The following is a 288,358-nucleotide window of genomic DNA, read 5'->3' on the forward strand; positions in this document are numbered from 1 at the left end:
TTAAATATAAATTATTACTGCATGTAGAGGCTCACAGTTGCGATGGGCTGAACACAGACACGCAGGAGACCAGGTAGAGAAAAAAGGGCTCTTTTATTTAAAGTCTCTAGGGTGAGATGAGGAGTGCTGTCTTCAACAGTGTGCTCTGAGGTAGTGGCTTTCAGTGATGAGGCAGGACCCAGAGAGCTTCAAGGGGCGCAGTAGGTTCAGAGAGCATCGTCCTCTGTGTCTTCACTGGGCTCTGGAAAGGAGAGGGAAGCATTCATAAATTAATACTGTCAAAGCATTTGGTTTAGCTTAGTGTGTGTGCTGCACTTCTTTCTTCTCTCCCTGCTTCTGCTCAATGGGGAATGGTTGCCTCTGCTCTGATTGGTCGTCCCACATGGGTGCTTCTGTTGCCCCGTCCTGCAGCCATGTGCCTTCCATCTTCCCACAGCACTGTGGGTGCTGAATTGGCGCTATACTTTCAGCACCTGGGTTGCACACATGTGAAGGGCTTATTTCAGCTGTGTGTGTATTACATTGACAGAGACAGACAAATGCAGAAGTGAATGCAGTACAGAATGTCTAGACTCTTTCACAATTTTTAATGAAGTTCTCAAGGACACGGTGAACAGAAGCTTGAATAACAGACTTCAACAAGACTGTTGAGCAGAACATTCATTCTTTCCACAGCTTGGGCATCTTCAGTTGCAATGTAATCTCAACATGTACTGCCATTAAAGTGCAGTATATTAAAAGAGAGCAATTCTTCTTCTCTCCACAGGAAAGTGGCATCGATTGATTGACCGTGCGGTATAAGGGAGTTGAAAATGTCATACAATCGTTGAAAAGATACAGAGGTCAGCGCTGTCGACCGAAAAAACAGCCTTTTTTTTTTTTTTATTAGTAGTGTCGCAAGACAGAAGTGTTCGCTATAAGAGGATAGAAGTGTACCAAAAGTGATCTAGGTCTTTCTTTTTCTTATACTTACTTTTTTTTATCACTAATCATTTTTCTATTACAGCTTTAATTACTAATGGTATTTTCTATGGAGGTGTTAGATAATGAAATGCAGTAAAAGAGGTAAGAAATAAAAGTATTTCAACACATATTAAGATTATTTATTTATTTATTATTTATTTATTAATGATATATAAGATTTGATTCTAAATATCATGTGTCATTGTCATTGTCTCCCGCTCATCCGGAGCCAGGTCGCGGGGGCAGCAGTCTAAGCAGGGATGCCCAAACTTCCCTCTCCCTAGACACTTCCTCCAACTCTTCCGGGGGGATTCCAAGGTGTTCTCAGGTCAGCCGAGAGACATAGTCCCTCCAACGTGTCCTCGGTCTTCCCCAGGGTCTCTTCCCGGTGGGGCATGCCCGGAACACCTCCCCAGGGAGACGTCCAGGAGACATCCGAGACAGATGCCTGAGCAACCTCAACTGGCCCTTTTCAATGTGGAGGAACAGCAGCTCTACTCCGAGCTCCTCCTGGGTGACAGTGCTCCTTACCCTATCTCTAAGGGAACGCACCGCCACCCTACAAAGGAAACTCATTTTGGCCACTTGCATCCAAGATCTCATCCTTTCGGTCATGACCCAAATCTCATGACCATAGGTGAGAGTAGGGACGTAGATTGACTGGTAAATCCAGAGCTTAGCCTTTCAGCTCAGCTCCTTGTTCACCACAACAGACCGGTACATAGATCACATTACTGCTGCCACTGCACCGATCCGTCTGTCAATCTCATGCTCCATCCTTCCCTCACTCTTAAACAAGACCCTGAGATACTTAAACTCTTCCCCTTGAGGGAGGAACACCCCTCCCACCTGGAGGAGACAAGCCACCTTTTTCCAGTTGAGAACCATGGCCACAGATTTGGAGCTGATCCTTATCCCAGCCGCTTTGACACTCGGCTGTAAACCACCCCAGTGCATGCTGTAGGTCCTGCAGAGATGAAATCCTGTGGTCCCCCAAATATCTATATATTAAAAGGCTAAAACAGTATGGCTGAAATAAATATTTAAAACATCTTGCAGTGCCCTACATTTTTAATATTCAGGTCTAAAATATTTAATACTGAAGAGAAACATTTTAGTAAATAGAATTTCTTAACATGCAGATTTTAATTGCAAATGAAATACAAATAATGCAAATAAATTTCTCACACACATTATTAAAAAAAACAACTAGTTTTTAGATGAGTGTGCTCCCCAAAAAAACATTTTTTTATTTAAAAAATTTCATTTTTTATTTTTGTTTGTTTATTTGCTTGTTATTCAATTTTGACAAAAGGTCTAGAAAGCTACTGGGGATTATACCCATTTAAATAATGATTTGTAGGTGATTTATTTCTTATTTTTTCCTAAACGTTTTTTTTTATAACAACATAATTCATACCCTGGTTGCCTGAAACTGTAAGACTACACGTATTAAAATGATACACTTAAATTACAAACTTGTTCATATTTACCACTTTTTCCTTTCATCATGTTTTATTTCATGTGAAATCGCACTCATTCTATCTTATTAACATGTAACAAAAATCAGTCAAAGGGAATATTCACTTTTATTTCTCCTGTAATGTACTGTACAAGAAATTTGACAGATTCATGCCCTAAAAGCTGACAGATACCCAAAGCCTTTTATCTGAGTTTGAGATAAAACAGAACAAAGGATCAACACAACTGTAAAAGCAGATTATAAAAGATAGATAGATAGATAGATAGATAGATAGATAGATAGATAGATAGATAGATAGATAGATAGATAGATAGATAGATAGATAGATAGATAGATAGATAGATACTTTATTCATCCCAATGGGAAATTTACAACTTCCAATAGTATCCACAAGCATAGGTAATGAGGTAAAATAATAAATAAATAAATAAATAAATAAATAAATAAATAAATAAATAAAGTAGAAATATAACAAAAAGAAATAAATACTAGAATTTAAGAGTACAAAATATAACAAAAATATAACAAATAAAACATAATAAAATAAAATATAACAAAAAATAATTTCTTATGGGTTGAAAGAGCTGTGAGATAAATGAATGAAGGTTAATTGATCCACCATCACACAACCAAATATGAGAAGACAGCTCCATGGAGACACACATTTACAAACTGTACTCTGCAGTGTAGGAAAGATCATGATCCGGTCACAGAGCAGAAAGTGAGCAGCTACTTAATGGGAAGCAAAGAAGACACCTGTGGAGATGTAACAATGTGAATACAAATGGAGTCATCTGAACCTACAGTGGACAGTTGAGTGGGAGAAAAAAGGCTAGGCAATGTGTTTTTACTTTATTTAAATGTCCTGTTTGGACATTTTTTCACACTGTGATGAGTGATATGAACAGTAACCGGGCCTGAACCTTTATGGTCCATAGGATGGAACAGATGTACAGGTGTTCCTATTAAAGTGGCCAGCGAGTATATTTCTAATTAAATCACAGGAAGGTTATAACAAATTATTGTTAATTATATTGTATATATGAAATGCCTCCATCTGTGAAAAAGGTCGATCCTTCTAAATGACACTGAGGTTTTGCTACACAAACCACTGACAGTCGGCATCTACTCATTTACCCTATTGACATGTTCATATATACTTAGAACGAGAACAGAAGCAAATCTGAACATATACAGACCAGCAAGGTTATTCACTCACTGCCTAGACAAGGTGACCTGCTTTTTAATTTGCCAAGGTTCAAAAATAATAACCAGAAGTTTGTTAGCCCAAATAACTCTGCTTATCTTAATCAACAAACAAGCTGTCTGTCAGGTCAAGAGATATTAGCTAGATCATTATCAGTTTGATTAAAGGTAGGACCATCCATCTGTGTTCTTCAGTTTATTAGAAAACAGACATCATTGTGGCTGTCGGACATCTCCTTTATTAAAAAAAAAAAAAATAGCCTAAAGTTGAGCATTGAAATTAGATTTGAAGGAGGTACTCTCTTTGTCTTCTCTGTCTTGCCTACTCAGAGATTTAGCTTAAACAGTGCCTCCCAGCCCATTTTTTTATGATGATAAATGTGGGTCATCATTCTGGGTTAGTGATGATGGAGCAAAAAAAGCCACATCTGTGTTTGAGAGCTTCAGAGAGATACAGTGAGTATGAGTTTTTCAGCGTTTGCCTGGTGAGGCTAATCCTTCATAATACTGAGCTCATGATTTCACTTATACTATATGCTTATCTCATACTTATCTCATGTGACAAGTCGTGAATTGTTAGGGTTAAGTTTGGGACAGCACTGGAATTTATAAGACGCTGAGTGGAATTAATTTAAATGAAAAAAAAGGAAAAGCTTTAATATTAATAATAAATTTAATAAGATGTGTGTTATATAACTTTCAGTATTGCAGCTGTGCTTTTTACATTCGTTGTTGTCACAGAGAGCAACACCGAAAAGGTAACTTCCGAAATCATTTTTTAGAGCTTCCAGATGGTTTTAACGCTTCAGACAAAAATTCCTAGCTTACACTGAACCTGACCCACATACTTCTGTGAAATGACAGCAGTGAAGTCACCTGAATCCTTGCTGCCAGAACAGAGCCAGACCTTAAGCTTGAAATTTTAATTCTGCACATGCAGTCAATATGTATGAATTTAAATGTGGCTGCTGTTTTATAGTTTTACAGAATAGACATTTTGGCCCTCAGTAATAGTGCCATTTCCAGTGACTGACCCTTAGATTGTAAGCCTGCACTAAATTATGTAAATACGCTGCTAATATATACAAAGAGGAATTGTCAGATCTCAGATAGATGTATGATCATGTAATATTAACTGAATATTTAGGTCATGCTGCCAAACCAGAATTAATGCTTGTTAAAGTCATTGTGTAACTGATCTCTGCAGTGCACCTAAAGCTAGATGCATGCTATGAGATTTTTTTTTTCTTTCCACCGATTTGTCCATGTTGAGTAAGACAAAAATGGCCCAGGTTTGAGCATACAGACTCATCGGGATGTGGAAGTGGGTGTGTTCTGTAGCCAGGTTTAAATGAGTTAGTAAGCCTGGTCTAACATTGGTTAAGGTCCAGAATTATCAGAGATCTCTCTCTCGACCAGGATTGATTTTTCTTGGAGTGTTAGATTATCAGTAATTTGCTCAAGTGATTTAGTCATCAGCAAGCGGTGGAGCTTGAATTAGCTACACTTAAAAAAAAGGTTATTCGCTTCCTCTACTGTTACAAATCAGAGGCAAGTGGGTGGAAGCAAGAGCTTAATATTTATAAAAACCTATAATCTGGAGTTTGCATAGGAGAGTTTTCTTGGACGCTTTCGTAGCCGAGCGTCCAAGATAAAATTGTCAAACCAGCAGTGCTCTCGGAATGTGAGGGATGGCATTAATCTCTCTCCTGTCAATCAAAGTGACACTAGCCACTAGCCACTTCCATGTGTGTGGAAGAGGGAAGTAGCATGTTCTTCTGAGTGTATTCCACCACACTGTGTTATTGCAGGAGCTTCACCTAGGTTTCATGTGACACGGAGGAAGCATGTGAGAGTCTACAGCCTCCCTGTCAGATGACATAGAAGACATGGCTGGTGAGTGAGAATTGGTCAAGACTACATTGGGAAGTAAAAATCAGGCTAAAACTCAAAGAAAAATTCAGAAACATGGTCAAAAACAGGCAAAAGTCAAAGATGAAGCAAAATGAGATATACAGGAAAACCAGAGCATTCAGAATTGCTTTTGGAAACGATGGCAAAATCCTTTTTTTTAAAAAAAAAAAAAAAAAGTCTTTTTTAAGAGTGTTAACATTTTGGCCAACAGAAATTAAAAAAAATGTTCAATTAAAAAATCAATTTGATGTTAGGTAAATTATGATTTTAGAAGCTGTAATGTGGATTCCTAGTTTGATCCACCCACATGGATATTTTTTTTGCTGACAGCAAACTGTCAGCTGTTCAAAATGGAAATTAGTGCAGTGAAGTTTCCAAAAGAATCCTAATTATATTCAGGTCTTTGCTACATGGTATTGAATATATTAGTAAGACCTGATCTGGAGTGTGTCTGGTCTGGCACACTGGGTTCCAGCGGCATGGTCGGAGGTTGGAGAGCGGTAAATTAAAGGTCTCAGGCAATCAGGTTGCCTCCACGCGTCGCCACCGGCCTCCTGATTCCATTACGTTCCTGTGATGGAGTGCACCTAGCAGGAGCTATACAGATTCATGAGCGTGATGAAACATTTTTCACTGGCCTCACTGTTGTCGCCTGCTGTCACCCTTGAGGTGAAGGTTCATGATGCTCTGACCCATCACTTTTTTGTGAGAGGTGCCTAGTTCCATCCAGATCAATAGGTGCAATCTTCATAATGCCATTCTTCCTGTTTCTGTCACAGTTTGTCCTCCACAGTCAACTAGCATATTGACTAGACCCATATAAAAAATCTTTCACCTCCAAGGCCACAATAAAATGCTGCAGCTGACGAATGAAGGACACGGATTTAATGTTCTTAATACACAAATGCAATTCGGTCAGGCAGGACCATTCCTAAGTGTTCTGCTTAACGCTGTAATCCTATTAGGGTTCTGTGTTTGTCATGGTCGTCTCTGCTACGCCCCGTCACTCTGTCTTTTCAGATTATTGAGCACCTATTCGTTGTTACTAGTTCGCTCTGCTTTTTTGGCCAAATGCAAGGTTTTGTAATGTTGCTCAGCTACTCAGCCATCTATTATCCAACTCCTCACAGTTCTTAGTTATGTAAGGAATCATCTTTCCTGGTGTTGGTAATAATCATCTTGCCTTCAAGGATAAACAATATGGAGAACATTATTCACATAATATTGATACATATTGTCATTTTGTGCAGCATGTCTCGTGGTATAATCCTAAATGTTGTAGCTTGAATCAAATCGTTTCCATTTGCTGGACCATGCAAATGTATTTAGTCATCAAAACTCCCACGCAAACACTCATCAGGACTGCCTGAGATTGGTCAGGGATGTGTTGAGATGTTCACACAAGCGTGTCAGAGAGGAACTGTGGAGTTGACTTGTCACTGAGCCCTGACAGGAAAAGGTGCTTCGAAAAGCCTGTAATGTAATTTTGTTTTGATTTCCAATTTCAGGGTTCTAGCTAATTCAAGTCATAATTATACAGGCAGAATAAATAGATTGAGAGACTGAACTGTGGAGAGGAGCTTTCTGGTTGATAAGCTTCCCTCCAAAAAAACTCAAATGGTTTGCACATAGATTCATCAATTAACTGAAAACGTGATCCAGGTTAATGCTATCCTACAAGAATCATGTAATCTACTAATTTTAGTCATTTTAGTACTTCACATGGGGGAAGCCTTGGCGTTTGATGTATTTGTTTCATCAAACATCATTTAAAACAACAGAAATAGTTGTTTAGATAGAAAAAAGAAAATACAATACAGAACAGAACATGTACTTATATATCTTCCCAAACGTTTTGGTACACCTCTCCAAATCATTGAATTCAGCTGTTCCAGTCACTTTTATGACCACAGGAGTATAAAATCAAGAAGCTAGGCAGCAAATTGTTTCTACAAACATTGGTGAAAGAATGGTTCCCTCTCAGGAACTCAGTGAATTCAAGTGTGGTACCATGATAGGCTGCCACCTGTGCAATAAGTCCATTCATGAAATTTCCTCACTACTATATATTCCACAGTCTGTTAGTGGTATTATAACAAAGTGGAAGCAGTTGGGAACAACAGCAACTCAGTCACGAAGTAGTAGCCGACGTAAAATCACAGAGCGGGGTCAGCACATGCACAGAAGTTGCCAATTTTCTACAGAGTCAATAGCTACAGACCTCCAACCTTCAGGTGGCTTTCAGATTAGCTCGAGTTTTTGTATAGTTTAATTAAGAAATAAATTACAACAGGTTGTACTAGTACAGCAAATTAAACAAAATAGTCTGAGCTGCGTTATAGTTTAAACCAACAGTTCTTAACACCATCTCCAGCCACCCACCCACCCCCAGGCAGGAAAATATTCACTTCAGGTCTTGGGCTGCTGACTCAGTGGGATGGTTGGGTTCGGCTAGAATATGCGAGTGGGTCCAGTTGTGGCTGAGTAGTGCTGAGGAAAATCTTGAAGACTTGAGTCTGCCTCTATTCTTGTACTTGCTCTTCACATGAAATGGCTCAGTGTCTAATCATCAGTCCAGTTATGATTGTTAATTAGTTAAATCATGTCACCCGTTGGCGGTGCCATTAGGCGAGAATTTTATAAACTCTTTTAAAATAAAGGTTTTCCCGTGAGGGTTGTCTTTGTTTGATGATCAGAAACAATTAGGCGTGACAAATATAAACAAGGAGGGGTAAAAACTTTTTTCATGGCACTGTAGGGGGTCTAGGTTTGTGTGATATAATCTGTACATATTTGTTAGGGTAAAGGATTCTTCGTCCCTCATTGCACACATTTATTTTGCTCTAATGAGCCTGGCTGTTAAGCTGTGGTGATTAATTTACCAGGTTCTCCAGGGTCCTGCATTTCATATGGATTTTTTGTGCCATTTTGTTATCTTATTAATAGTCTTCCTGATAAATTTGTATGACAGACACAGTAAACCAAACGTGGAGATTGTAGAAACCACATCTTTGCTGTCTTTCTGCAAACATACTGCAACTGGGTAAGCCTGGCAGCCAGAGGCTTTAAAAGAATGATATCTAACAGTGGATGAAATTCCTGGATGGTGCAATCACATCCACATCAGGGGGCTTTCATGAAAGTCCACTTGGTCACACAGGAAATAAAAAATCAATTATTAATTCCAGCTTGAAACTGTGAAAACTTTTCAAGGATTTGTGTTTGATTGCTTTGCACTTCTCTTTACTCTCTAATCCTTTGCCTGAAAAACTTTATGCAGCTGTTGTGTCACTCAGTCCTGAGTTAAGCCTGCTTTTTATCCCTTTGTCCTCATAGCCTCAGTATCTGTGATGTCTTGCGTAATTCATATTCTCAACAGAACACTTGTATATTATCTAGACTTGTGTGTCATAAATACATAAATACATCAAGCGTGGCTTGGTAGGGTTTCACAAATTCTTATTCTATTGGAAATTTGATTTGACACGAACACTGCCATGTAAAGTATGACATGCAGCAAAATACTATTTGATGCATTTCTGATTGTATTATAGAGAGTAGAATGAAAATTATATTCTACATATATATATATATATATATACTGTGTATATATATATATATATATAGGAAATATAAAACTATTAATAGAACAGTGTGTTAAAGTGCAGATATGTGCAATTAAAGCAATATATGCAATATGTTCTGTGAGAAATCTGTATGTGGTATTTAGTGTTGTGCAGAAAAGTCCAGAAAAACCAAAAGCTCTAGCTCTAATTGTATGTGTTGTCCTGGCCCACAGGAAGCAGCTCCTCCTCATTCTGTATGTAATGGCCTTCAGTAAGCAGAAGCGCTTCCCTCACAGAGAGAAAATTTCTGTTGTTTGGATGGCTGAAGTCCTTCACTATCTTTACTATCCTCACTCTCTATGTGTGAATGAATGTATGAATGCATGTGCATAGTGCTCTGAGATGTTTTCCCAGAACAAGCTACAGATCCAGGAAAAAGCACTAACGGAAGGTCATACTCAGTTTTACAGACAGCCTTTTATGAATAACATCATGTACAAGGCTCTAACCGATCAAAGGAGCATTTGTTTTGTATGTGAAAACTAATTCTGCCTTTCATCTGTGTATAATGAAAAGCATTCAGAGAGGATTATTTGCCTGCCTGCATGCTTCTTTTTAATGCCCAGGACCATATAGTGAAATTCCACTGCTTTTTAACTAGAATTTAATCAAAGGCTCAGTGAGAACAATTAAAAGACCACAATACTTTCTAGGAAACTCCTTTCTTTATGATTCTACTTTATTTCAAACCAGCATTGCTTTCATTCAGGCCAAAATAAGATCAGACCTCCTTCAACTTAATTCGTTACGGCAAAAACAACTCAGTAAAATTAACACTGCAGAACGCAAGCAGGGAGTGAAGTCCTGCATCTTCTCCTGAAAAGTACTAAGCTTACTGACTCACTGATTTCAGTATATTCACATTTTGTATTCTATATTTTCTATTATATATTTGACAAAAATACAGATTACAATTCAATATGATTCGATTTCATATTTGATTTATTATCCTACGATTGATACTGTATCAAGACCAGCTTTGCTCAGAATCTAGGATAAGCCTACCTTTTATTTACAAGTGATGATGATGATGATGATGATGATGATGATGATGATGATGATTGGAGAGAACGACAATAATAATTTGTTTAAAATAAATAAATTAATAAAATAATTATAATCAATAATAACTGATTTGTGATTAGTGCCCTACTTCAGCTCCAACATTGTCATTTAAATTAATGCAGCGATCGCAATTATCCAATTTTTTTGTTCCTTTTTTAGTTATCTTTAGTAGCTTACAGCTTAACAGGATGAACCTGGTCAGCCAAGTCAAATCTCCTTCATGTCAGGCCGACGTTCTGCATCTTGCATTAAGGCTTCGTTTCAGCTGCTGAAGGTTTTAAAACATACTCTAGGCCTGGCGATCTCATTTTCTTTTAATGCTGTCCAGTTGATACTCTTCACAGAAGTGCACTCTTTCATTCATGTGTTTTACAAAAATAATCCTTTCTAACATGGAGACTCAAAATCACGCTCCTTTGTAAATTGCATTTTAGCTAGAAAAGGAAATGAAGATTATTGATGGAGTAAAGCATTGTTTGAAATTTGCATTCAAATCACACGCATTCTTACACCTTTTATATGATTGTGATCATGTCTAGCATTTCAGTCGTACCGTGAAATTGAAGACTTCTTTATTCCCTGTGGGATATTATGTGTGAAGTGATGGAGGAGTCCACTCAGCCACCTGTGGCCCTTAGAAATGTAAAAAAAAAACAAAAAAAAAACACCTCCTTTATTCCTTCCAGTGTCCTGCTTTCTATTCTTTACACTGAGAAATGCCACTAGTACATTCTTCAATTCTTTAATATCCTGTTTGAAAGTGATGAAATAGTATCAGGCGCATTTTATAATAATTTCACACTGTCCTGAATCATGAATCATGTCCAAAGCAGACCAAATTAAGCCATAATTTCTCCTCCCCTGGAATGCAATAACAGAGCCATCAAAAGTGCATTCTTGCAGTTTCTGTTTTGTGTAATTCCCCAAGGCTGTGAGGTAGCGGTAACTAACTATTCCTTGAAGACTAATAAATGGGACTCATAATAATGAGGTGCTGTGATAGCATGGTCCACAGTACATGGTAATGGGTTTCTCACCTCCCTGTGAGAGAAGATGAAAACAAGGGCACAAAATTTCTCCATTATTGTCGAAGTTAACGAGTAGATCTGCCATTATGGTAGCTGGTTAATCAGAGCTAGCACAAGCCATTTTTCCAGATGAGCTCAGTCTGCAATTTCTATTTCCTGATAGCTGATATTTCATGCACCAAATATCCCCCGTGAGGAAATGCCCCAAATATTAACTTTGCCCTGGTGTGAGGTAAACTGAAATTCATTTGACAAACATACAGACATTACAGGGGCGTAGGCCATCAGCAGAAAATGGTTATCATTAATGATAATTGACTGTTCGGCAGTCCAGTCGAGATAAATAAGAGAGGCTGGAGAGAGAAACACTAAAGGGTCATCTTTGCACTCTGGGAAAAAACCTCATGACTCAGAATCCTGCGTTGTGAGTCTGTCTCAGCTCTACAGACAGTGTGTAATGTGTGAATGCTGTTGAGCACCATTGGAGCAGTCATGAGGCGTCTAATGGAGTCGTCGCTTCTATAAAAAAAAATCACAGCACCACCACACCAGACCACAAGGACAAGATTAGTAGTGTTTATTCTGTTCATCATTACCTTTAAGAGAAAGACACAAATACACTTCTTTCCTAAAAGAAAGACTGATAATATATTGGAAAATGAGGAAGTCATAATATTCTTTCATTCACCTTCAGTAACCTTCCTTGTCAGGGTAAGAGTGGATCTAGAGCCTATTCCAGGAACATTGTGCATGAGGTAGGAATACAGCCTGGATGAGAATCCAATCCATCACAAGGCACCATGTACACCAGGGACATAAATAAATATGGATACATTATTCAGATCGAAAAAGCTGATTTATTCAAACAAATAGAAACATGAGATAGAATAGAAGATACAATGTTTATTTTGTTTTTTATTTTGTTTTTTTTATTTTTTAGCTTGCTGTTGAGGTTCACGGGATCACACTGATATCTAGATGAGACTAAAAGCTGTGTATCGGGAGAGAGATCCTGTGGAATGTGACAGAAGTGTTTGCTTTCATGCAGGTGCGAGTGAGCACACAGATATGAAGCTCATAGGACTAACAAAGGATAAAAACTGTGCAATGGAGTCACATTTCTTTATGACAGACTAACAACACTGACATTTGGGTCTCTGGGTATTTCCAGGGTTTTCCAGTGTTTAGGCCACACCCATCTGAATCTAAATCTGAATGCAGGTATAGAAATAAATATTGAGAGCACCAAACAGATGAACGAGGATGCACTATGGAAAGAAGGCAAGCCGGCGGAGGCAGTGTCATGCTATGGGCAATGTTCTGCTGGGAAACCTTGGGTCCTGCCGTCCATGTGGATGTTACTTTGAAACATTCCACCTACCTAATCATTGTTGCAGACCATGTACACCCTTTAATGGAAACGGTATTCCCTGATGGCTGTGGCCTCTTTCAGCAGGATAATGTGCCGTGCCACAAAGCCAAAATGGTTCAGGAATGGTTTGATGAGCATAACAACGAGTTTGAGGTGTTGACTTGGCCTCCAAATTCTCCAGATCTCAGTCCAATCGAGCATCTGTGGGATGTACTGGACAAACAAGTCTGATCCATGGAGGCCCCACCTCGCAACTTACAGGACTTAAAGGATCTGCTGCCAACATCTTAGTGCCAGAATCTACAGTACACCTTCAGGGATCTAGTGGAGTCCATACAAACCTGTTAAAAATCTATCAGTAAAAATCTTTGCCTTGATTGTGTACTTGTATAGCAGCTTGACATCATGCTCACCTGGTACTTCATCATTCAAAGTGTGTATTGCAATATTATCAAAAGTGTATAGGATAATTATCAAGACATCGAATATGGAAATGAAAGATCCGAAAACCTCTGGTTTCTGTCATCGTCCCACGCCTCAGTGCTACTTCCCTTTCATGTGAACATGCAATAACATGAAATCAGCTTTGGGGTAAAAGAGAGAAAGATCAAGAAGCCAGCTCATTAGTACATTTGTATTCTATCCATAGACATTAGAGACTGCACAAGTAGGCACAGTTTTACTTAAGTAAATGATTTATTCAGTTAAGCACTGGTAAATGCCTGAATGAAAATGCTGCTTAACATGGCCAGACAAAACTTTGAGTTTTACTCAAACTCTTAGCAAGTCCTGGGGCAGTTTCTTTGACAGGTCAATTACAAGGAACATAGCTGATTTAAAAAATACCCCAACTCAGTGTAAAGTCAATTAAACTGAACCTGCTAATACTTCCATCACGTCAGCACTTGTACATGAGTGGAATACTCGAATCAGGCATCAAGGGACTGAAACATTAACTAGCTGGAACATTAAGCCTTTTGATTTGATAAATGTTATCAATAGGGTTTTATTCTTGTGAATTATTCAACTATTTCCCCTAACTATTTTAATTCTGTCCTCTAAGAGTAGGACAAATGCTAATCTAAACTCCATTCTTTTCAGTAATACAGAGCATGCCAGTCAAACCCAGCTCACCTTCCCCAGAGCATCGAGGGCGAGAGAAACATTAACCTCAAGGTCACAAGTTTGTACTGCCATATTCCCAGGCACTGGAGCTGACTTACTAAATCTGCAGGGGTATTCACAGTAATGGTCTGCATGGTAGCATGTTAAGAAGAAATTACTGGAATTCACTCCTAGATCTCCTCAGAAAAATATTTATTCAGGAGAAAAAACAAGGTCAGATGTTAAAGAAGTGATACAAACCCAGTGCAAATAACCGAATGAGCTGCAAAAAAACATTAAATGGTTTAAACATACATTGTGTACTTAGGTATGTGATCCAAACATCAGTGTAGTTACTCCTAAGGCAGGATGTTACAGGTACAAACAACAACCAATCCGAATTTTCAGATTTTTAGAAAAGTTACATCTCACATATGATAGGTACATAACAGAATACACTCACTGAACACTTTATTAGGAACAACTAACTGTAAACTACTCATTTTTGCAATAATCTAGTCAGCCAATCATGTAGCAGCAGCACAATGCATAAAATCATGAGGATATGCACCAGCAGCATCAGGTAATGTTCACATCGACCATCAGAATCGTGAAGAAAATGTGATCTCAGTGATTATGACCATGGTAAGACTGGAAAAAGATAACCTAAACCTGATTTCTGCTGAGGCACACAGATGGCAGGGTTAGAATCTGTCAACAGCAGCATAAATCCATGGCCACAATCTGCCTTGTATGAACTGTCCAGGTTGGTGGAGGTGGTGTAATGGTGTGGAGAATGTTTTCTTGACACTTTGAGACCATTAATAAGAATCAAACATCACTTGAATGCCATATCTTATATGAGTATTGTTGCTGAGCATGTACATCTCTTCATGGGAATAATTTACCATCATCTAATGGCTACTTCTAGCATAATAAAGCACCATGTCACAAAGCAAAAGTTGTCTCAAACTGGTTTCATGAACATGACATTGAGTTCTTCAATGGTCTTCTCAGTCACCAGATCTGAATCCTCTGACTCAGCAAGAACGTTTACCTGAAAAACCGTTCAGGAATTGCATGATGCATGTAATCCTGTCAGCATGGACCAGAATCTTAAAGGAATCTTTACATATTTCAGAATCATACCATACAAAATTGAGGTGGTTTTGACAACAAGGGAAGGCCCAGTGCAGTATTAATACAGTGTTCCTAATAAAGTGTTTGGTTAGTGTATATAACTGTCTTCAATGAAACTAAAGTAAAAAAATAAATAAATCATAATAACTCAACATTTTCTTGTTTCCCTACAATCATGTCCATGAGATTTAAACTTTATGAAGTCTTTAAGTTCCACCCACTTTGAACAATTATGCTATTTGTTCCTGAAAATCTATTATTTTCTATTATACACTCACCAATCACCGAAAGACACCATAATAACGTTGGGTAGGGTATATACACACCTACACACACACACACACACAAACACACACACACTCACACACACACACACACACACAAACACACACACACATGCTCACAGAACAGCATCAATTCTGAGCAACATGATTTCCACAAAGTATTGGATACATTCCCTAGAATGTCAACAAGGTTGCATCAGATACTGGAATTCCTGCAGATTCAGCTTTACAGTCATGCTGAGAATCTCCAGTTCTACCACATCCCTAAGGTGCGGTATTTATTCAGATCTTGGTAGCCACACTGAAGTACACTGAGCTCATAGTCATGTTCACGGGACCAGTTTTAGACCTTTAGGGCTTTAGTGCGTGGCATATTATCACTCTAAAAAGTAGCCAAGATAGGTAAGATAGGTGGTCATAAGGGAATTGTGTGGTCAGCAACAATACTCATACAGACTTTACATCACTAGTGATGTATAATACAACATCACACCTAAAATCTTGCTAACATCTTTGTTTTCAACATCTCTGCTATACGAAATTCTTTTTCTAGACATTGTCATCTCAGTATAATAAAGATTTTAATTCTAATGCCATCCAAAGACTAGACTTTTTATTAATTATGCAGATTCACACATATAGATAAAGCCTCATAGGCATAAATAAAAGGGTTCCGAAACAAAAAGTACTAGTAAGTGACAAAAATTATAAGCAATATGCTGGCAAATATCTTGATATCAATTGTTTAAAAAAAAAATGATCTAATTCACCTGCAGCATCTTGATTTAATAAGACCATACAAAGACCTTTAAACCTCACCTGCATTAAAACAAATTGTTCCTGGTTCCGAATTTCTCGGAAAGAACCCACCAGAGTGAAGTAGAAATGAAGGTAATATGCATACAAGATGTATGCATAATTAAAAAAGAAAAGAAAGAAAAGACAGTAATGGCTTTTCACATAGTTAAAACCTTTAAATTTCTCTTTTTCTTGAACTTGAAACAAAAAAAGCAAACTTCTTCCGATCCTTCCTGTGACATCAATGCCTAAATGTAATTTAGAGTCGAATTAGCTAATAGAAATTCAAAGATGCAAAATGGAGCGGGCTTGCATTCATTACAGACATTAACAGCTGTGCAGGGACCATCTAATGAAAGTGTCTGTGTGAGAGAGAGTGTGTGTGTATTTTCGTGTCTAATGAAGATGCCTCGGTGTGTGTATATATGTGTCTAATGAAAGTGTCTTACTCATGCATTTAATCCAGGTCCCTGTGTGCACTTTAAGTGTCTGCATGCCCTTGTGTTACATGTGCATGTGTGTGTGTGCAAGCAAATGGCTTTACTGCAATTAGTACCATGTAAGTATCCTTAAAGGTTTTTGTTTTTTTTACCCCTGGCTATGCAGAGGTGGACTCAGGGACCCAGGAGACACAAAGCTGACTTTGAGGAACCTTCACAAGGACGAAGGCTTTTGAAATTCCTGTACACACAACAGGGTCACTGATATTGACAAGGCTGACCCATATGTGAGAGCAAGAGATAAATTAGCCAGCAGAGGTGTCCAATACCACTGACACCACAGATGATTTACAGTTTGAGGACGTCTTGATTGATTCAGGGCCGTGACTGGTTCTAAAGTAGGCTGAGATCAACAAAGGCTTCTGATTTTACCCAGATCAAACTGACATTTTAGAGGGAAAAACATCTTCACATCTTCTTTTTTTTTCTTTTATTATAATTTTCATCCAGTATTTGTAATTTAAATGAATTCACTGTCTATAAATGACAGCAAGATTAAGATATGAAAATGTGACTATATGAAAGTATATCTAGTCATATTAAAATATGACTAGATAACTACTTTAATTGCCTTAATCTATTGGTAATTCATTCATAATCTACTTATTTTATGATTTCCTTCTTCTGTATTCTGGCCTGCAAATTATCTACTAGATTTATTTTACCACAGACAGAACAGACAGCAGTCTAAAAATATATATAGGCGCTTTGACAAGAACACACAGGTTGTGTCTCAGGCGACCGTCAACAATATGTCATTAGGGTTGTAGATCTTTTAATTGCAGACTTGTATGAAGGCTTACTTTACTTTATTTACAATATGAGCCAACTCGACTGTAAAGTCAGAGTGAGTTTAGAGATCATATCTCTTCTAATCATTTCTTTTTTGGATGAAATCTAAGACATTCCTGCCGCAATAAACTATAATAAGCTACGCTGTCATACTCTCGTGAAGAGGGTTGTCATGATGTGGAGGTGTAGCTGGGAGGAGATTTCTGGGTTTTGAACTTGTTTTGACCAGTAATTACACTTATACTTTTGCTCAAGACATCATTATAGGTTCAACGTAGGAAGAAAAAAGACACATAGATCTGCTCATAAAACGTCATTTTTCTCCTCTTACTGTCATGTTATTTTATCCATTTCAGTGGAACTGTAATAAAAGTTATTAATATGGTTGGTTGATGGCTAATGAGAGATCAGGCTTTAAATGATTATGTGGCATGTGCCACACTAATCGATATAAATTAACATCTCGTGTGGTGATTTTATTTAGTATATTTCCTCAGGGAAATATTTGGACTTCTATATTCCTTACATCCTGCTTTAACTCCAAACCTGAAATACTCAGAACATACTCGTTTTCCAGGTAGAAAGTTCTTGCTACATTGTAAGGGGGGAAAAAAAAGTGAAAAAGATAGAAGGACAGAGAACAAAGCTATTGCAATGAATTCACCTTTCACTCAAAAAGCTAGCAGCTTCCACCATCACTATTACGAGACGGTTGCTAGGTTACCAAACGTCAGTAACTGGAGAATCTTTCTGATGAAAGACTTTTTTTTTCACCCTGTTTTCTGCTAATTTTTATAATGACTAATTCCCAACCCAGCCAGGCTCTTGAATGAATGCCCTAACTGCTTTCTTCATCCTACATGAGGACACATACACTCATGATTGCTTAATGGAGAGAGTAAGATTTCGTAAGGGCCAATAATGCTCATGGACATGGATAACATGCTTTAAAAAGTGTCATCGTCGGGATTCAAACTCATCTCCCAGCAATGGGGTGAAGGTTTTATTGTATTCACTGAATAAGATTTGAATCCATTCTTAGATTAAAGCTGAGCCGATTTAAATCATTAGTTTAAATAAGTTTGACTTCATCCACAAATGTGTCCGCAGTGTGCCTTTTTAGTCTCCCAGCATCCATGTGACATCATACAGATGAGTCAGAAAGCACCGTTTTCTCTTCCTCTGACTGCATAATATGAAACAGCTAAAAAGCTGAAAGGCTGCTTTATCCTGGTCAGAATCACAGCGGATCACAGGGCAGGAGGTATGAAAAAAAAAAAACTGTGTATGGGACAACAGTGCATCACAGAGCACACACATTGACATCTAAGGGCAGGTTAGTGTTGCTAATTCATCAACCAGCATGTTTTTGGGAGGTGGTAGGACAACAGGGGACTCGGATGAAAACCCATACAGACACAGATAGTAACCTGAGCTACGTCATTTGTTATATAAAAGAGATCTGTTACCAAAAAATGATCTTCTTTTACAATAGAAAAGGATGCTCTTCTTTCAGTTTTAGTAAACACTTTAGGCAAACTCTCTGCAAAGAGTCACAGGGAATCCAGAAAAACTGAGTGCATGGGCAACTCTCACTCTCTCTCACACACACACACACACACAGACCTAGGGGCAATTTAGAATAGCCAGACCAACTACATGCCTTTTGGAGACAGGTGGAAAGAAACTGGAGCGAAACTCAGCAGTTGTCAAGCAGCAGCACTACCCACTACACCACTGTGCCAACTGGTGCATGTTTTCATCATGTGTTAACCAATAAAAATCATCTGCAGTGTAGAGAGAACTTTATGGTTATGTCTCCATGTCTATCTTGTTTTGTTTTGTTTTTTTAATAAAATAAATTATGAGTCTTCAGTTCTCAAACTGGGCGAAATCAAGCACAACTTAAATGTTCATGCTTTTGTGTGCTTAATTGCAAAATGGCGTGAAGTGAGTGCGCGTGAATTATCGCTGGAACAAACCTTAAAGGGTGTGTTTAGAAACACTCACTCTGTGGCGAGGTAGTGTGCGGTTTAGGACGCAGCCAATGGAAGAGTGAAATGGGAGGGAGCCAAAAGTGCAAGGATCTCTCTCTCTCTCTCTCTCTCTCTCCTGACAGCATCTCTTCAGGTCCGTGAATGGCAGGACGAGGGCACGCGTCTCACACAATAACCTTTAGGACGCCCTGCAGGAGGGAAAAGAAGACATCTGACTTTGTAATCATCCCCGAAGCGGTCGTCCAGCGGATTTAAGGGCAAATAATTTAAAATAATAATAATAATAATAATAATAAATTAAATTAATTTCTTTCCCCCCTCCCCGCGCGCGTTATGGAGCGGCGGCGGCGGGCGTCTCTGGCGCTCGCGCTCAACTTGGCGGCGCTGCTGCTGGCCGCGTGCGCGCTCAGCACGAGCTACTGGTGCGCGGGGAGCCGGAAAGTGCTGAAGCCGTTTTGCACCGGGCCGCAACCTCCAACACACAGACACGCGCACTGCATCCGGTACAACAGCTCCAGCTCTAACGACAGCCGCCAGGTGCAGTACGTGTGGGAGACCGGAGAGGACAAGTTTGTCCTGAGGAAGTTCCACAGCGGTATATGGCTGTCCTGCGAGCAGAATATCGACCTGAGCGGTAAGAATAGCTTTATGTCTTCGTCCCACATCTGAACATCAACATCTGTAAACATTTATGGCACTTCTTCAGTCATTTTATTGTATGTTTGTTTGTTTATGCCTAGGTTATGCTTTATCTTATAATAAAATATCTCATAGTAAATACCTTATCTTAATAATATCTTATAATAAATACCCAAAAATAAAAACAAGAAAAGGGTACTAAACTGTATTATATTTGTCATTGTTCTGGTCCCCTTAAATACGCACCCACCTTTATTATATATCAATGCATAGAAATATGCATATAGGGTTACAAAAAATTCTGTTTATGTATCTTATATCACTTTTAAAGGCACAATACCTCCACATTTCCAGGTGAAAGCTCCATAAATATACATAAGATAAAACTGTCACCCCAGTGACAAGGAAAGGTACTGTTAAGTACCCTTTTTTTATCTGAGAGTGTAATGTTTGTCATTGGAAGCACCTCTAATGCACGACTCTTCAGTCAGACTGAAATGATACCATATTTTAGTATTTATTTAGGTTCTTTGTCCTTTGCTCCACCTTTCAGTACCATGTTAATTAACCCGTGGGTTATGTCACAGTCTTTCCACAGAGGATTAGATTAGATGAGAAGGAGCATTATTGAGAAAGATTGAGAATTATATGAGAAAGAGCACTCTTGGCACTACAAGTACAAGCTTTGAGTGAGAAAGGAGCTAGAAAATGTTCGTATTTGTAGGATTTCATTATAAATATTGATAAAAATGCTGTGCATGTGTTTTGTGGTCATTGTTTCGGGGGGGGTGGGGGGCGGGGGGTTGTTCAGGGGCGTTCATGGTCACAAAGTCGCCCGACGAAAGCATGGACTAATTTGCATCTTCAGTAATTCCTTGTGTTATTTTGTATATATCAAGAAGTGTTACATGAAGTAGGAAGATTTTCTGTGGATACTTAATGTAGGAGGCAATTGAATAGACTATGAATAATAATAATAAACTATAATAAGTCTATACATGGATCCTCAAACATGGCATATTATTGAAACTGATTATTTAACGACTTATACAGTGGATATAAGTCTTCACTCACCTGTTAAAATAGCAGGTTTTCATAATGTGAAAAAATAAAACCAAGATCAAACATGTCAGAAGACTTTATACCTTCAGTGTGAAATGTACAGAAATTCAGTAAAAAAAATAAAACAGAAACTTTTTAGGGAGAAGGGAAAATAAGAAGTTGTGATAATCTTGATAAATAAGTGTGCACCCCCTTAAACCAATACATTGTTAAAACACCTTCTTGGGATTCTATCAGCGTGGTACATCTTAACTTGACAATATTTTCTTGCACTTTCTCGCAGAAACATTCTCAAAATAACCCCACAGATTTTTAGTTAGATTCAGATCTAAGCTCTGGCTAGCTCATTCAGAAACACTGATCTTGTATGTATGTTTTGGGTCATTTGAGAAACAGAGAAAGGGAAATAAATTATCAAATTAAGTTATTAAACTATTTTATCCCTATTTGATCCCCAATGAGCAAGCCTGTGGCGACGGTAGCAAGAAAAACTCCCTGTGATGATATGAGGAAGAAACCTTGAGAGGAACCAGGTTCAGATGGGAACCTCATCCTCATTTGGGTGACACTGGACAGTAAATAATGTAAATGTAACTAAATAATGTCCTATCTACAACAACAACCAATGGCCCAGTGATAGTAGTCAGTTTTAATAGTGGTCAGTTGTTGGGAAGAATGCTGAGCAGAGATTAGTTTTTGGGATCAATGGAGATCAATGATTGGCTTTTGAAATCACTAGAGATCAGTGATTGGTGGTTAGGAACAATACTGTTCAATGATTGGTTGTTGGGAAGAATGGTAATCAGTGATTGGCCGTTAGGAAGTCATTAGTGTTCAGTGACTGGTTGTTAGGTACATTAAAAATCAGTGATTGTTGAGAATCAGGTTGTTAGAAACTCACAGAAGTGGTGGCAAAAGCTGAGCTCAGTCAGGCTTTACACCCTGGTGGTGACTGAGTGTATCTGCTCTCTCAGCTCATATAACCAGCAGCTGTGATGTAAGCTGCAGAGCTTTACTGAGTATAGGACTGTCGCTAACATCTGCTCATTTTATTTGTCACTAGGCTCTTCTTTAAAATAAAGTCTTTAAGGTTTTCTGAAAAGAGAGACCACAATGTTTCTTGTTTAAACCACTAATCACAAAGGTAAAAAAAAAAAAATACAAATTGTGGATTTGTGGTTTTGGTACTGGAATATCATTGATGTGAAATGTATTGTACACTCCTCTGCTGCTCAAGACAAAAGAGTGAACGCATTCAGTCTCCAGGGTAATGACATGCAGGCACCAGTGATTTTATATTTACTAGCCATTAAAACTATACTGTTTCTGTTAACAGGTGAGAACTGCAGAAGTTTCATAAATATTCCCCCTCCACATGAGAGAGGTAAGTCCTTATTGTTTGGTTTCTGCAGCTCGTTATGAACATGCAACAAATTTTATAATATGACAAAGAACTGCTTTCATTTTTAGTTCATTCGCTGGTATCATCTCACATCTGTCATGACTTTTTATAGTACGTTTGACACTCTGCTCTCTGCTTGTCCTTTATTTGACCTTTGAGATGTAATACAATGTTTTTATCATATAAATGTATGAAGAAATATATAAAATATATCAAGACCACATTGCTCTGGGTTAGATCATTGATTTTCTGTATATAGTTCATCCAATCAAAATCAGTGCTTCATTCATACCAGCACAAAGACAGATCTATCTCTACCGTAACATGTGACAGAACTGAAAAATTCATTGGCTTATAATATAGTGGTGTTGTCATGGTAACCTAGTAAACATTAACCAATAAGAGAAATGATGAAAAAGAAGGAGAACATATTTTTAGCTAAAACTGTTTGCCTGTACTGGAAAAGCATCTGTATCTTGGAAACATCTGTATCTTGTAATTTGTCTCTTTTGGATGCTTAGTGACCGGTATGTTTTATTTTTTTTAATTCAGATGGAAAAAAAAAGAGTAGGACCCAAAATTGAAATGCTTCTAAGGCTAACAATTTTTCACACAAATAAAATATTGGAAGTATTGAAATCAATTGTTTTATTTATATTTTGTAGTAGTTCCTTTGGTAGAATAGCAAAGCAAGCGGACTGTATTAGCTACAAACATTCACAAGGAGCACCAACAATGTTTAATACTTCCTTCCAAGCCAAATATTAGTTTGTATTTGTAGCTAAAGATACACACTTTATCAGGTTTAAGAGGTTGTGCTGTACATGACAAGATAAGATGTGCTAGCTTAGTGGTCAAAGTGCTACTACTAGGGCTACTGATCGGAAGGTTGTAAGCCCAAATCCTGGGTCCAACAAGCTGCTGTTAATCCTCGATTGCTCAGTTGTATAAATTAGGTAAATGTAAGACACTCAGGATAAGGGCGTCGCCCAAATGCTGTAAATGTAAATATGATGGGGTCTGGTAAGGACTAAAGTTGTGACTTGGGATCTGAAGTAATGTCAGACCACACTTGGCAAAAATCAGGCAAAATTCCAATTTTGCATAGAATTAAGAAATATCCATGTACACTGGATCTCTGAAATCATGAAAGGGTGTTGAACTTCAATTCCCATCAGCCCTTACACATCATTTGTCTAAATCACATCCTTACCTGGGTCTTGTTTCACCATCGGCACCACTATATAAGTTCCTGTTTTTAACACGTTATTATCAAGCTTTGGTTGTTGTTGTGTTTATTGTAGTCTCCTGTTTTCGCTGGTTTGTTTTTTGTTTGTATTTTGTTTAATAAAGAATCTATGCATGCATTCTCTACAAATCCCTGACACACATATTTAGTCACCTGATGTTCTATCTCTCCGTCTCCTTCAGGGGTCTTGTGGCTTTGCATCGTTGCAGAATGTCTTTACATCCTGCTCCTGGCCACTGGTGGAATCCTCATGTCTATCGAGGTCTGCCAATTCGGGAACGTCATAGACGGACTCAAACTCAACGCCTTTGCCGCCATATTCACCGTCTTGTCAGGTAACCGCTTTGATCCGGTTGAACTGTATTCGCCTGTGCGATCGTAAGAGCAAGTTTGCTTTCTGCTCGTAAGGTTAATTTCGAAAAGCGGCAGACCCAGGCCTCATCGTGATTCAAACGAAAATGTCACGTTTTGCATATCTCTGTGATCACACAGCTGTCTGTGGGGACGGCTTGGCGTGTTAACAAGCGGGAGCGGGAGCAGCAGGGTGCTGTTCAGATGTTGTGTCAGAACTTTGGCCACGTCACTGACACTTTTCTCAGAGGACGGCGTTGTTTGTGGTCTGAGGAGAGTGACAGATTTAGATGTTTGTGCTACAGAAGGCTGGCCTCTGAACCGTGATCCTGCATTCAGATAGCACATAAAAGACCTGAGGCAAGATACTCTGTAAGCCTTACATTATGCAATTCTGTTTGCCAATCTTTGCTTCTTTATGCATTTGAAGCTTTTAAATTTAAAGCTTCATGATAATACATTTAGGCCATGTTGTACACACTCTTATCCAGAACAACTTACATTTATACAGCTGAGGGTTAAGGCCCAGCAATGGCAGCTTGGTTGCCTTGGGATTTGAAGCCACAATCATCTGATCAATAGTCCAAGGTCTTAACCATTGAACAAATTTATGCAACCTCAAGAACATAATGTACTTTATTTTTATGTAACTCACAGAAATATAAACATTACCATTTAAAATGTGCACATACCTGCTCAGAGAAAGTTTTTTTAAATGTTTTTCAAGACATTAACACTATGAAACAACACATATGGAACTGTGCTATAAACAAGCAAAGTGTTGACAAAAATTAAACCTATTTTTATTTGAATTCTTAACAAAAACTTAACACTATTCCTGAAGAAGCTTTGCATACATCTTCTGAACCAGCTTCATGGAGCCAAAATTTCCCAAATTGTGCAGGACCCCAAGTACTTCTCAAGTTCTGAATACGTTTTGTGTGACCGTTTGGTAGAGTCACTATATTTCATTAATAATTTTTTTTAACTTAACCCAATTGGGCAACGTATTGGGCAACCGTTTGGTAGAGGCCTATATTTAAATAATTATGGGGTCTGTTAAAAAAAACAGTTATATATTGTTGTTATTATTGACCGAATTAAATAAATAATGCAAAGTAAGAATTTTTCCATTGCTTTGGACATTAAAGGGTTAAGGAAACAATTTAATATTTAATTAAACATGTTTTAGGTTTAAAAGAACTTATTCAAATATGTTTGGTTTCAGAAATATATTATTCTTTCTAAGATCCCCGGGAAAACAAATATCATTTCACCCTCTTATGGATTATTTTCCATAAACAGCACATTTTATCATGTTTTATCCCTTATTCATAGACAGTTTCTTGACTGATGTTGATTTTTATGAAATACAGTCAACTCTTGGCATCCTGGCACCAGAATGACGTCTTTCTTTTATTTATTTCTTTTAATATGCACTATATTGCCAAAAGTATTCGCTCACCCATCCAAATAATCAGAATCAGGTGTTCCAATCACTTCCATGGCCACAGGAGTATAAAATCAAGCACCTAGGCATGCAGACTGTTTTTACAAACATTTGTGAAAGAATGTGTCGCTCTCAGGAGCTCCGTGAATTCCAGCGTGGAACTGTGATAGGATGCCACCTGTGCAACAAATCCAGTCGTGAAATTTCCTCGCTCCTAAATATTCCACAGTCAACTGTCAGCTGTATTATAAGAACGTGGAAGTGTTTGGGAAGGACAGCAACTCAGCCACGAAGTGGTAGGCCACGTAAACTGACGGAGCGGGGTCAGCGGATGCTGAGGCGCATAGTGCGAAGAGGTCGCCAACTTTCTGCAGAGTCAATCGCTACAGACCTCCAAACTTCATGTGGCCTTCAGATTAGCTCAAGAACAGTGCGCAGAGAGCTTCATGGAATGGGTTTCCATGGCCGAGCAGCTGCATCCAAGCCATACATCACCAAGTGCAATGCAAAGCGTCGGATGCAGTGGTGTAAAGCACGCCGCCACTGGACTCTAGAGCAGTGGAGACACGTTCTCTGGAGTGACGAATCGCGCTTCTCCATCTGGCAATCTGATGGACGAGTCTGGGTTTGGTGGTTGCCAGGAGAACGGTACTTGTCTGACTGCATTGTGCCAAGTGTAAAGTTTGGTGGAGGGGGGATTATGGTGTGGGGTTGTTTTTCAGGAGCTGGGCTTGGCCCCTTAGTTCCAGTGAAAGGAACTCTGAATGCTTCAGCATACCAAGACATTTTGGACAATTCCATGCTCCCAACTTTGTGGGAACAGTTTGGAGCTGGCCCCTTCCTCTTCCAACATGACTGTGCACCAGTGCACAAAGCAAGGTCCATAAAGACATGGATGACAGAGTCTGGTGTGGATGAACTTGACTGGCCTGCACAGAATCCTGACCTCAACCCGATAGAACACCTTTGGGATGAATTAGAGACTGAGAGCCAGGCCTTCTCGTCCAACATCAGTGTGTGACCTCACAAATGCACTTCTGGAAGAATGGTCAAAAATTCCCATAAATACACTCCTAAACCTTGTGGACAGCCTTCCCAGAAGAGTTGAAGCTGTTATAGCTGCAAAGGGTGGACCGACGTCATATTGAACCCTGTGGATTAGGAATGGGATGTCACTTAAGTTCATATGCGAGTCAAGGCAGGTGAGCGAATACTTTTGGCAATATAGTGTATATAAATATATACACATATATATATATACATATATATATATATATATATATATATATATATATATATATATATATATATATATATATATATATATAATTATATATATATATATATATATATAATTATATATACATACATATATATATATATATTTATATATACATACATATATATATATATACATAACACTCATACATACAAGCTAAATCCTTATGTATTCAGTTTGATTCAATTGCAGTATATTATCAGTTGCACACTATATTATTAGCTCAGGTAGATGTTTTAAAACAGAACTGCATTATCAGTTATTGCATTGCTGTATAACTTGTAACTGAATTTAGCATAAAGACGACTCCGGTTTATTATTCCCCTGCAGAATATGGTCTGTTTCGCTGACTTCTCTTACGGTAAATGCATTTTGTTACACTTTTTTTAATTTATCAGGCCTGATGTGATGAAATCCTCACAGGCGAGATTTCACACCCTGCTGGAAGGACAGATTTATTCATTAATCAATAAGACAATCTAAGCTGAAAGAGAGAAAGCAACTGATAGAGCTAGAGCGTGGGACAGAGGAAGGTTGATACCAGAGAAAATTTTGCTCTTTTAATACATAAGTATCGGTATCAGAGGTATGTTGGGCTAGATTGAGTTTATCTGACATGTGCACCAGATACCACACAGCAGCAGCTACACTATAACTAACACAGTGCTGTAATATAACATTTTACTATACATATTACATATTAGCAGCTACTCTTATCATATGCTACAGTCTATGTGTTTGAATGGATCACCCTTCTGTGAGATCCTCACCAGAACCATTTATAACATCACGCTACTGAATGTAAATGCTTTGTTCTCTCAAATCATTGAATTAATGTTGATGCAGTGGAATGGTCCAGTTAAGGAATATAATGTTTCAATTCAATTCAATTCAATTTATTTTTGTATAGCACTTTTAACAAAGAGCATTGTCTCAAAGAAGCTTTACATGAGAAACAACATAAGAAAACAACAAACATATAAACAGTTATCCCAAGTGAGCAAGCCTGAGGTGACTGAGGCGACTGTGGCAAGGAAAAACTCCCTTAGATGGTATGAGGAAGAAACCTTGAGAGGAACCAGACTCAAAAGAGAACCCATCCTCATTTGGGTGACAATTGTGTGATGCCGATACAGCATGTGTAGAGTGTTATGTGAATCAATAAGGAGGTTGTTGTCCACAGCGCTGCTTTGAATAATCCCCAATCCTCACAAAGCAGAACCCGGCTGGAGCTGGTCCATCTCCGGATGCCACTGGAGCCGGCACAGTCTCTGTATGCCTCGGGATGGGTAGAAGAATGGAAACAATGGAACAGCATTAGCGTAGCTGCTGTTCATAATATTAGCAGTACTAGATGATAATGTGCACTTAATCAGATGTACTGGAGCACAAGATTATGGGATGTGTTAGATGTATGCCAGGCTAAAGAGATAAATCTTTAGTCTACATTTAAACTGGGAGACTATGTCTGAGCCCCGAACACTGTCAGGAAGACTATTCCAAAGTTTAGGAGCTAAATACGAAAACACTCTACCCCCTTTTGTGGACTTTGATATTCTGGGAACTACTAGAAGTCCGGAATTTTGCGATCTTAAAGAGCGTGGTGGATTGTAACGTGTTAGAAGACTGGAGAGATAGGTGGGAGCTAAACCAATCAGAGCCTTGTACGTAAGTAGAGCTAGTTTATAGTCAATTCTAAACTTAACAGGTAGCCAGTGCAGGGATGATAATATTGGGGTTATATGATCAAATTTTCTTGATCTGGTAAGAACTCTGGCGGCTGCATTCTGGACGAACTGTAGCTTGTTTATTGAAGATGCAGGACAAACACCTAGTAATGCATTACAGTAGTCCAGTCTGGAGGTCATGAATGCATGAACTAGTTTTTCTGCATCAGACACAGATAAAATGTTCCTAAGCTTGGCAATATTTCTAAGATGGAAGAAGGCTGTTTTTGTGATATTGGATATATGATTTTCAAAGGATAAGTTGCTGTCTAATATTACACCCAGGTCTTTCACTGTTGAGCTAGTAGTAACAATTCATCCTTCTAGATGCAAGCTGAATTGTGAGAGCTTCTGTGTTCTGGTTTTTGGGCCATTAAGTAATATCTCTGTCTTATCAGAATTTAGTAATAATGTTTGGGTGTGCCAACACGGTGTAGAGCAATATATTACTCACCATCATAAAAGCAGTATATGGATGAAAATTTTCTGTCCATCACACTATCCATATGCGTTTTTTGAGCATCCCATTCCAGCTTTAGTCCTCGCTTTTCTCTTATAATAAGCGCCACTCTTCTGGGAAGACTTATGAATTGGATTTGCCAATTCATCCACAAGAGCATTAATGAGGTCAGGCATTGACTGAGGTTTGGGGTTCAGCTGGTGTTCCAGTTCATCTCAAAGGTGTAGAGAGGGGTTTGGGGTCAGGGCTCTTTGTAGTTCTTTGACTCCAAACTTGGTGAACTTGCAAAAGGGCATTGTCATGCTGGAGCAGGTTTGGGCCTCATAGTTCCAGTGAAGGGAAATTGATGATACAGCATCCTAAACAATTATGTGCTTCTAGACCGATTAGAAAATCTGACATATGGACGTGATGGTCAGGCGTTCACAAACATATGGCTTGTAGTAGCAAAATATTCAGTATTATCTATCAAGAATGAAAAAAAGAGGCCGGTGCATCAGTCATTTCTACTTCTCTAGCTCTATATTGTTGCAGTGATGCAGCTCCCAAATACTTACTCCACATAATCCTTTTAGATCACAGTGCTTCATCTAGATAGATTGCACTGCATCGTTTGCTTTTGACGTAAGTTATTTAAAGGATGAACACCAATTGACCTAATGTGTTTGACTTTGTGTGTCCTGTATTCCTTCCGCTGAGTAGCACTCACTGGAGTCCATCAGCGCAAACGACTGTGTCTCCTTAAACATTCACGCTCTGATTCCCTCAAGAAGTGCCGCAAAAGCAAACCAGAGATAAACAATTCTCTTCGTTAGAACAATTTTACTTCAGGTCCCTGTTGCCCTTTTAACTGGAAGAGCCTTTAATGATGACATGAAGATGGGGGATAAACATTGGAGTACTTGGATGCTTAGTTAAGTGGATATTTAGATTGTTTAAATATGTAGTTGCAGAAAAAAGAGAAGCGTTGCCTCATTACGAGGTAATGTCTGGAAGAGCCATGACATTCAGCCATCTTCGACTCTGGTTTCGTCTGTTTATGTGGTTTAACACTGTCCCCTAATGGCAGCCTGCAGTCATGTCAACATGGGAGACCATTGGGAAAAATGCCAAAGACAGATAGACATGTATGAATAAACAGACCGATATGTAGGTTATAGATAAACTAAGAGAAATTGACAGCCAGAGAAATTGCAATGAAATAATAATTAATACAAATAGATAATGTCAATTGATTGTGTCAGTATTTGCCATGGGTTAATGATGTCTATACAGATTATACCGATTTAGTGTAAATATCATGACAGGGTGAAAAATGAAAGAAAAATAAATTACAGTACATCATACATACTTTGTTTATTTTTATTTATTTTATTTTTTTGTATTATTGGGTGGTCTTCACCAACTTCTATAAACAAACAAATAACCTCATGTGACAATGCAGAACCCTGATGCTGTATATTCTAGAAGTGTTTTTAGCTCATGATCTTTGTCTAAGTCTGAACCTGACAGGCAGCCAGGTACTGGTCTGAAATATTCAGCAAAAATTCATGATATTATCACACTTCACATGAGCCACAAAACAGCTCTGAAGACTGTACCAAAGATCCACTTTCATGTTATACAGTGCATACAAGATTTTAATCCTTGTCACTAAACCTGCAAAGCGTTGATTTTGGTTTCAGTTCACCAAAACACATTACACTAAATGTTGCTGCAATGAAGTTTGGTAAAGATTGTGCAATGCATTCTAGGAATGATCTCCGTAATGATTTCTGTCAAGCAACTTATGATATGAAAGTTATGAAAGTGGAGTTTCAGAGCTGATTTTGCAAGAATCTAAACTGTGCAATTCTCAAACTGTGATACTTGTGCTTGTTTTTTTCTCTTCTTCTCATTCCTACTGACTGGGTGGAAAGAAAGTGCACTCATGGGCATATCCTGGCAAATTTGTTTCAGAAATGTTATTGCTCCTAATTGTGCTGAATGGTTACAACCGCTAATGTATTTTTTGTCTATTACATGATTTGTGCAGGTCAGCAACCAAGAGTTGGAAGTCATTTGTTTGTTTTCCCATATGGCCATAGAAAATTTATGATGAATGCATATGTAAAACCTTATATTTATATATATTTATACATGTTTTTGTGACAAAATTCTACTATACATAATAACGTTACTTTAATACTATTACATAATACTACTACAACTACTAACTCTTTGCTGGAGAGGACAATTATTTCATTAATGCATGTAATGTTTAATTTATACAGTCATTGTTGCTCATTTTTATGAATTTTTCTGAGGGCCAATATTCCTGAGGACATTGTATATTATATAGTTTGTTCCTGTTATAATAAGACATAGTCCATCTCTTGTGTAGGATTTTTTAATTAAAATTTCTTTCGTATTTTGGAACAATTCATATAAAATTTCTAAAGAAATGGACTACTTCTACTGGATTTTTTTTTTTTTTTTTTTTATGGGATCCATTTGGGTTCCAATTCAGAAAATACTTAGAATTATTCTAATTTCAAAGAAAATCTTTTAGGATTTTAAAACACTTAAAGCCCCCTTTGTAATTTCCAGTAACTTTCCAATAACATGTCATTAGTTCCAATAAAAGTAGAGTAGAGTTTCAGTAAGATTTCAAAAAGATCCTACCAATAGAAATAGAAAAGATTCTACTGGACAGACTGGAATTCTAAAAGAATATGTTGACAAGGGATATGGTGCATTATAAACTTACAAAATTTTTACTATCATTTTAAATCATTCATTCATTCATTCATTCATTCATTCATTTCCAAATAATGCATTTTGGGTGTTGTTCTGCAGGTCTTCTTGGCATGGTAGCACACATGATGTACACAACAGCTTTTCAGCTCACTGTAAGTCTGGGCCCTGAGGACTGGAAACCCCAAAGCTGGGATTACAGCTGGTCTTACATGTAAGTATCTTTTTTGTGTGTTTACTTTACTTTTTCACCTTTTATTTATTTCCTGACTGCAGAAAATTCTGATTATATGTGTGTTGTTTTCTGCAGGTTGGCCTGGGGATCTTTCACGGCATGCATGGCGTCCTCGGTGACCACCATCAACAGATACACAAAGACTATCCTGGAGTTCAAGCACAAGCGGAGGAACATGGAGAAAAACCTGAAGATCAAGCAGCAGCTCCTGGAGCTGGACTGCCCAGAGCAGATGTGGGACATGTATATCAGCTCTGTGCCCAGCACAGCCGAGGAGCTGCTGGAGCTGTCCAGTCCCAGCCGTAAGCTGTCCAACCACGACATGGGCGATCAGCAGGGAGAGGAGTACTGCTGAGGCTAGCGTTAAACCTTGTCTACTAAACTGTGTGGAAATTCCATGCTTTTGCAAATGTGTTACACTGGTGGTGAAATGTATTTGCAAATGGCATTGGAAATCACAGTATTAGCTTGCTGTCCCGCTGGCGGGATGACCTTCTCATCGTCTTTATAGAGTTGCTGCTTCAGTTCTTTGTGAAGATTCGGTTTGTTTCCTGTAAAACGTATTATACTGTAAGGTATTTGTGAACTTCAGAACTATTTGTTGCTCTATTCTATCAAGCTGCTGCAAAATCCGCTAGCCACCGCACTGTAAAATCGTAGATCGTTTGCTTTTATCTTTCAACTTTGCCATGTGACACCGCAGCCAATTGGAGCATCTTGTCAGAAGCGTGACTCTAGTAGTTGCAAGGCAGAGACTCCGACTGTCTAGTGGATGATACAATCTGTCTGCAACTTCCAGCAAGGTTCAGCACCTTAACATAGGGCACAATGTTCAGGGCAAAAAACATCTAGAGTTTCAACAGTAAAAACATTTCTTTACACGTTTTCACCCCTACAAAACCCAGTCAAGCCCAAATCTGAACCGTGCTCCTCTCCCACAGCCACTCCTCGGTGATATGTACAACATATCCCCCAGCTAAGGAATCTGTTGCCTTCTCGTGATTTTGTGTATTTGTGCTGTTTATAAATGAGGCCCCAGGACAGGACTTTGATTTTTTAAACTAAACCTCCCCCGGCGTATTATATGACCCGCTGCTGCTTGGCACTGCCACGTGCTCTTAATGAACTAAGTCTGGCCTCAGATTACAGTGAGGGCTTCGAGCCAGGGCAGACTGTTATCTGGCTTCTCTACAGAGTTTAATCAATGACTGTATATACTGACTGGATTTTATGTACTGTGTTGTATAGCTGGCTGAAGGTGATGCTGTGGTTGTTAGTTTTATATTCATGTATTGATGTTCTATACAGGTAAGTGACAAATTAAAGGAAAAAAAACAATACAAATTGATTTATTAAGGTCTTTTGTGACTATTAACTGCCCAATTGCTTCAGGGGACCGTGATACTGATTCTATAAGAAATTTCTGGAATAATACTGGAGGATTGAACACCATTGTTACACGGACAATTCCCTCAACTGGTGTTTGGAAGATCCCAGTCCAAAACTTCCCAAAATCTGTGTAATTGTGGGTGGCTATGAAGGCCAGAGCATACACTCAACTTCATACTCATCAAATCATTCAGTGAGCTGTTGTGTAGTGGGGAGGTGGAGTCATTCTAGGAGAGACCACTCCCACCAGCATAGAAATGTTAGGGGAATGGAAAAAGGGGTCGGTCAGAGGAACTTTGAATTAATTTGCCGCGACACTTCATTCTAGGAGGACAAGAAGAGACAAAACCATGAGAGCAAGATAATTACCTCCCACCTCCCAGAGAATAACATAGCCAGTATTTCCTTTAAATTGTCACCGGTCTAAGGAAGAACTATGAGAATCATCTTGTGGTTCCACAAACATTTGCTGTATAATTCTTTAATGTTGTGCTGTCTATAAGGTTATGATTTTGTCTGTTTTTTGTTTATGATTTTTCTAGTCCTGGTTTTCGCATGTGATGCTGATCAAGATTCTGTTAAACCACAGCATGCTCAGAACAGAATATCCATTTATGCTAGATTTTCTGGGTTTATAGATTTGTTCAGTAATCAGTGTTGTGGCTATTTTTCTACTGAGGATGGTAGATATTTATTTGTATTTAATATTACTAAATGTGTAAAAGTAACGCTTTAGACAGAGTCAGTCTATCAATATGTGACTCTGCAAAGCTTTTATATGAGTATATTATATACTGTAGATGCTCTCTAGGTGGGAGGGATGATTTTACACTCTCTCCTGTCAATCAGAGGGACACGAGCCAATCATGGGCGTCTGTGAGCTCATGCAGGATCATCAAAAAAGACGTGGCTGGCTGGTGTCTCACAGGAAGTATGTGTTAGCCATCACTTTCCCCTGCTGGTAGATCGTAGATGTGATAGGAGCTGGATAGAGAGAGAGAGAGAGAGATTTGGTAAGTGAACAACTTGGGGAGAAAATGGGACCATATAAAAATATATGTTTCAGAATTGTTTGGAATCTGAATGTCATTCACATGCACAAGTTCATCCTGAGAGAAAGTGTAGTGCAATATCTTGGTTGTGACAAGAGTTCAATTAAAGAAGGAAGTTCCACCGAATTTTTCCACCGTGCCATCACTGTTATCATGCTAACCTAATCACGTGCCGAGACTTGAAAATAAACTGAAATGATGCAATGAAGACTGAGTAATTACATTCCCAAAATGATTCAGATGGTGATAATTCTGTGCCACCAAAACATATATATTTTGTGACCTATGTGTGAATTATACAAGCAAAGTACAAAAAAACATATAGTCAATCTGAATAACTCTATCAGATTTTTTGTGCTTGTGTGATTACAGCAGAGATTATTTCTCCATATACATGTCCTTACTTGGCTTTATTTTCTCCTACTGTACTTGAACTTCCATTGGATTGGGAACACCTTTACACCTGCAAATTCAAGATCAGGCAATGTTTTTCCACGTCCAGTTTGGGTGAGGCTGTGTCCACTGTAGCCTCTGATTGCTGTCCTTGACTGACAGGAGTGGAACATGATGTGGTCCCATAATGTTATCCAAGTATCCCAGCATCAAGGTTTGGTATACTGTGCGATCTGAGATGCTTTTCTGCTCAGAACAGTTGTAAAGAGTGGTCATTTTATAGACAGTAGCCTTTCTTTCAGCTTTATCAAGCTCTCTCTTCTGATTTCACAGAATTGTTTTTTTATTTTGTTTTAACTTAAGGGTGAAAATCATTTTGAAAACACTCAAACCGACAACATTTTGTCTACATTCTGATCTTTGATGCTCTTGACCTGTATCTGCATGATATAGTGCATTGTGCTGCTGATTTGATCACTGCATCAGTGATCTGGTGTACAGGTGTTCCTAATAAGGTGGCCAGTGCATGTATGTTAGTTCTCATTTTGTAATACTGGAATATTATCAGTAGGTATACATTGCACACGTTTTCCTCAACAGTTAGGGGACCGTAAAAGGAGACCAAAAGCGACAAAATGCTTGAATGGCCACAAGGTGGCACTGCGTCAACGTTTTTGACATTAGCTGTTGCACTAATATAACCCAGTGTGTATTAGGGCTTCTTATTTACTTCTTATTTATATCCCGTTGTACAACTGTGCTACATGTGCCCTTCAAACAAAGGGACGTTTAAAATTTACTATGGACCAAAAGTGTTTTTGCAAAGAGGAAGAATAAAGAATAAGAATAAATGACGACAGAAGGATGTGTTGTCTTAGTGCGACCGTGTTAATGCGCTTACACTCACACACTATTCATAAAAAATTTATTTCCCCATGTGTTTGTGGTTCCGAAATTGCATAACAAATGAACACATCCATTTGAAAATAATTGAACAGGCTTTTCTTAAAATTAGTGCAAATTCATGCAAGCAACACACGGGTCGGCTTTGTGAGCGTGTAACCATATCATCAATCACAGGAAGTTGAAAACTAGCGCTGTTTATCCTGAACAAAGAGTGTATTATGCAAGGATAGATCAGCATGTCCCGGCCAGTTCTTTTGATATTCCCGTATTTCAAAGGGAGCGATGTTACTTATTGATTTATGCATAATGTATGAACGCATGTGTAATGTATGCATGTATAATGTATGATGCTTTCTATTAGCGCCATCTCTGAACACCATGTCAGGTTACTTACAATTGTCGTCTTAACAATGTAAACTTTTCATCTCAAAAACTGTGTGTTAAAAGTATGATTTCTTTTGTTCTCCATGATACTCCATACCACAAATCTGTGATGTAATAATAGTATAAAAATGGTGATTTGGCTCATTTGATCAAAAAAGCAAAAGCTCACATCAGCAAGCCAGTGGTTTTTACACAGCTCTAATTTGTCTGGAAAGAAGTAGCCTTTACACATGATGGTGCTCATCAGAGTGGGTCACATAAAACCTCATTTAGAATGTCACACACAGTCCTACAGTCCAACTTCTTGTTTATAGCTGGTGTTTGAACACTTTCCACTGTGGTTCATACTCAGCTTGTTTTGTTTTGCTCTCATCCAGAAGCCTGGCACATAAATGCCTTAAGAAAAACAGTTTTAAAAATCCAAATGCAAATTTGATTACTTAATCTTTTACCCTTGTATCATAGTGCATAACTCATACCTCACCCAGAGTTTCCTCTATCAATGGGAGCACTAACCGTATCAAAAATTTACTCAGAAAAGCAACTATACCCCTCCACAGTTTCCTGTGCTGCTTTGCATGAATGAGTCTGGATTGAGAAAAAAAATCACTTCCACCCAAAATCCATTCCAGTCATTTGGTAGAACCTCAGATTGTGCGGATGGTAGAAGTCCCTGAGGTTGCGAATGACCTCAGGTTCGACACGCACGTGTGTCCTGCCTTTGGTTTTGCCCAAGCAGTGCGGCTCAGCGCTGCCCTCGGCCTTCTTCAGACACGGGAAGCCCTTGGTCTTGTTGAAGTAGAAATGCTTGTCCGTGATAATGCGCTCCAGGCCCAGGAAGTCCTGCACACGGCCCAGCTCAAAAGCCGGGTCACTGACGAGCCTCTCACCGTGGACAAAGTGGATTTGAGAGAGTGGGAAATAAGCGAGCCAGCGCTCCAGATGCTGGGCGTATAAGCCAATGTACAGCGGGCTCCACAGAGAGTTCACCTGACCCGATGATCTGTTCTTAAAAGCCAGGCTTTCGAAGCTGGAGATGCCCGGTGTCTTGGAGGCGATCTGAGTGTAGTCGGAGATGGCGCGGGTCACGGGGTCACGCACCACCACGATCAACTTCACGTCTCTTGACATGGCACGGACACGAGCCGGTGTTTCGGCTGTAACAAAGTAACGTGGTGTTTTTTCCATCACAATCTGGCCTTCCAGAGCCTTGGGCATCATGCTCCTGAATAGAGAAAAGAAACAGAGGTTTACAGTTTAAGCCCATGTTCTCTAATGAACATGATTATACACTAAAGAAGTTACAGAGATTCCTGTTCCAGTCACATTCCCTTTATTTCTGTACTTTACTGTTAGAAAAAGAGTGATTGTCTGTTTTGAGGGTCTGTTTTGTTATGTCCAATTTTCAGCAATGAATTTCTTCAGCATGTCACACTTCACAGTGGTGGGTAATGGCTCATATAAAAGTAGTAACTCAGTGCTTTAAGACATTGCCATTTTTTGTCAAATTTCTGTTTTTACCTAGCCTAGTAGCGGCAATGTTTTCATAGAACATAGAAAAGTTCCAAAAAAGAAAAAAAATTGTTTAACACACAAAAGTGCATGGTGAACCAATTTCTACTTTCTGAGATGCCTCAAGTACATAAAGATCTAAAATGTGAAACTCTGTGTACACTTATCTAAACAGAGGTAAAAACACCTCACAATGAAAGCCAACATTGTTCTGACTCATTTTATATCAGACTTGTGGCAATAAAATCATGCATTTGTTTATACTGATTGAAAATGTCCCATAAGTCACCAGGAAAGGTATGTTAAAGGTTTTCTTAACCATTACTCTGACAGTAGGGAACCAAAAATCACCCATCAGGACCATCCCCAAGAATGGGAAAGGCTTTAAATGCCCATATTTCCATAAATTTACATTTATAGCATTTGGCAGACAAGCTTATCCAAAGCAACTTACTTTTTTAAATATCATTTTATACAACTGAGCAATTAAGTGTTGAGGGCCTTGCTCAGGGGCCCAGAGGTGGACACTTGGTGGACCTGGCATTTTAAATCGCAATCTTCCAATCAGTGGGCCAACACCTTGACCACTAATCTACCACAACCACCATATAAAATGTTATTATCATAGCTAATTTATTTAATTAAAAGTGTTAGCTACATATATTTTTAGATTGTAAAAAAAAAATTAGATTGAAAATCATCAAGACAACCTGCATTACTGGGTCACCAATTGCTACATAATGAACAGTTAGGAATGGCAGAGAAATTAGACGACTTATTTTTTACTTCTCTCACCCTCTATCCTGTTCTACTCCAGGCTCTGAGATCTGTTTTCCTTACGCCTGGAATTACTTTGCACAATGCAGTATTGATCAGATAAATCACATCACGCCTACAGCATATGTATTAGTTGGAGAGATCAGGGTGGCAGAACAAGAGGTAATGAGGTGACGAGGCTTTTTGTCCTGCAGCCGATCAGCCAGGGGTTCTCAGGCCGGCCGTGTCACTTATTGGCTGCAAACGAGAACGAAAACTCGGCTGCCCTCCGAGCTCGACTCTATAAGTGCAATGAGAAGTGCTGCAAGCGGCACAGATGTGCAGGACACATCAATCAGCTGAGGGTTACAGGCAGATAAGGCAGAAAAAAAGGAATGTGTGCTTGTGTCTTACTCTCTTCTCTCACTTTGGCCAGCAGATGGGACTCATTTGGCTTAAGTGCCTTGAAGGCCCTCTGGGCTTAATGATCCTCCTGCAGTCCACCTGCTTCAGATAGTGACTGCATCTAACTTACTTTTTTTATCTTAAATCTTATCATCACAGGTTTTTCAGGGGTTTATATCTGCACTGCATAGAAATGCGTGCAATAAAAAATAACAAAAGCCTCAACAATAAAATAATCATGTCTTATTTTTGCATGAAAGGGTAGTCAGTACTTTTTTGTGTGATTTAGTCAAATGCCTAATACCTAATACATGCAAAATCAGTACTTTTTGTCTGATTTAGTCAAATACCCGATACTTCAGACCAGAAAAAAGTAGAAGACAACGTATATGAACAGAAATACAATGCTCTCAGCGTTCCATTTCCCCGTAGCACGAGCTCTTATCAATACAGCGGCCTTGAGTCGATTCTTCAGCCAAACTGCAGTATCAGTGACTTCATCAGGGAAAGCACTTAGCCTAAACACTCGTAGGTTTACCTATGCTTATTATGGAGCCAGCAAGTCTATTAGAGCTGTCCATTAATTATTCACTTACTTCTATTGAAGTGACCTGTTCATACTCTTAGCACAAAGACGTCCCGCTCCTCCCCAACTACCACCAGCTCACTTTATATTGACAATTCCTGTAGATAACACAAGCCAGCGTACGTTAAAGTACACGTATGCATATACTATATGTAATGGAAAAGCAGACATGTCGGTAGCACTCAAGCGCATGGTGATCTAGTTATACTGAGATACGAAGCGAGCTGCCAATCAAAAGGTGCAGGCTATTAGCAGCTTCTCATACAAAAGTCACTGATGCGAAATAGATTCTGTGGTTTTTGCGGAGATCATGGAAAAGCTTGAAGTCTGACATGTGCCCGCGTGTACAAAGTGTTACAATCCCTGTATGGCGTAACAAGCCTTAGAAATAAATATGTTTGTATTGACGTGTTCAAGAAATTTAATTACTGTTGCCCATGTTGCCAACAGCAAGCTTGATCTCTGAGGATTAGTAATACATAGTTTGTTAAGCCTTGGCACAATGTTGACAGTTCTTCACATCACCCACAGCACGATGTACTTTCTCTAGAAGTGCTGAAGCTTCCCCATTGTTTACCGCATTACTGCTTTGTGCTGTGTGATATCCCATCAGCCCAGAGGAACCAGCAGATAGGTTGCTCCTAATTGAGGCTGCATTTCAGAGCGCTCTCTCCGAGGTATTCTGAATAAACCAAATGGTGCCGGGGGTATTGATCGGGATGGGGGTATATGGTAATGTGGGTCTCAGCTGGTCTGAGGGGGGCAGGTGGAGCGTGTAGATGGGCCATTCCACTGCCTCATCAGCTGCCTGCCGTGTACACACACACACACACACACACACACAAGCCAATTAGTCTGTCTTCTGTTCAGATGTCACATTTTCCTACATCTCTGACAAGAATTTCTGATTTCTGCTTACACAAGAACTGAATTATATGTTTGGTGTTACTTAATGTCAGGGAGGAGTTGTAATGTTCTGGCAACTTGGAAACGTGTATTTAGTAATAACTTCTGAAGTTAAGGTGTCATTTGTTATATTATTGTAATGCATTTGTAGAACTGTCTCAAGAAATGAAAAACAAAGAAGTATGACTAACTAGCAAATACACAGTGATGTAACTGATACGATATTGAAAACATATATTGTATCATGAAATAAATAAGTTCATGATACTACTCCTGTGAAATCCCAAAGTGAGTACATGAAGTGTAGACATGCAGCCAGACAGTGAAGTGTGTGTGTGTGTGTGTGTGTTTGGTCCCAGCCAGCCAATTCGTTGTGTGGTGGCCATTAATGTTCCAGTCAATTGTAACTCTGCCCTGTCCACTTCCTATAGACATCCATCATCATAGAGGGGTGCAGATTACACCCCTCCCAACCCCCATTCACCCCCCACACTCGCCATGAGGAACCTAATGAGAGCTGAATTATAAACCAAGTGTTAGCCCTTATGGCAATTTCATGAACTATGGCATATTCCTGTTTTCAATCACACCTGCTCCCCTCGTACAGACAGGACGGAGACACATCTTAGGAGATATAAGCCATCGTATTGAACATTTTGTTTAGAATAATATATCTTACATATCATACAGCAGCCAAACACATTCAAGCCACATTCACAGATAGTACAGCTTTGTTTTGATGTTGAACTTGGTTCTAAACTATTTTTCGGCTGTGAATAATTTAAATGTCAAAGTCAAATGATGCCATTTGAACTCGGCTACGGGTTTCCATTTCCCTACAAAACACATATCTATAAAACTTTCCATAACACAAATCAAATCCATTCCTTTTGCCATAGGACTGGCACCTAGCCATTTGGATGTAAATATGCAGAAAATAGTTGTAGTGGTAATATTGAGAGAAAATATCAATAATTCATGACAATCTCAAACAACTCGCCTTGCCTCCAGCACAGACTTATCAAATAGTCATGAAGGAAATACTAAACTAGATTGAGGTGCTAGTGTGAGATAAATCTCACTTCCTGTGTGGCACAATATCACATAACTTGTCCTCAGTTACAGATCTTGCAGAATTACCTGCCGATTATTATTCCACGTCTGTAAGAAATGTGTTTATATGCACCCCAGTACATGCTGGGTATACATCTAAATTTCCATGTTAATGTGTAATTCTATTCATTTCTATGAATTGCAAATGAATTCAGACAATGCAGTGACATCAGATAAGTGATGGTGCATGTGTATGGGAATGAGAAGACATTTTAATGACAAATAAATGTGCTCTCTTTTTCCTACGTGCCTCAGTCCTACAGGTTAAACTCCCCAGCGCCTCCGGTGTGGCAAAATCAATATTATCGACGAGACAGAAAGTGAAAATGTACACCTACGTGTGTTTTAAGGCTCTCTCAGGATCGTGATGCTGACTTGAGAGGGAGAATACACTCAAAGCAAATTCCACCTCTTTTCCACATGCACTTAAACGCCTACGTGGCAAAAAACTAAATTTCCCTGCAGGTTTCCGGGCTGGTGTACCAATATCATGCACTGTTAAGGATACGGTTTTGGCAAATCGCTTCCTTACAGGAAAGTGACAGTGTTGCCATGTTGAAACATGAGCTAGTAGCCTGTGTGTGGTGTTATGCCTCAGCAGGATGAAGCCTCTTGCTAATTGTAACTGAATCTGCGCTGACCAAAGCTCACTGGATTCATGCCCGCATCAAGCTCAAGGTCAAGCGTCAGGGCAATCGATTGGAAACAGGCCGAGAGCTCAGAACTTCATCTATCACCCCGTCTCATTTACGATCTTATCCGGGCTTTACTGTTGTTGTTTTTTTAATCTCTGCAACAGCCCTTTTCCCTCTTGGATCATGAACCTTCAGTTTTTAATCTACTCTTGGTTACATGATTAATGACTGCTACTCTCCATTGCAGGCTGACTTGGTCGCAAGCCCCCCTGACCTTACGAAGTGCCTGGCTCACATCATTATCGCCAGTGGAAAAAGTGACTTGGGTTAAAGATCAATTGAAAGGGCTCACTATAATGTCAAGTGGTGTGGCCATGCTGTGGGGTCCATCTGCTCCTGAAGAGATGACAATCTGCCCCATCTCTGCTCATAGATCTTCTGTGTATGACACAGAGGGTGTCTGTGTCCACATCAAATACCCCCCATGTACTTATAACCATAATAAATAATAGAGCAAAAGGTATCAAACAGTCAGTCAATTATAGATCAGGTTGGTTGATGTGATATCAGAATGTCTCATAAGTTGTATTTGGATAAAGAAAATAAAACAGTTATATTTTAATATTTTTTAATAGTTAAAATAACTGAAAAATGTGCATCCAGCATCACAGGATGTGTAAACTGGATATGTAAAGATTGTGAGAGATGTGTGCATCTGTTTAGTGTTTAATGGGGGATCAGTTACAATCAAGGTTGAATTATAATTGACAAAGCAATTAGTCAAACAGCCCAAAGGTAAATAATTGGGTTTTGTCAATTCTAAACAACCAGAGAGATTTATGGTGTTAAATAGGCTATAAAATACTTTGGCATGGATTATTGACTGAATATTCAATGGCCATTTACTTCATTTGAATGAATCTTTTCACTAAATTCAGACTGCTACACATGGAATAGCTTTTTCCTAATGAGATTTGAAAACTGTAACACATCGATCTGTTTATAAATCTGTTATAATCATGGAAAACCTGATATAAACCTGATCATTCCATAATCTCATGTTTCAGTAAACATGTATTCTGTGATTCATAGCTCTGTCTAATCTTAACATCTGCCCCAAAGATGATTAATGCTAAGAATTTATCCTGTGTTGAGGATTGAACCTGGAGAGATTACATTATTCCTTTCTCTCACAGATGCTACTGCAATGTTATTTCCTGTTTCACCTCAATCCTGCAACGTGGACCAGATGAGCTCAACTCTATAGATCCCTCTAGATATCTGGAGTTGAGAACAATTTCCTGCTCTTACACACCTCCGAATCCTGCTCATTTAACATGGTGAACTGAATCAGGTGTGGATGAGCAGGAAAATTACCGAACTCTGCTGGACTCATGATATACAGGATCAGAGTTTGGCTCACGTTTTCGAGTCTCTGGTTGTGTCTCTCTATTTAACCGAAGCAAGGTCAGAACTTGGCCCTGCATACAGGCCTGCTGTGCACAGGAGAACCCACAATGCTGAAGAAACACCAACAGTGTTTAATTAACACCTACAGTGCTGAATGAATGCTGACAGTATTATATTAATCCTCACAATGTTGAATTACAGTTATAGTGTTCACTGTAAGAAAACTCTACATACTGTCAGTCCTACTTCTACCTTATAGTAATATGTTTTAACAGAATCTCTTAAATATCAGAGTCGTACGAGACCAGTTATTGCATTTAACATAATAAATACAATAAATCTGGAAAATTAAGCCTAGCTACCCCATCTCCAAGATTTTACAGTCTCTACAGTCATCTGTTATTCATCCAGATGAATTAAATAATTAAATAATGCCGTTTTGTTATAGTACCTGAACTAAATGCCTTGTTGATAAGAGCCTATAGAGCAAGCAATAAGAGTAAACTATAGAGCACACTGTTATAAAGCAGCTCAGATAAGGCATAAAACTTATTCTGCACATAAACTTTGTCTTATACATGATGCAATAAGCATAAAGATGTTAAAAATACATGAAAACAGAGTATATGGAATGGTCAGACCTTGACCATAGCAAATGTTTTTTTAATAGGTCTTCAACAATGGTCTCAAGCAAGCTATGAAACATTAAATTACCTGAAAAGAGATATTTGGTCCAGCCCTGTGATGGTGCTAGAACATGTAATATCTAAAACTTTCTGTCCTTCACCAAGTGTGAAACCTTCTACTTACTTTATGTCTAAACCCTTCTACTCACCCCATGTCTAACCCTTCTACTCACCCCATGTCTAATCCTTCTACTCACCCCATGTGTAACCCTTCTACTCACCTCATGTCTAACCCTTCTACTCACCCCATGTCTAACCCTTCTACTCACCTCATGTCTAACCCTTCTACTCACCCCATGTCTAACCCTTCTACTCACCCCATGTCTAACCCTTCTACTCACCCCATGTCTAACCCTTCTACTCACCCCATGTCTAACCCTTCTACTCACCTCATGTCTAACCCTTCTACTCACCCCATGTCTAAACCCTTCTACTCACCCCATGTCTAACCCTTCTACTCACCCCATGTCTAACCCTTCTACTCACCCCATGTCTAACCCTTCTACTCACCCCATGTCTAACCCTTCTACTCACCCCATGTCTAACCCTTCTACTCACCCCATGTCTAACCCTTCTACTCACCCCATGTCTAACCCTTCTACTCACCCCATGTCTAACCCTTCTACTCACCTCATGTCTAACCCTTCTACTCACCCCATGTCTAACCCTTCTACTCACCCCATGTCTAAACCCTTCTACTCACCCCATGTCTAACCCTTCTACTCACCCCATGTCTAACCCTTCTACTCACCCCATGTCTAACCCTTCTACTCACCCCATGTCTAACCCTTCTACTCACCCCATGTCTAACCCTTCTACTCACCTCATTTCGAACCCTTCTACCCACCTCATTTCGAACCCTTCTACCTATCCCATGTCGAACCCTTCTACCCACCTCATTTCGAACCCTTCTACCTATCCCATGTCGAACCCTTCTACCCACCTCATTTCGAACCCTTCTACCTACCCCATGTCAAACCCTTCTATCCACCCCATGTCCAACCCTTCTACCCACCCCACATCTCACCCTTCTACCCACCCCATGTCCAACCCTTCTTCCCAACCCATGTCTAAACACTTCTGCCCACCTCATTTCGAACCCTTCTACTCACCCCACGTCTAACCCTTCTACCTACCCCATGTCGAATCCTTCTATCCACCCCACATCTAACCCTTCTACCTACCCTATGTCGAACCCTTCTACCCACCCCACATCTAACCTTTCTACCCATCCCATCTCAAATGCTTCTACCCACCCCATGTCTAACCCTTCTACCCACCCCATGTCTAAACCCTTCTACCCACCCCATGTCTAACCCTTCTACCCACCCCATGTCTAACCCTTCTACCCACCCCATGTCTAACCCTTCTACCCACCCCATGTCTAAACCCTTCTACCCACCCCATGTCTAAACCCTTCTACCCACCCCATGTCTAAACCCTTCTACCCACCCCATGTCTAACCCTTCTACCCACCCCATGTCTAAACCCTTCTACCCACCCCATGTCTAAACCCTTCTACCTACCCCATGTCTAACCCTTCTACCCATCCCATGTCGAACACTTCTACCCACCCCATGTCTAAACCGTTCTACCTACCCCATGTCGAAACCTTCTACCCACCCCACATCTGGCCCTTCTACCCACCCAATGTCGAACCCTTCTACCCACCCCACATCTAACCCTTCTACCCACCCCACATCTAACCCTTCTTCCCACCCCACATCTAGCACTTCTTTCCAGCCCATGTCGAACCCTTCTACCCAACCCATTTAGAACCCTTCTACCCACCCCATTTCTAAACCCTAGTACCCAGTCCATGGGAATTAGTGACTGGAATTAAATTAAATCAGATAAATCAACATTGCGTGAATGAATTCCATCATGTAAGGAGTTATTTAATTTCAATTTCAAAAATAACCTGGTGGCCCTGAAATTTTCTATCAGTCTCTCTCTCTCACCTGTACCAGGTGAGTCCGCGTGCGTAATGCCTATCGAAGAAGTGCGGCTCGGCTCCGAGCGCGCGGATGTCCGGGTGAAGTCTCAGGAACTCGAGCAGCGCGCGCGTGCCGCCTTTCTTCACGCCGATGATGAGCGCGTGCGGCAGCCTGCGCGCGCCCCTCCACTCCTTCTCCTTCATCGTGCCATCCACATCCGCGCCTTCTCCTGCGCTCCTCTTCCTCCTTCTCCCGTCTACACCGACACCAACAACACCAAGCGTCCCGTTTCTTTCACCGTAGCGTGCCGTTCCCAGCGGCGCATCGTCGCGACTTAAACTGAAACTTTCTGTCACTTCGGATTCGCAGCATCGCAGAAAGTACAGGAGGAAGGCGCACACCACACCGAACCACAGCATGCCTACAAGTTTGGGCGCGAGTCTCCCAGGGTCCGGCGGAGGTCCGCGAGAACTTGCCATCCCTCTGAAGGGAGACTGAAGGACGCCATTGTGTTCAAGAAGTTACCGGTTTAACTTTAAAGCGCCGTGAAAGTGAACGCCACCGAAAAGAGCGCAGTGTCTCCAGGTCCATGTCTGACCGCCGCCGCCTCAGCGCGCCAACGCTCGCGCGCAAAATAGAAAAGAGTTGGGGAAAAAAACCCAAAAAGAAAGAACAAAAGATGATAGAATAAATTACAATAAATAAAAATACAGCGCTTGTTCTGAGTGATCTGTCGTTCTGTCTTTCTCTCGGTGACTTTCCCCGGGGAATTTCTCTGCTTGTGCTGCACTCCTTTGACGCGAGCGCATCTTAACGCTCCCTTTGATTGGAGGGTCGCAGCTGAAGGCGTGTTTCATCTCCTCTGTAGCCCACTTACACATTCACAACCAGAGCAGAAAATGTGTGGAGCATGGTATGTGCAAGGGTGTGAATGCAATTAAAGGTATTTTTTTTAATAAATAAATAAAATCCACTAATAAGATACACCCACAGTACTGAATTAACAAAAATAGAAATGTCTAATAGTTCTGAATTAATACCTACAGTACTGAATTCAAATTATTTCATCTAAATACACCTATAGTACTGAATTAACAAAAATAGAAATGTCTAATAGTTCCTACAGTACTGAATTCAAACTATTTCATCTAAATACACATGTAGTACTGAATTAAAACCCACAGAGCAAAAGTTATACTAACATGGGTCAAATAACACCTACAGTACTGAATTAACAAAAATAGAACAATTACAGTACTGAATTCACACTATTTCATCTAAATGCACCTATAGTACTGAATTAAAACCCACAGAGCAAAAATAATGCTAATATGGGTCAATTAACCCCTACAGTACTGAATTAACCCATAGAGTTCTGTATAAACATAGATTATGCTGAAGTGCTGAATTAACGCAGAGATTTTTAAATTAACACCTGCACTACGCAATGAACACCTACAGTACTGAATTAAAACTAAAAGCACTGAATGAACACCAACAGTACTGAATGAACACTAAAAGTACTGAATGAACACCTACAGTACTGAATTAACACTAAAGGCACTGAATGAACACCAACAGTACTGAATGAACACTAAAAGTACTGAATGAACACCTACAGTACTGAATTAACACTAAAAGCACTGAATGAACACCAACAGTACTGAATTAACACTAAAAGTACTGAATGAACACCTACAATACTGAATGAACACTCACTGTTCTCACATAAACCATACAGTACTAAACTATAACATACATTAATAAAGCAACATCTACAGTACTGAATGAACACTCAAGTTCTGAATTACCATGTACAGTATTCAATCAACACGAACAACTCTTTACTAACACCTACAATACTGAATTAAGACATAAAATACTGACATAGCAGCTATAATCTTAAATTTAAGACATACAGTGGTGTATTAATACTGACCGTTCTAAATGAACATACACAATAGTGAATTAATATTATTACTTTCAAATTAACACCTAAAGTACTGAATTAACACTAATAGTTATAAATTAACACCTACACTACTGAATTAACACTAGCGGTTGGTTATAGGTGTATACAGTGCTGAAATAACATTAACAGCGATCAGTTAACACAGTAGTGTCGGAATAAAGACCAGCAGTGCTGAATAAAGCTACAGTGCTGAATTAACAAAGACATAGCACAATTGACAATTAACGTCAATTGGCTGAATCAAGACTTCTGATGATGAATAAGCAACAGTGCTGCATTACCATTATAGTGCTGAGCTAACACGAACAGTGCTGAATTAATCTTATACTACTGAACGTTATGCTACTGAAAAGTGCTGAACTCATATTCTAGTGTTCAACTAACACCAGCAGAGCTGCATTTACATTATAATTATAATTATAATTAGCACCAGTGGTAATGAATAAACTTTATTCTGCCGAATATCGACAGTTCCGAATCGACAAAACAAAACAAAACAAAACCGGTGTCGAGTTTATATATTATAGTGAATGAACAGCCACAGTGCTGAATTAACACCAGTAGAGATGCAGTCAAGTCACAGTGCTGTCGTATCAGTCACTGTGCTGAATTAACACTGACATTCATATTTGCCGCAGTTAATTAGCATTGCTGTACAGCTACATTGCAAAACTGAGAAACCCCATTACTGAATTAACACCTATACTACTAAATTAACACAAATTATGCTAAATTAACATATACAATGCTCTGTCAGTGATCATACATCAATGATGCAGTTTTGCAGTCACAAATTCATCTACATATAGACACATATAGTGTATACTGGGTCCCCAGACATGCACTGGACCTTCTGACCCAGATTTATTTTTTTTCTCCTGGACAATATTCAATTCTCAGGTTCTCCTTTGACCCTCTTTCTACTCACTGATCCCTTATAGAGTCCCAAAAATATATATCTTAAAATGTGAGGCGAATTAGTCACTATAATATCTGGTTAATTAAACACAGACACACAAAGTCCAGGATGTTCTACTGGTCGAACGTTTTATTCTGATATATAAGAAACAGGATTTGTTTGTTGTCCAGAATGATGGGAATGATGTAATTGGTGAAACCACTTCTTGCAGAATCAAAAACCCCTGAAGATCTCAGAGTGGAGTTCCTGCTCTATGTATCACTTATATGTTGTCACTCAATACAGTTATTCATTCATTCTTTCCAGGATCTGCTTACTGTAATTCTGGCAAACGCATTTTGTCATCATCATTCATCATCATGGCCTCCATTGCTTGCTGGTACCAAAAAAAAAAAAAGATAGCCTTCACAGAAATTAATGATAATATCTATAAACTAAATATCTAAAACCTCTATCTATCTCAGACATGTCCTACAGTGACATGCTGTTTATGATTCTATATAATCTCTACATAATATATATAATACACTGCATGGCCACTGGTGGTGAATACATCTGCTGTACATTGTGATTTATTTTTGTTTCCATTCTCAGGGACCAGCTGTGTCCACACCAGGGTCAAAAGGTCACATGTATCCACTTCTTAATAGTGATGATATGTGCTATATAAACCCAATATCACACATGGAGCATTTTATTGGTTTTCTAATATTATATATTACGTACTATTTGTGCATTTAGCGATGCCTTGATGAAATATGAAATCTATAAATAAAATTTTCACATGGCTATAATGGCTTTTTAGAATCACTTGGGCTTGGAGACAGAGGTGACAAAGTATATGATCATATTTTAAATGGAATGGTTTGGTGCTTGAAAACATATTAATTTGCGAGGAAGGCTGTTATGTATGATATGATTCGCAGAAGGACTGGGTGTAGGCACATTTACAGGAATATCGGTGGTTCTGTTGAGTCTGTGAATGAAGATTAGGAGGCTGACATGCTTGGAGGTGAATGATCACCAATTACCTGTAATAAGCACTGAACAGCAGCTGTTTCCGTTGCCTTTTTAAGAATTTCTAGTTACACCAGCTCATACTGCAGCTGACCTTTGCGTAAAATGAATTTTCCTGTTTATTTTATCAATGAAAGTAGTTTCCAAGGATCATGAAACAAGGTCAGCTGAGCAGTTGGGTGTCTTTTGTGTGCAGTACAAGAGCAGATTGTTGGATGATGAAGTATCCGTCTATAAAAGCGTGACCCTCAGGTCAGGGCCAGTGAGCGGCACAGGTGATTTATTTCCTACTAAGGCCAAAGCAATGTTTTTATGAAACCCTAATGAGCACTAAGGCTTTATTTGTGCTGCACCATATTGTGCTTCTGCCCTCCGTGTCTTAAGATAACAGTGGCCATCATCCTTACTGCTGAGGATTTCATTCTGTAGAAACTACAAATGATGCAAGGTAACATTCCTTTCCCCAAGTTGTGTTTCCAGCAGTGGTGTATGCACCAGTAGGCAACAAGATTACGGATGCAGACAGTTAATCTTGTGAAAGATGGGGCTGTCCAACAGTAGAATATAAGGAGCAGCGAGTGTTACATTTCAATTAGAACTTTTTCTGTACTCAGCCCACGCATTTTGCTTTAAGCAGTCTTCTTATTAAAGAAGAACTCTGCGCTTTGTGCCGCGCCTTGCATTATCTCAGCCATTTGAGATGGGATTAAAACAAAATGGAGCTGTAGAAATAAGATGACAATTTATGCAGACTATTAAAAAAGGGGTTTTTTTTGTGTTTGTTTGTTTTTGTTAAATACCCTTAGAATTCACCCAAGAAATAATCAGGAAGGATCATAAGGAGAAATAGCTCTAATTGGGCAACATGCAATAGATAAAACTCATTAGCAATAAGCAGACAAGCACACATCTTGCTCTCTAATGTATATTTAAGATAGCTGATACATTAGAGTGTCTTCTGTGTTTGCAGTGGTGTCTAATAGCTGTTTAAAATATCTTTTAGCTTGCCCTGATGAGTAGTAAACTGTATCTGTATGAAACAGACAGTGAAAGAAATTCGAGGCAAAGTAAGTAAGTAAAGAAAAAGTAAGAAAAAGTAAAGGTCTAAGTAAAGAAATTCCGAAGAAAAACAATTTTTTTAAAAAACATTTCTACATATACAACAGTGACTACAGAGATCAGTGAAGAGTAATAAATGAAATTAAATCAATATTTAGTGTAATTTAGTACATTTAATTATAGTTCTAATCTGAAAACTAATCTACTGCTTAACAAGTTATTTTCTTTAACATAATTCAAGCATTTTTGTATAACATTTATTATTTATTATTATTATTATTAATAATAATAATAATTTGCAAGTTTTAAGTAAATATTTAAAAACCTACCATTTCTTACTGACACAGTAATACAACAACATTTTATTTATGTAAAACAGTAAACAAATAAATACATTAATTGATTGATTAATTAATTAATTAACTCGATGTACCTTGACTCAGACCAGGATCTTCCTAAAGATGAATGAATGAAATATTAGAGTGCATCAGACCTTCTACAGTCCTGTAATTTTAAAGAATTAAATAAGAAACGTCGCAAGGCAGGATTTACTGCCTTTCTGAAACGTGTGTGGTCTGTGCGATAAATCATACTTACTTTTCTCATTTCTCCCATTATGCTATGGCAGAGTGCTTTGACACAGCTGTAACTTTTATAGGACAGGCTTCAAGGAAGAGGCCACGTTGTAAAATGACTGGCTGTGAAAAGACATGGTACATTATTTTCATTATTTTATTGTTATGGATTTCAGATGTTCGGTCAGAAGTTCGATTATTGTTAAGAGAAGCGTATTAATGTATACTTAGAGAAAAGTCATCTCCATGGCAAGCATACTTAGAGTCCATATTTGCTACTAGCATGTCAAACTAAGACCATAATAGTCATGAAACATACAATAGCTTAGATTTCCTATAGACGCCTTGCCAAGTACACTTGTAGAAAGGTACACTAGGTCCCAGATATTATACCTATAAAAGTAAATATTATAATAAATATAGTAAGTATGGTAAATAAGGTAACCCTATCCTATATAAGGAAAGTGGGCACAGTGGTAGGTTTCTCGCCTAACAGGCGGAAGGCCTGGGTTTGATTCCCAGCCAGTGCCCAAACCTCAGCCACTGGATTCAGTGCCAGTCCCAAGCCCGAATAAAAATGGGAGGGTTGCATCAGGAAGGGCATCTGGCATAAAGTCTGTGCCAAGCTGTTGTGCAGACCAGTTGGTCCACTGTGGTGACCCCTCACACATGTAGGGAGCAGCTGAGTGATCAACAACATCCTATACAAGAAAATATTATAGTAACTGTAAATAATTTAACTATAACCTATAAAAGTAACTACGATAGTAAAGCAAGTAACTTAAAAGGAACTATTTGTTACTTGTAATAAGGGAATTAAATTTGTTTGTAATAAAATAAATATTCAGGTCCACATTAAATTATTGCCTTTTATATATATATATATATAAGTAAGTTATTGATTATTAAGATTTTAAGATCTCATTGAGAGTTTGAAGTATGCATTCATTATGTAGACTGCTGAGTAAAGTACACTCACTATATATTGTGTATCAAGCTATTGTACTAATTGCATTTATAAAGAATTCTTGAGACTAAAAAAAATAAAAAGCAACATACTATATTCGGTCAATATTTATTAAATATTTTTCTCCCAAATTTAGGTTTTAGCAAAAATTTAACCTAATGTGTTGTAACTGAAAAGGCACTCCATATTAAAAATCCGGGAAATTGTGTGTAATTGTTGATATGGCGAAGGGCTCATAGTTTCTTGGAAATTTCACAAGGTTTTTGTTGTTGGTTGCGTGAGGGAACGTCCAGCTTTATAGTTCCTATAACTTCAAAGACAACACAAATAAAGTTTCATGGGCAATACACAACATCAAATATAACAATAAACCAAGAATATGTATGACTTGTCAATCTTTAATAAATTAAATGAATAATAATGTTGGCAAGCTGCATGGTATGCAAGGAATAAAACACTTCTGGACAAGCTGTTGGCATCACCATATCATCATATTAATTACTTCCCCATAACAGTATACCCTGTTATAATTTATTACTGTCTTATTTAATGCAGATGTATTTAAATAAGACGTGGAGATTCATAATGGTATCATACACAATTCATATCGCGAGCCATTTGTACATAGAGATTCTTTTCTCTCATAGCTGTTGCTCATGAGAACATGATATGAATCAATCCGTCTCACAGGACTGGCTCCTTGGATTTATTGTATTTCTGTAGCAGCACTGCATTTTGTTCAGCTCCTTGGGTCAGTGCAGCATTGCTTTTGTTTAGTTCTTCTTTGTGCTGTACTCCTGCTGCTAGTCTGACAGCCAGACGGTGGGCTAATTGTTTAGGGCGATGCTAATCAGCTGCACCACCAACATGACATGACATCTCCATTTTCCAGTCAGATGTAATTAAGTTATTTACACCCAGTTACAGCTCAAAAAAACAACAAATTAGAAGATGAGAATCTCACTTAACAACAGCCCGGTCTTACACCTTGTCTCAAAAGGCACCCAGGGATAAAGGGACTTGAGATCTGAGGCTTTACAGGCAGTTCCAGATACATGAGTCTCATAAATTAACATAATCCCTTTGTGCAAGTGTGTTGTCTTATCCCATCTCCCCACTCCAGAGAGGTTTAGCCACAAAAACAAGTTCATGTGATCGGATCAACGAGAGAGAGACAGAGATTACTACCTGCTGAAAGGCCGACCTGATTCCCATCCACCCAGAACGCGTCTTGTATCATTGTTTAATAAGACTGCTGTAAATTGTAGGGATTATGGATCACTTTAGCAGGGTTCTATGGGGTGAAACATGATAACATGTGGCTAATCCCAGACAAATCTGCCTACATTTGTTCCTGGGATTAGTGAGTTTTGAGATAAGGGCATGTAGGCTGTTGCATTCACCTTCCATGTGGCTCTTAATATCCTGCGCTAAACCGCTTCCCGTGTCCGCGTGTTTGTTTTTTTAAATGTCGTCTATAATGTGTTTTATAATCAGGAATAAAGAAAAGAATGCTTGCTTCGTATTTGCCATGACCTGACTATGAAGCACAAAGCAGGTTGCAAAAGTTGGACAGTTCAGATAAACAATGTGAATCTTTTATGGTTCTCTGCATGAATCTCCAAAAGTAAGTCTCAAGGACGGACTTGAGTTCATTCAGGAAGTTAAATAAATTATGAGGGACTTTTTACTAAAAGAAGTACATTATTCTTTAACACTAAATTATACCTTGGGTGAAATACATGTCTGATTGGTTGTGTGAATTATCTAAGGTGGGTAAAATATAGGGATTAATTCTACTTCCTTGGATTAAAACACATTTTGCCCTGTGAGCATACAGCTTACTGAGCTCATCCTGCACTCACGCTAGCTTTTAGTGAAAGAGAAAGAGGGGAATATTGGTTTGTGGTGAAATAATAAACCTACGTAACAGCAATGCATTACTGAGAGCAGAGGAAGCAGCACCAACATCAGACTTCAGATCAAATGCATTGTGTCTTTATTTCAATCAATTCAAAGGTACATTTGAACTGTGCATTTATGCCCCACTAGCCCTGACCACAAAATGGAGATGATGCCATTGCATTAGATGGCCAGGGATATTGGCAGACTTGCAATAGATCATCAAAATATCTTGATGCCCCATCAGGGACCAGAACCACCGGCTTTCTTATCACTAATGTATGAGTTGTCTCTAGTGAGACATGGCCCAGTAGAAAGCCTAATGCACTCTTGTTCGTGACATGTTGGACTGGCCGGCTATGTTGTAGATATTGTTCACTGTGAAAGAGAACATTCTTGAAAGAAATCAGAACTGGTTTAAAAACAGAAGATTGAGGCAATTTTGTTAACAAGGTTCGACACATCCAGACCTTTGGCTGAAATAGATCATTCATAACGGGTTGTTTAATTGGTGCTACTCCACTGTTGCCCTCTGACCAGATAGCTTTGGGCTGATGACCCTTTTCATTTAGATTAGTCTCAGGGGTGATGGAGTCATTGTTTTTAATGGATGTGATCAACACCCAGGTCACATGGCTGGAGGTAAACATGCCTCATTGTTTACTTTTACAACACTGATTGATGTAGAGCAAAAGCTTGGTGGATCCAGTCAATTTTTCTCTTTACACTAGACCTATGCTGATTAAATATTATTTAAGAGATCAACTTTCACACAATCTTGCTGCTTACAATATGGCAGACTTGCTGCTTTTCATCACTTTTTGTGTGTATTGTGTTTATCTCCTTGTACCTGTGCCTATTGTACATGCCTACTGTATATTGTCTACATCACAAACAATGTCTAGGCTTTAACTCAGTCCTGCTAGGACTCCCCCAAATCTCTCCCCCTCTCCATCCCCGCATCTCCACCCATTACTCCTGTCTGTATATAAGCACGTGTGTGCAGACCAGATGTAGATGGTATATTCCCTCTGAGACTAAAGCACCATCTGACTGAGCTGTGACATATGCTGTCTGACCCTAATGGACATCAGACGTCTCCCCATTAACCAAACGTTATTGATAAAAGCTCTGGCAGCTATCTGTGTTATGTTTTATATCACTTTGATAAATGACATTGTCTGATGGAATCAAAGTCAAATCTTGTGAAATCTGTGAGTGGCACTATCTATCTATCTATCTATCTATCTATCTATCTATCTATCTATCTATCTATCTATCTATCTATCTATCTATCTATTCTCCTGTGTGCACAAGCTTAGATATAGAGATCACTCAGTTTACCTACATCTAATGAGTACCTCTAACTCTCATTATGTATCTGTTACCATTTTACAACCTCAGAGGCTTGTTCGCAATTAGACTACTTGCCTAGTGAAGAGTGAGAGTGTATATATACAAAGGCCTTTAAGCAATGCAATGGCCAAGAAACGACCGAGGCTTTTTGTTCTCCTGCCCTGTTTCTGAATCATGTTTTTTCATGCTCCAGCCCATAACAAGTTTCGGATCAGTGATCTTGAAAAGAGCGTGAGGCCGTCTGTCGTGTTTCTATTGTCAGAGTGTTTCTATGTGACATGCCATCTTTGCATACAAGATTTATTTTTACCATTTGAATGCCATTTTGTTCTTTAAACTAAACACAAAGGTGCCTGGTGTTGAGTGCAATTGTTGTTTCTAATATTTAACATAATTATATATGCATGGTCTACAGAGTGTATTTCAGATTTATTATTTATTTTATGTACATCATTTTATATTTATGAGTGGCGCTCTTTGTCCTGCACTCTTTGCACTGCAGTACATTATGAAAATATAACAATTAGTAACTCAAGGTTAAGATTCTATATGGTAAACATGAGTTTCGGTTGTAAAAGTGGTGTTTAAGGTGTTGGAGTACTGATTGGAAGGTTTTGTGTTTGAATCCCAGGACCACCAAGCTGCCATTGATGCTCAAATGCTCAGCTGTATAAACAAGATAAAAGTAAGTTGCTCTGGATCAGGACATCTACTATAATGCCATACCACTGAGCATATGTTTTACAATAAAATATTACTTAAAAATATACAAAACGTCTACAGCCATCCATCGCCTTCCTATGCGTGGGTTACACAGCCCTGTGATGCAGCATGAGCAGCAGTTCAGAAAGATATTTTTGGGCAGTCTAAAGCATGCGTTAGCCTTCATCAGTACCTTTCCTTTTCTGATATTTTTTTTAAAATATACAAAATATACACCTTCTGCATTCCTGTGAATAATGTTTCGTTTGTTATCTCTGTCTTTTATCAAAATAACTAACTACAAGCATATAGCTAAGAGTCGATAGTGCATAAGAAAGGCTGCATAAAAAAAAGACAAGCAGCAATCCATATCCTGCGTAATCCTGACGAATAAAATACGAACAAGCATATAGCATAAAACGCACAGAAAATGATCACAGTGTTTGATTTTTTTTAAGATTACTTTGCACATTCTGTTAGATAACCCCTTTAGTCTGTGATAGCTTATAGGATATAAATATATTATATGCTGTCACACATGGAGATAGATGTACTTGTACTGTATATTGAACCGAACATTAAACTGACGACTGGTCTCTTAATAACTTAATACATTTCTTCAAATTTGCCTTCTCTCAGGATATTGAGCTCATAAATCCAAGCCAATGAGATTTTCTCTTTATAGTGACAGGACCGGCTGCTTCAGCGAGGCCTCAGAGAGACAGCAATACATTTTAAACATTTCACAAATTATGACGCAGGGAGGAAATTCATTTTAATCTGCAACACATTGGCTGTCTCAGTGACTCCACCTTGGTAAAATATGAGAGCTGTAATGTTGCTTGTGTGCTTTGTGTGGAGGTTCGTCGCCAGTAAGGTGGACCTGAACACCGTTGTTGAGGTCCTTACCTCTGGACCAAAGAAAGCTGATATCCTGGCTGCAGAATTACCAGAAATACAAAGACCTCTTCCCTTACAGAACATCAATCAAATACCTTGCAATAAAGCATGGATTTTAGAAAGAGTCTTGCTTTCTATTTTGTACTCAAGCTTAGACACACCCTCTCTATTGAAGCACATATAACTAGAATATGATAAATTATGTCAGAATAAATATCTTAGATGTCTCTGTTGGACTGAAATATAGCATCTTGCTGTTATATACACACTCCAAGACTGAAGATTAGATATCATTGCAGTATTTTCATACAAATGATGTGGAAGAAGAGATTGGTTTTCTAGCCTAGTCCTTAGAATGGAGTCAATAAGCCCACAGGTTTGAGTAGGTTTCAGCTATTTCACCAGCACAGATTATTCTGTAGATAAGAGGGTCATCATAGGGTCACCAACTCAATCACTCTTCATGAAGTCAATAGCAGCATCCAGCACACGTGGCATATCCCTGAGGGCTGGAAAACCGAATAATAAAACTAGTTTCTCTCCAACCTTGTAAATCATATTAAAAAATCCTGTGTTGCTCTAAGCATTAACTCAGATATTAAACTCTATACATATACTGTATGTTTATGGCATAAAGGTACATCCTGAAGGTCATAAAAAGATAACTGCTATTCATATATACAACACAACACCATAAAAGACATCTAACTCAAAACTACATACAGAAATACTCTTTTTCCAATGAGAAACATTTAAGTGAGGTCTTCCAGCAGCCTCATTTTGCCAGAATAAGCTTCGATGACTCCGAGTCCCAGGCTGTGCCCAAGCCCCTTCTGTTTCATTAGCTACTCCTCCCTTTTCACATTAAAGCCCCGATTTAATTTCAGCATGGGGAGAATGAGTCGCTAGCACACCAGCATTCCAGCAGCAGAATCTTTTTTTATGGCCTTGAATAGCGAGAGACCTAATGACCCCCTCTAATTACACAAAGTCAATATTGTTGAATTCTAATCCTATCCCGATCTGAACAGACTGAGAAATGGCTGCCGGGCTCCAGTGGTTCGGAGCCGCTGCCAAAATGCTGTGATCGCTTTGCCTGTGTGTGTATTTCTGTGCTTTGTTATGGGCTGGAAATTGCCTCATATAATTGCCATCATCACACTCCCAATAACATGATTCCTGTTATAAGTTCTCAGTACCACTTTCTTTTTTTCTCCTTGGAGAAATGAATAGTTACTGAAAACCTTGGCACAGGTTCAGGGAGCGGAGTTTTGAATGTCTGAGCATATTTGAGCCTTTCTGTGTTTTTACAGAAAATACCTGTATCTATATCTCTATATCTATACCCTTCCAGATCTGCATTACATTCATTTAAATTAGGCCACTGGGTGGTTTATATTTTGGGCAATAAATCCAACTAAAAAATAATAACTGCAAGAGCAGGATTAAAGAAAAAAGTCTTGTGCATATCTCTAATTAATATTTAATGAACTCGAATGATGTAGCTGAGGTTTCAGAGCCAGAATACCCCTACCTTGCTGACAGTGCTGGTATTTCTACTTCTGGGTCTTTCTTTTCCCCAGTGCTTTCCTGTGTTCTGAGTGTTTAGTGCTGGGATGCTCAAACTTTGGGTCTGTGTGGTGTCATCTGATTTACAAAACAGGGTCATGAGAGAAACTCCTTTTTTGAGAGACGTTTCCTCTAAATATTACCAAATATCATTCTAACTATAAAAATGGCTGCTACGATTAGGAGATAGTACTGGGAGTCATATTCAAATGAGACACATTGAAAGTAAAAGCCAAGGAATTCGAAGGTGAAGCTGTCCAAATCCATTTTCCTCCATCTAGTTCCTCAATAAAATTGATTGACTTTGACTCAGTGAAAACAGAAAAGAAAAGAAAATGGAAGATGTAAACATTCATCCATCCATCCATCCATCTATTTTCTGTTCCACTTATTCTACACAGGAACCTGGAGCCTATCAGGGCACAAGATGCAGACAGATTGGATGGGGTGCCAGACACACACACACACACACACACATTCACTACTGCACTACTGACAATTTAGAAATGCCAATCAGCCTACAACACATGCCCTTGGACTGGTGGAGGAAACCAGAGTACCCAGAGGAAACCCCTGGAGCACAGGGAGAACATGCCAGCTCAGCACACACACACGGTGGAGGCAGGAAATGAACACCCAAACTTGGAGAGCCACCCACTAAGCCATCTGATTTAGCAACATGACTATAAATGATGACTGTCACTGAAAATTATGGTCCCCTTTTATGAGATCTGTAGCTGTCATTTACAGTATATTATTAAAATACATACACACAATACTAAAATATATATGAGAAAAAATATTTCCTCAGTTATATATCTGAAAAGAAAAAAACATGTAGTATAGTCAAGACTTACAGTCATAGAAAATATGTATAAAATATATATAGGGTCCATTTGGGGTGCTTTGCTCAAAAAGTTTGGGAACACTTGGTTTAGTGGTAGAATTTGTATTTAATATTATGTTTTTATAAATAATAATTCATTCATTTTAAATTTTATTGTAAGCTCTGCTCTGGCACAGATCATGGGTGAGAAATGATCCTATCATAGTGGGAGTAATGGGAATGATCCAGCAGGTGAGTCATTGTCATCCTGTGACTGACTCTGGACATTTGTTATGGATATTTGGCCATCATTTATTTGTTGTGTGATGTGTAAAAGGTCTGAGTAAAATCTGAAATGGCTCTCTGCCAGAAATGCTCTGGCAATACATTACAAAAAAAAACCACACACACACACACACACACCAATCCAATACAGCTGTCCTCATTTGACCTGCCACAACCACAATCGGATCCTGTGCTGGATTAATGGAGTGAAAAATAAAAGCAAATCCCTTTTATTGTGCTATCAGCGGATTTACGGAAGGATCTCTTCCTGAAGTAATTTGTGCATAAAGATTAGTACATTAGTACAGATTTGTACAAGTATATACTTGGTAACACAGACTTTGCAGACATTTAGGCTGTAGAGAAAGTAACAAGCTACATTCAGGAAAGGATTTGAGGGTAAATCTAGTATGTATATAATTTGTATTAATCCTGTCATTAACCCAGTAAGATCAATTCATATCCCCTTCAAAAAATTGTAAGCAGTATAGTATTATGCATTTGGAAAGAGATAATAACAATTGCACAATTAAATATTGTACAATTTTGTTGATTCCTTTTCCTTTGACTTACATCAGTAAATGCTTGTCCCAGTACTTTACTATTTATAGAGTTTTGCTATCTATAGACTTTATACTGTAGGAAAGGAAGCCGAGGAATCAGAAATCTACATCATTTCTTTCTTTTTAGGTTATAAATATTATAAATATCATACCATTACATCAGCATCTTTGTCTGCATATTTAATATATCCCCTAACGAGCCATGAATCTGAGCAATGCAGTGCAGCAGGGAAGATAACTCACTAGTCTGATTGTCCAGGAGCAGACATTGAAAGCATGTATATGAGGAAGCATATCACCATTTGTGAGGCTCTGTGGGAGGACACCCGGTGGATCCTCTCTGTCCAAATGGAGTGATTAGGCCGCCTGTCATCTCTGTCATAATGCGAGCTCATTAAGGCAATTAATCACAGTAATTAGTGCACGATCATTAACGCAGGTCTAATGACACATGCAAGAGTAACAGCGACTTGAATTGCAGCAGCTGCTGTCATAATCGAAATGAATTCTTCAAGGGCTCTTTGTGTTACTCATGCTAGATACAAGGGAGAGAGAAAAACACTCATTACATTTTCTACATGGTGTGTGTGTGTATGTGTGTGTGTGTGTGTGTGTGTGCGCTACGGTGATAAATACACCGGGGTGTTTTTAAATGCTCACAATCACGATCACAAAGATGTGGTTTAAAAGTGGTGGTTGTTTATATGTGTGAATTTATCTATCATTAGGATAAAGTTATTAAGCTACAAAACGTTGCCCCAATAATCACATTATATCTCTCATTTCTAATTTATTATACGCAAGTCATTTCATAGGGTTACATTTTTCTTAAACAAATCTACGCCATGGTTACTGTATGTACTTAGGAAAAGAATCAATAAAAGAAGAAAACAGAGAAAAGAAGCGATTGTAGCATTGTCAGTGTTTAAATCTTCAGGGCGGCACATGCAGGCAGGTGTGTAATCTCCCACTGTGCTTGAGTTAGGAGCTGAAATTGGATGTTCACGTTCCCAGAGCAAAGGAACCATTAGGCTTCATGCAGCATCACTCCTGTAAATCACTGCGCTGTCAATAAGTGTAGCGCTTACATATTAAAAAAAAAACTGCTCACATTCTCATATGAGCGCCTGCCGGTGATAAAAATCTATCCCTCGGTGGTAGTTTCTGCATTAGTCATTCCTGCACCTCCAGCTCCATCACTCCACACACACACACACACACACACACAATCATCTACTCAGCGCTTTTTAAGAAGGCTATTTATCCCAGCCTGCATAGCCAATTCACGGTTCAAGAAAAGCACTTGTACTTGATTGAGGTTTGAAAATGTTTTTGTATTAAGGATTATATGAATGATATTATGTAAGGATCATTACATCATTTGTTGGGGGTCATACTGCATTAGAAGAAGAGTTTGGTTTCTCTACTATTACACATAAACATGGAACATTTATGACACATCAAAACATCCATCTGTCATGCTTTTGCAGATATTAATCTCTCTGGACAGGAATTTGCAAGACAATCTATACCTAACAATGGAGTTATTCATACACATTGTAAGACTTTTGTGGTGTTTGTTCCATTCTGGTAGACGGTGTTAATTCAACATTGCTGAGGTTTATTCAATGCAATCATTCATGCTTTTATATTTATTTTTATGTTCTCCCTGTGCCTGTGTGGGTTTACTCCGGGTCCTCCGGTTTCCTCCCACAGCCCAAAAACATGTACATTAGATTGATTGGTAATTCTAAATTGCCCATAGGAGTGAGTGTGAGTGTGTGTGGTTGTCTGTCTATATGTGTGGCCCTGTGATGGACTGGTGACCTGTCCAGGGTGTACCCCTGCCTTTCACCCAATGTGTGCTGGGATAGGCTCCAGTAGATCCCCATGACCCTAATCAGGAATAAAGCAGGGTATAGAAAATGGATGGATGGATGGATGGATGGATATTTATATTTATATTCCTCCTTTTATCTACATGGATGATGGATATAAGTAATATAAATGTATAAGACCTCATGTGCCGTTCTCATAGAAATAATGGAAATTGTCATTTCAGAATATTCAAAATATTCCCCAGCATGACTCTCAGCATATACCTACACTTTATCTAAATATCATCACTGAAATCATTGAATCCATTTAACATCTAATATTTAACAGGTTTGAAAACTCCGTGAGTCCTCCATTGCAGTTTGTTTACATTACATTTTAGCACCCAATTCTGTTACCTGGACACTTTTACCCTTGTGGAATAGTACCAGGGAGTTGCATCATCCCAAATTTCCTGACCATCGTAGGAAGAAGGAAAGAATTTCCTCTTATTTTAGTTTCTTTGTGTTTAATGATATTGACTGATGAGGTCCATTTCAATCTACGACTAATTTGTAATGCAAATAGTAGGCTGGTGGTAAATGAGTAATTAAACATTTAGGTCGATCATTAGAATGTCTTTATGCCGTTATCGTGGACGCTAGTTAATCACATTTTGCGTATTTGCTAATTCTCTACTACAAACCTTGTGAAATGAGACATTGTTGAGATGGTTAAACTCTATTTACTGAGTGTTTAATCAGGCGTGTTGTTCGCACACAAATGAACACATCTGCACTTTATTCACAATAGTCACAATGTTTCGCCCACAATCCATATTCATATACATATTTTTATATTTTCTATATATTTTTGCTGGCACAGGATAATTCTATTCCTATTTTTATAGTATCTATATTTATTCTAATTGATGATTTTTTTTCTAAGAAGTGATTAACAGCACAACAACCATGAAACCACTCGTATGGTATGCTCTTTAAGTTGAATAACTGAATATTACAACTGAGATGTTCATTTAATAGCGTCATTCAACAGTGGGAATTTTATACATTTTAGACATTGCGTAATGGATGTGGTTTCAGACTCAGATGTTAATGCATACATTGACATTATTAGTAAACTCCCATAATTCATGCAGCCTTTAGTTAGAGGGTATTGTGAAAGCAGGGTCAGATCTGCCAAGGCTGACTGACCTGATGGATGAAACCCCACGGCGACCAGCTGGACCTCACTGTCGAGCCGTGCATGCTTCACACTCTGGGATTTACATAACAATAGCACACATCATTCATTAGACTTCAGCAAGGCTGTGTGTGTGTGTGTGTGTGAGAGAGAGAGAGAGAGAGAGAGAGAGAGAGAGAACATCCCTCTGATTTCATCTCTGCACCTTTTATTATTTCAATATCAGTTCTATAAATCTTTGTGCTTGCGTAGCTGAAAACTTTACTTCTTCATTACTATATTGTTTTATTTTGCAAGAAAACTACTTGAAGGGACTACTTAAATACATCGAAGGGAGAAACAGAGAGAGAATTTAACAGCATTGCATCTCTTTATATGATTATGTCGATAGCAATTAGATCTCAGTAATTAAGGGAAATTTGTTTTGTTTTCCAATTAAGTTAATTACAGTTTTTCCTAATTGCTTACACTCAAGTCTCAGAAATGCACTCCAGTGTCACAAAATGATCACTGCTGCCAGGCCATCGGCTTAAAACGTCCCACATAGACTTTATCTAACTTTCTCAAAACAGTCTAATAGTCTGCCTCGAAACACTAATAAAAAAAGAAAAAAAGAAAGAAATAGGAATGTGACAGTCCCGGTCACACTGGGTGTGAGGTGGGAATATAGTATACCCTCACACAGAAGGCGAGCCAGCATAACCATTTCTACGGTGGCCAAGAAGTGCAAAACCTAATAACAAATCATAAAACACAAAAACAAATCCAAAAACACAATGACAATTCAGACAAACTGGAAAAGGTAGGTACAGTTTGTGAATTCTTACCGCTGATTGGACGAGACATCTGTCACTCAAGATATACAGGAAGTCCAGCAGGCTGCAGCAGTAGAAAGTTGATTAGGGTGAACATGAACGCAGCTCTGCTCTTATAGTGCTCTCTATATCCTTTAATCTGGAATAGTTTTGTCTTAGAAACATACCTGCATTCTTTAGGTATGTTTTTAGACTTTGCAAACTAATCTTTATGCGCTATCAGCATATCCATCACTGCATATGAATGCCTTTCCTCAAAGTACACTGACCAGACATAACATTATGACCACCTGGCTAATATTCTGTTGGTCCCTCTTTTGCTGCCAAAACCCCTGACCCGTCATGCACTGTGTATTCTGACACCTTTCTATCAGAACCAGCATTAACTTCTTCAGCAATCTGAGCAACAGTAGCTCGTCTGTTGGATCGGATCACGCGACAGCCTTCTCTCCCCACGTGCATCAATGAGCCTTGGTCGCCCATGACCCTGTCACCGGTTCACCACTGTTCCTTCCTTGGACCACTTTTGATAGATACTGACCACTGCAGACCGGGAACACCCCACAAGAGCTGCAGTTTTGGAGATGCTCTGATCCAGTCGTCTAGCCATCACAATCTGTCCCTTGTCAATCTCGCTCAGATCCTTACGCGTGTCCATTTTTCCTGCTTCTAACACATCAACTTTGAGGACAAAATGTTCACTTGCTGTCTAAGATATCCCACCCACTAACAGGTGCCATGATGAGGAGAACATCAGTGTTATTCACTTCACCTGTCACTGCTCATAATGTTATGCCTGATCGGTATAGAATGAATTGAATGAATTCCATTTTCTTATAAATATGAATCTATATGTTTATTTTCTTCAAAGATTTAAAGTTGCACTACTGAAAAAAAAATGGTTTAAAGTGAACACAGAACTCCACCGATGTACAAGAAATAAAGTTGGATACACAATTTCCTACTTCTTGTATATCTTGAGTGACAGATGTCTCGTGTGTTTTTGGATTTGTTATTTTGTTTTGCACTTCTCAGCCACCGTACATTCCTCATTAGAGAATGTTTGTGAACATGGAAGTAACCCATGTGCGAAACTCCAGAGAGTAACTCAAGCTCAAGATCAAACCCAAGATCCAGGACCTGTGTGGTGACAAAGCTACCCAACGTGCCACCATGCCATCACCGGAAAACAAATCAATAAACTTAGACTAAAAAAAGCTTGTCTTGGTCTTTCTTCTCCAAGCAACAGGGGGGAAAAACCCTCTCCTACCATGGCTAATCCAAAAGTAGGAAGTGTAACATGGATGCAGTTCTCTTTCAGTCTCTAGAGTAGACTAGTGTGCTCCTGAGAGTTATGGTAATTTACCTTACAGTCCAAAACAGTTGAGCTGAGGAACTGATATAATCCGAGACAGAAGATGACTTGGATTTGATTCGGTTGGTGAACATGATCTCCTGCCAAAGCTTATATTGTGTCACTACTGATAGACAAAAAATCTTTATTGTTTCATGGAGTTATGATCCTTCTCAGAAAGTAATGACAGACAGACAGACAGACAGACAGATAGACAGATAGACAGATAGATAGATAGATAGATAGATAGATAGATAGATAGATAGATAGATAGATAGATAGATAGACAGATAGACAGATAGATAGATAGATAGATAGATAGATAGATAGATAGATAGATAGATAGATAGATAGATAGATAGATAGATATTTTATTCATCCCAATGGGAAATTTACAATAAGTAATCAATAACAAGAACTTATTTCTTCTTTTGCTTCATCGTTACTGTAATGATCATCATTTCATACAAGTTGTCTTTTCTCTTCTCTGCCCCCCCCCACCTTTTTGCCCTGTGTTTTGTTACTGCTCCGTTTCTTTCTTACTTTCTTACACATCTTTGACCATTGAAAATAGAGACACCAATTTGCAGATTTTTATTTTTATTTGCTGAGTTATGTAGAAACCTGGCAGAGAACTATGCATTGTTTATTTATTTATTTTTTCATTTTTTCATTTTTTCATTTTTTTATTTATTTATTTATTTATTTATTTATTTATTTGTTTATTTATTTATTTATGCCAAGATGAACGACAAAGGAATCACAAATGGGTCAAAACTAGTTCTGCTAAAATGGTTGTTTTCTCTGGGTGTGCGTTTTAATATATAATACAATTAGAGTAAACATCTTGGCTTACTAGTTAGTGTTTCTGTCCCTTTTAATCATTTTGTATTCATCTAAGTGGAATTTGAATGAAATTGTCTCTGAAAACAATTCCTATTTTAATTCTTCACATCTCCGTGTCAGAATTAAAAAGCCACATCGAAAGCGTAGCCTTTTTCGGCCCAAACTTTCCCTTTACATGCATGACATGCAAAATTGATCAAGTCGGCTATGTCAAGTGGTTGTAAATGCGCTGAGTATAGCGCTCTAATCCTTGGACTTTTGTTCCCCCTAGGATTGTTAATGTTAAATCGTCAGAGAGTGGCAGTAATTCTAAGGCTGCAGAGCCTTCTGGGGGAAAAAGTTAATCTGCTTTGCTGTGTTGTAATGACAGGAACAAAAGACAGAAGACTCTGCTGAGCATTCCCATGGAAGAGGAAGAGTCTGTGCCTTTACTTGATTGAAAACACCACTCTGAATGCTGAGAGCTACACCTGAAATGAGTGATACCAAACTCTGATGGTACCAAACTGGCAGGGAGAAAATGATTGGATGTTGCCTTGGGTCCAGCAGATAAATCTGAGCACCAACCAAAAACTTAAAGGTCAAACAACATGAATGCTAAGAAAAAAGTTAAAGAATAAAAAGAAAGCTTAATGACATGCCTACACAGAAATGGTGAATACAACAAGGACCAACTGTACAAGTACAGCTGTCTCAGATATAGACACAGACCCTAATGTGCTATTACAGATCATGGACCTTCTTCATCAGAGACTGAAGAGTGTACAGCAGGAGCACAGCACAGCAGCACTGAATGCCTGACAGGCTGATGTTAAGGCAGCTTTTGCGAAATTAACATCAGATCCTCCACCCAATACAGTCGAACAAGTGCTTTTCATTTGTGAGTGATTGGGATATCCTACAATTTACTGATTGCATTAATGAGCTCTTCTGGGCATTTATGAGTGTAGTCAAGCTGTAACCTGATAAAAGCGCTACAACAAGTTACCAATGCTAAATCCATTAGTAGCACAAGGTGATGAAGCCTTAGATGTGATACAGCAGTGTGTATAGCTGGAAATGATAGAGCTGAAATGCTGGATTGCCAAACCTAAGATACAAACATATATGATATTTTCATGCTCTACCTATCCTCTGGGTACTCCGGTTTCCTCTCCCAGTCCAAAGACATGTGTTGTAGGCTGAATGGCATTTCTAAAGTGTGTGTAGTGTGTAAGTGTGTGTGCAATTGTGTCCTCGCCTTGTCCCAAGTCCCCTGGGCTCCTGTGATAAGCAGTACTGAAAATAAATGGATGGATGATACTCTGGGGTGTGCAAGGTTTATCTTCACACATCTTTCTTGCTCTTAAGGACATGATGCCTGCAGATGTAACAGGGTATGACTGAGACATTGGTGCTGCATTATATGTGATCAATCTGGTCAGCATGTAATCCTATTTATGGGACATTTGCTAAAATGTAAAAAAGAAAATGTGGTCAACCCTCACAACCAGACAGTTTTTTTCCTCAAGCCATCAGACTCATCAACACACACACACACACACTCAAACAATCAATATACACAATGTTTGCAGCACCACTCATATAATCAGTGTTTACATGCTGTTTATGCATACCACAATTCAATGCTGCCACCAACTGCTGCTATTATATAAGTGTATATATGTTAAGAAGAACCCTCTTATTGTTTACAATCCTCTTATTTTTTGCACAGATGCTCAACTACACAATTTATACTGATCAATACTATTTTGTGTATCCGTCCTGTAGTGTTTGAACTAGGTTGCACACAGTGCACTTTATGTGGCTAGGAGAACTTATTTTCAGTCCTTGGCTCTGTGCTGTTTTGAAGATCTGTGTTGTTTGAAGCTCTGTGTTGTTTTATGCAGCACCACGGTCCTGGAGAAACACTGTCTCATTTCTCTGTGTACTGCATCAGCTATACACTGATCAGGCATAACATTATGAGCAGTGACAGGTGAAGTGAATAACACTGATTATCTCCTCATCATGGCACCTGTTAGTGGGTGGGATATATTAGAGGCAGCAAGTGAACATTTTGTCCTCAAAGTTGATGTGTTAGAAGCAGGAAAAATGGACAAGCGTAAGGATTTGAGCGAGTTTGACAAGGGCCAGATTGTGATGGATAGACGACTGGATCAGAGCATCTCCAAAACTGCAGCTCTTGTGGGGTGTTCCCGGTCTGCAGTGGTCAGTATCTATCAAAAGTGTCCTTTAAGTCCTGTAAGTATCCTTTAAATCCTGTAGGTTGTTAAGTGGGGCCTTCATGGCCTCATCATAAGACTTGTGAAATGTTGAAATGACAATAAAAGCTTCTTGCCTCTTGACTTTAAGGTCAAACAAGCATCTACAAAAATTTCTGCCTTAATTGCTACAGTGAAGACAAAAATTCTCCATATCACCAGAATGTAATCTTTATTTAATCTTTCCGATAATAATGAATATAATCAACACTAGTTAGGTAGTTACACTTGCTAGGACTGGTGAGAGTGTGCTTTCATTTTGCACAATATGTATGCTAATATATGTGAAAGTGTACACTTTGTCTTTGCCTGAAGCTGATTTTTGTGGAAATATTTCTATAATCACACTTCAAGGGCATTGATAGTACCTTGAATCTGTCCATAAAGTTCTTGTTTCAAATCCCAAGTCACAGAGATTAGAGAGTTCTTTAACTCTTAACTGTTAAGCTTTATGCTTGGACTGGATTGTGTCTTATTAGGAGGGTAATTTGTGTTCAAGTTTATTAAACGTAAATGTAAATACAGTATGTAAAAAATAAAATAAAATAGGAAAGAACATTATTTATAATCACACTCCCTGATGTTTATAACAATTTATAATCACACTCTCTGGTGTTTATAACAATTTATAATCACACTCTCTGGTGTCACCCAAATGAGGATGAGGTTCCTTTTAAGGTTTCTTCCTCTTACCAGGAAAGGGAGTTTTTTTTCTTGCCACAGTTGCCTCAGGCTTGCTCATTAGGGATAAATACAAATAAATTTAAATATAAGTCTAATATTAATCTTGAACGCTTGTCTAATATTATTCTTGTTCTATTTTTGTACTATATTTCTTATGTTCTGTAAAGCTGCTTTAAGACAATGTTGATAGTTTAAAACACCATACAAATTAAATTGAATTGAATTAAAGAGATCAATACACCCGATAAAGACCTTCTTTCAGTTATAAGATACTCTTAAAATTCTGTTTTTATCCTATGTTGAGCTATATTCTTGATGCTCTTGCACTATATTCTTAATATGATGTTTTATGCTTTCTGTTTTATTGTCTATCAATATCTATTTCTTAATTTTCGTAATTTCTTAATTTTACAGGTTTATTTTTTTACTCTAACAGCTTGTGTAGAGTTCATATTTTTCTCTTTCTTATTGTTTGACTTCTTTATTTGTTTCGTAAAGCACTTTGGTCAATTTGTAGTTGTTAATAAGTGCTATATAAATAAAGTATTGGTTGATTAATTGATTGAAAGACCTAATAACTTTATAATTGTTTATTTTTTTTATTGCATGAAAGAAAGCATGTCACAATGATCGTATAATAACATACAGTAAAGCATAGTGTATTGTTTCTGAATTGGTTGTAACTGAGAAATGCTCAGTAGGTGGCAGTAAATTTCTTGTCCCTGTATTGCTGTAGAAAAATCCAATAGCGCCATCTGTAGGATTCTGCAATTGTGTGAAATGTGTTTTGCCTTTTAGGGCCTAAAGGTGAAGGAGCTTGTCTCTGCCAGTCAGAGGACTGTATACACGTCAGCACGCAGCTTAAGGCAAATATTAACTGAAGTGTGTGTGTGTGTGTGTGTTACTGGTGAAACTTTCCAAATACAATTAAGCTAGACGACAAGCATGAAAACATTAGATCTTACTTAGTGCTTAAAATATAAATGAATATGAGGCCAAACATTTTTCTCCCTACACCATGCCATAAACTGCTTTGATTAGTCACAAAATAATAATGGAATATCTAGCACATGCAAAAATATTTAGGGCAGATACTGCAGTGCATGTGATGTTTTACCAGCCAAAGAAAGCAAATAGGTCATAGTTCTAAATACTAAGCCTTTAAAACATCCTCCTCCAGATCACCAGCGTTCCTGTATTACATCAGAGGCCACACGTCAATGTGAGAATTATAGCTCACGTTCTAATGACACATTGTTAAAGGAACAAGAAGTCCCTCAGTCATTCACTAGCATGTGATGTATGGCTCTATTTCAGCTGCTGATTCATAGCCGCGTCCTTCACCCCCGCTGCCACTACAGAAAAGAAGAAGCTGGGCACGATCGAGCGAATGTAGAGAGCAGCCCAGGGGATGGGGTGAGCCAGGAGAACCTCTCTCCTCCTCCGGTTCACCACTCGCACAATCTCACATGCCAGGGCTTTAGGGCTCACACCATGAGTGGTTAGCTTGCTTAAAATGTCTAGAGAAGGAGAAGGATAATATTGAATTATTGGCCCACAAAGATGACATGCATTCATGTTTTTCCTCTTAGAAAACAAAACTTGTTTCTATGGCGATGCTGATGTGACAATGATTAGGCAGTGCAGTCATACCCTCACAAAAATTAAGGTATCTTCGTGATTGGAGTCGTACCATCGTTTATCTGGGAAGGTGCATATGATGAAGCTTTAATTATAGGTTACTTCAGTAGTCCAACTGTGTGCCTTTAATTATTTTTTAAAGTGAAAGATGTGTAGGTACATATGCTTAGAGTTTGCTTAGAGTTTAATATTAGCTAGCTATCTAGGCTTGTTTGATTACATGACTAGCAGATTGCTGAGGAAAACTGAAACTAGGATCTTTCCTATTATCACCGATTTGTTTAAATCTCAGCATCTGTACATGATTCATCTGTTCATTATAAAAGAATAAGGCAACATGAGCTCAGTTTTGGTCCAATCATGTCAAATACAAATTTGTACAAGAAAACATGCACCAGGAATCTTTTTGCTAGGCTAGTTAAGTACTGTAGCTAAACTGTACCTAACTATCTGTTTTCATGGTATATTTTGGTAGATTTAGCCATAGTGTACAGTAGTAAGCTAGCAAGTCACTGAGAGTAAAAAAAAATACTAAAATCTGACTGAAAACCTGAGCTTGAAGTCTGTCTTAAACCTGAGCTAGCTCACTAGCAGTTATCTAACGGTCTAGTGATGTGGGACTGAGGAAACAGGCATTTCCAATCTTCAAATTATGAATAATGAATCTGACATTTTATGATGTGAAACAATTGATTATTAGTTTCATGGATTAAAAAATCTACATAAATCCCATTGCTGTTCACTGTTGAATCCATGAACAGAGCTCTAACTGTTCAGCTCTGTGATCGGATTATAATCTGTTCCATTAGTATGTCTGAGTGAGTAAATAATGTCAGATTACAACACGTTAACGAACAGGAGAGTCTATTCTGGCATATTTTTCAGAGGTATGAAGAAAAACCGGCATATGCCTTTTCAGACATTGCATGAAAAGTAACCGGAATGGTCATGCTGCTTTGTTGCTTGCATGTTTTTGTGTAGTGGTGTGTAATTACTCACATGCCCACAGGGCGTTGGTGGGCTGAGACTGGGAGGGGGTGGCTTCCTGGGTTGTAGCGTTGATGAACGTGTGGTTGATTGTAGTGACAGAGATGCCGTACTCCTCCACCTCTGCTCTCAGACAGTCGAAGAAGGCCTGCACTGCATGCTTGGAGGCGGCGTCTCAAGCAAACAAAAAAGAAGGGACATGCTATGATAAAAGCAACTCATGCGTAGGTAGAGTATTATTTGGGAAAAGTTTGAGTAATAGTGTTAATTCCATGGTGTATTATTATGATTAAGTTAAGAGATATTAAAATCTTACAGGAGGTGCGAAATGGGATAGCGAGCCTCCCTTGGATGCTGTTGACGATTACGAAATGACCTGTTCTCCTGGCGATCATTAATGGCAGAATACCTAGTCACATGAAAATATTATTCTTTCTAACAGATTTGTGCATACAAAGGAGCAAGATGAATAAGTGGCATTAAGGTTCGTACCCTTCGCCAAAGTTATGGGCCCGAAGTAGTTGACATCCATGATGATTTTGTCCATCTCCAGTGAAACGTTCTGTACCGGGGCTTTGACCTTCATGCTGCCGTTACAGATCAGCACATCCACGTAGCCATAGCACTCACTGATCTCTGTAATCACATCCTCCATGCTGTCTATATCACTGAAATCCAGCAACACCAACTTGGGTGGAAAGGTCTTTAACAGGAAAGACAGATAACAGCAACCAGACAGATATAAACCAGAAACCATTATAATGGGTGGAACAAGTCATAATGAGCCCCATGTGAGACAAAAATAGACTGATGGGCTCAAAGTTCAAAGAAACTTTCGATCTTACAGTGCAGCAGTTAGCCTTAGAGGGGTTGGTTGGAAATGAATAAAGTTTGATAAATGATTATCTGAAAAACAACATTAATTGGTACAGTTAGATAAATATAAGGTTTAATTTTTAATCATATTTAAATGGTGTAAAGAAAGCAAAACACAGAACAAGAATCGCCATAGTAACACGCTGTCTAAATAAGAAATGAACAAACATGATTGCAAATGCGAACGTTTGCACTAGCAAATAAGCTTTCATATGAAAACAGTATTATTTCCTCACAAATAAATGACTTTCTCCCCTTAGAAGTGTTTAAAAGAAATTTCTCATTTAAAATGAATCTGTCATCTGTGAAAAAAATTATGTTTTTAAATTGCTCACAGTCCCCATATCCTCCATAGCCTCCATATCCTGTTTCCCTGGGGGTATAGAAATAATTAGTATACATAATTAAAACTTAATTTGCAGGAAGAGGCTCAGGGCATTTGTTCATTCCAGGTAAAGCTGTACCAAATGTTAATTTAAAAAAAAAGTTCACTTAACATCATTTTTTTTCCCTGGGTGAATAATATTTCTGGATAATATTTCTGTGCCAGTGTTCCTAGGTGACACTTCAGATGGAATAATTAGAGGATGAATGTGAATAGGTCTTCCCGAATCCAGATTTTCTTTTTAAAATTCCAGCAACTCTAGTCATGTTTGTTGAACCTGAGACAAGGGGAATGGCAATAATGTCTGTGAGGTGTCCTGGAATTTGTTAGATAGGAGACAGCAAGCTGTCAGGGAGGAGGATATCCTTCCATTGTTCATCAAAGCAAAGGAAAATGTTGACAGTGACACACGGTCAGAGTTTGCAGCCTTCCTGTGTTCCTGTCTTTTTATCTTATGTGTGAGTTCAGACATCAGAATCAGGTACGTGGGTAAATATATGAAGTCCCACTCAGAGGTTTTACTCACTTTACTGGGGTCTGAGCCACTGCCCAGTGAGTCCTGGAGAGACTCCAGCTTATCCCAGTTGGGTCCACACAATACCAACTGTGCACCACCTTCATGAAGCAGCCTGGCACACTCTGAAACACATGAGAGAGATGGAGAGAGAGAGAAAGAGAGAGAGAGAGAGAGAGAGAGAGAGAGAGAGAGAGAGAGAGAGAGTTATTATTATAAAGACAGACAGACAGACAGACAGACAGATAGATAGATAGATAGATAGATAGATAGATAGATAGATAGATAGATAGATAGATAGATAGATAGATAGATAGATAGATAGATAGATAGATAGATTGTCTGTGTGTTAGTGAGACAGTTTCATAAAAGTTTAAGAGATGCTGGACTCAGGAATTTCACCTATCCATCTATCCATTTTCTGGATCGCTTATCCTACACAGGGTCGCAGGGAACCTGGAGTCTATCCCAAGGTACTCGGGGCACAAGGCAGGTGACACCCTGGACAGGGTGCTAACCCATCACAGGGAACAATCACACACACATTCACATATTATGGGTAATTGAAAGATGCTAATCAGACTAAAATGCATGTCTTTGGACTGAGGATGAAAACCAGAGTACCCAGAGGAAACCCTGAAGCAAGGGGAGAACAGGCAAACTCCACACACAAGGCAGAGGCAGGCATCAAACTCCCAATCCCAGAGATTAATAGAGTACCTCTACTAAAATAAAATCATTAATTTTTCTTGAGGTTTTTTTTTTTTCCAAAGCAAAATATTCCACACTCAACACAGGCCACATTTATTTTTCATCACTGTTACAATGTAAACAACAGTGCATTTAATCCCAGGGGTCAATGAACAAACAGCATGTGCAAATCTTAAATAATTCAGTTCCAAAACCCAGTCAAAAAAGCAGTTTCCTGCTAAAAGTCTACAATTTAGATGCTAAATGCTTAGCAGCAATGTCTGAGACAGTGGAGACAGCATCTTTAGCAAACACCATTTTTAAATGCTTTAAAGGAAACAACCTGTGGAGACATCAGCATTTCACAGCTTAACATCCTATCTGTGGAAAACATATATACAGTAATATATTGCCAAAAGTTTTGGGACACACCTTCAAATGATTGCATTCAGGTGTTGTTTTTCAGGGGTTTGGTTTGGCCCCTTAGTTTCAGTGAAAGGAACTCTCAATGCTTCAGCATACCAAGACATTTTGGACAATTTCATGCTCCCAACTTTGTGGGAACAGTTTGGGGATGACCCCTTCCTGTTCCAACATGACTGCACACCAGTGCACAAACCAAGGTCCATAAAGACATGGATGAGAGAGTTTGGTGTGGAGGAACTTCACAGAGTCCTGACCTCAACCTGATAGAACACCTTTGGGATGAATTAGAGTGGAGACTGCGAGTCAGACCGTCTCGTCCAGCATCAGTGCCTGACCTCACAAATGTGCTTCTAGAGGAATGGTCAAAAATTCCCATAAACACACTCCTAAACCTTGTGGAAAGCCTTCCCAGAAGAGTTGAAGCTGTTATAGCTGCTAAGGCTGGGCCAATTCCATATTAAATTCATGTGCATGTAAAGGCAGACCTCTGAGTTTTGGCCTGGCTCACAGTCTCTGCTCTAATTCATCCCAAAGGTGTTCTATTGGGTTGAAGTTATCCAAAATGTTTAGGTACGCTGAAGCATTAAGAGTTCCTTTCACTGGAACTAAGGGGCCAAGCCCAAAACCTGAAAATCAACACCTGAATTCAATGAATTGGTGGGGTGTCCCAAAACTTTTGGCAATATAGTGTACATGTAAGCCATAAGCTACCTGAGTGAGCTAGAATAGCTAGCCAGAGATTCTAATGTTTAACAGAATAAAAGCTCTGTATTAAACTAATTGACTGTTATATTAAATATAACTCTAGCCTGTAGGTTGCGCCCTGGATAATCTGTATGAGGCATATTTATTATTTAAGGAGCTATAAACATGGATCAATTGACATGAGCTTACCAATTAATGAAACCTAAACAGCATTTGCAGAGCTAGCTAAGCAGCTACTTTTCTTTATATCCTGGTGATAATCATGGTGATTATCCCTTTCAGTGGCGCTCACTTTTTTAATTAACTATTTAAAATCCATTCCTCAGATTATAGATCATTTTCTGATGACATGGATAAAAAGTCATTTACAATAAGTCATTACTCAATAAGTTTTCAACAGATCAGTGAGCCTTGGCCGCCCATGACCCTGTCACCGGTTCACCACTGTTCCTTCCTTGGACCACTTTTGATAGATACTGACCACTGCAGACCGGGAACACCCCACAAGAGCTGCAGTTTTGGAGATGCTCTGATCCAGTGGTCTAGCCATCACAATCTGGCCCTTTGTCAAACTCGCTCAAATCCTTACTCTTGTTCATTTTTCCTGCTTCTAACACATCAACTTTGAGGACAAAATGTTCACTTGCTGCCTAATATATCCCACCCACTAACAGGTGCCATGATGAGGAGATAATCACTTCACCTGTCACTGCTCATAATGTTATGCCAGATCATTGTATTTACTCTTACTTCATTAATGTTCTTTATTACAACATACTTATATTTAATCATTACATACATTTCTGTTAATCATTACAAAAGTTGCAATACTTTTACACAACATGGCATCTCTTGTAATCTTTCCACCACTGAGTATTTAGGGGGAAAAACAAATGTCATGATTCACATGATCTATGAAGACCTTTACATTAAATCTGGAATATTGCTTATTTGGAGTCATAAGGCTTAAACACATGCTTAACTGGTAGCTACAGGCTTCCTTTACTTAGCTATATTAATCTGAGCAAATCCATAGAAGGAAACAATAGACATGGAAAAAGTTTCAGCTGGGGTAATGGAGGAATTAATCCTTTAGTAATTCTTTCTAGCCTAAAATTTTAAAAGTAGAATTCTCTACCACCAAATACAAAATATATAGACACAATGGTCAGACTGGGGAAAAATAATAAGCGAGAGGACAGACAGGATGTTTTATTAGCCAGCATTACCACTTCCCATCGCAGATACAGCGTCTGTAATCACCACCACTTTGTTCCGCACTATGGATTTGGACATGAAGTGGATGACCTCGTTGTAAAAGTAGTAGATTCCAGCGAACACCACCACCAACAGGGGTAATACCATCACAGATGGGATAGCCATCTTTGGAAATAGAAAAGCAACAAAAAATAAATGTAAACTACAATTGTGAAGATTCCTGGTGTACATGACTTAAAATAATCATACACTAAATAAAGCTCGATACGAATCGATAATTAGTTCAATAATCAGTGGTCTTTTATTTCTTTTATTTTTAACTCTGAAGGGATTTTGGACTTGTATTTTTCCACACTGAGGTTGCTCCCTGATTATATCATACATTCATTTATTTTTAAAGCAATGTTACTAGCTTTGGCCTAATATTTATTTATTCATTTATTTATTTATTTATTTGATTTCTATGCATGTTTTGTCATTGGATCTCATTAATTATGCTTGAAATGAACAAAGTGTTGTGATTTCTGCCTCACCTCTAGAAGCAGCACTCCTTTAACAAATTATTGCTCTGGTCGTATCTGTGATCTAATCAGCACACCAATGAAACAAGAGAGAAGCAACCCATTCACAAGACAAGATACGATTAACGGTTGCTCATACTAGTTTTTATCTTTTCCTCTTTTATCTGCGTTTGGTGGGGTTATTCTGATAGCACGGCTGTCGTTATTTCCATGTAAAGAGTGGCTGAGGAAAGGTTCTAAATATACATTGCCCTACACTAATCTGCTGCCCTGAATGCCACCCCGTGTGTCACTCCTCATACTGGATATTCAAGTAAAGTGTTTTTTCCATTATCTACGTTCTGTAGATATGTTATGGTAGTCTTGATAATACAGTAAAAATCTGTGTTCTTCCTGCTGATTTTGAAATGCACAGAACACACATATACACATGTGTGGACATGCAAACACACACACACAGAGTTGTAATCTTATTTTCAGTCCACTTACAGTGCATGTGAGGAGTTAAGCCCCCTGTGGAAAAGACAGAGGTTTCCTGTTAGGTAACCAGCTTTAAACCTTTTCTTCTTCCTCGTCCATTCACAGACCCCAGGCTCTCGCTCGATCTGTCTGGCACCACAGAAGAGCCTGTTAGGACCTGGGGGTCTTTTAATAGCATTTGGCTGAGTCAGGTAGTTTTCATGTGTGTTGTGCACACTAGCCCAGCTTGGGTATGCAGATGACAACGAAACAGAGAACAAATGGCTTCTCATGCAAAATAAAATTGAGTTTAGTGAATATACATGTGTACCACACAAAGCCGTGAATGAATTAATGGTTTGATTTAGTTTTATGTACAAGGAGAGAGAGCACCATTTTGAGAAGTATATTTCTATACTGAGAAATAAACATATTAAACTGTACTGTTCCTTGTTGCTCAGGTGGTACTATTAAAGACACACCTTTTGTATGTATATTGTACCTTTAAAATAGTTTCATTAATAGTAAGCATTAGACCAGTGCTGGATGATACTTACACAATGACTTACACCTTATACCTAATGTTTGATATCTTTATTATTGCTGAGACTTTAAGGAGGGCCTCCATAACTGACAGTGTGCATAACTCAAGGTTTAATATAAAGGCACAGTATTTAGTTGCAGCTCCACAACCAAAAAAAAAAAAATTAAAAAAGCAGCATGTTGTAGTCTAGGACTTAAATAATCAATCATTTCCGTAGTCGTGGTAATTGTGAATATTGAACACGCAGAGGATCTCATAAACTACAGATTAGCCTTTATGGCGCGTTATAAGGCGTTTCTTCTTTCTGCACCTGTATTCCTACGCGTCCTACCTTCTCGCTCGCACAAGGATTGTCCAATCATAACGCAGGAGATTGTACGGCTAGCCAATCAGGATGCGTAATGTTTAGAAAAACGAGTAGGGAAAGAAAATAACGTGCCTGTGTGTGTGTTTTGCAGCGAGATATCGCGAGATTTAAGTGAAATTCCAGCTCGAGTGTGTGTGAGAGAGAGAACTGCCTCCCTCCCCAACCCTCCCCTCCCCTCCCTCCCCTCCCTCTCTCTCTCTCTCTCTCTCTCTCTCTCTCTCTCCCTCCCTCCCTCCCTCCATAGGGAGCGACCTCCTCTCCAGCCCTAAAGAGGGAGAAACACAAGCAGGGCACGTCGCCTGTTTTTAGCCGTGGGAATACAACAAAACCCGACGGTGCTTAGGTGGCTGTATCTTAGCGTAAACAGCTCCGTAAGCATCTGTTGAAACCGTGGCGTTAGTTTGGAAAACATGCGGTTGCGGCGGCGGCTCAAGCGGGATCATGAGGGACTGGAAGCTGGGATTCGCCCATTAGACTGCTAGGAGAGGGTTCATTAGCCTGTTAGCTTAACGGATAAACGCAGCTAGCTAGCGAAGGAGCGGCGGACGCTAAACTTCGGAGCTAGCGAGGAGAATTTCAAAGTCTACCTCAGCCCTCGTCGTTCCCTCCCCCCCTCACCTTGCAGAGTGGGATTTATTTATCTTTACTCAGATACCTTATCTTCAGCTGATGGTTGAACACGCCAAACTATATTTTGCAACTGTTTCGTGTGCTGCTTGTCCAGTAGCTAACAGTATTGATCAGAGCAGCTTGTTAATCACTCGGGGTCGGCTTTGTGCTTCCAGGCCATGGACTGAACAGCCTTCTTCAACCAAAAGGTAGCTGGCTTGCTGGCCGGGTTTAAATAGCAAGTCCAGTTTATACATCCCTGACCTTTTGCTTTTGGACTGGGATAAGGGAAAAATATATAACGTTCTGCTGGATCGAGTACTTTTGGGATCATGCTCTGGATGCTCGACTCTGTCCCGTATTGGATGTGAAGGAAAACCGAGCGGATTCTTCTTTTTTTCTACTTTCTCGAGCTAGATAAGCTGTAAAAAATTTTTTTTTTTAAAAAATCCTATATATTTATATAATGTCTACTGCGAAAGAAAACCCTTGTAGAAAATTCCAGGCGAATATTTTCAACAAAAGCAAATGTCAGAATTGCTTCAAGCCGCGTGAGCTGCATCTGCTGACCGACCCAGACCTCAACCAGGTAAACAAACACTGTCAAGGTTATACTGTAGTGTAGTGTGCTGGTGATAACAGAGCCTCATTCCTGCTAGCCTCCAGTGCTTTCTATAGAGTGTTATGGACTGTATATCTTTCTCAAGGTTTAGAAATATTGCATTGAGTTTTCAGGTCTTCTGCTAGAGCTTCATTGCATCTCAATAGTTTATCTTCATTGCATCTCATAGAGTTTTTCTACATCGCATCTCATAGTTTATCTGCATCGCATCTCAGAGTTTATCTACATCGCATCTCAGAGTTTATCTACATCGCATCTCAGAGTTTATCTACATCGCATCTCAGAGTTTATCTGCATCGCATCTCATAGTTTATCTGCATCGCATCTCATAGTTTATCTGCATCGCATCTCATAGTTTATCTACATCGCATCTCATAGTTTATCTGCATCGCATCTCATAGTTTATCAACATCGCATCTCAGAGTTTATCTACATCGCATCTTGAAGGGTAAATCCAACATGGATTTTTGTTTTTGTCATCCAGGAAATATCTAGTCTAAAATGATCCAACAGTTTCTTTGCTAATAATTTGTTCTTGTGCATCAGTGACCCATTTTTTTTTTTTTTTTTTTTTTTTTGGAACCGTAAATTAATTTCCCCTCTTCAGTACGCCTGGACGATGATCCTGATCTTGAGATCACGATGCTGAGAGATTGAGAATTATTGTGAGAGTTTTCTGGGATCATATTTTTTCATCCATCAGACAGAAAGCAGCTGACGTGACTAAAGGTTTACGATCAGATCAGATTTTTCTTACAAATAGGGGGGGAAAGTTTCAATTGTTTGTCAGGGTTGAATATTTATTGTTGTATTTTTCAAATCCAGAGATTGAAAGTTTTTGTCACAGCCGGACACGGAGCACGACGTCCGGCGAAATGCTTCATCATCAGACGAATCAGTCCGTGCCATAAAAATGGAATAAAAAAAAAGAAAAAAGGATAAGAATAGAATTTCAATAAAATTACAACACACAATAGAATCTATGTGATCCAGCATAGTAGCATATGATAATATCGGACAATTAATACGTAACGTTAGGATGTAAACAAATTGTCATTAACGTTATATAAAGCATCAAACTAACCAAAAACAAAATGCTGCAGTATTATATTACGAACCTGTATATAGCATCCCATGTTGGGTTATAAAAAATACCATTGAAAACAAGGATGTATGTCAAATCACGCCTATGTATCATGAAAATGATTATTATTATTTCTAAAGTTTTGTCTGTTTATCTCAAGCTTGAATGTTTCACATGCAGAAAACCTTAAGGTTCTGCTGGGCTTTATTTAAAGTTTGACTTATTTTTTGAGCTTGTTTAGGTCTGGATAAAATCCATTCACTTGGAAGGGAAACCTGCTAATCTCTACAGGAACTTAATAACCAGCATTATTTGCCACTGATCACAGAAGGTCTGGTTATGATTCACAGATGATGCTCTGAGCTCATCCGGGATCCACGGTCCTCTTATATAAAGCAGATAATACGTGCTGTGAGAACTGCCAGATAAACAGAAGTTAGTGTTTCATCAGTGTTGTTTCCCTTGACCTTCAGAATCTTAAGCATTTAACTGACTCAGAGTCAGGTTTGTTCAGATGAGATTTGCATATACTTTGGATTCCTTAAAAGCCTGATAAAGGAGTCACTGTTTCCAGACTGGACTGACCCTGAACTGAGGCTTATTTATAGTGTTCGAGTCCATTCTTCTGATGATGACGATGACTTCATCCATGGAGATGAAGTGCATTATCCACGCCTTGGAAGTGCCAAGAAAACACACTGAAAAGTGTGCGGTTCAGTCCGAAAGTTATCCTGCCAGGCTTTCTGTCTTACGACCGCAGTCACTCTTTTCCTTTTTAAGCAATATTCACTTCAGCCTCTGCCCTGCCTTCATCTCGGCAGAATCCGTCCGATTTTCCTTTCCTCCGAGACATTCCTCACGCCATGCAGTATTTGTGTTTCATTAAAGAAGCAGCCACACACAAATTTGTCTCCTTTAGAGGAGTAATCGGAGCAGCCTGTGTCCAAAATCGCATCCATTTTGCAAAGCCGAACGAATGCCTCGCCAGTTTAAGCACTTCAAGGGAAAATCGTGCTCCTGCCAAAGGTCTTCAGCGAGCGGGCCGCTTTGAAAAAGAGCATCTCCAGATTTCTTTCAGGTGTTCCAAAATGCTTCAGCCTGTCTATCTACTGTCTGTACCGCTCAAGCTCAAGCCCTAATTGGTAATCCTACCTCTGCTTCTGTTTACTTGAGCACTAAGAGGCGGTTAGGTCTCATCTTTTACATTGACGTGGCCTGTATGGAAACATTAAGCCTTGAACAAATGGACTGCATGAAGGCATTAAGCTTTGAACACTTGGGAGTCATGAATGAGAGGAAGTTTTAGACCATTAAGGCATGTTACATCCTGTTAATTGGTCTCTCTCTCGCCCTCTCGCCCGCACACACACACACACACACACACACTCACCTTACTCAAACAGAACCGGAGACGTCTAGCAGCGTCAGCATCTTGGAGTGCACATGTAGGGAGGACTGGGTGTGATTATGAGTGAGTGGTTAACCCTTCCACCACCTGACTCCTGACTCATCTTCTGGATTACATGATGTCAGCGGGGATGAACTCATCTAGAAGTGGTTTCGTGACTAGATGTTGTAAACACTATTACTATAATATTACTATAAGCGCTAATAATAATTCATAACATGAACAGTTATCACTTAAAACTACAAAATGGCAGACTTAATTTTATTTTCTCCCCCCTGAGCCATTCAAAATATGAATCTGAAGCATTTAATAATTACAACGTTGTTTTGACCTCCATGATACTAACTGCTCTGAAACTCCGCCCCTTCCCCCCAACATTTTAGCTCGACTCGGTTTTGCCGCTCGAAAGACGCGCCCCCTCATTTCGTCAACGTCAATGGAGAATGTTTCGAGTTTCATTCACGTGAAAAAAAATCTCCAGTGTATGTTTGACTTGGCTAACGTTATACATGGCTGTACAAAAGGTCTTAACGGTAATAATAGTTCGCAAGCGATTGTTTTCTTTCCCTTTTGCGTGACTGCTCATTATTCCTTTTTCGGGCTCAGCGGATCTGAGAAAGTAATCTCTCTGTGCATCACCGAAATGGCCGTACTGGGGACGTTTATACTTTTCTATGTTACAGAGTTCAGACCAAAGCTGCCGCTAGTAAAAAAAAACAAAAAAAAACGACATGCAACCAAAGCAAGTTTGCGTCTCCGTCTTCTGACAAAGTCAAAGTTAATTAAAGCACTGGGACTGCATTATTTTGTGATTTATAGACTTTAGTAGATTACATGGAACATGTCCGCTCATCTGTTTCCAATTAATTTGTCTGTGCAGCACATAACGATGGTTAAAAAGCCACCTCACCACATTTCTGTCCAAAGTGTCCTTTAAAGACAAGAGCAGAAATGTCTTTTTAAAAAGAAGAAGAAAAAAAACTTCACACTGTGTCCTTTTTTCATCGAGGCTTCTCAGTAAAGCTAAAAGTGTGTGTGTATGTACATATTTTGGCCTAAATGAGAAAGGCGTCCGTGCGACCATGAGTGAATCATTAGTTTATAAAGTGTCCCTTTGTCTCTCAGTAAAGCCAGGAAGTGTCCCTGTGTCTCTTAGTGAAGCCAGAAAGTGTCCCTGTGTCTCTTAGTGAAGCCAGAAAGTGTCCCTGTGTCTCTTAGTGAAGCCAGAAAGTGTCCCTGTGTCTCTTAGTGAAGCCAGAAAGTGTCCCTGTGTCTCTTGGTGAAGCCAGAAAGTGTCCCTGTGTCTCTTAGTGAAGCCAGAAAGTGTCCCTTTGTCTCTCAGTAAAGCCAGAAAGTGTCCCTGTGTCTCTTAGTGAAGCCAGAAAGTGTCCCTGTGTCTCTTGGTGGAACTTGAAAGTGTCCCTGTGTCTCTTGGTGAAACTAGAAAGTGTCTGTGTCTCTCGGTGAAACTGGAAAGTGTCCCTGTGTCTCTTGGTGAAACTGGAAAGTGTCTGTGTCTCTCGGTGAAACTGGAAAGTGTCCCTGTGTCTCTCAGTAAAACTAGAAAGTGTCCCTGTGTCTCTTGGTGAAACTAGAAAGTGTCTGTGTCTCTCGGTGAAACTGGAAAGTGTCCCTGTGTCTCTTGGTAAAACTAGAAAGTGTCCCTGTGTCTCTTGGTAAAACTAGAAAGTGTCCCTGTGTCTCTTGGTGAAACTAGAAAGTGTCTGTGTCTCTCGGTGGAACTGGAAAGTGTCCCTGTGTCTCTCGGTGGAACTGGAAAGTGTCCCTGTGTCTCTCGGTGGAACTAGAAAGTGTCCCTGTGTCTCTCGGTGGAACTAGAAAGTGTCCCTGTGTCTCTCGGTGGAACTAGAAAGTGTCCCTGTGTCTCTCGGTGGAACTAGAAAGTGTCTCGGTGGAACTAGAAAGTGTCCCAGTCTCTCGGTGGAACTAGAAAGTGTCCCTGTGTCTCTCGGTGGAACTAGAAAGTGTCCCTGTGTGTCTCGGTGGAACTAGAAAGTGTCCCAGTCTCTCAGTGAAACTAGAAAGTGTCCCTGTGTCTCTCGGTGAAGTATCTCTGAGAAGCTAAAGGACGTCATGTTTCCAGGAATAGCTTAGTCCCTGTTTCAGTTTGGTTAATTTGTTTCTAAGGAGCACAGCAGTTCATTCTGGTTGAATTTATTGTGTAATGAATAAATATTTATTTATACATTTGTAATTTTTGCTGTAATGTTTTTTTTAACATCACTTCCTGGTTCACTTCTGCTTTGACCCCAGACTGTGGAAAACACATTGCACGATGGCCCTGGGTTTCTTTTTCCGTGCACATGTAAGTTTTACATCCGTTCGTTCTTCCTGTCATTTGGAGAAGTTCTTTGCTGTTTGGAAGTCTGCTGCATGTCTGAAGTAGTAAACGTACAGGACACCCAGCTGAGACTGGACCTCACGGTTCTGTACTGGTGACCGGCACCAGTGCCATGTTGGCAGCATGATCCTGGAGGAACGCCGTTTCATTTTAGTGTACTGTACCAGTCCATTGGTTTCAAATATATTGAAGACTGACAAATAAATAGAACTGAAATGTGTTGAAAGATTCATGTGAATGCTTCGATGCTGGATATAACAATTCAGGCTCAGTTTCAGATATTTGTACAGAATTCTTTTTGTGCATTGTGGTGTGTGGTTATTTAACAAAGATCTGACCTCCTGATTTGCACTTTCTGCCTGTTAAGCTTCCTGATAAGTCATCGATACCTGCCTACATTGCCGCACCAGATCTTTAATAGGTCACATGACCATAATATGGCTGTAGGCCGGACGTCTTCTCGGACCTCAGTAACCTGCCTAAAACCACTGGATGTGTCTCCAGGAAGTGTGTTTTGCGCTGTGAAACTAATCCACCCTGTCTTTAGGAAGATCTTTTCCTATACATTCATGTTGTGATGAGCTGAAGGAGAGAGTGAGTGAAAGGTGGCACACTGTGCCAGAAAAAGCATTCCAGTCAGACACCATGACTAACAGTTAAACCGTAGCAATCCTAGTAAGGACTACAAAACACAAGGCTGCACAGGGGATTTAAAAAACAAAACAATACAAGTCGTCATTTCAAAGCAAACACAAATCCCACTCTTCCCACAACCAACAGGATAACAGCCGATACATTTAGTTGTCTCCCATGCATGATTTTATATCTGCCTAAATAATACAATGTAAACTCTCCTTTGTTTATCTGTAGCCATCCTGGCAGCTCCAGGGAGCAAGATTGTGGCTTGTGGGAGGCTTTGGGGGAAGGAGAGCTTGTGAAAGGAAGTGTGGGTTGGGAAAGTGGCGTTCCCCCCCTCAAAGGTCGCTTCCACTTCAGAAGCAGCAACAGAGCCTACAAAAGGGGGGGGGGTGGACGGCCGAGCGAGGAGGGTCCTGTGCCGGCGGAGACACGGAGAGTGCATCCAGGGGTGAAAGAGGGGGATGCTGGGAGAAAAAGTGTCCCCCTGGGAATGGCCCGGGGCCTGGAGGAAATTGGAAGTTAAGCGCGATGCCGGCGGGAGGGCCGCGGGGTTAGGAGAGGAAGCAGGCCGTCAATGTGTGGAGGAAAAGTGCAGGGGTGTGCCGCTGCTCTCCTGGGCAAACCACTCAACCAACACTACACACGGCACTCACAGCTGGCTTTTGTTGTGCTTTTTCCCTCCTCCTACTTTTTAAAAGAGGAAAGGAGCAATCGGGGTCTTTTTTTTTTTTAGATTCTCTTAGTTTCATAAGCTCTATTAAATGGCCTTATGCCCGTTGTGCTGTCGGCTGCAATAAAGTTCATTTATCTGCCCTTAATTGTGGAGAAGAAAGTATTATTTATATGGCACAGTGTTTTCCATGCTTAATACATGCCACTAAAAACACATAGAAACGCGTTAGGATTTTATTAATGAATTTTGTAGTGTGTCGTAACTCTCAGCACACATGCCAGCGTGAACCCGTTGCAATGCAGGTGAGACACTCGGCCACATTTTTGTGTGAGCACATTGAGTTTCAGGCCTATTAACCCAATGTTAATATTATACTCAGCGGAACAGCCACGCGAACTTGTCTGGTCCTGCACTGAAAGGTGCCTCCGTGGCCTTCCTCATACAGCAGCCAGCATTCAGCGTCTTGTCAGGGCAGAGCGTTCAAGTGATATGAATATTCACCCAAAAAATACATGCATCGACACCAGAAAGAATATCTGTACAAATGCAGAATGTATTGCAACAGCACTTTAGCGTCCGGATCTGTGTTCATGGCAGTGTACATGCACACAGCATAGCTGCAGCTTAACACGTCTCCTGCAGACCTGCACATCATGCAGATCGTGTTTTGTGTTTAAAGCCGTGTTGATTGAATGGGTTTCCATGTGACTGAACATTCCTGTCTGTGTGTGTGTGTGTGTGTGTGTGTGTGTGTGTGGGGTTGTTGCATTATGCCAGTGGTGTTGTGTAAGTGATTAACTTCTCTTAGGAATTTTTTAAATTGCATACTCTACATTCAAGCACCTGATGTGATCTTTATTTTTCCTCCCTGTCTTTTGAAAGGCTGTATTTATTTTATTTTCTTCATTGAACTCGCCCAGTATTACCCAAGGTTTGCTTTGTTTTTACACTGCATGTCATTAAAAGGAAATATGGTGATGAGAATGAAGTAAACACCCTTTTACCAAGGTACACAGAAAAACCTGTGAGTGGGGGGAGTGGATTATATAAGTAATCAGTATAAAACATTTTTTCTGTCCAGCGTTTTTCTGTTTCTTAGTCCACATATCTGCAACAGCTCATATTTCTGCAGTGCACATTTCAGCTGTTTGGATCAGTTTAGCAGCCTCTTGTCTACGACAAAACCTGCTGTCTGCAGCCCAGAAATCACGACACGGCATGCATGGTTCACCTCCTGCAGCCGATCACGTTCTCACCGCAGTCGACATGAAACCCGACCAAGAACGAGTGCAATCACTGCATTCTCACCCATGCAACTCATGCTGAGGGGAAAACGCACCAGAATTCGAGTTAACAGACGCAATGCAAAAGTGAAAGCGCTCTAAAAGCGAGCCGAAGACTGGTTCTGGTAGTAGTGCGCTTAAATAAGAGATTAGTATCTCAGAACTGGGATCGTCCTGTCATTTAATCAGCGTTACCGCACACCACAGCATGTTGCTGCTTTTGACATGATTGTCATCGTTACGTGTTTTTGCCTCCGATGCAAATGCAACCGTTTTTACCACACGTTTCACGCCACACACTGATCCCAATAGGCTAAGCCCTTTTTAATGGTTTTGAAAGTCGAATAAAAGATATTGTCGCAAAGCAGTATTGCAGGAATATATATATGTATATTGTTCAACACATTTACATAGAAAGAACATATCTCAGTTCTGTGTTAAAGTATCTTTGGCCTGCATGAATTCTGTAAAATGCCATCTGAAAAGTGGTGCAGATTTGTCTGTGAAGCCTCTCGCTGTATAAACCTGTCACTCAGTAGCTTATGCTTAAGACTCGGAGCCTGTTCTGTTGTTTTTATTATTCAAACTACTTGTCTGATCTTGTTAATGTTTTAGTTATTTCATTTCTTGCCCTGTCTTTTCAGGCTAAACCGATCTATGGAGGCTGGCTGTGCTTGGCTCCAGAGGGAACGGATTTTGACAATCCGATGCACAGGTCTCGGGTAAGTTGTTTGCACACTAGATATGATCCATTTCCTGTCTCTCGCATGCTCTGCTTAGCTCGCTATGTCTTTTTTTTTTAAAAGACAGTGCTGTTTATTAGAAAACATAGAGGTTGGTTGTAATAGTTCTGTGAAAGTGCTGACTGGTCTGTTTGTTTCTGTAGAAATGGCAGCGGCGCTTTTTCGTCCTCTACGAACACGGCTGCTTGCGCTTCGCTCTGGATGAATCGGTAAGCACTCATACACCCTTATTATGCACAAAAGTGTTCCCATGCTGGCAAACACGGCACGGTGACTTGCTTTCCGCGAATAACACCGTCACCAGTTTTTTCAAAACGCTGAGGTCATACACCAAATAGGGGCAAACCATCATGTGATGTCTTTTATTCATTAAAGTGTATGAATGATGGAGTGAGAGGCGGATGTGATGTGGCCTGTGGTGCGATCACAGGGCTGATGTGAGCCTGTTGAGCTCACTGCAGTGTGTCAGTGAAGATTGGCTGCCTGATCAGACCAGAGATTACAGTGTTTGTGTATATTCTGTGAGGCCCACACACTCACCACTGCAGCACCGAAAACTTGACTTTTCTTCCCCGTCAGTGACTGAAATGCTGCTTATAGCAGATCCAGTTTAATATTTGCTATGTATTAGTTGGTGAGATGAGAAGGAGAGTCGCTTGGCTCGCATCAAGTCATTATTTCAGAAGAAAGCTCCGGGTGAAATGACACCGTGTCCTGGAGGAGAAACCTCAGCACCTGGCTTGAATAGCTGACATCAGTTCAGAGTAGGATAGCTTTTCCTTCAATTGTAGAGAGATGAAGATTCTGTTGGTCCTATTGTCTGCGCTCGCTTTTCATCTGTGTGGAGACCCCTCAGGAAAAGCCAGAGAATTAGGTCGGGGATGTGTGGGTCGGGAGGATGAGGCTGAACTAAAATTACAATGAAGTTGTGAAATTATGATCTCAAGAGGCTCCAAAAATAAATCAGAACAGGGGACGGGAAGGTATAAATTGATCGACCAGTTGACGGCTCTAACGTGTTACCCAGTTTTGTCGACCGTTCAACGAAGCTACCCAGTTGATTAGATAATGTGTAATGTAATATTATGTAATGTGTTATGGAGACTCGTGTCTGTTTAACCACGAGGTGATTCATTGTTGTGTTCACAGAAGAACTGTGTGTGATGGACTTTATTTAGCTCGGTTTTGTCAGTGTTGCCGTCTGCCTGAATCTTAAACAAATGAACTCAGGCATGCTGATCAATCCACCTATTAAGAGCAGTGTGTTTAGTGCAGCAGGAAGTGAAATTATTTTAGGTTAGAACAAGTATCATGTGCTATAGTTACAGTATCCATGTTTTTCCCACAACTGAAGCTCACAAAGACTTGTTTTGTGAAAGTCGTTAAGGCTGAAGGTTTTTTTTTTTTTTGTTTTTAGTGATAAACCATGGCCAAAAGTATGTGGACGCATCTCGCTCACCAACATTTCTGCCACACAGCTTGATGCACACAGTTGTACATTGTGTGTTTGCATGCTCTAGTGGTATGGTTTCCCCTCACTGGAGCTAAGAGGCTCAAATATGTCCCAGCATGACAATGTCCCTGTGCACAAAGCGAGCTCTGTGAAGACATGGTTGGTCAAGGATGGAGTGGAAGAACTTTAGTGTTACTGCCCAAAGCCCTGACTCTGTCTCAACCCCACTGAACACCTTTGGCATGCACTTGAAAGCTGACTGCCCGCCAGTCCTCCTTGCGTCAGCGTCTGATCTCGCTAATGCTCTTCTGGCTGAATGATCACAAATCCCCACAGCTACACGCCACAATCTAATAGAAAGCCTTCCTAAAAGAGTGGAGCTTATTGTAACAGCAAAGGTCGACTAAATCTGGACAAATCGTGATGGCCAAAGGTCATGTTTTGTATCTGTCTATGAATAAAATCCTTAATATTACATAATCATCTTGTCTTGGCTACTGACCACTCCAGAATATCCTCAAAGTTTTATTCTGTGATCTTTCAGTGTTCTGTGTGTAAACCAACAGAACACACAGTTAACCATTTGACAGACACTGTATCTGTAAATCCTTTGTGATATTTGATGTAAATCTTGTAGACAGATGCACATTTTCTGGGTTTCCATGTACTTAACAAAATATTAACTGGCGCTTAACTGAAGCCGTGTCTAAATGTGGCTACAAAGGGTTGGAATGTTTATTTTGTTAATCCCACTTATCCTTTGCTTGTTTTCTTAACCTGCCCTTCATCTATTGAGATCAGCTATAAACAGTATGTGCATTTAAGGGCTGGACTCCGAGCTCTTTAAGTGAACTGTAGTGGCTATTAGAGAGAGATGCTCTGACTGTGAAGCCTGCACTCAGAAGAGCGTTCCCCCTAAAATGCCCTTATTTGGTGAAACTGCAAAGAGGGCCATCGTGACGTTGCCATACTCTGAGAACATTAGCCCCCTGAAACCACATGGAAATGCAAAAAATGCTCAGAGATTCTCATTCCACCAAAGGCCCAACCGCAATACCTATTTCTGTAACCAGAGCCTGTGTTTAGAAAGCCTAAATCAAATCATCTGCAGAAGACAGACGGGTAGAGGGGCAGAGGGGCATCGCTCATCTACTCTTAAACTCCTTTTGGATGCAGATCTGTTCATTTGCTTTAGCGTGCACTGGAGCGAAGACGACCGAGTGCCGTGTGTCAAATGAAATACTTCTGGGTTTTTTATAGCCCGTAAAGTTGAAGGTGTTTGAGAGGAGGATTTGTCCTGAAGCTACTGCAGTCGTTTTCTCTCGCCCTTCAGCTCTGCAATTTGATTAAATGCACTGCAAGTCGAGGCATATTCATACTGTTTAATGTGCATCTACAATGCCATGTGGTTAATCTCTTCCCCTGCAAGATATTCTCAACAGCTTTTATTAGTTTGTTGATTTGTCTACTTTTTTCATTTCTGTGACAGTCCCATTTAGTCAGCAAGCGCATTTTCTCAAAACAAAGGAAATGGGATTTTTTGCTGTGTCAGTGAGAATGTTTTCATTTTTTAAATAATGTTGCTTCAGAAAATAATCAGCTAGTTATCCAAGACTGAGACAATAATGTGTTATCTGATCCCTTGTTTTGGAAGGCTAGTTTAAAGCGTATGAATGGCAGATTTGGCAAGAGGAGCTCTCTTTGTGTTAGAAATCAGACATTTGTTACCCTGGTAGCGTAGCTACACACGACGTTCTTAACTTTAGCAAGCTCTGCTTATCTTTTATCTTAAAATAAAAAGTTTTCCAACCCCCGTCGAGTGTAAAGATCAGACAGCGGTGTCGTATAAACATTAGTAATAGCAGCTGGCTAAGAGCTGTGAGCTCCTCCTGTATGTTGGTGCTCAGTATCACTTAGGATAGTTGATATTACGGTCCGCGTCAGCTCGGCCATTCTGTTCTCTCAGAGCTTTGTGCTGAGCGATGTGCTATTATTCACTATGCACTTCTGGCTCTTGTGACCTGCTGGTGTCTCATTACGCAGGGTTTTTTTTTTTTTTCTCTCTTTCTCCCTCCCCGCAGAAGTAGTCTGTCTGGTGAGACAGAAACAGTGCTGCAGTTTTGTAGCTGTGACACGCTGTAATTGCCATATTTGGCAGTTGCCGACATTTGCTGGCGGCTTTTAATAAAGCGAAATCCACTTAAAATGGCCATAAAAGGAGCCAGGAACAGACAGCACCTGGTTTACATCGAGGGGCTGCAAAATGGCTGATAACAGCTCAGGCAGAAACAGTGAGATGTGCCACGGTGTATCCGAGCCTCTTAGCAGCTAAACGTCCAAGACGGACACGTGGGTCACACGTCACGCTATTTGCAGGGACAAGATTAAGCGCGTTCGCTGATGATTCTCCTTCTTGGGATTTGTCCTCCACATTAGGGAGATTTATTTTACACAGAGATTAGGCCTGTACATTGCTGCTTCCTGTATTCCCTCGTATGGCCCCAGGCTCCATAAAGGCATCCTCAGTTGGCGTTATGACTCGGCACCATGAATACATTATAAGAAGTTAAAGGATCATTTATATAGTGCCTTTCTCAGTAGCCAAGATTTCTGAAGTGTTGGAAAAATAAACACACACAGTCCCAAAACAGGCAGAAGAAAAAAGCTGATCAAATTTCATAATACAGATATTGTTTTACAGCGTGTTTTTCTGAAATATTGTGGATATTAGCATTCTTAATAGAAATAGACCTTTTGTTCTGTATCATTAAAATTGTAAATGAGTATGTATATTTTTTGGTGTGTGTAATTATCAATCAAGTTTTTTCCACATTATTTAAGCAGCAGATGAATCAAATGTTAATCGATCTTTGAATTAGACTTTTCCATGTTGTTTATATTCATTATAACAAGTAGTGGCTCATAGCTTTTTAATAAGATGCACTTCTGATGTTTTATGACCCTCTCAGTATCAAGGAAGTTTGGTGTATAAGGATGGAGTTACCTGCTATAGAAACTTTATGCCACTTGGAAAGATGCTCTCTTATGTAGAATTAATTCACTACAGCCATGCAATCTGATTATGGCAGTTTGTCCATGCCCCCCTCCAAATAAATGTTTGGTTGCCAAAGAACACTAACACGTGCTTCCTTTGTGAACTAGACTGGAAAAATCACATTTTCCATCTGCTTCCCCTCACAGCCAAGCACATTACCACAAGGCACTGTCAACATGAACCTGTGCACAGATGTGATAGATGCTGAGCCTAAGACCGGCCAGAAGAACGCGCTGTGCATCATCACACCTGAACAGGAGTATTACATTCGGGGGGACAGCAAGGAAATTATCAATGGGTATGATGCGTGCTCACAAACACACGTTCATAATATTTATTTTTTACTGATCATTTTAATATCTCGAAGTGAAGAACGTGCAGGTTCTCCGAAAGTAAACTTGTGTTTCTATCAGGTGGAGCGAGCAGCTAGTTGTTTATCCAAGGACTAACAAGCAAAATCAGAAGAAGAAGCGTAAGGTGGAGCCAACGACGTCTCAGGTGAGTTGTTTGAGGTCCCTTGGAGGTCTGATATTTATGGTTTCTGCTTTGAGCGCTGTTGGTTGAAGCCAGAGTGCTAAGGAAATTCGTCTTTCTCTCAGGAGCCTGGTCCAGCCAAGGTAGCTGTGACTGGCTCGGGGATCCCTGAGGCGGAGAAGGTTCCAGACTCCAGCTCCATCATATGGCAGGAGGAGCTGCAGAGCAGAGAAGCAGAAGTGTCACAAGCATGGTCCTCAACAGACATGACACCCCAGGGCTCACTGCTGACGCCTGCAGGTACGGAAAGACTTAGGAATTTTCTAATTGAGCGGTTGTAGCTCATAACTCACAAGCACCTAGCCTCCACCTTTCTGTTATTTGTCATTAATAATAACCGTTATGTGCACAAGTGCCAGTGTTACAGTTAACAAGCCATTGCACTTGTTTCTTTTAATAAATAAGTTTTATTTCACTCTAACAGATCCACTACTGTGATCAATGTACAATATGCTTTTGCTTTAGCAGTTTTGGTTCCTATTATTACCAGGGACACTCTGGTAACCATAATACAGAAAACACTGTTAGGTGGATATGGCATGCATTAAATTACAATAACAAAAACTGCAGCTACTAATCATGGTGGGAGAGGAATGCAGGAAGGAAGACCTCTGTCTATAGCAGGAGATAGGAGTGTGAACATCCCTGTCCCTGGACGTTTCGCCACCTCACCTGATCTGTATACACGTGATCATTTGTTCAAACAGTGTGTCCACCATGCAGAACAAATAGATGATCAAAAAGGCACACAAACGCCTCAGCACTCTAGTTTCACACCATGGAAAGATGTCCCAATGCAGTGCCTAAAATAAAATAATAATACAACAGCGCTAAAAGATTTGTTCCTTGTCACAATGTGTGTGTGTGTGTGTGTGTGTATAATGACCCCATTCTTCATCTTCAATGTTATGCCATCCAATGGCAGTGATTATTAAATTAAAATCTCCACTAATCTGAAATCTATCCCCCTCTCTTTCTCTCTCCTAAGCAGAGGAAGCATCTGTGAGCCGCAGTTCTGTGGACCTGGGCTCTGTTAACGGAGATGAAGTGGACCGCTGTGCATTCTCCTTTCCCCCGTGTCTTTCCCAGCCCCCGCAGGACCTGGTTTCGCCGACAGCAGGCATGCTGGGCGGTGTTCCACGTTGTCCTTCGCCTGCACACAGTGAACCCTTCCCCTCAGGCAGCAGTCTGTTGTCTAATGGCTCGCACATCAGTGGCTCCATCAGCTCACTGGACTCGGACGCCAGCACAGACAGCCACGTGCCACTCCGAGGACGCAGCAAGCCTGAGAAACGCAGAGAGAGACAAGACAGAGAGGCTGTACTCAGCCCAGAAAGGAGGTGAGCCAGGAAAACATAGCATTGTATTCTCCTGCAGACTAACCACGGAGTTGCTTCTTCTGGAATAGATATTTGAAAGAGATCTGAAAGCTCATATGTGTCATCCTGCTTCCGTCCGTCTATCCGTCTACACAACACACAATGTGTAACACAGTGCCAATTTAATGTGTCAGTAGTTTTGTTATGAATAATATAATATTAAAATAAAACATTGCTTGTTCAGTGAAAGCTCGAAGTATGAGAATATCATCTTTCCATTGCCACTGTGCTGTGAGTGCTCCAAGACAAAAAATACAGATGACAAACGTACCTAGTTTACCTATATGGTAGGTGTGCCTTATGAAATGATCACATGTAGGTACACAGCAGATGAACGATAAACACACCCAGTCCTTATTAAGAAGTCATAATGGCTCTTTGCATTAAGGCTAGCTTGTGTAGCTTTTGAGATCATTAGAAAACATATCATTTCTCAGTTTTTTCTCTTTATTTATGTTGGATATAAACACATTTGTGAATAAACAGCTCTGCTGCTCTCGAACAGGGATCATGTTTCTGGGATTCTCCTCTCCCACAGCTCAGAGGTCAAAAGCCCCAAAGCAAAGCATTTTAAACAAAGATGCTGACGTGCCTCTTCTGTAGTCGAGTTTTCCTTCTCATGAAAACTATTCACAGTGGCAAGAGAGCTCAAACACTCTGAACCTGTCCAGTGGAGAGAGAGATGGCTTCCATTTGGGTTTAGGCTAATTTGGGTTTATGGGAACTGTGCCACTTTATACCCAGCAGCCAATGAGGCCGAAAGCAGTCATGTGACACAAATACCTCACCGACTGGCTCTTTTGCTTCCTTTTAAGGAGGACCTTCAGTGCTGTGCACTCTCCAAAAAAGGGCAAAATTCAAAATGAGCAATTTAATATTTCCACCCACTGCTATGAAAACCAAATTCCTCCCTTCAAAGTCAGGAGGCAAAATGGTTTTTTTTTTTTTTTTTGTTATTCCAATGTCAACACCAAGAACTTTCTTTTTTGGGGCTGTATGAGGTTTTTTTTTTTTTTTTTTTTTTAGAAGTGAAGAAATAATTACAATGGTCAGATTTATTTGTAGCACATTCGAAATAATGATCTTTTAATTTTAATGGTATGTTTATTCACTGGTCAGTTGTAGATGGCTTCTTTACGTCAATTCTGTTTAGAAGCAACTCGGTTTTCAGTGCATTTAAATGTATAACTTGTATTACACTGTACTTTCTTTGCTAAAGTACCCCGATTCATTTACACACAAACAACATTCTGCTCATTCTCTGTGGTTAGTGGCCGCTCGAACGTGATCGAGAAGCTTGAGGCGCTGGAGCTGGAGAACGCGGAGAGGATGGAGGTCGAGGAGACTGTGCGAGGCGAGACCAGACAGGGCCGCAGTGAAATGAGGCGCTTCAACAGACAGGTACAGAACTTGCTTACATCGGAGTTTTCCCCATACAGGACAGAAGCTCTGCTGCCAGCATTCTATTCATCTGCATACTGACTTGATTTTCCTCCAAGTTTAACAGTCTGACGTATCTTGCAAGTATTGGCAAGTAATATTTCACAGTCACATTATTTAGTGTCACATGTCGGATGTCAAAAACAGGGCATTTGTGCTGCATCAGGATACGCTCCGTTTCATAGCGTTTAATGTGGCCATCTTTTGCTTTTACTTTACGGTTCACTTCAAGTATGGGTTTTACTCAGGAAAGATGGTGATTTTGATAAAGAAACCGGCTGTTGTGATCTGAGCTGTGAGGGTTTTCCCTGGAAACGAGCACTGTTTGTTCAGAGTTGTCAGTCAGCTTTATGAGAATGAAGTACTCAACACCACAGTACCGTCTTTGAGTTCTTGAGGATCAGTGATCAGTTACTTAAAGCGTTTCAGTATCCGAAAGAGTCGGACGTTTCAGGACTATATGTTTTCTGTCTTATAGGAGCAGAAGCTTGACTCAGGACAGGGTCTGGACTTCCACCACTCCACTCTCCCTCCACTGAGAAGAGCCAAGTCACTGGACCGCAGGACAACAGAGTCAGTCATGACGGTAAGTACTCATTTTTTCCCCTCCTCTGTTAAACATGGACGTTTGACAAGAGAGCATCGATATGAGAGAACCGTGTCACCCAAGGGTGTGAAGTCAGTGGATTGGGAAAGAACACTATCACAAGGCTTTTGTTGTTCTCCAAAGTTTGAAGGTCAGCAAGAATTCTGAGTCGAAGCCTGTTTTCTATGAAACAACAAGCAGCTGCTTTGGAATATTTTACTTGCAGGAACAGAGTGCGTCAGTGCAGGGTGAATGACAGAGGTTGAGATATTTCAGTACTGTTGTTCTGTCTGATAAGTCTTCTTTGTTTAGGTGTTGACATGCATCTTCGTACATTCTGTAAGACCACTCTTGTTAGGCGTTCCGTGGAACAGTTCTGTAAGCTTTCACTGATTAATTTCATTAGTACCTATCTCGACTAATCCTGATTGCCAACTTGTTTCTTTGTGGCATCTTTTTTTTTTCTTCTGTTATTGTGAGAACACAGATACCCTAATCCTCCAGTGTGTGCTGCTGGGTGTAGCATCCTCCCTTCTCATACCCAGGTCATCTCTATATCCTCCCTGCATTCAACCTCACATTCCAATCCCTTCTGTTTGGCTTCATGGCATATTTATTTTTTTTTGTCTGTCTCTGTATGACTGTTTTAATCTTGAGTGAATGTGGGTGTGTGCATTTGTTTATTCGTATATGAGTGGATATTTAGTGTTTGTGTATATATGTTTTCTTTTTCTTTTTTTTTACGTTCTCTGCTCCCTGCATTTCTGGACACGGTGCACAAATGCCTGATTTGAGTTTTACATCCACTGTGTGAATCACTTACAAGTGTTTCTTTCTTTCTACTCAGCAAACATTTGAGATGGAGAACTACATGCATGCAGTGTGTTTTTCTCCGTTTTTTTTTTTTTTGCTGCATCTTTTGAAGCTGTATGCAAACAAGAGTATTGCAACTGTTAGGCAAGAACATAAAAGAAATCAAGGACCAGGGCCTCATTTGTGATTCTCCTGGTTCTCACTGTGGGCATGACTGAATGCCTGTTGAAGATCATGTGTTAACGGTTTTCTTTTAGAGGTCAAGCTTGCCGGGTTGCAGAGTGAAAACGTGCACAGCACTCAGGCCACCCGGTGCTTATTCAACTTCTCGTGCATGTAGTATCGTGTGTGACGTCACTGAGAGAAGTGTACACTGCACTGGCTGGATCGCTCATGTAGGGGTTTCATAACTGTTGTCCTTTTATTTTCTGCTTACAGCCAGACCTGCTGAATTTCAAGAAAGGCTGGATGGTGAAACTCGATGAGCAAGGCCAGGTAGGTGACCTGTATTGTACACAGTTTAGATTTCTGCACAAAAGACAAAAAGGTGATGGTGTATTTAGCAGTTTATGTATTTATTGTACATAATTAAACAAGCAATTGTGCGTTAATTAGCATTTTGCGTTTGCAAGCGTGTCCAAAAAGTCAGGAACCAATCGGAGTAAAACTACACATAGTTCATTTTGTAGTTATTATTTACAGCATACACTGACCATGCATTTTATTATAAACGCCATTCATGCAGTTATCTAATCAGCCAGTCATGTGGCAACAGAACTATGCCGGCAGATACAGGTCGAGATCTTCAGTTAATTTTCAGTATAAAGAAAAATTGTGATCTCTGTGGACTTGTGGCTTGATTGTTGACACCAGATGGGCTGGTTTGAGTATTTCAGAAATGGCTGATCTCCTGGGATTTTCACACACAATAGACTGTAGAGTTTACACAGAACAGGGCGAAAAACAAAACATGTCGAGTGAGCGTCAGTTCTGTGGGTGGAAATGCCTTGTGAGATCAGAGGAAAATGACCACATGCACATTCAAGCTGTCTTGAAATGTATAGTAACTCAAATAATCACTCTTTACAACTGTGGTGAGCAGAAAAGCATTTCGGCAGGCACAGATCTCGAATGCAGTGGCAGAAACCAGTGCATGGTGGATTCCTCTCCTGTCTGCCAAAACAGGAATCTGAGGCTATGCTAGGCATGTAGGCTTACTGAAACCGGATTTATTTTAATAATCGCCTGTTCTTTGTCCAGTCTTCAGTCTTCTGTCCAGTGTGAGTGTTTCTGTGCCCTTGTGGGATTCTTGTTCTTGGCTGGCAGGTGTGGACACTGATGTTGGTTGTAGCCCATCCACCTAGGTCTAATATGTTGTGCATGCTGAGTTGCTTTTCTGCTCACCACAGTTGTAAAGCGTAATTATATGAATCACTGTATCCTTCCTAGCAGCTTAAACCAATCTGGCTGTTTTCCTCTGGCCTCTCTTATCAACAAGGCGTTTCCTCCCACAGAACTGTTGCTCACTCACAGGTTTTTGTTTGATGTGAATATTAACTGAAGCATTTGACCTATATATATATATATATATGTACTATTTATTTTTGCGTTGCACTGTTGCAACATGGCAGGCCGATTAGATAACTGCATGAATGTGCAGGCTTTCTTTATAAAGTGGATGGTGCGTGTTTGCTCTACGTCTTCATCCTTATCTGCTGTGTCGTGTTTTTTGTGGGTTTTGCTCAACATATTCCCACTGGGTTCCTGACTATGTTAATGAGCATTATCTGTGCTATACTTTTTTAAAAAAAAAAAAGTATTTTACTGCATAGCATTATGCTCGTGCTTGAGGACTGGCAAAGCTCAAGCTTGTGAGATTCGGCCTGAGGTCTTTTATATCAGTCATATCAGAAGGTGAAATTTATGCTGTGTTTTCAGCTCCTGTCAAACCTGTAAAACAAGCAGTGGCCATTAACCGTGCATAAGCACATCTTGGGTTAAGTTCGGCTGATTGCTTTCCCTGTAATGAGTACGCTCTGGACATTTTCAGAATTTCAATTATTTTATATATATATATGTATATATATATATATATATATATATATATATATATATATATATATATATATATATATATATATAATATATATAGCTTTCTTTCAATGAAATTCTTCATCTATCTGTGGTGCATTTAACAAAGTTAAGTGCGAATGTCTGCTGCCTCGATTGCGTCACTGTCAAAGTGACTGGAGCTTGGAAAGGGCACAGCCAGCTACACTTTGATAGTCTTGCTTCAATGGGTAAAAGTTTAAAGGTTACCATCCCTCTGCTCTTTTTATGGCCTTTAAAAGCCGGCTAAATGTCTTCCTAAGCATTTATCTAACCTAAACAACAAAGTAAGATTTTTCATTCAGTCCCTGCATGCTGCTTTAATAAGCCCATCGCTCTTTTTCCCACATTTTCAGTGGAAGAAGTATTGGTTTGTACTGACGGACCACAGCCTGCGGTATTATAAGGATTCGATTGCTGAGGAGGTAATTTTTCCTGTCATACGTCTTCATTTTGATGTGAATGAACTATTTAAGCGATGAGCTGTTTTTTCCTTCTGGATACACATGTGCACGTTGCAGTTTTTTTACTCAATCTGTTAATTTTATTATTTTTCTGTTCATCTTCGTCGATAGGCATCAGATCTAGACGGCGAAATTGACCTCAGCACATGCTATAATGTTACAGAGTACCAAGCTCAGCGCAACTATGGCTTCCAGATTCATGTAAGTAGATCTCGTGTGCAATGTACCTGTTATACCTAGTAGAAAGTTTTTAAGACTAGTTTTAAAGCAAGGAGTAAGCATAAGCATATTTTGTTATGGACCTGTTAAACATTACTCCATATTTCTGCTTCATTAGTGTTCTCCTTGTTTGTTTGTGGTCATGACATTTATATATCTATCTATATACATAATAAATGAAATAAGTTTTACATTTAAAACAGCTTCAAATTAAATCATCACTAACACTAATATGTATTATCTCCTTAAAATGTGTTTTATTGTTAAAAAAAAAGTAGCAAATTAATACAGTGACATTTCAATATCATATTACATTCAGTTTTTGAAAAGGTTTGGGCCATAGAGTTTTCACAAATACCTTTTAAAGTAATCGGTTTGAGGAACGGCATAAACCACTGATCTTATTGCATGTTTCTTGTTTTAGACCCAGGAGGGACTGCACACCCTCTCAGCCATGACAGCAGGAATACGCCGCAATTGGATCCAAGCTGTCATGAAAAATGTTCGACCTTCCACAGCGCCCGATGTTGCAAGGTCAGGATATGTTACACGATGGAAATGTGGTCTTCTTTCTTAAGTTATTTGTCTTTTGTTTCTCTTTTTATTCGTCCTGTAGGGAGGGCTGCCATCTTTACAGTGAAGTGAAGTACAGAGATTTGTCTTCACTGGTAAACCTGTAGTCGGGATGAGGCTATTAGATTAGACGATGTATGCACTTGGTCATATACATTTGTATATTTTCAAGGCATGAGAGAGATTTCAGTAAGAACTATACAATATGACCGAATTAAGCAGGATAAAAACTGAACTAGATTATATGTTTTTTTCAGAGGCATTACAAATATTTGAATAATGCTTGGTGCATGAATTGCACAATTAGAAATGCATATACTGATAGTAGACAGAATTTATTGTGATGTATCTTGTACTTGAGTATTTGTATGTGTCTGTCTAGGGACTCTTTCACTTGTTTTGTTAGTACAACTGTAGAGATTCTAATTCTCACACAAGTCTGTGTATATTGTTCAGCTCGACGGATGAACATGGATCCTTTGGCCCCTTGGAGAATCTTACACGGCCCGACATCACTCAAGACTCTCCATCCTCCGAGGCCTCGTCTGTGGAGCGTGAGCCCAGGAAGAGTCGGGCACGAGAGCGGCGACGCGAAGGACGATCCAAAACATTCGACTGGGCCGAGTTCAGGCCCATCGCCCAGGCCCTGGCTCAGCAGAGAGCCCATGAAGCTGACGCGCTGCAGGCTCAGCTTGGCGACAGTGAACGCAGCAAGAGGAGGGAGGAGAGACGGAGGAGGTATGAATGTGTGACGGGCAGCTTGTCCTTTGAGCCGTGTCCGCCTGACACCAGCAGGGTGGACCCAGAGAATGCGCACACGAATGTGGGTAGCGTCTGTCCGCCCTCGCCAGAGCGTCAGCAGAAAGTGGAAGATGAGATCGAGCGGCGCTGGCAGCAGGTGGAGAAAACTCCAATCAGAGATGAGAGGAGAGTACCGCTGTCCACGCCACTGAGGAACAGAGAGACAACTGACCTTGAAAAACTACTAGAGAGCTACAAAAAGGGGGTAGGTCTCCACATTCAGCATGTTTGTTTCTACTGGGGGTGAAAAGCTGAAAATATTTAGTAGATCATGTTTTAACATGTGTTTAGGTATTTTCTTAAGTCCTTTATTACATTGTAATTAAGATTCTGTCATTCCTGCTTTTTTGCATGTTTTCCATGTGTTTTATTTATTTTTAGTTCATCAAGTATAACATTTATTATCAGAATTCTTTTATGCTGACACACACACCACAAATTCTGAACACTCAGATTTAGATGGAACATTTAAGATCTAGACTGATTAGAAGATTGTGAGTTCAGTCCCAGGGCTGTGGTCCTTAACTGTAGGTCACAGTTAGAGCCGTAACATTTCAGCTCTGTCGTAAGTCACTTTGGGTAAAACCTTAGCTAATTCGGTAAAATTGTAAATTACTGAAAACCACAAAGCTGCTAAATTGGTTTGTTTTATTTCTAAGCTATTTTAAACAGTTCCTGACCCTATGACTCCATTAAATAGAGTTGATGATGCTTGCTTGCCTTCATCTGGTTATAATAGTTAGTTAATGAAAGATGCTCAGTTTCACTTTGTGCATTTGCAGGTAGAAGATCTGAAAGCACAGTTAGAGACGTGCCACCAGCAGCTGGCGGATTCTAACCAGCACAAGCAGGAGCTTGAGAACCAACTCAAAGCTGCTCTGGACCGAGAGAATCAGATCCGCGCTGGCTACATCTCACCGGTAAGGTCGAATTCATTCCAAAGTTTGTGCCTTTTAGGATAGTCTTAATGATTGATGCAGGCATAGACCGCCTTTATTTCCATTAAACAGACTTTGCATGTCTTGGTTTGAGAAAAAAACAACTCATTTTTATTTTATTTCATATTTATTCAACTCCAAAGCTATCAAAAAGTGCCTTGCATGTTCAGAAACTTTTGCATGTAAATGAACCAATTTCTCCCCTACCCCTTTGTTGGCTTCTACCTTTGTCTTCTCCTATCGTTGTAGACGTAATGACCGCTTCAGCTTGAATTTTTACATACAGTTTAATGATGCATGTGATGTTCATTACCTCTCCTCAAACAGCTTACTGTATATCATGGCGTTAATGTATTATTTCGATGTAATTGCACTTAAAGGTATGAAGAGATTCTGTTGCTACTAGTTAATTTTGCTTATTACCATTAAAAATCAATGAGTTTAAAGATGTATATCTGTCCTAGTTAGTTCTTTTTTTAGTCAAATTTTAGACCAACAAGTAAAATCTTTATTTAAATTATGCACAATATTTTGTATATAATTTATTAGGAGCACTTATACACCTACTCATTCATGCCATTATCCAGTCAGACTGTCATGTGGCAGCAGCGCAATGCATGAAGTCATGCAATTACAGGTCAGGAACTTCAGATAATGTCCACATCAGACGTCAAAATGGGAAAGAAATGTGAGCTTGTGTGGATGTTGGTGCCAGATGGTTTCAGAAACTGCTGATCATCAGATTTTCATGCACAGCAACTTCATTTAGATGGCCCAACTGGACTAGTTAGGATTTAAAAAGACCAGGTGTCTTCAGCTGTCCAGATTCTGTACGCCTGTTATAGTTGTCTGTTCTTGGATGACACAAGTAGAACCAGATATCTTCTCGTAGCCCACCCTCCTGAAGGTCAAACATGCCATGCCTTCCGAGATGCTTTTCTGCTTACGGTTGTAAAGAGTTATTTTAATAAACCTTCCCGTCCGTCCAAACCAGTCTAGTCATTGTCGCCTGACTGTGCTCATCAAGCAGGGTTTCCTCTTGCAGATCTGTTGCTCGCTGAATGCTTTTTCAGCCTCTCTGGCACCAACAAACCAATCAATTTTAACGATAATTTTCATATTAAATATCATATGATAAGGGAAAGTCCCTCACCTGAATCTGTAGGATTCGATGCATTTTTGTTCCTGCTGCATGATTGGCTGATTGGTGTTCCTATTCAAGTAGCCATTGAGTGTTTAAAAAATAATAATAAAAAAAAAAAAAAAAAAGCATGTGGAAAAAAGCGCATGACATTTATGTTCGTGTAAATATCCATTCATCAATTTAAAACATGTTTCCATATGGTTTATAGGTTAAAAAATGCATTGTCTGTCTGTCAATGTTTGTGTTTTGTCAGTTTTTGAAGCTTAATGGCTGCATTTCCTAGAAATGAAAGTGAAGATATTGTGTTTTGGTAAGAAGTTTAGAAGTAACCCTACTTAAGTAATTTGGCTTCAGTTACATCTTCTAATTGAATCTGTAGGGAGAGATACGAATATTTGTCTGTGCTCTTGATTTGTCTAAACAAGCGAATACGACTGTAGCTACAGGATGGATAGGGTGTGGATGGTATGTGATGGGCTGCTTTGTATTTAATCTTGGCATATTGGAATTTGGACCATTTTCCCTTCTCACGCCTTCATGTACTGGAGGTATGATCAGGCCCAGCTTTTTCTGTCTAGCATTGTAAAATTGGTCTATAAAAAGAAATCCTTTAGGTTATTTATTCTAATAGCACCCAGGGCATATTTCCTAGAGTTCAGAACAACATGCTTGTAGAAATGGTATGCAGTCTGTTTCGAATTAAAACACTAGCACTAATTTTGCAGTACTTACTCCATGGATTAGCTCTAACCATTTAATGTGCATGCCCTATCGTGATTTTACTAACCTTAGCCATTAAACCTCTTTTTCCAGCACGCTAATTTGCATCATTAAATGAATGAAACTAGACATATCCATTCTTACTTTAACCTTAATAACTGGGCAAGGATAATGTAATTTAGTATAAATATACTTCAGCTCTTCAGAGACATTATTGATGTGATCAACAAATTAAATTATCCGTAATCACCTCTGCTAAAATTTTTTTAACCAACTGTCTGGTCCCCTTTTCCAAGCTGGAGTCACCTTTGAGTCTTGAGACAAAGCCCCAGATGAAGAAGCCAGAACTGGTTAGTTCTCAAGCTCAGAGCTTAACAAAGAAGTACCAAGAAACCAAAGAGCTTCTCCAGCTGCAAGAACTGAAAAAGCGCAACATGCAGGCACAGCTTGGCCTTTCACTTTCACACTTATGCACCAAGGAACCTTACCTTTCTGACACCACAAAATCATCCACCTCCGAGAGCCTTTCTTCTAGTCTTGTAACAAAATCTGTCACCTTTGTACTTCAGGATAATGAGGGCAAGATCAGAGAGCTTGAGGACCTGATAGATTGTAGTAAACCGTTTTCGGTTAAGGAGTTGATAAAACTGCTGCAGTGTCACACTGATTCTGTACTTTTCCCTCAAGATGCCAATGAACACGATAGATCGAGCGACATAACGAAGTGTCAGAAACTTTTGGAAAGTCTTAAAACTCACCAGGAAATGGAGAACGAGACCATGAGGAAGAGTCTGGCCAAGGCCGGGGACAGCATTCGGGATTACGAGGCTCGACTGATCACAATGGAGGACATGTTAGGAAGGGTCCAGAAAACTCCCTGTATATCGCCATGTCAACAGGACGACTCGGCACAAATGATGAACCGCGGTCTATCTCAAAGGGTCGAACTGCTAACAAGTGAAAACGAAGCACTAAACCAGCAGTATCAGGAAATAGTCAACCAGCTGAGAGAGGCAGACCGAGAAATAGACAGACTGAAAGCAGAGCTTCACAGACTTCAAAATGGGCAACAGTGTCAGGAAAGCAGAGGAAATCAGGATGTGATTGAGCCAGGAGACAAAGAAACTGTTAAGACTTTGTATGAGCAGGAACTCCTTGACAAGTCTCAGAAGCTTGAAGAGGCACTAATCAAGTTGGAGGTACTTGGGAATAGTTTGAAAGACACAGAAAAGAAGCTGCAGCTCAAAGAGGCTACTCTGAAAGGTCTCGGATTTCAGGTGCCCGAAAATGAAAATGGCGACGAATCACCCGAATCTGAGAAAGACCACCTCAGACATCATATAGAGATAATCGAGTCCAAGCTTTCCGAAAAGGAAAAGTTGCTTCAGTCTGTTGAACACATGTGCAGAGAGCTTGAAGCACAGAACAAGGAACTCCAGACGAGAAAGCAAAAAGCTGAACAGACCTTTAAACAAGCCCTTTCAGAGGCTAAAGAGGACATTAGAATGTTGAAAGAGAGAGCTGTGGAGGAGGTACAGTCTGATAACGAATGCAGAGTCGACAGTAAGTGCCGAGAGTTGATGCAGAGTGATGAAGGTGTGATGGAGGAAGTGTTTGAAGGTTTCAAGAGAAGGTCTAGTGCTCTTAATCAAGTGTTAGCCATGTTGATGAAGTCCAGTGAGGACAAGTTTGATGGATCGAGCGTTGACTTTGAGGAAGGTAAGGTGGGAAGGAATTTGACAGGGAGGATGATGGCATTGTTTGAGAGAGAGATTTTGGGTAGAGTTTTAAGTGGCGTTGAGAAAAGTCAAGTAGGTAACGGAGACGGTGAGCAAGCATCCGTCGTCAAAAATACAGCAGAACGAATGCTAGTGGAAAATAAAATCCTGTTTTCTGTGATCAAAACCATTGAGAGCTCTGTAAACACTGAACACACAGAGATGCAGATTGATAAAGATGTAGTCGGAGATGAGAAGATTAAGGATGTGATTATTAAAAAGCTTGTTGAAACCTTACAAAGTAGAGTAGCCTTGTTGAATCGGATAGCTTCAGCCGTTAATGAGCCTGCGAATGAACAGTTCAAGTCTTTGGTTTTAACGCTCTCTAGCTGTGGGCCTCAAACACAGTGGTCTCAGTGTGTTCAAGATGCGTTATTGGATGTGACTCGCACATATATTCTAATACGGCAAAGACACTCAGACGTTGAAGAAGCCACAGCTGATTGTGCTAGTTGTTCTCAGTTAAAAGAACAAAACCTGGAGCTTAAATTAAAGCTCGACCAACTGTCCACCCAAACATCAAGCCCTCAAATCCCTGTCGCTGATGACTCCAAGCCAGTGACGCACATCCACTTAGAGGGTGAACCCATCGATTCACTGGACAAGGCTATTCAGCTACAAGACATGGTGGCAAAACACAAGAAGGAGCTTCGGGAAGTGAGGGAGGAGTACGAGCGAGAAGTGACCAAGCTGAAGGAGGAAGTTGCCAAGAGCGAGGAAACGCTACGGCTGAGATCCGAAGAGAACGTAAAAGAGATCGATTCTCTGACTGTCTGCATGGAGAATCTACAGAAGAAGCATGAGGTGGAGCGTAACATGTTGGTGGAGCATTTCAACCAGGAATTGGCTGAGCTTAATGATGTGATAGGGTCTCTTGGAGCAGATGTTCCAGATGATGGGCAGCTAAACGCAGCTTCCCTCAAACAGCGCATCCAGCTAGTGGTGCAAGTGACAGAAGAGACCAAGCGGCGAGATCGCGAGGAGGACGCAACATTACTGCGTCTCAAATACGAGAAAGACCTGGAAAACCTAAAGGTCGTGGTGTTCCTTGTACTATTTTTTTTTTCCATCCGTGATGGCTTGTGTACCCTTGTGGCAACTTCCGACTTGCCCCTTTTACCCCCCCCCCCCATCCTCTCCAATTACTAATCCTACCATCCTTTTCTGCTTTACCTTTATAATTCATCTCCAGCCTTGCATGGTCGTTAACCTTAGGCATGCTTGTAGCTTGTGATGTTGGCTGTGTGTAGAGGAACTCATTTCGATAGCACATAGAAAGTTCGACTTTATAAAATTATGCAAAAAAAAAAAAAAAAAATAGGGATGGGGAGGTGGGTGTGGCACTTCCTGACTTAAGAAAAACAATCGAAAAAGAGCGCTTAAAGGAATCAGCTAAAAAAAAATTAAATTCAATTGAAATCAACTTAGTTTGTATTTTTCATTTTTATAAAATAGTATAAACCCTGCAGTGGAGCACAGAATATAAGTAACCTGTTGGCTTGATTAGATTAAAGATTAGAAGAGGAATGTTGTGCAACTTGCATTTTGTCGACTTCAGGCTACGTGCAGGTCACATGACTTTTTATTTTCGTATGCCGGATTTAACATGTTTCCTTGTGGTTCTTTCGAATCTACACAAGAAGATATTTGTCAATTCAGCTTGATTTCAGCCTAGTTATCTGTATGGCTCTTACTTAATGCCTGCCTGGTGACTTTCAAACACAATTTGAACCATTATTTAGAATATGCAGAAACTTTTGGATGGTGTGCTAACAATTTTAGACATTGCTCTATCTATCTATGGTTTCTTAATATCTATGAAGCCTTTCGTAGTCACTGAAGAGTTGAGCAGTAGGCCGGCACTTTTCCCAGTATGCCTAGATAACGTGTTTATCTTTGTATGCAGTGCTTGGTATAGAATACGATTTCAAGTTGGATTAAATGCAAGATATTAAAACCTTCTGTTGGTATATTGCTCATGACCCCATGTCGGATGATATTCCTGACAGAAGAGGAAATTGGATTTTCCACCAAAGGGAACGGGTGAATAAACAAGTGCAGGTGTGGCTGTGATGTGGGGACAGGAAGTTGCTCAGTTCACAGTGGGAGCTGGCTGCCTTTAAAGCAGAGGTTCATGAGACAGGGCTCTGTCCCTGGGACTTAGCCATATGAAAACAAACGCCCTGTATGCTCTTCCGATCAGGCCTGCAGAGAGTTGGACAGCTTCGATGACTGATTTCCAAGATTAGTGCCATTCAGTAGGCGTCGGAAGTAAGTTTGGCCCGACGCTTTTCGAAAGGGTTTCAAACCTCCTCGTGTGGAAACTTGCACTGTAATTGTAATAAAGTTTGCTCTGAAGGCGTGCTTATGAAAACACATCTTCCTATAGATATCCTTTCATTGTTTGCAGATGGTTCATTGTTCATTCGTTCTCCAGATGGGCAGCAGCGGCTGCTGTTCTAGCGCAGTGTGGTTTGCTGTTTACATTTGTAAGTCATGGCCTGCTTTCCATTAAAGATGAAATAAAAGAAAAAGCTCATTAAAAATGCTTCTCAAATTTCTAATGACCTTATTAGACAAAGAATACCGCGAGTCACGTTCGACAGTACCATTGGCAATAGGATGTAATTTAGACCGAAAGGCAGTCTGGAATAATCATGCTAATTTGGTGAGAACTACGTAACCTATAATGAGTATCGGTCTGGCTTCTATGTGCTGTCTGTGTTCAGTGTAGAGTATTAATTTCTAGCTTTTAGTGGAAACCTCTCTCTGCTGTGTGTGTGTGTGTGTGTGCGCTTGGTGTCCTTGTGAAAGGCAGCATTTAATTAGAAAACCTGTTGAAACAGTGCACTAAATGGCGCCCCCTATCACCTGATTCTTTCCCGCTGTACAGGCTACATGTGAGAGAGGCTTTGCTGCCATGGAGGAGTCGCATCAGAAGGTCATAGATGAGCTGCAGAGGAAACACCAGCGGGAACTGGAGAACCTGCAGGAGGAGAAGGAGAGACTGTTGGCTGAGGAGACAGCAGCCACCATTGCTGGTGAGCCATGATTACTAGTGTAATATAAGTGTCATAAGTCACAAAAGTGAAGTTTATATAGCTAGCAGAGCACTGTTGCCTTGTGTAGACATGTCTGTTTATCTTTATTTTTTTTTTAAGCTATTGAAGCTATGAAGAATGCACATCGGACTGAGCTGGAGAAAGAATTGGACAAAGCAAGGAAAGCCCATAGTAACACTGAAAACGCAGACATTGAGGAAATTCGCAGACAACACGAGTAAGTGGTTTATTGAAACGTCATTTAAGTCGTACAGTCTTCTGTGCAGGTCATTCTCAACCAGATCCAGTTCTCTGCATCACAATTGAAACGGGGATTATCTCCTCTAATGAGATGGTATTAGCAGTTATGTACTACTTCCTTTCGTGTACAAAAGGAATTGAATGAAGCGTTTAAGATGATTGCCCAAAGCCTGATTGTGTGACTCAACCTGGCTGCCAAATGTATAATAGAGCGGTGAGGTTAAGAGGGTGGTGATCCTGCTCACACCAGTCTTTTTCATTCACAGGCCTTTTTTGTACACCACCACCCATGATCTGCTCACAATCCTTTTACTGGCATCGTCTGTGTTTTTAGTATAACGCAGGATGAAAGAGCGAATTAGAAAAGCAGTGGTGATTGACACGAGTCCTTTGTGTGTGTGTTTGTGTGTGTGTGTGTTAGGGAGGAGCTGCTGTCATGTCAGAGGGAAATCGAAGTGCTGTCTGAGCAGTATTCGCAGAAATGTCTGGAAAACGCTCACCTCGCACAGGCACTGGAGGCTGAGAGGCAGGCCCTGCGTCAGTGCCAGAGAGAGAACCAGGAGCTTAATGCGCACAACCAGGTAAGCAGGAACACACATCACATCACAAATACATAAAGCGGTGATCACAGAGACCCCTTGGTCATGGGCTTTATTCTCTCTCTCTCTCTCTCTCTGTCCTTTTCTGTGTACAGAAAACATTTAAGCCTTTGGGTTTGTGCATTGACCCTTGTGTTGTGTGTGTTCTTAAAAGGAGCTGAATAATCGTCTGGCTGCTGAGATAACAAAAATGAGATCAATGACCAGCGAGGAAGCCGAATCTGGAACGGTCATTCAGGGAAAAGAGCTATACGAACTAGAGGTGTGTGTTCGTTCTCCTTCATCCTCTCTCAGTCTTGTGTATACATTTTTCTTTTTTAAAGAAAAAAACTTGCTGTTTTGTGGGCGCTTTTGTTACTTTCCCTACTTAATGCATCAGATCCAGATAATAAACTAAGTTTATTATGTATTAAATTTGGGATGTTCAAGCATGGAGAACATGCAGGGCATGCAGCTACTCCAGGACCACTGCCATAGCAAAATTGAGTGAAAAATACAAAAATCGAAATGAATTACATTATCTGTTCTAGTTTTTTTTTTTACCACTAGCTCAATGTTAAATACCTCCTAGACTTGTTAGCACAAATTAGCATTACTGCTGAGTAATTGTACAAAGTTAACATGAAGAAAATGATGCTGGTGAATAAGTAAGGCTGTACTATAAATATATTTTCTAGGCAGAGAATCAAATTGCTTGTGCTACTTGAACAATATAATAAGTAATATATAATCTTGCTTGTAGGTCATGCTGAGGGTGAAGGAATCCGAAGTGCAGTATCTGAAGCAGGAGATCAACTCATTAAAAGATGAACTACAAGCCGCCCAAAGAGTACGTATTTATCTATCAGCAAAGATTTCTAAATTACTTCAATTTGTTCGAACCGCACTGGAAAGCTGAACTGATTTGATTACGGTGCTCTAGGATAAAAAGTATGCAACCGATAAGTACAAGGACATCTACACGGAGCTGAGCATTGTGAAGGCCAAGGCCGAGCGAGATCTGGGGCGGCTACGGGAGCAGTTACAGTTAGCCCATGAGGCATTGGGAGAACCCACGCCAGAGGAGGTGCAGCGAGGAGGATATGGTAAGATGTCTGTGTAATCTGGATAAGTGTTCACATGATTATTCTGAATGCTATTTTCCGCTGATTATTGATTGAATTAGATGGATTTTTTTTTTCACACCAAGGATCTTGTATACTTTTTCAGATATCATGAAATCAAAGAGCAATCCAGACATACTGAAGATGGCTGCCGCGGCTGCAAAACGCTCTGAGCGTACCTTGAGGTCAAAGGTACAGACGTTGAAATAGAAATGTTGCCAGGGTAGAAATCTTTCTTGCTTCGTTGTAGAATTCCCCCCATGACAAGTGCAGATACTTCTAAAGTAGTACTGAGTAATACATTTCCCATCATGCTGTGCTTGCTGGCATGTACAGTACAGGGTCAAATGTTTGTGGACGTGTGACCATCACACCCATGCGTGGGACGTCTCCAGACTGTTGCATACGATCCTACAGGATGTCTCTGTATGCTTGATTTGCCTGAAATTGGTATTAATAAAATGGGTTTCATGCTTTAACCCTTATATAGATAAAAAATTGCTATGCAGCCCAGGTTGATTGCTAGCTTGGATCAAGAGGGCAAACTCTGAAGTGTGGACCCAATATGGAGCGGTGACTAAAGTTCTTTCATTCATTCCTTCCTTCATCCTCGGTATGCACTTTATCCTGGACAAGGTCCTGGTGGATTCATGCTGAATAGGATATCAGTTCATCCCAGTGCACCATGCGCGCACACAAACATTTATTCACTCATTTTAACCTTTTGACAATTCGGCATCACCTCACCTAATCAATACATGTTTAAACATCATAGCACACTCTTCTTTGGAATTTTTTTGTATCTTATTTTTATTTTATTGTGGCGGGTATTTCAGAGCCCAGTTCCATATATCTTGTAATATTCCATTTTAGTGATCTAGTTTATTTCTGTTTTGCTCCCTACAGGAGAAAGCCTGGTAAGTAATGGTGAGAAGTGTGCTTTTCAACTTTCCCTCCTCTAACGCACAGTGGTGTGGCTGATCTGTCTGTGTGTGTGTTTTTTCCCCTCCTTCCTTTCATCCTGTTTGTGAACTGTAACTTGTTGTGGAATAATTATAGACTCAAAGACAAACCCTATTCACTGCTAATGTTAGCTGAATGACTTGGGAATAGACGACCAGAAGGGATCAGAAGCCTTGAACATGATGGACTGATGTGCTGTGAGACACTGGTTAATATATTAATAGCAGACGGTGACCATGTTTGAATAGTTCTTGGAATCGAAACGAATGAAAAGTGATGCATCAGTTTTACTCTATTAAAAGCAATATGCATAAGTGATTTATTTATTTATTTATTACTCATGTCTTGTAAAGCCCCCTCCTGTCAGTGCAGCGTTTAATTGCGGGGATATTACAGCATACAGAGATTATGGTCCAGGATGCTCCCTGTAGATGGATTAAGTGTACGAGCGGAGCTGGAGCCGATTTCTACAGAGTCGGAAATGAAAACATTTCCCTCCTGCCATTTCTAATATCCACCTAGGGGAAAAGATAATGTAAAGACAAAATTATAAACTATTCATAACATCTGGTCTCTTGTTCATTGAAAATTTACTGTCCCTGTTTAGTCTTTATGACTGGCAGTTGTGTAATGTTTGGTAATTGGAGATGTTTGAAGCATGGTTTGCACATAAAGCACTCGAATTATTAGTACAACCACAATAACATTTAAATATACACTCGCTAAGCACTTTGTTAAGAAAGCTATACTAATACTGGGTAGGGCCATGCTTCGCTCTTAACCAGCCTGGATTATTGACACAAAGCAGGTTGGGGTAATGAATTCACGCTGCTGGTGACCGATTCCAAACCTACCATCTGTGTGCCTCAGCAGAAACAGATTCATCAGACCAGGCTGTGTTTTTTCCAGTCTTGGTGAGCCCCCTGCCCACTGCAGCCCAAGCTTTCTGTTCTTGGCTTACAGAAGTGGACACCAACATGGTCTTCTGCGGTTATAGCCCATCCACCTCAAGGTTCAACATTGCTGTGCATTCTGTGGTGCTTTTCTGCTCACCACAGTTGTACAGCGTGTCTACCTGAGTTACTGTAGCCTTGAACCAGTCTGTTGGCCTCTCTCATCAACACTGCTTTACTATTCACAGAACTAGTTGTAATGTAAACTCTAGAGACTGTTGTGTGTGAAAATCAGCAGTTTCTGAAATGTTCAAACCGGCACTAACACTCACGCAGCGGTCGAAATCACAGAGGTCGCATTTCCCCCACATTCGTATGGATGACGTGAACATTACCCGACACTGCTGGCCCATGTCTGCATGATTTTATTCATTGTGCTGCTGCCACACAATTGGCTGATTGCATGAATATGTAGCTGTGCAGTTCCTAATAAAGTGCTCAGTGAGTGTATAATATAATGATGTAAATAAATAGTAGTCTTTCAGGCAAGGTGGCATGATGGTGTGTTAACTTTACACCCTAGGGTCAACTAAACCTGGTGTAATGCATGTTCATTTGCAGTGATTTGAAGATACGCATTTGGAAATGCCTTCTTGAGTCTTTTGGATCTGGAACAAGGGGCAAATACATGCCGGAAGGAATAAAACATGACTGGGAATGCTGTTGCAGGGAAATAATCAACGCTGGGGAGGTGTGATGCTGCTCCCATTCCATAGTTGATTATTTTTCAATAACAGCATGCTCCAGAGTGTTTGATTCCTCTTATTCCACAGCAATTGATTGATTACCATTTTGAATCTGATAAACGTCAAACTTATTCATTTACAGTTACTTATATTTGTGGAATGCTGTGGAACATTCACAAGACAAGCTGGTTCCTGTTACTGCTCACATTATAGCATCTATAAACAGTCATTCCTTCACCAGCTTTTTTTCTTAACGTTAATAATAAGCCAAAAAAACAGAAGGAACCAGAAAGCACAAAGTGCACTCTGTCATGAAAACTCCTGAAAAGCACTAATACTGAAGCCTCCTTTCATAAATGTACAAATAATAAAAATAGAACATATCGATGGTCATGCCTTTGGTCGTCATAGATTATGTGAAGCATCAGTCAAGTGGTTACTATAGAAACCACACCATATTCATTAATATAAACCTGTTATTTAATTTAAAGCTTGCACTATTGTCAGTGTTGCTATTAAAATAATACACATACCCGATTAATTAAATAACCTTCTGACTAATTAGGTTTGTGAAGTTTACAGTGCTGTGGTATAAGAGTCTGTAAGCAGCTTTTAACTGGGACGTTCATGTTCACTCGTAGCAGAAGCACGTCACTAAATTGCAGCACGTCACTGAGATCACGTATCATCAGTCATGGCAATGACCGTTTCTTGTCCTGTGTCTCTTCTCTTCTCAGAGTCTTAAGGAAGGCTTAACAGCTGAGCAAAGACTCCACTTGTTCGACAACAAGGACACGAAGGAGTTCTGAAACTTGACGCCTCAGCCTGGCTTTGCTGCATGTTATAGAGGTCCACCATATTTTATCCCAGTAATTAATCACTTAGAAACACACTGGTCACGGCACACAGCATATTATTATAAACATGGTATGAAGTTTGAATTTTATGTCTCTAGTCTGCATTTTGTGCACTTCAGTTACTGTGACTTTTTTTTTTAAACATGTCTTAATGTAAATAGTTGTTTTTAATGAAGCATCTATCATTCATACACTAAACATGACCGTGTCAGCTACTGTTTTAACTCTAGTATGTGTGAATAGCCAAAGGATGGATAAATATGTAATGCCTCGAATTACACTTACTTAATAAAGAGTAGAAACAATCATACCTGCAGACGTGCTTATTATGGTAGATGTGGTTATGCACATTCTCTCCAGCTTCCTGTCGATTCTGATGAAATCGGATGGCTGGCAAAGTGAAAAAGAAACACTACTTGATCCCTGGAAGTATTGGTGTGTGTGTGTGTACATGGAGATTACTGAATGTTGCTGAATGTTGACCAGTTCAAGGCATGGTGTTTGTATCTTGAGGGCTGTTTTTCCTAGTGTAAAATGTATAAACAGATTTATATAGGGGGTTTCTTTATGTAATCATGGTCAATCCACTGATTGGGAGTTGTTTTTGTTTTGTTTCGTTTCCCTTCTCCATTTCCTGTCTTGCCCTTCAAGCTGGTAATGTCTGTAGTGATGTCCAGTCACAGTCTCTTGTATTTATTTAAATGTCATGTTTGTTTTTTGCTCACATTTTTCATTCCTCTATACGTTGCTATTGTAAATATACCACAAATGTACACCGACTGACAGCAGGTTTATTAGCAATAAATATTTTTGCACCCTGTATTTTTGCCTTTGTGTCATAGTTGACTACACACGATTGAAGCCGTTTTGCCAACTTGGAGACTTCAGAGCTAGATTTGGCGACAGTTTTAGTAAAAGTGATTTGATTAGACAGAGGTGCCTGTATGAGTTGCCCCATTTGCCATGCCTATTGTTTCCAACAAGCAATAACTTATCACCATTGCCCCACTTGTGCATTAATACGTTCTTCCTTAGACTTTCTTCTTCATTATAGTTAACAGTAGTAATGTAAGTGATTCTGTAACCGTTTCCTTTGTGTCTGTTTCCCAGCTACACTATAGAAATGATTAGTATTTTGTAAATACTGAAAGTGTTTACAAAATGTGTTTTGTGCCATGAGCAAATTATATGATCAGTTTTATGACACACTTTTAAGGTACAAGACTTTGACGAAGAAAGGTAGCAATATTTCACGAATAAAGTACTATTACAAGAAAAGCAAGAGCCTGGGATAACTGATTGTGATTTCTTCGTCAACAACAGACAAGTTTCTCCAGGTTGGTTTGGTTATTCCTTCTAAATAAATGCAATTTATTGCAGCTATTGTGAAGATCTGATGCTCATGTGTGCCATATTTCCATTGCTCTAACTGTACAGCATAGGGTTATGATGTTTTATTTTTTTTTCTTAAATATTATGACTATTCTTAAGATGTTATGAAGACTTTTCTTATTACAGTTTTTCCCTTTAAATATATTACAAATTTATTCTCAAATTAATGCTACTTTTTCCATTTTCTACTGTTTGACTTTTTTGTGTGTGTGAAATATGACTTTTTTTCGCTCTCTCTCAAAAATATATATTATATTTATTAATAAAATAAGTATCTTCAGGAAATTTTCCTTCCTCATACAACAAATACAAGTCTTTAATATGGAAATAACCGGGACTATTATATTAATAGGCAAATTATCATATCGTGGCATCATCCAGCGGCTTTCATATAATAGCTACTTTCCTCTTGAAAAGTTTTGGCAACATTTGGAACATTTACTGAACTAAAACGATGCATGGTGGAGAAAAAGAAAGGGGGGAAAACATATTTTTAACGTGTACAGCAGCTATAAACCGTGTATAAACAGTGTATAAACAGTGTACAGTGTGGACTCTTCCTACATGTCCCATAATGCTCCATAATGGCCTCATCACTGACAATAATGCTTGAATATTAGCACAGCTTTGACAAAGCTAGCTTAGCTTTACTATGGACACAGCACTTGGCCATTGTCTCGCCCAAAGTCAGCAGACTATTATAAACGTTATTACAGTTAAACTAACCAGTTAATTGGTGTCGGAATGGGGTTTAGGTTGTTGCGTAATTCCGTGTATTAACCCAGCGTCTCTTTGTGGGTAAGTTTTAATGTAGCCTCTCGCTTCTTTGTTGTAGCTATAGCTAACTTGATGTCAGCTTCAGCTAGCACAGGATGATGGCTAGTCCTACAGTATTCATGCGCGTTTAGCCTCATTAATTAGCTTTATGTGTATGAATTAGCTCGGTGGGAGGCTGTATTCGACTTCTGGGACGTTTTGGGTGGTTTAGAACGCGAACGAGCCATGGCTAGCTAACTGAATTAGCTTAGCTTGACTGGCTAGGTTAGTCAGCTCTGTCGTGGGGGGCGGGGGGTTTGATAGCAGACAGATGTGGCAGGCAGATGTGTGACTCTGCTCATAGTAGTTGCCTGTAACTAGCTTTGAAACTGAGCGCCGTCTGCTAACATGGGTAACCTAGCCTACCCTGGGAAAAAGCCAGCTGTGCTAGTTAGCTTGAAAGCATTAGCCTGCTAATCTAATGGAGTTGTTTCTGATCTCTGAGTGCTGCCAGTTGCTTGGTCTTGTCATGTTCCGCTCTCAAAAAGTGCTACATGACCAAACGATAACGCTAATGTACCTAGTCAAGACGCTGACTTGTAGCCTGCTGGCTAATCTAGCTAGCTAGCCTCCTAGTGCTGAAGTTGGCATTTTCCTGATGAATCTGAACAACTAGCTATCGCTGTTATCTGCCTTGTCTTTATTTTATCTGCCGCATATTTACTACGAGTGTCTTGTTAATGCTGTTTGTTTAAATGCTATTTCTCTTTTGGAATCCACTCTTTAAATAGCTAAAATAACATACCTCCAGGCTTGCCTGTGGATGAAGAGCTAGCCAGATGTTGTAGCTGCTGTTTCCTCAAAGTCAACTTTAGATGCACCTTTGTACTTCGGAGGATAAGTTTATTATAAAGTCTACTTTAGTACTCTGTTTGAGATACTTCTCAGTCCTACCTAACACCCAGTGCTCCCTTAATGGTGATGGACATGAGGTGAGCGCTACAAATGTAATGCAGGCTTCTACAAAGTTCCTTCGCTTTACATTTAACACTTCTCGTACATTCAGCGTCGGTGAACGCGTTATCCTGATCAGAGGGTTGTGGTGTATGGGGAATCTGTCCTGGGAGCACTGGGTGGAATACACCTTGAATGGGATGCTGGTCCATTACAGTGCAGCCTGCACACATATTCATACATAAGGGGCAATTTGCTTTGTGCTTTGTGTGATGACTGATCCATTTTCCTTACAAACTTTGTTTGTTTTGCTTGCGTTGCAGCTGATATGGAACAGCCTTCTGACAACTCAGATGGTTTACAGCCTCAGGAACTCTCCACCTCCGCCTGCAGCCTTCCTCACGTTTTTGACCTGACGAAGAACGGCGAAGAATGTCTGTTGAAAGCCAACTCGATAGAGGCCTTGCATGTTGTCCAGCCGCCAGGGTGGTACCTGAGTTCCGGGACCAGCAACGGGTCAGTGCTTCCAGAAGAAGACACTGATCCATCACTTCAGCCCAGTGAGCAGATCCAACCAGACAATGCGCTTTCCAACACAACAGTTACCCTCTCGTATGTGACCAGGTCCCATGTGTTTTCTGCCCATGACTCACTCTCGCAACATTCACAGATTTACAGTGTTCCAATAAGCAAGGCGTTTTCTCTACACCCCACTGCGTATGATGCTAGCCAGCTGGTCACCGATCCAGGTGGAGCGCCGCTCTGTGTGGAAATGGACCAACACTGCCTGCAGCAGGTCGCCATGCCTGTCAGCTTAGCCACCTGCACCAGTTCCTTCGATTTTGTCACGCCAGCACAGGTTTCAGAGAACGTTGCAAGTCTCTGTCTTCTTCAGCAGGCACACAACATCAGTGGTATACAAGATGTCGAGAGCCTTGCTCTGGAGACGCTCAGATCATTACAACAGAACAATCCGACTGAATGCAAGATTCCTCTCAACCTGGAAGAAATTCAGAACGGCGCTGTTGGCAGCTTGTGGAACGCAGGATCCATTGATGGGAGCTTTCCAGCTGGCCATGTTGAGAATATAGTGGATCAGCACAAGAACGGCAACCCAGAGGTACTTTTCCTGATCTCCAGAACCAACGAACCAGTTATTTTACCGACCGATCAGGAGCCGGCAGGCCTTGCTGTCACACTAAATCACGAGTTTATAAGTGCACTGGAAGATTCCATTTCTCCCTCTTTCGCCTCACTGATAGGGGTAAAGGATGTTTCCATTCTGCCCCAGACCGCTGTACCCCAAAGTGAAGAGAACTCGCTTGCTGAAGAAACTAACATTAGGCAAGATGAATTAAGTAATGTGGAATCCGACCCTCTCACGAGCGTGGAAGAGAGAGATTCGTCATCTGCCGCAGATGCATTAAGTACCACCATTAGCAGTGAACTAACAGACAATGATGTATCCAGGACAGAACAGTCTGAATCGAGCAGGGCATTAGCTGAGGTACAGAAAGGGGAGACACATGAACATAATGTGACACATAAGAAAACACAAACTAAACGCTTGCTTGCCAAAAACCAAACACTAGTAAGAAAAGAACTTCCTCCAAGAAGTAGAAGAGGGATGAGGTTAGAGGCTATTGTTCAGAATATCTTCCCTTCCAGGTACAAATCCAGTCATGTCTCATCTGCAAAGAAATGTCAGCGTTCTGACGCCCAGCCGGATGAGACCACTCATCTGGGACCTAGCCAAGATGTGTCATTTGGCAACAACAACAGCAACGTTTTAGAGGAGGAATGTCCTCCGAAGGTTGGGACTGAAACTAATGAAAAGACAGCTCAATTACAGGAAGTGACAGAAGAAACAGATGTCGCTGATCCAAGCAAAATATCTACCTCATGTTCCAGAACTGTTTCAAAACATTCACTAGCTATCCCATCCCCAGGGATGTCACACAAACCTATTAAATCTGTCAAGAAATCAAAGAAACGACAGAGTTTTTCAAACACTTCTCCAGTAAGGGTAGGAAAAAGGACAACACTGCCTAGATCCAAACATACAAAAAGCCCTTTAAAGCAATGTGTTTCATCTACGAGCGGCAAAAGTCCAGCAAAAGTACTGAAAAAAGTTACCACACCGCCTAAAAAGAAAAGGAAAAAGCATAAAGCGGGGCAGTCTTCCATGTTCTCTCCGAGGGAACCTGAAATAATGCTCAAATACGTCAGCTATAAAGAGGAGAAAAGGGAAAAGAGGGACGAGACCTTCTCACCTTTCATACATGTAGAAGTGAAAGCATATCCTACCTGTACAGTAATCAACTACCCTGATGAGAGTGCCAGGCTGAGCCGAGGGAAGCGGCCTACAACGGTCACGTCTGGAAAAATCCCCACTACACCATGTCTGCAGTACAGCCGCGTCTCCACGGAGGGCACGCGCTGGGACGCTCTTGTGTGCTGCCTTTGCGGAGCCTCTGCGAACGCTATGGACCTGGGTGATTTGCATGGACCGTACTATCCTGAGGGTTTCAGACCTGAAGCAAAGCTGCCTACTAACCCACAGGAGCCGAGAGATGACGACTCCAGTGACTCTGATTCATCGAGCAATCAGACTCGAAAGCCACGTCACAAGCTGCAGGCAGCTGCTCTAGGGCCTTATCAAAGGTGGAGCAGTGACGGTGAGCTTTCCTGCAGCCGTGCAGCTAAGAGATCCAGAACGGACACTGTGACAGACTGGTATGCCCCACCCGTAGTGCCCTTAGAAGCCAGCGAGTACTGGCTCCACGAGGACTGTGGCACATGGTCAGCTGGGGTCTTTCTCGTGAGAGGGAAGCTTTACGGGCTAGAGAGAGCCATTAAGATGGCAAAGGAGACGGTATGAGGCAGTTTCATATCACGCAATATAAACAAGGTTTCCATCCACCTGTAATTATGCAGATTTTAAATTAGACTGGAGTGGGGGTGTCGCAAATAAGCAACTTAAAGTGGTAAAGCATTGCTGAGGTAAAACAGTTGCGGTATCAATAAATAGATGTGATAAATGTAAAGCATTTAGTGGTGAGTATGTCTGTGGTTGGTCATCTGCCATTGCTTTCTGTTAAAGTAGGTGGTTCTTGGCCATGTTTATTGATTTTGAAGGTATTTAACAGCCACATCATGGTTTTCTCAGTTACCATGACAAAAGGCCACTGCCTAGAGTTACATCTAAAGACTCATCCTCATCCATGATAAATAGTATGTCAGAAAAAAACGTTCATTAGACACAGTAGCTTATGTGGCTGCCAAACAAAATCCCTCCAAAGCCACGCCCCCAAAACAATCTGTATCCTATAATGTGAACTTGCTTCTTGTTCGCTATACAGTGATCTCAGTGAACAAGTTATTCTCTGGATAATTCATTATACCATTACCAACAGTGCATTGGAAATCCAGTGTACAAGTGATGCACATTACGTCTGCACCAGAATACAGATTTCCCTAGACTTTTGTCAGGATGGACAGTGTCACTGTAGGTGTACTGGTGTACTCACCAGGTAGTATTTATTGTTGCAATCGCCAGTGAGTAGCTTCCGACACAGAGTTAGTGACAAATCAGGAGTTTAAGTGTCACCTGGTTGGTTGGTTGGTTGGTTGGTTGTTTCCTACATTGTTTTTCCACTGACCAGAAAACTTTCCTCAAAATCACTGACTGCACCTTTAATAAATGAATATCTGTTGACGTTCAGTCTGAGGTCACATGATCAAATGAACACACACTCTCACTGATACTATTCATGACAAGCAGCGATACAGTTTGCAGTGTTACTTCATACACCAACCAGGCATAACATTATGACCACTTGCCTTATATCGTGTTGGTCCCACTTTTGCCAAAACAGCCACTGTGTATTCTGACCCCTTTCTATCAGAGCCATTAACTTCAACAATTTGAGCAACAGTAGCTCGTCTGTTGGATCAGATCACACGGGCCAGCCTTCGCTCCCCACGGGCATCAATGAGCCTTGGCCGCCCATGACCCTGTCGCCGGTTCACCGCTGTTCCTTCCTTGGATCACTTTTGATAGATACTGACCACTGCAGACCGGGAACACCCCACAAGAGCTGCAGTTTTGGAGATGCTTTGATCCAGTCGTCTAGACATCACAATCTGGCCCTTGTCAAACTCAAATCCTAACACTTGTCCATTTTTCCTGCTTCTAACACATCAACTTTGAGGACAAAATGTTCACTTGCTGCCAAATATATCCCACCCACTAACAGGTGCCATGATGAGGAGATCATCAGTGTTATTCACGGCACCTCTCAGTGGTCAAAATGTTATGCCTGGTCGGTGTATATCACATACACAACATCCTGTACAAAAGCACTGCTGTAAAATTGGACTTTGAACAAAGCCAGACTGATTAGGTAATCATATTACCTAACTACCTATTGTTATAGCAGTGGTTTTCTCTTTCTGGCTTTTTGAATATTCACTTGATGGATGGAAACTCAACAGTGGTTAAAGTAATGACTCTCATCGATTCCTTTCATCATTTCTCTTTGTGCAGTTTCTGTTTTCATGTTCAAGTGCTATTATTTACATCTTTGCAGATTTGCTCCTCTTGCCATAAAATGGGTGCCACACTGGGCTGCTTTTTCAAAGGCTGCCCTAACAAGTATCACTACATATGTGCAATGCAGTCAGGTGAGTGGCTTTCGACCGATGATTACAGACAGCTGTTTCCCCTCTTTTGTTCCATGTGCAATTTAACAGGTCTCCTTTGAAAGACATGCCGAGCAGCTCTCCGTGATGCACCGCCTGCTGAGACGGCTGTGTCGTGTCTGTTAACAGCTGCACTTTTGGCTGTGTTTGCTGTGCAAACTTGTGCAAGCTTAAGGGTGTAGAGAAACCAGAATCTTTTCAACAGGGTGGTGGGGGGGGTGGCTGGTGTCGAAATGTAGAGGGAATGTGTTTGAGCACGAGCAGAATGATGAAAATAAGATTGATAAAGATTTATAGAACCTGTCTGTGTGCTACCAAGTTTAGACAGCACCTGTACATCTGCACAAGTCCATATTGATTCCATCATGACGTTCGGTGTAGTATAATATTTTATTGCCAGCTCTGAACTTTTTGAATTCGCTCAGTCAGGCTATTTCATTAGTGTTGACTGTTCTCTCCGCAGGTTGTGTCTTATATGAGGAAAACTTCTCGATGAAATGCCGAAAGCACAAGGTAGAGTTTATTTTCATTTCTTTGAATAGATGTCTGTTTCAAGGAGCTGTCTATCATTTGTTCAGAGCCCTCTGCTGCATGCAGTGTGAATTACAACTGAAATGAAAATATCGACAAGCCAGCCTTCTCCATCCATCCACCCACCCACTCCTCTTGCCCTTTTGAAACTGCTTTATGACTCCTGGGCTGTATTTGACAGAAAAGTGGCAGGGCTGTAGAGCTTGTCTTTAGCTGGAGTTTTGGCTCAGGGCTGCATAGAAACTAGCCTTAATCCTTTAGTTATGAATTATTTTATATGTAATGTAAATTATATACGTAGGTATTACATGGCTATATTTGCACAGCAGGTTTTGGTAGCGCCTCACAGCTCCAGGATCCTTGTGGATTTTCAGATGTTCTCGCTGTATTCATGTGGGTTTCTTCTGGGTTCTCAGGTTTCCTCCCACTCGCAAATACACACAAACTGGCTGTGTACTGGCTATGCTAAATTACCTAAGGAGTGTGTGAAAGTGTGTATACATGGTGGACTAGCATCTTTGTGGTCACCCGTATAAAGCAGTTACTGAAAAATGAAAGAATGAATTCTCTGTCTAGGAAAATTCCAAACTGCGTCCTTAAAGCGATTTTAAGCTTCAATGACAACTGAGAAAAGTACAATAAAATCTCTTTCAATTCCAATAAAGATTGAGATTATATTCCACTGTTTATCTTAGATTCATAGTCAAACCATTAAGACGGTGTGCCATGGTTGTCATGGAAACAGGGAGTTTTATTCTTTGTATATTGCTCTTTCAGCTGTTTATTTTCGTTTCGTTTCTCCACAGAACAAATCCATCAAGGGTTTATCATCTAACAAGCAGAACAACAGGTGACAGGGAAGAGGACGCTGCACAAGGGTACTGTTTTCAAAACGCGTCAATATAACGATAAATATAAAATATTTCTGTTTTTATATATATATATATATTAAATAACGTCTAACACTCTGCATGTTTTCCCGCAGATCCAGAATCCCGTCTGAGGTTCAGCCACTATTCTGCCACAGCAACTGACAGAAAAGCTTCTCTGGGACTCAGACACCACATACCTTAATGCTTTCTCCTGCCGTTTCACTGTCACTAACTTCTCTTCCAAACGTCAGACTGACTTCAAACACGGCAACAGCTTCTGAACGTTTGCCACTGTTTACAGATGAAAAGATCCTCAGTGAAGTATCCTTCAAGACAATGGGATGTAATCTAGTACTAGACTGACACTCGCGCTCTCTCTCTCTCTCTCTCTCTCTCTCTCTCTCTCTCTCTCTCTCTCTCTCTCTCCTCTGTCTCTCTCTCTCTCTCTCTCTCTCCTCTCTCACTCACTCTCTCTTCTCTGTCTCACAGTCACTCTCCTCTGTCTCACTGTGTCTCTCTCTCTCTCTCTCTCCTCTCTCTCACTCACTCTCTCTTCTCTGTCTCACAGTCACTCTCCTCTGTCTCACTGTGTCTCTCTCTCTCTCCCCTCTGTCTCACTCGCTGTCTCTCTCCTCTGTCTCACTCGCTCTTTCTCTCTCTCTCTCTCTCTCTCTCTCTCTCTCTCTCTCTCTCCCCTCTCTCACCTGCTGTCTCTCTCTCTCTCACTCGCTGTCTGTCTTTCCTCTCTCACTCGCTCTTCCTCTCTCTCTCTGTCTCTCTCTCTCTCCTCTGTCTCTTTCGCTGTCTGTCTCTCCTCTGTCTCACTCGTTGTCTCTCTCTCCTCTGTCTCACTTGCTCTTTCTCTCTCTCTCTCTCTCTCTCTCTCTCCTCTGTCTCACTCACTGTCTGTCTCTCCTCTGTCTCACTCGCTCTTTCTCTCTCTCTCTCCTGTCTCACTCGCTCTTTCTCTCTCTCTCTCTCTCCTCTGTCTCTCTCGCTGTCTGTCTCTCCTCTGTCTCATGCGCTGTCTCTCTCTCCTCTGTCTCACTCGCTTTCTCTCTCTCCCTCCCTCTGTCTCACTCACTCTCTCTCTCTTTCTCTCTCTGGGAGGATTTGCTCTACAAGTAATAAAGAGCATAAACCATTGGAATAAATTGCACATTTATAGGGCTGAAAGCGTAAGCCGTATCTGCTCAATCTAACAGCACAAAGCCAATCTACTAACAATATAATGAATTCATGGACTTTGTAGTGTAATCATCTGAAACTTATTTATTACATTTGGGTTCAATTCAATTGTAAGCTTTCAGCTTTTTGAGCTGAAAGTGTACGTGTTAATTTAAGAAAACAAAAACAAATCTGGCTCCTCAGTGGAATTTTTATAAACTTTGTGAAAGCCAATCCAAGGCAGCAGATCAGTCATCAGCATGACAGACATCATCTGTTGGATATCAGTGTGGTAGTCGGCTGTCCTGTATCACTCGTTTGCAACCATTTTTATTCTTTTTTTGTTGTGCGTGAGTCATTCTCTGTCTTTTTGGTATTTGTGAATTCATTTGTTTCTTCAAGTCTAAAATGAGGGAACTTCACGTAAAGGCACTCATCATGTGTATGTTTAAGCCTGTATCCCACACCGGGGTAAGAGTATTGTCCTAAATTCTTCAAGCCCCATACCCTCTGGTCCCAGCACTCCTGGAAATAAAAACATAATGAAATAGTACTGGCAATAATGCTATTTGTTATTTTGGCACTATGCAACTAATACCATTAGTATGTGCAACTAATAAGCGGTGAGCTGTGTACTGTTAAATGGTACCAATCAGCAAACTTTGGCATAATGTACGATAATGCAATCGCCAGTTATTGTACCTTAATATTGATTAAAATGGAAGGAGCACTTTGCTCAAAATGTCTGGCTTTGACGAAAAAAAATCGTTCCACGCGTATGCGTAGATCACGTGTAGCGACGTTCCCGTCGAACGCGTACCGTACGTTGTAACCGTCAGATCTGTATCGCTACGACAAATCACGACAAACGATCTACGAGGTCAGCCTTGTCTTCGAGGTGAAATTTACACGTTCCCTTGTACAGTATATGAAGGCGTGTATCAGCTATATCTCTCTGACCACAGGAAAGCAATCCTGCAGCGTTGTTCTTGACCACCTGACATCACTCCATGTCGCGTGCCATCTTCCTCTTCAGCTATTTCCTCTTTGTATTCCTGCAAATGTCATTTGTTTTAACTGGTGTTGAGCTTTATATTACCGCACAACCATGCAACCAAAAATTACCAAATATGTGCTCATTTTGTTTGTGTTGATTTTTTTTTTTTTTCATTGTAGCCTGTATTTTAAGATCCTATTCTCAGGGTTGAGCCTTACATTCTCTGTCATGTTTCTACTCCCGAATTTATTTATCCAGGACTGACTACTAGAACACTCAGTCAGCGCTAAATAATAAATTGGCTTCTTTTATTTTCTCAAACGCACTGCTGCACTCCTGTCTTATGTCTGCTCTGACACACTGATTTACGATGCCTTTTCTTTTCTTTTTTTCTTTTCGGTTTAGTGCAGAGATGTGATTTATTTCACACAGAAACACTGAAGTCGTACATTTTTGACCGTCATTTGTTTTGTTTTGTTTTAATGTCTGTTTCACAGTGGGTTTAGATCATAGGTCTAATCTAACAATATGATGTTAACTTGTATACTTATTGCGTTTATTCAGGTGAGGCAGAATATGAACGAAGTGCTCTGAGAAGTTGAGGGTTAGAAGACTTGCTCAGAGGTCAGTCAGACGTTCAGAAGATCAGGGACTCGAGCTCAGGCAGAACTTTAACTACTGAGCCTTGGAAGTAAGAAGGTTCAAGGAAATTGCTGATTTGCAAACATGTAGGTAGGAGCATGTAACAAGTATACACTTCACGAGATACAGTAACATAAAACTCTCTCTCTCCTCTGTCTCACTCGCTCTCTCTCTCCCTCACTCTCTCTTTCTCTTTCCTCTGTCTCACTCTCTCTTTCTTCTCTCTCTCTCTGGGAGGATTTGCTCCAAAAGTAATAATGAGCATAAACCACTGGAATAAATTGCACATTTATAGGAATACACTTCAGGAGATACAGTAACATAAAACACAGGCAGAAGGTGCACATGTCGATTTACTTTTAATAAATCCGACCTTACAGGAAGACAGTAGTATTGCAAAGACAGAAGTGGACAGAAGTTCAGGGGTTTGTAGGTAACAGAGCGAACACTCTCTGATTGCGTCCAGTTCCTCTTCTGTGGGGTGGGGAAGAAAGACAAAAGGACGTGGCTGGGCATCACTGTGCCTAAGCACGTAAGGGTCACCATAAAGCCAGTGTATATTCTTTATCAGTAGTCACAAAAAACATTGGGGAAAAAAGTAGTGTGTGCGTTAGTGTGTGCAGATTGCTACATTACATCCATCCTGCTTCTACATGTCTACGAAGTAATACTACGACGTTAAACCATGTGTTTAAGGGTTTTCGTGTTTTGTTTTTTTTTTTCTTTACAACTTTCAGCACGTCATAAATTCATGCAGGGGGAAAGAAAAATAATAATACACACGAGTCTAAAGGATTAATTCCATCCGACCCCCAGGGGTACAATAATAAAGTTCAATTCACACTGAGGTATAAACTCAAGCTGATTCAGTTTCATCTCAATCACATCACTCCTGTACACAGAAATCTCGACTGTAACATCACTGAACAGTTTTTCTCAGGGAGTCGAGGAAACAGAAACACAACAACAACAACAACAACAACATGACAGCACAGTAATACAACACAGTGAAATCTAACTAATTATCATTTGCCTCGATTTTTTATTATTTTTTTTTAGCCCTAAATTGTCTAACTTATAACACGGATCGGAGTCTGGAACAGTCCCCAAGAAATTGTGCTACAGCAAAATAAACTCACGTTACAACATTCTCACGTATTTACAACAGATCCCCCCCCCCCCCCAGTTAGGATGCTTATTTCATGCAGTTGGTAGATGTGATTGTGTACACTCCACTGTCGTTGGTTTCTTGTAAAAGTTCAAATCAACATACAAAAAAATATATGTAACAATTTGTAAAGAAAACCAATAGAAAGAAACGATACAGAATCAGCAAAAATACTTCCTTTGTACCTGCAAGTCTTGAAATAGATATGTTGGTTTGACATCGAGGACCGGTCGGCAAAGTGCAACCCACTGATCCGGCAATGGATCTCGAACCTGGTCGCGATCGATCGAACATTCTGAGGTTAAAATAACCGCTTTGATTAACGCTAGTCATTCTGGCTTCAAGGACTGAAAGGTAACGTGTAGTGTACATAAAAAACACAATAGTCGTTATATTTATTTGTTTGCAGCACAATCCAATCAAATGTGAGGGGGTTAATGGGCCAGTAGTGGCTTCAGGATTTGAACTCAGAAGCTTAACCACTACACAATAATAGTCTTAACCTTCTAAGATACTGATTAGCGGGAGGAGCGGGTTCGAGGCTCTGCACTGTCTCACTGGCATGAGATCTGTTTGACTTGTCACTCCTTTGAGCCAAGTACAATAAGCAGCCAACCTCAGTGCCACTTCTCTATCCTGTTTTAAAGCTGTCAGGAATAAACAGTCGTAGACATCGCAGTGAGGCTGCACAATGCCAGCTGGGCTTGGCACAAGAGCTTCAACAGAGTACCAAAAGAAATGAAATGTAAACCATTAAATTACCTATAAATCAACTGTAAAAAAAATAGACTTCTGAAAATAGACTTAAACCAATTGAAATAACTAGGTCACTACAAAATACACAAAACACTCACGCAGAAGCACGCACGCTTTAAGCAACATCCCCTTTGTCCTCCCTAACGTGTTTTGAAGGATTTCGTCGACATCACATGTAAGTCACGTGAAATCAACCCATTGATGGATCGATACACAATGTCAAGAACGTAGATCCAGACAGTTCTCCCAGTCAACATCCATTTTCTTTCTTTTCTTTTTTGCATCATATATTGCTTTAAGGAATATGTTTTGGTCTAGCCCTAATCATTACTCTTGATCTGCTGGATCAGTTACATTGTGTAGCTTTTTTTAAAAATTTTATTTTATTTTATCTGCTTTAGTGGTGCATCTATTGTGTTAGTCTAGTTTGTAGCTTCTGTGCACTTCCTTTCTTAAAGGAATTCCACTGAAGACAATCTTTCCCAAAAAGAGTGCAATGTGTCCTCGGTGGAGAACGGAAATAAAAGACAATAATCACAAAACTAGTTCGATAAATTAGAGGGTGTGTCAAATGTTTTTTTTTTTTGTTTTGTTTTTTTTTGCTGCATTCACACTCGACGGTGTTATAATACCCTTAAAAGATGGTTTACTTATGTGATTAATCTTTTATGAAGGTGTGAGAAATTGTACTATCAGGTAAGGAAGCCGTGTTTTGGTTTAGGTACAGCTCTAGACACAGATCTCGATCGGTGTAGTGACAAGGATGCGGCTGCTGGTGGCGTTGTCTCTGGGCATGCGCTCATAGCTGGTAGTGGATGACACTGAGCTGTTGGTGGACACTGAGCTGAACTGATGAGCGGCCATTCCTGCCTCCACTGCACCATTTTTGCTCGGCGATAGGGTTTGCTGTTTCATCCGGTCTACCAGCAGCTCCTCCTCCTCTGATGAAGAGCTTTGTGCCACCTGGTGGTGTCCTCCTCCGCCGCCTCTTCCCGCTTCTCCATCCAGCATCCAGCGCTGGCCGAAATGGGCGAACACCTCCTTGACGGTGCAGCGGCGCTCCCTCTCCAGGGCCAGGAGTTTGCGGAACATTATTAGCACCTCGTCGCTGAAGCGGCGCCACTGCGAAGGGACCGTGCCAGTTGGCTTCCGCTGCCAGCGAGCAAACTCATCATAGAACGTATCCGAGGGCACCGCCTTCTCCCAGGGGAAGTTGCCAGTAAGCATGCAGAAAAGGAGTACACCCAGGGCCCACACATCTGTGCTGTAGTCCACACAGATGCCATCACGCTGGGAGGCATCACTCAGCTCGGGAGCTGTGTATGGGATTGTGCCACTGACACGCTTCACCACAGAGCCTGCACACCGTGCCATGCCAAAATCAGAGAGCTTCACCCTGCGGCACTCCCTGTCAAAGAGCAGCACGTTTTCTGGTTTGATGTCACGGTGTACTAGCTTCTTACAGTGCAGGTAGTCCAAGGCAAGGGCCACCTGGTGGACACAACGCTTGGCCACAGGCTCTGGAAGTCCCACCTGAATTAATCAACAGAAAAAGATTATTAAAAACCATTTGAAAAGAGTAATGCAAATGCACTTTATGGCCAAAATTTGCGGACATCTGAACATCACACCCATATGTTGTTCTTCCCTAAATTGCACAGTTACAGGCTCAAACCTGTTCTCCATGCACAAAGCAAGCTCCATTAACACATGGTTTGCCAAGGTTGGAGTGTCCTGCACAGAGCCCTGACTCAACCTCACTGAACACCTTTGGGATGGACTGAACAACGAAATCTTCTGACTTTACATCCACACCTGACCCCACTACTGCACTAATCTTATGGCTGAATGAACACAAATCCCCAAAGCTACATGTTCAGAAAGCACATATGGATGTGTTGGTCAGGTGTCCTTGATCTTTTGGTAATAGCCAAGCACTAAAGTGCCCAAGCACTGCTTTGCAAAATGGCGAATGTTACATTGAGGAGCTTGTTCATAAACAGTCAGAGCTGTGAAAGTGAAATAAAAATGTATCTATTGGCAAATCTCTTCAAAATATGAAAACATAAGTAACCAGTGTTTGTGAGGTTGCACAGTTATTACATAGAGTCTAACGAAACCTACAATATGCCAATGTTAGGTCTATATAAACGATGGCTGTAACCTGATGGGCTGGTGATCGGCATCAAGTACTGAATAATCCACAAGAATCATGATTTATTATGTTTGAAGTGTATAGTGTTTTCGATCTAGGGCTGTTCCAGGTGTAGGATGAAAGGTTTTGGACGTATAAAATAATCAGTGTCTTCTTATACCATACTGAAAGCATTGCACCACAGTGCAGATCGTGAAGCTGGGACTGAATGATTCACCATGTGGACGGAATTTTGATTACCTGTGGAGGAATGATGTCAAAGAGATCCCCTGCTAAGGCATACTCCTGTGCAAACACGTAATAATCCTCTGTCTCAAATGCGATACCGAACATGTTGATTATAAAGGGACATGGAGAGAGGTACAGCGAGATGCTATACTCCCTCAAAAAACTCTTTAGCTTAGTGGTCTTCTTCTTGAGGAATTTTAGTGCCATCTTGGTACCTTGGGTAAGGAGAGGACAAAAAAAAGATGTCATAGAATCATATACATGTTCGATATGTGCTTATTCTTTTCATAAACGGTTCAATCTGGATTAATGATCAGTGTTTACCTCGGATTTTATGAATGACCAGGTCCACCTTGCCGTAGGTGCCTTTGCCCAGCTCTCGGATAACCTCATAGTATTTGCTGACCTCAAGTTTCTCCAGGTTCTGAGCGGCGAAGAGCTGCAGCTCCTCCAGGATGTCGACAGACACTCGAGACACGACAGGAGAGGAGCTCATTTTTTCCACAGGAGCAGGTGTGGAGAGGGAGAGTGCTGGCAACCACTTAACGTTACTGCAGTCACACACACACAAATATATTCACACTCAGAAAGGGAATTAAAATTCCAGGGATGTGCTTTTTTATATTCCCAAGAGTCCACTGAACAGTTAATTATCTGTACATTCTGAATTCTCTCAGCTCGAACCTTGCTTCAGGCAAAGTAATTAGTGTGAAGATCTGCAAGATGGTTTCTGAAGATAGAGACTTCATATAATCTCATCGAAACCCGCCAGTCTTTGTGCCTGTCATACAGTATAGCTCGAAATAGCAGCAGCTTGTGTCATGTAAGACTGCATCTGAGTGTCTTTCATTCTTCAAGAGAAACTGCATTACGCTGTACAGCAGAGTGGCACTGTTTGCCTCGATGTCGGAATAGACCATTATAATTAAATGAATATTACATAAATCCACATAATTATACTGAGCGGGAACGCTGCAGAAAGCCCTGTGCTTCTCCTTTTGACCTCTGTTTTGCAGCAACTCTTTTTTTTTTCCCCACAGAGTATGGATATCTAATCCTGTTAACGCTGTGATGGTGAGCACCTTCTTTCCCTCACTGTTCATAGCACTGCGGCGGATGTAAACACAGAGGACCATTTGTTACTGCTGGCAGATCAAGAGTGCTTAGTTTGCACTGCAGGTTATACAGCATACAGCTGCAGCTCCTATTTTATTCGTGTAGGCTGATGTGATGTGTCATGTCCAATTACTCTCTCTCTCTCTCTCTTGTCATCTTATCACAGGGAAATGTCCCACTTTGTGAATCCAGTTCAAATTTTTTTCTTTGTGTCGGGAGAGCAATCCAAAAGGGTGAAAGTGAGGATTTATGCTTTGAGAGCACAAGTCTCAAATCACAAAGTGGTTTTTAGCTTTAAAAAGCTGTGCAGAAATCCACCATATTCACACCACCACTCTCTACTCTCAGAGCCATGCAATAAAAGGGAGACTGGAGCAATATGACTCAATAGGTCAGACATAATGTCAGCAGGCCTGTGTTTAAATTAACGCAGAAATGTGTGTCTCCTGCACCGTGGGAAATGATCTGAATGATTTTTTACAGGTTTTTAAGCTTAACCACGGTTTTATTAAATGTCCAGTTAATAGATGAAATAGATCCAATAAATATTAGTACTTGCTCACGCATTCAGATTACATTTGCAGCATTCAGTTAATTGTGCAGTAGCTACTGCTTGAATGTGACTTAACTGGAAGATTTCAGTCAGTGAGTCTACATCCTAACCGCCGATGCACTGGTTCCTGCATGGCTGACAGGTGCACGTGGTTCCATACGGTTCCTGGCACTAAATCTTCATTATCACTTCTTAATTCCTTAATCAGTGTCACTGTCAGTGTCTATATAGTCATTCATTGGCAGTCTCGGTCCAGACCAGATCTTGGTCTCAAACCCATCCATCTATATTGACCAAAAGACTTAAATATGGTCAAGACAAAGATGTTGATACCCAGCAAAAGAATGCACATAGATGATTTATCTTATTACTTTTAAAAAGGTTTAAAGTGGTACTGGTTGCATTCATTACAATGTCATTATAAGGTGGGAATCACACCAGCCAGCTGGTGTTTATTCCAATGTAGTCAGTGTGATTTCTAGAGAACTTGTTGCCACCAAGAAAGAAAAACACAGGCCAGCATGCCAGGTTTTTAACCTTGGTTAAAAAAATAAAAAAATAAAAAATTTTAAAAAAGCCTCATTCCAGTCACTTCTCTATTTATTTGGCATTGCTCTTGCCAGATGTGTGGCTCTGGAAACATAGGCTGTGGATAAAAACTGGAAAGTCACAGGCTCTAATCTCTCAGCTCCTGTGAGCAGCTTTCCCACGGCAATGTTTATGTCACTACTGTTTTGTAGTTTTGTAACTGCAGACTTGCAAACTAGTGTGATGCTGGGCCACTAAGATGTGTACCAACACTTCCAAAATCCCACCAGCCTGGACCCAGCAAGACCACTGCTTCCCTTGTGCCTTTGAGCTGCGATTGAAAGTGTTTATCCCAGAGGCATGAATACACTGGTGGTTGTGCAGTGTTCCACATGATATCCAGAAAATATTCCACCTCTAAAAAACTTCACCAAGGAGCTGTTCCTTCTTGTCTGTGCAACCACAACCACATCAGTCTGTTTACGTCCCAGCTGATAACAGACTTAATGGTTTTCTTCCATACTGCAGTATACCACCTGCAGAAACACGGACTGAATGCTCCAGCCAGCCTGTGAAGTGTACGATGTAGAGCGTAATGTCCAAGGACACACTCTAAGACCACCTGCTATGTTACGTGCTAGCTGCTGTCTTGAAGGTGCCCTGGGCCCTCACACAGCTTTTTTTTAAAGTCAAAGGCCCAACTTTAAGAAGCTTTGTCTGTACCAATTTGGTTATTACAGAGAAGAACAGAATCAAGAGCACACACAGGAGGGATTACTTACGGAGAGCTCAACATGACAAGTTGCAGCTAGTAGGAACCCCACATCGCTGAACATCGCTGAGATATTCTGCTTAGGGAAAGCCAACTGGGGCACCAGAGAGATGAGCTGGATTAGCATATCGACAACTTTAAAAAGACAACTGAGCAGTAACTCTGTATGTCAATCTTTAATAGACCAGGTATCTTTATTGCCCAACCATTCATCACCACCTTAACAGGAAAAAAAGCATTAGTGAGAAGCCCACAACAAAACCGGAGGTACATGGCCTTCTTGGGGTTTTTGGATATATGGCACAACCTGAATAGAGATCTAATGCCAAGCCTCCATTCTGACAAACACAAGGGGCTTGTCAAAAAAAAATTAGGGATTTGTCATACATGCCAACACATCAGAGGTCACCAGGATGGGGTGAAGAGAACAAGGACACTGAAAAATTCATTCACACAGCAGGTGAGAGAAAAGCTCAGAAGTCACTTCAACTAAGTTACAAACTATGCGGCCCATCAATGGACGACCAGTGTGAATAACATCAACTCACACATTACCAGGCGGTTCTTGACCCTGCAGGTCCAGCACTTCTTCAAAGCCAAGGATAACAATGCCCATTGGCTTTACTTCTGAGTCACCGAGGCAGCGTGCTGCCTTTGGAATCATTACTGACATCACAGGAGCTGGCCAACCTTCCAGCTGTTCAACCACACAACTCTCATCTGCTTGAAAATGAGTCATTAAATTTGCTTGAGACCACAAGATAATCACTTGACACAACTAAAATCCACAAATTAACCAGGGCAGAGCTAAAATGGTTTGGCTTTTAGAGGTTGAAAAAGAAAGATGATTATCTGCAAAACACAGCCATTTGAATCAGACGAGCAGACAAGTTTCAAATGATAAGACATCAATTCAGTCACTGAACACTGGAAATGTTCAAAGGACTGATAACAGACCTCTAAACCCAGATGATTTAGCTTTTCATTCTTCTAATGATCCAAAGAGTTATGTACGCCTAAACCAATCCTTTTTAAACTAACACTATAAGCAGATCTACAGACAACTGTACCACGTGTCAATACATATAACCAAGAAAAATACGACTTTACACTCGATTTATAAAGGATTATACCATAACTTGGCATTTTTAGCACTATTGGTCTCTCCATTGGATCAGGCATTTCGTCTCTAATTTGCAGTAGGTCAGGAACGATACCCTTTAAAACTGACTGTCAATTTATGTTTTATTTACTACAGACAAATGTTTTTTAGCTAGTCAAGGTGCAGTAGTACAAGAAGGCCTATGGAGCACATCCACCTCCTGAATCATTAATGCAGAGCTGTTACTCCCTCACCTTGTGTTCCAACTGCAGGGGTGTGAAAAAGAGGATCAGAGCAACAAGCGCATACACAGACACACACCTGCGGATGCTAGGAGCACACACAGTCTCCATATCAATCCACACATTGTGAGATGGCCAATGCTCGTGTTTGCTCTAGTCTAGCATGGTTTAATTACTGCGTGCTCTAACACAGCAACTAGACCCGAAGAGTTGAATTAGGCGAATTCACAGCCTGCACTCTTAGAGAAAGGCTACTAAACTGTTCCATGCCTCAAGGCTGACTCTCCTGATTACACCTTTTATATATTTTACCTTAACAGCGTCATGCTAAAACAGGGATGTAAAATTTACAGCCGACGGAGCCCTTTAGCATTCTAATATGGTATTTAGATTCTGCGTCATAAATTTAGATCATCCCATGGATATAACTGAATTGAATTGAATAATAATTTGAAATAATTATTCTGTTGGGGTAAAAGTAGAGCTCAGTCACTAACGTGCTAATAACAGAATTGTTCATTAGCAGCCGGAAATGTGTAACCTTACAAAAAAGAACCTATTTTGGAGGACACTTTCGCAGGAATACTTTTGCAATCACATCTGTTACTCTTTTTCTTTGTCATCTGTACCACTTCACATCAGACTAAGTGTAATCTTGCCCCCATCTTTAACAAACTTGCTCTAAAAGATCATTACTGTATAATAATTATGCTTCTTTAATCCTTTTTTTTTTTTTTTTTAACATACACTCTATCTACATGCCCAGGTGTCATATAAACGGTACAAAAAACAGGAGCACACGTATCCGAACCCTAGCGTTAGGGAACGGTCCAGTTTTTGTACTTAACCCTCAGCTACTCAGCTCTTCCATCCAATCCATTCATGCATCATTTGTAAACCAGTTTATTTAAAAAAAAAAAAAAAAATCTGCTAAATGGATGAATGTAATGCAATATCGACTGTTACCAAGATGTGTCTGAACATTAAACAACGATTTCCAGTCACGGAGTGCCGTGTGAAGATGCTTGTTTAGGACTAGGCTTTGGAAAAGGCCTTCAGTTTTGCATAACAGTCCTCATCTGTATATAATAAGGAGCTCAAAGCAGCTAAGTGTTATTAGAAAGAACAGCATTTTCATATCATGTTCAGCAGTAAACACACACACACACAGTGCCATATGTGTGTGTGTGTGTGTGTGTGTGTGTGTGTGTGTTGCAGGCCTGTAGAGGCACAGGTAGGTAGACTAGACTACTATTCTTGAAATCAGACTGAATGAAGCCACCTTCAGATTGTGTATTCTGACCTGGGTCATGATGAGGGTTTTCATGTGTTTCTGTAACACAGGTGACCTTACAGGGGGTCTGAATCATCCTGCCCTAAAGCCCCAGCAGACAGGAAACACAGACAGTCGAGGCGCTCCTGTTAAACCAACAGCACAGGCTATTCATTATTAATGGGACATCATTCGCGACCTTGCTCAGCTTCTTCGCACATTTGGTAAGAACTATAAACCCATACTGTCTGAAAGACTTCAGAAACCATCAGGACATGGAGCACATCAGGTACAAAGAAGAACATATGAAAAACCGATAGGGTTTTTATCATTAATAAACAGTCAGTGTTGTCCGCAATCGTGTTGACACTCCAGTGATCTCTTGCCTTTTTAAAAAATACAAAACAACAATAATAAAACAAACAAAGATCCTAATCCAATCATCATTTATAAATAATAAAATAATACTAATGATCCCCAAACCAGTGAAATCTGCACTTTAATATTATTATTATTATTAATATTATTATTATTATTATTATGCATCTGTAAAGCTTGTGACACTCACCATTAAATCCGTCCGTGTTTCTTATTCCAGCCACAAATATATATCCCGAGCTCAGTAAACACCAGGCATCCTCTTCTTTCCCGAATCCCGGCGTGTGTTTGTTTTTCCTCTATCCGCATTTGTGGTCCTTCAGTGGTCCAGACAGTGCAGTCATTCCTCTCCGCTCCGCCGCTATTGTCCTTCTCGAGCTGAAAATCAAGGCTTTCCGAATGCTGAGAGAAGCCACGCCTCGCTTTTGATCAGCCAATAGCAGCGCAGCTTGCAGGTATCACCACGCCCCGATCATCCCTGTAGTAGAGGGTTTAGGTGTTGTACAGAGGAGACATGAGGAGGAATACAGTCTTGTGTGTGTGTGTGTGTGTGTGTGTGTGTGTGTGTGTGTGTGTGATGAATGTTGTAAACATATTATTCAGACTTTTTTTTTCCATTTTCTGTTCACACACACACTGTATGAGCAGTGAGAGGTGAAGTGAATAAGACTGACGATCTCACCATGGCACCTGTTAGTGGGTGGGATATATTAGAGGCAGCAAGTGAACATTTTGTCCTCAAAGTTGATGTGTTAGAAGCAGGAAAAATGGCCAAGCGTAAGGAGTTTGACAAGGGTCAAATTGTGATGGCTAGACCACTGGATCAAAGAATCTCCAAAACTGCAGCTCTTGTGGGGTGTTCCCGGTCTGCAGTGGTCAGTATCTATCAAAAGTGGTCCAAGGAAGGAACAGTGGTGAACCGGTGACAGGGTCATGGGCGGTCAAGGCTCACTGATACACGTGGGGAGCGAAGGCTGGCCCGTGTGATCCGATCCAACAGACGAGCTACTGTTGCTCAAATTGCTGAAGAAGTTAATGCTGGTTCTGATAGAAAGGTGTCAGAATACACAGTGCATCACAGGTCAGGGCTGTTTTGGCAGCAAAAGGGGAACCAACACAATATTAGGCAGGTGGTCATAATGTTATACCTGCTCGGTGTGTACTGTATATATATATATATATATATATATATATATATATATATATATATATATATACTTCCTGTGGAAATGGACAGTAGCTAAGTGCTATAACATTTCGGAACCATGTGAACATATAATTTGTTTGTTTTATTGTTCAACCTAAATATCAGCATGTTGGTAAAATTGTGAAACATTTTTAGGCCTCTTCTGCTGCTGAGTGCCTTAATTCAGCTGAGAAAGCATATTTATGTACATGATAAGACAAGAAATATATACAAGATGCTTTCGTACACTGTTATGATTAGCATTATGATATCACTAGAACTAAGAGGAAAACCCTGTTTCTCACAGGACAGTGCTCCTGTGCACAAAGCATGCTCCATGAAGAGTGTCCTGTACCGAACTCTCTGACCTTAACCCCACTGAACAGATGTGTGATGAACTGAGACACTGACTGAACCACAGACCTCCTCTCCTTACATCTGTGCCTGTACCGCATGCTGTAATGCTCTTAAGAGCAGAGGGCAAGAAGCATTTTTTTAGCGTACATTACAGCACAGTGGAATTCTTCTCTTCACATATTCCAGCTGAGGAAGTTGGAGTCAGAGCACAAGGGCAGCTATGATACAGCACCACTGGAGCAGGGAGAGTTGCTCAATTACCCAACAGTTGTGTTGCTTGAACCCCAATCCTCCGATCAACAACCCAGAGCCTTAAACACTTGAGCCACCACTCCAAAATCTAGAGGAAAGCCTTCTCAGAAGAGTGGAGGATACTATAACAGAAAAGGAGGACTAGGGATGTTTAACAAAATAACATATAGGTGTGATGGTCAGGTGTCCATCCATACATATCCTCTGCCATACAGTGGAATTTCTTCATTTCATTAATTAATTCATTCATTCATTCATTCATTCAACTACTGTCACAGAAGCACTCGACACAATGCAGTGACATAACCCTAAATGGGATGCCAGTCCATTGCAGGGCACAAAAGAAACCAGAAACAAACTTTCCCAATATTGTGTAAATTTTTATTAAGACAATCACAACAGTCAATAACGTCTGGCTTAGTAAAGATTACTGGATAATAAGGAATGAATAATGGATAATCATTCCTGCGTTAATGTTTTTGTTTTGTTTTGTTTTTTACTGAAGTTTAAATGGACATACATGAACATTTTACCTTTAAAAACAGTGTCTAAATTAAAATGTGCGTATTAATTTAACATTTTAAATGATAAAAAAATAAAGGACTTGAATTCAAAGACCACATAAAAGACAGGTATAAATATCTAAAAGTTCACACAGTAACTGAATATTTCTACAAAACCCATAGGTAGACAGTGTATGACGTTACTAGTGCAAAATTAAAATACACAGAATTATAATAATTAAACTGCTGAAAAGGTTAAAATATTTTCAATCAATATTTACACAAATAAAAACAGTTCCAGTGTTTTGGAATGCAGATGCTGGGCGAGGTTCTTGATGCGACAGAGACGGGTAAGTCGTGAATCTCCGGCGCCGTACACTCTGTATATGTGATACTTTTCCTTCTCCTTCAGTGCAAAGTCGAGCTCGTTGGCTGACAGGTGGATAAAGTGCTTCTCCTGCTTGATCGTCGTCTTGACTTCCACAAACACCTCTCGGGTGGTGTTACAGCCGCTCGGGAAGATCAGTTTGAAATCGTACGGCTGGCCGCTCTCACCCTTTTCGTTAGACCAGCTGATCTCCCGTGGTCCTTCTCCGCTTTCTCGCCAGCAGTTGAGGAAGGAGTAGACCAGTTGCTCTCCCCATCTCCCGATATCAGCGTTGTCATCGTAACCATTGGATACCTGCAGGAAGTCGGGCAAACTGAAGTTCAGGGCAAGGTCCTCCAGCACCGCTTCTGCGACTGTCGGTTTGGTCCATACTGCATTGTCCAGGGGCATGGGTGGACGGTAAATAACGCTTCCCTGGAACTGGCTTGCCATGACTTCTGGAGGCTGGACTGGTTTATGAACCCTAAATACAGAAGAATTACAACAATTACAACGGTGTCATGTAGAGAATAGATCAGTAATACGGCAGCAAAACGACGTACTGCTCTGATGGTTGCAGTGTGTTTTGTTGCTCTTCTGCTGGAGATGGAGTGCTGTTGCCCTCTGGCTTGTCCACGCTGGCCTCGGCATGCTCACCAGGAGCCACACTGGACCCAGCATGGGTTTTATTAGGAGCATCGACCACCTGCGCAGTGGCGTTATGAGTTTGTTCTGTGGAATGTGAAAAAGACATTTTTCTTGGCGGCCATGACGTGATAAGATTAAAGCACACTAAGTATTTTAAGTTCCATTTATGCAAATCAAACAAATGGGAACTGAAGTTGAGCAGGAACATCATGGACCACCAGCACAGAAGCTTTCTGAGTTTATTCTGTGTAATAAGAAAAAGACATTTTGGCTAGGACGGCTTTTTTTGAGATTGAAAACAAACCTATATTCTTTTATAAACTTGCCATAGACATGTACACAGCAGTAGCTAAAGAGAACTTCTAAAGCTAGCTAGATAAACACCAATGAAATAACACGAACAGTGTGGAAATGAGTTGTTTGATTTGACGTTACGTTTTCGGCTTTGTATTCTGCAAGGACAAGCGACGATTACGTATATATTTCTTTCAAAGCTTTATCTTTCTTGGAGGTTACTGAAACCACAATTATAGTTTTTTTTCTTCCAGTTCTGAAAGACAAACAAATAGGAACTGACTGCAGGTAGGAAAGTTAAAGTTGTGAGTGTGGATCTGAGAAAACGTCAGACCATACACGCTATAGGTTTGGGCATTTAAATCTAAGAAAATCACAGCTCTGATGATGTTTTTTTCACATTGACTCTTAAACAAATCTTTTCAATCTGCTCTTGATCAAACACAAGCACTAACCTTCCGCACGTGGGATGCTAGCACTTAACCTGGGGCCCTGAATTCCCTGAATACTTGGAGCGCCTGGCTCTCTGTGTATCTGGACTTCTGTCGTATTTTCCTGAGCTTTCAGACTGCTAGAGCTCCTCTCAGTTCCAGAGCCCCAGTGAGCAGAAGGTACAGGAGAAACAGGAAGAGCTGAAGAGGTCAGAGGTGCCGGAGGAGGCCACATCTTCATTACTGCCTCCACCGCCTGGCTTCCTTTTCCTGCATACACACAAGTGGACAGGCGAGGAACATAAATCACGTGGTCCTGCCTACAGAGACACGGCATATCATGGACTTTTTCTTCACATTAAAACGTAAAGTAATTTATAAATGCAGTTTACATGAATTGTCTCGTCAGCATCAAGCATTTTAACATTTGCATTTCCAGCATTTAACAGAAGCTTTTACAAATGATCAAATAATGGCAGAAATCGAAAATCTAATGTTAATCCACAAATAAAACAGTACACGCTGTGGGGTTTATGGAATTGGAACTTGTCCCTATTGGATTTCTGTATATAAAGCACAGCAGCAGCATGATCTAGCAGATAGCGACAGAGTCTCTGTAACACACCTGTGCTTCTGCCTCCTGTTTTGCTGATCGATGCTTTGGGAGGCCAGCAGTGCAGCGTATCATCGTCCTCCTCCTCTGTGTTCATCTCCACTTCCTGTGCACTCACAGCTGAGCTGATGCCAAAGAGCTCTAACAACAAAAGGGGGGAAAAGGGCTAAGCAGCAGAACTCGGTGTAAAAATGAGTTTATTATTAACACTGTCCTTCACTTCAACCTGGTTAGAGTGATGGAATGTGTGTGTGAATGATGATTATTGATTCCTGTCTGAAGGAAAGGATGAGCGAGGGAAGGTTCCCTCCTTCCTCTGCACTCCTGCAGCCCTGGTAACAGCTGCTCTTTCATGTCAGTGAGCACTGCACCCAACAAATCCCTATTAGCATATGAGCACGCCGCACGGTCTGTGTGTCCACGTGCGCGCGACACATGAATAGAAGATGAAGGAAAATAACAGAGTGCTGGAAAGAGAACGGCGCTGAGATTAAAGCAGCGGTGCATGTCAGAGCTGCAAATGTGCCGTATATATACTAGACTCCTAAACCACATAAAACATCAGGGGAACATGCGACCCTGCTTCACTTCCCTACGACTGTTATTCACAAACCGGCCCCGGAGCTTACTTTTGGGTTCGGGTGTCTCCAACGGTGCCGGAACCTCCCACCGCTCTTCATCCGGAGGAAGCTCCTGAACGTCTTTACTATCCAGTAATCTTTCCAAAGAATCCGTATCCTAGATAAGACAATAACAACACAGCATTACGATCATTTTCCAGGTAGAAAGCTTTTTCAAAATTCGAATGAGAAAACAGATCTAACACAGACTGCCAGATCTCTGCTTGAATACGGAGAATGCAATAAGCCTGTCACGCTATGATTCACGCTCGGTCACAGTAAGTTATCTCCACCAGACGTTTCCTTCTCTGGCCTCCTGATGCGATAATTAGAACGTCTTTAGGCGTGTTCAATCAGCGCATCAGTTCCAGTTGCCAGGTGACAGTGACGCATCCCCCAGAGACATGACCCACTACTGCACAGCGTCTCAGAAGCCACAGATGTGGTGACTCACCTGTGTACCGAGGAGTCAGAGGAAAAACTTTCCTTCTGGGAGTGGGACCGGGACCGGGGGATCCGAGGCTTGCCATATGGGGCGTAAATGACCTTCTAACTGATTTTGCCGCCTACATGAGCTAACCAGAACCCTGGGTTGTTGATCAAAAGGTTGTGGTCTAAGCCTACTGCCAAGCTGCCACTGCTGGACCCTTGAGCCAAGCCCTTAACCCTCTTTACTCCAGGGTAGTGTATCATGACTGACCCTGTGCTTTGACCCCAACTTCCTAACAAGCTGGGATATGCACTGCACTCTGCTATAATGAATATGTTCCAAATAAAGGCGTTTTCTTCCAAAATTATAATCGACTGCCTATTTCTAACTGTGATGTATTAGTTCAGTTGTACTAAAAAATAGAGATAGAAGAGCCAGGACTGCTGAACATTAGGAATATGGAGATTGTAACAGGACAATCACACTGGCAAAGTAAACAACATTTGTTTAATCTGTGGAGGTCTGGGAAAACCTGTGGCTAAAAAAAATTCAAAAATGGGGTATGGCATACTTTGACTAATCTTCTTGAACTTCTTCAAAACAACATGGAAATACATGAACTTCATTTTCTTTTTGATTTACTTTTTAATCCTGTCTATAGGGTATCCTGATACAAGGATCACGTTGGGCAAAGAGCCAGTTTAATAAAGACAACAGTCAGTGTGCCGAAAGAAGCGGAAGACCTCGCTAAGTTAGTAAGATTTCCTCACACGGTGAATGTCCCGCTTCGATCAAGTTAGTGAAAAGAAGCTAAGTGTTTCAGTTTGTAATCAGGTCCTGCCCTGGTAAAAGGTCTGCGATGTTCCTTTAAATATCGTTTTCACTATTTTAACTTTTAAAAGCGATTGAACAGACTTTACGGTGCGCTTAAAAATAAGCTAAAGTTAGCAAGTGAAAACTCTACAGATAAAAGAGACATCAGTTTTCAGTTCTAGCTCTAGATTCAAACCTACGCAGTAGAAAAATGTCAGAAATTTGTGTACGAAAAATCCAGCACAGATTTTTTTTTTATACATGTACTGTATGGATTTACAAAATATATTTCAGCCTTTGTTTAATTGAGTATTTTGCCTGGACAGGATCTCGGAATGATTTCTGTATAAAAATCTACTAAAGGCAAAGAGTCCTACTGAGAGGAGGTGAAGGAGCTTACGCTGATGCGGATGACAAGTTTCTCAAGAAAGCTTTTCAGTTCCTCCATAAAGCTCTTCTCGGTGGTGAACAGTTTGACCAGCTCTCTGCAATCAGAGCAGCACAGACAACACCTTAACCAACAAACCAGAAGACAGAGCATTATGTTGCCGTGTGTGATCAAAGTACTAAAGAAATACCCGCAGATGGACATTTTGAAAGACAGATGGTCTTTCTGAATGTACAACTCTCTCCTGTCTTTCAGGAGACAGATGATGTCATCGCTCTCCACAATGGGGCTCTCATCTGGCTGTTCCAGACGGTAATAAATGTACAGCTTTCCCACCTGTGGAAAAGAAAAAACAATACACTCTTCAAGCTCTTCACTAAAAGGACATGATGCAATACCCAGCAATGACTCAGCAGGCAGTGCAGCCAAGACAGGAATGGCAAATATCAAAACCCAGGAGGTTATGGACAAGGAGGGCGAATGCTTACCTGACCGAAGCTGAGTGATTTGATCTCCTGGGCAATTCCACTCTCTTTGAGGTCTTCGTATATTTCTCCGAGCTCGTCGTGGTAGTAGATGAACCTCTGGATGTATGGGATGAGGTCACGCACCAGGTTCTGCATAGCTGGACACGGCCTGTAGTTCTCTGTCTGGGGTTCGGTAGTGACACACTGGGAGAGTTTCTTCACGCCGCAGATCACCAGGAAGAGCTCCCGGTCACTCTCACTGAAGGCCAGCTTCTCCTCGTGTAGCTTGGCTTTGAGGAATACAATTCATTTATGATATCAGGATAAAAATGACACACTGCACTTTTAAAAATATTAGCTTTATCAGTGGACTACCTTTCTGGTTCGGTCTGTGCCTGTGTGCTGCTTTCTTTTGAGCTGAGGGCAGGTTGAGGAGGCAAATTTCTTTGTGAGATTTGAAGATCTTCTCCAGGTTTGGGTTGTCTGCTATCATAGGTTTCCGGGCCAGTGTGACCCAGCCCTGTGTCTTGGTAGGAAATACCTTCATGCGAGACATCATCACTGGTAGAAATGATACCAAGCAAATAGTCATCCCAAAGTGCTGGAAGCTCATCATTAATCATCTTAAATTAAACTGAAGAGCATCATTAGCATACTCTCACCTTTCAGCGTTGTGCAGTAGTGCTGGTTCAAATCAAAGTCTTGATCTTGCTCTGAGTGCCTAGAGTTTTTGCATTTTTCACCTTTTGTTTAAAAGAACCAAACACACACAATATCAGCTGTACTGAATTCTGTAGAACCATGATCACTCTGATCCTGCTGTAGTGTGATTACTAGATAAAAACACCCACCCAGTCTGGCAAAAATGATGGAGATATCCTGAAGCACCTCTCCTGTGGGAAGCGGCGATGATTCACATACAGCCTCCAAAAGGTCCACGTACTGCTTCATGGACGGACTGGGCTCCACGTTCAGAAACTATCCAAACAAGACACACAGATTTCACTTACAGTACATGAGAATAAACACAATGCAACCGTTTCAGTTCCTACACACAGCAGCTACACACAGGAAGCTGGAGGCTCACCTTAAACAGTTCATCCATTTGCTGCAATTTGCTATAAAACGGAGCCAGTACTTTAGGCTCCTGGACCCTGCTCTCTGGCTTGCGGATCAGCTCCTTGTATCTGAAAAACATCTCTGTTGGATCTCTCCAGCACACGTCCTTGAGATGGTAGAATCGCCCTGAGGTCCACTCGTCCTTCCTGAAGACGTATGCAAGAGAACTAGTAATTAGACATTAACGTTTAGAGACTAGCTCATCCATCTTTTATCTGCCGAAACACTTCTAATATCATTTTTTTTCTTGAGGGTGTAGTTCTTGCTCTCTGACCTGTCGTACTCTATGAAGACAGCAGGTGAGTGCTGGAAGAGCTCTCTAAGCTGTGTGTAGGAGCACTCTGCTTGCAAGTAGCGGTACACCGAGTGGATGTGATGCACAGTGGTGATGAAATCGGCTCCTTCAGCCTCGCCGCCGTCGGATTTCTTCGTACACCAGCGTTTCAGGTAGCTGACCATCTCGTCCACCAGCACAGTGTGTCTCATCCCTGTACACATACCCCAGTACACATACAATTTATCCTCCAAACCACTAGTCTCATGTACTCTCAGACGTCATCCAGAAATCTGAAGGATGTGTAGACACCTGCTTACCTACAGCTCTGGAGAATTCGCTGGGATCCAGTTTGACGTAACAGACATGGGATCCCAAGAGACTGTGCACTTTGTCAGAAAAGAGATACACCCTGTTTGGAATCATGTACTCCACAGTGTTTTTCCCGTCCTGCGTGGGCTTGTAAGCAGGCACCCATGCCAACTGGGTGAGGTGGTAGTAGAACGAGGACTTGGCGTCTTTTAGGGTGCGGCCCTGGCTGTCCAGCACCTGAGCACTGAGGTACTGAGAATACTTCTCTCTGAAACACAGAAAACATGCATGAATGGCTTTGGCTTGGATTGGTTAGTGGTTTCAGCTGGCGGTAACAGTCAAGGTCAGGCTGGTCTGATACCTTCTCAGACACAAGGAAAGTTTCAGGGCAGAGGACTTTGTGCTTTGTGGTTTTACATTTAAAAGAGCATGAATTTTTTTGTCTTATTAACTTGAAATGATGAGAATGATGGACTGGTGTCCCATTGGGGGTTTATTCTCTCATCTTGTCTCTAGTGTTCCTGCAATGGAAACCTCCATGACTCAGGATGAATGAATAATTGAATTTGGATAGGAAAAATAATCGTTTCTAGCCGTTAGAGTGTAAGCGATAACAAGAATTCGTTTTATGGATGTTCCAAAACAATAAATATATCTATAAATAAATAAAAATAGATGGATAAACAATTTCTATTAAATAAAAGGTGGAAAAAGACATAACAACAACAGGAACAAAAAAAAAAACACCTCAGGGCATGCAGTGATTGGGTGTAATTAACATCATGGTGGTAACAGTAACTCACCACAATTATTTTCCTGCTCCTACACGCCCTGTTGTGTTTTATTACTCATGTAACCATTCAGATATTCTAGCGTATAATTCAACACAAGGATAAAGAGCACAAAAGGGAACTTTTCGTTTTCTAATGTCTTTACAAACAGGATGAGATGCCTGATGAAGATTTATAAGCTATCACAAAACATTGCTCTGTTTCGTCCTGCTCAATGACTCATATGCTGCAGCACAGACAGGACAAGAGGTGATACACGAGCCGATACGATGAGGCACTGAATCCCAGACCCAGTGTTGTGCTGGTCATTAGCCTTAATGACTGGCAGCATTGACGACTCTGTAAAGGCACTTATGACGAGCTGGAGGAGTTCACGAAGCCTCAATGGGTTGAAACCATCGTAAAGGAATGTTCAACCTAATCTCTATCTAGCACATTTGTAGCACATAAGCAATTACCACAGTGAAGGATTTCTAAACGAAGCATAGGGAATCGCTTTGTTTGAAACGCTCTCATAATGGAAGCTTGTTAAAGGGAATCAACATGTGTGCGTCTCAGTCACCATGTGTTCATCAGTCAAAGGTAAAGCTTTAAATGTGTATAATGGAACCAATCAGAGATGGAACTGCTGGACGAATTTATGGAAATATTACAAATACAAATATCGTGAGCAGAAATATAGGGTCTGTCTAATCCTAGGACATTTATTGTCAGAGTTCTAAGCTTGTATTTATGTTTTATAGTTATATACTCCCCCTTACATTCCCACTGAGTCACAGTAAACTGGGTTTGACCTTTCACACTGGTCATACATTACCCAGGGTTAACAATTCATCCTGGCTATTCAGCATCTGACGTTCTGTTCAGAATCTGCCTTAACCTTTTTTATTCACATACCATGACTGGATAAATACAGTGTGTGACCGCTTTAAATAACGGCTTGTCTCATGCTTTTGCATCAGTGAGAAAAACAGGACAGGTTTGCCATTCTGCATCTGAGCAGGTATTCTCATCTTTTACAGCTTTGTAATCTTTGTCCAGGCTTTTGCTGCTCTTTTTTTTTTTGGTTTTATTTATTTATTTATTTATTTTTTTTTTATTTATTCGTTGGCATCCAATTTCTGCATGTTTTTCAGCATCACATATTTCTCCCTCGCTACTGTGCACACTTCTGTTTTGTGTTCTGCCATCTGACGTTCCCGAGCTGTTTTTGTTAAGTGTTACTACGTCCTGGTTTTCATGTGATATGAGGCAGGAGTGTCTGCTGCTAGGCGTCTATCTGTAACGTTGTAACACTGCCTGGTTTCACAGGTTACGCAGGTTACGATTAACACTGACAACACCGGTTTCATAAACAGCCCTGCTAATCCAGCTTCTCCATTACTAGTGTGAAACGCTCCTCTACTTGGTGGTTTAGCGTGGTTTAGAATGAGGATAAGCCGGGGGTTATGCTCAGTATGAGAAAGGTTTATTGATGAACCGCCCTTTGATTCCCAATACAAGACATAAGACTTGGAAAAAGACTTAAATTGATGCTCTGTTCTTACACCAGCTGTGTGTTAAACTCCAGATTTAGCTCGTGGAAATGTAAACTTGAAAACGAGGATACATTAAATAAATGGCCCAAATCCAGCAAGCTTCACACCATGACCCAGACGAGGACTAGTCTTTGTATTTTAACTAAGCTTATGTGATTAGAAAGGGATAATACAGTGACAATGACCCCATTACCCTCCAGCCACCTGCATTTCTGTATTATTCTACACAGAATACAGGCCATCAGATCTTATGTATACAGACTAGAGAGAGTTGGAAAGGGAAAAAAGAGGGGACTGAAATAACAGACTGACCACAAGATGAATGGCTAGACGAAAAGCTTTGCTTCACAATCAGCAGCAGATTAGGAGGATTAGAGCAGCTGGCTGACAGACAGGTCTTTTACAGAGGAAGCGTGATGAGAATCTTATGCGAGGAAGAGCAGTGCATAATCCTGCAGTGTGTGTGTGTGTGTATGTGAGAGACATACCCAGTGTCCCAGTTGTCCTGCAGCAGGTTGATCAGAGCTTGTCGTTGCTGCAGTTTGATGTCAGGGGGAAGTTGATCTGCCGTTATCAGTGAGTAAAGCTCTTCACACTGCTGATCCTCTATGACATAAAGTGCATCTGTAGTTTTGGGCCATGGCTTTGCCTCTGCTGCCCATGGGCTCGATGCCTTGACAAGTGACAGGAGATGAAAGGATGTAAAATATATATATATATATATATATATATATATATATATATATATATATATATATATATATATATATATATATATATATATATGAAAATGTTTTAGAGAAATGTGCAACAAAATGCGTTAATAAAACTTACAGAAGATTTCTAAATTTATGTCCTTAGAAATGCAGATACACCAAAAAATAAATTAAAAAAGAATGATAAAAAATAAACAGAAAAATAAAAACATTAAAAAAAAAACATCACTCACAAGAACTTTGTCTAGAAAAACAAATTAGAAAATGTAGCAGCAAAATATATATATATATATAAAAAATCCTTGTGACTTTTGAACAGTAGTGTAGCTTAACTGACGCCTTATATGTTTTATTGTTTTATAATTATCTATTATATTGGCATTATTTTGACATGTATTTTTTTTTGTTCATTATTCTTTATGAAAAGTAATATTTCACTTTTCTCTTTTTATATATAATACACTTATTTTCTGTAAAGAGACAGTGTATTAAACCTAGCCACTATCGACTCAAAAGTGACCTTAGAGTAAAATATCTCTAGTAATGTATTAGCTTCAGGGCTGCAGCTGCGTTTAGGAGCCTGGTCATGTGACTGGACAGAACGTCTATAAGGAACTGAGGGGACAGGAGAGTATTTAAGGCGTTAAAGAGGCCTTCGTTCCAGTTACAGCGCTGAATGGGTTCCTCACTGCAAGCAGCAATTTCACACTGTCTTCCATGCAGAAGAGAATCGCACTTAAAGCTCTTTTCAAAGCAGCGAAGCAAATTGCAGAAATGTAGGTCAGGCGCACGAGCGCTACAAATCCAGCATGTCTCTAAATACTATCATTCCTGCTGGCATTTCACCACTCCCAGTGTCCTCCTCCCTGCTAAAGACACTTTACTACAGCAACTGCTGGGTTTTCAGAATCACCAGGACAATCATTTGCTTAATGCAATCCACTAGTTTAATCTGTAAGCTGCTGGAGAATGAAAGGAATGTGATCACTATGATTTCTGACATAGGATATGGCTGCATGTTACAGAAGATTTGAGGATTTGGCCACAGTATGAATGAATGAACATAGTCGTAGTTGGTCTGTAGTTCCAAATATTCATGGAATTGTATCAATCTACATACAACCATACAACAGAATGATTTAAATCAGTATCAAATGGACAGGATGAATTAAGTCAACAGTCTCTTAAGGATTTTGCAATGACATAAATGAACACAAAACCAAGCAAACTATGATATGCATATGATGAGAAATATGTGTGAGGATCACAGCACATATCCAGCCAAAGCCTGGTGTGGTTCAGCCCTCTGTGTGTGTGTGTGTTTATGTTTTCCACAAAAATGTCTTAGTTGCATCACAAATAAAAAAAAAAGAGCTTAACTGTTTGAAATCCTGGAGCCATTATAAATTGCACATTATTATTTGCAGAGCTCTCAGGGAAATGATTTGATGTCAGAGTCAGGGTTCGAAGCTCTTATTAATTAAGGTAGAAACTGCCATCCTATGACAGTCATGCGGCTACACCTATGAAACGCTGGACTACGTCATTAGGCTGGCTTAGAACCATGAAAAACCTGCTGAGGCCTGGGACACAGGGAATAACGCCCTGGCATGTCTAACAGGTTGGGCCTCTGATTCCTCAGTTTTCACACAGGCATCTCACCAGCTCTGTGGATCTGAGGTTGCGTCGCTCCTTCCTGAAAATCAGAAGATCCCTCACTCCGAGGTCACTCAAGAAATCCTTCCATCCTGATAGATCTCCATCATGTAGGTAGCATGAATCCAGCAGCACCCAGTCCACACCTGATAGAGTGAGAGGAAGAGAGGACGATGAAAAAGGAAAACAAACGTGCATGAGAGAGGATGGCGAAACCAGGTCCAAGCTTTTACACGGCTATACAACATCCGTGCTCTTCCATTTCTAATGAATGCTTTTTATTTATTTGCTTATCCTTATAGTTCATGAGCTCGGTATTCTAAAGGTTCTATTAGTCATAGTCTGAAAAATAGTCATTAGGGAAAATAAAACTGAAGACTGAATCATATACGATTGCCTTAAATGTCACACAGACGTCTCTCCTCGGTTTTTTTTAGCTTGAGAGCGATTGAGCCTAATAAATATCAGGCAGATGGAACCGTTTACAGAACAATAAAGCTCTATCTGCATTCAGCTACTGCTCAAAAATCCATTTTTCAAAATCTCAGAAATTTGATTATGCACATTTTTTTATAACTTGAGTGCGTGTGTTGAAATGATTATTTTAGAATTTGTTTTAGGATCTTTCTATTTTAAACATGATTTTTGTCCATGGCTATTTTGCAAGTGTGAAGGACCCACAGAGAGAAAAAAAAAAGCTTTGTCCACAGTAATACACACATGGGGATGGATGAACCATGACTCACAGATGGTCAGGGATATAGTGCCAAACGGTTTCATCATGTTTACTGCCATATGTATGAGTAGGAGTATTTCTGTTTGCCATACACAGGCTGACAGACAGAGTGTGGTATTCACCGGGTAGCTTGGTGGGCAGGTCGATGTTGTCGTACTCCCTGGAGAACTGCACTTTGCTCTGGCCGGGGCAGATGAAACCCTTGTTGGTGAGTACGGGGATAGCTTCCCTCAGCACCCTGTAGTCTTGGTCCTGTGAATGCTCCTTTATAAACACCACGTAGCTGACAGTGATGTCTTTCGGCTTTTCCTGCAGTTGGAAAGAATTATGAATAATAATAATAATAATAATAATAATAATAATAATAATAATGCATAGTTAATACGGCTTTCTGGATGCACTTTATCACATTCACACTTTTTCATTCTTAGTAACAGATTTTTGAACTACTGGAGGTAGAAACAAGGAAGAATTTTTTGTATTTTCAAGTTCAATATAAAAAGCCTACACCATAGCAGCATAACACTGCTGAATACTGAATTCTGATTGGTCAGAAAGTGGTGATCCATTTTCTGTAACAGTTGCTAGGCAAATTTTATATTAATGAGCTTTTTGGATTAGGTTTCTGCAGCACCGCAGCACCAAGTGCGCCATGTACACCCATCAGGCATAACATTATGAGCACTGACAGGTGAGGTGAATAACACTGATTATCTCCTCATCATGGTGTTCCCAGTCTGCAGTGGTCAGTATCTATCAAAAGTGGTCCAAGGAAGGAACAGTGGTGAACCGGCGACAGGGTCCTGGGCGGCCAAGGCTCACTGATGCACGTGGGGAGCGAAGGCTGGCCCGTGTGATCTGATCCAACAGATGAGCTACTGTTGCTCAGATTGCTGAAGACGTCAATGCTGGTTCTGATAGAAAGGTGTCAGAATACACAGTGCATCACAGTTTGTTGAGTATGGGGCTGCATAGATACAGACCAGTCAGGGTGGCCATGCTCACCCCTGTGCACCGCCGAAAATGCCAACAATGGGCATGTGAGCATCAGCACTGGACCACGGAAGAGTGGAAGAAGGTGGCCTGGTCTGATGAATCACATTTTCTTTTACATCACGTAGATGGGAAGAAGGCAAGCCGGAAGAGGCAGTGTCATGCTATAGGCAATGGTCTGCTGGGAAACCTTGGGTCCTGACATCCATGTGGTTGTTACTTTGACACGTACCACCTACCTAAGCAATACTGCAGACCATGTACCTCTTTCAGCAGGATAATACACCGTGCCACAAAGCAAAAATAGTTCAGGAATGGTTTGATGAGCACAACGAGTTTGAGGTGTTGACTTGGCCTCCAAATTCCCCAGATCTTAATCCAATCGAGCGTCTGTTGAATGTGCTGGATAAATAAGTCTGATCCATGGAGGCCCCACCTCGCAACTTACAATATTAGGCTGGTGGTCATAATGTTATGCCTGACTGGTGTGTACATATATATCTATATATAAAACCAAACCTGTGTGATATGGTGACTTGTTTTATTAAGGAGACATTTATTGTTGGAGTCTTCAGTGTCAGTGCTTTGTAACAGTGTCTTACTAACATGACCAGCACCATTTTGTGTCTTATTATTTGAAACAAAAAAGGGAGAGAGGCTGGTAAGAGAATGAGTGTTTATAGCTGCTATTAATGTAAGTGGGCTCATTTTTCATACATTCCACAATATTAAACAGTATCATAATAATAATTATTATAGTGTTGTGTTTCTTCCTGTTGTCGCCTGCTCTTTTCTCCTTCCCACCATCACTCTTGGCTTTTTCAAGGATAAGGTGATAAAATTAGATTAAGATCTTCAAATCTGGATTTCTGTAAAGGGATTTTCGACAATGCCTTTCGATAAAAGCTCTATACAAATAAAACTGAGTTGAATGAAGAGAATTTAAACAAACCAGGATGTGCGGTTATTGGAAAACAGGGTGTGTTGAGTATTATTGTCCTAGATCCACACACCCTGTTGTATTATTGTCCTGGAAACCACACACCCTGTTGTATTATTGTCCTGGAAACAACACACCCTGTTGTGGTCCTTACTAAAATGTTGGAACAAGCATTACTTCCTAAAATCCCAGACGTCTCTCTCTTTCGCAAAACCAAAATAAATCAGATCAGCCCATGATGCTCATGTTGCATTCTCATCAACACACAGTAAAACTATGCAGGATGTGTCTCTGACCTTCCATGCAGCATTCCTCAGTATGGGGTAGATGTGCTTCTGCAGCACCTCGTTGGGTTCCAGCTCATGAACGTGCAGCCTACAGAGCAACTCGCGCACCTGAGAGTTACCCAACTTATCCAGACACTCCAGCAGCCGTGGCTCCACGATGCTCAGGTCCTTGTACAGAGCATCCAGACCTGTGATAATGACAATGCAAATGAAACAGTGTTGCATCAGGGGGTGTGGCTTTCACTACACATAAGTGCCTGTGACCCACTTCCAGTGATGCTGGGCCTGATCTCCAAGAACACAAGCATTAGTATTTAATCCTGCTCTCTCTGCTTTTAGCCACAGCCTCACCTGCCTCACAGGGTTATCCTTCTTCTATATTAAGCTTTTTCAGCCATCCTTTAATGCACAAATCCACAATATTATCTCATAGAGAATTAGAATGAATTATTTTACAGAATTAATAATAAATAGAATCTATCTATTCACTGCTTTTACACACATTTGTACTAAAACTTATCTAAAAATTAGCAGACTTATTTATTGCACTGTATTTTTAAGATATCTTTTTTTTTACATACATTTCTTTTATTGCAGTCATAATCTCTTGTCCACAGTTTCTGCTGAATTACTGATTGTATTGTTTAGACGCCTTGTGATCCTTCTCAAATACAAACTGTGCTGTTGAAATAGTGTAGGTGTTTAAAATGAGGCTGTTGACAAAAACAGCAGCGATGCCAGGAAGGAAACAAAGCAGCATTTCATTATTTTAATTGCTCATGACTGTGTAGGTTAGAATATGATGGTGAGCTTATTTTGGTCGAACCTTTGTGAGTCTCCTCACTGAGAGGAAAGAAGACACCCTCTGCGCTGAGAGCCACCACACGGCCGTCTGCCAGGGGGATCATGGGAACATCTCGGAGGGCCTGCAGGAAGTTATCCACCTCGTTGTACTCAGATTCCAAAGCGCGGAAATTACAAGCCAGCAGCTTGGCCAGCTTTTTCAGACTGGCATCTGGAGGAAGAAAACAGATGTCAGAAAAGATCCTCTTTATTTGTGGGTTTGAATCAGAAACATACAACATGAGCTGTTCTACCTGAGTGAATATCACCCTCTTGTACGAGACTCTTGGCCATCGCACAGATGACGGTGGTGATGTTAGCAGCTTTCAGCCGCTGGACACCCAGAGCACTGAGCAGAGAAGATGACAGTGATGACTGCAGTGCAGGGTGAAGGTATGACAGGTTCAGGTGCTTACACAGCTCCTCTCCTCCGATCACATCCTGAATCAGAGGGTCCTGGCACACAGCCACCTGCGAAGGCAGCTTGAACTCCACTCTGCCCTCTGCAACACCAGAGAGGATTTTTTTTTTTTTTGTAGGAAGCAAGTCCAGCTCAAAAGAAATAAAAAAAAAGCAAACATCGATCTCATCTATTTTCAGTCATCCAGGCCATTTTGGAATGAAATCTAGTAGTAGTGAATCAACACTGAACTTCTGACAGTTATGACTCATTCAGGTCACTCTGAGGTCCGGGCCAGGACTTTCAAACCGGCCTTCTGTTCTCGAAGACACTCACTGAGCACTTTATTAGAAACACTTATCCGTTCAAGCAAAGTATCTAATCAGCCAGTCGTGTGGCAGCAGTGCAACGTATACAATCATGCAGATACGTCTCAGCAGCTTCGGGTAGATTCGGCAGGTCCATGGGAATGGGAAAATATGTGATGATTTCTATATTTTCATAACTGTTCACTCAACACTCTCTCTAGTGAGCTGCGGTTCTGCAGACGGAAAAAAAAACTGCTGAACAGAGAATGACCAGATTGGTTGGCACTTACAGAAAGGCTATAATGACTCACAGAACCACTCTGTACAATTGTGGTGAGCAGAGAAGCATCTCTGAATGCACAACATATCAAACCACATTGAACCCTAACCAGCATCATAACTACTGTCTCTTCCTTCCTTCCTTCCTTCCTTCCTATGACACTTAGTAAGACACAATAAAACTTAAAGGAAGAGATTTACCTCTGACTGTTAGAAAGCCCTGACACTGGAGACTCCCAACTAATTCAATTCAATTCAATTCAATTCAACTCAATTCAATTTTATGTGTATAATGCATCTAACAATAGACAGTGTCTCAAAGCAGCTTTACAGAACATATAGTACAAAAAGTTCAAGACAAAATATTAGACTTATATTTAAATTGATTTCTATTAATCCCTAAGGAGCAAGGTTGAAGCAACTGTGGCTTTAGTATTAGTAGTGTTCCTAATAAAGTGCTCAGTGAGTATGTACATGCATAAACATGAAGACTCGGACAGCACTAGAGTGAAAGCATGCATTGCAGACTCACTGTTGTCCATCTTGGCTGGAAGGCAGGCTTTCCCCTTCAGCAGCTGGATGATCTGTTTAGCCACAGGGTTGAAAAAGTCCAGGATTTCACTAGGCTGAGGGATATACTGCAGGAAGTGGCAGAGTCCCTGCAGCCCATTAAACTCGGGGTGATTCTGTAATGTTTTAAAATATATATATATATATATATATATATATATATATCTCAGGAACCATTTGCAATCCATACACAAATTTTAACATGATATGTGACAGATAAAGATGGTGACAAATTAAGAGTAAATGATAAACATAAAGCAGGTTAGTAGGGTGTTGGAACAACATTAGCTACCAAAACAGCTTCAATGCACCTGGGCACATAGTCTCTAGTTTATGTAGTTTATTTTTTCAGCTACACCCGGTTTGGGGTCGCGACAGAAGATCATTTGGTCCGCATGTTACGATTTGGCGCAGGTTTTATGCCGGATGCCCTTCCTGACGCAACCCTCCCTTTAATCCGGGCTTGGGACCAGCACTGAGAGTTAACTCTTCACTTTTTCTTTACTAGTGTTTTGAAAGTTACTGTCAAGAGTGGTGTCTGACTCTAAAATCTTCCAAACAGACTGAAATATGGTGAAGGCCATATCATATGATTGAGAATTATTGATTTGGTCCCTCCTAAAGTTTCTGCTCTCTCTCGGGAAGGTCTGGGTTTTTTTTTCCAGCCTAACATTGGCCCACTTCACTTGCATTGACACCTCTTTGGACCACATACTGAGACTTCCCATGAACGTTTTCCAAATGCAAATTCACTTTTTATCTGCTTCAAAAACACCTTCACTGATTATGTAAAAAATGGCTGCAGTTCCTAATCAGTTAATGAAACTTCTTGCATGAAAGCTAAAAGTCTACACTTCAATAACATGTTAATTGCTTCAATTCAAATCTATTGTGGTGGATGTGGTGGTGAGGAAACTCGTAAAAACAATTGTGACGCAGTCCAAATACTTATAGACCTGCCTGTACTTGCTCATTAATCTACTCAGTGAGCCCTCCTGCTATGTGGATGACGACATTGTCGCTCCTGTAATGATAGAGGACGTTTGAAAGGATAAAGCTGATCAGTCAGAAGAATTAACTGATTTGCAGTGAGCCCTGACTCCAGGGAGACTAAATAAATATCCCCAACAGGCATGAACAGAGCCACTAGTTTTCCCTTTAATTTGTCAACTGTCTGTATATATAGATTTGTGTGTGTGTGTGTGTGTGTGTTTGTGTAAACCTCTGTTATACATTACTGTCCATAATCTCGTTTTCTTACACTGAAAACATCCATGGCTTGCAGGAAGAGTTGGGGGATTTCAGACCGGAGCCACTGATTCCAGGAACTGTCTCTATCAACATCCTCTCTAGAAGAAGGAATGTCAAAATCTCCTGCAGAGACCCAAGAAAACAGGCACAGCTTTACTTAGTGTCCCATATAACACATTAAGAAGCTATTGCCTTTAGTCTCATTCCCAGCATCCAATTAGTGAGAATTAAATTAACGAAAATAGTCACTACATATTTCCTAGATAGCTTACAAGAAAACTGTATTTCACAAATACACTCAAATTTTCAAGCCAATAGATGAGAAAGTGCAAAATGCAAATCCTAACATACAGCAGCTACCAACAAGGGAATGTGAAAACTAGGACATGTTTGTTTGTCTTTTTTGTACTGCTGCTCATGCTGCATCGCAGGGCAGCGTAATCTACTTGGAAGAATCACTAAGAATCACTAAGAATCACTATCTGCCCTTTTCTGCATACTCTGATTGATAAGGACATGGCTAGGTTTGCTGTCTTGGCCTCCTGATGGCTATCCAAGGATGGCTGTACCCAAACTCATGATCTCTGGACTACAGGTTTCACTTTATAACAAGCTATATCATTTTGGGAGCACAGTTGCAACATTTCTCACCTAGAGCCTTATATCAACTTAATTTTGTCAACAGTACATCGGACTGCAGTCAATATACACTGATCAGGCATAAGATTATGACCACCTGCCTAATATTGTGTTGGTTCCCCTTTTGCAGCCAAAACAGCCCTGACCCATCATGCACTGTGTATTCTGACACCTTTCTATCAGAACCAGCATTAACTTCTTCAGCAATCTGAGCAACAGTAGCTCGTCTGTTAGATCAGATCACACGGGCCAGCCTTCGCTGCCCGCGTGCATCAATGAGCCTTGGCCGCCCATGACCCTGTCGCCGGTTCACCACGGTTCCTTCCTTGGACCACTTTTTAGATAGATACTGACCACTGCAGACCGGGAACACCCCACAAGAGCTGCAGTTTTGGAGATGCTCTGATCCAGTGGTCTAGCCATCACAATTTAGCCCTTGTCAAACTCGCTCAAATCCTTACGCTTGCCCATTTTTCCTGCTTCTAACACATCAACTTTGAGGACAAAATGTTCACTTGCTGCCTGATATATCCCACCCACTAACAGGTGCCATGATGAGGAGATCATCAGTGTTATTCACTTCACCTGTCATAATGTTACGCCTGGTCTGTGTAATCAGAGTGAAGGAATAAAGATGTGAAATCAGACCTTGGACGACGAAGCGGAAGCCGAAGCTTCGCAGGGGCAGGAAAGCGAAGACTGGCTGCTGCCGAGGCTGAACTTTCACTTCACATTCAGAGCCGTTACTGAGCTGGAAGGCAAGTGCTAGCTCTGTAGATTCCACATCCACTTTAATCTACACACACACACGCACGCACACACACACAAAAGATTGTTCTACTTGAAATAGAAAAGGCAGATCAAAACAACATTGCAGTTAGGCAGCAAAGTAATCAGTGAATTGTGCTAAAGATTCCAGTTATAATGAAGAAGAAATTGTTTCTCCTTTCCAACCATTTTCTTTATGAAAATTTATATAGAACTAGAGAGAATCAGCTGGAACTAGACGTGTAGAGACACAGCACCAGGCTGTGAACAATCCAAAGACAAAGGAAATTAATTCATTTCCTCTAGTAATAAGGCCAGTTGTCATTTTAATGAGATGTAAAGATGAAGTCTGTGAGGTGCAAGCTGTACACCACACACACACACACACACACACACACACAGCCTCAGACCATTTTCAAAAACATGAATAAATCCGTCACAAGAAAAGTTGGAAAATAGGCTAAAACTATCAAGGGGTTCAGGCAAGATTCCATTCTTAATAGAGAAAAGAACAGCTTCAGTAAGTGTGTGTGTGTGTGTGTGCGCGTCACCTTCTTAGGGTGCAGCATCTTCTTGACGACCAGCCAGCGCTCCATACCTCCTGTGTGCTCCACCTCCAGCACATTGTGACTCAGATCTCGTCTCGTCATGGACACCAGTCTCTTCTCAGCCTGTCTCACGATCCAAACACACAACATCAGCCTTCCTCATTTAGATCTGTATTTTTCTATGCAGGGGAGACAGTCACAAAGCCCTGCTCACCTCGCTGTAGATAGTGATGGAGCGGAGACGGTGGAGGAAGAGCAGGAGAGATGGGTGCACGTCATGGAAAAGGTTTTTGGTCTGGTAGCTTTCTGATCGAAGCGGCAGGAAGATCTTTGTGGTCCAGCTGTATAGGAAAAGCAAGGGATCAGTCTACGGATATCCTCGAGTTAGACGTAGGTGCAATTTAGAAGCAAATTGACGTATGAAATCTAAAAAACACTTAACACACAATACAGAATTAACTGACGCATCTACCTCTATTTATTCTACATCAAGAACAGAGGCTGTTTTACTGTGACTGACAGGTACAGAGGCTACGCCACTTCCATTAGGACTGACTAGCTGGAATTCCACTAAAAAATATTTGCCTACATTATTATGTTAAATACTACTTGTATATATAATTAGCTATGTGCAATGTGTATCATATAATAAGCTTAAATATAATACAATAAATATTTTCTTTGCATCTTCTTGGTTTCATCTGACCGATGAAGCGTGGTGGTGGCGGCATCACGCTTAAGGGCTGCTTTTCTTCAGTAAGAACAGCGGCTTTACAGGAATGCCAGTTATTTTTAGTGCAAAACCTTCAGGTGTGTGCTAGTAAAGCAGGAATTTCTCCTATCAGCATGAAAATAACTCAAAACAAAGGAATGTCGTAATCTAAAGAAGATCTGTGGGATGGCCTGAAGCAGGCTGTGCACAGGAGATGCCCTTACAGTTCCACAGATCTAGAATATTTCTGCACATAGTCAGAGTACACACTGCAATATCTTTTTTTAAAAACCTTTTCTCAGCTATCTCCTTGGCAACAGAGGGCACAGGCCTCTCCTCCTCCACCCAGTGAGGCAGGATGTATCCCATGGGGCCGCTGGCCTTGTCAAACTGGACATGGAAGTCGTTGGAGTGGATCTCAGGACAGTCTGTGACTTTAAAAACCGATTTAAAGCCAATGCCTTTCTGACCTGTGTGAGAAAAAAAAATGAAAATGAAAAAGTATTAAACTGAAAAAGAAAGGAAATGATGTAATGCATCTTAAGGTTTTTTCCATTGCGGTCAAGTTCAAAGAGTGTATTTTCAAATCACATTTTACTATAAACATCTTCACTGAGCAGTCTCCATATACAATTGTGCCATAGGCATCATAACACAGACAACTAATACTATTGTGTTTATAATATACAAATGCTGCCCTGTGATGGACTGGAGACCTGTCCAGGGTGTACCCCTGCCTTTCACCCAATGTGCTGGGATAGACTCCAGCAGATCCCCGTGACCCTAATTAGGAATAAATGGATATACACATGCTTGATTTCTTCAGTTTCTCCATAAAATGCCTGTGTGGCAAAACTGAAGGTACTCGATGTTTAATTTTTCTCATTCTTACTAATACAAATATCCAGGAAAATTTGCACAAATGTATTACGTGGCTGAGAAAGCCTGCCCCAAAAACCACTAACTCCGCCCCCTCTCAGCCTATTTGGAAATGAAACATTTTGTGCCCAGCACAGCCAGATACTTTTACTGTGAAGAAAGCATGCAGTGGTTCGAAGACATGCAGTACTAGAACTAAAACAAACCCACGACTGGGTTTTCTGAAAAGTGATTTATGATTTATGATGATGCTTGGTGTGAATGAGTGAGGAAGTCCACGCCAATTAAGCATCAATAATTAGAGCTGGCATGTCGCTCACCTATGTAGCCGCAAGTATGTTTTCCCTTGGTGCTCTTTCCCACGTCACAGATAGCTCGCACATTCCTCTCCTCAAAGCCGCACTCGTTGTTCAGAATAGTAATGCAGTCTTTCTGCACTATGAAGGCCAAAGCAGGCTCCTCCTTTCTATCTAGCGGGTAGCTGTTATCGTCAGCATTCTGTGCACGGATACAGTACAGTACAGTGATTTCATAGCACAGTTTATTCTATGCTTTAAACTATAATAATAAAGATTAGAAGATTAATGACTGTCAAAAAAAAAAAAAATCCAATGACTTATTTGCACTGTGTTATCTAGATAATAAGTGAAAGCAAGAGACGCTCATCTCATCATGAAATAGACTCTTGCTCTTTCCAACAGGAAGTGAGATGTTCTAGCAGTCGAACCTGGATGAGCTCCAGAACAAAGTGTGTGTCTTTGCTGTAGAGTTCAGTGGAAAGGCGTTCGAGACTGCGGCCGAGCCGAGCCTGTTGCTTCTTCATCAGGTTCTGACCCGCTTCGTTCAGCTCCACTCCAACACCAAACTCATTCTTCCTACATGCGACAGAGGACCAGTTCAAGGTGGATTATTATGATATTTCCTTAAATTAGTGTCAAAACACAGAAAGCAAGAGACAATTTATTTTGTAAATTTTTAGTAAAAAATTTTGGAATCAACTGTAATGCAGATTGATTTATGGGAGTTTTCTGTGGGAAATAGCCGGAGGGAAGAGTGTGTGTGCCGGGGAAATTGTCTTTAGATTACACAAATAAACTCAGTAGGAGCTACAGAAAGCACACTGAACAATACAGGCACATGATATCTTTGCAACGGACGATATCTTGAAAAAAGGAAATGTTGTTTGTCTGAAATATTTCTCATTATGAGATTATTGTATAACAAATATAAGACATATAAGCCTATTTCTAGATACAATTGCTAATTTCAAGCTTACTATATTGGCAGAAAACCCTTGAATGAATGAAAATATGAAAAATATGTATAGAAATAATGTAAAGAAAAAGTTTCATTAGTTTTTAGCCTTATGTAGAATTAGGAATAGATTCATAATATTAATAACTAATAAAATAATAAAATTAATTTATTTTTGATTCTTCTGTCACTTGATACCAGGCCTTATTTTCCAAAAGCATTTACATTTGATTTATTGAAGAAATTGTATTCATTCCATCATATTTTACTGTATTTATTTCACTATATTCATTTCTTAATAAAGAAACTGTATTCAATAGTTTATTCAAATCTTTTCCAAAAATTTAAGATCAGTTGTTAATTGCGATGTCTGCTTGTAAGTAAATTTAAACCAGTTCTATTAATGCATTTGCACAAACTCATATATATTCTATATGTGTGTATGAACAATAAGTGAAATCATGCTCTTTATGTTTTTGCAGGGAAACTGAACACAACATAAAAAAATCAAATTCATTAAAAGACTGGAAATGTCTGAACCTGATGTCCTCGACGATGGCCCTCTGCTGGCTGAGCTGCTCACTGGTTTCATCCCCTTCTGAATGTCCTTCAGGAAGCTCTTCTACACCATCAGCCTCCTCATCCTCCTCTTTACTGTCAACACTGCTGTTCACCTCCTCGTTCTTCTCTGATGCCAGTTCAAAGAGATCCTCATCCTCATCTTCTGCATCATCCTCAGCGTCGTGCTCGGCATCATCCCTGGTGCTGTCATTAAGCTCACTTTGCTGAGGAGCTTTGGAAGTGGAGACAGAGCTGAGAACAGAGTCTTCCAACAAATCCTCGCCGTCAGCCAGACTCAACACAGAGGATACGTCACTCATAGAGTCAGCTGGCAGGTTCTGAAGGGAAGGTAGTTAACACTTTCAAATCACGATCGTAACACCTGTAACACCCTCAAATCACTGTTATAACATGCATAACACCCTCAAATCACTGTTATAACATGCATAACACCCTCAAATCACTGTTATAACATGCATAACACTCTCAAATCACTGTTATAACATGCATAACACTCTCAAATCACTGTTATAACATGCATAACACTCTCAAATCACTGTTATAACATGCATAACACCCTCAAATCACTGTTATAACATGCATAACACTCTCAAATCACTGTTATAACATGCATAACACCCTCAAATCACTGTTATAACATGCATAACACCCTCAAATCACTGTTATAACATGCATAACACTTTCAAATCACTGGTGTAACACATGTAACACCCATAAATTACTGTCTTAACACCTGTAACACCCTCAAATTGTCACAACACGCATAACACCCTGAAATGACTGATGTAACACCAGTAACACCTTTAAATCACTATTGTAACAACCCCAAATCACTACTGTAACACCCATAACACCATTTGAATCACTGTCGTAATACATGTAACACCCTCAAATCACTGTTATAACATGCACAACACCCTCAAATTACAGATGTAACACTCGAACCTCCAGTAACACCTTGGCATCACTATTGTAACACCTTCAAATCACTGTCATAACAAACATAACACCCTCAAATCACTGATACAATGTGCATAACACCCTCAAATCACTGATGTAACACGGGTAACACCCTCAAATCATTGTTATAAGATGTGGAACACCCTCAAATCACTGTTATAGCATGTGGAACACCCTCAAATCACTGTTATAACATGCACAACACCCTCAAATTACAGATGTAACACTCGAACCTCCAGTAACACCTTCAAATCACTATTGTAACACCTTCAAATCACTGTCATAACAAATATAACACCCTCAAATCATTGTTATAAGATGTGGAACACCCTCAAATCACTGATGTAACACATGTAACACCCTTAAATCACTGTTATAACAAGCGTAACACCCTCAAATCACTGTTATAGGGATGATTTTGTTTAACATCTTAGACTTTTGTATTATGTTTCTTATGTTCGGTAAATATGATTTGAGACAATGTCCATTGTTATGTAATGTCCACTGTCGCAACACACATAACACCCTCAAATCACTGATGCAACGTCCATAACACCAGTAACACCCCCAAATCACTATTGTAACACCCTTAACACCTTCAAATCGCTATTGTAACACCCCCAAGTTACTATTGTAACACCCCCAAATTACTATTGTAATACCCTTAATTACCCTTAATACGACTTTACACATGCAACACCCTCAAATCACTGTTATAACACGAGTAACACCCTCAAATCACTGTTATAACACGAGTAACAACCTCAAATCACTGTTATAACACGAGTAACACCCTCAAATCACTGTTATAACACGAGTAACACCCTCAAATCACTGTTATAACACGAGTAACAACCTCAAATCACTGTTATAACACGAGTAACACCCTCAAATCACTGTTATAACACGAGTAACAACCTCAAATCACTGTTATAACACGAGTAACACCCTCAAATCACTGTTATAACACGAGTAACAACCTCAAATCACTGTTATAACACGAGTAACACCCTCAAATCACTGTTATAACACGAGTAACACCCTCAAATCACTGTTATAACACGAGTAACACCCTCAAATCACTGTTATAACACGAGTAACACCCTCAAATCACTGTTATAACACGCACAACACCCTCAAATCACTGTTATAACACGCACAACACCCTCAAATCACTGTTATAACACGCACAACACCCTCAAATAACTAATAAGACTGTCAGAACACCCTTAACACTCTCAAATAACCCTAAAATTGCAGTTGTAACCCCAAATAAGTACAGTGCATAACAAATAAATATAAAAATACTACATTTAACATATGCTATATTAGATACATTCACAAATATATTACAAATATAAATACATTTTAATGAATAAAGTATATATGCTGATTTGGTGTAGGTAGTGTAGTATTGATTAGTTTCCTATAACCGCACACCACATTATGTTTTATCTCTCACATCCTTAAACACTAACCTTCCATTATATTACAGAACATTCCAAACACCAAGATTGCAATAATTAAGTAACATCATCATTCACTGCCCTACAGGCACCAGGTTTGGGGTAATAATGAGTTTTTCTCTAACCTTTTGGGGCACCTCAGGTGTGGGGGGTAAGATGAGTTTGGTGTGGAAGTCCTTCACCCACTCTGTGATGCCCAGCAAGATGCCCAGCTGATGGAGCTTGTTGAGATACCGCGTCTCTGACTTGGCTGCTTCCAGGAGGACAGTTTTGGACCGAGCCTGGCCAAGCACTCTCGAAAGAGGCTCAAGAAACACCTACATGATAATCAAATAATTATAATGATTATAAGTCGTAAAGATCAATGTTGTAATGCCAATTATGCCATGTTTAATAGGACGTTCACAGCATCGCCATCGTTCGTGAAAACCCTTTTCACCAAACCTGTTGCAGAAGCTCTCTGCAGATTCTTGTAGGCATCCGAGTTACACACTCGAGCACGAACTTGGCCACCGTGCTGAAGTAGCATCCGTCTTCACCGAGGGATGGATCTGAGGAAATGAGATTCAGACATTGATTCTGATTAAAGCTGATGACTGGACTCATTCACTGTGTGAGGGAGTGGGGATCGATCCAGATGGAGGTTCAAGAGAAAAAAAACCCATCTACAAAGCAATTTACAGCTGGGATTTTCCTCTGATTTACACTCAGGTTTACAATTCTCTTAAAAGCTTCATTTTCTTAAAATAAAAAAGTAATGCAAATAAATACATCCAATTACATACTGACTGGGCATTTAATTAGGAACAACTACACCCCTCCTTATTCATACAATTGTCTAATCAGCCAATCATGTGGCAGCAGTGCAATGCAGACACGTCTCAGCTGCTTCGGGCAATGTTTACATCAGCCATCAGAATGGAGAAAATTGACCATGATTTGTTGGTTTCAATCCAAACACAAGATCCTACCTTCTCTGGCAGCTGCTGCTGCTAGTGAACTCTCCATGTGATTGGCCAGCAGTGCTGTGGGGGTGTTTGAAATCCCATCAGCCACCACGATGGACACAAGGTGACCAGCTGTGCCTGCAGGGTCAAGAGCCTGAGTGGCTTCAGAGAAGAATTTATCGCCAGTGATAGAAGTGATCCTCAACAGCACTCCAGGAGACACCTCCAAAGCCAGCAGGTCTGTGTTACCTGCAGGAAATAAACAGGATTAAAGATCTGAAATTGGAGAGAGAATCCAAACAGAAGCTGCTTCACACTCTATGAATACTGTCGTTGAGGCAATTTTCATTTCAGGTTGCCCACACGATTTCTTCTGATAGCTGTTATCGCAAATAGAGGTTTGCCGAACTGAAATAGTTCTCTTTTGCATGCATCTTAATGAGTTCAAGTTCTAGCATTTCATAACATAGTGTTTAAAAAAACGAGCCATTGGGAAATTGCTTTTAATGTAACCTAATTCCCATCATGCATTACTTAACAGGTTGGTTCGCTGGTCCATTGACCAAACCAAGAGAGAAAACATTCCAATGACTGGAAGAAATCAACATACCACAATATTTGTCAATAAAGTGTTTGAGTGGTCCATGATTGGGCTGAAAGACCAGCTCCCACTGGCTCCATTCAGCCAAGTCCTCCAGGAGTGGAGCAGAGAGGAGACTCGCCACTGCCTGCTCCCGGCTCACGTCCCCCAGCAAGCCCACTGACTCCACCAGCATGTCCCTGAGACGAACGATACATTTATATGGATCAGTGTAGATATTGAGGGATTATGAATTGTTTCAAAATAAAAGAGCATAAACATTTTCTCCACAGCAGTTCACAACTCTTGAGAACTCTGATCGAAAAGGTTCCAACTAAGTTACATTGGCCTAAGTTACTGCAATTTCATATATAGATTATACAACAAAGTTTGTGTAGAGAAAGAAAACAATCCAAAAATGATGAGCAATAAGTTAGTTAGTTAGTTAGTGTGCGTGTATGTGTTGGAGCTAATTCACTGCAATGGATGAGGAGGTGCATTTTCACCATTTTGTAATCATTTTGTCATTTTTTAGCTCATTAGGCATCCCTAAATAAAAACCAACTGTGCCATGAGATATTTTATAATTTACAGGTGATTTGCTTTTGTCATCGTACATGTATCAGCACGAAGAAACTCACCATTACTGAAACTGTATCTAAAGATTTAAATAACTATTTAAATCTGGTGGCAATTTTTTATTCAGCTCAGCCTCCAGAACATTTGCACACAACTGTTGTATCTAATAACACAGTGTATAGTGTGTGTGTGTGTTGTGTCTGTGTGAGAGAGATAGAAAAATAGAGAGGAAGCTTACTCTGGCTCTTTAGGAAGCAGAGGGCATTCATAGCGCACAGCACTGGAACTGGCCCCGTCACACAACTCCTTCTGGCGCCTGGCGAAGTCTGCCAATGTGCGAAGTTTCCCGTAGCCCAGCTCTCGACTGTCCTGAACTCTGTAGTGACTCCTGAGTGCAGCCTCGATAAATGGCAGCTGCTCAAACACAGAGACACAGAGACACAGGGGGAAGACTTAAGTATCCTTACGAATTTTTTTCACCAGTGAGAGAAGTGCATTAAGAGAACACAATGGCTTTCTTAACATCTAAATTTTGTCCCGGTCTATATGCCACATCTTTGTTTGAAATAGTTCAGAATATGAAAATCTTCTTTTAAATTTGATTAAAAATAATAATAATAATAAAAATAAATAACTAAAAAAATAAATAAAAATAAATAAATTAATAATAATAATAATAATAATAATAAAATAGAACGTCAATGTGGTCTCAGAGTTTTGGGCCACACTATGTTTCCTTTAAGTAGTTATGTCAAATTATATAATAATAATAATTATTATTATTATTATTTTTTTTAATTATTATTATTATTGATAATATTGCTGGCTGTCTTGTAGAATTCTGTCAGTGTTATCTGCCACATCAGACCACCATCCAAATACAAAATATCTGCAATTTTCTAGATGTTTTCCTAAATAAATGTCATCACTTCTACGTAACTTCTGCTTCTACAACTAAATCTTTTTATTTTATCCTTCAGGCCTTGAAGGACCTCAAAGAAGATCTAACTAATTATAATATACTTTATCTGCAACAGTCCAAGAGACAATGACAGGGACAAATCACCAAAGACATTTAAGAAAGAGTATTATAACAGAACACAAACTCTTTCTTAACATCTACATTTTCTCCTGGTCTGCATCCCACGCATATAGGAGGAAAATAACATCAAAACATAAACCAGATGTTCGCCTTGACTTCGATTTCCTATCAGTAGCATTTTTTGGATTTCCTTGGCTACATTTTGGTCTGTAAAACGTAAACAAATATACCGTAGTCAAATGATCCGAGAGGTAAGGATCACCCCGGTATAATCAAGTATTACAATTTTTATGTAACTTTCTGGACATGGTTTAATTCATATCAGTTGCATTCGATTTAATATAGTGCTTTTAACAATAGACATTGTCAAACAGCAGCCTTATAGAATTCGAGATAGAAATTTTACTTTTTAAAAATGTAATCAGATTATTACCCTTATATTTAAATTAGATTGATTTTGTTCAAACAGATAAGGTCTTTTTTCTCTTGCTAATTACTGAGATGATAATGAACTACTATATTGTGTTAATCACAACAGTATTGATATCCAGTCAAAAGAGCCAATAGTTCAACAGGAAATCCATTACAAAGTACTGATTAGACTGAGGACAAAACCAGATGTGTGTCCAGACTTACTCGTGAAGGATCTGTTTCACCGCATTGCTTAATAAACTCATACACGTCTTGCTGGCTGGGTCTGAAGATGTTCGCATGAATATCCTGGTTGCCAATAGCCACAGCGCCCCCTGCAGCATCCTTTAGAATCTGCACACAAATACACGTCAAGGTTCATCACAACAGTGTCTCTTATTTCTCTAGCAGCAACTGATATGTATCTCAAGCGAACCTGCATGTTTTTGACCAGGAACTCGAGGAAGGAGCCCTGATGTAGCTGTCCAAACTCCCTGAATTTGAAATGATCTGCCAATTTCTTCTCCAGCCGGCTGAGATATGGCAGCGTCACCGTGCCCATGAAGCTGGATACACATTCCTGGAAGTACTGCTTCACAGCATCTGAAGCCACATGTTCCCAAAGCAGACAAGAGAGCTAGGTATGAATTCATTCACTCATGCATTAACACAAGAAATAAAGAGTATATTTGAATACATATAGGATCATCAAGACAATGAGGACCAAGTGACAGTCAAATGACTAAATCAGTACAATTACAGAAAGGCACCTTCAGTGGGGAGCATCTCAGTTGCCTTCTTCTCAGATGCTTTCTGCTCCTGGCTTTGTTTTTGGGGTTTCTCTTTTGGAGCTAGGTCATTTGGGATGGCCAGGGAGCCGCCACAGATAGCCAGCTGAAACAAGGTCCGAGCCAGCCTGTCTCCAGATACGTACATGAGGAAGTCCTGAACTCGCTGCAAATGCAGACACAGAAATTTTGCATTTGATCATTTAATCAGATAAACCTGACATATACTCCAATGCTGTAGGTACATTACAGCAGGGGTCCCTAACCTTTTTTGTACCATGGACCAGTTTGATACAGGACCATTTTACTGCGGCCCGGGGGGTGACATTTGTTTTTGGGTCATTTTAGCGTGGGTTAGCTTGCAGACTTGCTGATGTATGGAAAAAACCCACGACTGCGTCAAATGCGGGAGTGTGGCGTGGTTGGCAGTGGCAATTTTTCAAAAATAAAATACATATAATTTTAAGTTATATATATAAAATTAGAAGTTTATCGTTTCTTTGCGGCCCAGTACCAAATGATCCACGGCCCGGTACTGGTCCGTGGCCCGGTGGTTGGGAACCCCTGCAGTACAGCATCTGTCTTCACCCGCTTTAACTTTTCCCCATTGTGTAGTTTTAGGACCTCAAACTAAATTGGACTTATTAGGGATTTTATGTCATGAATACACAGTATGTCTACCCTATAATAGAGAAGAAGCGATGCCGCAAGCTGCCATCTGAAGTCACATAATTAGCTGCTTGGAGTCCACTTGTGTGCAATTAAATTGCCATGTGTTCTCAAAAGAAATACATAAATAAATAAATAATGTTCCTGCACCAGAACTTGTTAGATAATAGTCCTAAACAAACAGCATGAGGAAGACCACTGTGCTGTCAAAATAAATCCAAGCCAAAGTACTAGACAAGTATTTGGTTATAAAAAATATCCTGCATGACACTACTGAATTTATTCTTAAAAATGGAAGAAATATGGCACTTTGTCAATGTCGAATGTGGGAAAGTTAAAGGGGGGCAAAAATGTATACAAAGCACTGTGCAATTTTGTGAGTCACTCTGAATAAGGGCATCTGCCAAATGCCATAAATGATGTTCCTCTACCTCATCCATCAGTGTTAAAACACCACAAGTCCACTGTTAAGACACGGTGATCTTTACCACAGCAGTGACACTGATATAGTAGTGTGTGTGGAATTATGACTATACAGATCTTATTTACCCCCGTTTTCTTTTTTTTTATTAATTAAACATAAAAATTTCATTCATTCACATATCAGCTGAAAGGTCAAACAAGCCACTATAACTTAAAAGGGTAAATATCATCCAGATAAGATTCCAAGAGGTAGTAGAAAAGTAATAGGCAATTAGGCCAGTTTACCTTAAAAACATTACAAAAAACACCCTAAAAGGACTTTGAATCATTATTCTAATCTGCCAAACATGCTCAGAGGTCAGAGTACCATATTCCAGAGTGAGCAGTGATAACAGAGCTACAGGGCTTAGAAGTGTATGGAGCGACACCAGCCGTATGGAGTTTCCCTGATTTAAAATCAGCTGAAATATAAGTCTCTACTGAAATAACCTTTTAATCAACAGCGAGACTAATGCTACATTCACAAAGTGAGGAAGTGACCCGAGATCTTTCATTTACAATGAGAGGTGGTGACTTCCGGCGACATGAGCGTCTGTGAGTGTTGGTGACTAGATGTGGGCGTGTCCAGTTACGTGACAAACTTGAGAAAAGTTTAACTTTATGCAAATACGGAGCGACTTGGTGCAGCGTTTACCACTGGGAGTGTATGATCCATGGCAAAGAGCTGATAAAGACTGCTGAGTTTTAATATATATAAATGCCAAATCTCCCTAAGGAGCGTTTCATTTTAGCTGCAAGAAAACTGACGTGTTGTCAAATGGTATTCTAGTTGCACCACCCAACGAAACGTTGTTACTATGGTAACCAGTAATATTGGTGACTTCTGGAGTACTGGTGACTTGCAGTAATTCAACTGCAAATCCAAAAAAAACAGGTCGAAACCTGATCCTGTTCACCTTGGTCATCCTTTGATTGAAGATGCCCGCGGAGTTAGTGAAGATCTCAAAGACGGCCTCGGAAGCGGTCAAGCTGGCGTATTTCTTCCTGAGCTCCAGGCTGCCAGAGGAGGAGTAGAGCGGTGCTCCCTGTGCCGGCTCCAGCAAACTCTTTCTAACCTTCCACAGCCTGTTTTCTACCTCCTCCTCGATCTCCTTCTGAATGGCCTCTCTGGCTCTCTCCATACAAGCGCTCTCACACCCATACGCCTTCGATAATGTCTGAAAGCCAAACCAGGGGAGAGAGTTTGAAAGTGGACGACGATCGTGAATCGTGAATGCAAATATGCTGCGTCACCGACTTACCGAAATGGGCAGACCAACACTCTGGATCCGGATTCCGAGCGCGTACGGTGAATCACAGCTATACTGGTCTGCAAGGTACTTCAGGAACTCAGCAAGGTCTACCTTTTGCTTGTTCAGCTTTCTCCTGAAGTTACGAAGACTCTACAGAACGATTAATCAGAAAAAGGATTAAGCGTGTTTGCCTTTTTCTTTCTCTAAGGCTTGTTATTACACACACACACAAATCTAAACCAACCATGAAAGCAAATATAATGCATATGATAAAAGCTCTCACCCTAAGAAGATCCACCGTCTCGATCTGGTGTATATCATCATCTTTAGTGTTGCTGTCTATCGTGAACAGACGATGAACAATCGGGATTTTACAGAGCGGGCCTAGGTGGAGCTCCTCGAATCGCTTCTTGTTCTTGATGCCGGCAATAGCCTGACCCAACTCGTAGAGAGTGACCATGGAACAGATCGCCTCTATCGACTGACAGTGTGCAGATAAAATACAATAGCTCAGTTACGTGTGTGTGTTTGTGTGTAAGCAACATGCTTTTTGCGATTTCGGTACCATTGGTACTACATACAGTAGAATAAAACTAAGACCTGCCGATGTTATCATTCCATGTTCTCACTAGATAGCTATTTACCAACCATACGCAAGATCTGTAGTAAGTAGTTACACACAGTCTAATCCAGTGGTGTCCGATCTTTTCCAAAAAGGCCGGTTGTGGGTGCAGGTTTTCATCCCAACCAAGAAGAAGATGCCACACCTGATTCTAGTTTTAAATAGACCATTAGGTGTGGTTGGTTGGTTGGGAAACAAACCTGCATTCTGACCACCCCATTATGAATAAGAATGGACAGCTCTGGTCAAATCTATTTGAAGTAGGGGAGAACAGTGTATAAAGATATTGCAAATAACTAGCCATCAATGTAGAAGACAGAACAAAACTGTAACCCTGGATTGTAGAATTAGCAATCTGAATACCCATGTGAATTATAAACACACACTGCAGGCAGACTATTTAAAGCTTCTCACCTGAACGAAGAGGTTGATCTCTTTAACGGTGCGCTCGAGTTCCTTCAGAGCAGGGAGCTGCCAGTAAGATCTGATTCCCAATGCATTCAAGGATGACACTTGCAAAAGCATGCACACTTTGCTAATCACCTAGAAAACCAAAACACTATTCAATAAAACACTCAAAAACATGATTCGGTTACAGATTTACATTGCTGTTCACAAGTTTTGGAACACTTGGTCATTTCCTTGTTTTCCAGTTGTGCGCCAGGGTCTCCCACTCCTTTTTCTGTTCTGGTGAGAACCAGTCTGTGATGTTCTATGAATGGAGTAGCTCAGAGCACGGTATAATAAGTTCTTCCCATGAAAAAAAAAAAAGAAAGATCTTTCTTTCTGTCCATTTTAAGCCTGTGAACAAGCCCACAACTCGTGATGCTCCAGATACTGAACTAACCTAAAGAAGGCCACTTTTATTGCTCCTTTAATCAGTACAACAGCTATGCTAGCACAATTACAGAAAAGGGTCTCTAATAATCAATCAGTCTCATAAAATAATTAGCTTGGATTAGCAAACATGAGATACAGAGAACCGATGGTTGTTGATGATGGGCTTCTGTAGATCTTGTTCAAAAACCATCTGATTCGTTTTATGTTTTTGAAATGGATACAAATGGCTTTTTCTTTGGAAAACAAGGAAATTTTTGAATAGTAGTGTATGAAGACTCAAACCTTCTCCACTGTGACGTGTTCCCCATCGGAGGCGATGTCTCGTCTGGCGTCCTCAGCGAGGCTGTTCACCTCGTCATGACTCAGCCTCGTCCTGCGCCTATCCACAGTTTCCTTCTTCTCGTTTGGCGCCTCCATGGCCTCTACTGCACGAACGTTAGCTCCGTGCACCTCTCTCAGCTGGGCGTGATGGACATCACGGAACACCAGGCTGCCTCCCTCTCGGCCATCTCGCGCTCTCCTCTCCTCGGCTCTGGAGGGTCTGGTACCGAGAGGTGGGAAGTCTGTCGACAATGTGAGGATGGAGTCTGCAGGAGGTGGAGTAGCAGTGAGCTGCCACACAGGAGAGGCACTCTTGGAGCGTACCACTTCTTCAGTCACCAGGTGTGTCAACGGACCACGTTGTGGGCTCGCAGTAGGTGTAGCGAACACTGATGCTGTTGAGTGAAAAAGCAAAGAGGCATGTGAAGAAGAGTGAAAGAAATGAATTCATGCTGAAAATTCAATCTGCACAGCTTTAAATATTTTCACTCATGCATTCACATTAATCAATCCCACTCTGGATGTGGATGGGAGGAAAATGAATTAGACACCAACTAGGAGCATGGAAATGAGATCACTTTTGCAATTACACCACTCTGTGTTGTATGACTGTCATAATGCATGAAAATTATGCTGACATTACGTACTAGCAGGGCTTCCTGCTTCCTGTTCTGCAATAACCTGTGCCTGGCCAACAGTTGCCTGTTGAGTGCTGATCTGACTGTTGTACAGTGACATATACAGTGCCAGTGGCAGTATAGCCCCAAAATGTAGGAAGTAGCCATTCATCAGCTGTGTAATGGAAGTTGCAGCAGCTGGGTAGACTCTGATAACCTCCTTAACCTTCTCCAGTAGTTCCTCATGGGTCATCTCACCTTCCTTTCGCTTTGGCATGGCACCAAAAGATATTCCAGAGTTCATTGTGGGAGGGGTTTCATTCAGTGAGGCTGCTGACTCATGAGTATTCTTGTGCTTTTTGTGGAAGATGCTGCCATTTTCCACCAGCAAATCCTTCGATAGGGAATCGACAAAACTGCTGACTGAAGCGAAGCCTAAGTTTGAAACAATCAGCTTTCTCTTGTAGCGATGACTGAAGAACCCAGCTAGGCGCTTAAGAGGGATGCCTTCTGGGTGATCTTGAACCAATTCCACTACTTCCTCTGATGTTTTGTCCTTGTCTGCATTTTGCAAAGCAGAAAGAAGAGGTGAGAAACCTTTATTGGACACACCAGTAAAAATGATAAGATACATGGTATGTAATGCAGTTTGGGAAGATCTGAAGATCTTGCAACACTGGCTATGACCTGGGAATAGTAGAAATCTTTATACTGTATTAATGCTGCCTGGCTGAACCTGTTTTCAGATTGAGAGGAAAAGGAAAATACCTTCTGGGCAGCTTTGAGCCACTTCCACCTTCTCTGCAGTGTCCTGGGTCTGAGCTATGTGCTTTCTGTGGAAAACTGTTCCATCTATTACCAGCAGATGCTCGGTCAAAGAGGCAATAAAATCAGCAAGGTTGGAGAAGCCAGCATCTGACACCGTCAGGTTATGATGATACTTCTGATTGTAGAAGACAGCAAGCTTCGAGAGCAGGATTCCATCGGGGTGACCTTCTACGAGTCGTATGACCTTCTTACTCAATTTACCCATTTCTTCATCTGCAAAAAAAGAACATTATTTAGCGGCAGAAGATAATCGGATCTACATAATTACAATTCCTAGGAAATTCTAGGAATTCTACCTATAGCAGAATAATAGGCTTAATAGGTTATAACTTTTAGGAAACCTCATATTGTCACGGTTTTTAAAGCTTAAATGGTTTATATGAGGGATGGCTCAAGTTCCCAGGTCATGTGATTGATATCAGCAACCTGATATCAATTACATGACCTGGGGGGAAAAAACAAACATGGACGTACTCAGGGACAAGGACAATGATTTGGCAGAAATTTAAAAAATATATATAAAAAAAATGAAAAATACAAATAAAAGCTTTGCAACATTTTATGAAAAATTATTTTTATGAATACAAATGTTTATTATAGGATTGTATTGTAAAAAATAATTCCATGTTCTCCTCCGTACTGTGTTCGCAGCTGCCACTCCCAGTCTCACACCTAAGTACCTGCCCAGTGGTCTCTGTGTCTCTGAAGATCTGGAGTCAGATTAGGAAAAACTTCGGTCTTTCAGGTCCCTCTATTTTAGTTTCAGTTAAAAGGAACTGCAGTTTGCAACCCTCCAAATCTGACCCAGCATTCAAGATCTGGCAGGCCAACGATATCTCCAAGATAAGCGATCTGTACACTGAGGGTATTTTTTCATCTTCTCCACAACTCTCATCTAAATATAACCTTCCGAGTCACCACCTGTTTCGTTTCTTTCAGATCAGAGACTATGTAAAGAAGCAGTTTCCCCATTTCCCAAATCGCCCCCCTGAAAATCTAACAGAAAGTCTACTGACAGTGGGCACTGCCACTAAGAGATCCATCTCGGTTTTGTATGGTCTTATGTGGTCAGCCTCCTCACAACCTCCCACTGCGGTTAGAGCTGCATGGGAAGACGGCCTTAACATTAAATTTGAAGAAAACGAATGGGAGACAGCGCTATCTTTAGTACACTCGTCTTCCATATGTACCCGTCACAGCCTGATCCAGTGTAAGGTTCTTTATAAAATCCACTACACCAATGCAAGACTGGCTAGAATCTTTCCCATTTTATCTCCAGCTAATCATGTCCACATGTTCTGGTCGTGCCCTAAATTAACATCATTCTGGACACACATTTTTGACACTCTAACCAGGGCCTATGAACACATTATTGTCCCCAACCCATTATCTGCAATATTTTCTATGTCCCTCATTACAGATCTGCCCGGAGCAGCGAAACAGGCACTGGCATTTACCACCCTGCTAGCCCGAAAACTAATTTTGCTCCGTTGGAAGCTCGCCCATCCCCCATCACATAAACACTGGGTGAAGGAGGTTCTCTACAACCTACAACTTGAGAAGCTTAGATTTTCTCTCAGGAGCTCTGTAGGGAAGTTCCATAAGACATGGGACCCCTTTCTGGAAGTTACTACCTCACCTGTCCATCCCCAAGACTTAGAGGAAGGTAAGGGAAGGGGTATTTTTTTATTTTTAATTGTTATTATAATTTTATATATATATATATATATATTTTTTTTTTATATATATATATATATATATATATATAAAATTATAATAACAATTAAAAATAAATAAACAAAAAAACTTCATACAACTATTTTACTATTCATCATTATTTTAAGTACTAATACTGGATGTGTGTATGTGAATGCTATGAGTGTGTGTCTGTACTGTATATTTTTTTAAAAATTTTACTTGAAATATTATATATATATATTTTATTCCACGTTTACCTTTTATTGAAAAAGTCTAAGATCTAAGATCGATAAATGAGGCCCAATGTTTTCAAATTGTTTTAAAGCAGTTTCTATCCTTTTAACAGGCAAAGCCAAAAAATATTAAATTAATCAGAATATACAATGTGCAATATATCGATTAATTGAACCCTGATGTGTTAAAAGAAACAGCAACGAATTAGTGTTTATATATTCTTGCCCTTTAAAGGGTTAAGCAACAAGATTCAGTTGATGCTGTTGGTTGTAGCCGAGTATTGACGAGAAATATTTTAAAACCTGCAAAAACACAAATACTTTCTATCCCACAACGATAAACCAAACCAATAAACAAATTCTGTCAATATGAGAAATATGTCAGAGGATAAAACAGTAATTCGAAGCAGCAAAGAAAAACAGAAAAATTGACATGTCAGAGTATCATTAATCATGAAAAAATGAAATAAAAACAAATAAAATCCCAAATTACGAATCCAAATGTATCGAGAACCATCAAATATCAAACATATCAGTCTTACCATGAGAGAGCAGTGTCTGTAATAAGTCGAAACCTAAAAACTGAGGAGAAATGTGTCTGCTGTTGTTATATATATATCGCTCCACCTCCATCAGAAAGCAAAAACACAGTCATGCTCCAGACAGCCAATGAGAAATTTCATTAGAAAAGGAAACAGAAAGCAACTGTCCAATAACAGCCGGCTCTTAACTTTCATTTTCAGAGAAACAGGGAGGGGAATTGCAAATCCAAAGCCTACAATTTTAGTCAATTAAAAAAAATCTATTTTGTTAGCTTTTGTTTTCTTTTATTATTATTCAGCAGGACAGATCTGAGTAATATCAGAGACGTTACCATGCAGCATGCATGTAGAAAAGCAGGGTGAGGTTTTAAGTTTCACTTTCCTGCTCCTGTTGTTATGGCTCTGAGCTGCTGAGGAAGTCACATGACTGAGTGAATTACTCACCAGCTCCAGCTGAACGCTCCCACTTCCTGAAATTTTTCCATCACTGCATCCCAGGGAGACAGAAATACCTTCGTCTAGTTATGTAACCTACCTTACATAGTACATACTACCGAACAAAGTATTCAGGTCCTTGAACTTCTCCACATTTTGTAGCTCCTTCAGGGCTGCTTCTCTGACTAACTGATGCCCCACTTACCCTGACTTTTTTCAAGATAGCTACTCTAGTCAGAATTAGAATTAGAATTGTGCTGTAATCTTACCATGTTTTAATAATGCATTATAAGGTGCTGTATATATATATATATATATATATATATATATATATATATATATATATATATATATATATATATATATATATATTGCTTAATACTTTATATTATATTGCACCGCTTAATATTTTCTAAACATTCGGATAGCTTCCTTATCTGTTTCTTTAGGCATGTTTCCTAATAAATGTTGTGGTTTTCCAGGCTCAAGTATGTTTATATAATCACATGACACATTTTTGTGTGTGTGTGTGTGTGTGTGTGTTAAAGGTTACTCCGTTCAACCGGTGACTTTTAATGATCATTGGTTGCATGAGAGTAGTCTCAGAGCAAGAGTAATATCTTGCATGGATTCAAGATTTCCTAATATTTACATTTATAGTATTTATGGACATTTATATGTCCATAAATATTTGTATTTATATAAAGGTCCAGTGGTTTCAGCTGGGCAGTGTTAAGATTTGAACTCACAACCTTCTGTTCAGTCCAATGCCCACTGACCCACACATGATCTCCATTTTAAGGAAGGACACTTTTTGTTTTAGTAAAATGAAAGCTATACTCCTACTCTGTCCACAGTGCGCCATAAAGGAGTTGTTCTTATAGTGGACTCTGTGAAGCATGAGCAGGGAGCCCTGTTTGTTATTTCATTTAGTATTGTTGAAGCAGCAGAAACCACAATCCCAATTATCAAATTTATTATATTTATCATTGATTTCTCACTCCTACTCCTACTGACCTGTTTAAGTAGTCAGTAGAATTGATGTGGTTTAATACAAAAATACAAAGAATTAAGGCTATGAATAATTTTTCAACTTGGACTTTATGTCTTCTGATAGTGGAAAGTGCAGGAATAAAATAAATAGGCAAAATAAACAGGTGAAATACTTTTGAATATCTATTATTATATTTTTGTATGTTGGTTTGTAAGTGAAAAATTGGATTGTTGGATGGAAATAAATCGATATTGAGGGGTCCATGGAATGTATTATTTTGTAATTAAAAGGCTCACGGGATGTAAACAAAAAAAATTTAACCCCTGCCTTAAGGTTAACTGTTTTGCAATGAAAGCTAAAATCATTATTATAGTTGATCATTGTATTGTTTTTTTTAATCATACACCATTCAGCCATAACATTATGAGCAGTGAGAGGTGAAGTGAATAACACTGATGATCTCCTCATCATGGTACCTGTTAGTGGGTGGGATATATTTGGGAGCAAGTGAACATTTTGTCCTCAAAGGTGATGTGTTAGAAGCAGGAAAAATGGGCAAGCTTAAGGATTTGAGCGAATTTGACAAGGGACAAATTGTGATGGCAAGACCACTGGATCAGAGCATCTCCAAAACTGCAGCTCTTGTGGGGTGTTCTCGGTCTGCAGTGGTCAGTATCTATCTAAAGTGGTGATCAGGGTCATGGGTGGCCAAGGCTCACTGATGCACGTGGGGAGTGAAGGCTGTCCCGTGTGATCCGATCCAACATACGAGCTACTGTTGCTCAAATTGCTGAAGAAGTTAATGCTGGTTCTGTTAATGCAGGTGTCAGAATACACAGTGCATCACAGTTTGTTGTGTATGGGGCTGCATAGCCACAGACCAGTAAGGGTGCCCATGCTGACCCCTGTGCACTGCTGAAAGCGGCAACAATGGGCATGTGAGAATCAGAACTGGACCACGAAACAATGGAAGTAGGTGGCCTGGTCTGATGAATCACGTTTTCTTTTACATCACGTGGATGGCTGGGTGTGAGTGCATCGCTTACCTGAGAACCACATGGCACCAGGATGCACTATGGAAAGAAGGCAAAGCCGGTGGAGGCAAAGTCATGCTTTGGGCAAAGTCATGCTTTGGGTCCTGCCATCCAAGTGGATGTTACTTTGACACGTACCACCTACCTAAGCATTGTTGCAGACCATGTACACCCTTTCATGAAAACGGTATTCCCTGATGGCTGTGGTCTCTTTCAGCACGATAATGCGCCGTTCCACAAAGCAGAAATGGTTCAGGAATGGTTTGATGAGCACAACAACCAGTTTGAGATGTTGACTTGGCCTCCAAATTCCCCAGATCTCAATCCAATCCAGGATCTGTGGGATGTGCTGAACAAACAAGTCCGATCCAACTTACAGGACTTAAAGGATCTGCTGCTAACATCTTGGTGCCAGATACCACAGCACACCTTCAGGGATCTAGTGGAGTCCATGCCTCGATGAGTCAGGGCTGTTTTGGCAGCAAAAGGGGGACCAACACAATATTAGGCAGGTGGTCATAATGTTATGCCTGATCGGTGTACTTTCTCTTATATAAGTCAGTTTTTTGTGTCAGTTCATTACCACGTAAGATCGTGTACGTGACAAATAAACTTTGAACAAAAGAACAAACGTTTTTCTATCAAGTGCAACAAAATGGAGGACCAGCAATGTTCTACTGTGCGGTGTTCAGTACTGTAGATGTGTGGTCAGCGTGGACAAAGAAGTCTGTCTGAGATCTAAAAAATTATTTATACTCGTGAATAGACTAAAAAGTAACAGGATTGCAAAATGGTAAATAAATATTAGTGGTGGAGGTCAGGATGTGAGAATCACCCAGATACCTTCTTCAAGTATTTATACAACCACAGTTCCATATGTAACTAGTGTTTTCCTTTCAGTTCAACACATTTCCATCTTGGCTTTCCAGAGGATTTCATGGATCTTTTAACATTTAAAGTAGTTATTTTGTCCGTGCGATATCTGAAGCTGAAGATGATCTGAACGATCTGAAACATCTTCAGTAAGTCTGGAGAAGTGTTTAGCTATTTAAAGATCTGTGCGTAATGGTTACTTGTACTTTAACCAGCATCTTTAGAATGAGCTTGATCCTGAGGAACCTGTCTGATATGTGCGTGAGAGGCTGGACGACGGCGTAATGGGTAACATTCCCACCTCATGGGTCCCAGGTTTGATTCTGACTTCATGTCAGTGCAAACATGTTTTACATGTTCTCCCTATATGTTTCCTTTGGACTTTTAAAACACCTCCCCAAAACACCCCGGGTGGTGCGCTAAATTGCACCAGGTGATAATGAGTGTGTATGTGAGGGCATGGTGCCATGCAATAAACTGGATTCCCATCCAGTGTGTATTTCTGTCTCACACTCTCTATCCAGGACCGGGGGGCACTGGTGGCCCAGTGGTAGGTTTCTCACCTACCATGCGGAAGGCCCGGGTTCGATCCCCAGCCACTGGATTCAGTGCCGGTCCCCAAGCCTGGATAAAATGGGAGGGAATCCGGTGTAAAAACCTGTGCCAAGTTGTTGTGTGGACCAGTCGGTCCACTGTGGCCACCCCTCACATACATGTAGGGAGCAGCCAAACAACTCACTATCCAGTTTCACAGCCACTCTGACCAGGACAAGGTTTTATTTTTATTTTTTTTTACTTCAGATGAATGAATGAGATACAATAGATATGCTGAACAGGAATAGGGAGGTTCTGGTCCTGGACCAGTACTGTAGTGTACCTGATGTTGTAGTATGGTAAGAAGTCACACGTCCATGTGAAGAGGAGGATGCCAAGCGTCTGTATCCTAAAGTTTCTGATCAGTGATGTTCTCCCAGCCCTCAGTGTGAGTGTGACCTGCGGCTCATCACTTTCTGTCTCACTTCTGTTTACAGTCTCTCTCATTGTTCAGTGAGTGTGAATGTTACACGTGATGGAGTCACAGACTGGTGGAAATCCTAACCCCAAGGCAACATCGCAGACACGGAGATCTCTGGCTGGGGAAGTTGGACTGTGATAAACACTCGCTAGGTAATAACTTCCTCATGCACGTCGACGCATACGAGCTGTTTTCTATCACTGTGATAAAAGTCTTCATTCCGTTAAACCTACACCGAGTCTGGATCCTCCGCACAATATTTGTATTTATCCAGCAGGAGAAAAGAAACGTCTCAGATCCAACACACACACACACTGCTGCCCCCTACAGGACTGGAGCCGGTGTACGACGCTGTAATATATCTTAGCCTATATTGAATATATTATTTTTTTAAAATCTTTTTCTATTTCATTCTGGTTTGACTTTAAAATAGACATCACCAAAATAATTACACAAAGCCCTTGATTTAGAACTTCATGATATTTTACTTTGCTTTCAAAACCCCATATTTTTTTCTGATAAACACAATTACGTCACTGATCTGTTAATTATCTTAGCAAAGTATTATGTTCATAAGACAATAAGATAATTCAACAGAAACCATCATCTATTACCTTTCATAACACTGGTCTTAAAATATATTTTCTAAAGCTTTTCAAATTTATGTAACTGCCCTTATATAGCACTTATATTTTTTGTCCTGGTATTTATTTATTTATTTATTTAAATGTATCATTTATTTTGTTTCATATTTATGCTTATGTTCATTTTATGTTTTGTTGTCTTTGCTTTTGTCTTGTTGACATTGTTTTGTTTCTGCCCTGCGCTTCTTGTATTGTACTTGTATGTGATGGAACCAAAATAAATTTATATATATATATATATATATATATATATATATATATATGTGTGTGTGTGTGTGTGTGTGTGTGTGTGTGTGTGTGTGTTTCATAAGGATTGGCTTCTACTTATCGGACATTATACATTTTCCTTCAGTATAAACAAATAAATTCTTTAAAAAATTATTCAGGACACTGTTGGCTCTCAATGTGAGACCTTTTACTTCTGTTGGAATAAACTTACACAGAATTTCTAGCAGTTAAAGATAAGGTCAAAATTATGATGTTACGTTTTTAGCACCTCAGAGAGCTGGAATTGATATGATATCACCATTTACTTCGAAGATCTAAATATTTTCATGATTTTTTAAAATAATTTTCTATGAATATATTGGCTGTAGTAGGCTAGGTGAAAAGAGAAATACTTGGACTTGGAAACTTGGAAACTACCAGCACTGATTTTCTACTTTCATATAAGATATATGACATACAGTGCTGAACATAGACAAAACAGGCACAAATTCCTTTTTTTTGGCTTCTGAATGAATGAATGAATGAATGAATGAATGAATGAATGAATAAATAAATAGGAAGCCTGTTCCAGAATAGTAAGACATAATTATGATGTCACATTGAGATAAATCATAATTGTCACAAGTCACAGTTATATATTGGTAATAATTACAGGGTAAAAGAAAGAATGATACTACAACTCAAGTTTATGTTACTTTATGAGATGATTTGTCATAATGTTGACATACTAAATGCTAATTATGACATAACAGGTTCCTCTGTGTTAGCTAGCTTGCTTGCTTGTTCCTGCAGGACATTACACGTAATGTTAAACAGTTACACTTAAAGGGTTGTAGTGGATATTCTGGTGTTATTTATGCTAGAGTATCACAGTGAGATTTGCAAGTTTTTCGGTCTCACGTCATGTCACATTGTTACAGATAACAGACAACAAAATCAACAACAACAATCATTATCATCAGCTTTATCATCAATATCATCATATATTACTGTATTAGGTATTACTATACTATATATTCCTATGCCTATGTCCCTTGGAACAAAATGAACTATAAAAAGAAATTGACAAATATATTAAATAGTTTCTATTATATGAAATGTGGTGTTTTAAATTTTTTAAGACATACCGTGTGATATGCTTCATATATTCAACGAAAGTTTTACTGTATAAAAACCTTTATAATTGTATGAGAGTGTAGGAAAACATATTTGGAGCTCACTCTAAAATCTACTGTAACATACATTTCTCTTTGATTAATTATTTACATATCCCAGCTCTCACCACCAAATGGTGGTCATAAGTAGACGGTGATCAGGAAGTGTGAACTAGCTCACAGCCGAGTGTCGACTCTGGGGATTTCAAGACTTTGTTTAAGAATATCACCTCTAGGCTTTTGTATTGTCACCTTCAAGGCCTTTAAAACTGCAAAGTATGTGCCTTTTTACTGGACTTGATGACTACAGTGCCACTGCAGTGTGTTCTGATGTCCAATAAAACATTCCTGCTGAACACTACTTCCGAGTCCCCTGGTCTGCTTCGGTGCATTCACAACAAGACCGAAAACTGACATCCAGTCTTAATTAAAATATTACTGACTACAACTTAATAAGATCATTAAGTCCTCCAAATAAGATAAGTAATTAATTTCCATGGCTTTAGTAATTCAGGGTAAGAAGATAATTAGCCTTAGTGTGACCACAGATTAAAAAGGTGTGCTGGAATGAAAAGTAATCCCTTCATGAAATAAACATTTTCTCTTCTTTAATAATTTGGATGAATAAAAAATAATGATGTCACCAGTGTGTCCCTGTGGTATATTAATAATGAAAAAAAGGAATGCTTTCTTTTGTTTATTTATTTATTAGGAAAATTGGATTAATACTTGATGTGTATTATTTGTAGTAATGTAGTAATATTTAGTAGTAAAATAGATCAATCTACATCCTATGTAAAATATGGAGTAAACCCACTAAACTATTGCTCTTAGTATTGTTCCCACCTTTGATCATGACAGGCCCACATCACCATCTGCATTAGTAAATTTATGAATAAACAAACGGCGAGTTTGTTTTAATCCCAAAAGAATTTGAACGTGACATTGTTCATCTTGTCTTTGTAAACTGTATTAAATTTCTCAGTTTGGGCCTCAGTAAACAGGTTCTTCCAGTCACCAGATATTCCTGAAGAAAAATAAAGAACACGGAAGCATTTAGATTTTTGGCCACAAGTTCACAACCTCTACGAAAACACTGCAGTTAAAGTTTTAGATTTACATTTAATCGTTTAGGAGATGCTCTTAAACATACAAAAAGTGACACACAAAATGTGTTTTGAATGACCTTTTCGGAGAAACTCCGACTTCTTCTGATTCATGAACTCTTCTGGAACCAGCGAATAGTTGGACATCTTGTTCTGCTTCATGTTCTTAAACAGACAATTCTCGGCTATTTTCTCGATCACTTCTGGGCTCAGAGGCTTCTCGAGAAACTGGGCCATTTTCGTGACAGAGCCTTTCAAGTCCTGCAGCATATATTTATGATTATGAACATGACTTAGTGATTATTGTGTAAGATGCATGGCTGCTTATTATGAAAATAAATGGTGGTTAGAGTAGAGTAATGTGCAGTATGAGATCAGCAGCAATTGCTTACTTGTATCATCTCCTCATAGGAAATATAGAAAATATGATCTTGGTCTTTTGCCTTGAGCCAGCCTTTCACATGGTCAAACCATGAACCAAACATTACTGTGGACAGGGAAAATGAAAACAGTGAAGTTTATCACAGACGACACACAAAATCAGAGGCTGACGATATATAGTACAAATCCACTGCAATGGACATCTGACTTATAACTTAATCATTTCCTCTACAGTTCTTGATTCCGCAATCACAGACATCACTGCCAAATCAAGCAAACTCCAGGAAGAGCCTGCATTTTTCCAAATCTCTGCAGAATTCTTGCAGAATTGAGCCAAGAAATGTCATGTGAGGTATTACAACCCAAAGCACTTTTTGTTTAACGTGTGTGGAATATGAGCACAAATACCATATAATAAGTAATGACATGTGTGTCTTCACTTATAGGAGTTTAAAAGTGCTTGCAATTTCACCAATTCAAGTAGGTATTCAGAAAGAAAGCACAAAAATCTTCTTATACTGAAAAAATCTGCTGCAAAATCGAGCATTTCTGGCTGCACCAATCACAAAAAAAACCTGTGAAATACTGGAGGGACACAGTAAGTTATTTATTAAATATTAATTTATTTATCTATAGCAACTGTTATTTAATTATTCATTAATTACAATGAAGCTGACAGGGAAGGTACCAACAATACACAGAGTTAAAATATTATGTTAACACCTTATTCTGTATCTAAAATAACCATTTATTGCATATAAATAAAGTATTTAATACAAGTCACACTATCCCATTTTGCTATACGTTATAGTCTGTATTTTAACGTCACCTTTTGAGCAAGTTAGAAATGTAAAGTGAAAACGATGAAAGAGTTTTACTTTTGCCGTTCAGAAACTTTTCCAGAAACTCATCAGCAGTGCCGGGATTGACCAGATATGAAGCCATTCCATAGTAGTGGAAGGAGGATGTAAACACGTCCTTAGGGTTCCGCATTACGTAAATGACCTGGAAAATAATTGAAGACTGTCTTTCGTCAGTTTACTATAAAGCTATATATTAACCAATATGCCTGCTAGGATATTATTACTAAATGAAATGCTAGGGTGTGTCCCAGTTAAGAGAATTTTTATTCTTAATGAAAGTGTGTACCATGAACCATGGAAGTATAAGGTTTAAATTGGGAATTAATAAAATACTTAACCAGAAAAAGGCAAAAGTACATATAAACTTGTGTTTTATAATAATAAATAGTAAATAAAATAGAATAATAACTTATTCTGGCAAAATCATCTTGAAATAGAAATAGGTAAATATGTTGGATATTTCAGGACTAGGAATTCAAAAGAAGTACAATTGCTTGTAATCCAAATATGTGAGTGTAACAATATAAGGTACTAAAATCCAGATTCCGAATTCTTTTGGACACAATCTACGCAAACATTTTAGTCAGAAATGTATAATAGGAAGAGTGCATCCTAATACTTTTGGCTTGACTTTGAAAAACGACTCGTTCATCATGCCGTAATGGAAGTGAGTCGCAAAGACGCGTGGAGAGGGCCTCTGCTCCAGATTGAGTATCTTAGCCCGGTGCTCCTCCAGCCATGGAACCCGGTCCCAGTTTGGTATAGTGTGCACTGGAGTGAGATCTCCTTCGCTGTGGATCAGAGGAACAATCTCCTGCAGCCATGTTGTGCCTGAGAAGAAAACATCATGAGACCAATAATAACCCAGTGACACAGGTTAGTAAAGAAGACTGTTGCGGTGTGGTGACTTAAACTGACCACAGAGCATTCATTATCAATATGGTGTCGATTAGATGTGGGCGTGTCCAGCGAGGTGACAAAGTTTAACTTGCAAATGTGGAAATGTGCAAAGATAGAGCGATTCAGTCCTGCGATTAACAATGAGAGTGAAGACCCATTGTAGAGCAGGTGTGATCCGTGCCAAAGAGCACACTTCTTCTTCATCTCGTATGATATGCTGCAGATCTACTGTGGTGAATTTTATATACAAACACCAAATCTCCCTCCAGAATGTTTGATTTTAGCGGCAATAAAGCCGCTGATAAACTTTGTTACTATGGCAACCAGATGTAGGCACGCCTACTAGCAATTTCAACGTTCAGCTGCTGGAGTGATTGTATGTGTGAACGTAGGTTAATGGTTTGCATGTAACCAAAGCAGCAACAACACCTCGGGGTTTGTTTAATTCTGTTCTTCAAAGTGTATTTTGTCTGAAGCTGCATTCCACATTCTTGTCTGAAATCCTAAAGCAGATTGCATCAGATTGTTTATCTTAGTTGGCTTCATTTACCAGACATGTCCAGTCTTTTACCCAGTATCATGCTGCACTGCATTTCTCTGGTCAACATACCTCAGAACTGTTTCCTACATTCAACAGACACATGCCTCCTGCTGCAAAATCTCCTATAGTAAAATGATCTACCATTTTATTGAAATGAAAACCTTACTATAGACAAAAAAAGAAGTTTATCTCTATTATTTAAACAGTTATATAATCCTGCCAGTTGGAAATGAAACCAAATGCTGTATATCTAGCAAAAACTGTTTAATGTACTGTAAATGAATGTGCTCTAATGTTCATGAGGGGAAAACGAGCTCAGGGTTTATTTAGTACTGTTCTGCAAAACTATATCTTTTACATTTTAACCCTGCCAGTACTGCAGGTCAGGTTTAGGCAAAGTGCATGCCTGAAACTGCAATATACACTATGCTGCTTTGCATGCATATGAATGTGATATAGAGTTTTCCCACCCTTTGCAGCTATAACAGCTTCGACGTTTCTGGGAAGGCTTTCCACAAGGTTTAGGAGTGTGTTTATGGGAATATTTTGACCATTCCTCTCGAGAGCGCATTTGTGAGGTCAGTCACTGATGCTGGACGAGAAGGCCTGGCTCACAGTCTCCTCTCTAATTCATCCTAAAGGTGTTCTATCGGGTTGAGGTCAGGACACACCAAACTCTCTCATCTTTATGGACCTTGTTTTGTGCAGTCATGTTGGAAGAGGAAGGGGCCATCTCCAAACTGTTCCCACAAAGTTGGGAGCAGGAAATTGTCCAAAAAGTCTTGGTATGCTGAAGCATTAAGAGTTCCTTTCACTGGAACCAAGGGGCCAAGCCCAACCCCTGAAAAACAACACTTGGCAACATAGTGCACATTTTGTCTGAAATCTCAGCAACTCTGCATCCAGATTATTGCCTAAACAAAATATTACTAACATCAAATTAGTGGTGGAAACTTAATTACATTTATTGACTACAAATAGTGTTATGTTCAGTGGTTGCGGCTCTCCTGTAATTGAAGCACATTTCCTACTTGGGTTTTGCAAAACATAACAAAATCTTATATTATGTGAGAAAATGTGTATAAGGAATGAACCTACCTGATTTCGGATAGGTGACGATAAGGACATCATCTGAGCGAAATGTGAAATCTTCATAATATTTCAGGCTGTCCGGCGGGTGCAAATGTTTCGGCACAAAGACTCCTTTATACACGTCATATAAATCTGCCTCTGTCATTGTAGTAAAAGCACGGAAGGACTGATAGAGTTGGGCTTCTTTTCTTAGTCCAGATTTGGACAGTGAACTTCAATCTTCAATCTTTGGCCACAGTTTCTCGCCGCAAGCGAAAATAAAACCCCCTTTATTTGAGCTCCGACTCTTATCCATGAGTCAAATCATTTGGCTCGGTTCAAAAAAAAAAAAAGAGTCGACTCTTTCAGCGACTCTTTTAGAATTCTCACTTTATAATGAGCCGAAGTTTATATATACACTACTAGGGATGCCACAACACAATATCGAACCGTTCGGTGCGACCTCCACGGTTCAATACGCATATTTTTTTCTTTAAAACAATAATAACGATGCATTAAAAAAAAAAATATATATATATATATATATATATATATGCGCTGTTACCCTCTGCACCGCCTGTTTGTGTTTGCCTGCACGGTATGTCTACGTGCTGAGACAGACACGCCTCCCCGCGAGTAAATATCCAATCAGTGAACGCTAAAGTTAGGGGCGGTTGACCATGCTTGTGATGCTGGTGTCAGATTTCACTCTAACCGGTGAAGTGAGGCAGAAACACGAGGAAGCAGCTCCGTGATTCAGATCTGTGGTGTGGGGGCATTTGTTGTTGACCATGATGCAAAAACGGAAAACTAAAAATGACTGTGTTTAAGCAGTGTTCCACACGAGTTAGATACTGACATGGAAATACTTCCAACATGACCGCACATCTACAGCTCCATCACCCAGAGATATCACTGTGTGGAAGCGGGAGCCTTTTTTCCCGACCTCTACGAAAAAACGCGCAAAACGCTTTGGTTAAAGCACAAAGTCTTACTCTAATAACAGATAGCTGGAGCTCGGGGGTAACAGAGAGTTATCTCACAGTGACTGGTCATTACAGAGAGTTATCTCACAGTGACTGGTCATTACAGAGTTATCTCACAGTGACTGGTCATTACAGAGCGGATTGGGAAATAAAGAGCGCCGTCCTCCAAACCCGTCTCCTGTAATAAAGTCATACAAGCGCTAATTTTTTATACCTCACTATTTTCAGTACATTTTCATTGTTAGTTGATTTTTGCATTTAAGTAAAATAAAGAGAATTGCAACTAAAACCAGTATTTTTTTTCTTCTTAGCATGCTTACTGTTCCTGTCACCTAAACAAAGAATAATGGAAAAAAAAAACCCTTTAATTTGCCAAGCCATCCGAACCGAACCGAAAACCGTGGGTAAAAACCGCGGTACGTATTGAACCGTGGGTTAACTGTATTGTTGCATCCCTATACACTACTCACAAAAAGTTAAGGATTTCGGGTGAAATTTCAGGATGCACCTAAAATGCTCTATAACCTTTACAGGTGAACTTAATTTGACCTTCTCTACACTTTTGAATGCACATGTCCAACTGTTCAGTGTTTCAGTACTTTTTGCTTTTGCAGTACTTTTCAGAACTTGCTGTTCTCTAACAAGGTGCTTAACGGCAAAATTCACAACTGGTGTTTGATCCATGAATCGACCAATAAATTTTCTGGTTCAATTAGAATTGGTATTTAAACAGTCCTCTTCATCACGCTGTTCACATTTTGACATCATGAGACCAAGACCACACCTAACAATTGATCAACAGTACCTCACCATTGCGAGGCTTCAAACAGGATGTTCTCAGAGGGAAGTGGCCACTGAGCTTAGAGTGTCACAGAGTGTCATCAGCAGGTTGCGACAGAGATACAGAGAGACTGGAAGAGTCACAGAAAGGCATAGAAGTGGACGTCTTTTGGCAACATCCGTTGATGACCGCTTCATTGTGAACAGTGCCCTGTGGAACCGGATGATGAATGCCACTCAACTCCAGGCACATTTAAGAGAGGCACCCAAGTGTCACATCAGACCATTCGAAACCGTTTACATCAGCGTGGTCTGCGTGCTAGACGACCTGCAAGGGTACCTGAGCACACCACTAAGCACCCAGGTCGTCATCGTCTTGCATGGGCCAGGGAGCATTTACGCTGGACGAGGGACCAGTGGGCCTCAGTGCTGTTCTCTGATGAAAGTCGATTCACGTGGAGCAGAAATGATGGCCGCCAACGATGTTGGAGACGTCAAGGAGAGCGCTATGCATCAGCCACTATTGTGGTGGTGTTATAGTCTGGGCAGGTGTGTCTACTCAATACAGAACTGCCCTACAGCTTGTGAATGGTACAGTGACAAGCCAATACTACCTGAATAACATCATTAATCCAGTCAATGTGCCCCTGCATGAACAACACAGGCCTAATTTCATCTTCACAGACAACAATGCTCCAGCTCATCGAGGTCACATCATTAGTGAACGGCTGCTGGAGGCTGGGGTACCTCAAATGGAGTGGCCTGCACTTTCTCCAGACCTGAATCCCATAGAAAAGCTATGGGATCAGCTGAGTCGCCGTGTAGAGGCTCGTAACCCTGCACCCCAGAACCTCAGTGATCTGAGGGCCACCCTTCAAGAAGAGTGGAATGCCATGCCTCAGCAGACAATAAGTCGACTCGTGAACAGCATGAGACGTCGTTGTCAAGCTGTAATTGATGGTCAAGGGCACATGACAAATTATTGAGACATTGACATTTTTTGTTGTGGTATACCCACCACTGTTGTTGGCTTTTGTTTCAATAAATTGTTGGAGATGAGGAAATCACCATTGCATGCTTCTACTTAAATGCCCTACTTTAAATGATATAATGTCACTGTAGCGTGAACTTTTTACATTTTCCATAAATTTCACCCAAAAGCCAAATATCCTTAACTTTTTGTGAGTAGTGTGTATACACACACATACACATAGTGTATAAACACACACACATATATATACACTATATTGCCAAAAGTATTCGCTCACCTGCCTTGACTCGCATATGAACTTAAGTGACATCCCATTCCTAATCCATAGGGTTCAATATGATGTCAGTCCACCCTTTGCAGCTATAACAGCTTCAACTCTTCTGGGAAGGCTGTCCACAAGGTTTAGGAGTGTGTTTATGGGAATTTTTGACCATTCTTCCAGAAGCGCATTTGTGAGGTCACACACTGATGTTGGACGAGAAGACCTGGCTCTCAGTCTCCGCTCTAATTCATCCCAAAGGTGTTCTATCGGGTTGAGGTCAGGACTCTGTGCAGGCCAGTCAAGTTCATCCACACCAGACTCTGTCATCCATGTCTTTATGGACCTTGCTTTGTGCACAGTCATGTTGGAAGAGGAAGGGGCCAGCTCCAAACTGTTCCCACAAAGTTGGGAGCATGGAATTGTCCAAAATGTCTTGGTATGCTGAAGCATTCAGAGTTCCTTTCACTGGAACTAAGGGGCCAAGCCCAGCTCCTGAAAAACAACCCCACACCATAATCCCCCTCCACCAAACTTTACACTTGGCACAATGCAGTCAGACAAGTACCGTTCTCCTGGCAACCACCAAACCCAGACTCATCCATCAGATTGCCAGATGGAGAAGCGCGATTCGTCACTCCAGAGAACGCGTCTCCACTGCTCTAGAGTCCAGTGGCGGCGTGCTTTACACCACTGCATCCGACGCTTTGCATTGCACTTGGTGATGTATGGCTTGGATGCAGCTGCTCGGCCATGGAAACCCATTCCATGAAGCTCTCTGCGCACTGTTCTTGAGCTAATCTGAAGGCCACATGAAGTTTGGAGGTCTGTAGCGATTGACTCTGCAGAAAGTTGGCGACCTCTTCGCACTATGCGCCTCAGCATCCGCTGACCCCGCTCCGTCAGTTTATGTGGCCTACCACTTCGTGGCTGAGTTGCTGTCGTTCCCAAACACTTCCACGTTCTTATAATACAGCTGACAGTTGACTGTGGAATATTTAGGAGCGAGGAAATTTCACGACTGGATTTGTTGCACAGGTGGCATCCTATCACAGTTCCACGCTGGAATTCACTGAGCTCCTGAGAGCGACCCATTCTTTCACAAATGTTTGTAAAAACACTCTGCATGCCTAGGTGCTTGATTTTATACACCTGTGGCCATGGAAGTGATTGGAACACCTGATTCTGATTATTTGGATGGGTGAGCGAATACTTTTGGCAATATAGTGTATATATATATATATATATATATATATATATTAAGTAACTTATCTGTATTTGTCACATATACATTAATGCACAGTGAAATTCTTTCTTCACATATCCTATTCTTGGAGGGTTGGGGTGAGAGCACAGGTTCAGCCATGATGCAGCACCCCTGGAGAAGGGTGGCCTGGGGGCCTTGCTCAAGTGCCCAACGGCAGCAGCTTGGTGGTGCTTGGGCTCGAACCCCGATTTTCTGGGCAGCGACCCAGAGTCTTAACCACTTGAGCTACCACCACCCATATAGGTATATATTGTAAACATATTCACAGTGTGTGAATAAACTGCTACAGCAGTGATGTATGCTGATGAAAATGAGAAATGTGAAGAGACAATTTGCGTTGTAAAAATGTGCTAGAAAAACACACCATCCTACTCAACATGCAAATCAGCCATTTTGGCCATAGATTGGCTTTTTTTAATATTATCCAAAGCCTATTTTACAATCCCATCATGATACTATATATTCATAATGATGGTACTATGAAAAGCACAGTACTCATTAGGGGACAGCAGTTCTAGCCTTGAAGCATTTGTAGGTAAACCTTCAACACCCAGAACCCCTCAGAGACCAGGCAAACAGTCTTAATTCGAGTAACACTTAATCTAATCCATTTCATGTTAGAGTCACTGTATAGTTCATAATAGTTTTCTTGTGCCTTAAGATATAAGTGAATAACAAGCAAGGACACTTTCTGACACTGTCATTCTCTGACATAATGTCTCTTTCATTTCTTTTTTCCCAGCCTGCTGTGCCACTCTGTCCTCTCTCCCCCATCTCCCATCCCATCCCGGGTCAGAATAGGAAAAAGAAAGTGGAACACAGATCCAAACAGATCTCTGCAACCTTAAAAGAAGGAGCAAAATGTTAAAATTGTTCCATCCCAGTTTACTGTTTCAGAATAAATGCAAATGCAACGTCGTGTACTTTTAAAATTATGATTATTTAGGCACAATGTTTGATTAATAATCATTTTTGTTAAACAGATTACAAAATGCTGTAAAAATGATATAAAAGGAAAATCATGAAATAGGCATCAGTTAAATAAAACACCACTATAGTGTTATAAGACATGTTCAAAGTGGGTGTTAAAACTCAGGAGATTAAAATCGTCCCAGAACAGTTTCCCACAACAGCTTCAAAGTGCACTTGTGTGTCAGGAAGTGATTGACACGGTCAGCGTTTCGGCACCGTGTCCTCGTGAGTTCTTTCCGTCCGGGCAACTAGCAACTGGGCTTGTTCTCCAGCCTTCTGAATGAGCTCTCTGCCTCTAAATGAGCAAAAAAGAACCACCGTGTTAGGCTTTATAGTGATAAATCATTGCAGAAATGGCTTTTATTATTCACAGTCTTGCAGAAATGGATTTTATTATTCATATTGCATTTAAAATAGTGCCTCGAGTGTCTTTGTACAAGTCGACTCACGTGTGGTAGTCCAAGCCGACTAACCCGTGGCCGTTGACAGCCAGAAGCCGATCGCCTGGCCTCAATCTCTGACTCAGAGCTGCAGGTGACCCTGGGATCACAGATTTAATATAAATCCCATTCATCTTCACTGGCGTTTCCTGGTAACAGAACAAATGGGATGTTATTTCACAGACTTAAGCCTGAGTTTCTGCACAATATGAACAAAAATACTCTATATAGTAGGGATGCAACAATACAGTTAACCCACGGTTCAATACGTACCGCGGTTTTTAACCACGGTTTTTGGTTCGGTTCGGTTCGGATGGCTTGGCAAATTAAAGTTTATTCCTAGGATTCCTAGGGTCACGGGGATCTGCTGGAGCCTATCCCAGCACACATAGGGCGAAAGGCAGGGGTACACCCTGGACAGGTCGCCAGTCCATCGCAGGGCCACACATAGACGGACTCTTTAGCAATTATGATGTTATAATTATTTTTTGTGTCTCTCGGAACCAGTTGTGTCTGAATGCTGGAAGGAATCAGATAAGGGACTGTTGTTTTTTGGGTTCCTGTGTTACCTGCTCTGCCATCCCGCTTCCACACAGTGATATCTCTGGGTGATGGAGCTGCAGATGTGTGGTCATGTTGGAAGTATTTCCATGTCAGTATGTAACTCGTGTGGAACACTGCTTAAACACAGTCATTTTTTTGTTTAGCATTTTTGTTTCATCGCCATCATAGTCCACAACAAATCCAAAATGTCCCCACACCACAGACCTGAAAGACAGCACTGCTTCCTCATATTTGTCACCGCTCTCCAGGGTTAGAGTGAAATCTGACACCAGCATAGCAAGCATGGTTACCGCCCCTAACTTTAGCGCTCACGGATTGGATATTTACTCGCGGGGAGGCGTGTCTGTCTCAGCGCGTAGACATACAGTACAGGCAAACACAGACAGAGAGTAATAAAACACATGGTTATTATTGTTTTAATTGTACATACGCGTACTGAACCGTGGAGGTCGTACCGAACGGTTCAATATTATATTGAGTACTGTGGCATCCCTACTATACAGTAACTATACTGCTACTGAAAGTGACTGGAATATGCTTTCCATTTCTCAGCACTGATGCGATGTGATGCGGTTAAACATTCTACACTATTTTGATTGTTATTATGTTCAGCAAAACTCTTATGTAGAGCATCTGAGCCCTCTGTTCAAGATGTTCACAGCACCCGTTAAAATTTTGGCTCATTTTCATATTACAGTCAACCTTAAATATTATTTATATTTATTAAATATTATTTTGTTTAACTCTATCATTTAGTATTATCTTTTCTTGTGATTCTAAGTCATGTTCACGGTTATACCTTATACACCTTATATTCAGATATTTATACAGGCACCATGAGAGAGAGAGAGAGAGAGAGAGAGAGAAGAAATAAGTATCTGTATTCCACCACATGGGGGCGCAAATACATAACAAATGACTGGAAGTTGACTTTTTGTGCGTGTGTGTGTGTGTGTGTGTGTGTGTGTGTGTGTGAGAGAGAGAGAGCTCCTTACCAAAAGTGCTCTAAAATAAACCGGTCAAATGTGCCTGTATTAATATCATAAACAGACTGATATTCTAAACGTCTCACCAGAATGTTTTTATTTTCTCAAGTAGCTCCAGAATCCAATAAAATCCTTGACTACTCAGACAATTGTAAAAGAAAAAAAGGCTGACATTTGGAAAGCTACCAGAATAAGAATTAATAGCAGAATACATTTGTATAATAATCAAATGTTGCAAAATCTGCATAATAATGTAGCATGTAGCATTGCTGCCTCACAGCTCCAGAGTCTCTGTTTCAATCTGGAGCTCGAGTTACTCTCAGTGCAGAGTTTAGTAGGTTTTCCATGTGTACTTGTACATTTCCTTCCAAATATCTCTGGTTTCCTTACACTTCCAAAAACACGCCAATGGGTGGATTGGCTACGCTAAACTGACACTAGTTGTGAAGGAGTGAATGATTGAGTATGTGTGTGGGCCTGGTGCACTGCAGTGGACTGGCACATGGGAATACACACAGTCAAAACCACTTAAGCAAGACTATATGACATTATTTATAAAGGAAATTGGGGAAATTGTGTGAGTAGCACTAGTAGCTTCAATCCTACCTAAATAAGGAAATTACAAATAACAAAAAAAACAGCTTATACTGGACAACATTTAACATTTTTCCCAGAGGCCAAGAGAATGGAATTTGCAGCTGTTTAGAGGTAAAGAATTTCTAGTTTTTCATAAGTATTTCTGTTTTTATCCAACCTACTAGGGGCAATACTTTCAGAGAAAAGTGAACCCATTTCTGCTGTCAAAGATACCCTAAGTCCTTGTTCATAAGCATCTAAAAATGTGAAGGTGTTATCTTCAACCACTAACATTCAGTGTAAGGGGTACAAAACATCTCACACTGAAAGCCAGCAATGTCCTGACTCTTTTTACATCAGACTTGCGGCGGTAAAATAATTCATTTGTTTGTACTGACTGAAAATGTCCAAATGTCCATTGCTAGCAGAATGGAACACCAATGTGTTAGTAAAAAGGGTTAATGAACGAGGGAAATCTGTGTAATCTGTGTAAATTTCATTTCAAACCAACCAAGGTGAAGATGTTCCTATCAGAAAGATCTACTCCAGTTCTTACCACTCCATCCACTAGAGACAGTCCTAGTCCTCCAGGGCCTTTCAGCAGCTCCACCACAAACACTTCATCATCACCGACTTCATGACTTCCACATTCTCCTACAGATTCAACCAATTCAATCAGTATATGACATTGTATTTGATGTTACTTAGAATTATTAGATCTGTTATATTAATGGATTCTATTTAATCTGCAGTTCATCGACTTGTGTTCTCTAATACTTCCAGAACTTTACCACATGTGTGCTTGGTCGTATCACAGCACCGAGGATGAGGCTCTGTATCTCGGCCTTCGTTCTTGGACACCATCCGCTCTGAGCTCAGCGGTGTGTTAGGCGGAGTGAGCAAGCACGAGGTTTCCAGAGCTCTGCTGTTGTGGTTCGCCTCTTCGTCTTGTAGATCTAGAGCCTTTATCTTTTGTGTGAGCAGACCTTCATATGTGCCCTCGTCACCTGATACTGAAGAACAAGTGGAAGAATCACAGTTCTTAGGCAGCATCAACGGGGTGTGTCCTTGTTCCAGATGGGCTTTTGGAAGAACCTCCATTCTGGTGCGTTTGGCTTCCAGGGGTATGGCAGATTCATGCTACATATCAGATAATAAGAAGTGGATGGTTTCATTAAAAAAAAAAAAGAATAATCATAATATAAATAAGTCAAAATACTATGAGTTAGAAGTTAAGGGTGGAGTTAGACATTAATCCTAAAGCTGTGTGAGAGTCAGGAGCAGATTTCTAATTCATTTCATTTTATATTCAGATTGTAGCATAACTTTAGGCGACTGCCTAAATAGTTCGAATAATAGTTTGATATTTAGATACCCCCCAGGGTAGTGCACATACACAATAGCAGCATTTGTATAGACGGTATTGCTACATTGTCCAGTCTGACCAAACTCTAAAATTTCTTTAATCGAATCTAAGGTAACAAAAATAGAAACCAAATACGTATCCACATTCCCCTTTGAGTCAAGCACTTTGTTCAAACAAAAGCATTCTGAAAATCTGATAGCACAAGCGAATTGATGGAGGCTTATCCTTAATCCAGTTAAGTAAAATACATCCTCGGCCAAGGAAAAGCACAAGATTTATGTCACCTGGTACGAGTGTTAAATCATTATGTATCAATCTACCTACCTACCTACCTACCTACCTACCAACCTGTAAAAAATATTGACACTCGATGGAATATTTAGATGAAATACTAACAGTATAACTTTCTTAAAAAAGCAAAACCCAGCTAGTATTAGGATTTTTTTAGTTCAATACCTGGTTTCCTCTGCTGGTTGCTTAAAACGATACTGTACCATGATAATGACTTATTTTCATAACTGGTAACAATAATTCTGGAGTGGACTGTAATTATTCTCAAATATTACTGCATACCTGAGCACACTGTGTAGTTGATGCTCTAACATTAAGTGTCTTGATGATTGCCTGAAGCTGCACGAGCTCCTTAATGAGGCCTGTATCTCCAATAGGCTTTTTTAAGTTCAGCTGAAAGCCATCGATGGGCAGGACAAGAGGTGGGTGATCGTCAAAGTTCTCCAGAATGTCAGCTGGAGGAACAGGAAACAGGGAATTGTGTATTCACAATAGGCATAGAAACAGTGCAGTCTCAAATTAGACTTTCACTGCTGCAGTTTTAAATGTCAGTGAAAGCATGACACCAAGCGGAAAAAGCCTTGATCTTCCCCGTGTCAGTCTGATAAGAGATCTAAGATCTGCTACTGCAATGCAATATCTCAATCATATATCAATGTCATTGTGTAGATTTCTCACCAGTTTGGCATGCTGCGTCAGCGTCGGTGCCGCAGGGCGTCCATGCAGAGGGGCAAGGCCGACGTGGGTTGTACTCTGTCAGCATGTGGTGAAGCTGAGCAGGGCTAAGTGAGGAAAACTCTGTCCTCAAAGAACCCCATGATGCCTGTACAAAGGAACATATGGATTTACTTAGACAAGTTAGGAACAGTTTGTAATTTTGAAACTCTCTGCTGCCTGTAAGGCAAACTGATCCACCCTCTCTGTTGAAATTACATCTGCCTCATGATTTGATTTTCAAAGTAAAGGGATGGAGCAGATTTCTTCATTTCTGGGTCAAAAAAAAATCTGAAAAGAAGGAACTAACCAGTTCCACTGGATGGCAAGATTGCAATTTTCTAAGAATTGTTTTCTAGTAGAAATACATCACACACAGCTACAGCTCTCTTTGCACCATATGACCCAAAACGTCTGGCTCAAATTGTGAAGTTATTGGTCAAGACAAGAAATCATAATCCTGTGATTCTCAGAGGGATGTGCAGAATATATAAGATGAGTATGAAAGTTTAGCTTAAAGTTTGCTTCATTTATTCACTGATAGGCAAAACAAATTCCCATATGAGTCAGAATTCAGTCCTGGCACATACATGATCAGTTGAGGGTTAAGTTTTCTGCTCAAGAGCCTGAAATCTCTCTTGAGGTCCTTGGATTTTAATTCAGACTTCATTGGTCATTAACAGAGAAGATTACCATAAAATCATCGTAAACTACACAATTAATCTGAACATGTACCTGAAGTAAGAAACATGTCCAAATGATTGAGCTGCACATAACATTTGCTTTAGGAGTTAGACCTAAAGGCTGACTGTAATTTGCTGCTGCTACTGAATCATTCAATATAAGTAAATGTCTCAGATCACTTTCAGCTGATTGCCATTTTTCTCGTCCAGTTTAGAGCATGTAGAATGTAGCACTGTGTAGCATGAATGGTGACATTCACACACAGACAATGAACCATAGGACAGAATCCCAGCACTCGATACATGTTGGGAGGCTTATCCGCCATGTCATCTTTATCTGCCAGACTGAATGACCCTTTGTATTCGCCAGTCTTAATCCTTTAATGGTTAATACTCCCCTGTTAATTATTTCTGAAGACTACACTAATTCCTGGTGTCTATATGGATAATGTTGAAAGATGGTCAATAGAAACGTGTAATCGGATGACGACACTACACGGCGGTTCTAGTCACTCCAACAGTCGTCCTTGTATTTGTTATTTTCTGCACAAGACCGCAGTCAGAGTGAGTGTGAAGTGTTTCGAGGATTGGAAAGTGCTTCGGTTTACATTTATGACTGTCAGCATGTACAGGAGGGTCTAAAAGAACTGATGTTTCCAGGAACAGTGTATAATTACTTTGAATTTATTTCCTTATTTATGCAAATATTAAGAAGCTAAAAATTTTATTGAAAATTTGCAGTAGTTCTTTATAATAATTTGTTTTATCCAGATTTCAGGTCCAATTACATGTAGGCCATATTCCTACATATGTGCAAAACTGCTGCAAAGGCCTAGACATGCAAGTGACAATCCTTACATGATATATTCATTCATCCATCCTTACTTCAATCTATTTTCTGTACCATTTATCCTACACAGGGTCACAGGGAACCTAGAGTCTATTCCGGGGGTCTAATGGCACAAGGTGACAGTCACCCTAGATGATATAAAACAGGGTATAATCACACACACTATGGACAATTTGAAATGCCAATCAGCCTACGCATGTCTTTGTACTGGGGAGGAAACTCGTGTACCCAGAGGAAACCTCTTATGAACAGGTCAAACAAGTAAAAAACCCAGAGATGTGAGTTACGACTTACCACTAAGCCACCATACCCTTACATGATATATTAAAACATGTTTTGATAGCCTAATTACCTTCAATTATCTTCTGTATATGCATAACAATTAATACATTTTGTATTAATGCACATTATTATTTTCCCCCCAAAACCGCTAGGTGTTTATTCATTCAAGTGAAAAATTGTTCATATGATTTTCAGACACTACTTTATAGTATCACATGACTGGCAAATTACATTTTTCTAGTTATATTCACACACTGCAAGGAGAAAGAAAGTGTCTCTGACCTGCAGCAGATGTTCTCGAGTGGTGGCGAGCAGATTGACAGCAGAAGAGAGTTTGAAGAGATGGCTCTGTGCCAGTTCTCCGAGCCCTGCTGTATAAGCCCAGTCTATGAGCGCATCCAAATTTGCCCGGATCTGAACACCACAGGTCCAGTGGTAAAAAGTTCCCCCTGATCCTTCAAACAAACAACATACTCTCAGTATAAACAGGACATTTGTTATAAAGGCATACCAAAAAGATTAAAACACTGGTCTTAATACTTAAGACTTAATAAATAAAGAAGTCTCTCTTAAATGTAAAGAAGGGAATTCTTCTGTCACAGTAAAGAAGGTGTGTCCTCTTTGCCTATATATCCTTAGAAACAAAGAGGTGCATGATTTTATTTCAGAAGGAGAAACATCAATAAGAGACTTTTACCTCTCTCCATGAGCAGGTTGAAGAGGAAGGCATTGACAAAGAAGAAGAGGTAAGTGAAGAGCTGGATGGAAATTTCAGGATGTATGCGGAAGTCTTTAATGAGATTCAGTGTCTTTGTAAAGATGTCCAACACACTGGCAACTTCATTAGGGATCTGCACCTGCCCTTTCTCTGAGAAAGGATTGCTGTCTAACAGGCCTGGGAGGACCGGGTACAGGAGCTGTGTGAGGGGGGTAACAAATATACATGACTAACAAATGAGATGATTATGTGAACAAAATAAAGATTTTAGTGAAAGAACAATCACATATAATGATTCTAAAACTTAATCCATCTTACATTAAAACACAAAGAAATATTTTTTCAATGAAACTTCGCTCTATTCACCTCCAGTAACCACTTTATCATAAACAGGATCCAAAGCTTATCCAAGAAACTCTGGGCAAGAAGCAGGAATACACCCTGGATGGCATTTATACACACATTCCCCTACCCACATTTGCAGTCACAATTTAGCAAAGCCCACCCTCATATATACATGTTTTAGGAAGTGGGAAGGATGTGATAGAGACATATCCAGAAGACTGGAAGATCGAGCTGTAATTGTAGCAAAATGTGGTATTGAACCAGGGGGGCTGAATACTTTTGCAACCAACAGATTTCTGCTTTTTTTTTTCATTTACATAAGCTTTATGTGACAGTAAAAATAAATACATGGTAAGAATCTAGTAGTAAAGTTTTACAACATGTAGAAAACTAAATACCTGTTCCAGACTATGTTGTTTGTATTACTAATAATTGAAGCAGAAAATGTTTTAATCTGAATTATTACATTAACAGGAATCACATGGCGAGAGCTCTATCAGAACCCAACAGAACTGAACAAAGGAAATGCCATTGCTAGAAGAAAAGTGCACCGAGACTAATCGTTATCAATGAGCTGAAGGAGAAGATCTGCAGAACATGAGGGCTTCCTCTTTGCTCCAAGACGATAAGAAGGGTTCCGCACACGGGCCATAACTTTAAAGAACGTGTGATAAGCTGGTTAGTGAGCCTTACACACACTACAAAACAACGCTTAGTCTTCTGTTTCATCTAACATCCTTCCTCTCCTCTGTTCTGTTCATCCCTTCATCTTAACACAGGAGGTAAGTGGGCATGTAGTTGTCATGGTGTGCAGGTACTTCACAGGTACTTCATATTCATCATGTACCAGTAGAAATGTTCATATCATGTTTTTATTTAATCACATTACAATAACTGTCTTGACCTGAAACTCTTCTCTTGGGAGATTTTGACTAATCACAGGATGCAACACAGGATATGAACATTCTTTAGTCTCAGCCTAAGTCCTACTTTCTAGCTAACTGTGTATCATTTGCTCTTCAGCATTTTAAAGCTCTACTCTATGTACTTTGCTAGTCTAGCACTCAACTGAAAAGCTTGTATATTACAGCACTACTTGTATCATCCTTTCCTTAATATATCACTGTGCTTGCATTGTCCTCATTTGTAAGTTAATAAAAGTGTCTGCTAAAGGAATAAATGTGAATCTACTGAGAAACCATAACGTCTTTTATCCTGAAGACTTTTAAAAAAGCTGTCACTGGAGGATTCTCCTTTGCATAATGCTAAATGTCTCCTCACAGAAAATAAACCCCCCCTAAAAACATGTCGCCAGCTCAACAATCCGATTACTTGGAGCATCAGCCAATAACATTAGAAGAATTTTTAGATTATTAATAAAAACAAATATGAGAATTGAAATGCATTGAGGTAAATGTCTTACATGTCACATATTTGTTTATTATAACACGTCTACTACTAGCCTGCTGAAGGGGAAACTCATTTTTTGGAGGAATATTAAGATTTATTGCAGAAAAAATTCAGAGGAAAAAAAGAAGAAGAAAGATTTCCACTTAGGCTTGTGTGCTGCTCCCACTATGTCCAACTCAACACTTCTTTATTCTCTGCATGCCCAGACATGACAACGCTCCCTTTGTTCAGACCGTGGACAGTTGGATCCAGTCCGTACTTGGCAGTGGTTTTAACCCAGGCCATCATATATGCAGTATACACTCTTAAATTGCTGCATTGCTCGTGCATGGACACACTCTTGGCAATCGCTGGTTGCTTTGGCAACCCTGTTGCATATAATCTGAAGATCATTCATCTCAAAAGTACAGAAATGAAAAAAAGGAAAAGAAAAAAAAAAACCGTACAATGGCTCCTTATTTCCAGATGTGTGATTAAAACTGAAAATGATTTGTAGCTGTTCGGCATCTACTGCATCAGACGTATTTACAGAATATTTAATATTTCTCTACATGAAATACACTGAACTTTTTTATTATATTTTTTCAATTTATTATGAGTGTGTCCATGCCTCTGGGAATCGCAAACCCACAAACACACCACGCTTTTATTTTCCTAAGCCAACCAGCAGCTGCTTCCTTTCCTGCTAGATACTGTTGAAAATTACTGTACAGATTAGACCGAGAGCTGTGAATGTTATTCAAGCTATAAACCGCCTGTTGTCTTTCACATGGCTCAAAATTTCCTTTTAAAAATATTGACTCTATCTGTGGCATAATAGATACTAGATAGAATGTGCTATTTTTGTATAAAAAAAAAAAAAAAAAACGAACAAAGCAGCAGACACTTGATATTTATAAAGAACACACCTAAAGGTCATCTTCAGTAGCACTCATGAGTCCTGATATAAGGATGCTACAACGTTTCTGCAACAAGCTAAGAATAAACTCAACCCTACCGGGTTAACTGGGCAGCCACAATGATCAACTGATATTGATTACACACCACATTTATTGTATAACTCTCTGCCAACTTCATGATTTAGTAGAAGGAATTCTCTGATTAGAATCACAAATCCACCATGCAGTACACTTCCAAGACAATCCCACACTCCGGACTCTAAAATCCCTCAAATCGGCCGACGCCTATGGAAATTTTCCCATGGCAAAACATCTTCCAGAGCAATGATCAACTGAAATGTCCCAGAAACCAAATTCAACTTTTCCCAGAGACAGGATGCCTCAAAGAATTTTCCAAACTGGAACATTGGAACATGGAGCAGTTCCCAAATACAGGCTATGCCAAATTTAAACTGAATGATCTCTAGACAAGGAAGGATGAAAAATTCAATTCAACAGTTCCTTTTGCAAGGAACACATGGACAGGCACCTTATGTTAAGATGCAGGGCATCTCTATTTATCCCCCAGACTCTTAACTCAAACCCCACTGCATGTGATACATATTCTTTCGGTCTGAAGCTCACCTTTATTGCTTTTTTTTTAAAACATAACAGCACCAGGCCTTTTGTTTTGACGGTGAGGTTTAAGACACTGGCCTGTTATTCTGTTAAACCAGATTTCTTCCTTGTTTTCTGCGACACAGTTGATAGTGGAGGTTTCACTAACAGTATTTAATATAAACAGGAGACGGAATGAACATTAGGAAATGGTTTTCTAATGCTTCAAGGCTGAAGGGAAGCTGGAGGACTGCCCACCTGCCCCTAGCCACAAGGAACTTCTGGAAAATCCTGAAGTAATTAAAAAGGAAGCTTTTTGACTTGCATGAGACACATACTTGGTTAATTTAATCAGTATGCCTACAGCCAGTCCTAGTAATGCAAATAGTTCAGCAGAGAGAACAAATGATTACAAATCTCACTTCAGCTCTGGAAAAAGCAAACCAACCATTTGATAAGGACAAACTTTAATACAGTCAGGTTTTCTATCTCTATCTCTAACTGATCCTGTTCAGTTTAAACAGAGACTTCATCAGTGCCTTGTGTTTTGGGGCATGAGTGTACGTGTGACCTTTTCAGGAAATAGATGTGCAGTGTCTTCCTTCATTTTATGGAGCATTTCTCAAGTACATTATTACAGCGATACGACACTGACGTTGACCTTTACAAGGTTCTTGTCTTTCCTTGTGAGTTAAAAAAGACCTTTTGAAGACCTGGGTTTGGTTTGTCCTGCAAATGTAAAACAGCTGTACCATAAAGGAATGTCTAAAGACAAGGAATTTAGATCCATAGAGTCTTGGGTTTATGTTACACTCTTAAAAAAGTTCTACCTAGGTTTTTTGTATTTGACCAATAGAACCTTTACCCCACAAAAATTGCTCTATGTAGAAGCTTCTATGTAGAAGAGAGCAATGAAGCTTTTATATTAAAATGGCTCTATAATTTAAAGAATGCGTAAGGTGTAATCAGTGCCATTATTTTTTGGAAGCTGGTCTCTGTGTAACGCCGTGAGATGAAAGGATGAAAGAAAGGATGGATGGGTAAAAAATGTATTGATTCAGCTGGGTTCTTTTCAATGGACTCTTCATAATGTTTCTATAAAAAAGGCTCATTATGGGGTTCCACATATGAAGCAAGTCATGGAACCATTTTAGGTTCTATACAGAACCATTCCATTTAAGAGAGTAGTATGGTAATCGATTATCCATACCTTTCCCATCATTTGACAGGAATTGCCTTTAAATTATTCATATTTTAATATTATACCTCATAGTTCTAAAGCAGAAAAGATAGCGTTTCTTTTCACTTTCTTTTGACATGTTTGAACATTCAAAAACTGGGGTTTGTCCTCAGTGGGTTTGTCAACAACACGTCGACATAAACAACATAAATTATCCACCTGGAAGCAGTCAATTTCTCTAAATGATGAAGTTCTATATGAATGCCCCGCATTTATCTGACACACAAAGCTACTGCTATAACACTGCTACACTCCAAATTGATTCTCACCTTCCTGATAATGTCTTATTCATTCCAGCTGTGGAGATACAAAACAAACTCACATGGCATGTTGTGCTAAAATTAGCCCGGGAATATTTTTCTTACTCAATCTCGGTGCCTACAAAAAAACAGCAGGCCCTGTGTAATAAAACAGGCAGCTATTATGCACAGAAAGCTAAGTGGCTGGAGTTATTCAACAGGCACTTCACGCCCAAGCAGAAACACACTGACCTTGGTGAGGTAATAGACACACTGCTGGAAGGTAAACATAATGACCTCCTCCAGGACTGTCATGGCCTCCTCGCTGGCAGGCCGCACAGTAGACAAGCGCAACTCCAGCACAGCTTTCAGGATCATGTGGAGAGACAGATTATCACTCGATAATGAAGAATATCACCGCTGTTTTGAATGATTGTACTCTTCTGTAAAATAATTACCCATACAATCTTCATCCTCTTCCTCCTCCATTCGTGAAATCCCATGCAACAGGAAAGGCACTTCTTGATGGATGAAATGGAGGAGCTCGATGGAGTTGGCCATCCACAGAACAAGCGGCTGCAGGCTTCTGAGGAGGTTCTCCGTCTGCAGACCCACCGGCTCAGTGCCTTCCCTGTCAAGTGAATATACAGTTTTATATCCAGGTATGAAATCAGCAACGAACAGAAACTTGAGCCACCAAAAATGATAATGTACAAGACATTTTAGAGCAAAATGTTATCCTAGACTTTTCCATTACTGGATTGTTAAAGCGTTTAAAAAAGCAAGACAGGAACATCTAATACTACATCTAAAAAACTACATCTTTGCTTTAATTACTTAATTTAATTAGTTTTTTGTTGTTCGTTGTAGTTTTTGGATTAAGCATAATACTTTTAAACTTTAAAAATCTCAATAAATTATTACAAATGACACAACAGGTGGCAAATTTAATCCCTTAAGGTGAAAAACATAAATCTAAATCAGTGTTTTAGAGCTTTTTCAACTGGTCCAGTAATGTTAAGGTCGATACTATATCTGAAGAAAATATCTTTAGAGATATTCTCATATTATTTTACAGTCCGTCACTACCGGGAAAATGACTGTAATTTTTTTTGCTACTTAAAACTTCATGATGATCCAATTGAATGCGTTAAATGTACTCTAGAAGGTCCTACTCTCAGAGATGGGTCTTGCTCTATAGTAGTAGCTTTTTAACAGTTAACATGGTTTCTCAGTGTGTTTTCAGCTCCTTTTCCAGCCCTTGCTTGGATAATAAAATAAAATAAAATAAAATAAAATAAAATAAAATAAAATAAAATAAAATAAAATAAAATAAAATAAAATAAATAATCTACTGTCATGATTGTTCAGATCATCAGCAGAGGTGTCGTATATGTATCTGAAACACGATTAGCTATTGTGTAAGTCAGTGAATCAATTCAACATGCCACCAACCTGACTTCCCGTTTCAGATGGAAATATTTCAACTTTCAGTATCAAATCAGTTCTAAGAAGCCATGGGGTCTTTCTGAATTTATCGAACGTGTACTTAGAAGTTTGAAATGAATCATTATGAATGAAATTGTGAAGAAGAGACCTACATGTCAGACTGAATAGCTGCAACCTCTTTCGCTCTTTCCTGTATGAACAACAACAAAAAAAAAAACCTCTCAGGACCTCAAATGAATCAAATATATTTAATTTTCTATTCAAATCAATACAGAACCTTACCAGTACAGCTACTTGAACCTCATTGGCGATATGTAGGAGAAGTCGTCGCAGGTCGGTCATGGGGAAATGTGTAGCAGATTGCTGGAGGCATAAACACATCAGGAATGATGGGGTGAGCTTGTGCAGGTTTTCATAATGGTTTAGCTTTTTAAAGATCTCCTCTAGGACCTGTGTTTCATGTTCTACGTCATAGAAGAGGACAAGCTCTTGTCCGTTTGTGTCCCTCAGGCAGGGCAAGGTGCTTTCACAAAGAGTTCCTGAGCCCTCTGACGTCGACAACATACATGTCTGGTAGAGAGGAAATGATGTAGGAGGAGCAGGAGGAGGTTGTGGTGAGTCACCTTGGCATGAAAGACCTACACTGTGAGAGACCAAAATTTCAGAGCTGGGATCCTTAAACATGAAGAGGTAGTTCTTGCCCAAACCTATGACATCTCCTGAATGAAGCTCCACCTCTTGGCTGATAACAATTCCGTTCCTCTTGACCAGAGCTGCATGGAATGGCTTGAGAACTGTGACTCCTGATCTTTTCCTGTCATTTTGCTGAAGGTCAGAAGTTGTGACCTGGAGTCTCTGAAAACTGCAGTGCTGTGGTTGGATGTCAGGAGCCCAAAGAGTCACATCTACAGCTGGATGCTCTTTCACGCCGTCAGATTGCTCAGAATTACGGCCAAAAATTGTACATCTGCTTTTTAGAGAATAGATGAGGAAGTCCTGAGAATAAGACCAGATGGAATGTTAGTTCTGGACAACAGTCAAATCAGAGTTATATATTACTTGATATAAATTACATATTCAAAACATTTCTAAATTTTTCTTTTGCATTTATAGCAATACGTCTGTAAAAAAAAAAAAAAGAAGTGAAAAGTGCAATGCAACTGAATTTCTTTTCTTGGTTTAAACCTGGATATGAACTTTCTCATCTCGGACTAATTTCAGTCAACGATCATTAAAAATCTTTGTGGACTCCTCAAATATTTCCCGACATGTTTGTGCAATGCATGCTGGGTACCATAGTAACCAGACATCGATGGATTTATTTACGCTGATTTATTTATTCTCTTAAGCATATTAGTATTCCCGAATTTATGTAAAAAGACTCCATCCTGATTGCAGATGTGTACACATGGTGTTGTATCTAAGAAACAGAGAAAGCGTGACTGCAACAAAAATCATGTTTTTCATAACTGTAAAATTGACATAAATGTCTTTTTTATTGGTCAGTAGAGAAATCGAGCCGAGCATGAAACATCATGTCCATCTGTTACTCATCTTCCTCTCATAGTCGCACACACGAATAAATCATACACGCAAATAAATCAGAAGAATATCCTGACCACAATAATTTCAGAATTTTTCTTCTTTATAAGCAAAGAAGGCTTTTTATTATTTACACAACCTCTATGTGTCTCACAGATGTGTTAATTTGCATATTTCACATATGCAGTTCTTTAAAACATGAAAAGTGATAACAGCACACTCTCTCTCTCTTTCTCTCTCTCTCTCTTTCTCTCCTGTTCACAGATGAAAATCAGGACAACTACTATTGCAGACAGCAGTAAAAAATAATCAGACAAATCCATGACTAAAAGCAGAGCCCTGGATAGAATTATGAATCCTGCCTGGAATAAAAGCAACACTTTTCTCTCTGTATTAACTAGAATGGGGTAAGAGTTATGGGGACTGGTAGCTCACTGGTTAAGATGATGGAAGATACCATTGCTGAGGCCTTTAACCGTTCGACTGCTCAGTTGTATGAGTGAAACAAATGTAAGCTGCTCTGGATAAAGCATCTGCCAAATTCCATCCATTTAACCTTTTAAGCATTGAATGTCTTTGTCATGTCACACACCTCAGTGGTGGTTGAAAATGAAACATGAAAATAGACACTCAGGACTTTAAGAATTTGTATTTTTCATAAGTATTTGTTTTTATGAAATACTAGCCTAGCCTCAAAAGTCCCAAAAAACAAAAATAGCAAAAATGGGTACCTTAGTAACCAGACATCGATGGATTTACTTACGCTGAGGTTTCCCTCTTCATCCTCTAGAGTGTTTAAGTATTCAGATTTTATGGAAAAAGATACCATCCTGATTGCACATGGGGTTTAAAAAATTTGCTAAACAGAAATGTTTTTCTGTCTTCAAAAATAAATGGCGATATTAAACCGATTTCTGCTCTCTGAGATGCCCCAAGTGTTTGTTCATAAGCATCTACATTGTGAAGGTGTTATCTTCAACCACTAAATTCTGTGTAAAAATACAGAGGGGCAAACAAAGGTCTCACACTGAAAGCCAACAGTGTCCTGACTAATTTTATACCAGACTTGTGGCAATAAAATAATGTTTTTGTTTATACGGATTGAAAATGTCCCATAAGTCAATTTCAATTCCATCAGCAGAACTGAACATAAAGAAATAATCAGTAACACGGTTGTACGATGCTTCCTGACACAAAGTGGACTTCCCTGTGTTAACAAAAATTGAAAGTGAAAGCTTTATATCTGAGTGTCACAAAGCACTGACACTGGAGAATCCTTCCAAACAATTCAAAATAAAGTTTGTGGAACACAGTTTTTTACTATAGAAGTGATAACTTATTAGAAAGAGTGCATTTATTTTAATTCTTGCAGTCCAAAGTTGTGCTGTTAAAGAAAATAAATCAAAACTTTCTGACCTATCTAATGTAAATGAATGAATAAGCAGACCACCAAAGAGTCCTACTTTCAGTAAAAGAGGAAAAAGGCTTGTCTTATAGTAGTTAAACTATAATGACTAATGAGTAGGTAAAATAATAAGTCCTGTATCATGTTACTACACTTCATATGTCCTACTTTATGTACGCACTTAGTCTTACTAAGTCCTTCCTTATTCCTATGTTACATAGACACACAGATTTTAACGCTGGACTTAGAAATGGATGCCTCACTTCCCTTACTATACATCATCTGTAGTAAATGTTGTGCTGTCCTAATCACTCAACACACAAAGCTAATCTGTCAGGAAATGTGTCCACCCTGTGGACACCCAACATTTGGCACTCTGCTTCCTGCCTGGTGTTTATATACAGCAGATTTCTGCACACACAGCTGTTTTTTCCAGAAGATTTTCCCCTTCTGCCTGATACTCAGGATCTCTTTGTGTACTTTTTCCACTGGGATCGATGGGGGTTATGGAATAAAACATTGTTCCATGGCACACTGACGTCACACTGCCCATACTGACCCAAAGACAGTGTTACGGTAAATCACCAGTGAGCCGATACACAATTCTGATTAATAAATAGCAGAGGAGAACAGCTACATGTTGGAAACCTGCTGAAACAGGAATAGGCATTACACTGATACAGTGTTGGATGTCTGGGGAAAATGTATGCACTGCTTGCAAATCTAAATAATCTCCAAACCAGGAATTCCACCAAGAAAAAAAAACAGTAGAACTTATGTTGGATAAGGCAGAGGGGGAGAAGCAAGTGAGGTGGAGGAGGTGTAGTAGAGGTGGGGCAGGTTTGTACTACCTGTCTGTAACTGAAGCCCTGCAGTAGCAGGAAGTAAGGGAAGTGCACGGGCGGGTGAATGGAATACTGTGTCCAGTTGTCATCGCCGCTCTCCGTCTCTTCTTTTCTGCCAGCCTCACAGGGAAGCTCTTTGTAGGCCTCCGAGTCCTTCCCACCCGATTGGCTCTTAAGGCTCTGCTGGTGCTCAGGGGAGGGTCTGAGATCTGTTTCACTGAGACTCCTGCACAGACTCAGCCCGAGATCTGCGGCACGCCCGCCGAGCACCACAGACCTCCCCCGAGAGCGTGTCTTCTGCAGTTTACGAGCCTGAGCGTTGATCCCTGGGAAAAAAACTCATGTCATGACAAAACGACAACAATGTGTTGATGTATTTATGTGAGAAGTGACACAAAGTTAACAGTGATTAGAATTAGACAATCTTAATTTTGTAACATTTCTATCATGAGGGGAGTGGCCTCTTCCAGAATGACTCCGCCCCCATCCACGACCAACTCCACGCACGACTGCATCCCAAATGACTACACACAATGCACTTACTCTACACACAATGCACTTACTCTACACACTATGCACTTACTCTACACACTATGCACTTACTCTACACACTATGAACTCTAGCTTCTAGTGTATGAATTTTAGAAGAGTAGTATCTCTCAAATGGAAAACTTTTTTTTTTTACTGTCTGGAAGTATCCTGGTCGACACCAAAAGCACATAATGTGACGCTGCTAGCTTTGTTGGAATACGGTGAAGTTTTTAAAAAATAAATCACACAACACAGGCTAATTTTAAAGAGATTTATAAGATGTCTTGTCCACCAGAGTTTCAATTTTTTTCTCATCAAGAATCAGCGTCTGGTAGCTCCGCCCCTTTTCCACTACACAAGCAAGTTCATGAACATTTCACAATGAATAAGTGCATGATCCAGGCTTATCAAGTGCAATGTACACTACTCACATTATTTGTACTAAAAAAAAGGACAGAATTGTGCATACTGTGAGTGTGAGTTGGGTCGCACCTCATGTCTGTCATTACGTAAGAGTGTCCATCATAAAAGCTGCTCTAGTTAGATCGATTACATGTTAACAAGGACATATTTCGAGGCATGGCTATGCTGTACCTGCAGTCACCGTGTCCTTGTCTCTAGAGATTTTCTCCTCCACGCTGGCTCTGCTCTGGATTTCAAATCGCCTTGCGTAGCCTTCTCTGGGCTTCCAGAGCGACTGCAGGAGCAGCGGTCGCTCGTTGTCTCCCACCACACGCACACACTCGCTCCTCCATTCTCGTTCTCTGAGGCAGCCGATAACGTCGCACAGGACATAGGCATCAGCATCCGCCTTGTTCAGAGAATATCTACAAACAACAGCAAAAGTCAAACATGTTGTATAAGACATTCAAGTATAAGAATTGAAAGAGTGTGAGATATTGAGAGTTTTATAAGATTATAAAAAGTCTGCGTATAACAGGAGCCACACCATGGTTCAGCGGGTTCAGGGCTGCTTTAGAGCAGCAGGGTTCCTGGGTCGATGCTGAGCTCAGGTTTAATGGAACACACACAAAACAAATTAACCTTAACTCTTTTTACAGATTGCTTTCATGCTTCTGCCTGACTGCTGATTTTATATGTACAGGGGAAGTACAGACACCAGATACACACACACACATACACATACTTGTGTGGACTTTTTACTGATTTGATTATTAATGCAGCTAATTAACCCTAACTTCAATAACTAAAACAAAACATATGGTGGAACATTTACTTTTTTTTCAGTTTTTATATAAAACAACCAACCTATTGTGTCCACAAGATCAAAACTGTCGGATATTCTGGTCGTTTTGTGGACATTTGGTCCCCATCAAGATATAAAAACATTGGGGCGTCCCGATGCGTGCACACACACACACACACACACAAATACACACACTGTGGAATGGTAGAAAAGTGAAAGAAACCCACTTTCTAAAAACCCGAGTCAGCATCCTCGTGGTTAGCATTCATGGCTTGCATTGCATTGAAGGAATTCATTTTTGCTCATTCATTTCCCCCATCTCTAACACAAATGGGACATTTGGCATTCAAACATTCAGCTAAACTCCAACAGACATCTGCTCATGTGCACAATGGCTATTTCATGCTCATTTTCTTACTTTTTTCCCCCCACTTCCTTTAACAGTATTAAGCTATAAGCCCACAGCTCAACAGCTACGAATTTGTCATCGTTGTAAATCCCATCCTAAAGCCAGCTCACACTTCATATCCCTATAGCATCAGGCTTATATTTAGTACATTCTTCTTTTTTTACCATGTACTTGCATGGTACTTGTCTGCTGCTTTTCATCCAAATCAGTTACTATCAGCTAGGGTTTTGACAAGAAAAGCATAGAGATTGGTTCAGGAATGCTTTGGAAGAACAAAATGGCTTCAAAGCCATCATTCTGTTATGATATCACACTTGCAGTTTAATGTCACTGGTAAGGAACAAGACAAAAGACAGAAAAGAGGTTCAGAGGAAACTTTCCAGCACACAGAACTAAATTTATTCAACTGGCAGATGTGACTTACAAGGAAACCAGGATCCAGTCCTAGTTTGGATGTGCCATTAAAAGCTCCTGGTCTTTCTCAAGGTCCAACAGCAGCTTTAGGGCAGGACTGGGACTTGATCCTGAAGCCACTATCAAAGAAGTTTTACCACTAAACTACTGCTGCGCCTGCTGATGCATTAATATGTCATTATGACCTGGCTAACTAAAGGTTACTGTGTATAAAAAACTAAATTGACTTCATTTATTTATCCATTATTTAGGTCTTTAGATGAGTGCTCTTTTACACGAGTGCCTAAGCATTATAGCTGTGGGTTTGGGTCACAGAATATACACTTTCTATCTGAAGCAGCAAAACAACAGGGTGCAAACTATGTAAAGTGATGCATTTTGAGATCGGCGGATCTGCTTGTGCACATTAGTACGGCCACAAGGCAGGTATAACACTAGTGGAATTTATTTGAAGTTGGGTTATTGTTGTATTTCAGACCAAATTTGGACACATCTTAATCCTCCAGATGTCAAAAGAGATCCGTGAAGCACATATAAAAATCTCTAGCAGAAATGACATTTTCTATCTAGTTTGCATGATATGTCACTTATGCAACTGCATGTGATCCGACTGATCATGCAAATTAGCTATTTTATTTAGGATTTGTGTGATTTTTTTTTTGAGTTATTACCAGGCCATTTATTTTGCCATTTTATACCTTTAATGGTAAATATGCTTTGTCAGGGAAGAGGGCTTGTGCCGGGCATTTTCACTGAGTAATAAGTGAGTAATGAATATATCAATGTTTCAGCTGAATCCACCCAAATAAGCACAGGAAGCTCTTGTGTCCTCACCTCTCGAGTGCTTCTTTTACCAGCTCTTTGGCGCTGGAGTGGGTTGTAGCCAGGACACTCTTATAGTTGGCACCTTCACAGATCTCGGTGCCAAAAATCTTCAGGATTCCTGGTGCTGTTATGTGACTGGACAGTTCCGAGGGATCGTCTGTTACTGATAGCTCTTCTCCAGATGTAGTTATGTCCCCTCGAGCTGAGAGCACACCACGGCTGAACACAGAGGAAAGGCGGTGCTGATGCCGGCGGATTCTACTCTTGGCTGGTTGTCTGAAGCCCACGCCCTCCACAGATCTGGCAGTGCCAGTCGACGAGCTGGATCTGGGTAAAAGAGTTAAAATGGGTTGAATTAACTCCAGAAATCAGAACCACATGACTAGAAGCATATTAATCTCCTTCTCAAGCAAACCTGTGGCCAAGAACCATTCCAGTATGGTCTCCTATTAAGACAGACAGGAACAGGGAACCTGTGATGGGTCTGATGAGGGTTTGAACTCAGACTTAAACATGTACAAACCCTGTTTCTTGCACATTCAGAGGCACAAGGGTCCTCTTTCTGCACTAAGCCACCACCGCACTACCAATTTATATGAACTGCATGCCGTATGTTTGAAAATATATTATAAAATAATACTTCCTGTGTAAAATAAAGTCTGTTCAAGACCCATTCCAGGCAACTGCCACAGGTATAACGAGCCCTTTCAGTCATCAGTCTGATTAATGTGTGGTTCAGTGGTTCATTTAGTTCCTAAACTTTTAATACATTTTATTTAGTACTGACCCCTCAGTCAAAGCAAATCTGTTGTCAGAGATGTCTGTTATTGGTGTGTGGAAAATCTTTACAATTATATTACAAATCAGCTGCATTCTTTTAGTACCACTATACATTAATCATATGTATGTTTTTTTTATTAAATATATCTGATTTGTTTGAGTGATTAATGGCTGTTTAGTCCATATGATTATATTATACAAGCTGTATTCCTGAGATAAAACAAAATGAAAGTTGAATAAAACTGTAATTCATACAGTATATGAACATATATATATATATATATATATATATATATATATATATATATATATATATAAAATACTAGAGTCAGTCTATATTTTGTTATTCTGTCTGAGTTCATTCACACACCCGAACAAGTGAAAACTTTGAATAAAAATCATCCCAAGAAAGTATATCTACTATTAAAATATCCTGCCGGGTTTCTACTTTTCTGGTCTTCCCTCATGCTTTATCAGCTTCATCATCTGATAAACAACAGCAATCAACACCTTTTTTCAGCTCACTGTTGTATTTTAATCATTTCTTTGATAAAGCATTGGCTTCAGAAAGCTTGGAAGGCAGTGATGATGAGAGAGATAGAGAGAGAAAGAGAGAGGTACACCTGTCTCCAAGCATCCGTCAAAGACATGGGGAAAAAACACCCCACTGGGAAATTTCCTGAACTTCCTGATGGCCAGTCCATCCCAGTACCTGAATTAGCGAAATATGTAGTGTAGATCTGCAGATCTCTGCTCTGTCCATATACAAGTCTTTGATATCTTTGGTCCTCCTAAAGGCTTCGAGTAAAGAGATCAGGTGTCTGGGGCAGTAGATCTTCAAGAGATCACTCTCAGAAATAAAGGCACCAAATCAGACTTTTCCTGGTCACTGAGGTGGTACAAGCTTTTACCTAAGGAGGTGTATGATGTCCCTTTAATTACTTGTTATAGTACATCAGTGGTTCTTTTTTCCTTCAATTCTTTGTAACGTTTTTAATATTCACATATAAAATACTGAATGTACAGAAGAAATGGTACTCATGGTGGTACAACCTCAGCAACAAGGAAAACCCGAGTCTGGTACCTTTACTTATGCAGCCATGGCTGACTATAACAGAACACAGTTACCTGACTCAGGTGTATTGGAGCTGGAAAAAAAGGAATAAAGCCATGGACAGAGAGAACTGGTCAGTTCAGATTGCAGCAGAGGTCACATTCAGTCTTCACACACTTACTGGACAGAGCCATTGCTGTGCTTGCGGCTGAGCTTGGACAGGCTCCTCTTGGCTGCGCTGATCGGTGCGGCTGCAGGTGACGGAGGTGCGGTTCCTGTTCTCCTTAAGGTCCGCTCACTCCACGTCATCGTCATAGGAAAGCTGTCTAAAAGCAGCGGCCCATCAAAATCATTCTTCAGAAAGAAAGACCTGAGAAACGACTCTGTAGCACTGATACTCCAATGAACATGATGAGAAAAAGCCAATATAAAAATATAATAATAATAACAATTTTATGCAATATTAACAGTAATTATCCAGGTGAACACTTTGCAAATTGCGCAAAAATAAAAGAATAAAGAAGAATAAAAACGTAAAGTGAAAATAAACCCTAACAAATTTGGAGACGCGAGTCTGACTCTACCTCTATCTCTGACTTGCCCGCGACTTTTAAAGCGCTTCACTGGTTGCAGTTATAGGCAGGGTTGCCAGATTGTGCTGACAGTTTCACTCCCAACTCTCTTGGCCAAAGACCCCAATATTCACCAGGCTATACAGTCCAGCAGCTTCAACTGCAAATCAGAGAAACATTATTCCAAGCCGACATTATGTACTGACAAAAAAAATCCCAGTGCGCTCTACAGAGCCTGTATTACACATGAGAGAAAAGAGACCAATCTGGCAACGCTTTCCAGTGGAAGGGATGATGATTCTAAAGGGAGGGTCTATGGTCTACATAAATGTCAATTCATCTGACTGATTTAAAGGTGCAATAGTCGACTTTTTATTCCTTACTTGTACAAATAACCCGGAAAATATGTAGAACGTGATTTTAAGAAATGGATAAGCTGTTATTTGTGCAAGAAAATGGAAAATTGCCATCTAGACCAGAATGCTTGTTTGTGTTTGGAAAACTGTCAGTCGTATTATGGGCCACCTGAGATACTGGGGGCGGAGCTTCGTGAAAACGGGCGGGGCTCGTTCGAATATCAGACCATAGCTAATTATTACAGACCTAAGCTAGAAGAAGGAAAAAGCCAAACCTTACCCAAATTGTTCCTATTCATTTTTAGAAGACTTTTATTTATTCCTTTTATTTTATTTTATTTTTTTTTATACAGGAGATACAGGACTGTGCAAAGGGTTAGGGTTAGGGTAATTCTGAAGGAATTGCCACATAGAAAATTGACTTTATTTTATTTTAAATTATTTGATATTAGTTTATTTTATTGCACTTTACTGAAGACGTTTTACTTATGTAAAAAAATGTTGATTTTTTTTTTTTTTTACATTTTTTTAAATGTTTTTTTGGAGTCATCATTTGCACAGTACTGATGTGAAAAAAGAGATTTTAGTCACTGATGTGTAGATGTTACTTTTGCATAATAAAGGGATCTTGGGATAGGCTACCACAAATTTAGCCATGACATTTGACTTCTGCCATCATTCATCCATTAGGAAAGGACACACGCACTATTACAGCACACAGAGATTTAATGTGACAAAACTTGCAGGAAGCAATGTAACTATTTTATAATGTGGTGAGCTGAGACAAATCTCAACCACATGCAGTTTAGACACTCACATGAGGCCATTCTTGAAGACGTGTGACTCCATCTGGTGGTCAGTATGTATGGAGATATTCTTGTTTAAGAATTTTAAATGGTTGTAATCTATCCAGACCCCAGTAGGGATACCCATGGACTCCCAGGCCAAACAAGAGATTTAATATCTCCATCTAGTCCTTGGTCTGTTCCAGGGTCTTCTCCCAACTGGACATACCTGAAGCACCTCCCCAGAGAGGCATCTGGGAGGAATCCTAAACAGGTGCCCAAACCACTCCAACTGGTTCCTTGCGACAGAGAAGGGCAGCAAGTGTATTTTTTTAGCTATCCTGGAAGCTCTTCATCCTAGCTTTAAGGTTGAGCCAAGTCACCCTACAAAGAAAGCTCATTTCTATAGTTTCTACCTCATTATTTTGGTCACTACCCAAAGCTCATGCCTACAGGTGGGATGTAGATTGATCAGTTAATGGATACCTTTTGACTCAATTCTGTTTGCACCATGACAGACTGATGCAATCTTTCGCTGCATTTGCCCTTCACTCATGAACAAGATACCAAGATACGCCATATCTCATTCCCAACTTGAATGGACCAACCCACACTTTTCCCCGCTGAGAACTATGGCCTTATACACTATATTGCCAAAAGTATTCGCTCACCCATCCAAATAATCAGAATCAGGTGTTCCAATCACTTCCATGGCCACAGGTGTATAAAATCAAGCACCTAGGCATGCAGACTGTTTTTACAAACATTTGTGAAAGAATGGGTCACTCTCAGGAGCTCAGTGAATTCCAGCGTGGAACTGTGATAGGATGCCACCTGTGCAACAAATCCAGTCGTGAAATTTCCTCGCTCCTAAATATTCCACAGTCAACTGTCAGCTGTATTATAAGAACGTGGAAGTGTTTGGGAACGACAGCAACTCAGCCACGAAGTGGTAGGCCACGTAAACTGACGGAGCGGGGTCAGTGGATGCTGAGGCGCATAGTGCGAAGAGGTCGCCAACTTTCTGCAGAGTCAATCGCTACAGACCTCCAAACTTCATGTGGCCTTCAGATTAGCTCAAGAACAGTGCGCAGAGAGCTTCATGGAATGGGTTTCCATGGCCGAGCAGCTTCATCCAAGCCATACATCACCAAGTGCAATGCAAAGCGTTGGATGCAGTGGTGTAAAGCACACCGCCACTGGACTCTAGAGCAGTGGAGACGCATTCTCTGGAGTGACGAATCGCGCTTCTCCATCTGGCAATCTGATAGACGAGTCTGGGTTTGGCGGTTGCCAGGAGAACGGTACTTGTCTGACTGCATTGTGCCAAGTGTAAAGTTTGGAGGAGGGGGGATTATGGTGTGGGTTTGTTTTTCAGGAGCTGGGCTTGGCCCCTTAGTTCCAGTGAAAGGAACTCTGAATGCTTCAGCATACCAAGACATTTTGGACAATTCCATGCTCCCAACTTTGTGGGAACAGTTTGGAGCTGGCCCCTTCCTCTTCCAACATGACTGCACCAGTGACCAAAGCAAGGTCCATAAAGACATGGATGACAGAGTCTGGTGTGGAGGAACTTGACTGGCCTGCACAGAGTCCTGACCTCAACCCAATAGAACACCTTTGGGATGAATTAGAGACTGAGAGCCAGGCCTTCTCGTCCAACATCAGTGTGTGACCTCACAAATGCGCTTCTGGAAGAATGGTCAAAAATTCCCATAAACACACTCCTAAACCTTGTGGACAGCCTTCCCAGAAGAGTTGAAGCTGTTATAGCTGCAAAGGGTGGACCGACATCATATTGAACCCTTGGATTAGGAATGGGATGTCACTTAAGTTCATATGCGAGTCAAGGCAGGTGAGCGAATACTTTTGGCAATATAGTGTATTTGGAGGTGCAGACCCCCAACCTGGCTACTTCACACTCAATGCCTGCTGGAGGTCAGTGCTTGATGAAGCTATGGGACCAGGACCACATCACCTGCAAATAACAATGATGCAATCCTGAGGTCAATTTAATGTACAGATGAAATTAAAATCAAGAGTCTTAAATGGCTGTACCTTAACAGAGCAACCAGCACCAGTCATGTAGCATAAACTCTACTAATCATCTTTGCACACTTCTGTGTAATACTGTACAAAACCTATGGACTTTATGCTATCTTACATGACCATCTGATATAACACCACACTCACCAGAAGGAGTTAAAGGAAAACACCAACATGAAACACACTAATTATGCTTATACAGAAGGATTTGTGATTTTTCTGTATTTTTGGTTCTAATACATTTGGTTAGTGCTGTTTTGTTTTAACTTATAATAAGTTAAAATTTGTGGTTCTGATGTCATTAATGGGAAATTTCTACCAGCATTACATTGGCATTTAGTAGAAGTGAAATTTTGAATGATCTAAAGCATAAGACATAAGGGTCAGATTTCTGCTCTTCAAAACAACAGAACAATCGTTTACTTTTTTTCTCGGTCATAATGTCATATTGTTAAGAAATCCTGTAGAGAAGTACTGAAAGTCCAGAATACAGCGTTGTTGTGCTGAGGATCTGAAGATCGGCTCAGCTAGTTAGTGATCTCTGACATGCCCGACACAACAGCATTGTAATGAGGGATAATTATACATTGATACAACTGAGCAGCTGAGGTTGAAGAGCCTTGCTAAGGGCCCCAACAGTGGCACCTTTCGGGTTTTGGGATTTAAGCTCACAGCCTTCCGATCAGTAGTCCAACTTCATCTTAACCCCTAAGCTACCATTGTTGCTTTCCTTTAAACAAATGCCCTTTTTTCAATTTAGAGATCGCTCTAATGGAGCCATTTGGCTTTGAATGGTTTTCATGTTACAGCAATATGAGAGCCTTCGGAATAATTTCTACCAAATCAGTTGGATTAGAGATAATGTCTAATGGAGCTAATGCAATAACAGAGGACAGAGCGTGTTCACACAGTAAACCAAGAGCGACAGGGCAGCACAGTGAGTGGTGCAGGTCTGTGTGTGGGTCCATAATGTCCTGCCAGGGGGCGTTCCTGCTTTTGTTTGTCTGATAGTCTCCAAATCCACCATGATCCTGACCAGGATAAAGCCTTTACTGAAGAATTGCTTTAAAGTACTGCTCCTTCAGACAAACTTTTAGACTTAAAGTTATCTGGAAGATCAGTGTGTGTTCACCTTTAATAAATATAAGGACAATGATGTATTTTGGACAGTAGGCAGGCTGTCATGCATGTCTAACAGGCTCAAAGTTTTTCTTCCAGGAGAGGGCGGACTTGCTGTTTCAACAGAGATTTGCTCGTCCTTTTCACTGGTTCAGGTGTTAATCCCAGTGTTACTGATTGTCATCCCAGTTCCAGCTAAATTATATTGCTTATTATTTTTAAACCATCATACTACAAGTGTAATCATTCAGTTATTCCTGCATATTCATACACATTATTATAAATGATCTGCATTAAAACTAATGGGAATTGATTATAGTAATGAGAATGAAGAGTGATGTAATGAGAGTGTAAGTGTGGTCCATTGGTCATGTTTTTACATTACAGCACAAAAATATGGTTAGTTATTATGCTTATTATTTCATTACTAGAGTTAAGAGCGTTTATTTGAAGGTTTTTAATTGAGGGTTTATTTATATTTATGGTTTTGTTGGTAGAAGGTTTTAAAAGCTCAAGCTCAAATTACAAAGATAAATGAACATGATCTAACAAATAGGTCTATTGGTTTGATTATACTTGTTAAATAAATTTGTGATCAGAAAACTGAAGGGGTTCATGTCTAATAAATTTGATATTGTGGGATTCATTTATATTTTGTGAAAAGCATTTTCAGCTACATAAAATAATAATAATAATGTGTGTGTGTGCGTGTGTGTGTGTTATTTGAAATGCAAAATTTTTTTTGGACTTAAAATGCAAAATGTCTGCTCCTTGGCTCCTTCATGAATCTGGTGTGTCACAAAGTTTTTGCCTTTGTGTGTGTGGGTTACAGTATGTGGGTTGAGACAGCTGTGCAGAGTTTTAATAGTGCTCGGAAGAGTGTGTGTGTGGTTTTTGGAGTAAAGTGTTAGTGTGTTCTTAGGGCAAAGTGTGTTTGTCTGCATATTTTAATGAAGGAAGTCAGCATGTGTTTATGGAGGGAGGTGTGTAGATGTGTTTAAGCTGGAAGATTTCTTTATGTTTTATTTGTATGTAGATATATGTAATGGTTAGGTTGGTGCACAAAAGAGCTAAAAAAAAATAGGTCTTGTTTTAATAGCTTCTCACTTTTTTCTCTTTCTTGAAGTGAAAAACCCCAAAGCCCTTCTGTCCTGAAGGCCATCCTGGGCTGGAAAACATAAAGGACAGCTTTAGGAACATAAAGGAACAGCTCTATATCTGACTGTTACAGAGTGCTGACTCTAGAGACTCCTTCCAAAAATGCTAAACAAATGTTTCTTCACTGAAAACCTTTTTGTTTGTTTGTTTGTTCGTTTATACGGAATGTTTGCAATATACTGTATCTGTTGTTACGGTAGAAATGCTAAAATATTAGAACAAATACGTTAAAAGAAACCTGAACTAGCTGAAACCAGAACTATTACCAGATGTAGTGAATTTGGGATGAACATACAGACTGATACAAGTTTCAACTTTTTTTTGTCACCTACACAATCATACACAATATGACATGTAGTGAAATGTTTTTTTTACGACTGTCCTATAATGGGGGAAAAAATGTCAAACTAGAATATAAAATATAAGAAATACACTAGAAGAAAAAGAAGAATCTAAAATAAATGAATATCAAGTATATATATATTTATATGATATTTATATGAAATTATTTGATCCCCTGCTGATTTTGTACGTTTGCCCACTGACAAAGAAATGATCAGTCTGTAATTTTAATGGTAGGTTTATCTGAACAGTGAGAGACAGAATAACAACAAAAAAATCCAGAAAAACACATTTCAAAAAAGTTATACATTGATTTGCATTTGAGTGAAATAAGTATTTGACCCCTTTGCAAAACATGACTTAGTACTTGGTGGCAAACCCTTGTTGGCAATCACAGACGTCAGACATTTCTTGTAGTTGGCCACCAGGTTTGCACACATCTCACATCTCAAGGAATTTGGGCCCACTCCTCTTTGCATCCACGACCCATTTTCAATGCCCTGGCTGAGGGAAGGAGGTTCTCATTCAAGATTAAGAGCACTCCCCGAGAGTGCTCCTGCTGTAATCTCAGCTCCTTACCTGTATAAAAGACAGGAGCCTTTTATTTCTGGGAGCCAGAAATCTTTCTGATTGATAGGGGATCAAATACTTATTTCACTCATTAAAATGCAAATCAATGTACAACTTTTCTGAAATGCCATATAGTGATGTAAAGATATAGTATATTAATATAAGTATGATGTATTGGCATTTGCCATTTTGCCATAATTTGCTGTTATATCAAATGCCCCCACAAGTATAGGAATACCAGACAGTTTTGCCATGTAAACTTCTTTCTTATTCCAAATCTTATTTTAAAAATGAAACAAAACAAACAAACAAACAGGGAAAACCGTATCCTTTTAGGTGCTGATGTTAAGGAAAGCGATATATATTATTAGGTATTATTATATATTATTTTATTAATATTATATATTATTTTCATACTTTTTATACTTAATTAAGTACTTTTTATGTGTGTGTGTGTGTTTATATTTTATTGGGTACTTTTATAATTATGTCACGATTACAGACTAGCGAGATAAACAAGTGTGTGTGTGCGTGTGTGTGTGCGCGCGTGTTGTACCCAAGAGGCGGGGCTGTGGGCGGGGCCTTCAAGTCATGACAACCTCCGTCTGACTTCTCCTGTTCCGCGACAGCGGGGGGGGCAACACTTTCCCTACACCGTCCATCTCTCAGCCGGATTACACACCGCAAGCCGCTCGTGTGTGTGTATGTGTGTGTGTGTGTGTGTATGAGTGTGTGTGTGTGTGTGAGAGAGAGAGGTGATATATGTTTGACCAGAAGAAGCTGGGAAGACACAAAACCGCGTTCTGCCTTGAGGGACAGTGGGGTTGAGGCGCAGCGCACAGATGGAGCTTTTGTGCGGATCTAAACTTCCCTTCTGGGTGAGTATCAAATCGTCTAATGGTCAAGTTAGACTTATTGCCCAATTAGTGACCACAATGCAGTTGTGTAACACGACTACACTTTTCCCTAACACGCAGTGAAGAAGCATTTTCTCTGATTGTAGGCTATGAAAGCTCCAACAGTGCCATGAGTAAAACCTATTGTGAACGCCTCTGGAGCGCGTTCACGCTGCTGGAGGATGTTCCCCGGTGGGAATTAGGATGTTGTTACTACAACAAAGCTACAAAATGTCTCTCGGTGTGGAAATGCGTGTTGTTTGGTTGAGGGTTTGAGAAGCACAGGCAGCAGCAATGATCACAGTTTAACTTTGTCTAGCAGAAGGAGACATGGCTGCCTCCTGGCGCGGGTCGTGCTTTTAGTCTCAGTTCAAGCTCAGGCTTTAAAGTGGATTTGTCAGAAAATGTCAGTGAAACAAATCAAAAACAAAGCAAAGCTAACAAACAAACAGGGGGAAAACCCTAGAGGTTTCCTTTCCTTTTGGGTATAGAGGCTTAATGATGGTGTTAGAGTTAGGTGTCACAACATTTATTAGGTAATGTAATATTTATGACGTGATTATAAACTAGTTATTACTAGGAATGCTTGTTTTGAGGCTCAGATACTGTACAACTTTGCAGTACGGTAAATGCATAAACACACAGAGAGAGAGAGAGAGAGAGAGAGAGAAGATAAAGGGAGAGAAGTGGAATATAAATAATAGTATACAAGTACAAATATTAGTATGTATGCCTAATAAGAATGTAGGTAAAGTGCACATCTCACACACTGTAAGCGCTCTGGGACGTGTGCAGTCACAGTATAAACAAGTGTACAAAAGATAAACAAATATTTATATAGCCACAGTAAAATAAATAATATCTGTGTAGTTGTAGTGTCTGAACAGCCCTTTATAGAGGCAGATGAAGCAGCAGTACAAAGCAGATTATTTGTATTATTAAATTAGGTGTTGTAGAAGTGTGAAAAAATATGATTCGTACTGTATAACAAAGTGGAAATAGAGCCTCGACCATCAAAAGTGACAGTAACACGTGAAGAGATTGTCCATGATGTCCGTCAGCGAGGTGACCGGCATGTGGGTGATAGTAGAGATGATTGTAAGAGCTCTAGTATGAGGAATGACTAGGTTAGAGTTTATCCTGGATCCTGAGGACCTGCAGTTCGAAAATGCTGCTTCTGGAGTGCATTTATACTGTATATGGGACTACACAAGCTTAATTAATCCATACGGATGCCTTATTTACCTCAGTGAGTTCAAGTCTTCATAAAGGTGGAAGAGTAACAAATTATGGGTTTAATGTTGTATGGAACTGTAGCTTTTCTTGTCTCTGGGATGCTTGCCTGAGTAGTACAGCGTTTGTAGTTTTAATACGTATCTTTTACCTGAAAACGTAGATATGGTGCACCTTGATTTAAGGCACATAGTGCAAAGATTTAAAAGTACACTACCTGAAGCTTTCTAAGTAGAAGATTCATACAATAGGTGCATGGTTGAGGGTGTAATCCCGCCTTTAGACTTTTTAGTTTTGACTAAAAAGAACTTTTCTTGGATTTCCTTATCACCGTATACCGTTCTGCAATGCTGCAACCCTGAACACAACCAAAATATTTCTTCTAAATATGTATCTAAATAGAAAGCTAGAAGTAGCCTAATATATAACACAGATGAGATGAGATGAACAGCTAAGCAGTTAAGATGAGATGACCTCTTGAACAGTGGGTTGTCTCAAACGTGTTTCTTAAATATATTAAACTTAACCTTTCCTTTAAACATTGCTGTGTAAAGCCGTGTAGTAGTGACCATGTTGGAAATCTAGGTTCTCTCAAAATCTGTTAAATTTTTTAATTTTTGGATTAAATGTGATAACTAATATTCTTAAGTATTAATAATGCTTAATAAGGGACGTTTGTTACGGCTATGAAGATGAAAAAAATCAGCTCCACTGTTGGTTTTACAAACAATATAGCATTTTCTTATGATGTATAAGGATCTTACAGTGGTGAGAGGTTTAAATAAAGGGGAAATCAGAAGACAATTATTTAAAAAAAAATAATAAAAGTAAAAAAATAATTTGATTTCAGTTCACTTATTTTTGCTATAGATTGATTACAGTAAAATAAATGCATGTAAAAACTGCCCCAATTATCAGGACAATTGTACAAAGAGCATGCTGTTATAGGAAAATAAGTAACCAACTGGTGGTATGATGCGATGTAACACAAAGTCGGTTGTCTTCCCGTACAGTAAACAGCACATACCAAAGTGTTTATTTCTCTTATATCTCACAGATATCTTACTTTCTTTGCAGTTAATTACATTTTCTGGAATGTCTGAGAAGCAAGTTAGCTCCTGTTTTTTCTTGTTGTAACAGCTAAAAATAGCCTATCACCATCTGCCACCATCCTTTGTTTGTTAAGAAGACAAAAAATGCAGCTTGTCATGTTAATGAGAAAATATTAATCCCTCTTTGCTGAAAGCATTCCTGTGTTGGAAACAGTTACAAAGCACAGAGACCAATTGAAGCAATGACTCTTCAAAAAAAACCTTCATACGAACAACCGCACACATTTTTCAGTATAACATATCTGTTAATATATAATAAACATGCCATTTGCCTTGTATCCAGCTAGAGCCGAGAAAGAAAATGAATCAGCCAATCAGAATCGAGAATTCCGCTGTGTCATTCTGTAGGTTCGAGGTTATTTGTTTGTCACATACATGTTATATTCTGTACGTGTGAGGTGACACAGCAAAATAGTTTTCCTTAGGTACTCGTCCCTCAGCAATAAAAAAAAACAGGAAAAATAGAATATAGTAAAATATAATAGACATATAATAATGAAATAAACGTGTAGTAAAATATAGTAGTCTGTGGAGAATATGATACACTATATTGTCAAAGGTTTTGGGACACTCCTACAAATCATTGAATTCGGGTGTTGTTTCTCAGTTCTAGTGAAAGGAACTCTTAATGCTTCAGTACACTATTGGACAATTTCATGCTCCTAATTTTGTGGGAACAGTTTGGGGATGACCCCTTCCTGTTCCAACACACCAGTGCACAAAGCAAGGTCCATAAAGACATGGACGAGAGAGTTTGGTGTGGAGAAAAAGTTCTGACCTCAACCTGATAGAACACCTTTGGGATGAATTAGAGTGGAGACTGTGAGCCAGACCATCTCGTCCAGCATCAGTGCCTGACCTCACAAATGCGCTTCTAGAGGAATGGTCAAAAAGTCCCATAAACGCACTCCTAAACCTTGTGTATAGCCTTCCCAGAAGAGTTGAAGCTGTTATAGCTGCAAAAGACGGGCTAACTCCATATTAAATTCATGTGCATGTAAAGCAGGCATCCCAAAACTTTTGGCAATATAGTATAATTATTAATATACACTATATTGCCAAAAGTATTCGCTCACCTGCCTTGACTCACATATGAACTTAAGTGACATCCCATTCCTAATCCACAGGGTTCAATATGATGTCGGTCCACCCTTTGCAGCTATAACAGCTTCAACTCTTCTGGGAAGGCTGTCCACAAGGTTTAGGAGTGTGTTTATGGGAATTTTTGACCATTCTTCCAGAAGCGCATTTGTGAGGTCACACGCTGATGTTGGACGAGAAGGCCTGGCTCTCAGTCTCCGCTCTAATTCATCCCAAAGGTGTTCTATCGGGTTGAGGTCAGGACTCTGTGCAGGCCAGTCAAGTTCATCCACACCAGACTCGGTCATCCATGTCTTTATGGACCTTGCTTTGTGCACTGGTGCACAGTCATGTTGGAAGAGGAAGGGGCCAGCTCCAAACTGTTCCCACAAAGTTGGGAGCATGGAATTGTCCAAAATGTCTTGGTATGCTGAAGCATTCAGAGTTCCTTTCACTGGAACTAAGGGGCCAAGCCCAGCTCCTGAAAAACAACCCCACACCATAATCCCCCTCCACCAAACTTTACACTTGGCACAATGCAGTCAGACAAGTACCGTTCTCCTGGCAACCGCCAAACCCAGACTCGTCCATCAGATTGCCAGATGGAGAAGCGCGATTCGTCACTCCAGAGAACGCGTCTCCACTGCTCTAGAGTCCAGTGGCGGCGTGCTTTACACCACTGCATCCGACGCTTTGCATTGCACTTGGTGATGTATGGCTTGGATGCAGCTGCTCGGCCATGGAAACCCATTCCATGAAGCTCTCTGCGCACTGTTCTTGAGCTAATCTGAAGGCCACATGAAGTTTGGAGGTCTGTAGCGATTGACTCTGCAGAAAGTTGGCGACCTCTTCGCACTATGTGCCTCAGCATCCGCTGACCCCGCTCCGTCAGTTTACGTGGCCTACCACTTCGTGGCTGAGTTGCTGTCGTTCCCAAACACTTCCACGTTCTTATAATACAGCTGACAGTTGACTGTGGAATATTTAGGAGCGAGGAAATTTCACGACTGGATTTGTTGCACAGGTGGCATCCTATCACAGTTCCACGCTGGAATTCACTGAGCTCCTGAGAGCGACCCATTCTTTCACAAATGTTTGTAAAAACAGTCTGCCTGCCTAGGTGCTTGATTTTATACACCTGTGGCCATGGAAGTGATTGGAACACCTGATTCTGATTATTTGGATGGGTGAGCGAATACTTTTGGCAATATAGTGTATATATATATGAGTGTAATAGAAATGATATAATTTATACAGAACTATGCAGTGCGCATAAAATAAATAAATCTTAAAAAAATATATGTATAAATATATATGTAAACATGATGTTTTTGGTTGAGAGTTTTTGCCGTAAAAAAAAATTAAATAAGTAACTTACTGTTGTAACTAGTAACTTCTGACCTCCAGAAGGTGATTCATCCATCCCATTCATATTCAGTGTGTTAGACATGGAGCAACTTCATTCTGACTCACCAAAAGCTGAGGCACATTGCCTTTCCATTCATAGTTTGTGCTAATCAATAAAGATAAGACTTGCGAGTAATAGTATACCGTATGTATATTATCAGTGCCACTGCTTATATACTCAATCCATCATAGTGACAGTAAGCATTTTTCTTTATGTTAAATAAAGAAGCCGTGGACTGATAAGGATCTTGCCCAAGGCATAAGAAACAGCCTTCTCAACATCAGCACAATACCTGAAGCACAGAGCTAGCACTTAGCTTTACTAAACTTAGAGCTGTAACTTAGCTTAAACAGAGCTGTAACTTAGCTTTACTGTCCATGTGTATCCTGGAATGTTAGATGTACTTCGTCAGCTAATGAGCAATGCTTTGTGTTAGGGGACAAGAAAAACTTGAAAGTCCTGGTGTTCAGAGGTTCAAAGTTCTTCTAGGCTTCGTCTGTAGTTCACAAGCATAGCAAGTTCTAGGCGTTAGGGTTCTGCACTGCACTCTAACTATGCCAGACCTGAATGCTACATCAACAGGCTGAATGAAAGCCGATGGAGGAGGGGAAGACAGATGTGCACTCAACAATGTGGCTGACCCACGTTCTCTCTGCCTTCAGAGTAACGTACTTCTAATCATATCTGAAACTTAGCCCGTGTCCGAGCTTGTGGCTGAATTGATATCAAAAAGTTGATCGTTAAACCGATTCATATTGCTGTAGCAGGGTTGTTTTGTGGAAAACTTAAAGTATGTCCTAAATTGCATCCTTGCATGGAGTGTAAATAGCGTGTGTTCATGATGAAAACTCCAACAAGAAGTGCACTTCAAGTACCTGGTTGAGTCAACCGAAAAAACCAAGTGTGGAATGTGGGACACTTCATCACTCACAGCTCTGTGACATAGCAAAAGAGACGCAGGGCTACCAGGCGCTGACTCTGGATGAGAAAACATTTTCAAGATGGCCAAAACGACACTGCGGCGGGCAAGACGTCTTACAAACCACTTTTAAATTAGCCCATGCTGTGCGATTTGTATTTTTAAAAACACTGTATGCGGCTAAAGCTAGCGGCGTCTGATTTAATGCGTTCGTTTGCTCCATTTGAGACAATATTACCCTTTTAAACTTCATAGACTAGACCCAAGAGTGCATAGTGAATTGCGTACAGCCAAATGTTTCAAGTCATGGAGGTGAGTAGGAGTAACAGAGCTGTGTGAAAGGAGAGAAAAGAGAAGTTTACAAAAGAGAGTGAGAGAGAAAGATTTTCTTGAGGATGTTGAGGCCTTTGACTTGTCATGCTTAGAGCACACAAGAGCTATGTTTCCTGACCTCAGCTGAACAGACTGGAGGCTTTATTGAAGTGAATCCTCATTTTAACTAATCGCTACACTGATTTTGCTTCAATGGAAGCTTTCAGTGTATAACAGTATCCCCACAGGCCAAACATTTTAGGTTTGACTTTTAAAATGCGATAGAGCATTTTAATGAATTAGTCAAATACTGAAGAAAAAGAGCAGACTAAACTATCTACTGTACTAGTTATCTACTGAGGTTTGCAGAAATGACTCAGCATTTTGTCCTGATTCATATTGAGGCTGGTTTTAACTCCTGCATAGATCTTGCACGTGAAAGCAGCACACATCTGTCATCATCACGTCTCTTGTGTCTCACTGTATCGCAACAGTCGGATGTCCGTAATACTCGGGTGAGCCGAATAGGGTTTACAGAAGTTTTTCTGTCTGCTAAAAATGTCTGCTAGTCACTGCAGCCGCCTGGTGAAGTTACAGATACGTGAGCGTCCACTTCATGTCTTCGGTGCACAATGATCGCATGGATGATTAATTGTTTTTTTTTTTTTTTTTATTACAGTGACTAGTTTCAGGGCTTTTGGCCATGCAGTTTGCATTTGATCATAAGTAGGTCACATGGAGGCTACACATCATTTAGAAGAGTTGCTGGTTGTGTTTCAATCCATTTAAATAATTCATTTTGGTTTAGATAGGAGCTTGCAAAAAAAAGAGAGAGCATGCCAGTATCGGATACTCCTACGGAGATTACACTTCTCCCATACTGTGTGCTTACTCTTAGTGGAGTTCAGTTCACTGTAACACATACTTTCTCACTTCATACTGCCTTCCTGAACATTTTCTATTGATTTCTTTCGTTTTGTTAATCAAAAAGCACAGCCTAATGATGGGAATGATAGACAGATGGATGGATGGATGGATGGATGGATGGATGGATGGATGGATGGATAGATAGATAGATAGACAAAGAGGCAAAACTGAAAGGAAATAGTTGAATAAGGCAAATGATACTTTTCTTTTCAATAGTACATGTACATGTAACATGTTGCACATCACATTGTATTATCACTTCCTGTTTCTTTTCATTTCTATTCATTTCTAAATTTAGTTTTTTAATGTAGTTTATTTATCTGCACAGTCTAGTTGATGGGTTGTCTTGTCATTGCAAGTTATACAGTATATTGTATATGCTGTAATGAAGTATGTGACGAATAAAATCTTGATTTATTATTGTGTACGTATTTGATATACAATATCTAACCAAATGGGTCAAGTTATGGGCAACAACCTGTATTAGGACTTGCCTGACATTATCATGATGCATTACTTCAGCAGAATGGTTCAGTGGTTCAAGGCCTTATAGAGTTGTAAGGGCAAATCCTGGCTAATTCAAGTGAGCAGTTAATCTGAGCTGATTCCCTCTTAAAATCTTCCACTGCCACTTTCTCTGTACACTGAAACCCTTTGGCCGTGTAATTCACTACTGCTGTAAAACATGTGACATTCCTTCCTTTGCAGCGTGTTTGTGACTTTATTGTACTGCCCTGACGGGATTTTGCAGAGTTATTTATTTATTTATTATTTATTTTGTTTTAAATTTTGCGTTAATTTCTGAGTTCACTTAATCTTAGAGAGGGAGAAGAATCTTATAAGGGACAGCTAAATGACAGAACATGCCGTTTCTGACCAGTTTTCTGACAATGTAAGCAATGCTACAAACAAAGCTATTTTCACAAATACATTTCTAAGAAAGAAAAACCACATTGTTTTATTTTTTTATTTTTTTTTTTATTTTTTAAATTTGCACCCCCAACTTTTTGAACTGGCCAACTAACCCCAGCTTGATTCCCTGTGACTAGATTATTCTAGTGTGAAAATCTCGAAGCACATCCTGCAAATCTCCTATCTCTAGCAAGCCGATATCACTGCTCATCTCATGTTCTGAGCAAAAACTACAACGAAAAAAGCACCCAGTGGAACTCGACACATTCTTGTGCTTTCAAAAGTGAGATAGAAATCACAAGATACTGTTTTGCAATGCATATGAGCTGGATGTTCAGGAATCTCTACACTTCTCTGCTCTCATTTCAGTTATTTCTATAGCTTCTATAGCTTTTAACACTAGATGTGGTCAAAAGGAGCTTTATTTAAGTTATAAATGTATCTCTAATGAACAAGCCAGAGGCGAGAGAGCTGAGGAAAAGCTCACTGAGACGACACGAAAAATAAACCTTGAGACTCAAAATTGATCCCATTCTCATTTGGGTGACACCGAATACTGCGATTATAAATAATTCCCTCCTCTGACTGTGGGTTATATGGTCAAATAGGATGTCACACGATTGGCCGATTAGATAACTAGGCACATCCGGGGTATTCTGTGTTCATATTAAAGTATATTGCTTGTACAATACAGTTGCATTTACTGAAAGAGAGTAGACTTGGTGTCTTGAGACTGTTGATCTCAAGTCATAACTCTCACGATATATACCTTAATTGTTATGTTGTTCTTGAACAAACAGAGAAAAAAAAATCACTTTCCTATCTGTCCACTTTCACACTCATATCGGTTTCACTTCTTGGTCTTGGTTCACTCATATGATTGTCAGGCAGAGCCGCTGTGGTGTTAGGCTAAAAAAAGCAACAAGGAACCTGTTGTGGTCAGAAAAGTAAAGCTTAATAATCAGATAATGCTTCATTATATTATTTGTGTTTAGGTAGATGCTTCACCGCTCTAAAATATTTTAAAATCCTCCTGGCTCAAAATGACATCAGTGTGCAAATAACATAATATTCCTTCCTTGTATTGTGAAGGAGCAAATTATTATAGATCATTATGTTTTACTGCCGCTCACACGTCCTTGAATGGATTTGCATTAAGTCCTCGGAGTGTAAAAATAGAGCTTCCTCCTAGGACAGTGTGAGATGTATTTGTTCACATGCACCTCACACAACTCCTGTTCTGTTAGGAATCGTTTTGTGCGGGGGTTAGTCGCATGAGAACGACATTTTTACAGCAATCAATCAATTACGTGGACTATAAACTCGGGTGCTCATGTTTAACGTCGGGGTTAGTCTTGCCAATTTTGTCATAATTACATTTTCTCAATAGGTCGGTGAGAACAATGTATACTGTTGTTACAGGGATCAGACAGGAAATCCATATGAGAGGAGGCCTTTGTGGCAGGAGCACATGTGTGTACAGAGTGATGGAGTGGCAACGGTTTGGAATTACAGGCTAATTTTTCTTTCTCACGATTGCTGTGCAGCTCCTGGGAAATCAAACATACAGGGAGCAATCTGGTGGTAGATTGTAGCTTAAACAATCATCAAGAATATCGTCGAAGCTTTCATATCACTAAGGGTCAGGTGGGACAGAAAAGGTGGGTCTGGTGGTTTTTATCTGTGGTAGAGGAGAAGTGCAAATATGGAAATTTGTTCTGTGCGGCGTTTATTCAGCAGTCGCTTTTATGCAATGTGACTTACGTGTGAGTTGAAACCAAACACAGAAGGACATTTAAGAGTCATTTGGAATGTCTGGCATGAACTGTAACGTGTACATCCTATATGCTGTATATGTCTGGAATATAATGTAACAGAACGTAAAATAACAGGAAAAATATCAAATGACCTACAAGCTCTTTTCTCTGCTTTTATAACTTATAAACACTGGGGAAAAAAATTCCAAATAAGGAAATAACCCACAGGAAGATAAGTGCTGTGTCATACATCTACACATACCATACCTCAACCACAGGTTTAGCTTTTACACTCGCCGCTGCCTGGCTTTTCCGGCTGGATTCGATTACACAAGAGCGCAGGAGTCTGTTACTCTCCCTCTCTCACACGAGCATACACACACAACACAAAGCCTGCTGTGAGTCTGGCTAGCACGAAGGTGGCTCAGCAGGAGCACTTTGCGACCGGCAGGAAGCAGTTGTAAACAGTACGTTGGTGGGAGCATGCAGGATTTGGATGCATGAGTTGTGCTTTCGTGGATAAATGAGTCAGTGTGTAACTTGGCAAAAAAGACCTATGCTTTGTGCATATTTTAGTCATCGCTGGTCTTTCAGTAGGAAGTAAATTAGAAGGAATCAAATTACTAAAAGATGATGGATGATGAATAATCAACGTGTCTAATCCTATTCCATCGCCTGTACATGATTTTAGACAGACTTGTTATCCGGTAACATATCTTCTGATAATATTGTATTACCAGAACTGACATTTCCTAACCACATTTGGTGTAGGAGCTCTGCAGTTTAACAGCAGGGAATGCAAGTATCACTTATTACTCAAACAGGGATTCAGACCTCAGCTAGGCCAAGACGCAACTGTGGGAAGCTTGAGCCAGGCCCTTAACCCTCTCTGCTCCAGGGTACTGTTTCCTGGTTGATCCGGCACTCTGAACCCAGGTTCCTAACAAACTGGGATATGCAAAGAAAAGCATTTCACCATGCTGTAATGTACATGTGACAAGGCATCTTCTTCTTCTTCTTCTTCAAATGAAAAGATCTGATTTTTGTGTCCGAATAAAAATGTGACATGAACCAATCAGCGTATTACTCTATAATGATATAATCAGGTGAAACGATCTCCCCAATATTATCTTACAGTATGTTGCCTGGAAGCCCCGCCCCCTTTCCACCCAGCTCCCATACTCACAAGAGGATACATGGGGTGCCTGCACTTTCTGTCAAGAAAAAAGATTATTATTATCATTATTATTAATTAGTTAGTTGGGAGTTTATTAGTAGCTAGGATTTGACAAGTATTTTTCTACAAATAGACCTTTTCTACAAATAAACTTCATATGTAAATGGTATGGCATAAGAAACCATTTCAAAAATATTTTCCGAATTCTGTCCTGTTTTGAATGAAAATGCAAGTCCCATTTATGCAAAATTCACCTAACAGTTTTTGCTAATCTTTTTGCGTGATAAAGTGGAAGCTAGGTGTGCACATTCCTTTTTACATAATGAATGCATCATTAGCGCAGTTTTCTTGTACAGATATTTCAAAACAGTCCATTTATACCTGTGCTCCTGTGCCTCAGAATGACTTGAATCATGACATTGATTCATTCACTGGCATTATACCAATACTTATGATGCAATGTGAAGCATGGAATTATGAAACAACAGAAGTGAGGGGTGTAAAGACCACGCCTAAAGCTCCATTTCCGTCCTAGTAAACTTCCTATAAATTCCCATCTTTCAGTGTTTCCACTGTTTCTCCTCCACATATTTAACATGTCCTGTCAAGAGAGTTTATTAGAAGGCTTGGCTCGGGAGAACGAACCAGAAGACACCCAGAAACTCCAGCACGCGTTCTCAATTTTCGCTCTCCCCATTTTCCACAGTTCCACAGTTCCTCTTCACGTCACCCTTCACAATTAAAGGCGTGGTCCGCAGACGCAAACCTGCCACCCTGGTAATTGTCACGCAGAGCCATAAATGTGCCGCACTTCCTCAATCTGACTGATAATGAATGAGGTCATGTTTAATTATAGATACTAACTATTTATCTCTAAATATTTCTGTCATTCAGTAAAACAGTAAATGTTCGCTTATGTTATAGTACCCTTCAGAAATATTGGCACCCTTCATAAAAACAAGGCTCACCAAGCGTCATTCGAGCTACTGCTGGAATTGTGCGTTTGTTTTGTAGCTGTTGGTTCGGGGGCTCAATCATCAATGGCATTATATAGTTCATGATCAAGACAGAAATGGCTGAGGAAACACAAAACCAATGTTTTGCAATGACCAACTTTGAGTTTGAGTCCGTCTGAAATCCTGTGGTTTGAATCGAAGAGGGAAGTCCACATGCACAAGCAAAAGATTATAAAGGAGATTAAAATGCTCTGCACTCAGGAGTGGACTTAATTCCCTCAACAGCGGCCTAAGATCCCTTCAACAACATTCTCTGAGCTTGTTACAAGAAGAGACAAGTCTCTGGGCTGTTATTCTTTCTCTAAGGCAGACATCCTAAAATAATAAAAATTTGTGTAGAAAAGGACTAATAATTACTTACAAAACGCTTTGTGTTGAAAAAAGCATTTCGAGAAATATCACTTGGAGCTTCTTGTTATTCTTTTTATACTGCACATTAATTTAGTGCTAGATAATAAACGTTTGTGATCAAATAATAATATGCTCTGGACAAAATGAACACACCAGTGTTTTGAGGGTTTCGAGTTTCATTTGGCAGCTGTGTGTACGAGTGGATAAATTGAAGGAGTCTGTCCCTCATCCAGCTTTGAGGACAGTTATTGGGCCATCTGTCTGCCAGCTTAAAGAGGACTTGCTAAAGAAGACAGAGATGCATGCAGCACCAGACAAAGCTATGTTTAACCCCAGTATCCATGCAGTGCCGTGGCAGCAGTAGGTGTGTGATTTACTCAAGAGGAGGTGGAGGCAGAGGCAGAGGCGGCTTGCTGCATTACAAATATTCTGTCTTCTGTGTAAATGTTTACACGGTTGAATAAACTGTTGCTTCTTTGGATGTGATACATTTCTCCTAATTTCCTCTTTCCGCCCAGAAGGTCAGAGATGTGTCACATTGAGTCTCACACTGAAGTTCAGGCTCCGATGGAAGGCCATGCCAGTTAATATGAGTGTTATGAATTCTATCTCTCTCTCTCTCTCTCTCACACACACACACACACACATGTTCACACTTAGTACTGTGCTGACAGACTGAGAGTAACCCAGGCAGCTGTGTTTATCTTCCAGCAGCCCTTTCCGAGAGGGCACATCATCTCCAGCTCACTTGAATATTACGCTACTTTTTAGCACATAAAGTGCTGATTTGTCCATTTCATAGTTTTGTGAAGAAAGGGCTCTAGGTGTCATCTATCGTTGAAATGTTTTTTAACCCTTCAGTAAAACATCTTACAACTGAACAGACATTGGGAGTGAACATCTGGTTCACACATGCCAACCTCCTCTTTATTCAAGACTCTCTTTAGCTGTGCCAGTCATGAGAGGAAACAAACAACAATGAACTAAATCCAGCACATTTGTACGGAGGTTCGGGAAAAGCAGGCAGATGTCAGCGTGGCTGAAAATAAATTTTCAAGCTAAAGCACGGTCACCTCAAAGGAAACAAATGTATTTCACCAGCTATATTTTTTTTTATTGCATAGATTGTTAAGTAGAAACAGTATGTGGCATCGCAAAATTGACGTAATCAGTCACTAGCTGCAAAATGTACTACAGCTCGAGTTTTTAGATTACTACTAGGAGTAGTCCAGCTTTGAGGTCATTATGTTATCATACTGACTGCAGGTTTCACAGCGTGATCCCCGCTTACATTCAAACCAACACAGTGTCATGTTAATATGCTTCCTAGCCGGTGCCGGTCCTAGCCAGTCAGGTCTAAAGAAGCTCAGCTGTATCCAAAATTATACGACTATTATTAGCAGGAGTGGCAAGACAAAAGAGAAAATAGTTTGCTATGAAAAGAAAATAGCTAATCACAATAGTTTGATTTTGCAGCAAGAGCTGTGCCCAGTCAGCCATCACATCTTTTCAAGCGTCCATTCACACTACATTAGATGACAAAAAGAAAGAAGAGACGCTCAGGAGACTGTTTAGACGATGAGACAGATGCCTGTGATTACCTAATGATGCTCTAATCAACAGAAGGGGAATGGGAACAAGGCCATTCTTCTCACGCACAAAGCAGCGTCTGTGATGTGCTTCTACATTCCATTCATTGGCACTTCTATAAAAAAATCCACAAGTATTTCACATTATGATAATAATACGATAATAAGGTCTCAAGATAATATTGTAAATATTAAGAAAACAAGATGACAAGCTGTCAAGCTGAGTGTTTGAAACACACAGAGTACCCTACAGCTACAATCTCATTTCTCTTCCATGATAATAAAGCAATATAAGTGATATTAATGTTATAAAAATATAAATATGACCAATCTAGTACCCAGTATTAAGAGGAGACCTGAAAAAAGTGGGAGTCACAGATATTCTACTTTTTAAGCTGGGTTTCTTCTGGATTTGAACTCGCCCAGTACATTCCTCAACAGCAGTCGCTGCCCAATAATTATACAGAAAGCACTGCTAAGCTTTTTGACACTAAAACCTTCTTCTATGTGACAGAAACACTGCTGAGAAATGCATGACTAAGTGAAATTTCGTGTTAATGTATATATTATTAACAACCTGTGATTTGCTCTTTCACTTTGAGTTCCTCTTGTTCCCCTTGATGGATGTCCAAATGACACTTCCTCATTTTTTACAGAGATATACTTTTATGTGCTCACTGCCCCTGTTCATATTTGTTCTTTTATGTCCTGATGTTCCGTCACATAAACTTTATGGAAATCCATACGGTGGCTCAGGTTTAGGCTTAGGTTTAGGGAATATATTCTAGTCTAAACCAGAAATAATGACATTGTAAGTCTGGGAAAATCCCTAAGGTCATACAGGGAGAAGTGAAACAGAGAAACACTGATGTCTCCATTTTTAGACATGAAAACTGTACATAGTGGGAATTATAAGTAGGAATTACAACAATCAGCTTTTTTCCAGTTCATTTCTTATGAAATTCATCTCCGTTTGTAGGAAACTGAAAACTAATCATGGTCTTCTTTGTCTATCAATGGTGAGCAAGTCAGTGGTGACTTGATATAGTTGTATTGTATCATATGTGACTCTACACCTCTTTTGTAAAGGTGATTGCTGGGGATTGGGGGGGCCATCGGGTGGGCACAGGGTGGGGTATGAGGGTGTGTTTTATTGTAGTTAAATTGTATTGTAGTTTATTGTACTTAAAAAATATTTGCAATCTGTTATACTCTTGGATACTCTTATATACTTGTACACTATATTGCCAAATGTTTTGGGACGTCTGCCTTTACATGCACATAAATTTAATATGGAGTTAGCCCGCCCTTTGCAGCTATAACAGGAGTGTGTTTATGGGAATTTTTTGACCATTCCTCTAGACCTACATTTGAACGGTCAGACACTGATGTTGGATGAAAAGGTCTGGCTCACAGTGTCCGCTCTAATTCATCCCAAAGGTGTTCTATCAGGTTGAGGTCAGGACTCTGTGAAGTTCCTCCACACCAAACCCACTCATCCATGTCTTTATGGACCTTGCCTTGTGCACTGGTGTGCAGTCATGTTGGAGCAGGAAGGGGTCATCCTCAAACTGTTCCTATAAAGTAGGGAGCATGAAATTTTTCCAAAATGTCCTGGTATGCTGAATCATTAAGAGTTCCTTTCACTGGAACTAAGGGGCCAACCTTAGGGTGTCCTAAAACTTTGGCAATACAGTATATATACAGTACCCTTCTTAGTATGGGTTTGATTACAAGAAAAGAGAACAAAATATTGGGTGGATTTTCCACAATTTTCCAGTCACCATGAACATAACCAGTCAGCCAGGACCATTTGGATCTATTAAGTAATTATCTATCTATCTATCTTATCTTGGATCTATTAAGTAAATAAATCTCTTTGTACTGCACACACACAACCATGATTTTGTATCTCATAACTAAATTAAAATTGTGGGCACATTAACATCAGCTGATTAAAAAGATGCACAAGAATAATCAAATATTGTGGCCAGTTATTTCCTGCAACACTCAACAGTAGATTCAGTGTGTTTTCCCCCTCCCTAAGTGACATGACGTGCAGACAGGCCATTTTAAAACGGAAATCCACAAAAGGACTCTTATAAGTAGACTTTCTCTGCATAAATATTGACAAATATTTTAAATTGAAGCAACTCATCTTCCTGATACATGGACGTCTGTTAGCTGTAACAATTTTTATTTTCATTTTCAGGACCTGAATCTGACTCTATACCATAAAAACCCCGACCTCACAGAGTGCTTTCAGCTTTCTGTGCTTCCATGGATCCCCTGCATCTACCTGTGGGTGGTCTTCCCTTTTTACTTCATTTACCTCAAGCTGAACAACAGAGGCTACATTATGATGTCTATATTAAACAGAATAAAAACGGTGAGTTGCAGAAATTCTAACAGAGATGCTCATTGTGACTTGCAAAATCTTTTACAGCGACTTCCTGCTTTATTGCAAAACACTCTGCAATGCAGTACACTCAATACGCCTAAAAGTTCTCTAAATACCTCTTCCACACTTATACAACCTGTTGCTGAACTCTTAGTTCATTACAACCCCTGACCTTTAGAGGACATTAATCAAGTGTATACACTCATTCCCGAGATTTAGACTTTCTTTCATGAATGCAGGCCTGCTGGCTGTGGAATTCACTCCCACAAAGCTTCGGTAATAGCTTAGCTTCTTCAAAACACAGATTTCCAAACATCTTCACGTTCCACGCTTTGTATATGTATATCTATCTGTATATCTATCTGTGTATGTATATCTATCTGTCTCTGTTCAACTTCATTCCTCTGCTTTTTTCTCCGTTATACAACCTCTTCAGTGATGTCTTCTCTTTATGGTCTTTTCTTGATCATATTGATTGATGTGTTGTTGTGTGGTTTCAAAAGTATTATTAAGACTGAGGATTTACAATGAAATTTAATATTATTAGTAAAACATTATGCGTTATATTACTGATTAAATGCCTTCACTTTGTCATTTTTTTTCCTCCGTGTGTGCAGATTTGTGGCATTATTTTATGGATTGTGTGTTGGACAGACCTCTTTGGGTCCTTCAGCGAAATGGAGCAGCAGATATTCAGACCTCCAATATACTTTGTCACCCCATTAATACTTGGCATGACTATGGTAATGTTCAAATAATCACAGTCTGAATCTGGATTTGCAAATAGAAAAAGTATACTACACAAACATACACTCAACGGCTACTGTAATAGGATCATTTGTACACTTTTGCTTGTTCAAGCAGTACATACAGGTCAAGAGGTTCGGTTAATGATTGTTCATGTTAGAAGTCAGAATCAGCATTTTTCTGATCCGGTACAGTCCAGTTTCAGTGAGCTTGCGTCCACTCAGATTTGGATGATAGATGTGGACGTTGTGTGGTATTTTTAGTCTATCATCCTGAAGATTTGTCATGTTGTGCTTTCTGAGATGCTTTTTTGCTGACTGCAGATGAAAAAATAGGTTGTCTGAGTTATTGTAGACTTTCTGTCAGCTCACACCGATCTCTATGAAGCCATTTTTCCCACAGCCTATCAGCCATAACCGACGGGTGAAGTGAATAATACTGATGATCTTGTTATAATGGTACCTGTCAATGTGTGGGATATACTATATTAGGCAGCAAGGGAACAGTCAGCACTTAAAAAGGAAAAATGGCCAAGAGTAGAGATCTGAGAGACCATGGCAAGATTATGATGGCTAGACGACTGGGTCAGAGCATCTCTGAAACTTAGCTGCAGGTTTCGTTGGGTGTTCCTGCTGTGCAGAGGTTAGTGATCCAAGGAAGGCCAACTGGTGAAGCGGGGGTCTGAAATATTTAAAACCAACCTTCAACATACATGCCACATTCACTCAGACTATATTTTTTCCTCGGTCTAATTTTTTATGTGGATACTAATTGAACCTCTTGACCTGTATCTGTGTGATTCTTCTGTACTACACATTTGCACCAGTGAGTGTAAATATCTGATGTATTCTGTTTGAAACCAATATGCATAATTCTTTAAGTGACTCTGTCTCACCTCACTCTGTCTCTCTCATTCAGCTATTAGCCACTTTTCTTATCCAGTATGAGCGTCTGAAAGGGGTGCAGTCGTCTGGAGTGCTTTTTATATTTTGGATGATCTCGGTACTGTGTGCCATCGTGCCTTTCCGCTCAAAGATCCTACAGGCCCGACATGAGGTTTGCACCAATTTACTAATTCTTTATTAGCTATATTTATTATATATTATTTATATTAGCTAGCAAAACTGAGCCAAAGCTTTCTCAGAATGTATTTAGTTTGTGCACCTTGCTGCTTTTTCTTTCTCTCAATATTTAATTAAAGCCTCTTTCAGCATAATTAAATGGCTTAGCTAGTTCTGATGTGAGTTTATGATCAACTGCAAAAGAAAGAGCAATGTAGGCTTTTTTATCTGACATATTTTTGCATCTGGTACCAGTTTTAGGTACTATGAAAACACGCTTTTTAAGTAGTTTATCTGTGGCCATGATCAGTATCAGTGTCATCATTTTTTTTTTTTTGAGCACTAATACAGAACTTAGCGGTTTATCGACTGCAAATGTATAATTGCAGTCTTCAGCACTCTGTGCTTAACATTTTATACTTTTTTTTTGGTTGAAGCTATCTACATCATACAGCCTGCAGCATTTGAGTAAAAATTCATGCATTACATGAATCTCTCTTGCTTTTTTTAATCCTAAAGCTTCAAATGTTAATTCTTATCATGTGCCATAATTATATGAATGATCAAATCTGATTGGACAGAAAGTAAAAATCAGGTCAAAAACCGTTTGTACTGAACTTTTCAGCCAATACACTGTATTTTTTTTGTCTTGAATAAAAACAAAATCCATGTCATATGCAAAACTGAGGAGGGTCATGCACTGCGTTGAAGAGCAGGAAGAGGGAGGATGTCCACGTGTGTGAACTGCTGTTAATATTAGACAAACATGATGGTTAAATGAGATGCTGTTTGTTTTTATGCAGGATGAGGTTGGAGACAAGCTGCGTTTCACAACGTTCTACATGTATTTTGCCTTCGTGGTGGCGGAGCTCATATTGTCTTGCTTCAATGAGAAGCCTCCACTCTTCTCCAACGTGGTCACTGATCCTGTAAGTGTGGCTGTGTGTGGAAAGAGAGTGTGTCATTAATTTAGTCAACAAATTGTGATCAGCAATGCACGTCCTTGCCAAGTGTCCATAATGCTTTTATTCATTTTCTAGAATCCATGTCCTGAATCATCTGCTGGCTTCCTCTCAAGAATGACCTTCTGGTGGTTTACAAGGTAGAATCTTATCTTTATTCTGCACCATAGGTTTACAACAGCGTAGTGTGAATATAGTGTGTCAAATACCTTTCTCTTCCCTTGCTGTTTTCTGTTAGCAATTGTGCTTGACACTTTTTTTGGATTTAATAAAAGTAAACATTAAAGTCATTATCGCTGAACTGTATCACCAATGTCCAGAACGAGCACAGGCTCTACTGCACTACTGGGCATCGCCGCCATAGCTTAAAATGATTTGCAAATATTCGCATTTGTTGTCGTACAGGCTGGGCCAGATATTAACCATTAAACAACTATCCATGATCTCAGAGTAGGAAAGCAATACATGTGGTATAAAACTATAAAGCTCATAATATCCTGTTGCTCCAGTACTGATGTTAAAAAGCCTTTTTAATTTCGACATAAGACATGACGACATAAGAAGCACATATTGTTCAAATACTCTGCATATGAGGAGTTATACTACTATTAAATCTAGCTTAAACCTGCTTTAGTGTCTTACCTCAATCCTCAATCTTCTTCTAATCTTAATCTGATTCCCAGAATGGCAATAAAAGGCTACAAATCTCCATTGGAAAACAAAGACCTGTGGTCCCTGAACAAGGAGGACAGCTCGGAGGTGGTCGTACCCAAACTCCTCAGGGAATGGGAAGTGGAGAAATCTAAATTACAGAGGTATGCTGAGGCTCATTCATGTCTGCAGACAACTGAGTGGATGTGCTCGAGTGTCCGTTCTCTGGATACAGATAACTTCAAGAGCACACCATACCGTCTACCATGTTTAATAGTGTTAGAACCTAGGTCTGAAATTTCCTTCATTGGGAATGTATTGAAATAGACCATAATATTGAAAAGAATCACTAAGTTGTTTGCAAAGAAAAAAGTTTTATGTTTACAGTATTTACACTGGTCAGCATGAAGTTACAGCTTTGCCAGATGACCTTGCACAGAATTTTAGTGCTTGAATGTCTTCAACTTTTAGATGATTACCAACAAGCACTTGGGGCTTTCTCCATTTTGGAACTTTTAACACCATTAAAATATTGCCACTAGATAAAAGGTAATAACTTATGAAAATGACACAGTCTTATAGCGCTATGTGTTTGTTTTCACCACCACAATAGGGTGTGCAAAAAATGTTAATGCTGAACATGAACACAACAAAATGCTGGAGAAAATGCAATAAAAAGTAGAAGGTTTTGAGTTGCAGCACATGGTGAGAGGCTTTGCTGCACTTGTGAATTCACCATCAGGGAGAAAGTAACATATGAAGAACAGTTGGTTTAGTAAAGTAAAGGCAGATGCAACTCTTGATGGAGTTTTCTTGTTTGCTTCTTGGCATTTGTTTTGGAATTTTTTTTTTGGAATTTGTTTATCCGTAGTGGTAGGAAATGTCTGCTTTGTGTCTCTATTGTGCAAACGTTCCTTTGGTTTTTACAAACTAATCTGGTGCACTTGACACTCCCATCAGCTCGAGAGCAAATATCTGTTGCAATGTTCCGCTTTCTCTTGTATAGCCAAGCATTTCTGTTCTCTAGCTAAACATTGTCAAGTTCTCCCTTTGCAAACATATCAAATATTGACTTTTGTTATCTGAAGTCCTTTTTCTCCAGCATTCTGAACCTCCTTTAGATGTGCAGTGGAGTACTACTGACTTTACTACAGTAGATATGAAATATACACAGGCTTTCGTTATTGTTAATACAAAAAAAAAATCTCAGAATTGTGCAAAAAATAATGGAAATATCTCTGTTCTTTCCATAATGTGTTTATTACACAGACAAAATGATCATTCATCATCATATACAGAGTCAATAGAGCTGTAAAACACATTAAAAAAAAAAAAGATTTCATGTGTAATTTCAATCCCTCAAACTATTGAAAAATCTCCAACTGTCTAATAGCTGTCTTTTATCCACAGGAAACTATTGATATGCAAATATACAAATAATAAATAACTTATACTCCATTGTTCCAAGCTAAACAGTTCCATTGAAAGCGTTTTAATGGTGTGTAAATAACCCCCACAGGTCTGCGCAGGAAGTGAACGGTCAGGCCGTGTTCTCTAAAGCCGAAGCAGAGACAAATCACGTGGGTGTAAATCCTGAGGAGGTGGAAGTGCTGCTTTCCAAGAAGAAGAAAGAGTCACAGCAACCTTCCTTCCTGAAAGCGCTAGTCAGAGCCTTCGGCCCGTACTTCCTTATCGGCTCGGCCTTCAAGCTGCTGCAGGACGTCATCGTGTTCATCAACCCTCAGCTGCTCAGGTGAAAGGCAGAGGCGGCACAGAGAGCCAGTAATTTATGACAGGGAAAAGCGTGGCCTGTGAAGAGTTACAGCTACTTACTGAAAGGCAGAAGTAGTAAATGGTGTTTGATCAGGCTTATCAGGCTTTATCAGAAGCTGTCAGCGTTGCTGGGTTTCCTGCGATGTTCGTATCTACTTAAAAAGATATTAGAGTTGCAGCAATGGGGACTAATGAAGCAGCACTAAAAAGGACAGTTGCCAGGGAACAGATGTTGCAGCGCCGTATGAGTACTTAAACATGATCGGCTATTGTGCAGAACATAATAGCCTGAATGGTGTTCACGGTGCTGGCTGGTGGCTTTATGCTTTTGAACCTTCTAGAATATATATGCAACAAGCACATATTTACCTGTAGCTTGTATTGCTTACAGAGCTGCGTACAGTATGCCGATTAGGTGGTCAGTACGAGCACAATGCTGGCTTGTCATCTACTGCCATTTCCTTTTTTTTAATGCCTGTACCGTCATTTAGTCATTTGCAAAGCAAAGTCCACATGCAAATTTGTTTTATCTCTGCATATCTTTTTTTTTTTTTTTTTTTTTTTTTTTTTTTTTTTTATTATAAGAAAGGTCCTCATGAAAGTATGATCAGAGATATGTTAAAGTCTTCCAGCACCCTGTACTGCGAAAGTTACACCCGGGCTATATTTAGTGTACAAGTGAGAACCAGACATAAATTGAAACCATGAAAATACCTCAAAACTTGTTGATCAAAACTTGTTCATGTACACAGTAGAGGTCGAAAAGCCTAGTGATAAAAATAAAAAAAACTAAGCCTTAGATATTGGCAAATAACGCTTGAAAATGATTCAAAAATAAGAGTTGCTTGTTAACCAGAAGAACATTAACTTCACAAGCGATGATAAATGGATAATGCAGTAAAAACAGAATCAAAATAGATTTTATCTGGGCATGAAGCATGGAGGGTTTCGTCATACCTTAAGCTGTTTCATTAAAGACATCATAAGCTGTACTTTCACATGGTGTATTTTTTCATATAATGCCGTTCATGGCTAACCAGTCAGTCGTGAGTCAGCAGCGCAGTGCAGAAAAACATGCCCATACAGGCTAAGAGCTTTAGTTCTTCACATCAAACATCAGAATGATGTAAAAATTCAATCACTCTACGTGACCTGGTTGTTGGTTCCAACTTTCAGATTTTAGAAATTGTTGATCTCTTTGGATTTTTACACACCATAGCATTTATATGAGCAGCAGTGCAGTTCTGTGAGCCATGTTTGGTCGAGAGACATCCGGGTTTATGGTCAGGCTGCTGACCTGAAAGAAGAATGTACAGCATGTTGAGTCAGACATCAGCAAAAGACCACATTAGGTTCAGCTTCTGTCAGCCAAGAACAGGAATCTGAGGAAACAGGAAACAGGTTGAAGATTGGAAAAACGTCATGTGACCTTTTTACCTTAACTGTGCAGTCAATAGTCACATACTGTACACTATCAGTCAAAAGTTTGGACACACCTTTTAATTCAATGTTTTTTGTTTAGGGATTTATTTTCTACATTCTAGAACAATACTGGAGATTTCAAAACTATGAAATAACACACATGGACTTAAGTAATCCATATGTAATGACAGCAAAAAACAGTCAGCTGTTATTTTAAGACACGAAGGTCAGGTGTTCTTGCAAGAACAGTATTGTCAAGTGCATTTGCAAAACCCGTCAAGCACCATGATGAAACTGGCTCACATGAAGACCATCCCAGTAAAGCAAGACCAAAACTTACCTCTGCTGCAGAGGAGAAGTTCATTTAGAGTTACCAGCCTCAGAAATCACCAAAAAAACCTCAGATTAGAGTCGTTATGAAGGCTTTACAGAGCATCAGTAGCAGACATATCTCAATATCAACTGTTCAAACGAGATTATTGTGTATTTCGGCCGCCTTCAGCATTGTTTTACAATGTAGAAAGAAATAAACATCAGGAAAGACCATGGGATTAGATGTGTCCAAACATTTGACTGGTAGTGTATGTTACACACTTACTGTCATAAATAATCGTAATAATGATCTTTTATGCTTCGTCTGTGTGATTTTTTGTTCTTTAGGCTGGTGTATTAAAGTATATGTTTGTCGTCATCTCTGTATTGCGACAAATGCAGTGAATTAAAGATGAAGTTGAATGTGTTGGTAACTTGTTTATGCCTCTTATTGTGTCTGGCAGGATGCTGATTGAGTTCACCAAAAATAAAAATGTGCCGTCATGGTGGGGCTTCGCGCTGGCCTTCCTCATGTTTGGCTGTGCTCTACTCCAGACACTTATCCTGCATCAGCACTTTCAGTACTGCTTTGTAACAGGCATGAGGCTGCGCACAGCTATCATCGGTGCCATCTACAGAAAGGTACAAGTGAACACACACCCACCGCTAATGTTTGTATAACCACCCAAATGCTTGCATGAAGCCTCTTACAGTACATACATAAATTATATAACAGAACGTCCGTCTTGTTGTTATGTAAGTCTTAGGTTAAGCTTGATCCGTTCTGAACCATCTGGTCAGACTACATTTAAAAGCATCAAAAGCCTGAATGACATAGTGAATGCACTAAATACAGAGTGGTGTATCACGGTTTAGTGAAGGCATGAGTCATGAAGAAGGAACCTGTCATGGTATGGATGAAGGGATAGGTGTGGATCTTTTTGCTCCAGTGCACTTTTACCCAGCGATGTTGGATTGTGTTTTCAAAGCTGCAGGTGTGCCTCCATGATTTCAACACTATGTTTACAGAGAGATGAAAAGATGTCCCTTTCAAGAGAATTCGAGAATTAAGCTCACTGTTATTGTTTTTATGGCTTTTCATGGTTCGAAGCGTTAACAGTTTGAAATAATTCCGTGTCATTATTATAGTAATAGATAATGGCACACTGAGAGGACACTTCTGAACCTGAAGTTATCATGAAGACGATGTGTAAAGAGGGTCCTGGCTTTTTGTTGAAGAAAGGTTGTAGAATGTAGTACAGTAGTCTAGTGTTTTATTCCGATTATGCCACAGTAGATTTCCTTTCTATCAGTATACTGCCTTTCGACTTCCTGGACATGTTCATTTTACATTAGTATAAACAAATGATTTATTTCAAGTCTTGATTCTTGATTTATTTCAAGAATTTTAGTGGTTGAAGAGCCTCAAATTTTAGATCCTTATGAGCAAGCACTTGAGGCACTTTTCTATGAAATTATTGACCCTAGAAGGTTAGATAAAAACAGAAATACTTACAAAAAACCAACAATTTCCTAAAGGCATGAGTATCTATGAGCTTCATATTAACCACTACTGTGGACTGTGACATGACATCAAACATGATACCGCAAAACAGGAGGAAATTTCATTATTTGGCGTCTGGGAAAAGGAGTTAGAAGCAGCTAGAAAAACAAAGTTATACTGATTTATACGCTGTAACTTCTTGTGCTGTGTCCTGGCAGTGAGTCAGGTTTGCTCCACTTGCATCACTTTTCTTTAATATTCTCAAAGGTCTGAAGTAAAGCGGGGGTAGTCTGGGTGTGGTGGTGTGGGGGATTAGTTGATTGAGTTGAGGTTACTTGTTTGTCAGGTTTGTGTCTTTACTTTACTCAGTCTCTTTTAGTTTACTGCTACTTTGCTCTCTCTCCTAACTCCTAACCAAAATACTCATAGACTTTTATTTTGATGACTAGTTATAGTCCCAGTATTACATTCCTTTCCAGTGTAGCTGTTTTGTTTGTACTATACACCGAAGACATTTGGGTTTGAGATCAGAAGATGAATATGAGATACCAAGTTGCTTAACACATCAGGATGCAGTCATCAGGAAATGAAAGCTGATCTTGTGATCTTTCATCTCATGTTCATGTTTTGATCGCAAACCCAAATGTCAGCAGCGTATACGAATTGGCCTTGTTGTTCCAATACTTTTGGAGGGGTCTGTATATCATGGACAAATAATAAATCTATTAACTCAGCAGACGAAATAGTGTGCTAACAAAGTCCTACGTTTTGGTGGAAATTGTAGCTAACCTATAGCCAGATTAACTAGTTAACTAGCACACTCGTATTAACTGATATGTCACCAAGTTACTAGACAAAGTCAAATCTTATTGTTATGTGAAAAAAACCTTATTTGTCTTGTTATTTCCTCATAACGGTTAACTGGTGACTGTGTGTTGATCCAGCAGGAGAGTTATATCACAGCGATGTCAGTACATGCTACTTAATCACTCTCTGTTGTGATTTTGACTCATTGTGTTTATGCAGTCGCTGGTTATTACCAATGAAGCGAAGCGCTCCTCCACCGTCGGAGAGATCGTTAACTTGATGTCTGTGGACGCTCAGCGCTTTATGGACCTCACCACGTTCCTGAACATGCTGTGGTCTGCACCGCTGCAGATCATACTGGCTCTCTTCTTCCTCTGGCAGGTCAGTCATTCAGCTTCTCACTTTTAAAGCTCTTCTCTACTCTACAACCAAAAAACCCTATGTGTAGGAGGTCATCCTTAAGGTGATTTTCAGGCTCTGATAGCAAAATGATATCAATTTGTCTCTCTGTAAAGGTTTTTAATAGTCCTGGTTGTCTGTCACTGAAGCATCGTAATTACTGCACATACTAAAATATTATGCAACTGAAAAGTGCTTACCTAAAATCTAGCAACTGCTAGATCTTGCTAGATAAGAGACCTCAACATTAATGTCTTATTTTTTGCCATCTGTATGTTTTTTTTCCCTTCTTCTTCACCACGCAGACTCTAGGCGCTTCTGTCCTGGCAGGTGTTGCTGTTATGGTTCTCCTGATTCCTTTTAACGCAGTGATCGCCATGAAAACCAGAGCGTACCAGGTCTCTCCTCCTATGTGTCTTGTCTGCCAAGAGATGTAGAGATTAATGTTTGTGTGCTGAGAAAAAGCATGTTATAAAGTTTATGTGGTTTGTGGTAATATCTTCAGGCCTCAGGGTGCTGTAAAGGCTGTGTTTTGATCACTTGATAAACCCTCTAAGGGGAATTCTTAAACAAAACCCAGAAATTCACTTTCATATTTATATGGGTTATTGAGCTGCTCAAGATCACATTGTAAACGCAGATTCATTATTATACAAAAAAAAACGATGCAAGGTTCTAATGAAGTTTGACAAGCTCACCAGCTCAGTTCAGTTCACCAGGATCACGTGTTCACCTGAGCTGTTTTGTGGTCTGCAGGTGGAGCAGATGCAGTACAAAGACGCCCGCATCAAGCTGATGAACGAAATCCTGAACGGGATGAAGGTGCTGAAGCTCTACGCCTGGGAACTGTCCTTCAAGGAGAAGATCTTACAAATACGACAAAAGGAACTCAGCGTGCTGCGCAAGTCGGGGTACCTCAGCGCCCTGTCCGTCATGGCCTGGACGAGCGCCCCCTTTCTGGTGGGTTTTATAGATATAGTTATTACATATAGAGTTAGAATAAAGCTGCTTGCATAAAAATTAGACCGAGTGCACTTAAATCACAACTTTACTCAGTATAGTTTGGTATAAATGTAGGAAATCTAGGCATTATTAGACAGGAAACACCTGGAAAAAAGACTGAAGGGAATACAATCCCTTGTTAATTATAATGATAGTTGGGAAAAGTGTAAATATAGACTGTTTAGCCGTGTACATAGATTTCTATATTTTGAGCGTGTATTTAGTTGAGGAGAAAACACTACACACTGAAGGGATTTTCACACATACAGTGACTCGAGTGACAAAGCAACCAGAGATCATTTCAGTGAAAGCTGCAGACTTCTGCCTACATCGACGACTAGGTGAGGGCGTGTCCGGAGACATGACAAAGCTGAGCAAATATGGAGCAGCTTGGTGCAGCAAACACCATAAACACACACACATTAACATGCTTTATAGTGTTACTATGGTGTGTAACAGTGAGTTAGTTAAGTTAATACTTTTTTTCAGTTTGTTAGTATAACCTATAACATATTAATTTATACGTAAATGTCTTTAGTTTAGCTTGTGAAGATTCTATTTCAGTCAGTCATTACAGGGTCATCACAGATAGCATTTCTGAGGTTAATTTTAATGGTGTGTCCTAGAAATAGCCTACAAAACCCTTTCCTAAAAAAGATTCAGCAAGCTTGAGTAACATCAGCGTCTGGGATGTTAAGAGTCGGTCTAACAGAAATTCCTAAAAATTTTCCCCAGGTCGCGCTGACAACGTTTGCTGTGTACGTGAACGTGGACAAAAACCACGTCTTGGACGCAGAGAAGGCTTTTGTCTCGCTTTCCCTGTTCAATATCTTAAGATTTCCCCTGAACATGCTCCCACAGGTCATAAGCAGCATCATGCAAGTGAGTACACGTCACTGTTTAAAGCTGTTAAGCCATTGTTTTCATACAAAAGCCAATCATTTTGATGTAAATAAGTTGCATTTGTAGCCGTCAGTAGACTTGTGTTTGTATGAGAGAGACGTTTGTTTGAGTCATATTCTACGTGAGTAGATACTGTAAAAGACTCACTCATCCCCAGATGGAATTTTTTTAAGAATTTGGAAAACATCTCATCACAAGCTCTGACCTGAAATGTCACATTGTTTTGTTTTCCTTTCTCCCACCGCCCCCCCCGGCACACAGGCTAGCGTGTCTCTCAAACGCATTCAGCATTTCCTGAGTCATGATGAGCTGGACCCAGAAAGCGTGGATAGAAAGCCTGCAGCTTCAGGTAAGGCATCATCATGACGCACCACTTTCTTGTTTCCTTTCCTGTTCATTGTTTGTATGAGTCATGAATTCAATTCTTGCTCACACTTTCAGAATACGCTGTAACTGTGGTGAACGGGAAATTCACATGGGCCAAGAAAGATCCGCCTGCTCTTCAGAAGTAAGGAGGTTTAGTACTAGTTATACATTGACAGCTTTACTTTTATAGCGTTCATAACTCCTAATTACAATGCACTCATTCCTATAGCTTACAGATATGTTGATTATGACTTCAGTATTGATTAAAAAATCACTGGATTTTTTATATGTGTTGCACAGTTTGCTTAATCAGCAGCAGAAACCTGTGAGAATATAAAAACACACTGGTTTCTATTCCTGGGAGGAATGTACCACGTACTTCAAAACTCTTTCAGGCATCCTAACAATGTTAAAGCACTTGTAAAGTACACACAAAAAACCCCAGACTGATTTGGCTTGCAATAAATGAGCTTTCTGCTGTGGAGTTTTTCTCTCTATGTGCTCTTTCATACAGATATTTTAATTTGAAAAATCTTATTCTTCAATATAATAATTCCTTATTTAATTGTTTTATAATTCTATACATATCTATCTGTATCCTGTGTTCCAGCATTAATGTGATGGTACCCCAGGGCTCACTCTTAGCAGTGGTGGGTCATGTGGGATGCGGGAAGACGTCTCTTGTGTCAGCTCTGCTCGGAGAAATGGAGAAGCTCGAAGGACACGTCTCCATAAAAGTGAGTTGATTCTTCTCATATCTCCTCAATATGTCAGGTGCGGTCCTAACGGCTAGTTTACTGTCCTACTGAGATTTACACCCCGGAATGAACAATCGTCTTGCATTAGGGTTCGGTGGCTTATGTGCCACAGCAGGCGTGGATCCAGAACGCCACACTGAGGGACAACATCCTGTTCGGCAGACCCTACGTAGAGGACAAGTACCGCCGCGTGCTGGATGCCTGCGCCCTCACCCCTGACCTCGACGTACTTCCTGGGGGTGACCAAACAGAGATAGGAGAGAAGGTACAGAGGTTTTCTGTCTTAGTTACCTAAATGCCTGCGCTTTAAGATTATAGGTTTATGAAATAGCTCGACTTTTTGAAACCGTACAGCTATGAGGTGACCCGAGCCAGGGCTAGAACATTTTGTGTTTGTCTGTAAGTCTTTAAGAAACATGATGACAGGATGTTGTGTTTGTGCAGGGAATTAATCTTTCTGGAGGTCAGAGGCAGAGGGTGAGTCTGGCCAGATCTCTGTACAGCGAGGCAGACGTTTACCTCCTGGATGACCCGCTGTCTGCCGTAGATGCCCATGTCGCCAAGCACATCTTTGACAATGTCATCGGGCCAGAGGGGGCGCTCCGTCAAAAGGTAAATACTAAGACGATCTTAAAGTGTAGTCAGGAAGATGACAAATAAAGGTATATAAAGTTATACACTTCCTACTAGTTCTGTTTACATATTTAGCCACTATAGAATGATGAACGAGGGTTAAAGTTTGTTGTGTGCCAGTCTTATTGTATTTAAATGTGATGCTTCAGTAACCGTTGGTGTTTCAATACTGACGAACTCTTTTTAGGCAAATTTTGCCCCTTATCTGGTGCAATCTTATCAGTGATATCTAGGGAACACAATGTTGATCTGTTCTACATGGCTAAATATAATCTTACTCTTTACATGGCTATCTGTTTTGATGTTGGGCAGCAATACAATGCCAGGATATTGTCAGTGTGGCTTTTTAAACAGGAATAGCTCATGAATCAACAAGCTGACGGTGTTATGTTTGCGAGTGTAGCTAACTTTAACCATGTAAACAACTTTCCATCAATTTAGAATACAACCTCATATTAAAACAGTGAAGAACATGTTTAACCCTTATTTAGCAGTACACTGGTGTTCCATGGAAATCGACTTATTGGACATTTTCGATCAGTATAAACAAATGAATTATTTTAAGGCCGCAAGTCTGACATAACATGAGTCAGGACACTGCTGGCTTTAGTGCGATAACCTTTCTGTTGGATAACCTTACACTAAATTATAGTGGTTGAAGATAATACCTTCAAATTTCGGATGCTTATGAACAAACACTTGGGGCATCTTAGAGAGCAGATATCAGCATTTACTTTGAACATTTGTGTTAAATGTTGCCCCTAGTAAGCTATATAAAAAAACAGAAATGAAAATCTACAAATCCCTGAATGTCTGCTTTCATGAGATGTTAATCACTGCTGTGGAGTGACATGACAGACATTCGTTCAATACAAATTTGTTCAATGATACAACAAAACAGCCATTTTTTGATCTCTGGTAAAAAGAGTAAATTAGAAATCAATATCTTTATGCTTTGTAAATTAAAAGGCATTTCTAGATTTTATTGTGCAAGAGCATTGTGATCGTATGAAACAAAAATTTCATAGCAGCTCTGAGATAGAGGCCTGTAAAGACTATGCCAGTGTAATTGTGTTTGCAATCATCTGAAGAACTGTGATTAAGCCTAAGTATGTTTCATGGTGCAGACACGACTCCTGGTGACCCACAGTATCAGCTTCCTGCCCCAGGTGGATAACATCATGGTGCTAGTGGAGGGCAGGGTATCAGAGATGGGCTCGTACCAGGTCTTGCTCAATGAGAATGGGGCATTCGCTGAGTTCCTGAGGAACTACTCTTTAGAGGAGATAATGGAGGATGACGAAGTGACAGGTATATACAGAGCACTGAAAATTCATATGTGATAAGAATAACTCTCATCTCATAGCACTAGTCATGAGCCAGAGAAAATATCAAACTGTTTTCATTGCTTGTTTTTTTTGACCAATCAGATTATCAGGAGGTTTCGACCAATCGTTTGCATAGCATGATCACGCTTACTAGACTCCGTGCTATTGTTGGGTTTTAATCTGCTCTTAAATGGAGGTTTAATTTTTATTTATAATTTGAGACAAACCCTGTTGAAATTGAGGCATGTAAATGAAACTTATGCGGAAGAAGTCACAGAGATAGGACAACCCATGACATACGGATCTTCATTAATGATAATTAATATTAACAGTAATAATATTATTTATAATAATAATTAATTAATAATCGATACTCATTGTGTCCTCTCATCCACTGCGTCCAGTTCCTCCAGACCTGTCACATCACCAGAATTTGGACCTCTAACATTTTCTGGTTATCACAGTGATCCAGCATGATGCTCTAACTTGACTAGTTGTTATTATTTCTTTGATATGGGTGATTGTGGGACATTTGTGGTGTTTATCTATTGCAGAAGTGTTAATTGACGAGGAAGAGTTATTCCCTGACGATGCTCTCAGTATCCACACCGATATGGTGGACCAAGAACCTGCAGTCAACGAGGCTCGAAGACAGTTTATGAGGTAGCCAACTTGAGCTTCAACTTTTTCATTCATAAATCAACACAAAAGCGTTCACTTACTTCAGTAAATGGAGTATTACTGACCTTCTATCCGTCCAGTGAGAAGATGTTCATGTTTCAAAACGGGTACTGAATGTGGCATGTGTATTGTACAAGTTGTTTAAAAGCTGCTCAGTTGCATTATATATATATTTTACAGTTGTAGAAAGGCATTTATTATAATTATTGTTATCTGGTGTCACAGATATTGCCACTGTTACCTCTGGCTTGTTCATTAGGTGTAAATTTAAATGTATAATTTATATTATATTAAATTTATATCATTTATATTCAGAATTTTTACATTAATGTAAAGCAGCTTTTCAGTAAAATGTTAAAAGCGCTGTACAAATAAAATTGAATTGAATTGAATCGAAGACTAGATACACCCCTCACATTCACTTTTTCACCCTCCTGCCATCTTGAAAAAATGTCCCGAAGCATTCACGCCCTCACAACCAGACCGTGCAACGGTTTCTTCCCTCAAGCCATCAGCCTCCTCAACACAAACAACTGAACTGCATCAAACTGACACACACAAACAAACACACTCATTCAATATACACCTGTTTACAACACCACCCGTATTGTAACGGATGTTTACAGACCTTTTACTGTTTACTAATCTCCTATTTGCATAATGCCAGTAAAGTCTGTACTCAGGTCGGCACTATTTTATGTACCTGTCCTGTAGTGTATTGTACTGTTTGCTTGCACTGTTATGCACTTTATGTGGCTAGGACAACTTACCCTTTAGTCCTTAGCTCTGTGTTGTTTTATGTAGCACCATGGTCCGTTGTTTCATTTCATTCTGTCTGTATTGCGTCAGCTATATATGGTTGAAATGACCGTTTCTTTTTTTCTGCTCTCACAGGCAAATCAGCATCATGTCTAATGATATGGAGAACACAAGGACGAAATCAGTCCGTAAGCGTCGCTTCAGCGAGAAGAGGCATGGAGAACCACCGCAGGAGAAGAAGGAGTCCAAAGTGGAGAAGCTTATCCAGGCTGAGACTGCGGAGACTGGCCGGGTCGGTGCTCCCTGTGTCCCTCGTTCTTTTGTTTCAGTCGAAATCTGTACTGAAATCTTAATGGCGTCAGATTATCACGTTTAATTATTCCTTGTGAAGGTCAAAAATGTGCGCTTGTTTGGTTGTATCATGTTCAGCATTCAATGTCTTTGTCATGTCACATTCTACAGCGGTGGTTAATATGAAGCTCATAGAAAAGTAGACACTCAGGGCTTTAAGAATTTGTAGTTTTTCATAGGTGTTTCCGGTTTTGTCTAAGCATACTAGGGACAATATTTTCATAGAAACGTTCCAGAGAACAAAACGGTTAGTGATCTTCAAAGTAAACGTTGATATCAAACTCATTTCTGCTCTCTAAGATGCCTCTAATAGCTGAAGCCGTTATTTTCAGCCACTAAACTTCTGTGTACATGTATCTCGCACTGAAAGCCAGCAGTGTCCTTAATCGTTTTATATCGGACTGGCAGGCATAAAAGAATTCATTTGTTTATATTGATTGAAAAATTGATTTCAATTCCTCCAGTGTAATGGAACACCAGCATTAAACAGGTTAAATGGTTGAACAGGATGCGGAAGAGTCTGATTTAAATACAGGAAATAGAGAGGATGTGCTGCATGGCGCTCCAGAATACAGTATTTACAGTTTACACTTCCACCCGCTTCATTCAGGTGAAACTCAAGGTTTACTGGGAGTATGTGAAAGCTGTGGGGCCGTTGATGTCCCTCCTCATCTGCTTCCTGTACGCCGCTCAGAGCGCAGCAGCTATTGGCGCCAACATTTGGCTCACCGTGTGGACAAATGACACCCAGGAGAGCACCAGAGAAGACAATGTACCGATGAGAGTGGGGGTGTATGCAGCACTGGGCATTACACAAGGTATGGCACAGGTTAAAGGTCACATATCAGTGTGTAAGTGCCTCAGTAAGTTCCTCTGCAGGCGCCTTTCACACGGCATTGTACTGATGATAATGAGATGGTAAATGCTCAGATGTGGTTGATTAATGTTGATTAATTTGAGCTCTGCAATCTTTTACTAATAATAAAGTTTAACTTTGTAGAATCCAAGTTCAAATTTTATACTTTGGAATCAATATGCAATGAAATCGATTAGTGATTTTTTGTAAATTTATCTTTTCATGGTTTTAAGTGAGCACACAGCTCCAGGATGCTGTTTTCTGTCTGTGTGCAGTTTGTTTGCATGTTCTCCACATATACATGACAGTTGCTTCTGGGTTTTCTGGTTTCCTCCCACCTTTTAAAAACCTTGCATGTAGGTGGATTCAACAGTATGGACTCCGTATCCATCGTAACCCTGAACCAGGATAAAGTAGTTACTCAAGAGGATGGAATGAATGAAATAGAATTATTATTATTATTATTATTATTATTATTATTATTATTATTGTTGTTGATGTTGTTGTTTTTTTTACACACAACGGTTTATTTCAGTTAGCCTAAAGTTTACAGATGGTTATTGGTGAGAAATAAACATACAAACTTCTTGATCAGAGAGGTCAGAGAAAATTGTCCAGACTACTTCAAGCTGACCAGAAGGTTACAGTAACTCAGATCACTCTCTGTAATGGACTGGTGACCTGTCCAGGGTGTACCCCTGCCTTTCGCTATGTGTGCTGGGATAGGCTCCAGCAGACCCCCGTGACCCTAATTAGGAATAAAGTGGGTATAGACAATGGATGGATGGATAATCACTCTACAGCCATAATGAGCAGAAAAGCATCTCAGAACTGAGGCTACAAGTAATGAAAGGCTCAACTAAACTACTGAGCTGAAGACTGGTAAAAAAAAAAAAAAGACCAGGAGGCAGATATTCTCATTTAAACTAACCAGTAGCCTCCTTGACAGGAGTCTGACCTGTATGTTGGTGTAGTCCATCCACACATATTTTCTCCATTCTGATATTTATGAACATATGTGAACGTTAATTGAAGCTTTTTGCACGATTAAGCTATCCGCATAATGTTCTGACTGCTGACACATGATTTACTGATCGGATAATTACACGAATTGTTCCCAATAAAGTGGTCAGTGAGTGTATTCACTGTTGTAAACACTAATGTCATTCGAATAAATTTTATTTGTGTAGCATTTTTAACAAGGGAGTTTGTCACCAAGCAGTTTTCCTGAGATAAAATTTGACATTTTTAAACATATCACTTTAATCATTTTATTATAAGTACGGAAAATAGCATGGAATTTAGCACATTTAATGATTTTCTCATTTTTACCCAGTATTAAAAGTGACTGAATTTCCCAAATGAATACAGCACAGATTATATTATAGCACTTCACTCACCTCAGCATTACTATCGCTGACACTCCATGTTTTTTTTTTTTCATACGTATTTGTTTTTGGTTTTTTTTCTTAGCCTTCCTGCTTTGTAATCTATAATAACTCATATCCAACCTCAGCCTAAATATCTTACCTCTTCTCTCTGCCATATATGCTCCCTAACCTCCTTTCCCCTACAGGTCTGTAGTGTAGTGACTCTCTCACCCCCTTCCTCTCTCTGTGGCAGGCCTCCTGGTCATGTCCTCTTCCTTTACTCTGGCCCTGGGGAAAATCCATGCTGCCCGCAAGCTGCACCAGGGCCTGCTGGACAACAAATTTCACACCCCGCAGTCTTTCTTTGATACTACACCCATAGGGCGCATCATCAACCGCTTCTCCAAAGATATTTACGTGATCGACGAGGCTTTGCCCTCCACTATCCTCATGTTCCTGGGCACCTTTTTTACCTCCCTCTCCACCGTGATTGTTATCATTTCCAGCACCCCCATCTTTGCTGTGGTCATTGGCCCTTTGGCTCTAATTTACTTCTTTGTGCAGGTATTGTGCTTTTCCACAACATTAGCTGAACTGAAGGAATCTTAAATAATGTTTTTGCTTTTCTCCCTCCTTTCGAAAATAGATGGGTTTGCACTTTGGCATGCAGCAAAGCTGACGGCAAAGAAGGTTCTAGCTGTGATCTCCCTTTCCTTTTCCACTCTCCTTTCTCCTTTTTCCTTTCCTTTCCTCTGTGTTCTCTTGTACTCGCTTTCTCTTTCAGTGTCTCCTCCCCTCTGTAACCGAGAGTTAATTTCCTCTCTCCTCATTTGCCTACCCACTTCCTGCCTTGCCTGTTTGCTTGCATGTTGTTTCACCCGCGCACACACACACACACACAAACACACACACACACACACACACACACATGCCCTCTCATGTTTTGGTTTTTATTATTCAGTCCTCAGCCTCAGGATTTGTGTGAACGCTTTCTAGGAATTTTTGATGTTTCACTGACCCCTGGTGGAGATAACATGATATTACATCAGTATTATTATTATTAGTAGTAGTAGCAGTATTATTATATAGTTTGTTGTTATTATTATTATTAGTTTGTTTTTTTTTTTATTTATGGAATAACGAATACAGTCATTAGTTGGAGTAGACTTTCCATTTCAGATAACAGCACTCAGATCGGACGCACAGAGCATTATCCCTTCTTTCACATTTCATGGACGATGTTCCAGGAAGACTTCAACTTTTTTTGTTACTTCCTTTTAGATATCTCTGGCACATTATAGCAGTCAACCTTCCAATCCATAAAAACACCCCCTAGTGTCATTACAGAATTTTGTAGCATTGCTGAGAGGTTCTTGAACCTCTGTGTCGTTTTTCAGTCTCCGGGGGTGAAGGAGTGAGTGTGTGAATCCACTGATCAGCTGATTGAATCTCCCCTCCCCTCCACACAGGTGTGCTGATTCTGGCTAACTCGTTACTGAGCCGGGTCTACGCTATGCTGAAGGCTGCCCACTTCACCCACCTCCACATGCTCGGCGCCGTTCTGAGGGCGCCGCCGGCCTTTTTTGAGTCCAACCCCACAGGGCGCTTGTTGAATCGCTTCGGCAAGGATGTGGACACGATAGACTGTCTCATTCCAGAAAATATTGATATCTGGATGCGCACTTTCTGGTACACAGTCACTGTGCTGGTCATATGCTCTGCCCTCACCCCTATGTTCTTCATAGTCATAGTGCCGTTAACGATGTTCTATTGGTGGGTCCAGGTAAATAGGAACATTAACTCATTAATGCAGCATGCTAACGTGTTTCCTTATGTTTTAGTCATTGTCGCAGTAGTACACGCTGTAGAGTGGTTGCTTGGTTTAGACGTATGGGAGTGTTTATCATCAGTTGTTCTTTATCCAGCTCCACGTGGGGCATTCTAGTGCACCATAAAACCCTCTTTTTAAGTGAATTGACTTGTCACTTATTCACTGGTACAAAAAAATGTCAGTACCAATTTACCAGTGAGATTGGATTCTATCCAGAAATGTTTGACGATGCAAACGGGTGTGCATAAAGAACAGCTGTTTGTAGGAGTAGTCTGCTGTGGGAGTTGAGACGTAGAAAATAATCTTTCATATCCTTTTCCAGGTTTGATTTATCCGACGTGTCGCTGTTGTCCCCTGGTCTCGGTTCGCCTGTGTCTTGAGCCAGCCTAATCTCTTTCTATTTAACACGTGGTCTATCGTTGCAATCATACTAATATCATTTCATATGGGCTGTTCCATTTAGTTAGGGAAATAAAAACCAGCTGGCCTTGAGGGATGCTTGTGGTCAATAAGCGCTCGGTTTTAGATCTGAAACTTCTCATTGACCTTAAGCTCGTTCCAAGAGCCTAACATTAAGACATTTGATCCTGTGTAAAGCTTTGGAGCAGCAGAATACAACACAGTCGTACTAAACCTAATCCAGACTGACCATCAGACTGACCTAACATCTTTAATGCTCTACAAAGGGGCCTATCTGAGAAAATGAAGGACATATAAGCAGTAGGGGTCCATACCCTTCCGATAAGTGTTTCAGAAAACAACAACAATGTCGGGAATCTTGTATATGTCCATATGTGCCTCTGTTGTACAGTATAAAAGTTGCATAACAAACCCATACACCATTCACATGACTTCCTCCTCCCTCCTTTATGATTCTTTGCTTTTACCCTGGCTTTTGGTTTGGCTTCAGCATTGCATGACATAAAGAATAAACAATCCAGAATCTCTATTTATGAGCTGTTTTTGGGATTGATTTAAATGTTGTTCGTGTTAAAAGCTAAACTGAATGCACAATTATATGATGATGGTACGTTATTTTTACTGAGTTGTTTGATTATTGTCACTTAACATGCCGAGGATTCCAGAAAACATCTGCAGAGATTTCAGCACTGATAAGTCATAGGAATTAATTTAGCACAAAGGGACTTAGATGTTTGCACATTTGGCTCACACCCTGGGGTCGGGGGTTCGATAACCTCCTCTGTCATGTGTACACATTGTGCTCTAGGTACTCTGGTTTCCTCCCTAGTTCAAAGACATGCGTTGTAGACTGTCTGGCATCTCTAAATTGTCCGTAGCACAGTGTGTGTGTGTGTGTAATAGGTGAGCGCCTCAACCAGGGTGTCTCCCACCTTCTGCCCTGTGTTTGTTAGGATAGATTCCGGGTTCCCTTTAAGTGGTTTAACAAAAAAAAAAAAGAAATAAAAAAATAAGGAAAACAAAATTCTAGAAAATTCTAAAGGGTTTCGTCTGTTAAAGGAAACTTTCTTTAAGAAGAGAAAACTTTATATTATTTGTTCTATTCAACTAGAAACCTCACGGAGAAACAGTGTACAATTTTTGGCTCGGTTTTCCTAAAAGTTACACTAAAATGTTTAACGGTTCACATGGCTGATCGTGTATGGTGTTTTTGGAATCCTCACCCCACTGTACTGTGTGCTGCATTGCAGCTCTGTACTGTACTCTAGTCATGGCCATAGCTGTTAACCTTGCTGTCTGTGTCTCTCCTCCTCATCTCCCCTGTAGAGATTTTATGTAGCCACCTCGCGGCAGCTAAAGAGACTGGAGTCGGTCAGTAGATCTCCTATATACTCTCATTTTTCGGAGACCATCACCGGCACTAGCGTGATCCGTGCGTTCGGGCTCAACACGCCTTTTGTGCTCATGAGTGATATGAAAGTGGATGAGAACCAAAAGAGTTACTACCCTGGTATTGTTTCCAACAGGTAGGTCTGGCCTCACTCCCTCTGGATGAATGATTGTCTGCAGATGTTCAGCTTGAAAATCTTGCCAAATTTTCTCTTGCTGTAATGTCTTTGGCAAGACCACCAGTGGTGCTTACTTAGCCTCACCATTCATGTGAAGGCTAACGCTCAAAGCTGCCGTGTTTTTGTTTTTTTGTTTTTCTTAAGTGTGGAATGACAGTGGTGTGTTTTGATGGGTTCAGGTGGCTGGGAGTACGGATCGAGTTTATTGGGAATTGCATCGTGCTGTTTGCTGCTCTGTTCGCCGTCATCGGGAAGGGAGACCTCAGCGAAGGACTGGTGGGGCTATCGGTCACTTACGCCCTGCAGGTACTGCATCTAAACACTTCTGTAAAGCAGCTTTGTAGTGAATAGTGCGTGTAGGAAAACGTGCTGGACGCGTGAACGTATCTCGTATGTAAATCTGTTCATGCTGATGCTGATAAACAAGTACGTTATATATTTCTACTAATGTTGTAGACATCACTATGAACAGCAGTGTGAATACTGTATGAGTCACAAAGCTGAAGTGTCATAAGTGCCAGCTTGACTAAATACATTCATCAGGTTTGTCGTATATATCTCTCATATGTCTCAGTCTCACGCTGTCATCAGTTCCTCGACAATGACTTTTTAAACCCAAAGCCAATAAAACAATTAGCCTCAAGACATTAGTACTGCGGTGTTTTTACAGCTGTGTAACACATCAGCCTCTTCATGGGGAAAAAAATCCACTCAAGTCAGACCTCCCTTTAAAGTTGTTTGGTACAACTGTATTTTTGTTTAGTCTTCTGTGACATGTGACTGATTTCCACTTTCCCCGTTCAACAGGTCACCATGTCCCTGAACTGGATGGTGAGAATGACCTCTGACCTTGAGAGCAACATTGTTGCAGTAGAGAGAGTGAAGGAGTACTCCGAGACGCCACCGGAGGTCAGTATTGCACACATAGCGACTAGATTTGCTGACTTTTTAAAGCCCTTTTAAGTATTTTTGTTTCAGAAATAAGTCTAGATTGTGATCGTGATGATATGAGATGATATGTTAATTAGTCTTTTATGTCATCTGGAAACGTCTACTGATCATTTGAACCTGAACTTGACGTCCCGTGATCCCTTAGCAAGCTTTCTAGAAAAAAATTAAGGATAGTGCATCTCCTATCCGTATCTGTTGAATCTGAATAATGTATTTGTATTCAGTTTTGTATCTACAGAAGAGGATGGAGACTCTTTAAGCACTCGCTTTATTTATTTATTTTTATACTCACCTAAATTAATGCATGGAATTAGCTCGTCACACTTTTGTGTTCATTTAATTGTGTTAATTCATAATTGTATTTGTCACATATGTAATTATACAGGATGCAGTGAAATGCTTTTTATGACCTTTATATAAAAATAAAGCCATTGAGATAAAAGAAGAAAAATAAGATACGCTAAAATAAAATAAAAAATAGAGAGAAAATATGTCAGAAAATTGCAATAGAAAAAATAAATATATAGAAAATAGAAAAGGTATTTTATTTTATATATTTAAGTAAAATAAACTTATTTTATTTTTTTTTTTTTTAATTCTATATCTATGTAGTGCAATTTGTGCTATGACCATGTTGATGATGATTGATGATCACACTGGAGCGTTGACTTGCCCAGTGGACTAGCTAATGATCTTTTAAAGATGTCTTATCCATCCCTGTTAGTGTAAAACTCTTTGTATCTCTTTGTAGCCAGTGACAGTTCCCAGCTGGAGAAACTCAGGTTGAAATCGAGCATTAGTTTTATTTTATCACATTATTCCAAAAGGCAAGATGGAAGCTTGACTGCTTTTCAGCGTCACCTTCATCTCTTTTGCTCACAGTCTAGGCTCACTGTAGGACAGTGAGAGCGACAAGTAGGCCATTGATATTCCCTTACATAGGCGATAGATACTAAAAGTTAAATCACTCATTCCCTAGAGACTACCACTCAACCACACCCTGACTCTCCACAATCAATATCTTTTACCTTATTTACATATATAAGTATATACGTATATGAGTATTTACCTTATTTACATATATAAGTATAAAATTATAACTTATTTAACTCATACATAAATGTACTTGTTAAAGAGTTTGATTCAGAAAGAATTTGATTAAATAGTGTTTATTCTGAAATGTCTGGAGCACACTGCTGTGAGTTTCTGATGAAATAATTATCAGCTGATGCGTTTCTGTAGGCACCGTGGGAGGTGGAGGACAAAAAGCCTTCACCTGACTGGCCTGCTGAGGGCAACGTGGAGTTTTCTGACTACAGCGTGAGGTATCGCGAGGGACTCGACTTGGTGCTGAAGAACATTTCCCTCCAGGTGAAAGGAGGAGAAAAGGTCAGTGCAACAATATATTATGAAGTATTGCTTTCTGGACTTCCGTTCGCTCTGCACTGTGTCGTGCATAGTGATAAATTAGCTGCAAAATAAGAAATAATAATTTGCCAATTTTTTTAATCCGTGAACAAATGTGTGTTTGTTTTCAGATTGGCATTGTGGGTAGGACCGGAGCTGGCAAGTCCTCCATGACACTGTGTCTGTTTCGTCTGCTGGAGGCAGCAGAAGGGGAAATCAGCATCGACGGAGTAAAGATCGCTGAGATCGGCCTGCACGACCTCAGATCCAAGCTCACCATCATCCCCCAGGTCCAACACTTTTCTCTCCTTCACCCACCCCATGCAATCTGTTTTAATTTAAACACAGCTTTGAAAATGGTATTTATTGTTATATTAATATTTCTCTCATGTTGGGTTTTACTGTGTCCGCAAAAAAAAATAAAATAAAAAAAGAATCTGGTCTGATTGCCAAAAAATTTCATGCTGGCAGAAACGTACGATCCAAAGCAGCTTTAGACTCACAAAACATCTTGAAATGTTTATCAGTGGCTAATTAGCACGCTTGACTCCAAACACAACTGTAGCTAATTTGCTGCGAGTCCACGTTCCAGATTGTTAACATTTTGGGTTCGTCTTTTGTTTTCTGCAGTAATTCCTGTTCTTGTGACCCTAATTCACTTTTCAACACTTTTATTTCTGCTAATTCATGTTCTTACTACAAGAACCACCTGTCCTCATTTGCCCCCTTTTTGCTGATCTGAGATTTAGGTTTCGAGTATTAAAGATTGCTACAATAGTAGAAGAGTAAACACAAATACACTACATAATGCTGGCTTATATGACACGGTGGATTGAGTGCAGTTTAATTGATAAACATCGCTACATATCATGCTGTCCGGGGTTTTGTGTAGTTTTGGGTTTAGGAATACAGATTTTGTTGGATTTCTAGTTTAAAAAGAAAGTAAAGAAGCTGCTTGTGGATTTATGTATTTAGTATTCCGAGTAAGGATTTTAGATTAGTATGAGTATGGTGTGTGTGTGTGTGTGGGCTTTTGTGGTGTCATGTACACAAATTTATGAAGTGTGTAGCGCAGGCTTTTGCTTTTCATCTTCCGCCAGCGCCTTTTGGATTTGAAAGATATAGATCATAAAAGAAAAGTGTCACGTTCAAAAGAATCACGGTGTGGGTTTTTATAAAATAGATACAGAAAAACCTTTGTAAAGAATAAAATACAACAAGATAAAAATAGAATTAGGTAACTGAAACTAACCGGAGGTGATGAATGAACAACGAGCTGAGAAGAGTCAAAGAAACATCAACTGCCACTGAAATGAGGAACAGGTCTGTAGGATGAGTACGATGTAGCAAACAGTTAGCTTGAGCAAAATGACATGATGATGAATTAAGAAAGGAAAGAGAGTAAATTGTGCTTGATTTAGAATCACTCCCTCAAAAAATTATTCATAAAAGTGCTACAGAGGTTTATGTTTTCATCTATTCTCGTGTATGGAATGTGGCCAGGGGTGCCAAAACTTTTGAATACACTCCTAAAGTATATGTTTGCTTTGCATTCTGCCTTTCTGCCTTTCAATATATATAACTTATGAAGGAAATTTTAAAGATTTAAATCTAACCTGCTTTATCTAATTTTTCACAGGAACCGGTTCTCTTCTCAGGGACGTTGAGGATGAACCTCGACCCTTTTGAAAAATACAGTGATGACGATATTTGGAACGCTCTGAAACTTTCTCACTTACACAAGTTTGTCAGCAACCAGACAGCTAAGCTGGAGTTGGAGTGTTCGGAAGGAGGAGAGAATTTAAGGTACACCTTTCAGTTCATTCAGGTTTTTAGGGTCTGATTGTTACAGTAGAGTTAATGCTTATAAGCTCACTATTACTGTATTCTGGGTGTGTGCAGTGTGGGACAGAGGCAGCTCGTGTGTTTGGCTCGAGCCTTGCTAAGGAAGACCAGAATCCTCATCCTGGATGAAGCCACAGCTGCTATTGACTTGGAGACAGATGATCTTATCCAGTCCACCATCCGCACACAGTTCGAGGACTGCACAGTCTTCACCATCGCTCACAGACTCAACACCATCATGGACTACACAAGGTAGGTCTGCTTTCACCACCGGTCCATTAATGCCAAAATCCCAATCAGATTTTAAAACTGAAGCCTTCAACGTTATAACAGAACTTATATGTTTTAACCAATTTGTGCAATTGACCCAATTATCTTTTCGTCCCTATCTCAAAAATATAATGAGTTTGACCTTATTTCTTTATGAATAATTAGTGATTTTGTTAGAATCATCGCAGTAAGGGTTCTCAAGAGGCACAGCAGAAAAGGAACTATCCTTTCATCAGGACTATGCAAGTTCATATCCTGACCATAGCACAGCAATCCGAGGCCAGCGATCAAGAGAACAAATCTGGGTGGTCTCTGGGTGGGAGGGATCATATCCTCGCTCTCCTGTCAGTCACAGGAACACTAGATTTTGTCAGTGTACTATGCAGTCTTCAAGTCTTCATGCAAGTCAGATTTCTTGCTGAAAAACATGAATATTCTGGAGGGAGATTTATCATTTGTATATAATATATAATTATCCATGTTGCAGAGTTTATCTGCATCATGTCATTCGAAATAAGGACCACATGCATTCTATTGTCTTCACCCCCATTAGTAGTCGCAGCACCAAGTCGCTCAGAATTTGCTGGAAGTTTTCTCAACTTTATCTCATCGCTGCTGTTGACACACCCACATCAAGAACGGTCACTGTCAATCATATCATCAGCTCCTATTGAAAATGAATGAGCTGCAGTTTCTTTGTCGCTTCGAGTCGCTGTATATATGAATGTAGCTTCTGGCTCCCCATTTGGTGGGAGGTTAAGTAATAGGTGAGAACTGGCTAAAAAACTAATTGGGAGAAATTGAGTAAAAAAAATATCTCTATAGAGCTCATAATGATTTCATTTGTAATTTTGTTAGACCATATTTATTTGTTTTCAATGTACTCATAATGTTAATGTACTCGTAATGTAAAACACCCACAGTGCACCCACAGAAGGTCTGACCAATCCCAATCGCACCCACAGAAGGTTTGACCAATCTCAATCACTCCATCAGAAGGTCCGACCAATCCCAATCACTCCATTAGAAGGTTTAACAGTCTCAATCACTACCACAGAAGGTCCGACCAATCCCAATCGCTCCATCAGAAGGTTTAACCAATCCCAATCGGTCCGTCAGAAGGTTTAACAGTCCCAATAACTACCACAGAAGGTTTGACCAATCTTAGTTGCACCCACAAAAGGTCTAACCAATCCCAATCGCTCCATTAGAAGGTTAAGAGTCCCAATCAGTTCCACAGAAGGTCCGGCCAATCCCAATCACTCAAGCAGAAGATTTGACCAAATTTATTTCAGTTTATTATTAATCACCTTCTCTTTTCGTCCACAGAGTTCTGGTGTTGGACAAGGGACAGATAGCAGAGTTTGACACGCCAGCGAACCTTATTGCACAGAAAGGAATATTCTATGGCATGGCAAAAGACGCAGGGTTGGCGTGAGCCTGCAAAGCTGAAGAAACACAACAGTGCCTTCATCTACAGAGAGACAGTGAATGTATCTTTGTTTTCTTATTCAGCTGGATCTGTAATTGTTTGGTTTTTTGTTTTTGTTTTTTTGCATTATTGTTGTTTTATATGAACTGCAGTGCTATGGTTACTATGGCCACTTCATTTTCACGATGAACCTGTCTATTTTTGTACGGTATTATTTAATTCACAATAGGGGAAAAATGCTGTTGAAATAAAGGTGCCATTCTTCTTTGTCTAGGACATATTTTATTACCGATGTGGAAATGTGTTACTTTGTAAGTGTCTAAAGCAGTTGTCCAGATTATTTTGTCAATAGGAAGTTCCAAAGTTGTCTGGCCAAAACTTTTTGCGTGACAATCAGATCACATGACAATCAGCTCTGAGATGTTTGAAGCTGGATCCGTGTTTCAGATCCATTAGACTTGAGCAGAGAGGCATTAATGTCGAGGCTGTCTTTATTTTAATGTTTTGAGTTAAAGGGATCATATCTGTTTCTTCCTTCAGCAGCTACGTTTACACATCATATGAACCAGTTTTGTACTGTTTGCTCCAGGACCAGTTTGATTCAGGTATAACGAGCAGCTTTAACCGATTAAGCTGATTCCATTCTGAACAACTTTATACTTTGAGCAAACTGTATGCTGTGAACATGTGACCACACATGATGTTTAGTTTCTGAATTTTAAAACAGGATTTTTCAATTTCATGTCTTAAGAAATATATAATGATATATAAGAGCATCGGAAAAACACTATAAGAGATTTTAATAAACTTAAGATTTACTTTGTGTACAATCATATTATAAATTAAAACTCCTAATAATCTTGTTCATTCTGTGCTTCACTTTTTTCAAGTTTTCCCAATTGACATGCATGCTAGCAAGAATCTAGCTTCTAATTGGGAAGCTGCTTTGATGATTTTTTTTAAATCCCAAGAAATTCTGACCAATCCCAATCACTACCACAGAAGGTCTGACCAATCCCAATCACTACCACAGAAGGTCTGACCAATCCCAATCACTACCACAGAAGGTCTGACCAATCCCAATGACTATCACAGAAGGTCTGACCAATCCCAGTCGCTCCATCGGAAGTTTCAACAGTTCCAGTCACTACCACAGAATGTTTAACCAATCTTAATCACTACCACAGAACGTTTGACCAGTCTCAATTGCTCCATCAGATGGTTTGACCAATCCCAGTCACTCCATCAGAAGGTTCAACAGTCTCAATCACTACCACAGAAAGTTTGACCAATCCCAATCACTACCACAGAAGTTCTGACCAATCCCAATCACTACCGCAGAAGGTTCGAACAAACCCAATCGCTCCCTCAGAAGGTTTGACCAATCTAAATCACAGATGGTTTGACAAATCTCAATCATTACCATCAGAAGGTTTGACCAATTTCAATCACTACAATCAGAAGTTTTGACCAATCCCAATCACTACAATCAGAAGTTTTGACCAATCCCTATCACTACCACAGAAGGTTTGACCAATCCCAATCACTACCACCAGAAGGTTTGACCCATCCCAATCACTACCACTAGAAGGTTTGACCCATCCCAATCACTACCATCAGAAGGTTTGACCAATTTCAATCACTACAATCAGCAGTTTTGACCAATCCCAATCACTACCACAGAAGGTTTGACTAATCTCAATCACTCCATCAGAAGGTTCAACCAATCCCAATCACTACAATCAGAAGTTTTGACCAATCCCAATCACTACCACAGAAGGTTTGACTAATCTCAATCACTCCATCAGAAGGTTCAACCAATCCCAATCACTACCACAGAAGGTTTGACCAATCTCGATCACTACGCTCAGAAGGTTTGACCAATCCCAATCACTACCATCAGAAGGTTTGACCAATTTCAATCACTACAATCAGAAGTTTTGACCAATCTCAATCACTACAATCAGAAGTTTTGACCAATCCCAATCACTACCACAGAAGGTTTGACTAATTTCAATCACTCCATCAGAAGGTTCAACCAATCCCAATCACTACAATCAGAAGTTTTGACCAATCCCAATCACTACCACAGAAGGTTTGACTAATCTCAATCACTCCATCAGAAGGTTCAACCAATCCCAATCACTACCACAGAAGGTTTGACCAATCTCGATCACTACGCTCAGAAGGTTTGACCAATCCCAATCACTACCATCAGAAGGTTTGACCAATTTCAATCACTACAATCAGAAGTTTTGACCAATCTCAATCACTACAATCAGAAGTTTTGACCAATCCCAATCACTACAATCAGAAGTTTTGACCAATCTCAATCACTACAATCAGAAGTTTTGACCAATCCCAATCACTACCACCAGGTTTGACCCATCCCAATCACAAAAGGTTTGAGCAATTTCAGTCACTACCATCAGAAGGTTTGACTAATCTCACTCACTCCATCAGAAGGTTCAACCAATCCCAATCACTGCGTCAGAAGGTTTGACTAATCTCAATCACTCCATCAGAAGGTTTGACCAATCCCAATCACTACCCTCAGAAGGTTTGACCAATCCCGATCACTACGCTCAGGTTTGATCAATCCCAATCACTACCCTCAGAAGGTTAGACCAATCCCGATCACTACCCTCAGATGTTTTGACCAATCCCAATCACAGAATGTTTGACCAATTGCAGTCACCACCACAGAAGGTCTGACCAATCCCAATCACAGAAGATTTGACCAATCCAAATAGCTCCATCAGAGGTTTTGACCAATCCCAATGACTCTCACAGATAATTCTGAATTTATTTACCCACTTTATTCTTTAATAAATTTAGTTGCTTCAGAAATATTGGCAATTACAATTGAAACCCCAGCAATGCTGATACAAAGAAGTTGAAGATGATGAATGTTAATGAACCTGGCCTATCTTTGTCTGCAAGTTTTAAACCTGACCTTCTCTATTCCATGGAGATTATATGACAGATACAATAGCAGTCACACTTGAGGGGAAATGTACAATGAATCAGGGAATAACATTCACTTCTGAACAAAGTCAGTGTTTAAAGAAACGCAAACCCATGCTAACTATTATTCACTAGAGTATACCATCTTCTGTATATCACTAATGAAAAGCAATAACTTGTTAATTATATTTCACATAATCCCATAACGATTCTGAAATGCATCCAGTGTTTTAATTCACAAAAGAATGATTTATTACAGATTTGATATAGAGTCTTGTCTATACACTCTCTCCTGCATGACACTAAAAACACATCCTGGTTGCATCCTGCAGGTTGCAGGTTGCCGGTCATGTAGGATTTCTGTCTTCTAAATTCTCACAAACGGAGATACTGATGTACTTATAATGTTACTGATTAGCTCAGGAAAAAAGGTTTAGGGAATAAATGTGCGAGTGTAATTTAGCCAGAAATACATCCCAATCACTACCACAGAAGGTTTGACCACACTCAATTGCACCCACAGAAGGTCTGACCAATCCCAATCACACCCAATGAAGGCTTGACCAATCCCCATCACACCCATTGAAGGCTTGACCAATCTCAATCGCACCCATAGAAGGTTTGACCAATTCCAACTGCTCCATCAGAAGGTTTGACCAATCCCCATCACACCCACAGAAGGTCTGACCAATCCCAATTGCTCCATCAGAAGGTTTGAACAATCCCAAATGCTCCCACAGTAGTTTCAACCAATCCCAATCACTCCCACAAAAGGTTCGACCAATCCCAATCGCTCCATCAGAAGGGTTAACAGTCCTAATCACTACCACAGAAGGTTTGACCAATCTCGATTGCACCCACAGAAGGTCTGACCAATCCCAGTTGCTCCATCAGACGTTTTTACCAATCCCAATCACTCCATCATAATGTTTGACCAATCTCAATAGCTCCATCAGAAGGTTCAGCAGTTCCAATCACTACCACAGGAGGTCTGACCAATCCCAATTGCTCTTACAGATGTTTTGACTAATTCCAATTCATCCATCAGAAGGTTTGACCAATCAATGTGTGTGAGTGTAGTTTAGCTGGAAATACAGATTACAGTCAGCAACAGAATAAATATTTCAACTGGTATAAATGTATAATGATCAATAACAGCGATGAAAATCAGCAAAGTCTTGTCATGTGTCATTGCTGGGTATGATAATATAGAGATAGATTAAAAAAAAATACATTGGACAGTTATTATTAAAGTGTGATATTTGCTATGTTTATGCATTAGGGCCCTGGGCTTAAAGCGCTGGACCATATTCAAGTAGGATTTTACATAATTCAGTATTGAATGACAAAACGAATCTTTCACTCAAATGGAGGATCATATCAGTATCAAGTATCAACTTATATTCGGAACTGTTCTTTAAAGAGGTTGAAAGTTCCTCAGTCGCCTGAAATGCCTTTCAAATGCGGGGATCTGCTGGAGCCTATCCCAGCACACATTGGGTGAAAGGCAGGGGTACACCCTGGACAGGTCACCAGTCCATCACAGGGCCACGCATATAAACAGACAACCACACACACTCACACTCACTCCTATGGGCAATTTAGAATTACCAATCAACCTAATGTACATGTTTTTGGGCTGTGGGAGGAAACCGGAGGACCCGGAGTAAACCCACGCAAACTCCACACAGAAAGGCGACTACCTGTTTGAACCCGGGATTGGAACCCAGGACCTTCTTGCTGTGAGGCAACAGTGACTAAGCCACTAATCCGGATTTAAGAGGTAAAAAATAGCAAACGGTGTACTCGTAAGGATTTTTGCTGCCGCTCTTATAGAATCATAATAATGATAATGTGTGTATTGATGATTTTATCCGTTTCTGCTGTACAAAAACATACGCTGGAACTGAAGGTACACTTATTATGTGACAAAGCAGCTAGTATTTTTTTCACAGCAGAACCATGACTGGAGGATTGTCTTGGTATAATTCAGTTCGAGAAAGCATTTATTTCATCTGTCAAACGTGAAATTAAATTAATTGCCTGAGTGAATGGCATGCACCGCAAAAATCCTTACGAGTACACCGTTTGCTATTTTTTACCTCTTAAATCAGGCTAAGTCATGAAGAAGCTCTGAATGATAATTCAGCACAATGCCATGTAATTCCTCATGGGTCCTAAACATTGGCAAGGCTACAGGCATTAACTAGAACACTCCAGACAAGACACCTCATGTCCTGCGGTTTGGAGTCGGCAGACATTAGGTTTGCTTGCTTCTCTTTTTCTTCATTTCATAAAACTTGCCGTTCCATCCCGTCATATCTTTGACAGATGATGGACACACAAGGATCAATAGACTCAAATTGCCAGGATGTAAAGGGCCAAACCACATGAAACACAGACGAGCTTGGCTACTGCTTTCGTCCCACACATATCATTGCAAGCAGCTGGCAGTGTCAGGGGAAACAGGGGGGAAAGTATTAAGAAGTTGTGACAAAGCAAGATTTCTCAGAACGCAAACAAAGCAGACGTTTGTTACCCGAACATCTGAACAGCATTCCTATGTCTATGCAAACACGAGCCGGTGGACTTTTCAGAACAGGTTTGAATGAAGCCTGGCATGTGATGATGTTTTTTGTGCACCCAAACCTTCTAAAACATGAAACTGCCTGGGGCTGTCCGTGTAGCTGTGAATTATATGATGAAATCATGCTGAGAAAGTGGGTACAGTCTACGTGCTATAAACATGTACACTAAGCTCTTCGTGCAACACCATTTGATTTAGACATAAAGTTTTATTTGCTATCACACAAGGTTCTGTTTTAGGACCCCACACGCAATGCTGAGAAAGTTCGCCCAGTCTTAACTAATCTCCGTTGGTTGATATGGGTCAAGTCCTGTCTAAATGATTTAGATCCATTTTGGATATGCTGATCTCCTGGAACAGTATAGACCATTACGTACACATTTCTCAGCTTAGGCTCACCTGCTGTTAATCTTGAGGCTGAGAGATTTCTGCATACATCGTCCCTGAAACTCTGAAATAATCTTCCAGTGGAACTAGTTGCTGTTAAATCCTGATTTAACTTGGCCTAATCATATTTCTTTGCTCTTGTATCTTAAAAAGGAAAACACTTTTCATGCTTTTTATACAATATTTATAATGTGTAGTTGATTAAAGACGTGATTGTAGGCTCCTCAATACCTCAGTACTCAGGTTTTGCCTAATTAAACTTTTTCATATGTAAAACACTTTGGGATTCTGATCCCAAAGTACAAATAGTGTATAAATAATGATTATAGTAAACCATTTACCTATCTGAGGTTTGTTTGTAGCCCTTTTTGAGATTTGAAGAGATAATCAGCCAACTGCTGCACACCCGCGTTTCGCCCCCAGGTTGCATCAGTCAAGATGACAACAGTTTATAAATTCTAGAGCCAAATGAAACCTTTCACTCAACATGTAGTGAATGCACTGCTGCCACAAAGGGCAGATGAGGTGAGCTGTCTCCCAAAAAAAGAAGTGCAAAAGAATGAGACATACAAAACTGCTCTTTATGTAATCAATCATGAAAGGAGATGCCTCGCTTTTTCTGTGTCTCTATATGCCAGCAATTTACACACAGTCCCAATAAAGATTTTTATCCCTGCCTGAGGGTGCACTGTCCTCATCTTGGGAATTCTCCAGACTGAGAGGGTTTAATATAACCCTCTATAATTGTCTAAAACAGGAGAGACGTTTACATTTCGCAGACTACGAGATACGTTTTTTTGTTGCTCTAACAGGTTATGAGTTGTGGTAGTTTGCATGGTGGAATTAATAGCGCGGTACGTGTTATTCCAAATCCTAAAACAAGCCACGGGTCACATAATGTCTACTAGTAATTTTTAACATCCTCAAAAATGAGATTTAATACAGGAGACAACTTACACCCTCATTACCAACCACACACTAATTAGCACTGATATACATGTAAATAAGTTTCGAGTTACCAGTCATGCTTTACTTACAACTTTGTTTAGTAACCGAATTGTTGTTTTTATTACATTCAGTCATCCTCTCCTTTACCGTATGTTTAAAAAGCTCTCGCTACCTGGATGAGTCCATCTGTACGTCCATTATTTCAACCTAGCTAGTCAATCTACTAGAGGCAATCTGTTGCTATAAACTGAAAAATCAGATTCATTCTTCATTACTTAAATTTTAGCAGGCTTTTTTCTCAGGAATCATCAGTATTACGAAGCTACGGTGCTGCAGTATAATCTTGAATCTCCCTTTTGTCCTCATTTGACACCCTTGAAGTGTAGCGTACGAGTTGTTTTTCTCTGAAAGGGTATGTGAGGACAACGAGTTTCCAGTAATTATAAAAAATCTCCTCCTTGATTTGCTCACAGGAAAGTTAATCCGTGGCACACAAACAGGCACAGTAAAAGTGAACCTATTTAGTGCTGGGAGGGGTATCAGGAGGTGGAACCCCCCCAGGAGCACCTTCCACCAAAACCTACTTTGAAGTTCATTAGTAACGATTTATTTAGAAATATGGCCATGTAGAAAAATGTGGATTCCATCATACACAGGGGTGTTGCAACAAATTTTACACCGACAGCTTTTTTTGATGTTACTCAGTCATAAGAAAGTGATTAAATTCATCTGCTCGAACAACACCGCTGACTGTAAGCTGCAAAAGCACGTATAAAAATGTATACAAGCTGATCCACATCAAAGAATGAGACCAAGCAACGTCTGGGTCTCAAGCTGCCTGCAAAATACTACATTAATTTAGGTTGTGTTGCAGTTTTAAATGTAAATAGTTTGCTATTAACAAAACATGTCACGTAGAAATCATATTTATTTCAATAAAAATTCTCCCCAAATAAAAAAAACTCCTTGAGATTATGATTTAAGATTAAGCTCAGACCTTACTGTAGTGCAAAAAAAGAGGTGCTATATATCAAAATCAGCATCGAAAAGCTATTAGCTTAGGCACTTTGTAAATAGATTACAGAGCAGCCCAGAATGCTCTGAGCTGAACGGAAGGTCATGGTGACTTAAATAGCCACTCTTTACAACCGTGCTGATCAGAAAAGCATCTTAAAATGCACAGCACATGTCAAACACTGCGGCACAAGATTCCAGGGTAGGAATCCGAGGCTAAAGTGGGTTTCCCAGCATAACATACCTTTTATGTGGTTAGTCTCAGAGTTAGCTGGCTCCTACTAAATGCACAGCTTTGGATCTGTGTGATTATGAGCCGTACTGCAAACTTTCTTGTAGTCGAGGTCAGCACTGATTACTTCCGATGAACAGTCAGGTCAGTTTCAGGAAAACCCCGGCATTAATTTTGCAGTGACGCTGAATTCAACATGGCACACTGGCTGCATCAACCACATAACGTAGATCCAAGAACATTTACTTGACTTTCTCTCCTTCCGAACATTTAAGCTTTACTCCCAAATCCTTGACAAGAAATTTAATCACGCATATAAATTGCTACCTTTTTAATAAATAACAATAATCTGACAACACAGTTTACGTAGACTATTGGTAAATAAAATAAATATTAACTGGAGTGTATAATTGTTGTAGTGTGGCACTGGACATTTAATTCCAGAGCACAAACTCATTCGGGGAGAGTGGGGTCTGTTGTAACTGTGATCTGTGACATTGTTGAAAATCTTATACAGTGGAACCTCGACATACAAATTTAATTCGTTCTGGAGTTCTTAAGGCAAGTATTTGTATTGCAAAAAGAAATTTTTACCCAAAAATATGAGCAATATTACCAGTACAAAGTGTATGTAAACTGTATGGCTGCTTACAAACAACTGACCCAAGCCAAGCATTCCATGTCGAGGGTCCTCACAGGAAGTCGTGCCACCAAGCTTGGGCTAAAAATAGAACAGACCACCCACGCCACCAATCTGTCAACAAAAAAACATGAAAAATCACCTAGCTTTTGAACTCATGCCGAAGGCAACATTGGTATTCGTGGGTTCTTTCCAAGCAGCTTTCACTGACTGAAAAAAAATCTTAAAATTCATAAACTCGCTTTGCTTGGCTTTCCAAAGTTTTGAACAGCTCCCGGACATACACACAACTTAGCCAGCAATCGGTTCGGTTTGTTCATGAGCCGAAAAAATGCTTCATATGTTGATGCAAATTTCTTGCAAAATTTTCATTCTCAAGACGAAATTATATAAGGGTGGGCATTCTTATGCCAAGGTTCACCTGTATATATTGCATTTTTTCGACAAGTAATCCAATTTTAATGTTAATAAAATGTTATATGAAATTAAATTAAATTAAATTAATTAAAATAAATCTTAAAATTGCTGTAACATGGTGTTGCATAACAATTTATTAAGTCTATGATATACATATCCACTATATGTCCATAGGTATGTAAATACCTGACTATCAAACCCATATGTGGGCCTTCCCCAAACATCTCACACACTGTCAAAGCACACAGGTGTCCAGAATGTCTTTGAATGCTGTAGTATTATGATTTATGATTGAATTTATTGTATTATGACTTAGGATTGAAACTAAGAGGCCCAGCACTAAGATCTGATCCAACATGACAATGCCCCTGTGCACAAAGCAAAGTTTATGAAAGCATAGTTTGCCAAAGTTGGATTGGAAGAACTGAAGTGTCCTATACAGAGTGCTGAATGAGCACATATCCCTATAGCTACATAACAAAAATCTATATAATAAAAATCTCCCTAATAATGGGCATGGCTGGAACAGGATGCTCAGTAAGCATATATGACTGAGATGGTCAAGTGTCACAGACTTTTGGCCATATAGCGCATAAAAAATATTTTTATGTAGTTATGCACCAGATGAAAACCCATTTTTATTTTGATGAAATTTAACTGGCAACTGCTGAAATCTAAAACGCTAGCAGCTTAGTATTGTCAGCCATCAAGCATGATGACATAAGTCAAATTGACATGTAGCCTGATTTGGTTTAATTAGCATATGAAATCAACACATAATCCAAACTACAGAACAAAAAAAAAACTTTGTTGAGAGATTGTGAATTGAGAAATCTGTGGTTAGGAGTGTAGGACAGCAAAACTAGCTATGGTGTCTGAGTAGGAGCCCAAAATGATAGCTACCTTCATGTGTCTCAGAGAAAGCACATGCCTTCACCTTCCCTGGTTAGTAGCTGTCAGGACACAGGGGAGACCGAGCTAGTGGTTGGGAACTGACAAATGAGTAAATTGGGAGAAAATGGGGTTTTGTTTTATATCCAACAAAAATGTATGGACAACAAAATGAGGCAGAGGATGCTAAGAAAGATGTTCAGAGAGAGTGTTACCTTGTTGCCTGTTGGAACAACTGACCCAGTTCTCTTCTAATACTGTGTCACACAGTTACAGGCACTCACCTTACCTTTAATATCTTTTTTACCTTCATCCACTTAATCACTATAAACAATATAATCACTGAGCAGTTAAAGTGACATTTACCAGACCAGAGATATCACAGCAACAGCCACATGCTTTGAGTGAAATCAAACGGTTAGAAAAACCTAATTATCGACACACTACTTGGTGCTGTAGTAGGCGCACGAGTTTGACGCATCTCAGGTTTCCCTATGAAGGGTTAACACGGGCTCCAGGCGTTTCTCACGCAGGCAGGTATCCCAGTACCAACCCTAACTTTCGGACAGATGTTTTTTAAAGCCTCTATAATAAACCTCGGAGCAATTCATAACTGTCCTGTGCGCGTAACGACGAGATCCAGTGGCCAGGGGAAATAGTCGGATTCGGCTCCACTCGGTATTACAATAGGGTAGAAATACAGGGACCTCAAACTTCCTTCTCTACACGCTTCAATCGATCAGACCTTACTGCGTTCAGCTGCGTTTCTGACTGGGATATTTGGCACCGCTGAAAGTGCCGGTGTATCTTTTTTATTATTATTATCAACTATTATTATTATTATAACTAGGTCCCATAAAACGATGCGTCGCTGGATATGGTTGTTTTTGGCCGGTGAGTTGGTCATGTTACGTGTGAGAGGCATGGCTTTGCAGAAAGCTGCGTACTCGCACGCCGGTCTCTGTCCTAACGATGTGAACCCCAACCTGTGGGTGGACGCAATGAGCACCTGCACCCGGGAGTGTGAGACCGACCAGGTGAGCGCTTGTCCATTCTTAATGCAAAAGTTTTCTTTGTTCCATTGCTGAAACCTGCAACCCTTTCAGAACGCTATCCATGTAGAAGACGTTTAGAACCATTAACCATCCAGTGAAGAACCAGTTTTTAAGAGTGCACGAGGTTCGAAAGCAATGTATACAAACAGGCACCAGCTTTAAAGTCGTTTTCAGATAAAAACTATTCTCCAAGAGCTTTTTTATTTATTTATTTATTTATTATTATTTTTTTAATTTTTTTTTTTTTTGGGGGGGGGTTACAGCTTATTAGTTTTTGTTTAAGAATATATCTATGAAAAAAATGTGATGATCATAGGTACATTAACTACTGTGAATGTGTGTATATATATGTGGTGATCTGGATACACTGGTGTCCAATCTGGGGTGTATTCCTGCCATGCACACAGTGTTTCCAGGATAAGTAATAATGTAAATGTATTAACTAATAAATAAATGTAACACAGATATTGAAATATAATTACTGGAAGTGCATTCACAGAACATAATATTAATAATAATAATAATAATACTAATAATAATAATAATAATAATAATAAGCCTGGGATAAATAAAATAAATAAAGGATTGCAATAGTGAATTTTAAAACAACTTAATGTCCGGTTATACTCTCTGTTTAGGAATGCGAGGCATTTGAAAAGTGCTGCTCGAATGTTTGTGGGAGCAGGAGCTGTGTGGCAGCCCGCTATATGGATGCGACAGTGAAGAAGGCAACCGGCAGCATATCCAACGAGGCAACCTGTGACAAGTTCATGTGCACTCAGCAGGGCTCCGAGTGCCACATCTGGAATGGGCAGCCCACATGCAAGTGCAGAGATCGCTGTGAAAAGGAGCCACATTTCACCTGTGCTTCTGACGGGATGACCTACTACAACAAGTGCTACATGGATGCTGAAGCCTGCTCCAAAGGCATCTCCCTGTCTGTAGTGACCTGCAGGTCCCACCCTGTAAACACTAGTCCTCTACCTCCTGGAACCACTGCCCTCCCAACGACCACCCTACTGCTCACCACCCCACTAGAGGTGCAATCCCCAGTCATAACTGGAAGCCTAGTGGAACAGTCTGTGTTTGTGGGTGATACAGCCAGCTTCTTGTGTGATGTGAGTGGCTGGCCAAAACCCGAGATCACCTGGGAGAAACAACTGGAGGGTAAAGAGAACATTGTTATGAAACCCAATCACGTGCTGGGAAATGTGGTGGTGACTAATGTTGGACAGCTAGTGATCTACAGTGCACAGCTAGAAGATATAGGTGTCTACACTTGCACAGCTACAAACTCAGGTGGTTCAATCCAAGCTCATTTCCCACTCTCTGTGAAACAGAGAGACCCTGAGGAGGAGAAGCCAAAGAACCAGCCTCCTTTCCCTGCTGAGGAGTGCATGAAGGAGCCAGACACTGGTGACTGTGGCGGGGAGAAGCCGAGTTGGTTCTATGACAACAAGAGGAACAGCTGCTTCACATTCACCTACCGTAACTGCAATCAGAACCAGAACCACTTTAACACCTTTGACTCCTGCATGCTGTCCTGCCAGGTTGAACTGCCCGCCCCATGTGGTCTTCCCAGCCTTCAGGGCCCCTGTAAATTCTATAAGCCACGCTGGGCCTACAGCAGCACCCTCAATCAGTGCCAACCTTTCATTTACGGGGGTTGTGGAGGCAATGACAACAACTTTGAGACCAAAGAGGCATGCGAGGACTTGTGTCCATATCCAAAGAACCACCGCTGCAAGCCATGCAAATCGCAGCACAAGATGGTGTCCAGTTTTTGTAAGAGTGACTTTGTGATATTGGGACGCATTACAGAGCTGACAGAAGAGGAAGGCTCAGGCCGGGCGCAGATCAACGTGGATGAGATCCTTAAGGATGAGAAGATGGGGCTTAAGTTCATGCAGAATGAACCCTTGGAGGTGACATTGCAGAACATGGACTGGACCTGCCCGTGTCCCAACGTCACTACCTCGGACGGTCAGATCATCATCATGGGTGATGTGCACAATGGGATGGCCGTGCTCCAGCCAGAAAGCTTCGTCAGCCAGTTCAGTGTGCGACGGCTTCGCAGGCTGCGTGAGGTGATCAATAAAAACACATGCGAAATTCTGAAAGAGTTCAGGGAATAGGGCAGTGGTCTTAGCCCAAGCTGACTGCTATTCTTTTGAAAACTCAAATGACCAATGACTTTTTACCAACGTAAGAACTATGCAAAGTAAATGATGGAGAAACTGTCAAAAGCTCCACAATCACTTTTTTCCCCTTGTACTTACTGTACTGTTGACTTAATTTTCTTTTTCTTATTTTTCTTTGTTTATTATATACAGTACTCTTGTATATGAGTAGTGAGTCATGTAACATCCACAAAATTCCAGGCCAGTTAAGATGTTTGCTTTGACAAGGTTGTATATACAGTACGAGACACAGCTGTTCACCCATGAGACCGTGTCAACTTTCAACGTCTTCATAGGAAACCTGCTAAAATGCCTCTTAGGTTAAAGTGAAAGAACACATTTGTAGGCATAGGAAGCATTAATCAGACCCATCTGGTAGGCCAAATCCCAGCACACACTGTACCCTTGCTTCGAATGGAACGTCATACCTACTTTATAAATCCAAGGTGGTTCATTCAAGGATGATTAATTTCTTGCCTGATGCTCTACTTTATCACTGGAGGTTAAGGACACGTCTCGATAAAACTGTTGTAATATACTGTAGAAAGCACATGAATAAGTTGTATTATATTTACTCTGAAGTTCTGTTTTAAAGCTTGTTAAGCTTTGTTATTCTATACTACTTGTTATTTGTTATTCCATACTGCTCACATTTCTGTTGCGACGAACGATTGATGTACAGGTAGATATTTTAGCGAGGACAATCTTGAAGTGATTTTGTTTTCCTTTATTTATTTTAACGTATTTTGTTCCCAGCTAACATTATCATTTCCTGTAAGCATGTCCATATTTTTTTTAAATAATTTGGAATCATATTTGTAAAGATGTCAAAATGTCACTGAATAAATAAATAAGCCTTATAGTCTGAGTATTATCATTTTTGCCACAATGCTTCACTGCATTTCTAGTGATTTGGGGGGAGACCAGGAAAATGATGCGCAAACGATGACTGTACGTTACTCCAACGCCAGATTGGTGGCATGCAAGACATCGTAGTGACACTTTCTCTCTATGAAACAAATGATCAAGTACAAATTAATTAAATCAAATAAATCTCAGAGAGGCTAGGAAATGTCCTCATGCCTTATCCGTGTTTATTCCTAGAGGAATTAGTTAATGATGACCACTTGACTTGATTGAATATTTGACTATCATTTGTTCCTTTCTTACACAATGTCAGCCACAAGTAGGGCCCCTTGCTTAAATCCACCAGATCACCACGCATACATCCCAACTGGATGATCATGCTGAGGAGGCTTAAGTAGGGGAAAGTTGGAAAATGTAGCATGTTTGGATATGAGGTTTGAACATTTGGGAGATCGAACATCCCACCAGCTGGTTTCTGTATAGTTTTCAAGGGTGGGCTTCAAAGGACAGCTACTGCAGGTGGTGGAAAGCAAATCTGTGACCTTACATCAAGGAGTGTCAGGAAAGGGAAAACATGGCAAAGTGAAAACTTCACTCTTTTAGATAAAGAATAGGTAGAAAGAATGATACAAGGAATGCCTTTATCTATCGCATGCTGTGCGGCATTAGGAATAAACAGACCTCCTAATTCCTAGTAAGTAACTGGAAAAACCAGGGCGACTGGGTCAGTACAACGTTGTAGAGTTAAACGGACTGGGGAATACCACCATCCAACTAAATTCAACATGTTTGCTTCCTATTCTACTTGAAACTCTCCAATATCGTTAAGCTGAAATGATTCATTATACCAACAAATCCTGCTGGCATCATAAAATTAAATTTACAGCCGTCTGTGTGCCTTGCCAGCCCTGCTTTATGGGAGCCAGAAGTACTTCTCTTGTGATCTGCCGAGTGCATGTAAGGTTATGTAAACCTTGTTCTAAGGATTAAGCTTGGCAGTTCCTGTCCACCAATTTCTGTTCCTCCCATTTAGGCCACACAGATATCAGAGGACACATGGAGCCCAGAGCAGCCATGTCTTTCTTCCACATAGAATGATAAAGAGTTTGTGCTAGAAAAATGAGCTAGACAATTCTGTAATATTAAAATGACCATACATATTTATTAGAGTACATGAACAAAAGATCATTAAGGATTGCTTTGTTCTTCAATGGTTCTATCAAAAAAAATCACCCAAGGTTTAGTTGATGAACCAGTCATAGTAAAGGGGGGAAAATACATCATCTAAACTAGAACTAGTTCAGTTGTAGGGGGGGAATAATGCCTGTAAATCTTTTACACAAATTAGTAACTAGAGTACAATGAGTCATTAGTCTGTCCTGCAGAGGTCAGGAGGAATATGGTCTATAATGAAAGGAAAGTTGCTGAAAACTAATTTCCATAACTAAAAATGATGCATTGTGTAAGGTTCTGCAAACCGTTAAAAGAACGTGTTAACTGTGATGTAACACCCTCAATTAAAGGGACTCTCCAAGGATTCTTAGCTTTCTAAGAACCTTTAATCATTGTAGATGCAACCTTTTTTTCAATGCAGTACAAAAAGGGGGTTTATTGGTATGCATGGTCCATAGAGGCTCATTGATGGACTGACAAACAGAACTAACAAAAATATTAACCATTCTGTGCATGGCGCTGTGCATCAACGAGCCTTCTGCTGAACACTGATTGGTTGAGCCTGGGAGGCATGGCCAGGCCTAATAATTGCTATAACTATACAAGAGATACGTGAAAACATTTTCAGCAGCTGAAGCAACAGACAAATTAAATGTTAATAAAATTCCCTGGGTGAAAATCCTCTACTAAAAATAATTATTTTTAGCTGTATTATGTGCTGAATAATTATAACGCTCCGCCCCCCCCAGAGGTCCCCCTCAGAAACCTTACCTTATTGATTATACAGCATATGAAAGCCATTTCAAACCTACATAGTTGCTGTGAGTTCTTGTTAACTCTCATACCTTAGGACTGTGTTTTGACCCTTCCCATGTTTTTTTGCCTACACTTTTGTCACACTCGACCTTCACTTCTGGATGGATAGTAAAGCACATTGATCCACGAAAGCCCTGTGTGCTACAGACAGACATGGACTAAACTGCATTCGGGACATTCACTTGTGTTCATTTCGTTCTTATTTTAATAAAGTAAATGAATACATATCATCCTGTTTTACTGGTTGCAAACATTTCTAAAGATTTCAGTTAAGTATCAGCTCCACCACTAATGTTTTCTCATTGATCATGTTAGCATGGAGCTATCCTGATCCTCAATATACTGTACACTTAGGGTTCTGTGGTGAAACTGTTTTCTTTTCACTACCTGCTAGGATTTTCTTGTTATTTTCTTGTTTACAGTGTTGGAACAGACTTTGGATTTTCTGGTGCTGGTAAATCACTTCATTAGACCATGTACAATTTTAATGTCATTTAAAAACAAACCTTTATTATTGCAGTTGCATTTAGGAGTTACAGCAATGTCTGTATATTATGCTTTTTTTTTTTGTTCAATGATTTAACAGAGAGTGTGTTTACCCTCAGTGTGTTGGAGCCTCTAGGTGTCAGCATTGCCCAAGCGGTGTTTCTGTAAACCAACAATATCTTCCCTTACCAAGGTGTTAATTTCAGAAACCTTAATATCTCCAAAACCTGCATAAATATATGATCAGTGACTGATTTTTTAATAAATAAAAGTACTGACACTTGAAAATAATGTCTTCTATATTGAGGGTTTAAACTGAATAAGCTTTCTAACAGCAAGCACATTAAATTTTACTCAGGAAGACAAAAGTCTTTACTGAATTACTGCACAGTGAAATTCTTTCTTCGCATATTCATCTTTGGGGGGTCGGGGTCAGAACACAGGGTCAGCCATGATGCAGCACCCCTGGAGCAGGGGGGTTTGAGGGCCTTGCTCAAGGGCCCAACGGTGGTGGCAGCTTGGCGGTGCTGGGGCTTGAACCGCAATCTTCCGAACCACAACCCAGAGCCTTAACCACTTGAGAATTATTTAATTATTAATTATTATTTAATTTAATTATTATTATTATATATTATTATTATATATTATTATTATAATTTAATTATTTATTATTATTATTATTATTATTATTATTATTATTATTATTATTATTGCTATAGCTAATGTTTTACCATTGGGTGGAGCTGGTGTTCTTTTCAGTGAAGCTGCAAACTTATTTATTTTCAAGCTTTGTTAGCTTGACGTCAACAAAGTACGAGAGAGGGAGAGAGAGAGAGAGAGAGAGAGAGAGGGAGAGAGAGAGAGAGAGAGAGTGTGTATGTGTGTGTGTGTGTGCGTTTATTTCAGGCACATCACTCACACTCTCCCCGCGGTCAAAAATAGAGCAGGTCCTACCGGACTGATGCCTCCTCTTGGGAGCAGCTTTCATGATTACATTAGTTATCATCGCAATTATTGCATTTGCTCGATCAATTTGCTCTTTGTGTAATGCACATTAAAACTGTTCCCAAACAAAGTACAAAACAAACCACCATTCTGACCTTTCACCAATTTGACAATCCATACAGGATATATTTAGATGGACAGGGCTGATTAGGTCTGACTTGCAGAAGCCCTAATCACCACCAGCGAGGTGCATTGTGGGAAAATTCTGACCCCGGATCAGCTGCAAAATAACTCAAGTGTTGCCAGATCTGTCATTTTATATTCATCATACAGCTGCTTCACTTGATCAAAATCTCAACCTTTCTTTACGTTCTTTGTTATGCACTTTGTTATAGAGAGGGCTTCATAGGGGTGCAGCTGGTAGAATTTCCGCTTCAGAGCTCCAGGTTCCTCAGCTTGATCCTGAGTGAGAGATCCTGTCTGTGTGGAGTTTTTTATGATCTTCCCATGTCTATGTTGATTTCCTCTGGGTTTTCCGGTCAACCTACAACCACTCAGAAGCATGCAGGTTGAGAGAGAGAGAGAGAGAGAGATCCCTTATAATGAACTTAAATCCCATCCATTTATATATGTAATTTCTGCACCCTGATCAGGATAAACTGGTTGATGGTGAATACATGAATGAATGACTTTCCTTTGTAAAGCAATATATTTTCATTACTCATAAGTGATTGAATGATTTCGTGGCATTACTTGCATATCACAAATGGCAGTGAAGTGTTTCAAGCACTATTATAGCACTTGGAAAGGGGGAAGATTTAAAGTTTTGTTATTTGGTTGGTTTTATTGACCAAAACTTGCCACTACATATTTTATGCAGGTTATGTCCAAAGCCAGAAGCTGGTGTAGTTCTTAATATTTCAAAATAGCAAGCTGCTTTATTATGTTTATTAACTTTTGCTCTGTGGTTTGACACCGTGGCTGAACTGTGAACACTTCAAGTACAAACTCCAACACAATTCCCTGTGGTAGTATGCTATTCTCCCATGTATGTTCGTATGCAAGTTGTTAAGTGTTATTAAGTTTCTCTCTCTCTCTCTCTCTCTCTCTCTCTCTATGCAACCTGAATCCTATTAGGCTCAGAGTGGAGAGACAACAGCGGAGCAGTAATGTGGTGCTCTACATCTCCACTACCCTTTTTCTAGCAGCTGTAAAAGGATCATCTTGACTAAAAATTAAGTCCCATTATCCAAATACGCAATCAACCGAAACATGCTTGGTGCTCTGGGGGTACAAAGCTAAAGCAGCTAACAAGTAGGCTAAAGTAAACATAACCACCCAGTTTAGCATTGGCTAAAACTCTATGACCAAATAATCACATACACCAGACAGTTTCATATGTTGCTTCTTGTAAGCTTGTGGCTTCTGGTGCTGAAGGTAATGTGATAAGAAAATTATCTTTATTACTTTCTGTTAAGGAGTCATCTACAGTTACACTGTGGGGCTTCAATAGCTCTGACTCACTCAAAACAA

The 288,358-nt window shown here is 40.0% G+C and overlaps 12 protein-coding genes and 1 long non-coding RNA gene across 27 annotated transcripts; 7 read left to right on the plus strand and 6 right to left on the minus strand.

Moving 5' to 3' along the window:
* Window positions 1-19,285: 19,285 nt before the first annotated feature.
* gsg1l2b (gsg1-like 2b) lies at window positions 19,286-35,487 on the plus strand. The gene is made up of 5 exons (XM_058407336.1): window positions 19,286-19,906; window positions 22,310-22,357; window positions 23,807-23,959; window positions 31,730-31,841; window positions 31,938-35,487. Exons 1-5 carry the CDS (start codon window positions 19,606-19,608, stop codon window positions 32,215-32,217), a joined length of 894 nt encoding a protein of 297 aa, XP_058263319.1. The 5' UTR covers window positions 19,286-19,605; the 3' UTR covers window positions 32,218-35,487.
* A 16-nt stretch (window positions 35,488-35,503) lies between these two features.
* On the minus strand, window positions 35,504-46,711 carry hs3st3l (heparan sulfate (glucosamine) 3-O-sulfotransferase 3-like). Its single transcript, XM_058407335.1, has 2 exons — window positions 45,957-46,711; window positions 35,504-37,211 (listed from the first exon to the last, which is right to left on the minus strand). Exons 1-2 carry the CDS (start codon window positions 46,409-46,411, stop codon window positions 36,593-36,595), a joined length of 1,074 nt encoding a protein of 357 aa, XP_058263318.1. The 5' UTR covers window positions 46,412-46,711; the 3' UTR covers window positions 35,504-36,592.
* Window positions 46,712-70,116: 23,405 nt separating this feature from the next.
* On the minus strand, window positions 70,117-78,132 carry dhrs7cb (dehydrogenase/reductase (SDR family) member 7Cb). Its single transcript, XM_058405704.1, has 7 exons — window positions 77,978-78,132; window positions 76,979-77,132; window positions 73,941-74,053; window positions 72,646-72,856; window positions 72,470-72,562; window positions 72,166-72,327; window positions 70,117-71,045 (listed from the first exon to the last, which is right to left on the minus strand). The coding sequence occupies exons 2-7, from the start codon at window positions 77,130-77,132 to the stop codon at window positions 70,834-70,836; spliced, it is 945 nt and encodes a 314-aa protein (XP_058261687.1). The 5' UTR covers window positions 77,978-78,132; the 3' UTR covers window positions 70,117-70,833.
* A 956-nt stretch (window positions 78,133-79,088) lies between these two features.
* mprip (myosin phosphatase Rho interacting protein) lies at window positions 79,089-115,570 on the plus strand. Of its 6 annotated transcripts, none has more exons than XR_009206426.1 (25): window positions 79,089-80,056; window positions 88,183-88,260; window positions 88,425-88,490; window positions 92,936-93,087; window positions 93,203-93,287; window positions 93,389-93,563; window positions 94,312-94,663; window positions 95,974-96,103; window positions 96,621-96,728; window positions 97,980-98,036; window positions 100,007-100,075; window positions 100,226-100,315; window positions 100,758-100,867; window positions 101,363-101,912; window positions 102,490-102,627; window positions 104,806-107,322; window positions 109,181-109,328; window positions 109,449-109,566; window positions 110,011-110,170; window positions 110,343-110,450; window positions 110,931-111,017; window positions 111,111-111,273; window positions 111,398-111,483; window positions 112,198-113,898; window positions 114,631-115,570. XR_009206426.1 is itself a non-coding variant. In XM_058407198.1 (25 exons), the coding sequence occupies exons 1-24, from the start codon at window positions 79,934-79,936 to the stop codon at window positions 112,210-112,212; spliced, it is 5,685 nt and encodes a 1,894-aa protein (XP_058263181.1). In that variant the 5' UTR covers window positions 79,089-79,933; the 3' UTR covers window positions 112,213-112,218; window positions 114,631-115,570. The 6 variants fall into 6 exon arrangements, 3 of the variants coding, with proteins under 3 accessions (XP_058263181.1, XP_058263178.1, XP_058263179.1); XM_058407198.1 differs by having other exon boundaries at window positions 112,198-112,218; XR_009206424.1 differs by having other exon boundaries at window positions 111,398-113,898.
* A 1,152-nt stretch (window positions 115,571-116,722) lies between these two features.
* On the plus strand, window positions 116,723-126,448 carry si:dkey-94l16.4 (transcription factor 20). Of its 2 annotated transcripts, XM_058406062.1 has the most exons (7): window positions 116,723-116,940; window positions 117,690-117,890; window positions 118,176-120,727; window positions 122,445-122,538; window positions 123,020-123,069; window positions 123,894-123,965; window positions 124,073-126,448. In XM_058406062.1, the coding sequence occupies exons 3-6, from the start codon at window positions 118,181-118,183 to the stop codon at window positions 123,939-123,941; spliced, it is 2,739 nt and encodes a 912-aa protein (XP_058262045.1). In that variant the 5' UTR covers window positions 116,723-116,940; window positions 117,690-117,890; window positions 118,176-118,180; the 3' UTR covers window positions 123,942-123,965; window positions 124,073-126,448. The 2 variants fall into 2 exon arrangements, with proteins under 2 accessions (XP_058262045.1, XP_058262044.1); XM_058406061.1 differs by lacking the exon at window positions 117,690-117,890 and having other exon boundaries at window positions 116,724-116,940.
* Window positions 126,449-127,471: 1,023 nt separating this feature from the next.
* Window positions 127,472-137,422, minus strand: bsk146 (brain specific kinase 146). Its single transcript, XM_058406063.1, has 4 exons — window positions 137,227-137,422; window positions 131,397-131,623; window positions 131,085-131,287; window positions 127,472-130,222 (listed from the first exon to the last, which is right to left on the minus strand). Exons 2-4 carry the CDS (start codon window positions 131,566-131,568, stop codon window positions 129,419-129,421), a joined length of 1,179 nt encoding a protein of 392 aa, XP_058262046.1. The 5' UTR covers window positions 131,569-131,623; window positions 137,227-137,422; the 3' UTR covers window positions 127,472-129,418.
* Window positions 137,423-139,190: 1,768 nt separating this feature from the next.
* Window positions 139,191-182,032, minus strand: wu:fj29h11 (uncharacterized). 5 transcript variants are annotated; one of them, XM_058406291.1, is made up of 46 exons: window positions 181,872-182,032; window positions 181,562-181,618; window positions 175,126-175,398; window positions 174,388-174,918; window positions 173,702-174,135; window positions 172,994-173,122; window positions 172,241-172,438; window positions 171,967-172,107; window positions 171,622-171,882; window positions 169,556-169,739; window positions 169,222-169,388; window positions 169,011-169,139; window positions 167,571-167,746; window positions 166,784-166,953; window positions 166,198-166,422; window positions 165,671-165,777; window positions 165,352-165,543; window positions 162,759-163,117; window positions 161,692-161,839; window positions 161,285-161,462; window positions 160,378-160,555; window positions 159,588-159,714; window positions 159,377-159,496; window positions 158,706-158,853; window positions 157,429-157,541; window positions 156,130-156,283; window positions 154,865-155,113; window positions 154,594-154,782; window positions 153,777-153,955; window positions 151,670-151,856; window positions 150,818-150,957; window positions 148,928-149,112; window positions 146,119-146,378; window positions 145,799-146,012; window positions 145,493-145,670; window positions 145,257-145,383; window positions 145,068-145,148; window positions 144,781-144,966; window positions 144,427-144,695; window positions 144,129-144,274; window positions 143,951-144,035; window positions 142,317-142,425; window positions 141,700-141,828; window positions 141,099-141,344; window positions 140,265-140,433; window positions 139,191-140,185 (listed from the first exon to the last, which is right to left on the minus strand). In XM_058406291.1, the coding sequence occupies exons 3-46, from the start codon at window positions 175,388-175,390 to the stop codon at window positions 139,612-139,614; spliced, it is 8,736 nt and encodes a 2,911-aa protein (XP_058262274.1). In that variant the 5' UTR covers window positions 175,391-175,398; window positions 181,562-181,618; window positions 181,872-182,032; the 3' UTR covers window positions 139,191-139,611. The 5 variants fall into 5 exon arrangements, with proteins under 5 accessions (XP_058262274.1, XP_058262273.1, XP_058262272.1 ...); XM_058406290.1 differs by lacking the exon at window positions 181,562-181,618; XM_058406289.1 differs by lacking the exons at window positions 181,562-181,618; window positions 181,872-182,032 and adding an exon at window positions 177,659-177,996.
* On the plus strand, window positions 159,632-162,839 carry LOC131363590 (uncharacterized). The gene is made up of 3 exons (XR_009206349.1): window positions 159,632-159,763; window positions 161,666-161,866; window positions 162,701-162,839. It is a non-coding gene; the product is annotated as an uncharacterized LOC131363590 (long non-coding RNA).
* LOC131363589 (uncharacterized) lies at window positions 169,290-182,164 on the plus strand. Of its 2 annotated transcripts, XR_009206348.1 has the most exons (3): window positions 169,290-169,426; window positions 176,606-176,851; window positions 182,026-182,164. XR_009206348.1 is itself a non-coding variant. In XM_058406294.1 (2 exons), the coding sequence occupies exons 1-2, from the start codon at window positions 175,810-175,812 to the stop codon at window positions 182,043-182,045; spliced, it is 1,062 nt and encodes a 353-aa protein (XP_058262277.1). In that variant the 5' UTR covers window positions 175,748-175,809; the 3' UTR covers window positions 182,046-182,164. The 2 variants fall into 2 exon arrangements, 1 of the variants encoding a protein (XP_058262277.1); XM_058406294.1 differs by lacking the exon at window positions 169,290-169,426 and having other exon boundaries at window positions 175,748-176,851.
* Window positions 182,165-183,636: 1,472 nt separating this feature from the next.
* Window positions 183,637-189,235, minus strand: sult2st2 (sulfotransferase family 2, cytosolic sulfotransferase 2). Its single transcript, XM_058406795.1, has 6 exons — window positions 188,925-189,235; window positions 187,005-187,216; window positions 186,401-186,527; window positions 185,534-185,628; window positions 185,222-185,402; window positions 183,637-185,062 (listed from the first exon to the last, which is right to left on the minus strand). Exons 1-6 carry the CDS (start codon window positions 189,061-189,063, stop codon window positions 184,953-184,955), a joined length of 864 nt encoding a protein of 287 aa, XP_058262778.1. The 5' UTR covers window positions 189,064-189,235; the 3' UTR covers window positions 183,637-184,952.
* Window positions 189,236-193,590: 4,355 nt separating this feature from the next.
* On the minus strand, window positions 193,591-217,556 carry radil2b (Ras association and DIL domains 2b). Its single transcript, XM_058406794.1, has 17 exons — window positions 217,398-217,556; window positions 216,995-217,139; window positions 214,989-215,306; window positions 212,719-212,951; window positions 211,600-211,919; window positions 208,084-208,797; window positions 207,954-207,991; window positions 206,811-206,983; window positions 206,605-206,717; window positions 201,602-201,821; window positions 201,187-201,359; window positions 199,054-199,198; window positions 198,658-198,830; window positions 197,510-197,858; window positions 197,275-197,372; window positions 194,602-194,741; window positions 193,591-194,447 (listed from the first exon to the last, which is right to left on the minus strand). The coding sequence occupies exons 2-17, from the start codon at window positions 217,126-217,128 to the stop codon at window positions 194,354-194,356; spliced, it is 3,435 nt and encodes a 1,144-aa protein (XP_058262777.1). The 5' UTR covers window positions 217,129-217,139; window positions 217,398-217,556; the 3' UTR covers window positions 193,591-194,353.
* Window positions 217,557-224,382: 6,826 nt separating this feature from the next.
* abcc3 (ATP-binding cassette, sub-family C (CFTR/MRP), member 3) lies at window positions 224,383-269,457 on the plus strand. 4 transcript variants are annotated; one of them, XM_058406034.1, is made up of 31 exons: window positions 224,384-224,639; window positions 240,663-240,839; window positions 241,469-241,594; window positions 242,517-242,654; window positions 243,463-243,588; window positions 243,700-243,761; window positions 244,305-244,436; window positions 245,792-246,025; window positions 248,244-248,421; window positions 250,310-250,471; window positions 250,795-250,887; window positions 251,246-251,449; window positions 252,227-252,373; window positions 252,656-252,743; window positions 252,836-252,902; window positions 253,371-253,497; window positions 253,607-253,783; window positions 253,963-254,130; window positions 255,279-255,462; window positions 256,034-256,142; window positions 257,055-257,211; window positions 257,881-258,088; window positions 260,966-261,279; window positions 263,074-263,273; window positions 263,495-263,621; window positions 264,123-264,224; window positions 265,509-265,655; window positions 265,805-265,963; window positions 267,313-267,479; window positions 267,576-267,770; window positions 269,118-269,457. In XM_058406034.1, the coding sequence occupies exons 1-31, from the start codon at window positions 224,604-224,606 to the stop codon at window positions 269,224-269,226; spliced, it is 4,620 nt and encodes a 1,539-aa protein (XP_058262017.1). In that variant the 5' UTR covers window positions 224,384-224,603; the 3' UTR covers window positions 269,227-269,457. The 4 variants fall into 4 exon arrangements, with proteins under 4 accessions (XP_058262019.1, XP_058262017.1, XP_058262018.1 ...); XM_058406035.1 differs by lacking the exon at window positions 260,966-261,279 and adding an exon at window positions 259,750-260,060 and having other exon boundaries at window positions 224,385-224,639; XM_058406036.1 differs by lacking the exons at window positions 260,966-261,279; window positions 263,495-263,621; window positions 264,123-264,224; ... (3 more) ...; window positions 267,576-267,770; window positions 269,118-269,457 and having other exon boundaries at window positions 224,383-224,639; window positions 263,074-263,267.
* A 10,369-nt stretch (window positions 269,458-279,826) lies between these two features.
* Window positions 279,827-283,383, plus strand: wfikkn2b (WAP, follistatin/kazal, immunoglobulin, kunitz and netrin domain containing 2b). The gene is made up of 2 exons (XM_058405750.1): window positions 279,827-280,340; window positions 280,997-283,383. The coding sequence occupies exons 1-2, from the start codon at window positions 280,167-280,169 to the stop codon at window positions 282,491-282,493; spliced, it is 1,671 nt and encodes a 556-aa protein (XP_058261733.1). The 5' UTR covers window positions 279,827-280,166; the 3' UTR covers window positions 282,494-283,383.
* Window positions 283,384-288,358: the final 4,975 nt, after the last annotated feature.

The sequence above is a fragment of the Hemibagrus wyckioides genome, linkage group LG13 (assembly GCF_019097595.1).
Source record: "Hemibagrus wyckioides isolate EC202008001 linkage group LG13, SWU_Hwy_1.0, whole genome shotgun sequence".
In the NCBI taxonomy this organism is placed as follows: Eukaryota; Metazoa; Chordata; class Actinopteri; order Siluriformes; family Bagridae; genus Hemibagrus; species Hemibagrus wyckioides.

Excerpts from the sequence above, each read along its gene's own strand:
- gsg1l2b (XM_058407336.1), top strand. The coding sequence starts at position 19,606 with ATGGAGCGGCGGCGGCGGGCGTCTCTGGCGCTCGCGCTCAACTTGGCG. Across the intron at positions 19,907-22,309 it reads GCAGAATATCGACCTGAGCG|GTGAGAACTGCAGAAGTTTC; the intron begins GTAAGAATAGCT and ends TTCTGTTAACAG. Across the intron at positions 23,960-31,729 it reads CATATTCACCGTCTTGTCAG|GTCTTCTTGGCATGGTAGCA; the intron begins GTAACCGCTTTG and ends GTTGTTCTGCAG.
- hs3st3l (XM_058407335.1), bottom strand. The coding sequence starts at position 46,411 with ATGGCAAGTTCTCGCGGACCTCCGCCGGACCCTGGGAGACTCGCGCCC. Across the intron at positions 37,212-45,956 it reads CGCGGACTCACCTGGTACAG|GAGCATGATGCCCAAGGCTC; the intron begins GTGAGAGAGAGA and ends TTCTCTATTCAG.
- dhrs7cb (XM_058405704.1), bottom strand. The coding sequence starts at position 77,132 with ATGGCTATCCCATCTGTGATGGTATTACCCCTGTTGGTGGTGGTGTTC. Across the intron at positions 72,328-72,469 it reads TATCCCATTTCGCACCTCCT|ACGCCGCCTCCAAGCATGCA; the intron begins GTAAGATTTTAA and ends TGTTTGCTTGAG. Across the intron at positions 71,046-72,165 it reads CACCAACGCCCTGTGGGCAT|ACATTTTAAGCAAGCTAACC; the intron begins GTGAGTAATTAC and ends CTCCTTCTCTAG.
- mprip (XM_058407195.1), top strand. The coding sequence starts at position 79,934 with ATGTCTACTGCGAAAGAAAACCCTTGTAGAAAATTCCAGGCGAATATT. Across the intron at positions 93,288-93,388 it reads TGGAGCCAACGACGTCTCAG|GAGCCTGGTCCAGCCAAGGT; the intron begins GTGAGTTGTTTG and ends TCTTTCTCTCAG. Across the intron at positions 100,316-100,757 it reads ACTATGGCTTCCAGATTCAT|ACCCAGGAGGGACTGCACAC; the intron begins GTAAGTAGATCT and ends TTCTTGTTTTAG.
- si:dkey-94l16.4 (XM_058406062.1), top strand. The coding sequence starts at position 118,181 with ATGGAACAGCCTTCTGACAACTCAGATGGTTTACAGCCTCAGGAACTC. Across the intron at positions 120,728-122,444 it reads TTAAGATGGCAAAGGAGACG|ATTTGCTCCTCTTGCCATAA; the intron begins GTATGAGGCAGT and ends ACATCTTTGCAG. Across the intron at positions 122,539-123,019 it reads CATATGTGCAATGCAGTCAG|GTTGTGTCTTATATGAGGAA; the intron begins GTGAGTGGCTTT and ends TTCTCTCCGCAG.
- bsk146 (XM_058406063.1), bottom strand. The coding sequence starts at position 131,568 with ATGAGCTCCTCTCCTGTCGTGTCTCGAGTGTCTGTCGACATCCTGGAG. Across the intron at positions 131,288-131,396 it reads GGTCATTCATAAAATCCGAG|GTACCAAGATGGCACTAAAA; the intron begins GTAAACACTGAT and ends TCCTTACCCAAG. Across the intron at positions 130,223-131,084 it reads TTGACATCATTCCTCCACAG|GTGGGACTTCCAGAGCCTGT; the intron begins GTAATCAAAATT and ends TGATTAATTCAG.
- LOC131363589 (XM_058406294.1), top strand. The coding sequence starts at position 175,810 with ATGTTCTCCTCCGTACTGTGTTCGCAGCTGCCACTCCCAGTCTCACAC. Across the intron at positions 176,852-182,025 it reads TCCCCAAGACTTAGAGGAAG|TCTCTCTCATTGTTCAGTGA; the intron begins GTAAGGGAAGGG and ends TTCTGTTTACAG.
- wu:fj29h11 (XM_058406289.1), bottom strand. The coding sequence starts at position 177,749 with ATGGAGGTGGAGCGATATATATATAACAACAGCAGACACATTTCTCCT. Across the intron at positions 175,399-177,658 it reads ACAGACACTGCTCTCTCATG|ATGAAGAAATGGGTAAATTG; the intron begins GTAAGACTGATA and ends CTTTTTTTGCAG. Across the intron at positions 142,426-143,950 it reads AACTTGTCATCCGCATCAGC|GATACGGATTCTTTGGAAAG; the intron begins GTAAGCTCCTTC and ends TGTCTTATCTAG.
- sult2st2 (XM_058406795.1), bottom strand. The coding sequence starts at position 189,063 with ATGACAGAGGCAGATTTATATGACGTGTATAAAGGAGTCTTTGTGCCG. Across the intron at positions 185,629-186,400 it reads AAAGTTTCTGAACGGCAAAA|TAATGTTTGGTTCATGGTTT; the intron begins GTAAAACTCTTT and ends CCCTGTCCACAG. Across the intron at positions 185,063-185,221 it reads GTCGGAGTTTCTCCGAAAAG|GAATATCTGGTGACTGGAAG; the intron begins GTCATTCAAAAC and ends ATTTTTCTTCAG.
- radil2b (XM_058406794.1), bottom strand. The coding sequence starts at position 217,128 with ATGACGATGACGTGGAGTGAGCGGACCTTAAGGAGAACAGGAACCGCA. Across the intron at positions 198,831-199,053 it reads TGACGCAGCATGCCAAACTG|CTGACATTCTGGAGAACTTT; the intron begins GTGAGAAATCTA and ends CTGTTCCTCCAG. Across the intron at positions 197,859-198,657 it reads CAACTACACAGTGTGCTCAG|CATGAATCTGCCATACCCCT; the intron begins GTATGCAGTAAT and ends TCTGATATGTAG.
- abcc3 (XM_058406034.1), top strand. The coding sequence starts at position 224,604 with ATGGAGCTTTTGTGCGGATCTAAACTTCCCTTCTGG. Across the intron at positions 250,888-251,245 it reads TGAAAACCAGAGCGTACCAG|GTGGAGCAGATGCAGTACAA; the intron begins GTCTCTCCTCCT and ends TGTGGTCTGCAG. Across the intron at positions 257,212-257,880 it reads AGACTGCGGAGACTGGCCGG|GTGAAACTCAAGGTTTACTG; the intron begins GTCGGTGCTCCC and ends CGCTTCATTCAG.
- wfikkn2b (XM_058405750.1), top strand. The coding sequence starts at position 280,167 with ATGCGTCGCTGGATATGGTTGTTTTTGGCCGGTGAGTTGGTCATGTTA. Across the intron at positions 280,341-280,996 it reads GGGAGTGTGAGACCGACCAG|GAATGCGAGGCATTTGAAAA; the intron begins GTGAGCGCTTGT and ends CTCTCTGTTTAG.